General features: G+C 52.8%; 7 protein-coding genes across 21 annotated transcripts; 4 read left to right on the forward strand and 3 right to left on the reverse strand.

Annotated features, from left to right (window-relative positions):
- The first annotated feature begins 386 nt into the window (after window positions 1-386).
- Window positions 387-29327, forward strand: NAPA (NSF attachment protein alpha). 4 transcript variants are annotated; one of them, XM_055236412.2, is made up of 11 exons: window positions 387-804; window positions 12145-12224; window positions 14864-14980; window positions 20012-20058; window positions 22117-22194; window positions 22436-22491; window positions 22565-22649; window positions 23487-23591; window positions 24776-24844; window positions 27217-27267; window positions 28595-29327. In XM_055236412.2, the coding sequence occupies exons 1-11, from the start codon at window positions 707-709 to the stop codon at window positions 28694-28696; spliced, it is 888 nt and encodes a 295-aa protein (XP_055092387.1). In that variant the 5' UTR covers window positions 387-706; the 3' UTR covers window positions 28697-29327. The 4 variants fall into 4 exon arrangements, with proteins under 4 accessions (XP_055092387.1, XP_063472002.1, XP_055092386.1 ...); XM_055236411.2 differs by having other exon boundaries at window positions 561-804; window positions 12145-12254; XM_063615932.1 differs by having other exon boundaries at window positions 560-804; window positions 27217-29327.
- Window positions 29328-31964: 2637 nt separating this feature from the next.
- On the forward strand, window positions 31965-43291 carry KPTN (kaptin, actin binding protein). Of its 4 annotated transcripts, XM_055236414.2 has the most exons (13): window positions 31965-32973; window positions 33167-33317; window positions 33663-33745; window positions 33868-33952; window positions 34032-34086; window positions 36814-36889; window positions 37014-37087; window positions 37440-37549; window positions 37907-37984; window positions 40047-40122; window positions 40889-41024; window positions 41115-41297; window positions 42897-43291. In XM_055236414.2, exons 1-13 carry the CDS (start codon window positions 32869-32871, stop codon window positions 43023-43025), a joined length of 1341 nt encoding a protein of 446 aa, XP_055092389.1. In that variant the 5' UTR covers window positions 31965-32868; the 3' UTR covers window positions 43026-43291. The 4 variants fall into 4 exon arrangements, with proteins under 4 accessions (XP_055092389.1, XP_055092390.1, XP_055092391.1 ...); XM_055236415.2 differs by having other exon boundaries at window positions 32954-33317; XM_063615910.1 differs by lacking the exon at window positions 31965-32973 and having other exon boundaries at window positions 33317-33506.
- Window positions 43292-46231: 2940 nt separating this feature from the next.
- Window positions 46232-89420, forward strand: SLC8A2 (solute carrier family 8 member A2). 2 transcript variants are annotated; one of them, XM_055236658.2, is made up of 10 exons: window positions 46235-46671; window positions 52112-52802; window positions 61359-62023; window positions 70737-71159; window positions 77857-77960; window positions 78111-78128; window positions 81317-81441; window positions 81729-81828; window positions 86955-87233; window positions 88916-89420. In XM_055236658.2, exons 2-10 carry the CDS (start codon window positions 52128-52130, stop codon window positions 89290-89292), a joined length of 2766 nt encoding a protein of 921 aa, XP_055092633.1. In that variant the 5' UTR covers window positions 46235-46671; window positions 52112-52127; the 3' UTR covers window positions 89293-89420. The 2 variants fall into 2 exon arrangements, with proteins under 2 accessions (XP_055092634.1, XP_055092633.1); XM_055236659.2 differs by lacking the exon at window positions 78111-78128 and having other exon boundaries at window positions 46232-46671.
- A 13035-nt stretch (window positions 89421-102455) lies between these two features.
- On the forward strand, window positions 102456-119350 carry MEIS3 (Meis homeobox 3). 4 transcript variants are annotated; one of them, XM_055240129.2, is made up of 13 exons: window positions 102456-102939; window positions 104715-104887; window positions 105099-105258; window positions 105360-105410; window positions 107279-107329; window positions 107513-107662; window positions 112928-113039; window positions 113226-113374; window positions 114910-115124; window positions 115340-115398; window positions 115506-115589; window positions 115951-116017; window positions 118924-119350. In XM_055240129.2, the coding sequence occupies exons 1-12, from the start codon at window positions 102928-102930 to the stop codon at window positions 115998-116000; spliced, it is 1266 nt and encodes a 421-aa protein (XP_055096104.1). In that variant the 5' UTR covers window positions 102456-102927; the 3' UTR covers window positions 116001-116017; window positions 118924-119350. The 4 variants fall into 4 exon arrangements, with proteins under 4 accessions (XP_055096104.1, XP_055096106.1, XP_055096105.1 ...); XM_055240131.2 differs by having other exon boundaries at window positions 102469-102939; window positions 107564-107662; window positions 115048-115124; XM_055240130.2 differs by having other exon boundaries at window positions 102470-102939; window positions 115048-115124.
- Window positions 119351-135206: 15856 nt separating this feature from the next.
- DHX34 (DExH-box helicase 34) lies at window positions 135207-169222 on the reverse strand. 5 transcript variants are annotated; one of them, XM_063615784.1, is made up of 18 exons: window positions 169142-169190; window positions 167073-167281; window positions 164769-165750; window positions 163156-163467; window positions 160429-160683; window positions 158451-158553; window positions 155861-156078; window positions 150803-150977; window positions 144620-144813; window positions 143864-143965; window positions 141789-142031; window positions 141393-141566; window positions 140930-141047; window positions 140286-140392; window positions 137497-137769; window positions 136490-136666; window positions 136160-136298; window positions 135207-135506 (listed from the first exon to the last, which is right to left on the reverse strand). In XM_063615784.1, the coding sequence occupies exons 3-18, from the start codon at window positions 165471-165473 to the stop codon at window positions 135373-135375; spliced, it is 3429 nt and encodes a 1142-aa protein (XP_063471854.1). In that variant the 5' UTR covers window positions 165474-165750; window positions 167073-167281; window positions 169142-169190; the 3' UTR covers window positions 135207-135372. The 5 variants fall into 5 exon arrangements, with proteins under 5 accessions (XP_063471854.1, XP_055096092.1, XP_063471853.1 ...); XM_055240117.2 differs by lacking the exon at window positions 167073-167281 and having other exon boundaries at window positions 169142-169222; XM_063615783.1 differs by lacking the exon at window positions 167073-167281 and having other exon boundaries at window positions 168919-169166.
- A 7564-nt stretch (window positions 169223-176786) lies between these two features.
- C5AR2 (complement C5a receptor 2) lies at window positions 176787-183351 on the reverse strand. The gene is made up of 2 exons (XM_055240133.2): window positions 183261-183351; window positions 176787-178342 (listed from the first exon to the last, which is right to left on the reverse strand). The coding sequence occupies exon 2, from the start codon at window positions 178325-178327 to the stop codon at window positions 177314-177316; it is 1014 nt and encodes a 337-aa protein (XP_055096108.1). The 5' UTR covers window positions 178328-178342; window positions 183261-183351; the 3' UTR covers window positions 176787-177313.
- Window positions 183352-197916: 14565 nt separating this feature from the next.
- Window positions 197917-214763, reverse strand: C5AR1 (complement C5a receptor 1). Its single transcript, XM_055240132.2, has 2 exons — window positions 214713-214763; window positions 197917-200195 (listed from the first exon to the last, which is right to left on the reverse strand). Exons 1-2 carry the CDS (start codon window positions 214713-214715, stop codon window positions 199146-199148), a joined length of 1053 nt encoding a protein of 350 aa, XP_055096107.1. The 5' UTR covers window positions 214716-214763; the 3' UTR covers window positions 197917-199145.
- Between the last annotated feature and the right edge of the window lie 15646 nt (window positions 214764-230409).

Below are 230409 nucleotides of genomic sequence, written 5' to 3' on the forward strand. Positions count from 1 at the left end.
GTTTTTGTTTCCAGTCTCTCAACTACTTCAGCGGTCTCCCCAAAGCAGTTCCAGTACTGGCCGGCAGAGGGAGCAAGAAAAAGCAGAACGGTTTCCTTTTCCCACAAACGCCTTTCCAAGTGAAGAAGCAGGCGAGACCAGCCGCGGGGGCGGGACTAAGCTCTGCGCAGAACTGTCAAACCCGGGCGTGGGCCCCGAGCTGTCACGTGAGTGTCCGCGGTCAGCTGACTGTGCCGGAGTTCCGCAGAGAGGGCGAGGGAGGACCCCCCCGCCCCCAGCGCGAGCCGAGGGCTCCTGCTGATTGGTGGAGGAGGATCCAGCGGCAACACCGTGGGGCGGGGCCTCGGCGGTGGGTACGGCCATTGCCTTCCGCAGGGTCACGTGGGAGGTGAGGTACAGGGGAGAGTGGAGCGCCGTTCGCCGGTATGTGCGCATGCGTTGAGGTCTCGGGACGCCGATGGGGGGGTCACGAGTGACGGGCGGCGTGCGGCTGCTGGTGGGGGCGTGGCCGGCGGAGCGGGCGCCGCGTTACGAGGCCGCTGGTTGGCCAGCGCTAGTCACGTGGTTCCGGGCCCCAGGCGACGCGCGCCGGTGCGACGTCAACGCAGCCGGGAGAGTTTTACCCATCTGTGTTCCGCGGCCCGGCCGCGGCTGAGTCCTCCCAGGGCCAGGGTTGGGCGCTTTGCTGAGTCCCTTTGTGGCCGCCATGGACAATTCCGGGAAGGAAGCGGAGGCGATGGCGCTGTTGGCCGAGGCGGAGCGCAAAGTGAAGAACTCGCAGTCCTTCTTCTCTGGCCTCTTTGGGTAAGAACCGGGCTGAGGGATCGGCCGGGACCCTAGGCTGAGAGGACGAAGGAGTCACGCTCGGAGGTGGCGGGTTAGGGCACGCAGAGCTCGGGCCGAGGGGACGGAGAGGAACCTGCAATGAGGTGATATGGCCTGAGGCGGCAGAGGGGACGCAGGCTGAGGGCCAAGAGCCTGGGCCGGGGCAACACGGTTTGAGGAGAGACTGTCTGACATGGCGGAAGGGATTTGGGCTGAGGACACACGGACCGAGGCGACACTATCTTGAGGCGAGGAAGGGGTCCCAGGCCGAAGACAGGCCAGCGGGCGGGGGAGAACCTGGACCGAGGGAATACGTCCTGAAGCCTTGGAGGGGACCGGCCTGGGGGGACGGAGGGAGTCCGGGAGAGAAGCCAGGTCCGGAGGCTTTTCGGAGCTCTAGGGGAATCTGTTTGAAGGCTCTCAGGCGGCAGTGATGGGGTCTGGGGCTGAGGACGCCTGCGGGAGGGACTGACCTTTTCAGAAAAACCCCTGGGGCAGTGGATTTGCGTGGGCCCTGGGCGGTGAGGGTGAAGGCTGAAAGGGGCTGACACCAGGCGGAGGGGCTCAGGGCTAGATGATCCTAGGAGCAGTGAGCCGCGTCTGAAGTGTGGGGGGTGCATGGGGTGAGTACGGCCCTGGTTAGCAGTGACTAGTTTAAGGACAGCTGAGCGGAGGAACCCGGGATGATGGAATCAAGACTGGGGAGGTCTCAGCACTTTGGGAGGCCGAGGTGGGCAGATATCTGAGGCCGGGAGTTCCAGATCAGCCTGGACAACATTGTGAAACCCCGTCTCTACTAAAAATACAAAAATTAGCTGGGCCTGGTGGCGGGTGTCTGTAATCCCACCTACCCGGGAGGCTGGGGCAGGAGAATCACTTGAACCCAGGAGGCGGAGGTTGCAGTGAGCCGAGATCGAGCCACTGCACTACAGCCTGGGGGACAAAGCGAGACTCTGTCTCAAAAAAAAAAAAAAAGAAAGAAAGAAACCTGAGGAGGCCTGGGTTGAGGCTGGAGACTCCTGGGTGGGGGAATGCCTGGTGGTGGCTTGGCCAAGGAGATGGAGGGATAACAGGGAGAGACAAGGGGACTGAGAGAACCAAAACGGGGGATCAAATTCCTGCTGTGTGATCCTCGAGTAATGGGGATGACAGGGACATGCTGAGAAGAGGGATGGGAAAAGGCTTGGGAGACAGAACTAACGCATATAACATGGCATAAAACTCACGTTAGCTCCTAAAAGCTGACACGACCATCCTGTGATAATAGAAGTGTCAGGAGCCCAGGTTTGAAATGTGGCTCTGCCACTTACTTCATGACTTTGGGTAAATTGTTTAGTCTCCCTGTTAAAGGAGATCACAAATCAAACCTACCTCCCATTTGCTATGAGTGTTAGAATTGAGCCTGGCGTGGAGTTACATCTCTGAGAGTGTTAGCTGTTGTTAATGTGACTTCCCAGAAGGAAACAGGTTTGGAGCGTGCAGAGAGCTGATGGGGTTCAAGGTGGGCGCCCTAGCGGAGAGGTCTGGGAGGGGTCAGGAGAGGGACAGACTGAGAAACATGAATGTGCTAAGAGGAGCTGAAAGGGAACAGAAAAGGGATCCACGAAGACTTAGTAGGGTTGAGAGGAGCATGAGGCTCTGGGCAGAGGAAAGAGAAGGGAGTTTGGCAGGGGGCGGTGGTGTGGAGGGGGTGGGATCTGTGCTGATGGGAGGACCCGAAAGGGTCAAGGGGAGGCTGTGGAAACTGAGAGGAGGACTGGGAAAGGACTAGTGGGCTTGTAGAGAGAAAGGTGTGTGGTGGCCACTCAGAAACAGAGCCTGGGGACAATGGTGGGACCAGGAACATCTGCAGAAGGCTGGAGAAGGGTTTGGGAGGAGGGCCTGGGGATGGGAAGAGACTGTGGTAGGAGCCTGGCAGAGGCTGGTAAGACACGAAGGAGAGGGATCTTTCCAAGAGAGGAAGGAACAGGAAAAGGGCTTTGGGCCACGCCCCTTGTTTGAGGTTGGATAATGTTTAGCAAAAGAACTTGAAGAACATGATGGCGAATTGCCTGGTGTGGAGAAACATCCGGGGCTGATGGACTGTATTGATTAGGTGAAAAATGTTTTATTTTAGAGGCTGCGAGGAGAGAGAGGGCGTGTGTGTGTTTCTTTTTCTTCACAAGGGGAGAAGTTCAAGTGCTGTGTTTGGGGGTGGGGCCACGAGCTGGGTTTTTGGTGATAGTTTTCCTGGGTGGCTCTGGGTGTCCCTTTTGGCCCAGGGATTAGTGGGCTGTTGGACTGTGTGCTTGGGAGGGAGCAGCTAAGTCAGCCCCAAGGCACTTGCTACCTGGTTGGGAAGGCAGGATGAACAGCAAACACCAGTAAAGTGGAATTACCTACTGTAAGGAGGGGCTCGATTATGTCATTCCTGTGACTAAGCTCAGAGGAAGCAGCGTGAACCAGGGGGAGGCTCTTGGTGAGGAGTGAGCTGGGCCCCAAGGAACCCCAGGACTTGCTGAGGAGTGGGGCCGGGGAGGGTGCTCTAGGCAGCAGGGATGGTGCAACAGAGACCTACCGTGAGGGGAGGTTCTGCCTGGAAAGACAGGGAACTGAGATCCAGAGGGATCAGAAATGGCTTCCTGGGGGAGAGGCCCCAACCCTCGGGGGATGAACATGAGTTTTGGGGTGCTTTCTGGCAGGGAGCAGCACTCCAGGCAGGGATTATGATGGAGCATGCCTTAGGAAGATGGAACACAGGGAGTTCCATGTTAGGCCATAAAGGTGGAAGCAGCAGGTGAGGCCAGACAAGGAAGGCCTGGTGAGCAAGGGCTGGGCCTGGAGGAGGCACTGGAGAGCTCCAAGGAGGCTAAGGGAGGCCCATCCTGGCAAGCTCCTGTTTGCCTTCTAGAAAGGACTGCAGCAGCTGGTGTGGGGGAGAGTGACAGCAGGAGGCTGTTGCAGTGCCGGTAATACTAGCAGATGCTGGTTATTAAGTGCTCGCTCTGACTCGGACCCAGGCCTGGGCCAGGCTCAACCTGCTGATGGATGGTATGGATTTAGTCCTCACAAAATCCCCGTGGAGGCAGAGAAACTTGGGGGCTTAGAGAAGTGACTTATTTGCCCAGCCCCACAGTAAGTGGGAGAGGTGGCATTCAAACCAGTTCTGTGTGATTCCAGAGCCTTCTCATTTAGCCTCTTTGCTGTGCTACCACGGTAGTTTCTCCTCAAGGTTCATGACTATCTCTGGGCACTACATTTAGGAAGGATGTTGGCAAACTAGGTGTGTTGGAGAGCCACCACCCTCTTAACTGTCCTCCCATGGCTGTTTTCTCTAAAGATTTGAAAAAAAGAGCTGGTGTGTTCATCTCAGTTCCTTCCAGCTCCCAGAGGAGTTGACCTGGTGCTGTGGGAGTGTGAGTGAGGTGAGGGCAGAGGGCAGGGAGGATGGGAGGCTGGCCTGACCGGAGCTTGCGTGCCTGGGAGCTGGGAGCACAGCCAGAGGCCAGCTTGGGAGGACCTGCTTGATGGGTGGGAGTCACTCAGGCACCTCCTCCTCTCTGATCTGGGTTTGCTTGTGTTCAACATTTCATAACCCACCTTTATTCAAGGTCCTTGGTAGCTGCCGGGACTGGAGAAGGGAGTGTTGGGGCTCAGCTTGTCCTTGGTGCCTCTCCCTTCCCCTTTGGGAACCCCAGCAATGACAGTGTCCCACATTGAGGGGCCTCTGCCCCTGTCAAAGGGCAAGTCAGAGACCCCTCACCTGGGACGCAAGGCAGTGGGCGTCTGTGCTGTTGCCTGCCTTGGTGCTCAGACGCCGCCCTTGCTCTTCATTATTTCTGGGCTGCCAGACGCTAGGGGGCTTTGATGCACCAGCAGCCACTGAAGGCGACAGCACCAGCCAGTTAGGAGAAGCTCAAAGCGATTCCTATTCCTCCCCTTGGTGATGGGGGCGCAGCTCAAACTTCTGCTCTGGAAGCAAAAAGACGGAGACTTCTAACTACAGCACAGTGAGCCAGCAGCAGAAGGGGACAGCTGAGTCCAGGCACACTAGTTCCTCCTCCCTGCTGCGTGTCTCCTGGGGAATCCAGAGTGCCTGCTGTGCCCTTTGGGGATCGTGCAGGTTCTGAATGGCAGCTCTGTTCCCTGGGGCTTTTCCTCATCCCTGATGTCTCCCAGCCACCTCCCCTGCCCCCAAAACAGCCAAAATAAAAACTTGCTTCCTCTTGGATACAAACGTGTAGAGGGAGTTTCTTCATCTGTGAAATGAAAATCATGGTAACTGTTTCCTCGGGTGGTTTTAAGGATAAATGAGACGATGCGTGGGAAGTGGTGGGAGCACGGTGCCTGGCTCTGCAAATGTTTATTAAGGGCTCACTGTCATCTTTATTAGTAGGTATTGTCATTGGAAGTTGAGCTAGAAGTGCTGGAGAAATAGGTGGCAGAGGGTGTTCTGTATACAAACAGTGCATTCCTAAGATCAGATCTTGACGAATCAGTTCCTGTTTTAACTACCTGTAGGCAGTAACTGCGGGACCCTGGGAGGGCCAGCTTGTCTGTACAGGGCCTGCCCGGGGTCTTGGCTGAGACTGGTATGGCCATGAGCTTCCAGATTTCTCTCCAGACTGCCTTCCTCTGCAGAGCGTGCAGAAACCCCGGCGCCATTTCCAGTGGGCACCCTGGTGAATCACAGTGCCCTGCGAGCTGCCAAGATCCACAACTGAAAACTTGGCATCTCTTGCCCAGTCTCAGAGTGGAGTCTTTCCTGAGGGCACACAAGGTTTCTGGGGAATCCGAGAGTTCCTGGCTTTCCTGATGGATAGGACTTTGCTGCCTGGCCATACAAACATTTCCGTCTCCTTTTTGGGATGGGGCTACTGAGAGACAAGGGTCTTTGAGAACACCTTTAAAGAAAAAGGGAGCACATTCGCCCTTGGTCTGTGGTGAAATGTAATCCCGTTGGGGTGCAGGAGGGCATCCGTATAAGAAAATAAGAAACAGGGCACCTGCCAGGCCGTGTGCCGTGTGGCAGGTGAGGTCCTGGCTCTGAGCTTATCATCTCGAAGGGCCGTAGGCCTGTATGTATTTTGAGCATTGTGCGGTAAAGGGTGGGGCAGTGGGAGGCCAGGACTCTGGAAGCCAAAGGAGGAGCAGCACTTAGCTAATCTGGGGTGGAGATGAAGCCCATGCTGCGATTCTGAAGAAGGGAAGCGTGCCTGGAATCGGTCCTCTGCGGGGCCTGATGAGAGGGATGCTCTCGATTACTGAGCGCCCGCGGTGTGGCCAGCTCTCTGCTGGGCACGCCGTGGGGTGCTGCCTGCAAGATTGCTCATGCTTCAGCAGCCCTGCAAGGTATGGAGTCTTATCCCTAGTTACACATGAGAAAACGCAGGCTGGCACGCGATGAGCTGGCGCTGAGGCCAGGCCTGTCTGACTACTGTCAGCATTTATTTTATTTTATTTATTTTATTTTATTTTATTGTTATTTTATGTTATTTTATTATTTATTTTTACCACCACAAGCAACTCTCTAGAATTCCCATTCCTGGGTGGCAGGCACCCCTTTGAGCGTATTTCTCTTCCTTTGTATAACAGCAACCATTTGAGCACCTTTTCCATTCTGCACTCTGTGCCAAGTATTGAGTATGTGTCATTTCTAATCCTCACAAAGACCCCTCCCAGGCCAGATTCGTTGTCTCCATTTTATTTCATTTTTCATTTTTGAGAGACAGGGTCTTGTTCTGTTGCCCAGGCTGGAGGGCAGTGTTGTGATCGTAGCTCATTGCAGTCTCAACCTCCTGGGCTCAAGTGATCCTCTCACCTCAGCTTCCCAAGTAGCTGGGGCTGTAGGCATATGCCACCATGCCTGGCTAATTTTTAGTAGAGTTGGGGTCTCACTGTGTTGCCCAGGCTGGTCTCAAACTCTTGAGATCAAGCAACCCTCCTGCTTCGGCCTCCCAAAGCCCTGGGATTGTAGGTGTGAGCCACTGTGGCCAGCCACACTGCCATTTTATAGATAAAGGATGGAATCTCAGCACTTTGGGAGGCAGAGGCAGGAGGATTGCTTGAGCCCAGGAGTTCGAGACCAGCGTAGGCAACACAGGGAGACCCCATCTCTTATTTAAAAAAAAAAAAAAAAAAGCCTCGGGGATAACTAGCCCCAGGTCGAACACTTAGCAAAGTACCTGAAACGGACTTCAGCCCAGGTCTCGCCACCCTAAAGTCATTCTCTTTCTACCCCTTGTCTTTGCCCAAACAGGCATGTCACAAGAGGGTCTTGTGGCGATTTCAGAGCTGGGCAGTTAACCTGTGGCACTTTATTCTTTCACCGTTGTTAACCGGGGCCTGTGGAGAGATGGGAAAGCAGAGATGGGCTCGGGCCCCGCCCTGCAGGAACTCACACTCTGCTTGGTCAGGCAAGGCCCACTGCAGAGTGGCGGGAGGCAGCTGGTGGTTTCGCGCTTCCAGGTGATACTGGTGGCGGTGCCTTCAGGATGCTGAGCCTCTGGCAGCTCCCAGCTCCAGTGCAGTCAGTGGACTAGCAGGGCTGGTGGCCCCCGGCTCCCTGTGCCAGGGTGGACCCTGCACCACAGGCAGCCTTAACTTTTTCTGACGTTCCTTCTGCCTGTTGGCTTGTTACTGGCAGGCTCGGTAGGGGGCTGGCTTAATTCATCCTCCTTTGCCTAGAGGATGCTCCACGCAGCTCCAGCAGAGAGCAGCCTCTGCTCGTGAGATGAGGGAAGCCTCGGCAGTACAGGCTCCTTGGCTTCTTTAATCTAGAGGAGGAGTGGGGGCAGGCAGGGACCTTGTCCTCCCTCCTCATTTTCCCGAGGACCTTTGGGCATGGGGAAGGAAGCCTTCCTGATCACTGAGTGAGAGGCAAGGGCAGGACTGGATCCCCAGGGCCCCAGTCCTCTTTCCCAGCCCTGCTGCTTCCTGGCAGGGTAAGCTTGGACAAGCCCTCCGCCCTCTCTGAGCCCCAGCTTCCTCGCCTGTAAAGCAAGGGCAGCACCCAAAGGGCTCTCGTGAGGAGCTGTGGGCTCCTTCCAGGGGAGTGCCCGGGAGGCAGGGAGCGCCATGCGCCAGCCGTGATTAAGGCACATAGTCTCCAGAGCCATGCAGGAGGTGGGCTCACAGGGAAGACACAGGCATGTGATGGGCCCTAGGACACCTTCCCCACTGAGGGTGCTGATTAGAGACGTGGGGCAGTGGGCCTTAAGTCTGAGGAGGAAACTGTAGGCCTGTGGCTGTGGCTTCCACAGAGGCAAGAGAGACAGAGTGAGTCCAGGACCCAAAATGGGGGCCTGACTTTGTCCACCCTGCCTCGTGAGGTCCTTCGGGAGCTGCAGGTGGTGGGTCAGGACATGGTGTATTTCTGGCAACCAGGAAGTGCCTGGTGGATGGAGGAAGGAAGGAGGGGGCTAAGACTCTGCCCTGCACAGGTCCCATCGGGCATCTGTGCATTCCTGGCAGTGCCCAGCCTTCCATATGGCAGTCGCTGAGGTTGGTGGCTGTGTTTGGGAGACCTGAGACTCCTTCCTCCGCCTTGGAGGGGGAGAGAGCAAAGCTGAGCGGGTAATTATAGACAGCCCTGCATCAGGCAGCCCAAACCAGTTCCCTCTATTCCCGGAGTGGCTCAGAGCCGTGGGATGGAAGGAGTGAAGCAGAGGCAGCTTGGGGGAGGTCAGTGGGGGAGGGACAGTCAGCTGTCACATGCGCCGCCGCCCAGGCCCTCAGGAGAGGAGGCCCAGCTGGCTGTTCTTTCGTGTACTGTTATTATCTCCTGGCACATAATAAATGCTCGGATACCTGTTCCCCAGATGAATAAATGTGTATGTGAATGGCTTCTTCAGGATCTTCCACTGGAACCTAGGCACGTCACTTTCCCCCTTTGGGGACTTCACTCCCATTTCTAAAAGAAGAGGATGGGACTCTGGAGATCTCCTGTCATCCCTGGCCATGGTAATGGGCAAGATCACAGGGTGCAGGGGAAGAAGGAGGCAGGCCTGGGGCCTGAGCAGGTATTAATCCCTCTGGCCTTTCCACCCCACAGTTAGAATCATTGACCCCGTGCAGAGTTGGCTGTGCTTAGCCTGGGATCATAGAGTTTCAGCCCGGGCAGCTGGTAGGCTTTGTGTCCGTCCTGTGTCTGCTCTGTCCCGCTGAGCTGAAATAAACCCGGCTGGGGCTGACTCCGCTCATTGTTGATTGCCCGCTGTGGGCCGCTCAATGACGTGGGTCATTTCTGCTCATCCAGGGTCTGTGCTTTTTCAGAGAGTGCATGGAGCTGGATAGGACTTAGTCACACTCAAAAAGAAGGGAAGGCTGAGCTGGGGGACCTGTGGGGTGGGCAGACCTGTGATTAAGGTCTGAAAATGTCCCTTTAAGAGAGCATTCCAGAGAAGGTCCTTCTGAGGGTTTTTTGCAGCCAGGCCCCAAAGGACCCTTCAGGATTCTCAGCCAGAAGGTTTTGAAAGTTTCTTACCTCTCCAAGGCCAGGAATGGGTTCTAAAGAAGTCATTCCAGGCTGGGCACGGTGGCTCATGCCTGTAATTCCAGCACTTTGGGAGTCCGAGGCGAGTGGACCACTTGAGGTCAGGAGTTCGAGACCAGCCTGGCCAACATGGTGAAACCTGTCTCTACTAATAATACAAAAATTAGTAGGGTGTGATGGTGCACATCTGTAATCCCAGCTACTCAGGAGGCTGAGGGAGGGAATTGCTTGAACCCGGGAGTTGGAGGTTGCAGTGAGCTGAGATCGTGCCACTGTACTCCAGCCTGGGCAACAAGAGCGAAACTCCATCTCAAAAAAAAAAAAAAAAGGAAGAAGAAGTCACTCCAAACAAGGCCCAAGGTGTGTTGGGCTGGCTGAGGTGAGTTGGGTGAGGGAAGACAGAGTGCAGCACGGTGAGTGCGGGAAGAACACATTGCTCAGGGCCACTTCCCGGGGACAGCAGAGAGTGGGGGACAGCATCAGCACAGCCCCAGAAGGCAGAGGGTAGGCTTTTCATCTGACAAGATGACAGAGAGGATAGGAATAAATAGATTATTTACCTGGTGTGATGTGGATTCAGGAGGCCAGGATCCCTGGCCTAACCAGCCCGCCCACCGTGGGGGCATTTATTTGCCTGCTGACATTGCCAGGCCTGGCCGCTGATCTGATCGCTGGTGGCTGCTTTCCAGGTAGTCAGTCTCAGTCAGTTTTTCCTTCTCAAACTTACCTATCAGCTGAATTACCTGGGCCTCCCAAACCCCAATTGTTAAAAATCTCAATTGCAGGCCCCATCGAGACCCTACTGAGCGAATCCCAGAGAGTGTGGCTATGGGACTCTGGTTTGATAAAAGGAGCACTTCATGTGGCTCAAAGGGATGGGCAGGTTGGACACACTGAATACTCAGTGCAGAGGGAAGGAGTGCTCACATCCCTGCTCCCAAAATTATCTTTGAGCCCCTCCACAGCTGGGGTTGGTGTGGACAGGTTTCCAGGTATAACGTTGGGCCAGTTGACACAGGGTGTGGGATGGGATGGTGAGGACGATTTGAATGGGGAAATACCCACTCCTCTCTTTTGTCTTCCTTAAAAATAAGCTAAACACTAGTTATGCCAGTGAAGAGAGACCCTGAAATCCATTTGGTGGGACTCCGGAGTGTGTGGATTTTATTCTACTGATTATGTGGATGTTGGGAGTTTGAGCAGTTACACAGACTACAGACCTGGCGGGCTAAGCCTGGTTGTATTGTTAAGGGCAGAAGAATGCAGTGGGACTTACGGGTTTGAGGTACTAATGAGGTCCCCCAAGTCAAGAGGAGGCTCATTATGTACATGTGGAGGTCAAGAAGCCAGAGTGAAGCTGCCCAAACAGGGTGCCCTTTATGTTTTTAAATTCCTGTCTGTCTCCCAGTGTATCCCTACTGTTGGACAATAAGTTTTTGGGGGGTTTTGCTGTTTTAAATAATGCTATGCTGAACATCCTTGTAACTTTCTGATTAGTTTTTTTAGGATAAATTGCTAGAAATGTAATTCATTGCTGGACCACAGGGCCAAATATAAATCCTAATACTTAAAGATGTGTGTGTGGGTGCGTGTGTGTGTGTGTGTATAGTTATATACACACATATATACATATACACATATATATACATATATGCATACATATATACACATGTGTATATATGTATACATATGTGTGTGTATATATATGTATATATATTTTTTCTTGAAGAGATGTACAAACAGTTAAAAATTCAGACAGTACAAACATGGAATGCCCAGTGAATGTCTGCCTCCCACATCTGGCCCTCCTTCTGCAGGCTCCACCTTAGAGAAAAATGCTGTTACTAGGTTTTTGTGTATTTGCCCAGAAATATCCTATGTTTATATAAACATGTATGTTTCTATTCTTTTAACTCTCTTTCTCTTTTTTTTTTTTTTTTTTTTTTTTTTTTTGAGACAAGGTCTGGCTCTGTCGTCGTCCAGGCTGGAGTGCAGTGGTGTGATCTTGGCTCACTGCAACCTCCGCCTCCCGGGCTCAAGTGATCCTCCCACATCAGCCTCTCTAGTAGCTGGGGCTACAGGCATGCGCCATCACACTCTGCTAATTTTTTGTATTTTTTGTAGAGTTGGGGTTTTGCTGTGTTGCCCAGGCTGGTCTTGAACTCTTGAGCTCAAGCAATCCGCCCATCTTGGCCTCCCAAAGTGTTGGGATTACAGGAGCCATGAACCACCACACCCAGCCCACCCTCTTTTTTTTAAACACAAATGGGAACGTTTTATATCTACACTTTAAAATAGTGCTTCCCATTTCTTTGTATGGCTGTGTGATATATATGCCCGGTCCCGAACTGGTAATGACACACTCCAGGGCTGCAAGGTCTTTATTGAGCAAGCAGAGAGTGCAAGGCACAGGATTAAGGCTCCCTCTGCAAAAGCAACACGATGTCTTAAACTGGGCTAGTCCCGCAGAATGCTTTGCAGTCTCCCAGGGAAAGGGGATTTGTAGCGCGCCTGGGACCCAGTGGGCCCCTAGTATCCCAGGCAGGAAGTAGAAGAGGCTGTCAGACCCTGGGGTTGTGGTGGGGTCAGGAACTCTTCGCCCCACTACCCCAGCAAGCACGCAGTATCTACCCCAGTACTCCCGGAGGGAGCCGTTTTGCCCGAATTGAGTGTGCCATTGTGTGCAGGGGTGGGGGCCACAGACTCAGGAGGCCTGGGGGAAGCTGGCTTCACAGGTGAAGGGTGAGGGGTTAGGGGCATGTCTGTACCGGCACTGGAGCAGAATGCTTGCTTTCTCCTGGATAGCCGACTAGATTGTCTCCTTTTTTTCTTTCCTTTTTCCCCAGAGGCTCATCCAAAATAGAGGAAGCATGCGAAATCTACGCCAGAGCAGCAAACATGTTCAAAATGGCCAAAAACTGGAGTGGTATGTCATCTCCGCTAGAGCTCCTCCAAGGTGCTCTCCTCTTCCCTCAGCTTCCACTCACACAGGCCTGCCCGAGAGGTTGGCCTTGAGGGCCCCTTCTCTTTTTATGCCATCTCCAGCATCGGAAAGCCACTGGCCCACTCTCTAATTGTTTTGTGCTTGCTGGGTTACTTTATACTCTGGGTTATGGGGCCTTGGTGAAAGGACAGAGAGGATGGGAATAAATAGATTATTAGACCTAGATAAACCTATGTGGATTGATGAGCTCTTAGAGTCCTCCTTAAATTTAGAACTTCAGGTTTCCTGGTAACTTCCTTAGTGCTTCCATCAGTGTCTAAATTCTAGGCTGGGGGAGGATGTTTAGGTGATTCCAATAACAACATGAATCATGGCTACTGTTTGTTGAGTACTAAGTGCTCATCATTTAATTGCATTAGCACAGCAGCCCTGTCAGTCTATAAATATCCCTATTTTACAGATTTGGAAACTGAGGCTTGGCTTAGTCTCTTGCCCAGGGTGCCAGAACTAGTAAGTGACAGAACCAAGATTCAGAAACCAAGGCTCTGACTGCAGAGCCTGAGTGTTTAACCTGCTCCAGTGAGGCAGGATAGCTTCACAGAGGAGAGGGGTGGGGAGGAGCCCCTTGGGCTCAGGGAGGCTGGAGATCTCTTTGGAGCTCCCTGCAGGCCCAAGAAGTCCAACAAGCCAGTGTGTTGAGGCCTTTTGAGGCTCATTTCATAATACATCTTTCATGTCACCAAGATTGAATTAAGGAAATACGGCAAGAGACCCAGTCTTTGAACGCAGGGAGGAACTTCTGACCATGGAGGAGAGGGAACCTGGTGGTGGGACCATGGAGGCAGGGTGCAGAGGTGCACAATAAAATTGATTATCATCATTTTTGAGAATGTTGTTGGTTTCCCAAAAATTCAAAGTTATTCCTGAGTTTTCACAAAATACGTTGTGAATAAAGCCAAATGTTTTTTGTATTTTTATGCTCCCAAACTTAGAAAATTCCTCTAGAGAAAAAAAGCTTATTTTTTAATTACATAGGTGTTGCTTTTCCCCTAAAATTTGTTACCTCTGCCCCCCAACTCTTCAAAGAAAAGCCCTAGGCCATTTCCCCCCGGTAATATCCCCTTTTCTTGAAAAAAAAATTTTTTTTTTTTTTTTTTTTTGAGACAGTCTTGCTCTGTTGCCAGGCTGGAGTGCAGTGGCGCAATCGCGGCTCACTGCAACCTCCGCCTCCCTGGTTCAAGTGATTCTCCTGCCTCAGCCTCCCGACTAGCTGGGATTACAGGCACGTGCCACTACGCCCAGCTAATTTTTGTATTTTTAGTAGAGACAGAGTTTTACCATGTTGTCCAGGATGGTCTCCATCTCCTGATCTCGTGATCCGCCCACCTCGGCCTCTCAAAGTGCTGGGATTACAGGCATGAGCCACCACGCCTGGCCGTAATTTTATACTCAAATTTGGAACTCTTGAAAATAATAATGAAATCATATAGTGAAAACCTGGAAGGCTTTGTCTCTTCTGCTGCTCAAAACTTAAGAGGATGGGGCCAGGCCTCCTGGTCCTCTTCCAGCTCAGAAACTCTGACTCAGATTCAGCTGGAGGAGAATGAAGGGGAGAAGCCTCAGAGCTGAGCTGGAGGTGGTCAGCTGCACGAGGAGGAGAGACGCTGCTGCCTCCCAAACGTCAGTTAGGAGATGTGTGGGCACAATGGCTTGGGACCCACAGAAGCTGACCGTGTGCAGATGAGCACAGGGTAGACGAGGCTTCAGGCGTGGTCTCTTCTGCCCTCCGCCCGTGGGCACTGGTCTGCATGTACTCATTCTTGGTGTCCATATCCTGTTTCCCTCTCTGGACATGCAGCTCCTGGAGGGAGCCGGCTCTGTGTTGTCCGACCCCTACTCCATGAGCCTCACAATTCATGCAAGTGCCTTGTCCACGGGGATCTGCAGTGAAGGGAACAGAATGTGAACAGAGGCAGAGGAGTTGGGAGAATCAGGAAGAGCTTTGGGGAGCTGTGGAAAAAGAAGACTTGGAAAGAGGAGTAGATGGGAAGGTGTTACGTGGTTTAATCTCAGTTGCCCCTTGCTTCCCGAAATACCCCTCTGAAGCCACCCCATGATTCAGCCTGTACTTTGCCTTCTAGTGGTGGTTCTGGGCCCTGTGCTTCGAGACTCCCCTGGGGAGGACTGCCCAGGCCGGGAGTGCAGGAGGCCACCTCACTCTGTTTTATATCCTTTCCAACTCAGATCTGTCTGCCTTCTCCTTGGATCTTTAGAAGTGGTGGCCCTGGAAATGCCAGCATAGCTGGGATTACGGACATGGCATTTTACCTGGGCTTACCCTGGCTCTCTTTCCATATACCTGGGGCTCAGGGCCTTCCCCCGAGGCAGCTTCCTGCCGCCCTCAGAGACTGTCAGGTGGGCCACCAGGGAGCCTCAGCGCAGGAGCCAGCAGACTTGAGGTCTAGGCCTCAGTCTGGGCTCGCTCAGGCCACCCTCGTCCTATCTTGGGGACTCTTTCCGCATTCTCGAGAGCCCGACCCACCTCCCAGGGCAGTGTCTCTATGGCTTCGTAAAGTGTGGAGCCCCACTGAGGCCGGGACTGCCCTTCTCTTCTGTTCCAGCTGCTGGAAATGCGTTCTGCCAGGCTGCACAGCTGCACCTGCAGCTCCAGAGCAAGCACGACGCAGCCACCTGCTTTGTGGACGCCGGCAACGCGTTCAAGAAAGCCGACCCCCAAGGTGAGGGCCTCTGCAGGCCACACGGGCTGGCTGCCCGGAGCACCATCCTAGCACCCTGCATCGATTCCTCAGGTTTCCTGGCGGCTCTGGTTTTTCCAGTGGCCGACATGTGATAGGCTGGCAGGGACGCGCCTGAGGCAGAGTGAGCGTTGACTTTAGAACTGGCTCCCTTCCTTCCAGTTGGCATTCGCGCCCTGCTCAAGTCTCCACCCCCTTATCTACCGTGTCGGTGCAGCTGATCACCCCTTCCCAGTCCCGGAGCATTTGGGAGTGGGAGTTCCATTGCAGACCCACCGCCTGCCGGGGAGAGAGGAAAATCTGTTCTGTTGTCAGAATTAACATGCAGAAGGGAGCGGTGTGGGGGGCGGGGAGGATTCTGAGACCAGCCAGGTAGGAGTTGCTGCCGAAAAAGGAGCGGAAATTAGCCCAACCTGGCTTCCCTACATCCTGGGGAGGAATTAGAGAGAACAGAGCCTGAGATATAGTTGCCAGAGAACAAATTACTTAAAGTGAGAGCATGCTAGGGACAGAAGCCCAGTTTGGGGCTGACTCATGGTGAGAAAACAGTTTTTGTCCCCCTGGGCGCCTCCTGAAGAGGAAGTCCAGCATAGTGTTTGCATGTGGCGGGAATTTTAATTTATTTTTTAGAGTGTTGGTGCCAGGTACAGGTTGCTAATTAGAAAGCACAGGCAGTTTTTAAAAATGACCATCTATTGTCACTGTCATCTCAGGGGAATGGAAAATAAATGAATCTTTAAAAAATAAAAAGCAGCTATGTAATCTTGGAATAAAGGCCCGTCTTTCCCAAGAGAAGACAGGTTTGCAGCAGTGCAGGGAGCTTCCTCCATGGATCAGCGAGCACTGGGTTCACACGCCATGTTTGGGAACTGCTGGCATACCCCTTTGTCGTGATCTGACATGTTCCCAGACGAGGATGAATTTGTGTTGACCAGTAGCTTTTCTCTGTCCTTAGGCTGACCAGTTGCTCCTCACCAGCTGGGCATCTCACGCGTTGGCCTCAGTGGTCACATGGTGGGGCTCAGGCCTGGCAAGAGGCCGAGGAGCAGCCTTGTAACTGGGTGGGCCATGGGGCTTGCCTGGCTGGTAGCACTGGGCCACAGCAGGCTGCGTGGTTGATGCAGTGATGACCCAGGGAGACCCTGGGTTGGTTTTAAGCTTGACTCACCACAGGGAGTCTCCATGCCTTCCATTAAGCTGCCCCGCCAAGCCTTTCCTTCTGCTCCCTGGGAAACTGGTTGGCCAAGATATGCTGTCTTAGCATCTGTGACGTTCAGCTGCTGCCCCATCTGGAGTAACTGGAAGGACACTCTGGGGCAGCACTGAGCGCCAGGCTGCAGAACAGTGAGTGCCATTTGCTCTTTCAGCAGACCCCTCACTTCCTGCACACAGGCCCTGCCTGGCAGTGGGATATGGTGGGGTCCCTTCCCTGCGTTTGATCTGAGCTTTTCTAGCTCTCCAGCGAGACTCTGCAAGGTGTGGGCCTGGAGTCTGGATGTGGCCCTTCCCTGGCCTTAGGAAGCTCAGAAGGTGGCTGAGGACTCCGACCGGTAGGAAAGTATAAAGATGATGCCACATCCAGGGCACAGAGGCCGACTTGCACAGAGCTGAGGCTGGGGGACGTGAATTTGGCTATGGGAGATCTTTCAGGGAAGAAAGGGGGCAGTTCTGAAAGGAGAGCCTCACCTGGGTAGAGCTGAGAGCAGGTGCCATGTCCAGAGCCCTGGGGACGTGGTGCTGAGCAGGGAGGGGTGTTAGTGCAGTTTCCAGAGCTACAGCCTAAAGATGCGCACCCCAGCCATGACTCCCAGTGGGGCAAGGGGCACATTGGCATCAAGGGCAGCGGCTGCTTTGTGTCTGAGGCTAGACAGCCCTCACACAAGGCCAGGTGCAGTGGCTCATGCCTGTAATTTCAGTGCTTTGGGAGGCTGAGGCAGGAGGATCGCTCGAGCCCAGGAGTTCAAAACCAGTCTGGACAACATAGTGAGATCCTGTCTCAAAAAAAAAAAAAAAAAAAAAGCCTCACAGAGAATGTCATGTAGCAACTGTGTGTGGCTTAGCAGCGCAGGCGGTGGGTGGTCTGGGAGGACCCTGCCTCCCTTGTGATCCTGGGCAAGTCAGTCTTTTGGGCGTCTGTTTCCTCATCTGTTAAAGCAGAGACTGCTGTGAGATGATGCAGTCATGCCCAGTGCGGCACCTGGTGTGTAATAAACTTCCAGTCAGGACACCCTTGGCTTTCATCAGTCCAGGGGCCCCTGCCTGCCCTGGGCTCCCCATAGCCTCTGCCCTTGGCCGGGTGCGTTGTGAGACAGCGCTGAAGGCCAGATTTGGAACCTTGCCTGGCTTCCCCAAGCAGGTGGCCGGCGCCCTGGGGCCGTCCTCATCACTGGTCTCCTCAGCAGCCTAGCAGGCCTGTCTTGGGTCAGCACTTTTAGGGCTTCCTCCAGGACTCCCTCCAGAAGGACCTGCCCCCAAGTGGCAGCTGGAGTGTGCCTGAGGCCCGGCTGGGCTCCCGAATTCCTCTCCCTCTGCAGAGGGTGGCCTGCTGCCACCTTGGTGGCTCTGGGTGGGGAAGGGTGATGCTCATGTGTTATTGGTTCCTCAGTTACCCAACCACGTCTGCTGCTCAGGGCAGAGTCGGGCCAGCGAGGCCTCTTCCCGGGCCTGCCTGATAGCTGGGGCTGGGGACAGTGTGTGTACCTGGGGCAGGAAAGCGGCCTGGCACCTGCTTGTCCCCCACTTCCTCTCCAGCTGCCATTTACTGGATTTCTACTGTGTACCAGATGCTTGGCATCTTTTAACCCATTTGATTTCTTTGTGCATTCTGTGACTTGCCCCCATTTTACTAAGGAGGAGATGAACAGTAACCAGGAAGGGCTTCAGAGAGGCAGAAGTCAAGCTGGGCATCTCTGGTAGGAGTGACTGCGGGGATGGGCGGTGGCCTGGGCCATAGCTCCCCAACTTGGGCTGTATTGCTCTGAGCCCCTTTCCAGCCCTCTGTGGGTGGGTGCAGGAGGGGCCAGGCCACAGAGCTGGGTGTTGCTCCGCCTGTCCGAGTGCACAAGGCCTGGTGACCTGAGATAAGAGTAGCAGTCATGAGTGTGTCAGAAGCTCGTCCAGGAGCCAGCTGGCCCAGGTATCTGCTGGTGGCCCGCCGCTTTCCAGGCATGGAGGGGACTTAACCCCATGCGTCCATGTTGCTGCCTGGGGGTAAGCTGTCTCCCTGCTGCTACTGCAAGGACTGTGCCATGCTGACGACGGGTGCTCCAGAGCTAGTGCCAGCAGGCCCAGGTGGCAGCTGCAGATCTCACTGCTCACTGCGGAGCAGCAGCCTTTGCCGCCTCAGCCCACAGGGTGCCAGGTTGGTGTCCTGGGTGTTCTGGCCAGGAGAGTGAACCAGTGAGCAGCCCAGGGCCTCCATGTGGAGACTGCAGCCAGGTGGGGCAGCAAGGCGGGCCTCTCACCTCACTCCAGCTGCTGCTCTCCTCCTCTGCAGCGCGGCCCGGCTTAGCTGTTGCTTCTGGGCCCGCCGACTACAGGATGTGTGTGTCTTCAACCTGCCGGATTTAGGTTGTGTTCTCTCCCCTTCCTCCTCACCTGCCCCCTTTTTGCCATCGTTTCCTCTTTCTGCTGCCACAGTCTCCGTCTGTCAGCCCTGGAACCTGGACTGAGTGCTGTACCTTCTCTCAGTCCCTTTTGGATCCCCAGAGGTCTTTCTGAATTGGACAAAACCTACAGACCCCACTCCCCAGAGGAGTGCTTATGGACCCCACTGTTTACATGTCAGAAGGAGGGGTTGGACTCCCTGAAAGCCCAGCCACAGACCTGAGACAAAGAGCCTCTGTTCAGATGCCTCCCCACAGAGGGAGTTTGGAGTCCCATCCAGACCGTGAGTCCCTTAAGAGGAGCCCAGCCCCGGCGCTTCTTGGTAGCACCCTCATCTCAGGCAAACATGGCCTGGGTGACCATGGAGACCCCCACAGTGACCAGGAACTTTCAGATGCCCAGGCTGAAGCTCAGAGCCCACGCCCTGTGGCCTGTCCAAGCTCCCTGCCTTTCTCTCTCCCCAACCCAGGCCTCCCTCCCCACAACACCCCTGTCCTCCTGAGATGCACTAAAATGGTGTTCTTAAAAAATACCCCCTGGGAGCTCATTTCTATCTGCTAGAAAATGCCTCCCACTCATGCTTTTCTCTCTCCTCCAAATAACTTGTCAAAAAAAAAGCCTTTCCCAAATTTAAAATCTTGCAAGAGATAGTACAACAAAGGTAGCCCAGTTCTTCCTCAGTGCCATCCTGGTGTGTTCAGGTTTTTTGGCAAAACCTTTGAGGAGCTGGTGGGTGGCAGGACCAGGTTAAAGGGACTGAGAGCAGAGGGCTCCCGACTGCTGAGATACGAGGAAGAGGGGGCAGTGGAGAGCACACTGAGGGCTCAGTGTTCATGATATCCAGCCTCCTCGTGCCAGAGGTCCAGGTCCTCCTGGTGCAGGAACAGAAGCTGTTCAGGGTCCTGCAGAGATGGTGGCAGAGCCCAGGTAGAACCTGGTACCCCTGTTGCCTCCAAGACCACCTCAGATGCTGGCTTGGCCGCCTCCCATGCCCCCTTCCCCTTTGCCAGCAGCTCAGTCCTTCAAGAGCAGGGCCTTGGCAGGTCTGTCTTAAAACACCCTTGGGAGTCTGGCCATCAGCCTGGCCTAGCACTGCTGTGCCCTGTCGCTGGGGTTGTGGGAAGCTGGTAGCATCCTGGCAGCCCGAGGGGAGAAGGGCTCCCCCTGAAGCATGTGCCCAGCAAGTCACAGTCTGCAGAGTCAGCCCTCTCACCAGATTTCCTGGAGCTCAGGGATTCCGTCCCCTTCTTCCCAGCCCCTTGAGAGTGTGTGGCAGCGCTGGCAGCTCTGAGTGCCTATTGATCTCTCTGCTGGCAGCCAGGTGTGCCTGCGTCTGCCTCCTCTCCTCGGCTTCTGCTGAAACGACTTCACTTTCTCATGTCTCCTCCCACCTCCCTTTCTCTCCAGAGGCCATTAACTGTTTGATGCGAGCAATCGAGATCTACACAGACATGGTAAGGGCCGCTTGCTTGTCCTGACACGCCCCCCCGGGTCCCACTGCATTGCCCCAGCCTTGCTTCCCCTCTTTCAGCACCCCCAGCACTGTTCTTATTCTGCGGCCAAACCAGTTGGGGAGCGGGAAGTGGGAGCTGGGGGGATTAGGTCACCTGAGCTGGCCTGGGCTGGTTGGGTCTTCACCCAGCTCCTCACCAGCCTGACGGCCCCCTCACTCCACAGGCAGTCATGGTTTTCCTTCATAGAACTTAGGTTATTGAGCTGGGCAGTGTGGCTCATGCCCGTAATCCTGGCATGTTGGGAGGCTGAGGTGGGAGGATCTTTTGGGCACAGGAGTTCAAGACCAGCCTGGGCAACATAGCAAGACCTCCTCTCTACAGAAAATTAGCCTGGTGTAGTGGCATGCACCTGGGGTCCTAGTTCTTGGGAGGTTGAGGCAGGAAAATCGCTTGAGTCCAGGAAGTTGAGGCTGCAGTGAGCTGCGATCACACCGCTGCACTCCAGCGTAGGCGACAAAACAAGACCCTGTCTCGAAACGAAAAAAGAAATTGGGTTACTAGAGAGTGTGCGTCCGGCACTTTCCCTTGCCCAGCCTTCCCACAAGTGTCGCATTTGATAAGCATCTTGCAGCAGGCCATAGGGGTAGGCAGAGTCCACAGGAGGCTCAGCACCTGCCTGCCCCAGGGGGCGTTGCCAACGACAGATGCAGACCAGATGGGCAGCTGCCAACCGGAGCCAGAGTGAAGGGTCCCACCCAGGCCGGGGCTCCTGTCAGTGCTTTCTCTCTCTCTCTCTCTCTCTTTTTTTTTTTTTTTGAGGCAGAGTCTCTCTCTCATCCAGGCTGGAGTTCAGTGGCGTGATCTCCACTCACTGCAACCTCTGCCTCCCAGGTTCAAGTGATTCTCGTGCCCTAGCCTCTCAAGTAGCTGGGATTACAGGCGTGTGCTATCACGCCTGGCTAATTTTTGTATTTTCAGTAGAGATGTGGTTTCACCATGTTGGCCATGCTGGTCTCGGACTCCTGACCTCAAGGGATCCACCCGCCTTGGCCTCCCAAAGTGCTGGAATTACAGGCATGAGCCACGGCGCCTGGCCAGCTCCTTTTTGCCTCTCCGCTTGCCCTGTCTGTCTCAGCCCTCCAACCCCAGGCAGGGACACAAGCCCTACCCCTTGTGTTCAGGGCAGTGCTGCAGGGATGACTGTGATTAGAACAATAATAGCAGCTGCCATTTATTAGGCCAGACACTGCAGGGTGGTTTAATCCACAGCCCTGTGAGGTTGGCATTATTGTCATCACCATTCCTTAGTGGAGGAGAGAGGCTCAGACAAGTGACATGACTTGCCCAGGGACATGTGGCTATAAGCAGGAGTCACTGAGACCCAAAACAAGGTCTGGCTGAGCCCAGGGCCTTGCCCTTTCCTACTGCCCTCAGCAAGGGGGTGGCGTTGGACCAGCCCCTGGTGCAGAGCAGTTAGGCAAGCGCCTGGACACTGGGTGGAGGCGGATGGAAGGTGCGAGTTCCCTTGGAACCTGAGGCCTCCCTGGGGAGCTCTGGGTGTGCATGGGGGAGGCTGACAGATAGGTGTTGGCCTGGGGGCAGAGCTGGTACTCTTGGGCAGGGGTCTCAAGCCCTCCCTCCCATCCTGGTTTCTCCAGAGCCTTTTGCCAAGTGGCTCTGGACTGGTCCTTCCGCCTCTCTGGCTGCTATCAGAGGCTTCCTAAGGGCCAGGGCCTTGGCCAAGTGCTCGTGCTCACATCCTCTCTGGTGTCACACCATCTGTGCCCTCGTGGACGGGATGGAATTAGGCTGAGGCCCTGGAGTGGCTTGTCCAAGGTCACCCGCTCAGCCCAGCACGCATAGCCAGGCCTCTAGTGCTGGGGCCCTCCCTTCTCACCCCTGTGTTCCCACACCTCTCGGTCTTCTTCACACCTCAGGTCTTCTTCATACCTCCTCACAGGCGTGGCTGAGGGGCGGGAACTTGAAGGGTCATGGGTCAGCAGGCGGGCACACAGGAGGTCATGAGTCACAGGCAGCCCCTTCCTGTGTCCCCTCCAGGGCCGATTCACGATTGCGGCCAAGCACCACATCTCCATTGCTGAGATCTATGAGACGGAATTGGTGGACATCGAGAAGGTGAGTGGCAGCAGGGCCCTGCCTGGGCTGGCAGCCAGGACCAGCGCTGCTGTCTCTTCTTCCCACCAGGGGAGTCCTCTGGTGTCTGAGTGCCGAGAAGGGGGCATGGGGCGCTGGCAGAACTTGGAGAACGGGGTCTGGCTGTGTCCCAGGCAGGCAGGGCGGAGGGTGTGGAAGCTTCACAGAGGCCTCCTCTCCCTTCCCTGCCCTCCCCTGGAACCCATCCCCCGTGTCTCCCCAGGCCATCGCCCACTACGAGCAGTCCGCAGACTACTACAAAGGCGAGGAGTCCAACAGGTAGCCCCCTTCCTGCCTGCCCCAGCCCCGCAGGCACCGCCACCACTTCCCCTCACTACCCCTCCCCACACAGCTCAGCCAACAAGTGTCTGCTGAAGGTAGCTGGCTACGCCGCGCTGCTGGAGCAGTATCAGAAGGCCATTGACATCTACGAACAGGTGGGGACAGATGGGGATGGCGGCTCCCACCCTGCCCCCTCTCAAGGCCTGTGCCTCCTCCTAAGCCCTGGCACCTTGTTCTGGAACCACCCCTCCCCCGGCTCGCCCTCTGCCTCTCCCCCCACATCCCTTGCCATGTCATCCCCCCACCCCGTCTTCAGCCTGGCTGAACGTTCTCCACCTACGACTCCATGCCTTTCCAGCACCGTCTCTCTCCCTGGATGTGCCCCTCCCACACCCCTCGCAGAGCTTCCTGGAGGGGCCCAGAGTGAGGCTGGCTAAAGAACCCAGAGGGAGGGAACAGGAAGAACTGCCAAGAGGCCCAGGGTGGCTGTGGGCACCCCACCCCATGGCACAATGGTCCTCATCCACAGTGGGAGGGAGGGAGTGTCACATGGGGTCCCCCCAGCGTGTGTGGAGCCCTGGGTGATGGCCGAGAAAAAGGCAGCTGACCCCTGGGGAGAGAGGGGCGGGCGCCGCCTCTCATGTTCCCACTGCCTGCCGCCCCTCTGCCCACCGCCGTGCCAGCCTCCCGTTGGTCCTGACAGCCAGGCCGCCTCCTTCCCACTGTCTCAGGCTCTCAGAAGGCCCACAAACACCTGGCTACAGCCTCCACCCCCACCCAGCCACCATCACACCCTGATCTTGGTCGCTCACGCACTGGCCACTGACCTCCCCAGGCTGGTCCCTGGCTCCCTGCCCTTGGGGTCCTGGGTTAACAGGGCCTCAACACGGGACACGGACCCATCTCCCAGCTGGCCTCCCAGTGCCTGGCAGTGGCTCTGGCCCTCTGGCTGCTTGCCCTGAGCTCACAGTGCCACTTCTCCATGGCTACAGGTGGGGACCAATGCCATGGACAGCCCCCTCCTCAAGTACAGCGCCAAAGACTACTTCTTCAAGGCGGCCCTCTGCCACTTCTGCATCGACATGCTCAACGCCAAGGTAGCACACCCCATGCCCGGAGGACCACCGTGCCAGGCCACCATGTGCCTATCTCCCGGCCAGGTCCTGTTGCCCCCCAAGAGGGACGTGCTCCTCCCTCACGTCTGGCCTCTGCCAGTCAGCCTTTGGATGAGAAGTGTGGTTCTCACAGCTGTGTTTCTGTGCTGGCGTCACCTGCCCACCCGGGCCTGGAAGCTTTTGCGGGTCTGGCTCCTGCCTCACTTAGTGCTCTTTCCTTCATGGGTGCACTTTTTGAATCCTCACTGCACCCCATTAAAGTCAGCACCATTGTCACCGCGTCTTGTGGGTGAAGATGGTGAGGCTGGGACGAGAGTCCCTTGTTTGAGGCCACATGACTAGGGACCTGCAGCCCCAGTGTTCCAGCTCTTTGTGACTCCTGCTGTCATAACTTCAGCTGTACCTCACACATGCCCACCTATTTTCGGGACACTTGGCAAAAGAGGTGCCAAAGAGGGCAGTGAGAAGGGGCGTGGCCAGTGGGAAGGAGCTGGAGGGTTGGCGCTAGATTTTGCTTGGCCGGAGTTTTCCTACCATTGCCTGGCAGAAGCATGGAGTCCAGGATTTCCTGGTGTCCCTGGCTCACGGCCTGGGGTGATGGCCCCACACACCCCACGCACACACACACCCACACACACCCCACACACATACCCCACAGAGCCCTGCTCTGCTGTGGGCACTGGTGGTGGGCAAAAGCTTGGGCTTTGTCAGACCAGGTTCCCATTCCCACCCCATGTCTCACCCTGCCCTGGGCAGGTCACTGCGCCTCTCTGGATCTGTTTCTTCACTTCGAAAAGGGGGCTCACCGTTATATGACTCTCTCAGGGTCCTCAAGAAGCACCAGCCCCAGGCCTGGCATGGAGGATGTGCTCATTTGTCCCCTGCCCCGGCTGAGCCAGGTGGGAGGAGGCAGTGGGTGCCTATCTGGGGAACCTTCCCCCTCCACCCACCTCTCCCTGCAGCCATCTCTGCAGCCAGGCTGGTGGTGAGCTCAGCTACGGGAAGGTACTGACAGACACAGAGCCAGGTGACACCTGAGGCTGGGGGAGGGGTGCACAGAGCTGACTCAATATCACCCGACATCCCCAAGTCCCCTCGGCTGCTAGGCCAGTAACTCTGAGGGCCCTCTCGTTACTAATTCATCTTCCCCCTTCCCTGCTGCCCAGCTGGCTGTCCAGAAGTATGAGGAGCTGTTTCCAGCTTTCTCTGATTCCCGAGAATGCAAGTTGATGAAAGTAAGTGCTGGGTGCTCCGGCCTCCCCCTTCCTGAACCCCAGACGGGGGTGGCTGGGGCTCCAGGTGGGACAATCACCAAGACTTGTCCAGTAGTTCTCAGAGGGTGTCTTTGTTTTGTTTTGTTTTCTTTGGCCATTTGAGTCTCCATTTTCCAGATGAAGAAAGTACAACTCGGGGAGTGCTGGAGCTCGGGATGGCTAGGTGGACACACACACACACCAGACACATCACAGACACCACACACACCACACCACACACACCAAACATACACTACACACATCACACACCACACACACCACACCACACACACCACACATACACTACACACATCACACCACACACCACACACACCACACCACACACACCACACCACACACACCAAACATACACTACACACATCACACCACACACCACACACACCACACCACACACACCACACCACACACACCAAACATACACTACACACATCACACACCACACACACCACACACATCACACCAAACATACACCACACACATCACACCACACACCACACACACCACACCACACACACTATACACACCACACACACCACACACCACACACACCACACCACACACACCACACCACACACACCAAACATACACTACACACATCACACCACACACCACACACACCACACCACACACACTATACACACCACACACACCACACACCACACACACCACACCACACACACCACACCACACACACCAAACATACACTACACACATCACACCACACACCACACACACCACACCACACACACCAAACATACACCACACACATCACACCACACACCACACACACCACACCACACACACTATACACACCACACACACCACACACCACACACACCACACCACACACACCACACCACACACACCACACCACACACACCAAACATACACTACACACATCACACCACACACCACACCACACACACCAAACCACACACACCAAACATACACTACACACATCACACCACACACCACACCACACACACCAAACCACACACACCAAACATACACTACACACCAAACATACACTACACACCACACACACCACACACATCACACCAAACATACACCACACACACCACACCACACACACCACACCACACACACTATACACACCACACACACCACACACCACACACACCACACCACACACACCACACCACACACACCACACCACACACACCACACCACACACACTATACACACCACACACACCACACACACCACACCACACACACCAAACCACACACACCAAACATACACTACACACCAAACATACACTACACACCACACACACCACACACATCACACCAAACATACACCACACACACCACACCACACACACCAAACATACACTACACACATCACACCACACACCACACACACCACACCACACACACCAAACCACACACACCAAACATACACTACACACATCACACTACACACCACACACACCACACCACACACACTATACACACCACACGCTACACAAACACCACACACATCACACACATCACACACCACATATCACACACGTACCACACCACACACACCAAACATACACTACACACATCACACCACACACCACACACACCACACCACACACACTATACACACCACACACTACACAAACACCACACACATCACACACACTACACACACAGCACACACCACACACACCACATATCACACACATACTACACCACACGACACCGCTCACACAGACAAAACACATCGCACACTACACACACCACACAACACACACCCCTCATACACACAAAACACACGCTGCACACACATGACACACACCCCTCACGCACAAAACACCACGCACACACCACACACGACACACCACGCACACACACCAAACACATTGTACACACTACACCACGCCACACACACCAAACACCACACACACCACATACCACACATACACCAAACACACCCCACACACACCAAACACACCACACGCACCACACATGCAACTCACACACCAACCACACATGCCCACACACAGCACACCCCCCTAACACACACACCACACACACACACACACCCCCACCACACACACACACCCCACACACACACATTCTGTGTGATGTTCTATGTTGGTAAGGTTGCCCTGAGAGCAAGCCGTTTCTGATGAGTAGGACAGCAGGATTGCAACACGCCCCTACCCATCCCCAGTTTAACCCACACGGATTGACCCTCTGAGAGTCCTCAGGAAGCTCCAGCCCCAGGCCTGGCATACAGATAGTGTGTGCTTTCATCTAATCCAGGCCGGACCTCAGGTCAGCGTGGGCCCCTGACCCCTCTCTGCCATTTGCTTGCAGAAGTTGCTAGAGGCCCACGAGGAGCAGAATGTGGACAGCTACACCGAGTCGGTAAGTGGCCAGCATGGGGGGCCAGGCCCCTTCACGAGGATGGGTCTCCTGGGAAAGCTGCCCTTCTCAGACACACTGTCCCTTGACATTCACCCATTTTTATCTGGCCCCCAGCCCACTGTGAATTTGTTTCTCCAGTCACCCCAGAAACCTTACAAGTAGCACCAGGAGGCGCAGGGAGTGTTCTCCCCATTTTATAGATGGTGGCACTGAGGTTGGGGAGGTCAGGAGGCTCGGCCTTGGCCCCTCAGGGGCAGAGCTGGTGTTCAGAGCCACATCTGTCTGCCTCTGAAGACCAGGGTTCCTTGAGTCCCCCAGGTGAGTGTGTGAGACTCAACAGTGGGCGCCTTGGGCACCCAGGAGACACAGACGGGGAGGGAAGGGGTGAGAAGGAGAGTGGAGCTGAGGACATGGGAGAGGTGCCAGCTTCTCTCTGCCTGGTGGAGCCGCCCACGCGGCTCTCTCTCCCTTCCCTTTCTCTGTTCCCAGCGTTCCTGGGCTCATTGGCATCCGGCTCAGGTCCTGATTCGCTCCTCTAATGGCATATGTCAAGCGTTTCTCCCTAGGTGCCCCTCGGGAATGGAAGCCCCTAACTGAGGACAGTGAGCAAATGCCATCCGGTTCCTCCTGCCCCAGATAGTGGGTGGCAACTCAGCCAGGAGCTCAAAGAGGGGATGCCCAGCAGGCCGTGGCTTCTCTCCCCCGTGGCACTCAGGAGTGGCCTTTTCCTATCTCCAGGCCTCAGTTTCCCACCCATTCAATGAGGATGCTGGACTTTTTTTTACTTTTTTTTTTTTTGAGATGGAGTCTCGCTCTGTCACCCAGGCTGGAGTGCAGTGGCGCGCGCTCGGCTCACTGCAAGCTCCGCCTCCCGGGTTCATGCCATTCTCCTGCCTCAGCATCCCGAGTAGCTGGGACTACAGGCGCCCGCCACCACGCCCAGCTAATTTTTTGTATTTTTGGTAGAGACAGGGTTTCACTGCGTTAGCCAGGATGGTCTCAATCTCCTGACCTCGTGATCCACCCGCCTCAGCCTCCCAAAGTGCTGAGATTACAGGCTTGAGCCACCACGCCCGGCCATGGACCGTTTTTTTTTTAAAAGCTACAATATCTTTCTCCCCCAAGGGAAATGTTGTGCCCGGCATAGTCAAGACAGACAAGAGGGAGCTCCCATGGCTGAGTTGGGGCCTCAAGCCCTCCCTCTGCTCCTTCTCAGAGACCAGGGGTGACAGGGACATATCTTGAAAACCTTGGGACAAGTGCCCTTGGGCTGCAGGGTTGGGAACAGGGAGGAGCATGGCCAGCCTATCACCTGGTGTGCCCTCAGGTGAAGGAATATGACTCCATCTCCCGGCTGGACCAGTGGCTCACCACCATGCTGCTGCGCATCAAGAAGACCATCCAGGGCGACGAGGAGGACCTGCGTTAAGCCCCACCCAGCCCCCCAGCACCCATCTTCCTGTCCCATCTGCTCAGAGAGAGGTGGGGCTGAGACTTGCTGGAGAGCTTCCCTCCTTTCCCACCTGGGGAGTCCCGTGGGCCACAGTGGGCAGGCGGCACTGGGGGTCAGCATGCAGGGGCACCAGAGGCCCAGGCTGCTGGCCGGACAGTCACCCTCTGTTCTCGCTACATCCCTTGCCCCCTGTCCATTTATTTAAGCCCCCATAGGTGCCCTTCACCCCCAAAACCATCTGTACAGAATCTTTGATACAGACCTATTGCTAGGGGTGCTGCCGGGGGTTTGGGGTCAGCATCTGGCCCCCCATCTCCTGACCAGCTGAGTCATGAGGCCAGTTTCTGTCTCTCCCACTTTTGTCCCCCAGCCAAGCTCTAAAGCACATGTAGCCGCTGAGACTTGCTGTCTCTGCTAGGGGAAGGCTCCTCTTCCCCCAGCTTCCTGCAGCCCCGACCTCTCAGGTTAGACCCTGGGCCCTGGAGCTTAGGGGGTTCTCCCCCACCCCAGCCCAACACCTGCTCCTTCCCTAATGCTTTGAGGTTTTTCTTGGTTGGAAGCTGCAGCTGGCCCAAGAAAGAAAATAAAAAGCAACACTTTTGCATGAGTCTCTCTTCCTCCTCACCTCTGCTACCCACTCTGCCCCTGGGCCAGTCACCCGTCCCCCTCACACTCCTGGTCCCCCAGACTCTAGGTGAGCTCTTGGGAGGTCAGGGGCATGCATCCTTGAAACACGCGTGGGCTGGGTCAGTTTCTAGGTGGGGGAGACCCAGGGATGGTGGGCCTGGGGAGGAGCTCTGGCTTGGGAGTCCCAGAGCGCCCATCTTGATTTTTCTCTGGGTTCTTGGGGTCCGGGGGCCTTGGTTTCCTCAACTGGGATCCATGGTGGTGATGCCACCCCTCAGAGCCAGTGGGAGGGTCGAATGTGACAGTCCTCATGACTGCTTTGGATGAGAATGGGTGGAAGCCTGCCGAATCTCCCATGTCCACATTTCTGGCAGGAAGGCTGAACGCCCCGGTGACAGTTGTTCCATCTGTCACAGGACGGGGGAGGAAGCAGCTTTGGTGGGCAGAGTCTGAGAGGTCCGAGTGGGTCTGGGGAGTGGGGGAGGAGATAACAGGAGCCTTTGCCCGGGAAAGGTGGGCAGGAACCAGCTGCCTCCACCACACTCCACGATGTGCATGTTGGGGGCCTTGTCTGGTACACATGTGCTTTACCCTGCCCTGTGCGGGGCCCCTCGCTATGGAGGAGACAGCTGGAAGAGGCTCAGTGTCCAGACATGATGGGAAAATGTCAGGAAGTGAGCAGGGGCAGTAATTGCACAGAGGAGGGGCTGCCTAGGAAACCATGGTGGGCTCCTGGGAGAGGGGCTCCAGCCCAGAAAGCCTAAAGAAGTGCAGGCGAGGTTCAAATTCCTTGACACCTGTCCTGCTCCTCTGTCCCCTGCAGCTCCTCCCACAGCTCCAGTCCATTGATAATGGCAGCAAAGACTTCTGAGACCTGAAATTGATTACCATGTCTGCCCCCATCGTGGGCACTGGCTGAAGGATAGTGTGAGAATCTGTTTCTGCCATCCGTGACCTAAATCAGTGATGCTCAGCCCTGGCTATGCTTTAAAGTCATTAAAAGTATCCAGGCTTGGGGCTGGGTGCTGTGGCTCATGCCTGTAATTGTAGCACTTTGGGAGGCTGAGGCAGGCAGATCACTTGAGGTCAGGAGTTCAAGAGCAGCCTAGCCAACATGGCAAAACCCTGTCTCTGCTAAAAATACAAAAATTAGGCATGATGGTGCAAAAATAAAAGTATCCAGGCTGGGGCCGCACTCTGATAAATTGTGGTTTGACTGAGGTTCCCTACCCTTTGGGGGTTTTTGGGTTTTTTATTTGTTTGTTTTTTGAGACGGAGTCTCCGGCCTATTGCCCAGGCCGAGTGCAGTGGTGTGATCTTGGCTCACTGCAACCTCTGCCTCCCTGGTTCAAGCAATTCTCCTGCCTCAGTCTCCCGAGTAGCTGGGATTACAAGTGTGCGCCACCACGCCCAGCTAATTTTTGTATTTTTAGTAGAGACAGGGTTTCACCATGTTGGCCAGGCTGGTCTCAAACTCCTGACCTCAGTTGATCCACCCGCCTCAGCTTCCAAAGTTCTGGAATTACAGGCATGAGCCACCAGGCCCGGCCTGTTTTGGTTTGTTTTGTTAAAGCTTCATAGGCGGTTCAAGTGTGCAGCTAGGATTGGAAACCTCTAAACAGGATGATTCCTTCCTAACCTGTAACTTCATTTTTTTATTCATCCGCTCAACATGTGGCTTATAGGTTACTAGGGAGGGAAGACACTTGAAGGAAACGCACTGCTGAAGTGGCACTAGACCCATGTGCCACTCCCTCAGCGAGTATTCACTAAGCACCTGCTGCATGCCAGGCCTTGGGAATACAGCAGCACTGACGGCATTCCCAGACTGCCCTCTGGGAACTTCTACTCTCCACATCCAGAAATCTGGAATCATCACAAATTCCTTGCCACCTCCGTTATCCAGTCTGCCTTTGAGAACTTTCCATCATGTAAGAGCTGTCTCTTACATGTTCAGCACATAGTTTGTGATTTTTGACACACATTTTCTGAATGCCTGCTTTGTGTCAGGCCTTGTGGTCCAGGTACAGGCGATAAGGCCATGATCAAGGGAGATCAGCTGCTGCCTTCATGGAGCTTGCAGTCTGTGTGTGCTCGAGGTGTCCAGGAGAGCTGGCCAACCCATGTCTTCTGGAAATGATACACAGATGTGCACAGAGTACCCAAACCTCCACGGCCTTCTAGAGACAAGCACAGACAGGAACCCCTGAAGGCCCCAGAGTTGGAAACACCTGGTTTACATCCTGTCCCCACCACTTCCTAGCATATCAGTCAGTGGACTTACTACTCTTTCTGAGCCTCCATTTCTTTCTCTGTAAACTCGGATAATAAACCTCTTGCAGAGGTTTCTTTCTTGCAAAGATTAGTGAGACAGATTTGCAAAGGACGTCCAGGCACACAGTAAAAGCTCAATGAGGCCGGGCGCGGTGGCTCACGCTTGTAATCCCAGCACTTTGAGAGGCCGAGGCGGGCGGATCACGAGGTCAGGAGATCGAGACCATGGTGAAACCCCGTCTCTACTAAAAAATACAAAAAATTAGCCGGGCGTGGTGGCGGGCGCCTGTAGTCCCAGCTACTCGGAGAGGCTGAGGCAGGAGAATAGCGTGAACTCAGGAGGCGGAGCTTGCAGTGAGCCAAGATTGTGCCACTGCACTCCAGCCTGGGCAACAGAGCGAGACTCCATCTCAAAAAAAAAAAAAAAAAGCTCAATGAATCCTGAGTAAGTGAACCGGCAGGGAGGGTAACAGTAGGCCCTTGCAGAACAGTTGTGAGGAATCAGATTATCAGAGCCAGCATGACTGTCACCAAGTAAGTGTTCGGTAAAGGAGTTGGTTATTATAGCTGGATCATTTTTCCTTGGGGGCAAGAAGAATGTATTATTTTAAAGATGATACTGTTAAGATTATGAACTATGGGCCAGGCAAGGGGGATCACACCTATAATCCTAGCACTTTGGGAGGCAGAGGTGGGCGGATCACCTGAGGTCAGGAGTTCGAGACCAGCCTGGGCAACATGGCAAAACTCCATCTCTACTAAAAATAGAAAAACTAGCCAGGTGTGGTGGCGCCTGTAATCCCAGCTGCTCGGGAGGCTGAGGCAGGAGAATCGCTTGAACCCAGGAGGCAGAGGTTGCAGTGAGCCGAGATTGCACCACTGCACTCCAGCGTGACAGAGCAAGACTCCGTCTCAAAAAAAAAAATAGTGAACTGTGGAGTTACTTTGTTTGGTTTCCAGTACTGACCGCTCGTTACTAGCTGTATGATCTTAGGCAAGTTACTTTACCCCTCTGTGCCTCAATTCCTTCATCTCTAAAATGGATTTAAGTACCTACCTCCACCCCCTTGCGAATTTTTAATAAATTATTAGATGGAATGCACTTATGTAGTTCCTGGCACATAAGGGCAATATTAAGTTTTATGATGATGATGATTTGACCTTCCACAGAGCATACAGCGACAGGCCGTGGCCACCACCTCCCATCTCTAGTCACAGACTCCTTATGGCAGCCCCTTGGTCCAGAAATGGAAAGGAGAAGAGTGCGCAAGCGCAGTGGGGCAAAGTCGCCTGGGAGGCCCGAGCAGGCGATCTGGCCGCCATCTTGGGAGAGGGCAACGCCGGCAGCTTCCGTACGTCATCAACCTGCGCAACGGCCGGGCACCCGGCGGTTCAGGTCGCTTAGAGAGTTGTAGGTTGGGTAGTGCGGGTCGCGGCGGGGGCTGCGGAGAGCGTGCTTAACTGAGGGGCGTGATGGGGGAGGCGGCCGTGGCCGCGGGGCCTTGTCCGTTGCGCGAGGACAGCTTCACGCGCTTCTCGTCGCAGAGCAATGTGTATGGGCTGGCAGGCGGCGCCGGCGAGCGCGGGGAGCTGCTGGCCGCCACCCTTAAAGGCAAGGTGCTCGGCTTCCGCTACCAAGACCTCCGACAGAAAATCCGGCCAGTGGCCAAGGAGCTGCAGTTCAACTACATTCCCGGTGGGTGGCGCTATGGTGCTGGGGGGGCCTGGAACGTGGTGTTGAGAAGGCTTCTGAGGCTCTGTCTGAGCCGGGTCACCGTGTTGGAAGAATGGGATCGGGTGGTTTTAAGGGGGTCACTGGGATCAGGGGGCAGGCATAGTTGGGGCCTGGATGAGCCTAGGGTTTCAGGATTCTTCAGACTTACAGGTCAGGATCCCTAGTACCCAGGGAACAGAGGTCAGGTGTTGGTGGTCAGGACCCAAACCAGAGGGCATGATCATTGCGGTAGCCAGAGCTCACCATGTTTGGGAGACTGGATTCATGAGTCTGCCTGACACTGAACTTAGAACTCTCCCTTCCCAGTGGACGCGGAGATTGTCTCCATCGACACTTTCAACAAGTCACCCCCCAAGCGGGGTCTGGTTGTGGGGATCACGTTCATCAAGGTACCTAGAGCCCCCGCCACCTCCCTTCGCCCTCCTCCTTACACACATGGTGAGTTCCACTGAGCCGCCCCGGATCCCTCCTGCCACCCCTGCCCTCCGCTGAACCCCGTGTCCTCCCCCAGGATTCAGGGGACAAGGGCAGCCCCTTCCTGAATATTTACTGCGACTACGAGCCCGGCTCTGAGTACAACCTTGACTCCATTGCCCGTGAGTGAGGCGTGGACGGGAGGAGGGAGAGGGTCCCCAGCTGGTCCCCCATGCTAACCTGCCTGTGCCCTCCCTACAGAGAGCTGCCTGAACCTGGAGCTCCAGTTCACTCCGTTCCAGCTGTGCCATGCAGAGTGAGTGTCCCCTGCGCATCGATGCCCACCCCACTGTAAATGTAGAAACCCTGGCTTCTCGAACCCCTTCTTTACTTACAGACCCCTGTAGTCTGTTTCCCCTTCTGGAAAATAAAGAGGTTGTACTAGATTAGGGATTGAAAACTAAAATGCCAGCCGGGCACAGTGGCTTACACCTGTAATCCCAGCACTTTGAGAGGCTGAGGCGGACAGATCACCTGAGGTCAGGAGTTCGAGACCAGCCTGGCCAACATGGTGAAACCCCGTCTCTACTAAAAATGCAAAAATTAGCTGGGCATGGTGGTGTGTGCCTGTAATCCCAGCTACTCAGGAGGCTGAGGCAGGAGAATCACTTGAACCTGGGAGGCGGAGGTTGCAGTGAGCCAAGATTGCACCACAGCACTCCAGCCTGGGTGACAAGAGTGAAACTCTGTCTCAAAAATAAATAAATTAAATTAAATTAAACTAAAATGCCTTTGGGGACCAGAGAGGTCACGTGAGAATGGAAAGCACAAGTGTAATATAACAGGGTGCAGATGTGCACACACGCATATGCAGCTGAGGTTGGAAAGCTGTAGCTAACTGGAGACCACGAACTTGTCCATAGACAATCAGATTCTACGTTTGTTTTTTAAAGCAGTGTCCTTTTTTTTTTTTTTGAGATAGACTCTCACTCTGTTGCCAGGCTGGAGTGCAGTGGCTCGATCTCTGCAACCTCTACCTCCCTGGTTCAAGTGATTCTCCTGCCTCAGCCTCCTGAGTAGCTAGGATTACAGGCTCACGCCACCATGCCCGGTTAATTTTTGTATTTTTAGTATAGATAGGTTTTTGCCATGTTGGCCAGGCTAGTCTCGAACTCCTGACCTCAGGTGATCCGCCCGCCTTGGCCTCCCAAAGTGCTGGGATTACAGGCGTGAGCCACCACGCCTGGCCCAAGCATCATGCTTTTAAGGTGGCCATGGACCAGATGGCCAAGGGGCCACCACACTGCCATTCCTGAACTAGATAATCTGAGAGAGTTGATGGAGCACCTGTGAATTCTGGGAATTCTGCACATCTAGAATTCCCAGATTCTAATGTTCTAGAGTCTGACGTTCCAAGATCAGAGATGCTAAGTTTTCTAGAGTCGTAGGCTCTAAGATTCCAACATTTGAATATTCTACAGTATGATAGAAGCCAGAATCTTCTGAGGTTCTGTAATGATAAAGTCCTGACATTCTCATCTTTCAAGGGGATAGAACATAGACCATCTAGAATACCAAGGTGCTAGAACCCCAAAGTGTGTGGGTTCCATTCTAGAGTTCCAGATTCCATTCCAGAACACAGATGGTCTAGAACAGGGATTGGCAAACTTTTTTTGGTAGAGGTCCAGATAGTAAATATTAGGTTTTGAGGGCCAGTCTGTCACAACTACTCACTTTGCCATTGTAGCCAGAAAGCAGCCATTGACACTGTAAATGAATGGATGTGACTGTGTTCCAATAAAACTTTATTTACAAAAACAGTTGGTGGGTTGGATTTGGTCTGCAGGTCATAGTTGGCCAATCTCTGGTCTAACAGGTGAGAGTCCCCAAAACTGAAGATTCTAATTGCACTAATGTTCTCCTTGCTAGGATTTGGATATTCTATCATTCTGTAAATCTGAAATCTGTGATGGCAAATTCTAGAAGTTCTTGTATTTCTTTTTTTTTTTTTTTTAGACAGAGTCTCACTCTGTCCCCCAGGCTGGAGTGCAGTGGAGTGGCGCAATCTCTGCTCACTGCAAGCTCCGCCTCCCGGGTTCACGCCATTCTCCTGCCTCAGCCTCTCCGAGTAGCTGGGACTACAGGCACCTGCCACCACGCCCGGCTAATTTTTTGTATTTTTAGTAGAGACGGGGTTTCACCGTGGTCTCAATCTCCTGACCTCGTGATCCGCCCACCTCGGCCTCCCAAAGTGCTGGGATTACAAGCGTGAGCCACTGCGCCTGGCCTGAAATTCTTGTATTTCTAAGGAGACAGAAAACAGCACTTCTAGAACACCGGGGTTTCAGATTGAAGAGGTCCTAGCTTTCTAAGGTTCTGCAGTTCATTCTAGAGTTCCACATTCCATTCCTGAATCCACAGAGCGAAGGTAGGAGTAGATGCGGGCTCTAAGAGCGGGAGGTTCTAGCAAGCCGTGTTCCCGCAATTCTGAGATTGGGAGGTACATTCCTTGATTTTGAGATTCTATGAGGGCTCGTTTCTGCAGTTAATGTATTTCTTTTTTTTTTTTTTTTTTTTTTTTTCTTGAGACGGAGTCTTTGCTCTTTCACCCAGGCTGGAGTGCAGTGGCGCAATCTCGGCTCACTGCAAGCTCCGCCCCCCGGGTTCACGCCATTCTCCTGCCTCAGCCTCTCCGAGTAGCTGGGACTACAGGCGCCCGCCACCACGCCCGGCTAATTTTTTGTATTTTTTAGTAGAGACGGGGTTTCACCGTGGTCTCGATCTCCTGACCTTGTGATCCGCCCGCCTCGGCCTCCCAAAGTGCTGGGATTACAAGCGTGAGCCACCGCGCCCGGCCAGTTAATGTATTTCAAGGAGATACAGTACTCAGGAGCTTGAGCCCTGAGATTCTAACCCTGGATCTAGTGTCTGGATCCCAGAATGTTAAAGTTCTCAACAGGCGGGGGTTTTTGCAAGAGGAGAGTTCTGGTTCTCAGACCATGTAGATTCCACTACCTTGGGTTCTAGATTTCTCTGCTTTCAGGGTCCAGGTCGGGGATCAACTTGAGACTGTGTTTCTCTTGAGTGGGAACGACCCGGCCATTCATCTCTACAAGGAGGTGAGGTGGGGAGGCGTGCTAGGCAGAGCCCTGTGGGGTTCACTGTGGGCTGGCGCTGGGTGGGTATATGTGTGAAGCTGACGGCTGACTTAAGCGGGGGTGGGGTGGGTCTTGGTTTCCCCAGAACGAGGGGCTGCATCAGTTTGAGGAACAGCCCGTGGAAAACCTCTTCCCAGAGCTGACGAACCTGACCAGTAGGTAGGAGAGGCCCCGAAAGAGGCCACTGGGGACCGGGGCACTGACCTCAGAGAAATCGGGCAGTGAGACCTTAGAGAAATTGAGCACCGGGGAGGAGCTCAGAAAAATCAGTCCATGGCATGACTTCAGAGAAATTGATCAGCAGGGGTGACCCCAGAGAAAACAAGAGGTGGACTCAGCCCTCGGGTGGTGAGAATTGACCCCAGAGGAATTGGGCGGTGGGGATTATCCAGGAGGAATCATGCAGCAGGGTCCCAGGACTACAGGGAGGGGCGGCTGCCCCTGGGGAGGCAGAGGGGCGGGGCTGGGCCCAACAATGGCCCTCCGTCCTGTCCATCCACCCGCCCGCCAGCGTCCTCTGGCTGGACGTCCACAACCTCCCCGGCACGTCCCGACGCCTCTCAGCTCTGGGCTGTCAGAGTGGTTATGTCCGTGTCACCCACGTGGACCAGCGGAGTCGAGGTGAGGGCGGCGGTAAGGCGGGGTAAGGGGTGGGGTTGAGGGCTAGAGGGTGGGGCCAGGGTGGGGCTGAAGGCTGGAGCTGGGTGGGGTAGGGGAGGAGGGTAAGGGGGTTGAGGGATGAGGGTGGGGCTTGCCGGGTGGGGCTAGGGTGGGGCCGAGGGCTGGAGCTGGGTGAGGTAGGGGAAGGGGGGGAAGGGATGAGGGTGGGTCTTGGGGGCGGGGCTAGGGTGGGGTTGAGGGCTGCAGAGGGGCAGGACTAGGGTGGGGCTGAACGGTGGGGGCGGAAAGGCGGCTGTTTCAGGGCTGGGGGCGGGACCGGGGTGGGGTTGGGGCTCTGAATCCTCGCTCTCCACACAGAGGTTCTGCAGATGTGGTCGGTCCTGCAGGACGGCCCCATCTCCCGAGTGATCGTGTTCAGCCTCTCGGCCGCCAAGGGTGAGCTCTGGGTTTGAGGGGATGGGGAGAGAGCGGGTGGGAGGGAAGAGGCAACTCTGCGTCCTTGGGTCCTCCTACCCAGATTTGCACCCCTCTCCCAAAGTGTGCAGCCCCCAGTCCCTCTCTCCTGGATCCCCCACTCCAGGTCTTGAGCTACAGTGCACCTCTTCCCTCCCCTCCCCTCTTGTGAATTTAACTTCCAGGACTGGCACATGGGACCTAACCCATATCTTTTCTGTTAGGGTCCATAGTTCTCCTCACTTTGGTGTAACCTTAGCCCCGTACCCTGGGGCTGAGCGTCCACCTCTCCCTCTGTACCCTAACTTGCACGTCTCACATCGGTACTTCCTCACCCCGCTCTGTGGACCCTTCACTGTGTCTCTTGTTGCAGTCTAGCTCCCGGCTATGCTCCTGGACTCACCGCTGTCCCACCACTCAGAGTCTAGCCTTTTCCCTCAATATGTTGATCATTCCTGCTCCTTTACTGAGGTCTGTCCCTGACTGGCATCTTGCTTTTTTAAAAAAAAGTTTTGACTAGGCACAGTAATCCCAGCACTTTGGGAGGCTGAAGCGACAGATCACCTGAGGTCGGGAGTTCAAGACCAGCCTGACCAACATGGTGAAACCCCGTCTCTACTAAAAATACAAAAATTAGCGGAGCGTGGTGGCAGGCACCTGTAATCCCAGCTACTCGGAAGGCTGAGGCAGGAGTGTGGAAGTGGCGTTGAGCTGAGATCTCACCACTGCCCTCCAGCCTGGGCGGCGGAGACAGACTCCATCTCAAAAAAGAAAAAAAAAATTATTTCAATCACTTTGGGGACACAAGTAGTTTTGGTTGCATGGATGAATTCTATAGTGATGGATTCTGAGATTTTAGCACACCCATCACCCAAGTAGTGTACATTGTACCTAATGTGTAGCTTTTATCCCACACCCCCTCCCACCTTCCTGCTTCTGAATCTCGAAACCCCATTATACACTCTGTATGCCTTTGCATACTCATAGCTTAGTCCCTCATCTGTGAGAACATACATTTTTTGGTTTTCACTCCTATGTTACTGCACTTAGAATAATGGTCTCCAGTTCCATCTAAGTTGCTGCAAAAGACATTTCATTCCTTTTTATGACTTGAGTAGTACTCCATGGTGTATATATACCATATTTTCTTTCTCCACTCATTAGTCAATGGCCACTTAGGTTAGTTCCACATCTTTGCAGTTGTGAACTGGGCTGCTGTAAACATACATGCACAAATGTCTTTTTTTTTTTTTTTTTTTTTTCAGACAGAGTCTCAGTCAGGCTGGAGTGCAGTGGCACAATCTCGGCTCACTATCACCTCCACCTCCCAGGTTCAAGCAATTCTCCTGCCTCAGCCTCCTGAGTAGCTGGGATTACAAGTGTATGCCATCACGCCAGGCTAATTTTTGTGTTTTTAGTAGACAGGGTTTCACCATGTTGGCCAGGCTAGTCTCGAACTCCTGACCTCAGGCAATCCGCCTGCCTCAGCCTCCCAAAGTGCTCGGATTATATGAGCCACCACACCCAGAACCTCAGACTTTTTAAACCATCATCTAACACCTATTTCTCCTTCTGGTGTCTGACTTATAATTGTCTCATGGGCCAATCTCTAACCCTCCCTCTGTAACACAACCTCAAGACTTTTTCCTGAGATCTAACCTGCATGTCTCTCGTTAAAGGGGTCTGGGGTATGACGAGGAGCCTGGAACCTTTCCCCACAAAACCATTCCCCTCTTCATTCATGTTTCTTTTTTCTTTCTTTTTCTGAGACAGAGTCTCACTCTGTCACCCAGGCTGGAGTGCAGTGGTGCAATCTTGGCTCACTCCAACCTCCACCTCCCAGTTTCAAGTGAGTCTCCTGCCTCAGCCTCCTGAGTAACTGGCATTACAGGCGCCCGCCACCATGCCTGCCTAATTTTTGTATTTTTAGTAGAGGCGGGGTTTTATCATGTTGACCAGGCTGGTCTCGAACTCCTGACCTCAGCTGATCCACCCGCCTTGGCCTCCCAAAGTGCTGGGATTACCATTCATGTTTCTTCTCCAGAGACCAAGGACAGGCCACAACAAGATGAGTACAGCGTGCTCGTGGCCAGCATGTTGGAGCCAGCAGTGGTATATCGGTGAGGGGGCCTGAGACACATGGGTGTGGTCTAACCTTGTTTCTTTACACTGTGGTCTAACCTTGTCATTCTCCACAGTAAGTTCCTCTGGGTGGATTACCCAGAGCTGGACAAGTAAAGATACTTGTGACCCAGGGGCGGGGGCTGTGAATATTGAACTCTAGACTTGTAGGGAATATGTTGAGGCTGGGGGTGGGAGCAGAGGTGCCCTTGCCCCCTGGAGTGGATGTCGTAGGTGTGCTGGCAAATGGTTAATCACTGGCTATGCACGAGGAATGCCCAGGTATGTAGCATTTACCAGAGTTTCCAAAGTGTAAATACTCCCACCACGGTGGCTTTCAAACCATGAACGTGATTACGTGGGAACATTTCCCAGTCAGCTCTCAGAAGCAACTATAGCCAGCTCTGGCACCCCTCTAGGGGTGGTGAAGGTGTCCAGGCCAGGGCCAAGCCCTCTTCGGGCTCCATGAAGGCAGCGTGGGTGTCTAGATTGAGGACACGTGCGTCTGAATCCCCAGATGGGACACTGTGGCTTTCCATTTGGGAGTGAGATGGTCCCCGAGGTGAAGGGCTTGAGTGCACAGGTTGACCCCTTGCTGGGTCTATGAATATGGCCAAATCTGAGATGATGTTGTCTAGGCTTCCGGAGGACCAGTGTGTCTAGGCTTGAGAAGGGAAGCAGTACCGGTACCCAGCTTAGTGTCCGCCAAGGGTGCTGGGCACTGCAAACTGACCCCAGTCTATCTGCTGCATTTGGGACCCTCAGGGACCTGCTGAACCGGGGTCTTGAAGACCAGCTTCTCCTGCCCGGCAGTGACCAGTTTGACAGCGTCCTCTGCGGCCTGGTCACCGATGTGGATTTGGATGGGCGGCCAGAAGTCCTGGTGGCCACTTATGGACAGGTGGGACCTGACAGTTGGAGTCACTACCCACTGGCCTCCCTCCACTGTCCCCCCCATCAACCTGTGTGACCTGATTCTTCACCCCTGCAGGAACTGCTGTGTTATAAGTACCAGGGCCCGGAGTCGGGGCTTCCTGAGGCCCAGCATGGGTTCCGCCTGCTGTGGCAGCGGAGCTTCTCCAGTCCCCTGCTGGCCATGGCTCACGTGGACCTGACCGGGGATGGGCTGCAGGAGCTTGCCGTGGTCTCCCTGAAGGGCGTGCACATCCTGCAGGTAACCCCAGCTCTTGGGGTGGGAGGGGAGTCGACCTCAGCAGTTTCAGGCAGGGGGTGCAAGCCCCCTCCTGGGGGAGGGAGGAACTCATTTCGGGGAGGCAGTTCCTGCCGGCCAGGACAACTCCCAGGAGAAAGGGGCAGCTGTGAGCACTCACAGCAGCTGGGGTGGGGGCACTGGCCTGGTGAAGGAGATTTATTTATTTATTTATTATTTTATTTTTTTTTTTATTTTTATTTTTTTTGAGACGGAGTCTCGCTCTGTCGCCCAGGCTGGAGTGCAGTGGCGCAATCTCGGCTCACTGCAAGCTCCGCCTCCTGGGTTCACGCCATTCTCCTGCCTCAGCCTCTCCGAGTAGCTGGGACTACAGGCGCCCGCCACCACGCCCGGCTAATTTTTTTGTATTTTTAGTAGAGACGGGGTTTCACCGTGGTCTCGATCTCCTGACCTCGTGATCCGCCCGCCTCGGCCTCCCAAAGTGCTGGGATTACAAGCGTGAGCCACCGCGCCCGGCCTATTATTCTATTTTTTGAGACAGAGTCTTGCTTTGTCACCCAGGTTGTAGTGCAGTGACTTGATCTCAGCTCACTGCAACCTCCACCTCCCAGATTCAAACAATTCTCATGCCTCAGTCTCTCAAGCAGCTGGGATTACAGGTGCACGCCACCACGCCCAGCTAATTTTTGTATTTTTAGTAGAGATGGGGTTTCACCATGTTGCCCAGGTTGGTCTCGAACTTCTGGCTTCAAGCCATCCGCCCACCTCGGCCTCCCAAAGTGCTAGGATTACAGGTGTGAGCTACCACACCCCAGCCTTTTTTTGTTTTGTTTTTTTCGTTTGTTTGTTTGTTTTTGAGACAGAGTCTTGCCCTGTTTCCCAGGCTGGAGTGCAGTTTCCCAGGCTGGTGTGCAGTGGTGTGATCTCAGTTCACTGCAGCCTCCACCTTCCGGGTTCAACTGATTGTCCTGCCTCAGCCTCCCGAGTAGTTGGGATGACAGGCGCCTGCCACCAAGCCTGGCTAAATTTTTTTTTTTTTTTTTTTTTTTTTTCTGAGACGGAGTCTCGCTCTGTCGCCCAGGCTGGAGTGCAGTGGCGCAATCTCGGCTCACTGCAAGCTCCGCCTCCCGGGTTCACGCCATTCTTCTCCTGCCTCAGCCTCTCCGAGTAGCTGGGACTACAGGCGCCCGCCACCACGCCCGGCTAATTTTTTGTATTTTTAGTAGAGACGGGGTTTCACCGTGGTCTCGATCTCCTGACCTCATGATCCGCCCGCCTCGGCCTCCCAAAGTGCTGGGATTACAAGCGTGAGCCACCGCGCCCGGCCTGGCTAAATTTTATATTCCTTCTAATCTCACTTCCTTACATTTGGGTCTAGGCTTTGTCCCTCCCACTAGAAATTCGCTTAAGGCCACTCCCCTTCACCCCTGTCACAGAGGCCCATTCCCATCCCACACACTGTGGTCTGCTTTCTGCCCTCCCACCTGGGCCGAGCTCCTGGACTTTGGAGTTGCTTCACTCCAGACGGTCCCGCTGTGGTCTAACCTGTACCCCTGCAGCTCTTCTTCAGCTCCATCCCCCTCATTCTCTTGTTCCCCACAGCACAGCCTGATTCAGGCCTCGGAGCTGGTCTTGACCCGGCTTCGACATCAAGTGGAGCAGAGGAGACGTCGACTACAGGGGTTGGAGGACGGGGCAGGTGCAGGGCCTGCTGAGAATGCAGCCTCTTAAGCACCCACGCACCCACTCTTCCCAGACCTGAGGCGACTCATGGCATGCTCACCTCCAGCCGCTGGTGGGGCGTGTCCTGAAGGACAGGATGCTCTTCCCAGACCTCCCCAGGGTGGTGAAGCTGTGCCCTGGGACCCCAGCTAACCCACTGCTCTCTCTGGGCCTCAATGTCCCTATTTGAAAGCGGGGATGATCCCATTCCACCCTGTCCACTCTGGATGAGAATTGGCCACCTGATGGTTATTTATACGTCCAGAAGAACAGCATTTCCCAGTTGTCTCAATTCTTTTTTTCGGCAAGCATTTGGTGAGCACCTGCTGTATGCCTGGCTCTGTGTTGGATGCTGGATTCACCCAGAGGAATTGAGGGAGAGGGATTTGGGGGAGAGGGAATGCAAGGCTAGACCCAGATACAGGATGGAGTTTAGATCCCAGGGTAGAACCCAAGAGAAGGAAATGAGGTGACACCTTAGCAGAAAGGCTAAAGTTAAACCACTGTGGAACAGACTACGTAAACTAGAAGGGAAAGAGCTGAGGTTAGACCCTAGTGGAGAGGGCTGACATGAGACCCCAGTGGAAAGATCTAGATCTAAGGGTAGATCCCAGTGGAACGGCAAGGAGCTTGAGCGTTTAGAGGAAAACTTGGGGGTAGAAGGGGCTGCTGTGGGAAAGCAGTGGTCCATTTGTAGCAGAGGGTCTGAGGCTAGACTCCCTATGAATAATGCTGAGGTTGGACCCCAACAAAAAATTGCTATGGCCAGACCCTGTGCAAGGGGCCAGAGTTAAACCCCAGCAGAAAGTTAGCTTAGTTCCCAATGGAGAGTACTGAGGCAAGACCCAGGGAGAAGACCCAGGCCAGACCATGCTGGAAAAGGCTAAGCTTAGACCTAATCTAAAAAGCCTAGGGGGTTGGGGGCCCAGGGAGTGGGAGACAAGCCTGATTCTCCCAGCCTGTGGTGGTAGGAGTTGCCTTGCCTGTGGTCTTTTGTCTGTGTGTGAGAGACAGAGTCTCATTCTGATGCACTGGCTGGAGTGCAGCGGCGCGATCTCGGCTCACTGCAACCTCCGCCTCCCGGTTCAAGCAATTCTCCTGCCTCAGCCTCCTGAGTAGCTGGGATTACAAGCATATGCCACCACGCCCGGCTAATTTTTTTGTATTTTTAGTAGGGACAGGGTTTCACCATGTTGGCCAGGCTGGTCTCAAACTCCTGACCTCAGGTGATCTGCCCTCCTCGGCCTCCCAAAGTGCTGGGATGACAGGCGTGAGTCACTGAGCCCGGCCTCCTGTGCTCCATTCTGTATTACCAGGAGAAGGAATCAGAGGCCTGTGTCTCTAGGACCAGTGGAGGGCGGGAACGATGGAAGTCTTGTCCTCCCTCCACTGCAGACCAGGAATAGAATCTGGGTCAGCAGGGTTGGGGGATGATCATTCCCTGGGCCGTATCCAGGCTGGGGGCGGGGGTTGGGCAGGACACCTGCTTCCTGGGGGTTCAGGGGAGAGGCAGACACCGTAGTCATTTTGGCCATCTGTCTACCTCCCGCTATGGAGGTCCACTCAGAAGTCTGACCACCAGCACTGACAGGGAAGACCCAGCCACCAGTTCTCTACCGAGCGTTTATGGGCGTTAGGAGCTCAGCAACTCCTGGCCACCCCTGTCTTTACCCTCTTTCCCAGAAGCCAGGCCCAGGCGTGGGAAGTTGCAGGGAGCCGGATCCTCTCCCTCCCCTGGCAGCAGGCCTCATGGTGTCCAGCCAGGACTGGCAGTGGGCAGGACCGGTGGCACAAGCAAGGCCCCCTCCCTCCCACTGTCCGCCTGTAGAGAAGGAGCACTCCACAGCGACTCACATGCCATCACCCCCTGTTGGGGGGAGCGGGATTGGGGGTGGGTGTAGTGCTGGTGTGCCTTGCAGAGGTGTGTGCTTGCGTGGGGGTATGTGTGTGGGCCCATCGCAAGGCGCGTGAGTTTGTGTCTTCAGGAGCCCAGGCCACCTGCCTGGCCCTTTGCAGTTCATTTCTTTTTTTTTTTTTTCTTTTTTTTTTGGAGATGGAGTCTCACTCTGTCGCCTAGGCTAGAGTGCAGTGGCATGATCTCAGCTCACTGCAGCCTCCACCTCCCAGGTTCAAGCAATTCTCCTGCCTCAGCCTCCCAAGTAGCTGGGATTACAGGTGTGTGCCACCTCGCCCGGCTAATTTTTGTATATTTAGAAGAGACGGTTTCACCATATTGGCCAGGCTGGTCTCCAACTCCTGACGTCAAGTGATCTGCCCGCCTCAGCCTCCTAAAGTGCTGGGATTAAAGGCGTGAGCCACTGCACCCAGCCTGCAGCTCTTCTTGACTTGACAGTCCTCAGCCTGGGGAATTGTGCGGTGCAGCAGTTAAGGGTGTAGAATCTGGAGCCATATTTACCACCTTGTGCCTTGGTTTCCCTGTCTGTAAGTGAAGCTCATAATAGCATTTACCTCACAAGGTTGGTGTAAGGGTTGATTGTGTCAACATATGTCCTAAATTTATTAAAAACATTAGAACATGCCAGGTGCGGGGGCTCTCACCTGTAATCCCAGCGCTTTGGGAGGCCGAGGCAGAAGGATTACTTGAGCCCGCGAGTTGGAGACTAGCCTAGGTAACGTAGTGAGACCCCGTCTCTTAAAAAAAAGTGGAGAGAAAAAAGCCTAGCGTGGTGGTGGTGGGCACCTGTAGTCCCAGCTACTTGGGAGGCCAAGGCAGAAGGATTGCTTGAGCCCAGGAGTTGGAGACCAGCCTGAGTAACATAGTGAGATCCCATCTCTTTAAACAAAAATGGAGGGAAAAAGCCTGGCGTGGTGGTAGCGGGGACCTGTAGACCCAGCTACTCAGGAGGCTGAGGCAGGAGGATTGCTTGAGCCCAGGAGGTTGAGGCTGCAGTGAGCCAAGATCGTGCCACTGCACTCCAGCCTGGGTGACAGAGTGAGACCCTGTCTCAAATAATAATAATGTGCTGCCGATGCCAGGCACGTGGTCAGGGCTGCCTGTATGCATGGCAGCTGTTGTTATTCTTATTAATGGGTGTCTTTGTGGTTGTTTCTGGCCTCCTTTGTGAGGCTGTGCAGGCACAGTATGTGAATTTGGATCTGACTCCAGCTAAACATTCTTGCCCTCCCCCTAGTTCTGTGAGTCTGTAACTATTTGTAGCTGTTGGCCCTTGTATGGCTGGGAGATTGTGTGTGTGTGTGTGTGTGTGTGTGTGTGTTGGGCGGCGGGGGCTGCTTCTGAAACGCACAGGAGCGCCCTCCGCTGCTGTCCCCTGCCTCTGGTGCTGAACCTGGAGGCTGGGGAGGAGGCTCGGGCTCCCTGCTCCTCCCGCCCTGCTCCCCCAGGCCCCTCCCCGGGCCTCCCTCGCCTCCCGCGCCGCCTCCCCTCTGCCCGCCTCCGCCTCCTCCCCCTCTCTCCGGCTCCTCCCCCTCCCTCGCTCCCTCGCCGACTCCCCCTCCCCCGTGTCCCTCCCCTCTCCTCTTCTCCTCCCTCTATCCCCTCTCCCTCCCCTCCTCCCTGGCTCTCCCTCTCAGTCTCCGGCTTTCCTCTCTCTCAATCTCTCTCTCTCTTTCGGGCGGAGTCGCCCACCACTGCCAGCCCAGCGCTGGGGGGACCTGCTCCAGGCTGTAGCCTCAGGTAAGAGACCCCATTGGTGGGGAAGTGGGGGCGTGGGAAAAGGACGGGGTTACCCTAGGCGCGGAGTGGGGGCGGTTCGGGAAGCCTGGAGCTGGCTTCCCTGGGCTGGTTTCTGGAGATGGGGGGCTGCCTGGCCCAGCACGCGTACCTTCTGTGGGGTGGGAGTGCCACCAGCCGCCCCAACACCTTCAGTCCCTCCTGGTTCTCGGCGGCTGGGGAGGGGGACCGCCTGGGTACTGGGGGGCGAGGACACCCCGCCCCCACCCCGTCTGGGGCACCCCCCCTCGCGCTCTCTACCTCTTCCCCCGCCTTCCTGTGTCTGGGTCTCATCTTTCTGTCTCTCCACATATCTCAAGGGTCTCTGTCTAGCAGAGTCTGGCCGCCTGTGGGAGTCCCTGTCTCTCAGTCTCTCACTCTTGTCTCCCTCTCTCTGTGTCTCTGTGCCGGCGTCTGTTCGGAGTCTCTCCGGGGCTCTGTCTCTAAGTCCTGGGTTTCTCTCTCCTTTCCTCTTGCGCCATCTCTGTTTCTCTGTGTCTCTGTGTCTCTGCCTCTCTCCCCTGTCTCAGCTTTCGTGTGTCTCTCTGTCTCTCTGCTTTCTCTGTGTCTCTGTCTCTTCCCATGTCCGCGTATCTCTCTCTCTCTCTCTCTCTCTCTCTCTCTCTGTCTCTCTCCCCATCTCCCCCTCGTCTCCATCTCTGTCTCTGGATATCTCAGTCTCTGTTTCTCTCACTCTTTCCTCTTCTCTGGCTCTCCCTGGGAGCCTGTGCACCCTCCTCCCACACACCTTTGTCTCCACCCCTGGCAGGGGAGACCTGGAGGAAGAAGACCCCCCCACCCGCAGAGTGGGCTCCCCCAGGCCTGGAGTCCTCTAAACCCTCTAAACTCCTCTCCCCACTTCAGCAGAGCTCCCCTGCTCTCTCCAGTCCTCCCAGCCGGCACCCACCCCAGCTCTCCCCTGAGAACTCAGCCCACCTCCCCCTGCCTTGTTTCTGGCATTCTGAGGCCGGTCCTTTTTGCAGTTTAACTGGTAGCCTTTGTAGTAGAGATGAGACCAGACCTCCCTTCAATCTAACCTCCCCAGTCTTCCTCGTGTAACTGGACCAGTCCTTCCTACCGTCTAACTTCCATACCTCTTGCTGTTTGTCCAGCTCTTGATTCATTCATTCTTGTTGATAATTACTGAGCGCCTTTCCTGCCCCGGGCAAGCACTAGGTACTGGGTTAGACCAGGCCAGTCCTTCCTGCAGTCTCACTTCCATCCCTTTCCTGGTGTGCCAGCCTCACACTGTCTCAGTGGGGGGTGGGTCTCAAAAGCTTCTCCGCCACCTCTTGGGGGGTGCTGAGAGGGCCCTGGCCAACACACTGTCTGCCTTCCTTAAGAGAAGGGAGCCCTGGAGAAGGTGGGCAAGAGAGTGAGTGATGGCAAAAAGGTATGAGGCTGTGCCTGTAGCCCTGGTCTGTGTGTGTGCGTGTGTGTGTGTGTGTGTGTGTGTGTGTGTGTGTGTGTATGTCTCCCTGGCTGCAGGTGAGGTCCCAGCCCTGTGTGACAGTGCCCACGGGGGGGCTTCAGATGGCTTTAAAGAGCACTAGGTTAAGAGCCCTGTTCCTCCTCTGGACTTCAGTTTACCTATTATCAGTGTATCACAGCCTCAAGCACCCAAGCTCTGTGGTGTGATCCCCACACTGGACCATTTTGAGGTGGCGAGAGCGCCTGCGATCACGCTGGGGCAGTAAACGTGCATGTTTAGAAGTCTGAGTCCCCAGCTAGGTCCTGCAAGGGCCAGCCCCCCAACACAGGCACAGTCAGAAAATCGCCCTCCCCCGCCGCCCCACTGTGGAGTGGTAGCGTGAGGGATATGAGGGAGGGGTCTTACCTGGCATGCCAGACTGCACCCACCCCCAGGCATGCAGTCCGGTTCTTCTGACCAAGGACCTAAGAGGCACGTGAGGCAGAACAGGGGTGCTCACCGCCGACCCAGCTGGCTGCAGGCCCACGAAGGGAGGGAGAGATGGCCCTGGGAGACAGTACCTGCCATCTGCCCTCCCCGCTCCCACCCTGGGCTCCACCTGATCCTTTTGCCCCTGGATTCTAAAAGCAGATTGGGTTTCAGGGCTGCTGGTGGATGGAGAAGCAGAGGCAGGAGCCTGGAGCAGAGGGAGCCCACGGTCCCCGGCGTCAGGGCTCAGACCTCTTGGTCATTCATTTCACAAATATTTATCTAGTGCTTTCTCTCCCTGACTGCTCCTGCCGCAAGGCCCCAGCGAGAAACCAGGTTTTGCAGGAAAAGGAGATTGCACTAGGCTGTGCTTGACCCAGCCCCTGGGCTAGGAGGGTGAGAACCCCCATCACCTAGCTGTGGTCTCCCTTGAGGACTGCAGCAGGAGGGACAGGTGGTTAAACCTGAGGGAGGACTTCCCAGGCCGAGGCTTCCTCCCGGAGAGAGCAGGGTTTGGTTTGATGCTTTAGAAGAATTCCTGACTCCCGGCTGGCCCCTGTTTCTCCTGAAAGCCGGGGAGGCGGAGGGAGAAGGGAGCATGAGCCTTTGCTTTGGATCCTGGTGGGTTTGTAATTATGCCTAAGTTGTTGCTAATTAGGGGGCTGCTAATTAGACGTATCATTAGGGGCCTTGCTGAGGGGGCTAATTGTGCGGTGGCCCTTTAAGAATCACCCCTCTTCCCCACCCCTGCCTGCACACAGACACACACACACACACACACACACACACACAGGCACACAGGCATGCTCCTCACTTGCTCTCTCCTTCTTGGGAAGTTCTGCCAACACGCTGCCTCCCTCCCCCAGAGGAGCCAGCTCCCAGCCCATGGGTATGTGGGTGTGAGTTGGGGACAGGCTGTGGGTTAGACTCTCAGAAGAACTTTTCAAGTAAATGGAAGCCCCTGGAAGAAATGAGGCTGGTGGCAGAGGGGTCTGGGAGGGTGGAGGCTCCCAGGACACCTCTCCTCCTCTCTCTTTCTCTTTTGATAAGCCACTGGGTTACCATGGCAACATGAGGGTGGGGCAGAGGAGCTCAGAGTCAGGGCCACTCTTGGAGAGGCGACCTGGGAGCTAGAGTTGGTGCTGGATGATTTGGGCAAGTTCCGTAACCTCTCTGCGCCTTGGTCCTCTCACCTGTGGAATGGAGGGGCGCTCCCCGAAGGGGGAGGGTGTCATTTTGGATGGGGTGTTCGGGGAAGCTGACATCAGAGTGGAAACCCGAAAGGGAGGAGGGAGCAAGGCTAGCGGATATGAGGGGAAGAGTGGGCGGGTCACGGTGGCATGCGCCTGTGATCCCAGCACTTTGGGAGGCCAAGGCAAGTGGAGCACCTGAACCCAGGAGTTCAAGAACAGCCTGGGCAACATAGAGACTCCCGGCTCTACAATAAATTAGCTGGGCATGGTGGTGCACGCTACTTGGGAGGCTGAGGAGGGAGGATCACTTGAGCCCTGGAGGTCGAGGCTGCAGTGAGCTGTGATGGTGCCACTACACTTCAGCCTGGGTGGCAGAGTGAGACCCCGTCTCAACAATAAATACATAAATAGAGAAGTGTGTTCGAGGAAGGGGGAACAGCAGATGCCAGGGCTCCAAAGCAGAAGCTTGTCTGGTAAGGCTGAGGAGCAGAGGGGAAGAGAAGGTGGCTGAGGCAGACTGGGTGAGGGGGAGAGGGTGGGAAAAGAGGCCAGAAAGGGAGTCGGGGCCAGACTGTGCAGGATCTCACGGGCCCTGGAGAGGACGTTGGTTCTGGGAGTGAGATGGGAGCCATGGGGGGTTCTGAACAACAGAGGGATGATGCAAGCTGATTTGTGGGCTTTTTTTGTTTTTGGTTTTGTTTTGTTTTTGAGACAGAGTCTGGTTTTGTCGCCCAGACTGGAGTGCAATGACATGATCTCGGCTCACTGCAACCTCTGCTTCCCTGGCTCAAGCGATTCTCATGCCTCCGCCTCCCGAGTAGCTGAGATTACAGACACATGCCACCACACCTGGCTAATTTTTTTTTTTTTTTTTTTTTTTTTTGTATTTTTAGAAGAGACAGGGTTTCACCATGTTGGCCAGGCTGGTCTCAAACTCCTGACCTCAAGTGATCCACCTGCCTCAGCCTCAAAGTGCTGGGATTACAGGCGTGAGCCACCGTGTCCAGCGATTTGTGTTTTAAAAGGAAACCCAGATAAGACACGGTAACAGCCACTCAAACTCAACACCAGAGGCAGGGAGAGAAATAATGAAACAGTAGAACCCCCACACCCACAAATGGGACAGAAAGCCCAGCACAGGGCCTTAGATGTCACAGCCCCTTAGGAACTGCACCACTTACAGAGCCTGGGGAAAACCCCAGGTCAGACGCAGGCAAGCTGGAGATACTGACGCCTGCTATCACCTTGGGGAGGGAGATGAATGAGACCCTCCAGCAACCCCTCCCCAGCCCCACTTGAAACAGACAAACACGGCCCAACACCTGCCACAGCCCAAATCCTGAGCAAGAGCTTTCAAAGGGCCGAGTTGGAGACCATTTGAATCTCCTAACAAACTCAGAGCCTCCTGTCCCTGCCTCTCAGTGAATTTTGCAGTTTGTGTGCTTTTGTGCTTGGCTTCATTCAGCCATTGTGACATCTGTGAGATTCATCCATGTGCTGGGTGCAGTAGCAAATAGTTCACTCCCTTTTCAGTGCTCTATAATATTCCGCTGTGCAAATCCTCCAAACTTATTTCTCCATTTTACTGCTGATAGGCCTCTGGGTTGTTTGAAGATTGGCGCTATTATAAATAAAGCTGCTATGAACATTCTTATTTCATTTTATTTGAGATGAATTCTCACTCTGTCACCCAGGCTGGAGTACAGTAGCGCCATCTCAGCTCACTACAACCTCTACCTCCCAGGTTCAAGTGATTCTCCTGCCTCAGCCTCCTGAGTAGCTGGGATTACAGGCTCCTGCCACCCTGCCCAGCTAATTTTTGTATTTTTAGAGAGACGAGGTTTCACCATGTTGGTCAGGCTGGTCTCGAACTCCTGATCCACCCACCTTGGCCTCCCAAAGTGCAGGGATTACAGGCATAGCCACTGCGCCCGGCCTGCTATGAACATTCTTGTAGGTCCTTTTAGTGGACATAAGGACCTATTTCTCAGGCACATACCGAGGAGCAAAACTGCTGAATTGCACGACGCGTGGTGTTCAGCTGTCGTTTCCCGAAGTGCATAGACCAATTTGCATTCCCACCAGCAGCGCATGGGGGTTCCTCTGTCCTTATCTTTCAGTCTCTCTCTCTCTCTCTCTCTCTGTGGGTCTCTGTCTGTCATTCTCTGTGTCTCTGTCACCCTCGGTCCCCATCCTGCCTGCATTGGTCCTCAGCTTCTCCCCCAACCCTCCTTCCCCAATGAGCTTTGACCTTTGTGTGACAGAAAGAGGTTTGCTTCCCTCACCCAGACCTCCTCCTCCTCCCCCATAGGACCCCACCACCCCCCATGGCTCCCCTGGCCTTGGTGGGGGTCGCACTCCTCCTGGCGGCTCCCCCATGCTCCGGGGCAGCCACCCCAACCCCCTCCCTGCCGCCTCCCCCGGCCAATGACAGCGACACCAGCACAGGGGGCTGCCAGGGGTCCTACCGCTGCCAGCCTGGGGTGCTGCTGCCCGTGTGGGAGCCCGATGACCCGTCGCTGGGGGACAAGGCAGCGCGGGCAGTGGTCTACTTTGTGGCCATGGTCTACATGTTTCTGGGAGTGTCCATCATCGCTGACCGCTTCATGGCGGCCATCGAGGTCATCACGTCAAAAGAGAAGGAGATCACCATCACCAAGGCCAACGGCGAGACCAGCGTGGGCACCGTTCGCATCTGGAACGAGACGGTGTCCAACCTCACGCTCATGGCCCTGGGCTCCTCCGCACCTGAGATCCTGCTGTCAGTCATCGAAGTCTGCGGCCACAACTTCCAGGCGGGTGAGCTGGGCCCAGGCACCATCGTGGGCAGCGCTGCCTTCAACATGTTTGTGGTCATCGCCGTGTGCATCTATGTCATCCCAGCCGGCGAGAGCCGTAAGATCAAGCACCTGAGAGTCTTCTTCGTCACTGCCTCTTGGAGCATCTTCGCCTATGTCTGGCTTTATCTCATCCTTGCTGTTTTTTCCCCGGGTGTGGTCCAGGTGAGCAAAGACCCATAGATGCTTTCTTGGTGCATGCGTGTCTGCAAAATCCAGAGAGGTGCTCTTGGCTTGGAATGTTGATTGCTGTATTTGTAGAAATGCACGCCCACATCTGAGAGGGCTGCCAAGTACGGTTGTGCAGGTCACAGACTACACAAGGGGATTGAGCCAAACAGGGCAAGTTCTGCTGGAGGGGCTGGAGTCCTGCTGATGCTACCCAGCCATATCTCTGGAGGGTGCAGCGAACATTTATTTGTCCAGAGGGACGCACTGTTTTGCACTTAATAACAGTACGCTCATTTGGAAGGGGCACCTTTTAGCTCCCAAAAGGGTGTTGTATGTACTAACAGAGTCCCTGTGATCTGTGTAATGAATGCTAGGTACATTCACATGTTTTCTTACACTCCCTACCTTTTGTATAATTGATTCCCGCTTTTGCGATAAGACATCCTTCATTCGCATAATTCATAATACCCTTGCATATAATCCAGTCTTGTGTTTTCTGACATTGCTAATTGGCTTGAGTAACTTGGTGCAATTTGCATAATTTATCCATGGGCTCGCATAGATACATACCTACATCTGCATAATTTAGCCATTTGCCAGATATGTAATCATGGTTCGCATAATTCATTCATTATTCATCATCAATTTCTGATGTTGGGATAATTTATGCCAATTTAGTGTAACGTATACTCCCATCCAACCCAACATCGATATAAGCCCTGTGACCCTTTGCATAATTTATTCCAACAGTGAGACAAAATTTAGACCCACAGCTGCATAATTTATACCTATATTCTCATAATCATTAGCCTTTCGCTCACCCCATGTCTTAACCCGCATACTATGTAGTCTTCCTTAACAACGTTTGCCTAATGTATTTCCCACAACCCCATGACTGCCTCCTATATTTGCATAATTTATTTATGGGCCTGGCCTAATTCGGTCACACACATGCATAATTTATTTGCAGGTGTCCAGGATTCATTCACACATGTGTGTAATCTATTTTTGCCTATCTGTCAGGTTTCTGCCAGTTACAGTTTCTTCCCAGGAAGGATCTGAAGCTAGAGATAGAAAAATGCCTTGTGGGTTTTCTGTGAAGGAGGATATATAACGGAGGGATCAGAAGCCACAGTGAAGAAAGGGGAGGACAGTGGCACCAGAAGACAGGGCTCCTGAAAGAGGGAGAGAGAAAGAGGAGAGAGTTTCCCATCTGCCATGGTGAAAAGTGTGCAGTGATATATCATACAGTTTAAGGTGCTGTTAAAATGAATGGTGTCCTGACTTAGGCTTTCAAAAAGGCCTTTGAGGCTAGGTGTGGTGGCTCATGCCTGTATTCCTAGCACTTTGGGAGGTCGAGGCAGGAAGATCACTTGAGGTCAGGAGTTCGAGACCAGCCTGGCCAACATGGTGAAACCCCATCTCTACTAAAAATATAAAAATTAGCCTGGCATGGTGGTGCCTGCCTGTAATCCCAGCCACTTGGGAGGCTGAGGCAGGGGAATCGCTTGAACCTGGGAGGCGGAGGTTTCAGTGAGCCGAGATGGCCCCACTGCACTCCAGCCTGGGTGACAGAGTGAGACTCTTTATCTAAAAAAAGAAAGAAAAGAAAGAAAGGAAGAAAGGAGAATATAACAGATATTTCGTTACATCCCCTTTATTTCTGCTGATATGAAATTCTTAGGTAATCAAAGAGAGATCTTGTGGCCTCAGAGTTTGATCCATGCATCTGAAGCCAGAGATTTGGGTTCAAATCCCACCTCTGCCGTTCCCTCACTGTGTGACCTAGGGCAGATTCGTTATCTTCTCCAGGCCTCAGTTTCCCCACCTGTAAAATGGGGATCATGAGAGTGCTGACTTCATAGGGCTGCCATGAGGATTAACTGAATTGTTCGGTGTGGAAAGACTTAAAATAGTCTGCCTGGAACAGAGTAAATGTTAGCTATTCATTAACAAACTCCCCTATGCATTTGGCTTCCCAAAAAGTCGGTATAATGTCCAAACTGTGTTATAAAGATTTATATTTCTTTCTTTTTTTTTTTTTTGAGATGGAGTCTTTCTCTGTCGCTCTGAGGCAGCGATTCTCCTGCCTCAGCCTCCTGAGTAGCTAAGATTACAGGTGTGTGCCACCATGTCAGCTAATTTTTGTATTTTTAGTAGAGACAGGGTTTTGCCATGTTGGCCAGGCTGGTCTCGAACTCCCAACCTCAAGTGATCTGCCCGCCTCAGCCTCCCAAAGTGCTGGGATTACAGGCGTGAGCCACTGTGCCCTGCCTAAAGAAAAGGTTTCTGGACCAGGCGCTGTGGCTTACGCCTGTAATCCCAGCACTTTGGGAGGCCGAGGCGGGCGGATCACAAGGTCAGGAGATAGGGACCATCCTGGCTAACACGGTGAAACCCCGTCTCTACTAAAAATACAAAAAAATTAGCCAGGCGTGGTGGCGGGTGCCTGTAGTCCCAGCTACTCGGGAGGCTGAGGCAGGAGAATGGCGTGAACCCGGGAGGCGGAGCTTGCAGTGAGCCGAGATTGCGCCACTGCACTCCAGCCTGGGCGACAGAGCGAGACTGTGTCTCAAAAAAAAAAAAAAAAAAAAGGAAAGGTTTCTAACAGAACAGTCTGCATTTCCACCTGGAAATGCTTCATCACAACTACCTTCATGACAAGGGAGCCAGATGCAGGCATCTATTTTTTTTTTTTTTTTTGAGACGGAGTCTCGCTCTGTCGCCCAGGCTGGAGTGCAGTGGTGCGATCTCGGCTCACTGCAAGCTCCGCCTCCCGGGTTCACGCCATTCTCCTGCCTCAGCCTCTCCGAGTAGCTGGGACTACAGGCGCCCGCCACCACGCCCGGCTAATTTTTTGTATTTTTAGTAGAGACGGGGTTTCACCGTGGTCTCGATCTCCTGACCTCGTGATCCGCCCGCCTCGGCCTCCCAAAGTGCTGGGATTACAAGCGTGAGCCACCGCGCCCGGCCTCAGGCATCTATTTATAATGAATAAGTTGGGCTTCAGAGAAAGGAAAAGATCAGAAACGATTGCATGCAAGACGTCTAGGCAGAGGAGCAGGTAGCCACGAGATTTAAAACAAGTGTATTTGGAGTATGTTAAACCATATAGGAAAATACTTCATATAAGATATACATAAGGTCAGGCACAGTGGCTCACGCCTGTAATCCCAGCACTTTGGGAGGTTGAAGTGGATGGATCACCTGAGGTCATGAGTTCGAAACCAGCCTGACCAACATAGTGAAACTCTGTCTCTACTAAACATACAAAAAATAGCTGGGCATGGGAGCAGGCACCTGTAATCCCAGCTACTTGGGAGGCTGAGGCAGGAGAATCGCTTGAACCTGGGAGGTGAAGGTTGCAGTGAGCTGAGATTGGGCCGCTGCACTCTAGCCTGGGTGACAGAGTGAGACTCCATCTCAGAAAAAAAAAAAAAAAAAGAAAGAAATTTAAAAAAGGTATACATAGGCCAGGCGCAATGGCTCACGCCTGTAATCCCAGCACTTTGGGAGGCTGAGGTGGGCGGATCACCCGAGGTCAGGAGTTCAAGACCAGCCTGACCAACATGGAGAAACCCTATCTCTATTAAAAATACAAAATTAGCCGGGCGTGGTGGTGCATGCCTGTAATCCCAGGTACTCGGGAGGGTGAGGCAGGAGAATCGCTTGAACCCGGGAGGCAGAGGTTGTGGTGAGCCGAGATTGCGCCATTGCACTCCAGCCTGGGCAACGAGAGCGAAACTCTGTCTCAAAAGAAAAAAAAAATGAAAGAAAGAAAAAGAAAAAGAAAGAAATATACAAAACAGAGTTATAAATTCTAACTATCATAAACAGTGTTTTCACAGATAAGAACGTTAGTGGCAGGTTCTGAAATGAGCCGGCATATGGGACATTTCTGTATTGTGTGGGACTGTCCCGTGAGTTGCTGGATGTCATCAGGCCAGGAAAGGCCAAGACCATGTCCCCCTCCCTAGTGATGATGGAAGCCCACAAATACCCCTAGATTTCCAATACTGTGTCTCAGGGGTGTGCCTGCTCCACCGAGACCAGAAAATGTCACAGTGCCCTCCCAGGCTGGACACATTCTTAGTGGGTGCTCTAGAAAGACATTGTGAACCGGCAAGAATCACTTTTCATTGACCTGCAGGGAGGAAGGAAAATCTTAGGGGTTCGGGATTGTCTTCTGATGAATAGAGACTCCCTCGCAATATACATAGTGGTAGGTTCAATTAATACAAGGGAGAGAGTTCATTTCACAGCTTGCGCCTAACATTCGGCTCCTTTTCCCAAATCTGCCTGTTGGCTTCATGCAGTTTTACTATTTGCAAGTCTTGTCTGTTCTCTGAGCCATCAGTAAACACAGTGATAGCCAGGTGTGGCAACTGGATCTTAGATATTTTTCCTACCAGGCTCATTTTTAAGATACTTTGGGGGCCGCCTTTTTTTTCTCGAGATGGAGTCTTACTCTGTCCCCCAGGCTGGAGTTCAGTGGTGCAATCTCAGCTCACTGCAACCTCCACCTCCTAGATTCAAGCGATTCTCCTGCCTCAGCCTTCCTAGTAGCTGGAATTACAGGCACACACCACCACACCTGGCTGATTTTTGTATTTTTAGTAGAGATGGGGTTTCACCATGTTGGCCAGGCTGGTCTTGAACTCCTAAGTTCAAGTGATGCACCCACTTTGGCCTCCCAATGTGCAGGGATTATAGGCATGAGCCACTGTGCCTGGCCTTCGGGGGCCTTGTCATCGTAAATACTCTTTTTTTTTTTTTTTTTGAAACTGAGTCTCGCCCTGTTGCCAGGCTGGAGTGCAGTGGGGTGATCTCAGCTCACCTCCCGGGTTCAAGCGATTCTCCTGCCTCAGCTTCCCAAGTAGCTGGGATTACAGATGCCTGCCACCATGCCCAGCTAATTTTTGTATTTTTAGTAGAGACGGGGTTTCACCATATTGGCCCTCGTGATCCACCCACCTCCGCCTCTCAGAGTGCTGGGATTACAGGCGTGAGCCACCACACCCGGCCCATAAATACTCTTTAATCTTTTCTTCTTCATCTTTGATGAGAAAGGTAACATTTGAATCTTTCCATGAATATCTTCAAGGCAAACCCTCGAGTCTTGCTGGATGCTTTCCATGTGCCAGGCCTGTGCTGGGCCACCAGCAGACTGAGTCTTGAACCTCTGCAAGCCCAAGATAATAGTACTAAATAATGATGATGGCGATGTTCTTTTTTTTTCTTTTTCTTTCTTTTTTTTTAAGATGGAGTCTCATTCTGTCACCCAGGCTGGAGTGCAGTGGCGTGATCTCGGCTCACTGCAACCTCCCCGTCCCGGGCTCAAGCAATTCTCCTGCCTCAGCCTCCCGAATAACTGGGATTACAGATGCACACCACCACGTCTGGCTAATTTTGTATTTTTGATAGAGATGGGGTTTCACCATGTTGGCCAGGCTGGTCCGAACTCCTGGCCTCAGGTGATCCACCCACTTTGGCCTCCTAAAGTGCTGGGATTACAGGCGTGAGCCACCATGCTTGGCCAGGCAATGTTAATTTCACATCTTGAGTCTTTTCCATGTGTCAGAAACTGAGAATGCTGTGCGCTAGGAATGCATGTGCTCATTCAGTCTTGGAAATGTCCCCATTGTATAGACCAAGAGATGAGACAGCCATCCCTGTGGGAAAGCCAGGCTCCCAACTCAGTGCTGCCCTGGCTGTGCATGGGAACTGGTTTTATGAGGCAGAAGAGCCAGATGTGTGTCTCTATTGGAGGCACAGCCTGTCCGTGAGGGCTAGGCAAATGCTAAGGAGGCACTGGCAGGGGTCATGGGTGGGGAACTGAGGGCGTTTGGGTGAACAGAGAGCAGGCCCTGGATGATGGGCGAGGTTTGGAGAAGTGGAGGCACCCCTCAGGTGATGGGGGAGAAATGGAGCAGGCAGAAAAAAGATGGAGGGAGAGAGAGGCCAGAAGAGACACGGGCTCTGTCCCTTGACAGCAGCTGGGACCACAGGGTGGGGATTGTCTGTTGCTTGGTAGTGGATGAGGATGTCTGGGTTCCTGGCACCTGGGCAGCTGGGCATGGTTCTCAGCATCTAAAAGGTGGACAGATGGATGAATGAGGAGACTAGGAGAGAAAAAGAACACATACACACACACACACGCACGTGCACACACACACGGACACACACACATGCACACACATACACACGCACACACAGAAGGACACACACACACACAGACGGACACACATGCGCACACACGGACACAGACATGCACACACATATACACATGTACACACAGAGAAGGACACACACACAGATGGACACACACGCACATACACACACATACATGCACACACAAGCACGCACACACAGGACACACACGCACATACACATACACATGCACATACACATATACACATGCACACACGCGCACGCACGTACACACACAGACAGGGAGCGAGAGAGAGAGAGAGAGAGAGAAAAGTAGCTCTGGAGAAACAGATATTGAGAAAGAGAAAGAAACTCACAAGGAGGGAAATAGATACCTACCAATAGATAAAAAGAGGGACATGGAGACCAGGAGACCGAGGCGACAAGAAAAGAGAGGGAGCCAGGGAGAGAGACAGAGGAGGAGGAAAGGCTAAGAAAACCGTTGAGACAGAGGCAAGGAGGGAAAGAGACAGCGGCACACACAGAGAGCGATGGAGAGAGGCAGAGACAAACAGGGACAGAGAGAGATAGAACGAGATGGAGAGAGAGAGAGAAATGTGGGGGGATGGGGAGAGGCCACAGACCAAAAGGGAGGACAGAGTTAAAAAGAGATGGGAGGAAGTCGAGGGAGAGAGATGGGGAAAGGCAGAGGTTTACAGGGATAAGAGGGAAATAGAGAGTAAGTGAGGAACAGAGAGACAGAGATGGAGAGGACCAGGAGCAAGGAGAGAGAGAGAAAAGGGGGTGGGGAGAGATAGGGAGAGGCAGAGATGAGCAGAGACGGGGCGAACAGACAGAACGAGATGGAAAGGGGTGGGACAAAGGAGAGAGAGAGAGATGGGGAGAGAGGTGAACAGAGACAAGGGAAATAGAAACTAAGAGAAGGACAGGGGAAAGGAGAGAGAGAAACGGGGACGGGGAGAGGGAAAAAAATTAGCTCTGGAGAAACACAGGTATTGAGAGAGAGAAAGAAACTCACAAGGGAGGAGATGGAGATCTACCAAAAGATATAAAAGGACATGGAGACATGTCCAGACACGGGGAGAGGCAAGAGCCAAACAGAGACAAAAAGGGAGGGACAGAGATAGAAAGAGATGGAGGGAAGGAGAGAGAGAAATGGGGGGGAGAGAGATGGGGAGAGGCAGAGATGAACAGAGACAAGAAGGAGGTTGAGAGAAACTAAGAGAGGGACGGGAAAGGAGAGAGAAATGAGGAGGAGAGAAGTGGGGAGAGGCAGAGATGAACAGAGATAGAACGAGATGGAGAGAGATGAGGGAAGGAGAGGGAAAGAGAGAAATGGGGGGAAACGGAGAACTCGGGGGAGAGAGATGGGGAGAGGCAGAGATGAAGAGAGTCAGAGACAAAAAGGGAGGGCCAGAGATAGAAGAAGACAGAGAGAGATGGGGGAAGGAGAGGGAAACAGAGAAATGGGGGGAGAGAGAGATGGGGAAAGGCAGACATGAACAGTGACAGAAAGAGGTGGGGAGAGACGGGGAGAGGGGAGGAAAGAGAGACAGGGAGAGGCAGAGATGAACAGAGATTGAGATGGAGAGAGATGGAGGAAGAAGAGGGAGAGAGAAATGGGGGGAACAGAACTTGGGGAGAGAGACATGGGGAGAGGCAGAGATGAACAGTCAGAAAGAAGTGGGGAGAGACGGGGAGTGGGGAGGAGAGAGAGATGGGGAGAGGCAGAGATGAACAAAGAGACAGAGCTCACGCCTGTAATCCCAGCACTTTGGGAGCTCGAGGCGGGAGGATCACAAGATCAGGAGTTCAAGACCAGCCTGGCCAACATGGTGAAACCCCATCTCTACTAAAAAAAAATACAAAACTTAGCTGGGCATGGGGGCGCATGCCTGTAATCCCAGCTACTCGGGAGGCTGAGGCAGGAGAATTGCTTGAACCGGGACCCGGGAGGCCAAGGTTCAAGGTTTAGTGAGCCGAGGCTGCACCACTGCACTCCAGCCTGGGGTAAAGAGCAAGACTCTGTCTCAAATAAAAAAAAAGAAAGAAAGAAAGAGAGAGAGAGAGAAAGAGAAAGAAGGAAGGAAGGCGGGAAGGAAGGAGGGAAAAAAGAAGGAAGGAAGGAAGGAAGGAAGGAAGGAAAGAAAGAAAGAAAGAAAGAAAGAAAGAAAGAAAGAAAGAAAGAAAGAAAGAAAAGAGAGAAAGAAAAAGAAAAAAGAAAGAAAAGAAAAAGAAACAGGGATAAGGAGAGACGACGGGGCGGGGTTGGGGGTTCGGGAGACAGATGAGTGGCAGAGGCGGACAGAGACTGAGACAGAGGGGCGGGGAGGGAGAAGGCGGCCCGCCCGGCCTCGCCCTGACGCCCGCCGCCCGCAGGTGTGGGAGGCGCTGCTGACCCTGGTCTTCTTCCCGGTGTGCGTGGTATTCGCCTGGATGGCCGACAAGCGGCTGCTCTTCTACAAGTACGTGTACAAGCGCTACCGCACCGACCCACGCAGCGGCATCATCATAGGCGCCGAGGGCGACCCCCCGAAGAGCATCGAGCTGGACGGCACGTTCGTGGGCGCCGAGACCCCGGGTGAGCTGGGAGGCCTGGGCCCGGGCCCCGCCGAGGCGCGCGAGCTGGACGCCAGCCGCCGCGAGGTCATCCAGATCCTCAAGGACCTCAAGCAGAAGCACCCGGACAAGGATCTGGAGCAGCTGGTGGGCATCGCCAACTACTACGCGCTGCTGCACCAGCAGAAGAGCCGCGCCTTCTACCGCATCCAGGCCACGCGGCTGATGACCGGCGCCGGGAACGTGCTGCGCAGACACGCGGCCGACGCCTCGCGCAGGGCGGCGCCGGCCGAGGGCGCGGGCGAGGATGAGGACGACGGCGCCAGCCGCATCTTCTTCGAGCCCAGCCTCTACCACTGCCTGGAGAACTGCGGCTCCGTGCTGCTGTCCGTCACGTGCCAGGGCGGCGAGGGCAACAGCACCTTCTACGTGGACTACCGCACTGAGGACGGCTCGGCCAAGGCGGGCTCCGACTACGAGTACAGGTGGGTCCCCCGGGGTGGGGGGTGTGCAGGGGGCTGGCGCAGGCCGTGGGTCCCGCCGTCCAGCGGCCTCCAGGCTCATCGCCTCCTAACTGCCTCCTGCAGGATTCATTCGTTCATTTGTTCATTCATTCATTCCTGAGAGCCTGCTTTGTGCCAGGCGCTGCTCTAGACGTGGGCACACACCACTGGGCCAGGCAGAGAGCATGGCTATCCGAAGGCTACCCCTCCCGCCTTCATTATCTACCTCTGGGTTTTTGTTTGTTTGAGTTGAGTCTCACTGTGCTGCCCAGGCTGGAGTAAGTGGCGCATCTCCACTCACCGCAACCTCCTTCTCCCAGGTTCAAGTGATTCTCGTGTGAGGCACGAGCCTCTTGAGTTGCTGGGATTATAGGTGTGTGCCACCACACCCGGCTTATTTTTGTACTTTTAGTAGAGAGATGGGGTTTCACCATGTTGGCCAGGCTGGTCTCGAACTCCTGGCCTCAAGTGATGCACCTACCTCAGCCTCCCAGAGTGCTGGGATTACAAGCGTGAGCCATCGTCCGGCCATGTTCTATGTTTTATTGTCTTGTAAAACAGCTGTCTCCTCATGTGCATAAGAACATTAATGTTTACTGGGCACCTACCATGTGCCAGGTGCTGCCCCCAGGCACTCAGGGCACATGATGAATGAGACAAACTCTCAGTCTTCACACCACTCCTCCTGCATTCTTTATCTTTCATGGTTTTGTGCTGATGCCACACTGTTTTAATTATTATAGCTCCATTATGTGTATTGCTACCCGGTAGAACAAGCCTTCTCCCACCATTACTAAAGTAAAAGTGCTTATTGAGCATGCACTATATGCCAATGGGTATACCACGGGGAACAAGGAGCTAAGGTCCCTGCCCTCAAATTGCAATGAGGATATAAACTACTAAACATATAAAAACTTGAACTGGCAATAAGTGCTATGGAGGAAAATAAAATAGGAGTGGAGGAGACAGACGATGGCTAAAGGTCTTTGGTTCTGCCATAAAGCAACCCACCCATCACCCTCTACCATATCTCACAGCCCCAGTCCCTCTCCTTACCCCTCTCCTTGCAAATCTGTGATATTCTCTCATTCACCAGTTCCTCCTGAGCACCTACTGTGTGCCAGATGCCTTTATTTAGGGGATCAACCTAGAACGATAGCCAAGATAGATAAGATCTCTGTCCTTATGTGGCCCACAAAATTCATCTATTTGTAGTTCTTCTGTCCATGCCACACTATTTTAAGACTTACAGCTTTACAGTATGTTCGTTTCAATGATTTTCACCAGCCTACATCATGCTTTGAACAGTATGTGTTGTTAATACATGCGTAAGTCTCCCCTTTCCTATAATGACATTTATCATGTATCTACTATGTGCAAGAAACAAACATCTGGCACTGGCGACTAGCGGTGAACAAAACTCATAAAGTCCCTGCTCAAATGGAGCTCACATTCTCCTGGGAAAGACAGGCAGTTAGGAAGTAAACACTGATTACATAAAAATGCCAGGTAGTGGTAGGAGCTGTGAAGAAAAATAAATCAAGAGACAGGGAAAAAGAGGGCCAGTGGCTGAGCTTTTCGGAGGTTCTACCTGCTCAGTAGCCTGGCACTTCCCCCTTTAATCTTCTCCGTGGGGTACAGCTGAGGCCGAACTGTTCCCAGATCTTTGGTTCTGCCATCAAGCAGCAGCCAATCCATCATCCCTTTAACCCTTCTTTTCCTGGGACTCAGTTTGCTCATCTTCTCTCCTCTCCTCTTCTCTCCTCTACCCTCTCTCTCCTCTCTCTCCTCTACTCTCTCCTCTCCTCTCTTCCTTTCTTCTTTTTCTCAGAGTTTCACCCTTGTTGCCCAGGCTGGAGTACAGTGGTGCAATCTCGACTCACTGCAACCTCCACTTTCCGGGTTCAAATCATTCTCCTGCCTCAGCCTCCCAAGTAGCTGGGATTACGGGCACCCGCCACCACACCCAGCTAATTTTTTGTATTTTTAGTAGAAATGGGGTTTCATCATGTTGGCCAGGCTGGTCTTGAACTCCTGACCTCAGGTGATCTACCCACCTCGGCCTCCCAAAGTGCTGGGACTACAGGCGTGGGCCACCGCACCTGGCAGTTCTCTGTTTCATTGATCTTGAGTTCCACCACTGTGTGCCTGGCTGCCTTTCATAGCCAGTCTTCCCTCTCTGCCCTCATCACTTCTCTTTCCAGTGCTTGGACATTTGCAGGTCTTTCCCTCCACCTCAGTCAGTCCAAGATCCTTTTGTCTGCCCATCTCCATCCACCTTTCCTACCCTGCCCACCCCAGCCTTCCTGGCTCACCGCAGCCTCCACCTCCTGGGCTAAACTGATCCTCCCACCTCAGCCTCCAAAGTAGCTGGTACTACAGGTGCACGGTGTGCCGTGCTCCAGCCTGAGTGACAGAGTGAGACACTGTCTCAAACAAAACAAAACAAAATGCAGCTGTTCGCAGGTCTTTGTTCCATCACCCTGTAGCATGGGATCCCTTTGACCACTTGGTCCATCCTCCCGCAGTGTACCACATCATCCAGATGCCCTCAGTTGAGGGAACTGCATTCACCATACTGGGGCCTGCTTTCAACTATCTTTTCCCCTTTCCACTCCTACCCACCCGTTCCACATTGCTCCCATCTAGAGCCCTGAGGCTTTGCGGAAGTGAGTACAGGTGTCACCTGCTGGGATAACAGCCCACTTTGTCACTTACAAATGACCTCAGGACCAAGATTGTTTTTTATTGTTTATTTTGAGACAGGGTCTTGCTCTGTCACCCAGACTGGAGTGCAGTGGCACGATCACAGCTCACCGCAGCCTCAACCTCCTGGGCTCAAGTGATCCTCCCATCTCAGCCTCCCAGGTAGCTGGGACTACAGGTGCACACCGCAGCACCCAGCTAATTTTTATATTTTTTGTAAAGATGGGTTTTTGCCATGTTGCCCAGGCTGGTGTGGTTTTGTTTTGTTTTGTTTTGTCTGAAACAGTCTCACTCTGTCACTCAGGCTGGAGCACAGTGGTGCAATCATGGCTCACTGCAGCCTCCGCCTCCCAGGCTCAAGCAATCCTCCCACTTCAGCCTCCAATATAGCTGGGACTACGTGTAGGCACATGCCACCAAGCCTGGCTAATTGTTTTTGTTTTTGTTGTTGTTGTTTTGGTATGTTTTGTAGAGACAAGGTTTCACCATGTTGTCTAGGCTGGTCTTGAACTCCTGGGCTCAAGCAATCCACCTGCCTTAGCCTCCCAAAATGCTGAGATTACAGGTATGAGCCACTGCACCTGGCCAGGACCAAGATGTTTGAAGTGAAGGAGGAAATGCTGTTCAGTGGTGGAACCAAAGGGCTAAGAAGAGCCAACATCTTCCTATCCTTCCTTGATTTCCTATCCTGGTAGACATTCGAGGCCTGGCATTGCCTTATCAAGGCACCTTAGGCCAAAGACTGGGAGGAAGGAGACTTGGTTTCCAATCCAAGCTTAGTCCTGGACCCTGTTCCTTGGGTAAGTTCCTGCCTCAGTCTGAGCAGGCAGGTCTGCCATGTACAGTTGTTGAAGTTGTGCACTGCATAAACGCACCATATCTGAGGAAGCTCTCTTCATAGTGGACGTTGTAGATTTGCATTTCTATTATAACAGTTTTCTGACTTATGGAAATAAGTGTCTTGAAGAAGGAAAGCCTTTTTCTTTTTGTAAGTTTCCCACAGGTTCACACCTGTGAGCCTTAGTTTCTCCAAACTAAACGTGATCTCTGAGAACCTCAAACAGCACAGTTGTTCCAAGATTCTGAGATTTAATCCCCTATGATGCTGACACACTAAGGGTCTGAAGTTCTAAGATTCTAGAATTCTAACATTTTCATATTCTTTATCTTTTTGAGACTGCATCTCACTCTGTTGCCCAGGCTGGAGTGCAGTGGCACGATCTCGGCTCACTGCAACCTCTGCCTCCCAGGTTCAAGTGATTCTCATGCCTCAGGGTCTTGAGTAGCTGGGATTACAGGTGTGCGCTGCCACGCCTGGCTAATTTTTGTATTTTTAGTAGAGATGGGGTTTCACCATGTTGGCCAGGCTGGTCTCAAACTCCTGACCTCAGGTGATCCATCCATCCCGGCCTCCCAAAGTGCCGGGATTACAGGCATGAGCCACCACGCCCGACCAACATTTTGGTATTCTAATCCAAACCCCATCCAGTCTCTGACTTGATGGCTTTAAGATTTTCGTCTTCTCAGATTCTGTGTCCAATGCTGGAACATAAGTCCTGTGAATCTAGCCTTCTATGATTCTGATGCCTGGCTTCTAAAGTCCAATCCCAGCTACTTGGGAGGCTGAGGCAGGAGAATTGCTTGAACCCAGGAGTCAGAGGTTGCAGTGAGCCAAGATCATGCCACTGCATTCCAGCCTGAGAAGCAGACCAAGACACTCTCTCTCTCTCTATATATATATATATATGTATATATATATATATATAGAGAGAGAGAGAGATAGATATAGACACAGATATAGATATATATAGATACATAGATATATATAAAAGCTGGGCATGGTAACGTGTGCCTGTAGTCCCTGCTACTCAGGAGGCAGAGGTAGGGGAATCGCTTGAGTCCAGGAGGCAGAGGTTGCAGTGAGCCAAGATTGTGCCACTGCACTCCAGCCTGGATGACAGAGCCAGACTCTGTCTCAAAATAATAATAAAATAATAACAACAATAATTGTGACACTCTGTGACCACGAGTTGCAAATCCCATGACCTTCATGCCTAAATATTTGAGCATGCATCTTTTGAGAATGGCATTCTCCTACCTAATCACAATACTATGATCTCACTCAAGAAATCTAACGCTGAATTGATACTGTTAACTCAATGTCAACAGCCCGTGTTTCCATTTCCCCAGTCATCCCTGTAATATCCTTGGTGGCTGTATTTTCACTCCTGCCCTCTCTTCCCATTTGATCCAGAACCACACGTTGCATTTCCCTGTCAAATCTCTTTAGTCTCCTTCAGTCTGGATCAGTTTCTCAGCCTTCCCATGACTTTTGTGACCTGATGCTTTTGAAGATGATAGGCCAGTTACTAGAATGATTCTCAATCTGGGTTTGTCTAACGCTTCTTGATGATTGGAGTCCTGCACTTGGCAGGAATCCCATGGAAGCGATGCTCTATCCCTCTGGGTGCATTGTATCAGGAGGAACATGATGTCCACTCGTCCATTACTGTGCTGCCCAGTTTAATTGTTTGGTAAAGATGGTGCTAAATCTTTGGATTAATTGTTTGGCAAAGATGATGCTACAGGATGTATGCAGTGGCTCATGCCTGTAATCCCAACACTTTGGGAGCCCAAGGCCGGTGGATTGCTTGAGCCCAGGAGTTCAAGACCAGCCTGGGCAACATGGCAAAACCCCATGTCTACCAAAAGTATAAAAATTAGGTGTGGTGGCACGAGCCTGTAGTCCCAGCTGCTCGAGAGGCTGAGGCGGGAAGACTGCTTAAGCCCGGGAAGTCGAGGCTGCAGTGAGCTGGGATTGTGCAACTGCACTCCAGCCTGGAAGACAGAACAAGACCCTGTCTCAAACAAAAACAAAACAAAAAAGAGGTGGGTGCAGTGGCTCCTGCCTGTAATCCCAGCACTTTGGGAGGCCGAGGCAGGCAGATCACGAGGTCAGGAGTTTGAGACCAGCCTGGCCAACATGGTGAAATCCCATCTCTACTACAGATACAAAAAATTAGCCGGGCATGGTGGCACACACCTGTAATCCCAGCTACTTGGAAGGCTGAGGCAGGAGAATCGCCTGAACCTGGGAGGCAGAGGTTGCAGTGAGCCGAGATCGTGCCACTGCACTCCAGCCTGGGCGACAGGGTGACTCCGTCTCAAAAAAAAAAAAAAAAAGAGGTAGTGCTACAATCTCCACATTCTACTGATCCCTTTATCCCTTACATGTAAATGTCTCATATCCCATGACTTTAGGACTCTAAGATTATAATATCAATATGTGGATATCACTAGCTAACTGTCATTGTTTTCGCTGTGGCTCTGGATGCTTCCCCTGTATCAATTCAGTCCTCACCATAGTGCCAGGAGGTAAACACTATTATTAGCCCATTCCACAGATAAGGAAACCAAGGCTCAGAGGACTGCAGAATCCTGACTGCCCAAGATCACACAGCTGGCATGGCGGCCAAGCTGGGCTTGAAGTAGGTCAGCCCACCCTCCTAGGTGCTCCGCCACCATGGACAGCGAATCCTGAGCTGAGGGACTCCCTCATCGCTCCACTGCAGGTCTTTTCACCAGGTTCTACGCCCCCTACCTCTTGCCAGAACCTTGGGGTACCTCTCTTCCTCCCACAGAGCTGGAGAACTGGAGCCCGACTCCCTGCCCCCACCTTTTTGAGATGGAGTCTTGCTCTGTCACCCAGACTGGAGTGCAGTGACGTGATCTCGGCTCACTGCAACCTCCGCCTCCTCATTTCAAACAATTCTCATGCCTCAGCCTCTGGAGTAGCTGGGACTACAGGCATGAGCTGCCACACCCCACTAAGTTTTGTATTTTTAGTAGAAACGGGTTTTCACTGTGTTGGCCAGGCTGGTCTCGAACTCCTGACCTCAAGTCATTCATTTACTTCAGCCTCCCAAAGTGTTGGTATTACAAGCGTGAGCCACCGCACCCGGCCCCAGAACCCCTTTAATATGAAAGTGATAGTGAATGCATATGGATCACATAGCAGGGTTCAGAGATGGTGCTGAGCCCCTTACATGTACAGTAGGAGGGATCAGGGGAAAGGATAGATTTTCAAGACTCCTTAACATCCCAGAGTCCTGCTGATGTCTGCAGCCCTGCCAGGAAGAGCTCACTTACTCCATGACCCCTCAGAATTTCACTCTGACTAATCTAATGTCACTGCCTTGTTCCCTTCCCGGTTCCCCTCATTACAGAGTATCTTATGGGTGCTTCGGAGATTTACACAACTGTTACTCTTTTAACACCAAGCTAGCTCATGTCCCTCCTCTGCTCCAAACGTCCCTCCTTTGCTTGGAAGCTTCACAGGGCTCCTTCCTCACTCAGGGTAAACGCAGAAGTCTTCACCGTGGCCCACCCCGGTCCTAGGAGATCTGCCCCTGTTCCCGCTGTGATGTCATCTCCCACCCTCTCGCCCTGGCTCCCTCTGCTGTCATCATGCTGATCTCCCTGCAGTTCCTCGAAGAGGTGACCTGTCCCTAAGTCAGATCCTGTCCCCTGTCCGGCTGTCCAGTCTCAGGTCAGAACATTCACTTTGCCTGTTCCCTTTACCAAAAATACTCTTTTTGGCCAGGCACGATTGCTCACGCCTGTAATCCCAGCACTTGGGAAGCCAAGACAGGCGGATCTCTTGAGGTCAGGAGTTCAAGACCGCCTGGCCAACATGATGAAACCCCGTCTCTACAAAAAAGTACACAAAATTAGCCAGGCATGGTGGCAGGCGCCTGTAGTCCCAGCTGCTCGGGAGGCTGAGGTGGGAGAATCCCTTGAACCTGGGAGGGGAGGTTGCAGTGAGCCTAGATGGAGACACTGCACTCCAGCCTGGATGACAGAGCGAGACTCCGTCTCAAACAAAACAAAACAAAACAAAACAAAAAACTCTTTTCCAGGCATCCTCCCTATGGCACACTCCCTCCCCTCCTTCGGGTCTCTGCTCAAATGTTACCTCCTCCAAAAGGCTTTCTTGACCATGCCAACAGCTCCGTCTCCTCACTCCCTACCCTCCTGTTTCTCTCCATAGCACCATCACCACCTGACATCCTGTGTTTGTTTATTGTTCATTCTTCTGCACTAAAACAGAATCTCAAAGCTTCTTATTGCTGCCGTTCCCCCAACACTTAAAACAATGCCTGGCACACAACGGTCAGTATCTGTTGAATGAATGAACCGTAATTAAATCATTAAATGTGCAATTGTCATGGTGATATGGCTGTCCCATGGGGCTGTGAACCCTGTGAGGACAGGGCCTGGTTACTGCTGTGTCCCCAGCACCACTCAGCACAAGGCAGAGAACGGGTGCCCTTAGGAGTGTTTGTTGAATGAATGAATGATGCCAAGTTAAGGTGTATGGACTTTCTCTTGGGGGCATCTGGGAAGGGTTTTTATCAGAGGAATGATAGAGTCCTTTCTGGGTCCTATATCCCTGCCACTTAAAATGTGACCAGGACATCCCTTGGAGCTCGTTAGAAATGCGATTTTAGAAACCCAGGAGCTTCTGAACCAGAATCTGCATTTTCACAAGATCCACCGGGGGATTCATATGCACATTAAGGTTTGAGAAGCAGGGATGTAGAACACCTCAGGCTCCCTCTCAACTCTTGGACTTTGCATGTGCTGTTCCTTCTGCCTGGAGTATGCCCACCCGCTAATGCCTCCTCCAGGAAGCCTGCCCTGATCTCAACCTTATCATTACCTGTTTAATTCCCGCCTTCTGCTCCTCACGAGTTCCACGCGGGGAGGGGCCCACTCTGTCTTGTTCCCACTCTGCAGCCCTTCCTCCAGGACGCCCACCCCGATTCACCCTCAGTATTACTTGTTTAGTGCCTGTCGACCCTCATACTTGGGAGTTATTCTATGGCACCTACTCCTCCTCTGGGAAGCACGTCCAGACTCCCCCGGTACAACACACAGCCGATGACCGACCCTCACCCCACTCTTCCCCCTCCCCACCCCGCCGCAGCGAGGGCACGCTGGTGTTCAAACCAGGCGAGACGCAGAAGGAGCTGCGCATCGGCATCATCGACGACGACATCTTCGAGGAGGACGAGCATTTCTTCGTGCGGCTGCTGAACCTGCGCGTGGGCGACGCGCAGGGCATGTTCGAGCCGGACGGCGGCGGGCGGCCCAAGGGGCGGCTGGTGGCGCCGCTGCTGGCCACCGTCACCATCCTGGACGACGACCACGCAGGCATCTTCTCCTTCCAGGACCGCCTGCTGCACGTGAGCGAGTGCATGGGCACCGTGGACGTGCGCGTCGTGCGCAGCTCGGGCGCGCGCGGCACCGTGCGTCTCCCCTACCGCACGGTGGACGGCACGGCGCGCGGCGGCGGCGTGCACTACGAGGACGCGTGCGGAGAGCTGGAGTTCGGCGACGACGAGACCATGTGAGCACGCCCGTGGCGGCCCGGAGAGGGGCGGGGCTTAGGAATGGGCGGGGCCTGATGGGGCTCAGGGGCGGGGCCTGGGTGAACCATGCCCACGTCGTGGGCGGGTCCTGGTGGGGCCGCGGGAGGGGCGGGGCCTGCGGGGCCGTGCCCGCAACGTGGGTGGGGCCTGTGACCCATGCCCACAGGGTGGGCGGGGCTTCACTGAACAGCTGGGCCCTCAGGAGGGGAGGGGCCTGAGTGAATCATGCTCCAAAGTGGGCTTGGCCTCGGGAGGGGCGGGGCCTAGGTGTGCTGTGTCCACCACATGGGCGGGGCCTGGTGGGGTTGTGACTGTGAAACGAAGAGGCGAGGCCTAGAGGGGCGGCCGGACAGGTGAGAAGAGGGCTCCAAGGAGGAAGGGTGGACGAGGTGAGGAGAGATGGGACAGGGGCCTGGGGAGAGCGGTGTGGGGCCTTAACTGGTAGCTCGTGGAGTGTGTCCTGAAGAAGCGGGCCCAGGGAGATGTGGGGACAGGCCTGTGGAGATAAGACAATGTCTGTGGCTGTGGAGAGGGGGCGGGTCCAGGGCGATGGGTGGGGTCTGGGTTTGGACGTACGACACCAGGAAATGGAAAAATAGATGTGGGCTGCGGAAGAAGGCGGGGCCTAACAAGATGGGTGGGGCCTGGGGACGCGGAGCCAGGGAAGGGGTGGGGCTTCTGGGTATGAGGAAGAACCTGGGGAAATAGCGGGGCACCTAACGGGAATCTGGGCGAGGCTTTGGCAAAAGATGGTGGTGGAATCTGGAGGCCTGGGAAGGCAGGGCAGGGCCTGGGGAGACACTGGGGAGCCTGAGGGCTGGGATTTAGGAAAATGAGGTCTGGGGAGGTGGGCTGGCTGGATACACTCAGACACACACATGTAGACAGACGTTTACATATTGGACACAAAGCCATTTATACGCACCACACACACATAGACACACGGCAGGGCCAGGCGTGGTGGGCAACACCTGTAATCCCAGCGCTTTGGGAGGGCGAAGCAGGAGGATCATTTGAGGCCAGGAGTTCGAGAACAACCTGGGCAACATAGCAAGACTGCTACTCTAAAAATAATTTTTTTAATTAGTGGTGGCGCATGCCTGTAGTGCCAGCACTTTAGGAAACAGGCGGGAGGATGGCTTGAGCCTTGGATTTGGAGACCAGCCTCTACTCTACTAAAAATTGTTTAAAATTAGCTGGGCATGGTGGTGTGCACTTGTAGTCCCAGCTACTTGGGAAGCCAAAGCAGGAAGATGGCTTGAGCCCACGAGTTAGGTGCTGTAATGAGCTGTGATCACCCACTGCACTCCAGCCTGGGCGACACAGTGAGACCCTGTCTCAAAAAAAGAAAAAAAACCAAACACATGCAGACACACATAAAGTCACAGATACATACACTAAATTATTAAGTCAGGGCTGTTCTCACGCCCAGATCCCTGGCCACCCCTTACACAGGTGCCCGAGTGTCCCCCAATGTGTGCCTGAAGCCTCACATTCCCCCACCCCCCTGCCCAGGATGCAGGCAGCACCTGCCCCTCCTCTGCCCGCTCCCTTCCGCCCCCGCATGCCCGTCTGTCTCCCTCCTCCGTGCCGCCCACGCGCCTCCTACTCAAGCGGAGTCCCCACCGCGCTCCCCCTCCCTCCTCCTCCCAGCCTCTGCGCTTCCGCCTCGGGCAGCACTCAGCTTCTCACTGCTCTCGCTGTCTCTCCGTCTCTCCCTCTGCATCTCTGCATCTCTCGCTCCCTGGGCTGTCTCTTTCTGGGTCTCTGCGTCTCTGTTCATCTGCGGCTGTCTGTCCCCAGCACCTCGCTCTCTGACTCAGCTTATATTCAGGCACATTTTCCACACCTTTCCTTCTCGCTCTCTGTCTGGCTTGGTCTGCGTCTGAGGGTTGTTGAGAACTTGGGTTGGGGGCTGCGAGAGGCGCCATCCCAGACCCCTCTCTCTCACCAAGAGATGGGGGAGTGGAGAGTTTTCTTTCTGCTTCTTCCGGTCCTTCTTATAGTCCAACCTGCTTCCCTCCTGCTGCTGCAACCCTACAGGCCCTGTCCTCCCCCACACGGCTTCCCTAGGCTGGGACACCCTCTGTCCCCCACCCCCACAAGCTCCCAGCTGTGGCTTCAGAACACAGAAAACAGGAGGCTAATTAGTGTTTAGGGAAACTCTTCCTTCCTCTGATGGGCAGGTGCTAATTAGAGGTGCTTTGAAGCAACTGGGCGGGAGGATCAACTCAGAGATGGAGGAGAGACACACAGAGATGGGGTGGCAGGGAGAGCATGAGAGACAGAGACAGAGACCCAGAGATGGACACAGGGAGAGCTGAAGACAGAATAACAGAACTGGAGAGAGAAACAGACAGAACAGAGAGACAGAGACACAGAAAGGCAGGAACTTAGAGGCCAGGCACGTTGGCTCATGCCTGTAATCTCAGCACTTTGGGAGGCCAACACGGTGGATCATCTGAGGTCAGGAGTTCGAGACCAGCCTGACCAATATGATGAAACCCCGTCTCTACTAAGAATACAAAAATTAGCCAGGCGTGGTGGCATGCACCTGTAATCCCAGCTACTCGGGAGGCTGAAACAGGAGAATCGCTTGAACCCAGCAGGCGAAGGTTGCTGTGAGCCAAGATCACGCCATTGCACTCTAGCCTGGGCAACAAGAGCGAAACTCCATCTCCCCCCGCCCCCCCAAAAAAGGAAGAGACACAGAGGCAGAGATGCCTCGAGAGAGGGAGGTAGGTGGATATTGAAAGACTGAGATGGAGGGAGACTGAAAGGCAGAGAGATGCAGAGGCAATAAAGACACTCATGGAGGAGAGAAACTGACCCAGGGAAAGAGAGGTTCTCACGATGCTGCAGAGAGAAAAGGGAGTTTGGGCCAGTGAGAGATAGGATGAGGAGACTGGGTCTGAGATCAGAGGCCGGCAGGGAAGAAGGGCAGGAGAGTGGAGTTTTCAGGAAACAAGGGAGAAGGCTGGGGAGGAAATCTGCTCCTTTTGATCTCAGGAAGTCCTGCCTTGGTCTAGCTCGAGTCCCTCTTGCTGTTTCCTTCGCGTTGGGATTCTCCTGCGTCTGGGTCCCCTGAGGGCGCGCCTGCCAGGGCGCAGTTGACGTGCCTGTTACTGCACGTCAGTCACTGTGTGTCAGCGGATCGCAGCGTGTCTGCGAGAGTGAGCGACAGAGGTGTGTGTGTCACCCTGTCAGCATGTCACTGTGTCGGCAGCTGTCTGTGTGTGTCAGGGTGTGTGAGGAGCATGTCTCGGGAGACCCTCCCTCCTCGCCGGCCCCAGCATTTCAGCACCGCGGACAGCTCACAGCCCATGCCGAGGTCGGGGGCGGCCCTTTCTTTCCACCCACAGAAAATTGAAAATATCCTGAAACCAGGAGGGTGGAGGTGGGCGGATGTCCCCACATGGCCGTCTTTTGTGCGCCTGTCCTTGCGCGGGTGTCGCTGTGTCTTGTGCGCGTTTGTGTGTTGAGATGCGTCTTTTGAATGACTGCCTGATTGAAACTCTTCTGCTTGAAGTGTGTTGACTTTTGTTACTCCATTCTTTAGACTCTGAAAGACAGAGACAGGGAGAGAAGAATCCAGGTAAAGAAGGGCGGACCAGGTGCTGTGGCTCACACCTGTAACCCCAGCACTGGGGAGGCCAAGGTCAGAGGATCACTTGAGGCCAGGAATTCAAAACCAACCTGGACAACATACTGAGATCCTATCTCTATAAAAAATTTAAAAGTAGCCAGGTGTGGTGGCACACGCTTATATTTCCAGCTACTTAGGAGGCTGAGGTGGGAAGATTGCTTGAGCCCTGGAGATCAAGGCTGCAGTGAGCCATAATTATGCAACTGCACTCCAGCCTTGGCAACAGAGCGAGACTTTGTTTCAAAAAAAGGGAGAGCAGAGAGACGAGAAGAGACTGAGACAGAGAACGGAGAGAGTCAGAGTCAGAGAGAGAAACTGCTGGAGAATCAGAGAGACAGACAGAGCCAGAGATGGAGAGATAGACCCAGAGAAGCTGAGAGAGGAAGAGAGAGAAAAGAATATGGAAAATGTAGGGACAGAGATGCAGAGAGGCACTGAAGGAAGTAAACAGAGACACCAAGAGGCGTCAGGAGTTAGATATAAGGTAGGAGCGTCTACGTGGTACCACAGTGAGGGGCTGCAGGGTGGCGATGTCACCAAGGCTGTGGTGGGGGAGTCGTGCTAACTGACGGGCATCTGGTCCATGCAGTCTTGCCACTGCAGTGGGAACGGCTGTAGGGTGTGATGGCGTGTGGGTGTGGGCGGTGTGATCGGCTGTGCTTCCTCGATTGGGTGACTGTGTGGGCTGGGTGTTTGTGTTTCTGGGTTCTGGGGCCAGGCCTTGTGGGACTACATGGTTCCTACAGTCGAAAGAGTTGCCAGTGGCAGAGCTGTGGGCATTCTGGGTTTGTGGGTCTTTGGGGTCGAGGGGCGTGGGTTGTGTGCCTGAAGGTGACAGGCAACTTCTGGCTGTTTCCTGCCACCCCCTGGTTACCATAGGAGCAGAGATGCTGAGAAAATCAATTAGCATCAGCACTTGGTTAACTCTCCAAATCTGGTTGGGACAGAGAGCAGGAAGCTGAGGGTTTTCTGTGCTGAAGGATTGAAGTTAGCAAACTATGTATGGAGGGTGTGCTCCATGCTAGGAACTGTTCTGCGTGTTGGAGATAAAACAAAAAACATAAATGAACTTACCTGGGGGAACTTATATTTAAAAATGGGGAAGCAAATGGTAAATAATGAACAATAAACTAAATAAATGTTAGAAGGTGATATTTAAAGAAGACAGGCCAGGTGCCATGGCTCACATCTGTAATCTCAGCACTTTGGGAGGCCAAGATGGGAGGATCACTTGAGGGCAGGAGTTCAAGACAAGCCTGGGCAATGTGGTGAGACCCCATTTCTACAAAAGATAAAAAATTAACTGAGCATGGTGGTGTATGCCTGTAGCCCCAGCTACATGAGAGGCTGAGGCAGGAGGATCGCTTGAGCCCAGGAGTTTGAGGCTGCATTGAGCTATGATTGCACCACTGCACTCCAACCTGGGTGACACAGCAAGACCTTATCTCCAAAAATAATAATAAATACATTAAAAAGAAAGACAACAGAGCAGTATAAGGGAGTGCTGGGGTGGGAGCAGTGAAGGATTTCACTATTAAATAAGATGGAAGAAGTGGGTCTCATTGAGAAGGTGAAGTTTGAATGAAGAACCGGAAGAACTGAGGAAGGGAGCCTGGGGAAAGAGTGTTCTAGGCAGAGGGAACAGCCAGCGCAAAAGCGTTGAGGCACGAGCAGGCCTGGCTTGTTCAAGGAATAGCAAGGAGGCCAGAAAGGGAATGAGTGCTAGATTGCAGGGGGTCTTGTGGGCCATTCTAAGGACTTTGACTTTCATTCTGTGAGAGATAGGAGCCTTGCAAATGTTTTGCACAGGGGAGGAACGCGGTCTGACTCTGGTTCTATCAGGATCACTCTGGCTGCTCTTGAAAGAACAGACTGTGGGGGGTGAGGCTGAAGCATGGGATTGTTTAGCAGGCAACTAGTAATCTAGGTAGGAGACCATAGTGGCTGGGCTGGAGTGCAGGGGTTAACAGTCTGGATTCTGACAGTTGTAAGTTCAAATCCTGTCTCAACCATGAGCTCATACTGCTTTACTTTATTTTTTTATTATTATTATTTTTTGAGATGGTGTCTCGCTCTGTTGCCAGGCTGGAGTGCAGTGGCGTGATCTCAGCTCACTGCAACCTCCACCTCCCAGGTTCAAGCGATTCTTCTGCCTCAGCCTCCCGAGTAACTGGGACTACAGGCATGTGCCACCACACCCAGCTAATTTTTGTATTTTTAGTAGAGACAGAGTTTCACCATGTTGGCCAGGATGGTCTCGATCTCTTGACCTCGTGATCCGCCCTCACCAGCCCCACAAAGTGCTGGGATTACAGGGGTGAGCCACCGCGCCCGGCCTTTTTTTTTTTTTTTTTTTTTTTTTTTTGAGACAGAGTCTCGCTGTCGCCCAGGCTGGAGTGCAGTGGCGCGATCTCGGCTCACTGCAGGCTCCGCCCCCCCAGGGTTCACGCCATTCTCCTGCCTCAGCCTCCCGAGTAGCTGGGACTACAGGCGCCTGCCACCTCACCCGGCTAATTTTTTGTATTTTTAGTAGAGACGGGGGTTTCACTGTGTTAGCCAGGATGGTCTCGATCTCCTGACCTCGTGATCCGCCCACCTCGGCCTCCCAAAGTGCTGGGATTACAGGCGTGAGCCACCGCTCCCGGCCCTATTTTTTAAAATAAATTATTTAATATAAATAGAGATGGGATCTCAATATATTGCCCAGGCTGGTCTCGAACTCCTGGCCTCCAGCAACCCTCCCTCCTCAGCCTCCCAAAGTTCTGGGATAAGAGGCATGAGCCACCGCACCCAGAATGCTTTGCTTTAATCAGACTCAGCTTCCTCACCAGTGCCTGCTTTTGTTTCTGTCAAATGGGGATGATAATAGAGCCTTCCTCCCTGCGTGGTGGTGAGGATTAAATGAGATTGTGGAGTCTGGGACAGAGGAGGTGCTCGGAAAACTGGGTGGCTGCCAGGAGGGTTGCCTGGTGAGTCTGAGGAGGGGGACTTACGCTGAGTGTTCTGCCTCCCCCTTGCCCCCTGCACAGGAAAACTCTTCAGGTGAAGATAGTTGATGACGAGGAATATGAGAAAAAGGATAATTTCTTCATTGAGCTGGGCCAGCCCCAGTGGCTTAAGCGAGGGATTTCAGGTGAGGGGTGACCGGTGGGCTGTGGGAGAAGTAAGGGGTCCAGGGTCGGGGGACATTCAGGGGCTCAATTGCAGGCACTCCTTAAAGCTCGTGGACCTGAGCTTCGTGGGGAACTGATCTCACTGTCTGCCTGTCTCTGTCTCTCCCCAGCTCTGCTACTCAATCAAGGTGAGTGAAGTCACCTCTGGGCTCTGAGTGGGGAGGAGCCACTGGAAGAGGGCCTGGGGGAGGGTCCCAGCCCCAAAGCTACTCTTCCAGGTTGGGTTTGAGGCAGATTGGAGGTGAGATAAAGGCAGATTCAGGGCTGGGGGACAGTGGGGGCTGGCCTGAGAGTTGGTGGTGCCTATGTGAGTTTGGGATTACAGTTAGCATTTTGGAGGTCAAGATTATGTCTGTAACATGGTGAAACCCCATCTCTTGTAAAGATACAAAAATTATCTGGGTGAGTTCAGGTGTGGTGGCTCACACCTATAATCCCAGCACTTTGGGAGGCCGAGGAGGGTGGATCACCTGAGGTCAGGAGTTAGAGAGCAGCCTGACCAACATGGTGAAACCCCGTCTTTACTAAAAATACAAAATTAGCTGGGCCTGATGGCACACGCCTGTAATTCCAGCTACTTAGGAGGCTGAGGCAGGAGAATCGCTCGAACCCGGGAGGTGGAGGTTGCAGTGAGCTGAGGTCACGCCATTGCACTCCAGGCTGGGGAACAAGAGTGAAACTCTGCCTCAAATAAAAAAAAAAAAAAATTAGCTGAGCGTGATGACAGGCGTCTGGAATCCCAGCTGCTTGGGAGGCTGAGGCAGGAGAAGCGCTTGAACCCGGGAGGCAGAGGGTGCAATGAGCCAAGATTGTGCCACTGCACTCCAGCCTGGGCAACAGAGCAAGACTCCATCTCAAAAGAAAAAGAAAAGATTATGTCTATAATCACGGTTGTAAGTCATACAATCAGATCTGGGTTTGTGAGAGTGGGGTCAGAGAGAATCCAGTTTGGGGTTGATTAGGAGTGAGGTGGGGTTTGGATTGGAGATTGGGGTTAGGACTGTGTTAAGGTGAGAGTCACAGTGGAGGTTCTTTCCTGCTGGTGGGATCAGATTAGAATTAGAGTCAGATTTAGGTCAAAGCTAAAGTTGGACTTTGAGGTGAGTAATAGAGCTTGAGGAATTTAGGTTAGAATTGGGGCCAAGGTCAGAGATTGGAGTAAGAGTTAGGGCTTGGAGATGGACAAAGTCAGTTTGGAGTCAAGATCAGAATTGGGATCCGAGGTTAGGATTAGGGTTAGATTAAAGATTGTATTAGTTGGAGGAAGCAATACAAGCTGCTATAACAAACTGACCCACAAATCCCAGGGGCTTAACACAATAAAAGTTATTTCCTGGCTGGGCACAATGCCTCATGCCTGTAATCTCAGCACTTTGAGAGGCCCAGGAGGGCAGATCACTTGAGGTCAGGAGTTCAAGACCAGCCTAACCAACATGGCGAAACCCTGTCTCTACTAAAAATACAAGAATTAGCCGGGTATGGTGATGGGCACCTGTGATCCCACCTACTCGGGAGCCTGAGGCAGGAGAATCGCTTGATCCTGGAAAGTGGAGGTTGCAGTGAGTCGAGATCACGCCACTGCACTCCAGCCTGGGTGACAGAGCCAGACTCCATCTCAGAAAAGTAAGAAAGAGAGAGAGAGAGAGAGGGAAAGAAGGAAGGAAGGAAGGAAGGAAGGAAGGAAGGAAGGAAGGAAGGAAGGAGAGAGAAAAAAAGTTATTTCTTGCTCAGGCAAAGTTGTTTTTTGTTTGTTTTTGTGAGATGGAGTTTCGCTCTTGTTGCCCAAGCTAGAGTGCAATGGCGCGATCTCAGCTCACGGCAACCTCCGCCCCCCGGGTTCAAGAGCTTCTCCTGCCTCAGCCTCCCGAGTAGCTGGGATTACAGGCACCTGCCACCACACCTAGATAATTTTTTTGTATTTTTTAGTAGAGATGGGGTTTCACCATGTTGGCCAGGCTGGTCTCGAACTCCTGACCTCTGGTGATCCACCTGCCTTGGCCTCCCAAAGTGCTGGGATTACAGACATGAGCCACTGTACCTGGCCTCTCAGGCAAAGTTTTACGAGAGTGTTCCTAGTTGGTGGGTGGCTTTCTTCTGCCATGTGGCCATTCCATCTTGTGACTCCACTGTGCCAGGGAGCTTTGGCATTGTTGCTGGGTTTGCTGCTGGTGAACAGGGCAAGAAAGTTTGGAGGCTCACATGGGAGGTTTTCGGGGGCTAAGCCTGGAGGGACTGACCATCACTTCTGCCCACATTCTAGTGTCCATAACTCAGGCCATGGCCACGCCCAGCTGCAAGGGAGGCTGGGAAATGTAGTTCAGCTCTTTGCCCAGGAAGGAGAGGAAACAGGTTCAGGTGAACACACTTCAGCTTCTGCCATGTGGTCAAGCTCCTCATGAGTGATGGTGTCAGAGGTGGGAGTTGGGACTGAGGTTTGAGGTCAGGTGTAGGACTGGAGTTAGATCTGGAGATAGAGTTTGGGATTTGGCTTGGGGTTATTGATGCTCCAGGTTATGGTGAATGTTAGAGTCGGGATTAGGGTTTAGGGCTAGGGTTGTGCTGAGGTCAGACCCAGGGCTGAGGGTTGGGGTTTGGAGTCAGTGTTGATGACAGGCTTCCATTTGGGGCCACAGTGAGAGTCCAGCTCAGAGTTAGGGACCAGAATTAGGGCTGGGCTGCTGCTGGGCTTGGAGTCAGGGGTCAGCATACTTTGGGGAGAGAAGCGAGCTCAGGACCAGGATATAAGTGGGTCTGGTACCAAGATTTGTGCCAAAATCAGGTATCCTCCCCTTTCCTCACCACCCCAGCCACACTCTAGGATGTTTCCAGAAATTGGATGTAGAGACCGGGCCTCCCCTGTAAGGGTGGCAACGATGATGATAATGTCGGTGATAATAATAAAGATAATAACATGCACTGAATATTTATTGTGTGCCAGGCACTGTTCTAAGCACTTCACACGAATTAACTCATTTAAGTCTCACAACCACCCCATGAGGTAGGTACTAATTATTGTGCCCGTTTAACAGATATGAAAACTAAGGCACAGAGAGGCTCAGGCATTGCCTGAGGTCTCACAGCCTCCACCATACGAACCCCAGAGCCCACCAACTAAAGGTCATGAATCAACCCTCGGGAGCTGGACCTCAGGGTTGAAGGAGACGGTGGTCAGGTGGAAGGCTGGGAGGAGTCACCAAGGATCTTCCCAGAGGAGAACAGATAGGCTTTCTCTAACTATGGGGACAGGTAGTAAAGGCATCGCAGGCCCAGTTAGGTAGGTCTCCCAGGAGTCTAACCCCCATCCCTCATGCTGCAGGGGATGGGGACAGGAAGCTAACAGCCGAGGAGGAGGAGGCTCGGAGGATAGCAGAGATGGGCAAGCCAGTTCTTGGGGAAAACTGCCGGCTGGAGGTCATCATCGAGGAGTCGTATGATTTTAAGGTGATTTTCCAGGTCCTCACCTTCCTGGAGTCCAGCCTGGGTCATTTCCTTGGGGAGGGTCCGGAAAGCGGGGAGCCACAAGCTTCCTAAGATCAGACCAAAGGAGGGTCCCACGTCAGGACCACGGACAGCACACGCCTCCCTTTTCCTTGCTTGCCTTCAGAACTGGGGTGTGGAAAGTTGAGGACCCCTGGGCACAGGCTGTGAGCCCCCAACCCAGGACCCCACATGGAGCTTCCCTGGTTCACTCAGGGGCAGTGACCTCTCCCCCATCCTCTCGTCCCCAGAACACGGTGGATAAACTCATCAAGAAAACGAACTTGGCCTTGGTAATTGGGACCCATTCATGGAGGGAGCAGTTTTTAGAGGCAATTACGGTGAGCGCAGGTAAGTGGGGAGGGAGGAGAGAGAAGAGAGAAAGATGGAGAGACAGAGACACAGGGAAAGGGGGAGAAATGAATGGAGAGACAGGCACAAAGATAAAGAAACAGGCCAGGCGTGGTGGCTCACACCTGGAATCCCAGCGCTTTGGGAGGGTGAGGCGGGAGGATTGCTTGAGGCCAGGAGTTTGAGGCTGCAATGAGCCATGATAGTGCCTCTGCACTCCAGCCTGGGCAACAGAGCAAGACCCTGTCTCTAAAAAAAATACAAGCAGGAGAGACAGACACACAGAAATATACAGGGAGAATCAGAGAGACATGGAGAAGACATGAGACAGAATGAACAGTGCAAACTGAAATGGGCCGGGGAGAGGGAGAGGCAGGTAGACTAGGACACAGAAAGGGCAGAGAAGGGAGAGGCGGTGGCTGGAGCTGCTGGGAGGAGGCTGGGAGGGTTTATGTTTGGCTCTGGGCTGAACAGGGAGGGTTCCCAGCCTGGGCTTTCTCCCAGCGTCAGGCATCAGGAGGGTGGGAACAGATTAAATGGCGTGGCCACCCCAGACAGAGCCTGGGTTCCTCCGTTGCCCTGGAGACAGTCACCAGGGCACCCAGCTCTTTCCCACCTGCGCGGGTCACCCCCTTCCTTGGCCTCAGACAGGCCCACACTGCCCCCTTGTGGCTAGAGACACTACGACACTTGGACCCATGGACGGTCTTGGAAGCCAACACTGGCCCTTTGTGATATGGATTGGGGAGACTGAGACTCAGAGACAGAGGAGGGAGTGGCCTGAAGTCCCACAGGGAGTCCAGAAAAGGCCCGAGATCATAGCTCAGGGCTTCAATCTCTTACATAACATCAGGGTTAAGGCCCCAGCTCTTGGGGACTGAAGGTATACGTGGAATTGTGGTTGCAAAGAAACTGGGTGAGCGGGATCCAAAGAAACCAGGCTTAGGGGATAGGAAAATACCAGGCAGCAGGCCTAGAAACACCAGACTGTTTGCCCAGTAGAAACAAAGTGGCATCTCCCTCTGAAGCCACATTCTTCTGACATACTTCTGAGGGATCTTCTGGACCCGACCCTGTGTGAGACATTGCCAGGGACACAGAAGTGATTTCTGGCCCTGTCCTCATGGAGCTTACAGTCCAGTGCAGGAGACAGACATGTCACAAGAGACAGACAACCCAGAGTAGGCAGGGCTGGGATGGGAGACCTGGAGGAAAACCCTGATGCGGTTCCTAACCCAGCCTGAAAGTCAGGGAGGGCTTCCTGGAGGGGCTGGCTTCCCAGCTGAGTCTTCAAATAGGAAAAGATGTCAGCCAGGAGGAGGAAGAAGACAGGGAGAGTGTTTCAGGCAGAGGGAGAGCCAAGCACAGAAGCCCTGGAGTGTGCGAGATTACGGCACATTTTTTGGGCGGGTGCCTGGTGTTGGGCGGGAGGAAGAGGTACCAGGATGAGGCTGGAAATTGGCACATTTCCACACTGCTCCTTGAGGACCACAGTAGGGAGCTTGGGTGGCATTTTGAACACACTGGGGAGCCATGGAGGGTTTTGAATGGGGGAAGCCCCTGGGGCTAGAGAAAACTTGTGGGAGGAAAGTGCAGAGGGTGTGGGTAGAGGCTGTAGAAACTAGCAGGAGAGGCCGGGCGCGGTGGCTCACGCCTGTAATCCCAGCACTTTGGGAGGCTGAGGTGGGCAGATCACTAGGTCAGGAGTTCCAGACCAGCCTGACCAACATGGAGAAACCCCGTCTCTACTAAAAATACAAAATTAGCCGGGCATGGTGGCCTGCGCCTGTAATCCTAGGTACTCAGGAGGCTGAGGCAGGAGAATCACTTGAACCTGGGAGGCAGAGGTTGTGGTGAGCCGAGATAGCACCACTGCACTCCAACCTGGGCAACAAAGCGAAACTCTGCCTAAAAAAAAAAAAAAAAAAAAAACTAGCAGGAGACGGGCCCTGCAGAGGCTCCTTTGAGGTTCATTCCACGAACAATGGGGAGACGGCAAGGGGCTCTTTCGGGCTGTGGGTTTATAGAAACCAGGTGGTTAGATCAGGTGATTAGATCGGGATGGAGGAAGAATAACAACATAATAATAACAGTAATAATAATCCTGATTATGACAACGGTGACCCTATCATGTCTTTTTTTGTTTGTTTTTTTGAGATATGTAGTCTCAGTCTGTCGTCCAGGCTGGAGTGCAGTGGTGTGATCTCGGCTCACTGCAGCCTCCTCAGCCTCCTCCTCCTGGGTTCAAGCGATCCTCCTGCCTCAGCCTCCTGAGTAGCTGGGATTACAGGCACCCACCACCTTGTCTGGCTAAGTTTTGTATTTTTAGTAGAGATGGGGGTTTCACCATGTTGGCCGAGCTGGTCTTGAACTCCTGACCTCAAGTGATCTGCCCACCTCGGCCTTCCAAATTGCTGGATTACAGGTGTGAGCTACTGTGCCCAGCTGAACCTATCATGTCTTGAGTACCAGGCATGGTTGGAAATTTATTTCCTGTGTGAACTCATTTTAATTAATGTATCCTCAGTGTCTGGATCAGAGCTTGGTCACTTTGCACTTTGTCCAGTACGTGCCTTTTGGTTCCTTGCTGTGCAAGCACAGAGCTGCTGGAGGGGTGAGGGAGAAGGGTAGTCCTCATTCCCTTAGGGGATGAGTCGGGTCCCATCTTGCACACAGAGGTGCTTTTGTACTTCCTTTACCTCCCTTCCTACTGTAAGCTCCTTGAAGGCTGGACTTGGCATGGAGCATCTTTGAATTTCCCCCAGGCACCAAAAAAGGCCTTCAGTAATAACAGTCGAAACAATAGTAATAACGCTGGAGGTGTCCGAGACCGTTGACAGCACTTTACGTGAACCAACTCATTCTGTCATCACAAGTTTCCCATGAAGCAGGTCCAATTATTTATCACAGATAGGCACCCAGAAGCCCAGAGAGGTGAGGACACTGATTCAGGATCACACAGTGGATCCAGGGTTGGACACCAGAGAGGTGACTTCAGAGTGACAGGCATAACCACGAGCCTCCCTGTAGAGGGGAGCAGCTGGGGAAGTCAGCTGAGGCCAGAGTCCACAGAATGCCAAGCCTAGGCATGTGGGCCTGGGTTTGAAGGTAGTACAGAACCAAGGAAGGATTTGAAGCAGGGCAGGCAGAAGCCTCAGCGGATGTAGTGATGCAGTAATAGCAGCCGCCTACCTCCCAAAGAGCGTGGCCTCCCTGCTCTGACCTCCGCTGTGTCATACATCAGTTAGGGATGCGTTCAGCAGTGACTGGTCAGGAACTACGTTCGTTCTCATCAGCATCTTTCCAGATGTAATGCGTGCCACACACAAGTGTGGTCATTGATTCTCATTCATTGCTTTATACTAATCAGCTTAGGGTGAGGTAAACAAAACACTGCCTTAGGGCTTTCAGGTTATAAAAGCCACTGCAGGTCTGCTGGGCACGGTGGCTGACACCTGTAATCCCAAAACTTTGGGAGGCCAGGAGTTTAAGACGAGCCTGGCCAACATGGCGAAATCCCATCTCTAGTAAAAATACAAAAAAATCAGCCAGGTGGGGTGGTGCACACCTGTGATTCCAGCTACTCAGTAGACTGAGGCATGAGAATCACTTGAACTCAGGAGGCAGAGGTTACAGTAAGCTGAGGTCACACTACTGCCTCGGTAACGGAGGGAGACTCTGTCTCAAAAAAAAAAAAGTTACTGCAGGTCAAAAGCTGGTCAAATTAGGTCACAATAGGTGATACAGCTCTAAGCATGAGGCATCCTTTACAAAGCTCAGAAAATACATCCGTAACCCAATGCCCCATATCAGGAAAGCCAGGGCTTTCCAGAAACCCTCTGTTTATATCTCATTGGCAGACTGGGTCAGATAGTCACTCACAGGAGGAATTCTGGCAAAACAAGTATTTAGCCAGGGACATGGCAACTGCCAACCACAAGGGATTCTGGGAAAGTGAATACTGTATTTTTATCTGAGGCCATAGCTGTTGCTAGCCTCAAGGGATTCTAGGAAAGTGATTAATTTTGGCTGGGTATATAGCCGTCTAGCTGCAAGGGATTCTGGGAAAGTGAGTACATTTAGTGGAGACTGTGGCTCTGGTTAGCTGCAGTGAATCTGAGGAAGTGAATACTTCTAGCTGTGGACTGGCTTTCAGTAGCTGTGAAGGCTTCTGGGAAAATGAGTAATTTTAGCTAGGGGTATGGCTGTCCCTGGCAGCAAAGGGTCCTGGAGAACTGGATATTTTTAGCTGGGCAGATGTGGCCTCCTCTAGCTTCAAGGGATTCTGGGAAAGTAACTGTTTTTAGCGTTGACTTGGCCACATTTAGGTGCAAACAGTTCCGGGAAAGTATATATTTTTCAGCTGGGCCCATTCATACTCCTAGCTTCAAGGGATTCTGGGAAAGTAATGGGTTTTAGCTGCTGACTTGGCCACATTTAGGTGCAAGCGATTCTGGGAAAGTAAATATTTGTCACCTGGGCCCATTCACACTCCTAGCTTCAAGGGATTATGGGAAAGTAACTGTTTTCAGCTGCTGACATGGTAACAGATGCAAGGGATTCTGGGAAAGTAAATATTTGTCACCTGGGCCCATTCACACTCCTAGTTTCAAGGGATTATGGGAAAGTAACTGTTTTCAGCTGCTGACATGGTAACAGATGCAAGGGATTCTGGGAAAGTAAATATTTGTCACCTGGGCCCATTCACACTCCTAGCTTCAAAGGATGCAGGGAAAGTAACTGTTTTTAGCTGCTGACATGGCCACACTTAGGTGCAAGGGATTCTGGGAAAGTAAATATTTTTTTACCTGGACTCAGTCATGCTCCTAGCTCCAAGGGATTCTGGGGAAATAACTGTTTTTAGCTGCTGACTTAGCCATATTTAGATCCAAAGGATTCTGGGAAAGTAAATATTTTTCACCTGGGCCCATTCATGCTCCTAGCTTCAAGGGATTCTGGGAAAGTAACTGTTTTTAGCAGTTGACTTGGCCACATTTAGGTGCAAGGGATTCTGGGAAAGAAGTTCATTCAGTGGGACTTGCTGTCAGGAAGTTAGACAAAATGGGGCCTCTGTAGGCAAGGAAGGAAGTCCGAGTGTATGCCCCAGCTGGGTCGTGTGCCCACAGGGGACGAGGAAGAGGAGGAGGACGGGTCCCGGGAGGAGCGGCTGCCGTCGTGCTTTGACTACGTGATGCACTTCCTGACGGTGTTCTGGAAGGTGCTCTTTGCCTGTGTGCCCCCCACCGAGTACTGCCACGGCTGGGCCTGCTTTGGCGTCTCCATCCTGGTCATCGGCCTGCTCACCGCCCTCATTGGGGACCTCGCCTCCCACTTCGGCTGCACCGTTGGCCTCAAGGACTCTGTCAATGCTGTTGTCTTCGTGGCCCTGGGCACCTCCATCCCTGGTAACACCCTGGGAGAATTTGGTGGGGTAGGATCTCAGATGAGCCAGGCAGGGGCAACACAGGATCCTGCCGAAATGAGGTGGGTGGAGTCACACAGCGCCCATGTGGTGGGTCTGAGAGAAATACGAAGGGGGGCCTAATAGAAGCTGGGCAGCAGGTCCCCTAGATGCAAGATGTGAATTGAATCCTCCCCAGAAGCACCCAGGTGGAAGGTCCCATAAAACTAAGGTAGCAGGAAATGCTAGAAACCAGACAATGGATTTCATAGAGAGAAGGTGGCAGGGTGGGGAAGAGACAGCTGTGGGGAGAGGGGTTCCTAGGAAGACAGTACGGATGTCAGAGAAGCCAATCAGTGGCTTCCATAGAAACAAGCTGTTGATGCCCCATCCCGCAAGAAACCAGACAGAAGAGTCCATGGAACTATGTTGGGGGACATGACAGAAACCAGGCCAGTGAACCTCAAAGTTGTTTTTTGGGGTTTTTTTTTTTTTTTTGGTGGGGGGACAGAGTCTTGCTCTGTCGCCCAGGCTGGAGTGCAGTGATCTTGTGATCTCGGCTCACTGCAACCTCTGCCTCCCAGGTTCAAGCGATTCTTCTGTCTCAGCCTCCAGAGTAGCTGAGATTACAGGCACGTGCCACCACACCCAGCTAATTTTTACATTTTTAGTAGAGATGGGGTTTCACCATATTGGCCAGGCTAGTCTCGAACTCCTGACCTCGTGATCTGCCCGCCTCGGCCTCCCAAAGTGCTGGGATTACAGGCGTGAGCCACCATGCCCAGCCAAACCTCAAAGTTTGATGAGGGGGCATGTGGGGCCCGGTGGCTCACGCCAGCACTTTGGGAGGCCACGGCGGGGGGCCAAGGCGGGGGTAGGATTGCTTGGGCCCAGAAGTTTGAGACCAGCCTGGGCAACATGGTGAAACCCCATCTCTACAAAATATACAAAAATTAGCTGGACGTAGTGGCGCATGCCTGTGATCCCAGCTGCTCGGGAGGCTGAGGTGGAAGGATCATCTGAGCTGGGGAAGATGAGGCTGCGGTGAGCCATGATCGCACCACTGTAGTCCAGCCTGGGTAACAGAGCAAGACCCTGTCTCAAAACAAAACAAACAAACAAAAAATATAGCCGGGCGTGGTGGCTCACGCCTGTAATCCCAGCACTTTGGGAGACCGAGGCGAGTGAATCACCTGAGATCAGGAGTTTGAGACCAGCCTGGCCAACATGGTGAAACCCCGTCTCTACTAAAAACACAAAAACTTAGCAGGGCGTGGTGGGCGCCTGTAATCCCAGCTACTCAGAGGCTCCAGCAGGAGAATCGCTGGAACCCGAGAGGCGGAAGTTGCAGTGAGCCGAGATCGCGCCACTGCACTCCAGCCTGGGTGACAGATCAAAACTCCGTCTCCGAGGAAAAAAAAAAAATCAGGCAGTGAGTCCCATAGAAGAGAATGAATCCCGCAGAAAGCAGGCGGCGGATCCCATAGAAAGCCGGCAGCGGTTCCAGTGGCGAGCAGGCCTAGAGGTGGTGATGGACTTTGCCTCTTGGGTGGGGGTCAGGGGCCTTGAGCCCACACTGCCCGCAGAAAGCAGGCGACGGGGAAAGGCTGGGAGGGGGCAGGCGGATGCCCGCCCCTGTGGGTGGCGGCGCAAAGCCCCTCCGACCCGTATGTCTCTGCCCCGCAGACACGTTCGCCAGCAAGGTGGCGGCGCTGCAGGACCAGTGCGCCGACGCGTCCATCGGCAACGTGACCGGCTCCAACGCGGTGAACGTGTTCCTGGGCCTGGGCGTCGCCTGGTCGGTGGCCGCCGTGTACTGGGCGGTGCAGGGCCGCCCCTTCGAGGTGCGCACTGGCACGCTGGCCTTCTCCGTCACGCTCTTCACCGTCTTCGCCTTCGTGGGCATTGCCGTGCTGCTGTACCGGCGCCGGCCGCACATCGGCGGCGAGCTGGGCGGCCCGCGCGGACCCAAGCTCGCTACCACCGCGCTCTTCCTGGGCCTCTGGCTCCTGTACATCCTCTTCGCCAGCCTGGAGGCGTACTGCCACATCCGGGGCTTCTAGGGCCTTGCGCAGAGACTCGTCCCCACCGCCCGCCCGGGGCTAGGGACTCGGCTGCACCTGCTCTTGGACCCTGGTCTCCTTTTCCCCCCAGACTCGGCCTCCTATCCTGGGACTCGGCCTCCCTTCTCCGCCCCCTCCCCGGGCTTTGATTGCCTCTGTTCTGTGTCCCCAGTAGCTCAGCCTTCCCTCTTCCTCTCGGGAGCCTCCCCTGTTCCTCCCCTGCGGTGACCCCAACTCCAGCCCATCCTGTTGGTGACCGTCTATACCCCTGGGGAAATTTCCACCCCAGTCTCCTCCCCAGGGAACCACCCCCAGTAACCATCCTGGGGAGTTTAAGGTCTCACTCCCTGGTCACCCAGCCTGGCTTTGCCCCCAAAGTCTCCCTTCCCCTAGTGACCCCCCCCACTTCACCCCATGCCCCAGAGCCTCAGAACCTACCCGCCCTGGGGGACCCTCGAAGGAGGCTGTCAGAGGCCGTCTCAGATCCCAGCCCTTCCCCCCAGCCCTCAGGGAGATCCGCTCAGCCCCGGCGGGGAGGAGCGGGTGGGTGTGTGCGCGAGGAGGCCGCACACCTTTCCAATCCCTCCACTCGGGTTCTTGGGAGGACACTCATTCTCCAGGCTCGGAGACGGGAGGGGAGAAGTTTGGGGTTTCAGTCCCAGAGCTTAGCTGGAGGAGGCACATTTTGAACCTGCAACTTCAGACATTCCAGCGCTCCCACTCGCCCTCCACTACCTCTGAGAGCCCAGCCACGCCTTGGAGGGAGGGGCTTGTGTGTGTATATAGTGTGTTTGGGGGAGGGGGGACGCGGGAGGGTGCATGTCTTGGGAAAAGGGGGTGACAGACAACTTTTGAGAGGGCAGCAGACTCCCTCAGCCATGAGAACCAGCTTTGGGGAGGAGGCCGGGAATCAAAGCGAGTCCAGCTGATCTCCCCTGACAATCTGGAAGGTTCATTTCGCCCTCAGTGCCAGCCAATCCGGGCAGGACCCTCGAAGAGGAGACCGAGGGTCCCAGAGGACCAATGCTACAAGCCAGCAAATGCTGCCACATCTCTGCCTGATGGGGGGTGGGGGTGGGTGGGGGGATGGGACTGGGCCAAGGGATCTGGGTGGGCATTTTTAACTTTGGAGGCCTTCCATCTGTTGGTAGGCCATCTGCATTTTCTTACTGTTGATGTTTCCTGCCCAAAGGACACATTTGGGCACTGCCACCCACTCCTTGGGCCCCTAGGATGACCCAACTACCCCCATAACTTTCTGCTTCCTACAGGTTTTCAGCATTCTATCGTCCTGTTGTGCTCAGCCCCAACATCCCAGACCCGTTACCCACTACCCTTCTCTCCCCCAGCTCATCATCAGTCGCTGTCTCTCTTTTCTGTGATTTCTGTAAAAGTTGCCATAAAACTTTGAAATTCTGCCTGAAAAACAGTCCCGTGGGAAGCTGGGATTCAGGAGGAGGGGGCTAATAAGGTCTCTGAGATTTGGGCAACTGTTAAACCAAGTAATCTGGGTTTTTGCGGCCCGCGGTAGTCTGCGGGACACACCCACATATAGCAGCAGCGCCCGGGTCCAGCCGCCAAGCTCTTCCACTAGCCACGCCCCCATCCGTCAGCCTAGCTCGTCCACTAGCCACACCCCCATCCATCAGTCATGGGCTTCCACTCTCCACGCCCCTCCACTCTCCACGCCCCCATTCGTCAGTCGTGGGTTTCCACTAGCCACGTCCCCATTCATCAGCCAAGCTCCTCCACTTGCTACGCCCGCATCCGCCAATTACGGGTTTCCACTAACCACGCCCCCATTTATCAGCCTAGCTCTTCTACTAATCACACCCCCACTCATCAGTCGTGCTTCAGCCACGCCTTCCTGCTTCAATCAGGGGCTTCCACTAGCCACGCCCCCATGCATGAGTCACACACTGTTTCTCTTTATGGGGCATCCTGGGAACACAAAAGAGACGTTCATTTGCCTGAGCCAAAGAGCTGGGGTTGATGGGGTTTCCTAAATAAAGCAAGTAATTTTCTCAGATCCTACAGGAGGAGGGGTGTGTGTGGGTGTGGGTGTGTGTTGTGCCAAAGGACACAGCCTGTGTAAAGGTGTGCAGAGTTGTGAGATAATGGCTTTTTCAGAGCCCTGGAAATGGTTATCATGAACGAGGTATGGGGTGCGTGGAGAGTGAACTTGAGGAGAAATCATGAGAGACTTTATCAACCACTCTAGGGAGCTTGGAATTTATCCTAAGAGTAAAGGGGAGCTTTGGAAGGGATTTGAGTGGGGGAAGGAGGCAGGCGGTTGATATCACCTGATTTATTTTATCAGACGTTCCTCCTGGCTACTGGGGGGCTGGGAGACCAGGGACAAGGCTGGAGCAGGGACAGGGACAGCAGAGGAGAGGAGAGGGGAGTAGGAGGGTGGGAGGGCGATGGTGAGAAGGGAGTGGTTGAGAGAGAGAATGGATGGGGCTGGGTGAGGGAGTTCAGGGAGTGCATCTGGGCAGAAGAGAGGTGGTATGTTCATTCAAACGGAGTAGCCAGGGAGAGTTGGGTGAAAGGGCTACTGAGGAGTGGGCAGGTTTGGGGAAAACGACGGAAGGTGTAGTACCCCAGGGCTAGCAGCAGAGGGAGCAGTTGCCATACCTGGGCTAGAAGGGGTGAGCAGAGGCACCCGAGGCTGCAGAGATCTGGCTACCTGGGTCTGTAGAGAAGAGTACAGGCATCGCCAATCTGCACTAGGGATGGCAGGGCGCCGGAAGAGTAAGCACCTCGACCTCATTCTGCTCCCACCTGCTAGTCTCCTGCCACTTCCTCCCACCAGCCGCACCCAACCTGAAGTCCAAGGTAAGACAATAGGCCCACGGCATGGTGGCTCACGCCTGTAATCCCAGCACTTTGGGAAGCCAAAGCGGGAGGGTCACTTGAGCCTAGGAATTCAAGACCAGCCTGGACAACATAGCGAGTCCCCATGTCTCCAGAAACTTTAAAAGTTAGCCAAGCGTGGTGGCATGTGCCTGTAGTCCCAGATACTCAGGAGGCTGAGGCAAGAGGATCGCTTGAGCCCAGGAGGTCGAGGCTGCCGTGAGCTATGACTGCACCACTGCTCTCCAGCCTGAGTGACAGAGAAAGACCCTGTCTTCCCCCTACCAAAAAAAAAAAAAAAAAAATCGACCTTTGGCTTTAGGCCTTGATGAGAACAGGTTTGTGGAAGGTGTAGTGGCAGAAGGTGCACTGATCTGCAGTGGGAGGTGGGGAAACTGTGTCAGGGCATGTAGATCACTCTTTGGAGAGTCCCGATGTGAGGAGGGGAGGTTGCTGGAGGAGCAGTAGGGCACTGACTACAGGTGCACAGGAGAGCAAGGGAGGCCTGTGCTAACAGCAGCTGGCAGTGATGGGGACCCCCGCCAAGCATGATTTCCTTAAACCCATCGCCAGTTCTATACATCACCCCATTCCACGGAAGAGGAAACTAAGGCTCAGAGAGGTGAAGCAACATGCCCAAAGTTTCACAGGGAGAAGGGCAAAGATGGGACAGGACGAGGTCCACAATGTAGAATGGGACAAGGGACACCTTCAACTTTTTTTTTTTTTAGATGGAGTTTCGCTCCTTTTGCCTAGGCTGGAGTGCGATGGCACAATCTCGGCTCACTGCAACCTCCACCTCCCGGGTTCAAACGATTCTCCTGCCTCAGCCTCCCAAGTAGCTGGGATTACAGGCGCCCGCCACCACACCTGGCCAATTGTATTTTTAGTAGAGACGAGTTTTACCACGTTGCCCAGGCTGTTCTCGAACTCCTTTGAACTCCTTACCTCGGGTGATCCACCCACCTCGGCCTCCCAAACTGCTGGGATTACAGGTGTGAACCATCGTGCCAGGTCTGGGACACCTTCATCTTAACAAATGCAAACAAAGAAAGGGGGTGTAGAGTCTGGACGCAGGAAGATGAGTAAGGTCTCAGCTTCAAAGAGGGACACATTGAGAGCCTGGGGCTTGGAAAACATGAGGACTTTCACACCTGTCCCGTCACCTCACCCCGAAGGTCATGGTTCTCACCTGGATGCAAAGAGCTCCATGGGGTCAGCTTGGGAGTGATTGACATTGTCCTGGGAGGCAGCATAGTGTAGCGGCTGACCTTCTCTGTGCCTCAGTTCCCTCATCTGGAAAATGAGTGACAATGATGCTAACAGTACCTATGTCACAGGGTTGTCGTGAGGATTGAATGTATATTAGCCTCACAGGCTGGGTGTGGTGGGTCATGCCTGTTATCCCAGCACTTTGGGAGGCCAAGGCGGGAGGATTGTTTGAGCCCAGAAGTTTGAGACCAGCCTGGGCAACACAGTGAGACCCCATCTCCACTAAAAATAAAAATTATCTAGGCATCGTGGTGCACACCTGTAGTCCTAGCTGCTCCAGAGCCTGGGCTGGGAGGATCACTTGAGCCCAGAAGGTTGAGGCTGCAGTGAGTCACAATCATGCCACTGCACTGCAGCCTAGGTGACAGAGTTAGACCCTGTCTCAAAAAACAAACAAATGAACAAAACCCAAGCAAAACCCAAAAGTCATCTGGAGGCAGAACTCCTTCTTCCTGGAGGGACCTCAGTCTTAAGGCCTTCAACTGATTGGATAAGGCCCACCCACACAATCTGCTTCACTTAAAGTCAACCGATATTAAATGTTAATCTCATTTTTTTTTTTTTGAGACGGAGTCTTGCTCTGTCGCCCAGGCTGGTGTGCAGTGGCGTGATCTCGGCTCACTGCAGGCTCTGCCTCCTGGGTTCACGCCATTCTCCTGGCTCAGCCTCCCGAGTAGCTGGGACTGCGGGCGCCCACCACCACGCCCGGCTAATTTTTTGTATTTTTAGTAGAGACCGGGTTTCACCACATTAGCCGGGATGGTCTCGAACTCCTGACCTTGTGATCCACCCACCTTGGCCTCCCAAAGTGAGCCACCACGCCCGGCTGTTAATCTCATTTTTAAAATGCCTTTACAATGGCTAGGCGTGGTAGCTCATACCTGTAGTCCCAGATATTCAGGAGGCTGAGGTGGGAGAATTGCTTGAACCCAAGAGGCAGAGGTTGCAGTGCGCCAAGATTGCACCACCGCACTCCAGCCCGGGCAACAGAGCAAGACCCTGTCTCAAACACACACACACACACACACACACACACACACCCCTTCACAGCAACATCTAGGCTGATGCCTGAACTTGAGGGCAGCACAGCCTAGCCACGTGGACACATATGATTCACCACCACAAGAGGTCCCTCTTTTCCCTTTGCTTCCTGTCTGCCCATCCATCATGTCCCCGCTGGCCACCATCTTAGGCTGAGCACCAATAGAAGCCAGCCCATAGCAAGGATGGGAGGGAAATAGTTTATTTGCGAGGTGATCCCGGGAGGCACTGGAGGGAGATGGGAAAGAAAACCATTAAAGATGGTGTTGAAGGCTGGGCACGGTGGCTCATGCCTGTAATCCCAGCACTTTGGGAGGCCAAGGTGGGCAGATCACCTGAGGTCAGGAGTTCAAGACCAGCCTGGCCAACGTGGTGAAACTCCGTGTCTACTGAAAATACAAAAATTAGCCAGGCACGGTGACAGGCGTCTATAATCCCAACTACTCGGGAGGCTGAGGCAGGAGGATCACTTGAACCCAGGAGGCAGAGTCTGCAGTGAGCCGAGATCACACCACTGCACTCCAGCCTGGGTGACAGAGCGGGACTCCATCATAAGTAAATAAATAAATAAATAAATAAATAAATAAGGCAGTGTTGAATGAGCAGGTCACCCTGTGGACAGTGAGGTCTCCATCCTTCTGGGGACCTCTCAGGGAACTCTGGAGTTGCCCCACCTGAAGACTTGGGGTTCTGTATCCACTAACTCCTATCTGATGGTGGCCCAGGACTCCTTTAGGGGTGCTGACTTCCAGCGCTTCCCACGCTGGTCTGGAAAGCATTCAGGGAAGGGTCGCAGGTGCTAGTGTGAGAGATGCTGTTGGGTCCTAGGTGGTATGAGTGGGTCAGAGACAGCCTCTGCTATGATTACTTCCCAGAACAGGGGTCTCACTACCTCCCTCTTCCAGTAAGGCAATGCGTGGCCACCAGCACAGCACTGACTGTGCCCAGGTTGCCCTCTCTCCTGGCCTGATGCCCCCAGCTCCCTCCTCGGCCTCTCCCAGGGAATCGGGAAGGGCTGGTGCCTGGCACCTCCTCCACGTTCTGCCTCTCCCTGAGGACTGAAATCAGACACTAGGGAGGACTTCCAGGCACACATGGCCAAGGGAAAGAGGGATGGGGCTCCAGGCTTCAGTGCCTCCCAAGGTACCTCCTCCCTCTCTCCTCGCCACATTTGCCTCCCGTTCCCTGCCTGCTCCCTGCAATTCTCTCCCTGGGAAGTGCAGGGAAGGGAATGTCATGGGTGGTGGATTGAAAGGGGTGGGTGGGGTCAGTAGAGGGGGAACACCGACGGTGGAGGGGGTGGAGAAGGGGCACAAAAAGAGGAGGGGAAGTTGGAGAGGGAGCAGAGAGCCAAGAACAAAACACAGGGGCCGGAGAGGCAGCAGAGACAGAGATACAGACAGGATGCAGAGAAGATGCAGACGGAGGTAGCCTAGAGACTCAGAACACAGCGCCAGGGAGGGGAGCGAGGTGGGGAGCAGGGGGGGGCGGGGGTCCCAGGGCGCCAGGGCAAGGCTCTCACCCCGTTCCCAGCACACAAAGCCAGTGAGGCCAACGCTGAGGGTACTCTCAGAGACCAGAGATTAAAAAGGCACGGCTGGGCCGGCCGACAGAGCCCGTGGCAGACAGAGGGACATGGAGAGACGGGGAGAGAGACACACAGAGACAGAGGGAGAGACCGAGAGAGATGGAGAGACACAGAGAGATGGAGAGACAGAGAGAGAGAGACAGAGAGAAATGGAGAGACAGAGAGATGGTGAGACAGAGAGAAATGGAGACAGCAAGAGCGAGAGACAGAGACAGATGGAGAGAGAGGGAGAGACAGAGAGAGATGGAGAGGGAGAGACAGAGAAATGGAGAGAGAGGGAGAGACAGAGATGGAGAGACAGAGAGAGGGAGAGACCGAGAGAGATGGAGAGACACAGAGAGATGGAGAGACAGAGAGAGAGAGACAGAGAGAAATGGAGAGACAGAGGGAGAGACAGAGAGATGGAGAGAGACAGAGAGATGGAGAGACAGAGGGAGAGACAGAGAGATGGAGAGAGACAGAGAGATGGAGAGACAGAGAGACAGGGACAGAGAGAGACAGAGCCAGAGATGGAAAGAGACTCAGTGAGAGAGACAGAGAGAGAAGGAGAGAAGGAGAGAGGTTGAGGAAAAGGAGGATGAGGAGGAGGACGGACCGGAGACCGGAACCAGAGGCACAGCGAGAAACTGGCAGAGGAAAGCAGATTCCAACAAAAAAGATGGAGAGGGCGAGGAGAGATAGAAAGGGAAGGAAAAGGGGGAGAAAGGGGTCTCGGTGGGAGCCGCAGCCTGTGCCCCACCCCCCGCCCGGGCCAGGCCGGGTCCTTCCCGCCACCGTTGAGCCGTGGCTAATGGTATGATTGCTTGGTGGGGCGGGAGGGGAAGGGGGCGGCAGGCATTTGTCAGGGCCGGTGACAAATGAGCCACAGGAGTCTGGGCTCGGGTGATGGATGGCTTGGCCGGCGGGCGGAGGGGTGGGTGCGGGGGTGGGGGCCCCCACCAAGATAAATGTTTCCTTCTCCTGGAGCTGGGCCAGGCAGCGGGAGGATGGGGAGGGGGCGATGTATTTATGAAGGGCCCGGGTGGAGGAGAGGGGGGAGAGCCAGGGAGACAGAAGCCCAGAGAGGATACGGTGGGGGGGACCCAGCCGGCACAGGGAGGTGGAGAGAGGGAGAGGAAAGAGGGAGAAGAGACAGAGGCCCCTGGAGAGAGAGACCGAGAAAGATGAAGAGAAAGAGAGATAAGAAAGATGAGACAGAGAAGACATCCAGAGAAAGAGACACAGAGATGTAAGAAAAAAAAAAGACACCCAGGAGACAGACAGACAGACACAGCCCAGGCGACAGACAAACAGACACAGCCCAGGCGGAGATGGAGACAGACACAGCCCAGGCGGAGATGGAGACAGAGATGGCCTGTGTTTTAGGGTCCCTTCTTCCCCAACCCTTCTGAGCAGAGACACAGATTCTCAGAGAGAGCCTGGAACGAGGAGGAGGAACCAAACCTGGACCCCCAGAAGGAGAGAGAGAGACACAGAGCGGCTGATAAAGAGGGGAAACCAAGGCAGGAGGCTAGCAGGCCCGAGAGAGAGGACAGGAGGAACCCAAGGTGGACCCTCGCTCATTCAGTCTGCTCCTGCAGGCTTTCAAAGGGGATCCTGGGGACCGTTGCGGATCCCCAGGGGATGTGGCTGCCTGGTGGGCGTAGCCCCAGTGGTCGGTGCTCAGGTTGGGGCACTGAGGACCCGCGAGGTCCCCCAGATCTACTCATAGAGGGCTCCACGCTTCCCGTCTGTAAAACAGGTGCAGGACAGGGCTAGGGGGCGGAGACCCCTGCAGGCTGGGAGCTGGGGTCACTCTGACGCCACCCAGGGCGCCACTCAGCCAGGCAGGGAAGACGCTTCCAGACACTTTCACAGAGAGGCCCAAGCACACCCTCGAAGAGCCACCGACGGAGGCAGCCGCGACGCAGTGACACAGGGACCCCCCCTCCAGCACCAGGCCTGGCCGCCACCTGCTCCCTCCCCCTGGGAACACAAGGGTCCCAGGACTATTTAAGGGAGACAGCCAGGAAGAGGAGTGTGTGTGTGTGTGTGTGTGTGTGTGTGTGTGTGTGTGTGTGTGTAAAATAGAAAGAGAGACACGGACAGACAGACAGACAGACGGAGGGACAGAGGGAAAGACTGGAGGAAGGGCCTAAGAAAGCCGGGGCCTCCCCGCTGCTCCCTCCGCCCCCCGCCGGCATCCTCCCCCAATCAGTTTCTCTCCCAGACACTTATTTCTCCCTTCCCAACATCTCGTCTCTTTCTTTAATTAAAAAGAGTTATGCTTCAGAGTCCAAGCCCCCTGCTCTTGTTTTGGGGGTGGCAGGGACGACTCTGGGGTCTCTATTGGAGCTCCTGTCCCCCACTCCCTCCCCCTCCTGTCTGTCTCGCTCTGTCTGCACCTCTCTCTCTCTCTCCTCCCACCCCCGTCTGTCTCTGTCTCTCTCTCTCTGTTTGCCTTTCTCTGAATCACACCCCGTCGTTGCAGTTACCTCCCTCCCCAACCCAGTTAAGCCCCGTCCCCATCCCAGGTGCCCCTCCCTCCCTTCCTGCTCTGTCCACGCCCCCCACCACTGGCCGTCAGATGAGGCCACACCTGCTCCTCTAGGTTTCAGAATCAGCCTGGGCTAAGGGGACCTTAGCATGCACCACACCCCCAAAAGCAAATAGAGCCAGGGACTCCTAACTCTTGCATCCCTCACCCCAAGTCTTGGCTGAGGGTGAGGTGGGGGTGGAGCAGACCAAAGGGCTTTGTGTCTTTAATTAAAAAGTGATTTAAATTAATTTTCTGCTCCAAAACCCCTATCTGGGGTGTGCCGGCCTTGATGAAAGGAAAGGCCTCCAGACCCCTTCCCCTCGGACTGCCTTAAACGGCCAGCCTCACCACAGGACAGCCACGGGGGCAGAGCCCGCCGGCATGGGGACCCCCAGACTCAGCCAAGACCCTGAGTCCTGGCACCCTCTAGCTTAACAACCCCACCCCCCGGCCCCCAGCGCATTGCCCATCCTGCAGAGGGGGAATCGAGGCTCAGAGAGGGGAGAGCCTACGGTGGGACCAGACTCCAGATTCCCAGGTGACCCCTGGAGATGGCCAGGGAGGGGGTCCGTGGTGTGTCCAGGGGCTCGGAGAACAGAGAGCCAGAAAGAGAAAGGACGGGAGAAGGGGAAAGAGAGAGACAAGGAGACAGAGACTGGGAGAGAGGGAGACTGAGAAACCTGGAGCAGGAACCCCAGCCCTGGGTAGGAGAGGAGGGGCCTGGGGGCACCAGGGCCGCGGTCTCTTCCTCTCCTCCCTCCACAGCCTGCCCCTCCCCCCACAGCCTGCCCCTCCCCCCACTCCCACCAGAAGTGCCGCTGCTGCCCTCACCCCAATCCCTCATGCTGTAGCCCTTCACCGCTCACCCTGGCTCATCCCCTATCCCGCTCCTTGGTGGTTCTGTTTAATTTCCACAAGTCAGGAGGGCGGAGAAGCAGGTGGCAGCAGAGGTAGCGCTGTTGATGAACGTCCTGAACTTCCTCCTTAGAGGGCTGCCTCCAGCCCTCTCTCAGGGTCTCTATTTCCCTCTGTCTCTGGGTCTCTATCCCTCTCTCTCTGGGTCTGTCACCCTCTCTCTAGGTCTGTCCCCCTCTCTCTCTGGATCTGTCCCCCTCTGTCTCTACATCTCTGTACCCCCACCCCCACCAGGGTCCTTGTCCTCCCCTCCCCGCATCCCTGTCCCCTTGTCTCTGGATCTCTGTCCCATTTTTCTTTGGCACTATTCCTCTGGGGTGACGTTTCAGGATTTTGTGGGGGTCAAATATCCCTCTGTGGGAATGGGATAAAAACTATGGGCCACTTCCCCGGGGGAAAAACACAGAAGCACCCAGTCCACAATTTCCCAGGGAACTTTCCCCTGGGTTCACAGGTCTCCTGACAGCCACCTGTACACCCCCGCGGGAAGCTGAAGACACCAGGGACTAAAGACCCCAGTGTAAAGATGCCATGGCGAGAATGAATCCAAGGGTCTCCCCCAGCCCCCTCGCCCCCTCCCTCGATAGCCTCTTAGATGCTTTCCGGACACACCAAGCACCTTCTGCTCCCCCGACCTTTCCAGTCTTTGCACCTGCGATTCCCCTTGCCTGGAATGCCCTTCCCTGGTGTGTGCACAGCTCAGACGTCCCCTCCTCTGAGGGCTGTCCCTGTCCAGCCTACAGAAGCCGCCCTCCCGCCACCGTTCTTACACAGCTTTGTTTCGGAGCACGGGCCATCTCCAGGCACTAGTTAATATTTATGCATCCATTTACTGGACTACCCTCCCTTCCCTACCCCATCCCCAGGGAAAAGTGAGAGCCATAAGACCAAGAAGTTTGCCTTTTGTTCCCTGCTAGTCCCCAGAACAGCACCTGGCACGTAGTAGGTGCTCAAGAAGTTGCTGTTGCATGAATCTTTTTCTTGATCTCAGAACGCCAGGTTGAAAGCTCGCCTTAGGAATCCGATGAAAGCCGCGGACCTGCCCTCCAACACCTTGAGTGGGGGCCCAGGGTTTACCCCACAGACTGCAGGTTCCACGGACTCCCTGAGAGCAGCTGCGGGGCCGCAGGCTCCAGACCGGGGCCCAAGACGGCAGAGGGGGCTCCAGTAGCCACCACATCCAGAGACAGAAACAACACGCGCAGTCACTCCTACACAGCACACACCACACAGGTACACACACACAGCACACACAAAAAACACACACAGCACACACCACACAGGTATGCGCACACAGAGGTATACACACACACAACACAGGTACACACACACAGGTACTCACACACACAACACAGGCACGCACACACACACAAAACACACACCACACACCACACAAAACATACACCACAGTCCACACATGCACACACCACACACACAAAACAAGCACACCACACATACAAAACACACACGACACACACACATGCACACACCACATACACACGACACACCACACATGCACATCACACACCACACAGACACACACACCACACACAAAAAAAAACACAAAATACACCACACACAAACACCACACACAGGCACATACCACACACAATGCACACACACATGCAAGCACACACCACACACACACACACACACACACACACGACATGCACACACACACATAGGCGCAGGCACAGGGGCCCCTGTCTCCCAGAGGAGGGAGGGAAAGGGGTGAGGGCAAGAAGGGAAGCTAAAATCTAAGCGCTGGCTTCCTTCCGGCCTCCTGTCCTCTCCTCTGATTCTGTCCCATAAGGGAGAGGTGGGGAAAGGGAGAAAGAGAGAAACAGAGAGAGAGACGTGAGGGGGAGAGAAACAGAGCGAGTGGGAGTTGGGGGGGAGAGAAACAGAGGGAGAGAGAGGTGGGGGAGAGAGAGAAACGGAGAGAGATGGAGGAGAGGGAGAGACACAGAAACAGAGATGGGGAGAGGGGGGTAGAGGTGGGAGGAGGGAGAAACAAAGAGAGAAAAACAGAGAGGTGAGAGGGAGGAGAGAGACAGAGGGAGAGAGGTGGGGGGAGAGAAACAGAGAAAATGGGAGGTAGAGGGAGAGAGGAGAGAAACAGAGGGAGAGAGAGAGGTGGGGGGAGAGACAGGAGAGAGAGGTAAGCGGGGAGGGAGAGAAACGGAGAGAGGTTGGGGGTTGAAGGAGAGACGGAAACGGGGAGAGAGGCGGGAAGAGGTGGGAGGAGAAACAGAAAAAACAGAGAAAATGAGAAAGAAAAGAGACAGGGTGGGGGGAGAGAGAGACAGAGAAGAGGAGAGAGAGGAGGGGGTGAGAGAGACAGAGACGGAGGCGGGTGGCTGCCGGCAGGGGGAGAGGGAGACCCCGAGCGGGGTGGGGGAGAGCGACCCGGAGCGAGCGCGGCGGGAGGGGCGGGGACCGAGGAGGACGAGTCTCAGGGAGACTCCGATACAAAAGCCGCCGGGAGAGGCCGCGGGCCCGAGCGGGGCGGGGCGCGGATGGGGAGGCGAGGGGAGGGAAGGGGAGGAGAGGGGGAGGAGAGGAGGGGAGGGGGAGGGAAGGGGAGGGGAGGGGGAGGGAAGGGGAGGGGAGGGGGAGGAGGGGAGGGGAGGGGGAGGAGGGGAGGGGGAGGGAAGGGGAGGGGAGGGGGAGGGAAGGGGAGGGGAGGGGGAGGAGGGGAGGGGGAGGGAAGGGGAGGGGAGGGGAGGGAAGGGGAGGGGAGGGGGAGGGAAGGGGAGGGGAGGGGGAGGAGGGGAGGGGGAGGAGGGGAGGGGAGGGGGAGGGAAGGGGAGGGGAGGGGGAGGGAAGGGGAGGGGAGGGGGAGGGAAGGGGAGGGGAGGGGGACGGAAGGGGAGGGGAGGGGAGGGGAGGGGAGGGCGGGGACACGCAGCTCCAGCCCCGCCCCGCCCCGCCCGTCCGCACCGGCGGACAGTGGGTTAAGCATCTCCGCCGTGGAACTTCCGGATGTGACCACAGAGAGGGAGAGACCGGGAACGGGGAGCGCGGCCGCCAGCACCCGCGAGCCGCCGCCGGACCCTCCGCCCCCCCGGGCCGCCCCCCGCCCCCTGCGGTCCCCGGCGTGTCCGTCTCGGGACGGTTCGATTCCCTCCGGAGCCGGGGGAGGGACGGGGGGGCCAGAGGAGGGGCCTCGGGCGCCCCGCCCGCGCCTGCTGCCCCCGCCCAGGCGGCGATGCGCTCCTGGCCGTGACCCCCGCTGGGGGCGGGGGCCGGGGTCCATGCGCGGAGCCCCCACCCGGCCCGACGCCTGCCGCTGACGGCGGCGGGGGTGGGGGGGCGCGCGCCCGGCCTCCTGCCCACCCCCTGGCGTCGACACCGCGGGCCATCGGGGGCTGCGGCCCCGGGCTGCACCCTCCCCCGCGGCCAGGCTCTGGAGGGACCCGGGAGCTGCCGCCGGCCTCAGCCCATGGCCCGCAGGGTAGGTCTCAGGGCGGGGACCCCGCGTCCCGGCCGCTTCCGCACCCCCTGTCCCTGCATCCCCCCTCTCCGGCGCTGGCCCCCATCAGCCCATCCGTCCTCTCCACCACCTCGCTCGCTCTCTGCCCCTCCCTCCGCCCCTGGGTCTCCCAGTCCCTCTGTGCCCCCTCTCTGCCCCCAAGTGTCCCCTCTCCCTGCCCCTCGGCCTCGCCTCCTCCCCACCGTTTAGCTTCTCCTTCTCCCTGCCCCGAGTCTCTCCCTGCCTCTCTGTCCCCTCCTCTGTCTGCCCCACTCTCCTCCTCCTTTCTGCCTCTCTGTCCCCCTCTCTCTGCCCCTGGTCTCCCCCCTCTTTCTGCCTGTCTCTGTCTCTCTGCCTGGGTCTCCCCCTTTCTGCCTCTCTATCCCCCTCTCTCTGCCCCACCCGGAGTCTCTCTCCTCTCTGTCCCTGGGCTTCCTCCTCCATCTCAGCCGCCCGCACCTCACCGTCCCCCTTTTTTTCCGCTCTCCTCCGTCCTTCTCTTCGCTCTACTTTTGTTCCAAGCCGCCCCTGCCTCTCCAGGGCTAGGAGTGGGACAGGGGTGGGAGAGGTGGTCTCACCAGGCTGCTGGCCCCAGGGAGCCTGTCTCCCTGGGGATGGGAACGGGATAGGAGACAGTGGAGGAGGTGCGCGCCCGCTTTGGGGGTTCCGGGTAGGCTGTGAGGACCGCGTTTGGTGAGAGTGCCTTGAGCAGCGGGGAGCAGTTGGATTCAACTTCAGGGCACAGGAGAAGTTAGGAGAAGAGGGAGAGGGAAAGAGTGGGACACGCAGATCCAAGGTGCCCAGCCAGGCAAGGGTCGGAGGCAGGAACGTTGTAGCCTTTTCCCGTGCGAGTCCTGCTGCCTCTTTGAGCCTCCGTGTCTTCATCCCTGAGGAAGGGATTTGACCTGATGAGTGGAAGGTGCCCCTGGCTTCCCAGGTGCATGGTTCTGTGACGACAGGACGCTGTCGTCCTACCCCATAATGGTGTTTCTCTTGGGTGCGCAATTGTGTCTGTGTGGTGGTGCGGAGTGACCCTCCCCGGCAACAAGTGCTCACAGCATGAGCCAGGCCCTGTGCGAAATGCCTCATTCATTCATTCATCCCTGTGCTAAATGTCTCAATCATGCATTCATTCCTGTGCCTGGTGTTGGGCTGTGTGCATGTGTGCGTGCATGTGTGCGTGTGGGGGGGGGATTTGGGTGTGACTGACACATGAGTGTGCACGTGGGTTGGTGTGTATGGCTGTGTCAACATGTGTGGTGGATTCACGTGGCGAGTGGGGTGTGACATGTTGTTGAGACGTACTCTGATGTGCTTATCTGCCAACTGTGAAATGGAATAGAAGACGGGGAGGCTTCGTATGTGTACTTTGTGTACAACAATGCGAGGTTCCTGCAGGAGGTGTCCATGGATCTCCCTCTCTGTCTGTCTCTGTCTCTGTCTGTGTCTCCGTCTTCTCACACCACTCTCTCCATCTCTTTTCCCTCCGAGCCAGACCCTGCCGTCTCTCCCTCTGGGTCCTCCTGCCCGCATGTCAGGAATCTCTGCCTGGACGGGGTCCTCACTCCCCACTGAGGCAGCTCCAGGGGACCTGGAGGGCTTAAAGTGGCGGGGCTCAGACACTTGGGGACCAGAGGCAGGTTTCTGGGATGCAGAAGAGCATCTCCTGGGTTCCAGGATAGAGAAGCTCCTCAGCCGAGTCTCGGGGTGCTGACCCCTCCCTGGGGCTCCCCCCTTCTCTTCTCACCTTCCCCCAGTACAATGAGCTGCCACGCTACCCAGGCATCGCAGATGGCCCCGCAGCCCTGGCTGGCTTCCCAGAGGCAGTGCCCGAAGCACCAGGGCCCTGTGGCCCACACCGGCCTCCGCAGCCCCTGCCCCCAGGCTTGGACAGCGACGGCCTGAAGAGGGAGAAGGATGAGATCTATGGGTGAGTGGGGCTGGGTCTCAGGCTCCTGTCTCTCTCTCTCTCTTTCTGTTTTTTTGCTCCCTGGGTCTGCTTCTGTCTCTCTCTGTGTACAAGTCTCTGTCTCCTTTCCTCTCTGGGTCTCTTGTCCCCTTCCCAGCTGCTCTGCACCTTGCAGCCCCTCCATCCACGCCCCAGCCTCTCCCTCGACCTCTCTCCTTTCCTGCCTCCCCAGACACCCGCTCTTCCCCCTCTTGGCCCTGGTCTTTGAGAAATGTGAACTGGCTACATGCTTTCCCCGTGACGGGGCCGGAGCTGGGCTGGGGACATCCCCCGGCGGTGACGTCTGCTCCTCTGATTCCTTCAACGAGGACATCGCTGCCTTCGCCAAGCAGGTGGGCACCCCCCACCCGCCACACACCGCACTGGAGAGCCAGCGAGGAGGGGTGGGTGGAAGGCGGGACATCCCCCTGCCGGCCTCTCTGTTCCCTCCCAGGTTCGCTCTGAGAGGCCCCTCTTCTCCTCCAACCCAGAACTGGACAATCTGGTGAGACCCGAGCCCTCCCCCCCACCCCCTCCTCCAATGGGTCTCCTGTCCTGACGCCCCATCCTGGGGTTGGCTGGGGGGGTGCGGAGAGAAGGCCACCTGGTCCATGTTCCCAAACGGTCATGATTGTTGCCCACGTGCCGTGTGGTACAGCCTACAGTCTGAGAACGGGACCCATGGCCCGAGTTCAAATCCCAGCTCTGCCACTCACCAGCTCTGTGACCCAGGGCAAGTCACTCTGCATCTCCGTGCCTCAGCGTCCCATCTGTGAACTGTGGCTGACAGTAATTTCTGTCTTGGAGGGATGCTGTGGGGATTTAATGAGTGAATGCGAGTCAAGCACATGGAACAGCACCTGGCACAGAATAGGGCTCAAAAAGTGTCTGATGTTCCATCCGCCAGAAGATCAGCACCTATGCCAAAGTGAGCGCAGGGACTGCTGCCCAAGGAGAGGAGGCTGGGTGCGGCAGCTCACGCCTGTAATGCCAGCGTTTTGGGAGGCCAAGGCCAGGAAATAGCTTGAGGCCAGGGATCAAGACCAGCCTGGGCAATGTAGCGAGACCCCACCTCTACAAAAACATTTAATTAGCGGGGTGTGGTGGCATGCACCTGTGGTCTCAGCTACTTTGGAGGCTGAGATGGGAGGATCGCTTGAGCCCCAAGAGGTCGAGGCTGTAGTGACCCTTGATCAGCTCCACTGCACACCAGCCTGGGCAACAAGGCAAGACCCTGTCTCTCATAGATAGCTGGAGAAAGAGAAAGAAAGAAAAAGAGGGCCAGGTGTGGTGGCTCATGTTTGTAATCCCAGCACTTTGGGAGGCTGAGGCAGGCGGATCACGAGGTCAGGATTTCAAGACCAGCCTGGCCAACCTGGTGAAACCACTTCTCTACTAAAAATACAAAAATTAGCTGGGCGTGGTGGCACATGCCTGTAGTCCCAGCTACTCGGGAGGCTGAGGCAGAAGAATTGCTTGAACCTGAAAGGCAGAGGTTGCAGTGAGCCGAGATCCTGCCACTGCACTCCAGCCTGGGCAACAAGGCGAGACTCCATCTCGTTTAAAAAAAAAAAAAAGGAAAGAGAGAGAGAGGGAGGGAGGGAGGGAAGGAGAGAGAGAGAGAAAGAAAGAGAGAAGAGGCCAGCCATGGTGGCTCACGCAAGCGGATCACCTGAGGTCAGGAGTTCGAGATCAGCCTGGCCAAATGGTGAAACCCTGTCTCTACTAAAAATACAAAAATTAGCCGGGCACAGTGGTGCACGCCTGTAGTCCCAGCTACTCAGGAGGCTGAGGCAGGAGAATCGCTTGAACCTGGGAGGAGGTTGCAGTGAGCCGAGATCACACCACTGCATTCCAGCCTGGGCAACAGAGCAAGACTCCATATCAAAAAAAAAAAAAAAAAAAAAAAAGAGAAGAAAGGAGGGAGAAATACCCCAGCTTCTCCCATCCTTTCTCCCCACCAAGCTCTCGCCAGGACTTCCTATTGGCCAAACCCTTTGGCAAAGGGCTCTGGGAAATGTAGCTTGCAGGTGGGCGGGGCCTGGAGCTGGGGGCAAACAGGCGGAGGGTGGAAATGCCAATTGGCATAGCTCACCTTAGCTCTCCCCCCTTGTGATGGGCCCTTTTTCGTCTCTTGCTTCTCTCAATCTAACATCCGCTCTTTCCTTAATTCTGGGCTGCATCTCTGTTCTCTTTCTCCCTCTGCGCCTGGTGTCTTTGTCTCTCTGCTGTGTCTCCCTGTTCCTGTCATTTTGTCTCACTCTTTCTGTTTCTCTGTCTCTTCTCTTCCTCCTTCTCTTCCTCTTCCTTCTTCCTCCCTGCTCCCTCCCCCAATTCCCTCTGTCTCCCCCCACCTCCCGTCTGCATTTTCAGATGATCCAGGCCATCCAAGTGCTGCGGTTCCACCTGCTGGAGCTGGAGAAGGTGAGCGCGTCTCACCTCCCCACACCCTCACTTGCCCCCCTCATCCCACCCCCTCTCGTCGCCTCTGCCCCCCACCTTCCAGCTCTCTCCCCACCGGAGTTGAAGCAGAATGCCACCCCCGTCCCTGTGCACCCCAGCCCTTCCCCCCCGGGTGGCCCCCCCAGTACCCCGGTGCCCCCCCAGGTCCACGACCTGTGCGACAACTTCTGTCACCGCTACATCACCTGCCTCAAGGGAAAGATGCCCATCGACCTGGTCATCGAGGATCGGGACGGCGGCTGCAGGGAGGACTTCGAGGACTACCCAGCCTCCTGCCCCAGCCTCCCAGACCAGGTGGGCCCAGGATGGGCAACAGGCATCGTCCTGCAGCCACAGCTGTGCCTGGACACCGCATGAGGGCCGCATGTGCACTACACAGCCTCGGACGCAGCCACATTCGGCCTGATCACAGGGCACGCCTATGCACACAGCCACACACCCACTACACTACACAACACCTACGCAGACTCGGATGCAGCTGGGTGACAGTGCACACACACACACCAGCGGCTGCAGATGCCACCCACAGACTCAGCTACACCCACACAGGTCCACACACAGCCACACCAACTCAGCAACAGCCATTTCTGCTCATAGCCAGACAGTAGCATCCACTGTGTACTCACACATGACCCCAGCCATACAACAGCAGCATAGAACACACAGCCGGGTTCCGCATGCCATTCCAAATTGAGTGTGTGTCCACTGCATACGCACACCCACTCCAGCCACACAAAACAACCACACAGATGGACATAGAGCCAAACAGCCCCAGGTACTGCCCGGCAAATTCAGATATAAACACGTTTGGGCCCGGACTGACCACGGTGCCCTCTTGCACACACGTGACCCTGGCCACATCACAGTCGGGCTGTAGCCGAGATCGCACACACACACCACTCACAGCCGCACGGTCCCAGACTCATCAATGCAGACTTGGAAATAGACTCACAGGCTCAGATGCGGCCACAAAGAATCAAACCCAGGCCGGGCGCGGTGGCTGATGCCTGTAATCCCAGCACTTTGGGAGGCCGAGGCAGGTGGATCACGAGGTCAGGAGATCGAGACCATCCTGGCTAACATGGTGAAACCCCATCTCTACTAAAAATACAAAAGAAAATTAGCTGGACATGGTGGCGGGCGCCTGTAATCCCAGCTACCAGGGAGGCTGAGGCAGGAGAATGGCATGAACCCGGGAGGTGGAGCTTGCAGTGAGCCGAGATCGTGCCACTGCACTCCAGCCTGGGCGACAGAGCAAGACTCCATCTCAAAAAAAAGAAAGAATCAAACCCAGCAAAGCAACTCAATAAGGTGGCACCATCTCAGACACAGCCTCACTACAGTTTTATCCACTTAGGACACCAGACGGCAAACACACACAGCACAGCCATGTGGATCCCGACTCGCCAGAGCTACGTACAGAGTAGAGGGGTGAAGCCTCCAGGAAAAGTCGCATGAGAGCCACACTCAGGCGATCCTACTGTCAACACACCTGGCAATGACATCTTCACAGCACATGCACACCCACTCCACACCGCCTCAGATACACTCACATGACGACCACCCCACAGCCAAACCCACCCAGACACAGTCCCAGAGACTTTTTTTTTTTTTTGAGACGGAGTCTCGTTTTATCACCTAGACCAGAATGCAGTGCAGTGGTGCAATCTCGGCTCACTGCAAGCTCTGCCTTCCAGGTTCAAGCTATTCCCCTGCCTCAGCCTCCCAAGTAGCTGGGACTACAGGTGCCCACCACCATGCCCAGCTAATTTTTGTTCAGTAGAGATGGGGTTTCACCATGTTGGCCAGGCTGGCCTCGAACTCCTGACTTCAAGTGATCCTCCCGCCTCAGCCTCCCAAAGTGCTGGGATTACAGGTGTGAGCCACTGCACCCAGCCAAGTCCTGGAGCCTTATACCCACTCGCACAGGAATCGCGACAACAGTGTCACAAACAAGACAACCAAACCTTCAAACTGCAGTCACAGAAAGAAAAATGTAGCCTGGTGATGGCTGGGCACGGTGGCTCACATCTGTAATCCCAGCACTTTGGGAGGCCAAGGTGGGCAGATCACTTGAGGTCAGGAGATCAAGACCAGCCAGGCCAACATGGCGAAAACCAGGCTGTACTAAAAACACAAAACTTAGGCCAGGTGCAGTGGCTCACAACTGTAATCCCAGCACTTTGGGAGGCTGAGGCGGGCAGATCACGAGGTCAGGAGTTTGAGACTAGCCAGGCCAACATGGTGAAACCCCATCTCTACTAAACATCCAAAAAAAAAAAAAAAATTAGACGGATGTGGTGGCACGTGCTTATAATCCCAGCTACTCGGGAGGCTGAGGCAGGAGAATCGCTTGCACCCAGGAGGCGAAGGTTGCAGTGAGCTGAGATCACACTATTGCACTTCAGCCTGGGTGACAGAGCAAGACTCCGTCTCAAAAAAACAGCAACAGCAACAAATTAGCTGGGTGTTGTAGTCCCAGCTACTTGGGAGGCTGAGGCAGGAGAATCACTTGAACCCGGGGAGGCGGAAGTTGCAGTGAGCCAAGATCTCGCCACTGCATTCCAGCCTGGGTGACAGAGTGATACTATTTCAAAAAAAAAGAAGGGTGGGGGGGGCGTGGTCATCAGAACTAGAGAGAGGAGCAAAGGAGCAGATTACTAGACAGTGACGGAGATTTTTGGTAGAATACAGCTAATCTCAAACCACCTGGCACATGTAACCCAACCTTAAACTGAAAAACAAAGAACTGTTACTGCAGTCCATGTGGGTGAGCTGACCTCCTGTGCAGTCCATGTGGGTGAGCTGACCTCCTGTGCAGTCCATGTGGGTGAGCTGACCTCCTGGGGCGCAGCCGTGTAGAGGGTAAATCCTACCGATTGTCGAGTTCCTCAAAGTGTGTGGAGTTTGCATAAAGCAACTGCGAGGCTGGCCGCAGTGCCTTCACGCCTGTAATCCCAGCACTTTGGGAAATCGAGGCAGGAGGATTGCTTGAGCCCAGGAGTTCGAGAGCAGTCTGGACAAACCATGAAATCCTATCTCGACAAAAAATAAGAAAAATTAGCCAGGCGCAACTGTAGTTCCAGCTACTTGGGAGGCTGAGGTGGGAGGATTGCTTGAGCCCAGGAGTTTGAAGCTGCAGAGAGCTAAGATTGTGCCACTGCACTCCAGCCTAGGTGACAGAGCAAGACTCTGTCTCTTGAAAAAAAAAAAAAAAAGATAAGGCCGGGCACGGTGGCTCGAGCCTGTAATCCTAGCGCTTTGGGAGGCTGAGGTGGGTGGATCACAAGGTCAGGAGTTTGAGATTAGCCTGGCCAAACTCCTGTATCTCTACTAGAGATACAAAAATCTCTAGCATCTAGTATCTGTACTAGAGATACAAAAAATTAGCCGGGCATGGTGGCACACGCCTGTAATCCCAGCTACTCGGGAAGCTGAGGCAGGAGAATCGCCTGAACCCAGGAGGTGTAGGTTTCAGTGAGCCGAGATCATGCCATTGCACTCCAGCCTGGGCGACAGGGTGAGACTCCGTCTCAAAAAAAAAAAAAAAAAAAGATAATACAGCCCCAGACCCCCTTAGCTACAATTCTGAGACCCCAGAATCTCTGAAACTTCAAAGTTTTGGATTTTGTCCCATAAATTTAGTGCAAACTCATTTGGCAGCAAAAGCTGACCTGAACTAATGAGGGGCTATTTATAGCCTTTATTTATTCCACTTAGTTAAATCCATGTTGCTGTGGAAGTGTTAATGAGTTTGATGACGAGGTTGTGCCCCAGACCCTGCCTGGGATGGTTGCGAACTGCATGGTGTATGCGCTGATCTGTTGCCTAAAAGTGTGAAATGGGCCTGGGGAAGTGGCTCACACATGTTATCCAAGACTTTGGGAGGCAGAAGTGGGCGGATCACTTGAGCCCAGGAGTTCGAGACCAGCCCGGCCAACGTGGTGAAACCCCGTCTCTACTAAAAATACAAAAATTAGCCAGGCATGGTGGCGGGCACCTGTAATCCCAGCTACTCAGGAGACGGGCACAAGAATTGCTTGAGCCTGGGAGGCAGAGGCTGCAGTGAGCCTAGATCATGCAACTACACTCCAGCCTGGGTGACAGAGTGAGACACTGACTCAAAATAAAGATAAAAATGTAAAATGTTCTGAGTCTTGAGACACCTCTGGCCCCAAGGATTTAAAATAAGATGCCATAGACCTGTATAAGGTCATCTTGTTTGAGCCTCTATGTCTCTATGTAGATGGACTTATTGAATACTGGCCACACTCTGCCAGGACTATTATTGTCCTTCATTTTCTTTTTCTTTTTTTTTTTTTTTTTGAGACGGAGTCTCACTCTGTCACCCAGGCTGGAGTGCATTGGTGTGATCTCGGCTCACTGCAAGCTCCGCCTCCCAGGTCCATGCCATTCTCCTGCCTCAGCCTCCCAAGTAGCTGGGACTACAGGCGCCCGCCACCACGCCTGGCTAATTTTTTGTATTTTTAGTAGAGACGGGGTTTCACCATGTTAGCCAGGATGGTCTCGATCTCCTGACCTCGTGATCCGCCCGCCTGGGCCTCCCAAAGTCCTGGGATTACAGGCATGAGCCATCGCGCCCGGCCCTTCTTTTGATTTTTCTTTTTCTTTTCTTTTTTTTTTTTTTTTTTGAGACGTAGTCTCACTTTGTTGCCCAGGCCAGGCTGGAGTGCAGTGGCACAATCTTGGCTCACTGCAACCTCCACCTCCCGGGTTCAAGTGATTCTCCTGCCTCAGCCTCCCAAGTAGCTGGGATTACAGGCACCCGCCATCATGCCTGGCTAATTTTTGTAGTTTTAGTAGAGACAAAGTTTCACCATGTTGGCCAGGCTGGTCTTCAACTCCTGACCTCAGGTGATCCGCCTGCCTCGGCCTCCCAAAGTGCTGGGATTACAGGCGTGAGCCACCGTGCCCAAGCCGGCCTAGTTTTTGTATTTTTAGTAGAGATAGGGTTTCACCATGTTGGCCAGGCTGGTCTCGAATGCCTGACTTCAGGTGATCTGCCTGCCTCAGTCTCCAAAAGTGCTGGCATTACAGGCATGAGCCACCATGCCTGATCCTGTCCTTCATTTTCCAATTAAGGAAATGGAGGCTCAGAGAGGGGAAGTGACCTGCCCAAGATCCCACAGCCAAGAAGGAGGCAGGGACTGGCTTCCCATCCAGGAGTCCTAGCTCCAGAGTCCATGCCCAAAGCCTTGGCACTAACTTTTTTTTTTTTTTTTTTGATACGGAGTCTTGCTCTGTCGCCCAGGCTGGAGTGCGGTGGTGCAATCTCGGCTCACTGCAACCTCTGCCTCCCGGGTTCAAGCAATTCTCCTGCCTCAGCCTCCTGAGTAGCTAGGACTACAGGTGCATGCCACACACCCGGCTAATTTTTTGTATTTTTAGTAGAGACGGGGTTTCGCCGTGTTAGCCAGGATGGTCTCGATTTCTTGACCTCGTGGTCTGCCCGCCTTGGCCTCCCAAAGTGCTGGGATTACAGGCATGAGCCACTGTGCCCGGCCGCCTTGGCACTAACTTCTAACTCTTGTTTTCTAGAATAATATATGGATTCAAGACCATGAGGATAGCGGGTCTGTACATTTGGGGACCCCAGGTCCATCCAGTGGGGGCCTGGCCTCCCAGAGTGGGGACAACTCCAGTGACCAAGGTGAGAATCTTGGGAGGTGGAAGGGAAACGTGAGTCAACCAGAGGATTGAAGTTAGATCGCAAGTAGAACTTGCAGAGGGGCAGAGATGGCTGGGGTGTGGAGTGGTGTCTTGGGGGAGAGTTCTGGAGCCCTCTGGTCCTCCACTCTTCACTGTCCACACACACGGCATGTCTGCCCTCCCTCAGGAGACGGGCTGGACACCAGCGTGGCCTCTCCCAGTTCTGGTGGGGAAGATGAGGACTTGGACCAGGAGCGACGGCGAAACAAGAAGAGGGGGATCTTCCCCAAGGTGGCCACCAACATCATGCGAGCCTGGTTGTTCCAGCACCTCTCGGTGAGAGCCCTGCTGCCCGGGTGCAGGGTGGGCATGGAGAGAGGGAGAAGGTGGGCCACAGAAACTGAAACCCCAGAGAAACCCAGAAATGGGAGACTGAGATGGCAGGAAATTTTTCGAGACTCTCACAGAGGTGGAGAATTGTGACAGGAGCCAGCAGCACTGAGTGTCACCTGTGTGCAGGTGCTGCTCAGGACACTTAACTCACTAAGTCCTCCCCAAAAACCATCCATTAACCCATGCATTAATCATCCACCTGCCCACCATCCACCCAATATACCCTCGGAGGGAGGGGCTACTATTATCTCCATTTAGCAGATGAGGAGGAGACTGAGGAACAGAGAGGTTAGGAGACTTGCCTAAGGTCACACAGCCAGAAGTGGATTCGGATGCAGGCAGCCTGGCGTTAACCACTGCACCATACTGCTTTCAAGGACAGAGGAGAAAAATAGAGCCAGGAAGAGGCTGAAACAGAGAGACACAGAGATTCAGGGAGGACCAAGTCAGAGCAAGATGGAGACAGGGAGAGGCCGAGTCACAGAGGGACAGAGACAGACAGAAACTTGGAGGCAGGGAGGGACTGAATCCCAGAGAGAGAGAGAGATACAGACAGAGACACACACACAGAGAGACAGTGAGTCAGAGAGAGAATGTGAGAGCCACAAAGAGAAATGGAGGGCCAGACACAGTGGCTCATGCCTGTAATCCCAGCACTATAAGAGGCCATGGCAGGAGGATTGCTTGAGCCCAGGGGTCCGAGACCAGTCTGGGCAACATACAAGACTCCGATCTCTTAAAAAAAAAAAATTAGCCAGGCATGGTGGCGCACACCTGTGATCCCAGCTACTCAGGAGGCTGAGGCCGGAGAATTACTTGAGCCGGGGAGGTTAAGGCTGCAGTAAGCCATGAAGGCACCACTGCACTCCAGCCTGAGTGACAGTGTGAGACCCTGTTTAAAAAAAAGAGAGAAAGAGAAAGAAAGAAATGGATAGGGAGGGCTGGGCGCGGTGGCTTATGCGTGTAATCCCAACACTTTGGGAGGCCGAGGCGGGCGGGATCACGAGGTCAGGAGATCGAGACCATCCTGGCCAACATGGTAAAACCCTGTCTCTACTAAAATACAAAAAATTAGCCGGGCATGGTGGCGCGCACCTGTAGTCCCAGCTACTGGGGAGACTGAGGCGGGGAATCCCTTGAACCCCAGAGGCGGAGGTTGCGGTGAGCCAAGATCGCGCCACTGCATTCCAGTCTGACAACAGAGCGAGACTCCATCTGAAATAAATAAATAAATAATTGGATAGGGAGAGGGCCACACAGAGACTCTGACAGATTCAGAGAGGAAGGGCCTGGGCTTTGCTTCCCTCCCCCACGCCAGTGAAGTCCCTCCCCCACGCCACAGGAGCCCCCTCCCCCAACACAGTCTCTCTAATCAGAGCTGGCCAATTAACCTCTAATTGCTGGAACAGGCGGGGGCTCGCAGGCATGTAATTGCCCCAAGCCTGGGCCTCCCTTGGCCTCCATCCTGGGGAGCGCAGAGACGCTCAGACGCGCCGGCTCTCCCAGACGTCTGCCTGGGCCTGGGCTCCCTATCCCCCGGACCCCGGTGGGCCAGACCTTGGGGTTCAGGCTGCGGCCGGCCAGGCAGGCAGAGTGACTCTTGCTGGTGGCCGCAGCACCCGTACCCCTCCGAGGAGCAGAAGAAACAGCTGGCGCAGGACACGGGGCTCACCATCCTGCAAGTCAACAACTGGTGAGTGGCCCAGGAGGGCCCGCGGGCCGGCCCGGGGCGGGAGCCCGGGCGCTGTCCGCGGTGCTGACGGAGGCCCCGAGCCCCGCAGAGCCACTGCCCCTGCTCGCCCCGCTCTGCCTCCCCTGCCGCTGTCCTCCCGGCCCGCTCTGTGTTCGTCTTGGCCTCTCTCCCACTCCCTGTTTTCATTCCCCTCCGTTTCCATGACCGCCTCCCAGGTTCATTAACGCCCGGAGACGCATCGTGCAACCTATGATCGATCAATCCAACCGCACAGGTACAGGGAGAAGGCGGGGACGGAGAGCCTGGGGTTCTTAGGAGGGCGTCAAAGCCGGGTCCCGGGCCTCCCGGGGCTCAGCCTGCACCTCTGAACCCCCTTCGCAGGGCAGGGTGCAGCCTTCAGCCCAGAGGGCCAGCCCATCGGGGGCTATACCGAGACGCAGCCAAACTTGGCCGTCCGGCCTCCGGGTAAGCCTCGCCCCCTTAGCTAGGCCCCGCCCCTGCGCCCCAGGCCCCACCTCTAAAACAAAGATGCCCACCTGAGATTCAATTCAAGCTGAATACAGTGTCTCACTTGCCTAGTGAGAAGCAGGTGACGCCAAGGGAGATTTCCAGGTCCCCCATCTTTTCCTTACAACTTCACTTCTTCCAGACTTCAAGCCCAACACCTCGGAAGGCTCCACTTTTTCTTAAAGGGCCAGCACCTTCTTATGACTCAGTCTATCTTGGTAGAGGGATCCCCTGGTGTAGGAAGGGGTGGGGGAGACTTAGAGGCATCTGGGGGTGTCTCTGAAAGACCCACTTACCCTCCTTTTTTTTTGTCTTCCAGGATCAGTGGGGATGAGTTTGAACATGGAAGGAGAATGGCATTATCTATAGAGGCTGATGCAGGAGAGGTGTGAGGGTCTAAGGGCTGGGGATTATGCAATTCTCAAACCTCCATTAGACCTCAGGACTCCAAGAGTGGGCACATCCAGAGTAGTGGGTCAGCCTGGGTCCCTGTACTGCGGGTTCTCTGAGGCTTGATGGGAAGATATTTCATTCATCCATCTATCCATCCATCCATCCATCCATCCATCCATCCATCCATCCATCCATCCTCCTCCTCCATCTATCCATCCATCTACCCACTCACTCACCCATCCATATCTTTATCCATCCATTACTCAGTTACTCATCCACCCGCAATCCATCCATCCAAACCTAGTCTACCCACCTACCCACTCATTACCCATCTGACCACATTCACCCACTCACTCCATTCATCTCTCCACTCACCAACCCACTCATCCATCTACCTCCACACTGACCAACCACCCACACATCTACCCATTTATCTGTGCATTCACACACCTCCCTACCCAGGCATCCACCCATCTACCCATCAACTCACCCATCCATCCACCCACACATCCCATTATCCATATATCCATCCACCCACCACCCACTATCCATCCATCCATGCATACATACATACACCCATTCATCTATGATACATCTCCAAACATAAATTGAGCCCTTGGCCAGGCACGGTAGCTCACGCCTGTAATCCCAGCACTTTAGGAGGCTGAGGCAGGGGGATCACCTGAGGTCAGAAGTTCGAGACCAGCCTGGCCAACATGGTAAAACCCTGTCTCTACTAAAAATACAAAAATTAGCCAGGTGTGGTGGCATGCACCCATAGTCCCAGCTACTCTGGAGGCTGAGGCAGGAGAATCACTTGAACCCAGGAGGCGGAGGTTGCAGTGAGCCAAGATCAACCTGGGCAATAAAGTGAGACTCCATCTAAAAAAAAAATAAATTGAGCCCTCACTCCATCCTGACATGCCTCAGGTAGCGTCTGGATCTTGAGAAGATTCTGGTCTTGTGGGGAAGTTGGCAACCCCAGTGACAATCCAGTGCAACAGTTCAAACAATAAAACATAGTTTCCCCATAGGAGGGAGTCATCAGCTATCTCTGGGGTATCAGGGAACACTTCCTAGAGGAAGTGGCCTCTGGATGGGGCACTGAAGGATGAATAGGAGTCCACTGGGCAGAGTAGGGAGTAATGTGGAAGGGGGGCATTATTTGACTTTCCCAGTCCTTGAGTCTTCTGTGGCCTGGTATGATGGCGGCACTTTAGAGCATCTTCTCATTTAGTCCTTACCACGACCCCGAAAGGGAGAGACTTACAATTTTAATTTCATAGATAAGAAGACTGAGGGTCAGAGAGAAGAGGTCACTTGCGCAGGTCTACCTTGCTCACAAAAGCAGAGGGAACAGCATGTGCAAAGGCCCAGGGTCGGGAGGCAGCCTGGAGTTTCCAAAGCAGATCAGAGTTTGACTCTCTCTGGATTAAACCATTTGTGGCTCCCTAGTGCCATCTGGACAAAATCCTAACTCCTTAGTTTAGCATCCATCTGTCCATCCATCCCCTGAGCCCCTCTGTGCCCAGCCCTGTGCTGGGTGATGTTGGGGACACAACAGTGACCATGACAGCCCCAGCCCTGCCCTTGTGGGGCACAAAGTCCAGTGAAGGGGACAGACCCATCCCCAGATGGTGATGCCCCAGAATGGGCAGGGCTGGGATGGTGAAGCCCAGGAACTGGAGGAGCTCACAGGGGGCGGGTGTTGGACCTGGGATGGAGTGGGTATTTAGAGAGGGCTTCCTGGAGGAGGGGGCATCTGACCCAGACTGGAGGATTCAAGGAGGGCTGCCTGGAGGAGAGGACTTCGGAGGTGAGACCAGGAGAATGGGAGGAGTGAGGCAGGAGAGGAGCATCTGCAGAGGGAATAGCACATGCCAAGGCCAGGAGAGCTTGGAAATCTCATGGCTGTGAGACAGCCCCAGCCCCCTGCACACAAGGAGGAAGTTCTCCTTGGACTGGGTTGAGGCAGGCAGCCGGACAGGTGGCTAATGAATTCAGAGCCAGCAGAAAGGCCCTGGGGATGAGAGTGGAGGCCTGCACAGGGCTTATGCGTGGGGGCGGGTGCTGGAGGCCGAGCCTGGGAGAGAGATGGGCAGGCGTATCCAGGCCAGGTAGGGCAGTGGGCGACTCAGCTCTGCCATGGCCAGGTGTGGGTGGGGCTCGTCTAGGGTGAGTGTCAGGGGACCTTTGGGGTCAGCAGTGATGGAGGGGCCTTCTCACCCCACTGCCTGGCTGCCCCGTGGGCTCTTTTCTCCGCTCCTTTCTGTCTCCTTTGCTGTCTCTCCACTCCTGATCATGGCTCACTGTAGCCTCGACCTCCCCGAGTTAAGCGATCCTCTGGCCTCAGCCTCCCAAGTAGCCAAGACTACAGGCACGTGCCACTGTACCTGGCTAATTTTTATTTTTGTTTTTGTAGAGACAGGGGTCTCACTTTGTTCCCCAGGCTGGTCTCGAACTCCTGGGCTCAAGCTATCCCCCTGCCTCTGCCTTCCAAAGTGTTGGGGTTACAGGCATGAGCCACCGCGCCCGGCCTCCTATCTCTCTTTCTCTCTCTGCATTTCGTCGATTTCTGCATGACTCCTCTCTCTCCCCATGTCGTTCTCTCTGACTCCCTCCAGGTCTGTCTGTCCTACTCTGCCTTTCTCTCTCCTTGTTCTCTGTCTCTGTCTGTAGGTCTCTCTCTCCCTCGCCTCCACTCTGATTCTCTGTCTCCCTCTTTCTTGTCACTGTGTCTCTTCTCTCTGTGGCCCTCTCACATCCCTGCGCCATTCCCCGCCAGCCACTCTGTCTGTGTCCCCCTCACACTGCGGCTGACGAGGCCTGCACAGACGGGCTGGGGTGGGGCCAGGCCGCCTGCCTGCTCCTGACTTGGCCTCTCCTCCCCTCTCCACAGACCCAGCCTCCGGCTGTGACCCCCAGCCTCACACCTGGCTCTGGTTCCCGCCTGGTCCTCCGGCTTCAGGACCCCACCTCCAAAGGCCCCTCTGCTCAACACCTACCTCCCTAGGGCCCTGCTGGGACATGGGGGCCTGAGTGCCCACCCAAGGGGCTCTCAAGGACACCCGCAAGGCCTCCAGGCCCTGAGCCCCACTTCTGCCTTCACCTCTGCCTGGGACCCGAGCTGGGCTCCTGGGCCTTGGTCCCCAGAAGATGGCGGCTAGGGCCTCGCTGCCAGGACAGAGAAGGGACAGGGTGGCTGGGCAGTCAGGGAAGGAGGGTCGCCCGGATCCGACATTTTGGAGAGATTCCTTCACCCTCCTGTCTCCCACACTTCCCTTCTCTAATTTCTTTTTTTTTAATGATAAAGTCTTAAAAACACAGAGCCACCAACTGGAGTTCTTGTGTCTATTCCAAGATTTCAAATTCTTACCAATTTGAAGCTCATAAATCACGAATAAGAATACTGATTGGCTGGGTGCAAGCGCAATGGCTCACGCCTATAATCCCAACCCTTTGGGAGGCCAAGGCGAGTGGATCACTTAAGGCCAGGAGTTCAAGACCAGCCTGGGCAACATAGTGAGACCCCATCTGTACAAAACAAACAAATTGCTTGGGCGTGGTGGTGCACACGTGCGGTTTCAGCTACTTGGGAGCCTCCCAGAGTGCTGGGATTACAAACAAGAGCCACCAGGCCTGGCCAAGACTCCACCTCTTAACTAGAGGGAGCTGCAAAATTCCTGCAAGAGATGTGCGTGCAGGGGAGAATGAAGACTCAGGGCCACGCGTGCGTCACTTCACCAGCTGTGGCTGTCCGATCGCGTCCTCTGTCCCATGGGAAATGAGCAGGTTAGGCATGGACACCCTCACTTCCAAGGCTTCCGGATGGACGTGGGTTCGAATCTTGCCCCTGGAACGCAACAGCTATGGGACCTCAGGTTATGACTTCACCTGGCTGGGCCCCGGTTTCCACATCTGGAGAATGGGGAGAGCGGCTGTGCCTGTCTCGTAGAATGATTGTGCTGACAGTATAGGTATTTTGAGGGACACATGGGGAACTGTGTCCCCTGTGTCAGCGCCCATCACAGGCAGAGGCTGTCCTTTGTAACTAGGAAAACTGAGGCTCAGAAACCAGTGTGAGTGCCTTGGGGTTCTCAGCTTTCCAGACCTCTGTCCCCTCCAGCCCCCAGAGAGAGAGACCACCAAGGCAGAGTGTGGATTGCTCCCCTGTTTGGCTCTCTCTCTCTCCCTGTGGTACCTTTTTTTTTTTTTTTTTGAGAGGGAGTCTCACTTTCTTGCCCACACCAGGCTGGAGTGCAATGCTGGGATCTCAGCTCATTGCAACCTCCGCCTCCTGGGTTCAAGCAATTCTCCTGCCTCAGCCTCCTGAGTAGCTGGGATTACAGGCATGCGCTACCATGCCCGGCTAATTTTTGTATTTTTAGTAGAGACGAGGTTTCACCATGTTGGCCTGGCTGGTCTTGAACTCCTGACCTCAGGTGATCCATCCGCCTCCACTTCCCAAAGTGCTGGGGTTACAGGTATGAGCCACCGCGCCCAGCCATTCCTTCTGTCTCTGTCTTGTTCAGACCTTGTCTCTCTCTGTCCCTTTCCCCACTGGAAACCCACATCTTCGGGGCCTCCCCCTCCCTTCTCCTTCAGAGTCCAGGTCAGCTCTTTCCCTCAGACCCAGGCTGCTTCGTCTCGGCTCACTGCCCTCCAGTCCCCTCTCCCAAGTGCCCCTCAGCCCCTCCGCCCCTCCGCCATCCAAGCGCCCCCTTTGCCACCCTCTCCCCAGAGCCATCCTTGGACCTCTGAGTCTCTCGGGCACCCCCAACCATGTACACTGCTCCTCTGTGCTCAAGGCCCAAGGGGCACATGTGTGGGTTTTTGAGGGACCCCGTGAAAAATGTGTTCCTGGACCCCTAGAGTCCCTTTGGGGTGGGCCTGGATGGAGAGATTTGCACAGAGACACACACATCGCTACAAACAGACACACGTGCAAATACGCACACGCACACTAGGAAACATACACACACATAAAGGACGCACAGAAGATATGCCACACTCAGCCGGGCGCGGTGGCTCACACTTGTAATCACAGCACTTTGGGAGGCCAAGGTGGGCGGATCACTTGAGGTCAGGAGTTCAAGACCAGCCTGGCCAACATAGTGACACCCCATCTCTACTAAAATACAAAGGCTGGGCGCGGTGGCTCACGCTTGTAATCCCAGCACTTTGGGAGGCCGAGGCGGGCGGATCACGAGGTCAGGAGATCAAGACCGCAGTGAAACCTCGTCTCTACTAAAAAATACAAAAAAAATTAGCCGGGCGTGGTGGCGGGCGCCTGCAGTCCCAGCTACTCGGAGAGGCTGAGGCAGGAGAATGGCGTGAACCCGGGAGGCGGAGCTTGCAGTGAGCCGAGATGGCGCCACTGCACTCCAGCCTGGGTGACAGAGCAAGACTCCGTCTCAAAAAAAAAAAAAAAAAAGAAAGGGATGAGTGTCACAAAAAGCAGAACAGGCACAGGATGAGAGCATGGGCTGCCACTTTTACGACCTTAGGGAGTCCTTCAGTGAGTGCTGTATCCCGGGCTCTGTTCTAGGAGCCGTATACCTGGGAATCTGTTAAACCCTATGGCAGCCCCGGGAGGTGGGTGCTATCACGGTCCCCATTTCCCAGGTGAGGAAGCAGGACCAGAGAGGTGAGGTGGCTCATCCAGGACCACACAGGTGGAGATCGTGAGGCTGGGCTCCATTTGAACCCAGGCAGCCTGGCTCCAGGGCCTGAGCACTAACCACTGTGCTTCCAGCCTCTCTTTTTTTTTTTTTTTTTTTTTTTTTTTGAGATGGAGTCTCTCTCTCTCGCCCAGGCTGGAGTGCAATGGCGTGATCTCAGCTCGCTGCAACCTCCACCTCCCAGGTTCAAGTGATTCTTCCACATCAGCCTCCCGAGTAGCTGGAATTACAGACACCCACCATCACGCCCAGCTAATTTTTGTACTTTTGTAGAAACGGGGTTTCACCATGTTGGCCAGGCTAGTCTGGAACTCCTGACCTCAGGTGATCCGCCGCCTCGGCCTCCCAAAGTGCTGGGATTACAGGTGTGAGCTGCCACGCCCGGCCCCAGCCTCTTTTTCTTAAAATAGAATTCTCTGAAATTCTAATTTTTATTTATTTATTTATTTCATTTTATTTTTTTGAGACAGAGTCTCACCCTGTCGCCCAGGCTGGAATGCAGGGGTATGATTTCAGCTCACCACACCCTCCTCCTTCCAGGTTCAAGCAATTCTGCTGCCTTAGCCTCCCAAGTAGCTGGGACTACAGGCACGAACCACCAGGCCTGGCTAATTTTTGTAATTTTTAGTAGAGACGGGGTTTTGCCGTGTTGGCGAGGCTGGTCTCGAACTCCTGACCTCAAGTGATCCACCTGCCTCGGCCTCCCAAAGTGCTGGGATTACAGATGTGAGCCACCGTGCCTGGCCTGATTTTTAATTTTTTTTAATTGCTTTTGTTTTTGAGATAGGGTCTCCCTCTGTAATCACAGCTCACTGCAACCTCAAACTCCAGCAATCCTCCTTCCTCAGCCTCCTCAGCAGCCGAGACTACAGGCGCAAACCACCATGCCTGGCTAATTATTTATATTTGTTGGTAGAGATGGCTTTTCAAGGTGTTTCCCAGGCTGGTCTTGAACTCCTGGGTTCAAGCCGTCCGGCCACCTCGGCCTCCCAAGATGCTGGGATTACTGGCGTGAGCTACCGCACCTGGCCTGATATTGTTTTCGTGACTATGATGAGAGTTTCTCGCTCCCAAAACTCCCCGGGGCTCAGGTGGAATGGGTGATGGGTAGACAGCAGGAAGGACTTCAAACAATCACCCTCCCTTGAAGGCAGGTGGGGGAAGGAATATGGGGGAGGGGCAGGGCCAGGCCAAGGCTTTGAGGTCGGCTGAGAGGGGAGGCAGTTGCTTAGTGTATCCCCTGCCTGGTGCAGGGGAGGGGTCCCAGCGGCTGGTACACTGGGAAGTTGGGGTAGGGACAGCTCTCTTCTTCCCTTCCTCCCCCTTTTCCCAGAATCTGGAAATGCCTCTCATTAACTTAATCCTCTCTAATTAAACCAATTGGATGTGCCTGGGGAGAAGGGAAATTGGGCGGGAGGTTAATTGTAACTAAAAATATCTCCCCCACTTCCTGAGAGGAGGAAGCAGCCGCTGGACCTGCCTGTATGGTAGGTGGGCACCACAGGGCAGGAGGGGCCCCTGGTTCAGGGGCATCCTGGGTCGTGGGGGTGAGGACCTAGGGGATAGGCAGGCGGGGCGCGGGGGCTGCATTTGGTGTGTGTCTGACCCCTGTGTGTCCTCTGGGCCTGTGGGCTTGGAATGTGGTGGTCGAGGGCAGTGGTGGAGGGATGTCGGTGTGGCTGGAGCCACCGCCTCTGTGTCCTGTTGCTGAATGTGGTGTGTGTGTGTCGCTGAGTGGCGGTGTCCGTCACACGTGCCTTGGTATAGGTTGTGTGTCTCTGTGTAGGTACCTGTGACGATGAGACTTTTCATGCGCGTCCGTGTGAAGAGACCACCAAACAGGCTTTGTGTGAGCAATAAAGCTGTTTATTTCACCTGGGTGCAGGTGGACTGAGTCCGAAAAGAGAGTTAGGGAACGGAGATAAGGGTGGGGCCGTTTTATAGGATTTGGGTAGGTAAAGGAAAAAGGGGGTTTGTTCTCTGGCGGGCAGGAGTGAGGGTCACAAGGTACTCAGTGGGGGAGCTTTTGAGCCAGGAGAAGGAATTTCACAAGACAATGTCATCAGTTGAGGCAGGAACAGGCTATTTTCACTTCTTTTGTGGTGGAATGTCATCAGTTAAGGCGGGGCAGAGCATATTCACTTGTTTTGTGATTCTTCAGTTACTTCAGGCCATCTGGGCGTATACGTGCAAGTCACAGGGGATGCGATGGCTTGGCCTAGGCTCAGAGGCCTGACAAGACTGAACTAGGGTTGGGATTGTGTGACAAGCTGGTCTCTATCAACCGTGTCTGTGTCCACGGCATCGTTGTGTCGCGATCGCGCTCCTCCTAGGTCAGAACTTACAGTAGGAGTTTGGGAGGTCAAAGAAGGTGGATCACCTGAAGTCAGGAGTTCAAGACCAGCCTGGCCAACATGGTGAAATCCTGGCTCTTTACAAATACAAAAATTAGGGTGGGCACGGTGGCTCTCGCTTGTAATCTCTGCACTTTGGGAGGCCAAGGCGGGCGGATCACTGAGGTCAGGGGTTCGAGACCAGCCTGGCCAACAAGATGAAACCCCATCTCTATTAAAAATACAAAACAATTAGCTGGGTGTGGTGGCGGGTGCCTGTAATCCCTGGCTACTCAGGAGGCTGAGGCAGGAGAATTGCTTGAACCTGGGAGGTGGAGGTTGCAGTGAGCTGAGATTGCGCCACTGCACTCCAGCCTGGGTGACAGAGCAAGAATCGGAAAGCCTGACTCCAGTGGGGATAATTGGATCTCAGGGTGGCAGGGACCAAGTGACCAAACTTAATGACCAAAGGCAAGGTGGGCGTGGTTACCGCTTGCACAGCAGAGTCAGAGCGGCCACCAGAGTGCTATGACTTGGCCGGGCGGTAGCTCATGCCAGTAATCACAGCACATTGGCATTTATCCCTCCAGTGGATTAGAGGGGGTAGGACTGGTTGAATTGTGTCCCACCAGAGGTTGTGCTAAATTCCTCTTCCCAGCGCCTGTGCATGTGACCTTATTTGGAAAAAGGGTCTTTTCAGATGAGGTCATAGGGTGGGCTCTGGTCCAATACGGCACGTGCCCTTCTACAAAGGGGGACTGCCGGCAGCATGACAGAAGCTGGAAAGAGGCAGGTGGGAGAATCTCTTAAGGCCAGGAGTTCAAGACTAGCCTGGGCAACATAGGGAGACCTGTCTCTACAAAAAATTTAAACAATTAGCCAGATGTGGTAGTGCAGGCCTGTGGTCCCAGCTACTCGGGAGGCTGAGGCAGGAGGATCCCTTGAGCCCAGGAGGTCGAGGCTGCAGTGAGCTGTGATTGTGCCACTGCACTCCAGCCTGGGCAATAGAATGAGACCCTATCTCTAAAGATAATACATTTTTAAAAAGAATTCCAGGAACCCACCCCTAACACTAGCCCCTCCCCTCCCTCTGCAGAACAAAGGCCCCATCAGAGGGGACATGCTGGGCATCAGGGTTGGCTTCTGGGAGGAGGAAGGAGGGTGGCGAGGAGGGGAGGAGGACAGGGAGGGAGGGGCTCATCCAGGGACTGCAGGAAGGTGCATAAAGGATATTGGGGCCCAGCACGGTGGCTCATGCCTGTAATCCCAGCACTTTGGGAGGCCGAGGTGGGAGGATCAGTTAAGGTCAGGAGTTTGAGACCGAGGTGGGAGGATCAGTTAAGGTCAGGAGTTTGAGACCAGCCTGGCCAACATGGTGAAACCGTGTCTCTACTAAAAATACAAAAATTAGCCAGGCACGGTGGTGGGCATTTATAATCCCAGCTACTCGGGAGGCTGAAGCAGGACAATCATTTGAACCCAGGGTCGGTGTCCGGGAGCTAAGACCTGAAGGATGATGAGGCGTCGGGTGGGTGGAAACTCAGGAGACGGGGAAGGCAGAGGTGCAGGGAGCCGCCGAAGAGGGCCGGCCTGGTGGAACCTTGGGGGAAGGCAATGATTCTGTGTCCCTCCAGGGGGCGCTGGAGAGCCGTAGATTTCTTTTTGTTAACAGCTTCATTGAGACCTGATTCATACAAAAAATTCACCCATTTAAAGTGTACAGTTCAATGGCTTTTAGTGTATTTATAGGGTTGTGCACCTGTCACCACAATCAATTCTAGAATATTTTCAACATCCCCAAAAGAAACTCTGAACCCCCAACAGTGATCGCCGGCCCCCAGTCCTTGGCAACCGCCAATCTTTTCTGTCTCCGTGGGTTTGGCTATTCTGGACATTTCACATAAGTGGAATCACACTACTCTGCCCTTTGTGACTGGCTTCTTTCAGTAGCATGTCTTCCAGCTGCAGCACTGCTGTAGTGTCTGGCAGTCATTTCGTTTGTGTGTGTTTTGTTTTGTTTCTTTTTTAGAGACAGGGTCTCGCTCTGTTGCCCAGGCTGAGTGCAGTGGTGTGATCTCAGCTCACTGCAACCTGGATCACCCAGGCTCAAGCGATCCTCCCACCTCAGCCTCTTGAATAGCTAGGACTACAGGCATATACCAGCATATCCAGCTATTTTTTGTATCTTTTGTAGAGATGGGGTCTCACTATGTTGTCCAGGCTGGTCTCGATCTCCTGGGCTCAAGCCTCAGCCTCCCAAAGAGCTAGGATTAAAGTTGTGAGTCACCATGCCCAGCCTGTCATTCCTTTTCATTGCTGAATGATATCTCATTGTCCTGGAAGAACTTTGAGCAGAGAAGGGACAGAGTCAGGCTAGCGCTTTATCCCTCCAGTGGATTAGAGGGGGTAGGACTGGTTGAATTGTGTCCCGCCAGAGTGTGTGCTACATTCCTCTTCCCAGCGCCTGTGCATGTGACCTTATTTGGAAAAAGGGTCTTTTCAGATGAGGTCATAGGGCGGGCTCTGGTCCAGTATGGCAGGTGCCCTTCTACAAAGAGGGACTGCCGGCAGCGTGACAGAAGCTGGAAAGAGGCAGGGAAGACTCCTGGCAGGTTCCTGAGGAAGCTCAGCCCAGTCGACACCTTGACTTCCAATTTCTGGCCCCCAAGAATGTGAGAGATCTGTTGTTTCAAGTCATCCAGTCTGTGGGGTTTTGGTACACAGGGAGGCAAAGTAGAGGCGAGAGGGTGGCGAGGAGGGGGAGGAGCACAGGGAGGGAGGGGCTCATCCAGGGACTGCAGGAAGGTGCATAAAGGATATTGGGGCCCAGCACAGTGGCTCATGCCTGTAATCCCAGCACTTTGGGAGGCCGAGGTGGGAGGATCACTTGAGATCAGGAGTTTGAGACCAGCCTGGCCAACATGGTGAAACGTGTCTCTACTAAAAATACAAAAATTAGCCAGGCACGGTGGTGGGCATTTATAATCCCAGCTACTCAGGAGGCTGAGGCAGGACAATCATTTGAACCCAGGAGGCAGAGGCTGCAGTGAGCTGAGATGGTGCCACTGCACTCCAGCCTGCGTAACAGAGCAAGACTCTGTCTAAAAAAAAAAAAGAAAGAGAAAGGATATTGGGAAACAGAGCCAGGCATTTTGGAGATGAGGGTGTCACCAAAATGAGCATGTGTCACCTTCCTGGGATGGTCAGTGTGTGGCTACTACAGCAACTGGCAGGGGGTAAACGGCAAAACATGGCTGGATGCAGTGGCTCACGCCTGTAATCCCAGCACTTTGGGAGGCAGAGGCGGGAGGATTGCTTGAGCCCAGGAATTCAAGGCCAACATAGCGAAACCCCATCTTTACTAAAAATACAAAAAGTTAGCCAGGCATGGTGGTGCACGCCTGTAGTCTCAGCTACCTGGGAGGCTGAGGCACAAGAATTGCTTGAATCTGGGAGGTGGAGGTTGCGGTGAGCCGAGATCGCACTGCTGCACTCCATCCTGGGTGACAGTACAAGACTCTGTCTCAAACACACACACACACACACACACACACACACACACACACACACACACAGAGCAGAAGATGCAGGGAGAAAGGACAGGGCCTACGGACTCATTGGGTGCAGCAGGTGAGAGAGAAAACCTATACCCATATTTCTGACTTGGGAAGTAGCCCTATTTGTCTCTGATGTCACAGGAGAAGAGTGACCGTCAAATGCTGGTTACTTTTCCTGTTGCCTTAGTGATCACTGTAGCTGATGTTTGCTGAAAACCTTTTATGTGCCAGTCCCTGCTCTAAGCACGTGGACTAATGCATCAACTCTCAACAACAATTTGTGAGGTGGGAACGATCTTTAACTTCCTTTCGCAAATTATAAAGCAGACATATAAAATGAGGATGACAACATTCTCCTTGCCTACTCCCGGCCCATGGGGCTCTCTCTGATTCAGCAATGGTTGGCTCCTGGGGAGGGGAAACTGTGGCCTGGGCGCTTGCACTATGTTTGTGCAAGATCTGTATTCTGAAAATTACGAAATATTGCTAAATTAAAGAAGAACCGGCCAGGCACGGTAGCTCACGCCTGTAATCCCAACACTTTGGGAGACTGAGGTGGGCAGATCACTTGAAGCCAGGAGTTTGAGACCAGCCTGGCCAACATAGTGAAAACCTGTCTCTACAAAAAAAAAAAAAAAAAAAAAATAGCTGGGCGTGGTAGTGCTTGCCTGTAATTCCAGCTACTTTTGAGGCTGCAGCATGAGAATCACTTGAACCCAGGAAGTGGAGGTTGCAGTGAGCTGAGATTGAGCCATTGCTCCATTGCACTCCACCCCAGATGACAAAGCGAAAGCGAGAATCTGTCTCTTTTTTTTTTTTTTTTTTTTTTTGAGACAGAGTCTCCCTCTGTTGCCCAGGCTGGAGGGCAGTGGTGCGATCTCGGCTTGGCTCACTGCAACCTCTGCCTCCCAAGTTCAAGTGATTCTCCTGCCTCAGCCTCCCGAGTAGCTAGGATTACAGGTGCCCACCACCACGCCAGGCTAATTTTTGCTTATTTATTTATTTATTTATTTATTTATTTATTTATTCTGAGACAAAGTCTCGCTCTGTTGCCCAGGCTGGAGTGCAATGGTGCGACCTCAGCTCACTGTAACCTCTGCCTCCCAGGTTCAAGCGATCCTCCCGCCTCAGCCCCCCAAGTAGCTGGGACTACAGGCGCATGCCACCACACCCAGCTAATTTTTGGATTTTTCGTAGAGACAGAGTTTCACCATGTTGGCCAGGCTGGTCTTGAACTCCTGACCTCAAGTGATCTGCCTGCCTCAGCCTCCCAAAGTGCTGGGATTACTGGCGTGAGCCACTGCGCCCAGCCTAGTCAACTGATTTTCAGTAAAGGTATCAAATTAATTCAATGGGGAAATGAATACTCTTTTCAAAAAATGGTTCTGGAACCATTAGACATACATATGCAGAAAAATGAGGCATGAGTGTTAACTCACATCATACACAATGCCTAATTGGAAATGGACCATAGACCTAACGGTTTATATTAAAAATCTAAAACTATTAAACTAGAAGAAAACGTAAGAAAAAACTTCACGATCTTGAGGGTAGGCAAAGATTTGTTAGGTAGAACATAAAAAGTAGAAATGATAACAGAAAATGATAATTTGAAATTCCGTCAAAATACAAAACTTCTCTTGTCCAGGAGCAGCGGCTCATGCCTGTAATCCCAGCACTTTGGGAGGCCAACGTGGGAGGATTGCTTAAGCCCAGTTCAAGACCAGCCTGGGCAACATGGCCAGACCCCATCTCTACAAAAAACACAAAAATTAGTTGGGTGTGGTGGCATGTGTGTCTAGTCCCAGCTACTCGGGAGGCTGAGGTGAGAGGATCGCCTGAGCCCGGGCAGGTCGAGGCTGCAGTGAGCCATGATCACACCATTGCATTCCAGCCTGGGCAACACAGTGAGACCCTGTCTCAAAAAAAACAAACTCTGCTCTGCAAAAGATACTGTTAAGAAAATGATAAAGACGGGTCAGGCGCAGTGTTTCACGCCTGTAATCCCAGCATTTTGGGAGGCTGAGGCGGAAGGATCACTTGAGGCCAGGAGTTTGAGACCAGCCTGGGTAACGTAGCAAGACCCTGCCTGTCTCTACAAAAAAATAAAAATAGAAATAATGAAATGAAAAGGCAAGTATAGACTTGGAGAAAATATTTACAATATGCATATCTAACAAAGGACTTGTTTCAGGAATATGTAAACAACTTTCCTTTTCTTTTTTCTTTTTTTTTTCGAGATGGAATCTAGCTCTGTCATCAGTGCTGGAGTGCAGTAGTGCAATGTTGGCTCACTGCAACCTCCATCTCCTGGGTTCAAGCAATTCTCCTGCCTCAGCCTCCCAAGTAGCTGAGATTACAGGTGCCCGCCACCACATCTGGCTAATTTTTGAATTTTTCATAGAGACGAGGTTTCGCTATGTTGGCCAGGCTGATCTCAAACTCCTGACCTCGTGATCCGCCCGCCTCAGCCTCCTAAAGTGCTGGGATTACAGGTGTGAGCTACTGCACCTGGCCTGGAAAACAATTTTTTTTTTTTTTTTTTTGAGGGAGAGTTTCGCTCTTGTTGTCCAGGCTGGAGTGCAATGGCGCAATCTCAGCTCACTGCAACCTCCGCCTCCTGGGTTCAAGCGATTCTCCTGCCTTAGCCTCCCCAGTCGCTGGGATTACAGGCATGCACCACCACGCCTGGCTAATTTTGTATGTTTAGTAGAGATGGGATTTCTTTTTCTTTTTTTTTTTTGAGATGGAGTCTCGCTCTGTCACCCAGGCTGGAGTGCAGTGGGACAATCTCGGCTCACTGCAAGCTCCGACTCCCAGGTTCATGCCATTCTCCTGCCTCAGCCTCCCGAGTAGCTAAGACTACAGGCACCCGCCACCACGCCTGGCTAATTTTTTTGTATTTTTAGTAGAGATGGGGTTTCACCATGTTAGCCAGGATGGTCTCGATCTCCTGACCTCGTGATCCACCCGCCTTGGCCTCCCAGTGGAGACGGGGTTTCTCCATGTTGGTCAGGCTGATCTCGAACTCCCGACCTCAGGTGATCTGCCCGCCTAGGCCTCCCAAAGTGCTGGGATTACAGGGGTGAGCCACTGTGCTCGGCCTCTGGAAAACAATTTTTAAGAGTCCACTAAAACCAAACATATATGCATGTCCTATAATCATGTCCTATAACTCTGGATACATACAGGACGGAAACGTACAATGTGTTCATCAAAATCCAGGTACTGTGTCCTCCTAGTAACATTATTTTTATTGTATTTTATTTTTTTTGAGACGGAGTCTCGCTTTGTCGCCCAGGCTGGAGTGCAGTGGTGCAATCTCGGCTCACTGCAAGCTCCGCCTCCCAGGTTCATGCCATTCTCCTGCCTCAGCCTCTCCGAGTAGCTGGGACTACAGGCGCCCACCACCACGCCCAGCTAATTTTTTGTATTTTTAGTAGAGACGGGGTTTCACCGTGGTCTCGATCTCCTGACCTCGTGATCCGCCCGCCTCGGCCTAGTAACATTATTTGTACCTGGAACCAAGCCTGTGCACCTCCGCCTTTCCCGCCTCCTGAGCTTCTCCCCTCCACCCACTTGATACCTCATCATCCTTCAGGTCTTGGCTCTGACCTTCCTCCTCCCAGAAGCCGACCCTGACACCCAGCATGTCCCCTCTGATGGGGCCTTTGTTCTCAGGGAGAGAAGGGCTGGTGTTAGGGGTAGGTTTCTGGAAGCCAAATGTCCCTGGACAAAAGAATAGATATATTGTGATGAATTCATAGAACAGAATGAATGAACCAAGCCCATGCAACCTCATGTTGGGTAAAAGCAGCTAGACACAGAGCACACTGTTATGAAGTTTTAGAGTGGCCAGCACTAGAGGATGGATTAAGAATGTTGGTCACGGCCGGGCGCAGTGGCTCACGCCTGTAATCCCAGCACTTTGGGAGGCTGAGGCGGGAGGATCACCTGAGGTCAGTAGTTCAAGATCAGCTTGGCCAACATGGTGAAACCCCGTCTCTACTAAAAATGCAAAATTAGCTGGGCATGGTGGCGGGTGCCTGTAATCCCACATACTCGGAAGGCTGAGGCAGGAGAATTGCTTGAATCCCAGAGGCAGAGGTTGCAGGGAGCCGAGATTGCACTATTGCACTCCAGCCTGGGCGACAAGAGCAAAACTCCATCTCAAAAAAAAAAAAAAAAAAAAAAAAACACAGAATATTGGTCACAGAGGAGCTGGGCTGCAGCAGGTGGAGGGCTGCTGGTGTTTTATTTTTTTATCTGGTTGCTGCTGGCACAGGTATGTTTCATCTGGGAAAATTCACCAAGCTATTTACTTATAATTTGTGCATGTTAGCCTTCAAGAGGAACATTTTAAAAGACTGTTGCGGCTGAGCGTGGTGGCTCATGCCTGTAATCTCAACACTTTAGGAGGCCGAGGTGGGCAGATCACCTGAGGTCGGGAGTTTGAGACCAGCCTGACCAACATAGAGAAACCCCCGTCTCTACTAAAAATACAAAATTAGCTGGGTGTGGTGACACTCGCCTGTAATCCCAGATACTCGGGAGGCAGAGGCAGGAGAACCACTTGAACCCGGGAGGCGGAGGTTGCAGTGAGCTGAGATTGAGCCACTGCACTCCAGCCTCAGCAACAAGAGCAAAACTCCGTCTCAAAAATAAATAAATAAATAAATATTGTTGAATGAGCCGGGTGCAGTGGCTCCCACCTGTAATTTCAGCATTTTGGGAGGCTGAGGCTGGCAGGTCACAAAACACAAAATTTAGCCAGGTGTGGTGGTACGTGCCTATAGTCCCAGCTGCTCGGGAGGCTGAGATGGGAAGATCACTTGGTGTCAGACGGCAGACATTGCAGTGAGCTGAGATTGTGCCACTGCACTCCAGCCTGGGCAACAGAGCAAGACCCCATCTCAGAGAAAAAAAGTATATAAACCCCTAGTTTTAGTCAGGGAGATGGGTTTGAGACTGATTTCCATCTCCTCGGCTGCGCATCTGATTAAAACCTTCTTCCTTGGAAAGAAAGGAAGCCCGGTGGTTCCAGACCAACCTGGGCATCATGGCGAAACTCTCTCTACAAAAAACAAACAACCTATTCACACACAAAAATTAGCTGGGCATGGTGGCACACGCCTGTAGTCCCAGGTACTTGGGAGATTGATTTGGGAGGACCACTTGAGCCCAGGAGGTGGAGGCTGCAGTAAGCTGAGACTGCACCACTTCACTCCAGCCCGGGCAACAGAGCGAGACCCTGTCTCAAGAAAAAAAAAAAAAAAATTGTTGAATGAATCTGTTACCAAAAACCAGGGGTTCAGTCCAGGTCCTGCTGCTGGTCGCACAGAAAGCCAATCACAAAGGCAAGTATTGCCAAGGAAGAAGGTTTTAATCAGATGCGGAGCCGAGGAGATGGGAAATCAGTCCCAAATCCATCTCCCTAAAACTAGGGTTTTTTTTTTTTTTTTTTTTTTTTTTGGAGACAGAGTTTTGCTCTTGTTGCCCAGGCTGGAGTGCAATGGCACAATCTCGGCTCACTGCAACCTCCACCTCCTGGGTTCAAGCGATTCTCCTGCCTCAGCCTCCAGAGTAGCTGGGATTACAGGCATGCACCACCATACCCGGCTAATTTTGTATTTTTAGTAGAGACAGGGTTTCTCCATGTTGGTCAGGCTGGTCTCGAACTCCTGACCTCAAGTGATCTGCCTGCCTCGGCCTCCCAAAGTGCTGGGATTACAGGCGTGAGCCACTGCACCCAGCCAAACTAGGAGTTTATATGCTTTTTTTCTTTGAGACGGGGTCTTGCTCTGTTGCCCAGGCTGGAGTGCAGTGGCACAATCTCAGCTCACTGCAATGTCTGCCTTCTGACACCAAGTGATCTTCCCATCTCAGCCTCCCGAGCAGCTGGGACTATAGGCACGTACCACCACACCTGGCTAATTTTTGTATTTTTTAATAGAGACAGGGTCTCGCTATGTTCCGCATCCCAGTCTCGAACTCCTGGACTCAACTGATCCACCCTTGTGGGCCTCCCAAAGTGCTGGAATTACAGGCATGAACCACCATGCCCAGCCTTTTTTTTTTTTTTTTTCTGTTTCTAATATGGTGAATCAGATTGATTTTCAAATGTTAAATCAACCTTGCATTTTTAGAATAAGCCCCAGTTGGCCATGATGCTCTGTATTTATATATTGCCAAATATGATGTGCTGAACTTCTATTTAGGGTTTTTGTGTCTATGTTCATAAGGTGTATTGGCCTAGAGTTTTCTGTTCTTGCATTGTCATAGCCTGGTTTTAGCAGCAGGATAATGCTGGCCTCATAACATCAGTCAGGAGGCGTCCTCCCCTATGTTGTGGCCAAGTGGGTATGGGCGAGTATAATTTCCATGTTTGGTAGAGGTCACCAGGGAGCCCGTCTGAGCCTGTTCTCTTTGTTAACTATGAATTACATTTCCTTAATGGAGTTGCTCCGGTTATCTGTTTCTTCCTGAATGAGCTTTGGGTAGTTTGTGTCTTTCAATAATTTTTTCCATTTCAAATGAGTGAATTTCTGTGCGGCACGTTGTTTATCGTATTCCCTTCTCCTTTTCGCATCTCTAGGACCCACAGGTTGTCCTCCTTCCATTCCTATGCCATGCCTCCTTTTTCTCCTGAGTGATTTTATTGTTCTTTTCATTTTCTTTTTCTTCTTTTTAGAGATGGAGTCTCACTCTGTCGCCCAGGCTGGAGTGCAATGGCACGATCTCGGCTCACTGCAACCTCCTGGGTTCTAGCAATTCTCCCGTCTCAGCCTCCCGAGTAGCTGGGATTACAGGCACACGCTGCCACACTCAGCTAATTTTTTGTATTTTAGTAGAGATGGGGTTTCACCGTGTTGCCCGGGTTGGTCTCAAACTCCTGAGCTCAGGCAATCCACCTGCCTCAGCCTGTTTTTTTTTGTTTTTTTTTTTTTTTTTTTTTTTGAGACGGAGTTTCACTCTCGTCACCCAGGCTGGAGTGCAATGGCGTGATCTCAGCTCACTGCAACCTCTGCCTCCCAGGTTCAAGCGATTCCCCTGCCTCAGCCTCCCCAGTAGCTGGGACTAAAGATGCCTGCCACCACACCCAGCTAAGTTTTTGTATTTTTAGTAGAGACAGGGTTTCACTATGTTGGCCAGGCTGGTCTCGAACTCCTGACCTCAGGCAATCCACCCGCCTCAGCCTCCCAAAGTGCTGGGATTACAGGCGTGAGCAACCATGCCCGGCTCGGCCTGTTCTTTTCTTTTTTTATTGTGAGTGGGTCTTATGGTGCAGCCTGTAGTCCCACATGAACACCTGTGCCCCCAGCCCCCCTGCACAACTCTCAAAGTGACCCAGGTGGATGGGCAAATTCAGGGTCCCCCTACTTCAAGGGGAAGCAGAGACTGAGGATGGACTCAAGAGAGCGGCCGCGGAGGTGCTAAGAACCTGCACCTGGAATCGGGAGACATGGGAGGTCCCTGCTGGCTCTAATGCCCCTCCTACCCAGGACCCCTCAGGCAGCACCCTGCAGCAGGAAGAAGGAAAGCTAGACCCTGGGGAGGAGTAACAGGGCAGCTGCTAATTTCTGGATGGGCAGGTGCAGGCTTAACAGTGTGTGTTGGCAGGTAAGGCTTTATTCACAATCCACGCTCCAGGCCCTCTGCACTGGGACAGGACCACAGGGCTAAGCCCAGGCTGGGGGTTCAGGCAAGAGTCCTGCCCCTAGTCCTGGGCTGGAGGGCAGGCAGGCTGCGGGGAGGTGGGCAGGGCTCCTGGCCCGGCTCACACGTGCTGCTTCCGGTGGCGCAGCACCTCTGTGGGTGTGAACAGGAAGTCCTTCCCGCAGGCCTCGCAATGGTAGTGCCTCTGCAGGACAGACGTCTTCTGGAGGGTTTCGGGGGCAGCTTCCTCAGCCCCTAAGGGAGGAAAAGGAGGCTGTGAGGTGGGTGTTCCAGTGCACAGGTCTACCTGCACCCAAATGCCAGGCACTCGTGGGGCTCAGGTTCTCTCCTGGCCTTTGGAGAACTCAGTTTTGCCTCCTCCAGGAAGCCCTCCCAGATTAATAAAAATACACAGGTCTGTCTTTACTCTGCATCCCTGCCAGTGAGAGAGACAGAGAGAAAGACAAGGAGAGACATGGAGACTGACAGGCAGACAGAGCCAGCCCTGGGGTGGGGGCATGTGGCCCCAGTGCTGTCTCCCCCACTGAACCCCAGTGTGTGGCATCCCTGGGTGACAACAGGGTGGACGTGACCAAGGCAGAGATAGCTGCAGGACAGAGAAAAATAACAAGAGACATAGCCACAGAGAGACAGAAACAGAGAGACAAAGACAGCAACACAGAGACACCACAGGGGACAGGCAGACAGAAAGAGGTGGCACTCCAGGCCCTCCCTGCCTTGGGCTCCTGATCTTCAGGACAAGGCCTGTGTGTGGCACCAGCCAGGGCCAGCGGGTGGAGGTTGTCAGTCCTCAAAGCTCTAGCAAGTGCCCACATGCACAGGAGACCATCATGGGATGGACAGATGGCCAGGCAGAGGTGGCCGGGTCCCCACAGTCCTGTGCTTACCTGGGGGCCCACCCTGTGGGGCCTGGGGGCAGGTGTTCTCATGGGCGATGCGCTCCAGGGGTGTGAGGGGCGCGTGCAGGCCACAGTGGGGGCAGGTCCAGAAGGTTCGGAGACAGTCGCTGTACAGGTCTGTGTCACTCTGCGGCAGGCCAGCTGTCAGGGCTGGGCCCCCACCACCCAAGTGCCTCCCCGGGACCCTTCCCAGAAGCCCTCAGGGCCACGGGCCCCACTTGGGAACCACGTCCCTGGACTAAGGTGAAACGGGGCGGTGGGGTTAGGGGTGGGGTCTTCCTGAAATCCCACCTTCAGGGAAGGAGGGTTCATGCTCACCGTGAGGCAGTTGTAGGTGAGGAAGTCAGTGACTGCGTAGCCCCCCTTGGTGGGGTGGGGGGACAGGGTGGAGCTGCCAAAGAGGCCAGGAAGATGGGGGGTGGCTGGGATGGTCTGAGGTCCCACATACATGTTCTGGGCTTCTAGCCCTGTGAGCCGCCGGAGGCTGTAAGGAATCTAAGGAAGAAGAGACAGGAAATCAAGAGAGAGACACTCAGGGAGATGCCGTCAAAGCACCTGGATCCAGCTGTGCCTGAAGCCCTCCCTCAGGCTTTGCAGTTATGGGAGCCAAGTGCTTAAGCCAATCACAATTTGGCTGCAGACACGCATGACCAGGGGTTTGTCTAGAATATACCTGATAACCCACCCCCATCTAAATTGCCTTCCCCAGGCCCCTCTTCTGCCCCTGTCACTGGTGGGACCCCATTCAGACCTTGAGTCTGACCTTCAAGTCTGGCCGCCTCCCCCCTCCTCCTCCTAGCACGTCAGCCTTGGTCCCCTCTCCATGGCTCACTGGGTTCCTGCCCCTTTGTCCTTAAGCCCCTCTACTCCAGGAAGTCAGCCTGGATTGCACCCTTCTCCCCACCCCACCCACATGAAGTAGAACCAGGAGCAATTTCCACTCCCCACCTAAGAGTTAGGGGCTGGTTTCAAGTCTGCTCAGTTCAGTTCTTCCCATCCAAAAGCAGACACCTAGGGCTTCCCTCTCACACCCTGCCCGTCCTTGACTGTTAGCAAGGGGGGATCAGCCACGCTTGCAGAAGGTGCTTAGTAAACAGGGCAGCAGTGGGTAGCGTGGCCTCTGGAACCAGGCTCCTGGGATCAAATCCTGGTTCCACCCAGACCAGTGGAGTGCCCTTGCATAAGTGACTGAACCTCTGTGGCCTGAAAACCCCCAAATGTGCCCACGTGGAGTGAATGGGAAGCCAGGCCTTCCCGAGGCTCGAGCCCAGTGGCGGACGCCCCTTCTGGCCATAGGCAGGCACGGGCACCCTGGTGGAGGGTACCTTGGATGCTGTGAATTGCAGGAGTTCCTTGCTCAGGGTGGCCACCTCCTTGGGGCTGACTGGCGCATCCTGCTCCTCCTCCAGCCGCCGCTGGGCCTGGTGTGCCAGCTGCCGGTCCAGGGCACTTTCCCAGCGGGCACGGAGCTGCAGGGAAGCTGCCAGGAGCCGGATGGCACTTTCACTGTCTGCCAGCTGCAGCTCCAGCCAGCTGTCGGCCACCAGGCGGGAGCAGTCACCGTTGGTGTCCAAAGACCGGCTAAAAAGCAGGAGTGACTGGAAGAGACAGGGCAGAAGACAGGGAGTAGGTGTGAGGGGCAGGGTGCTGTTGGAGACAGGCCCTGCCCGGCTGGGCTCCTGCCCACCCACCAGCCCTGTCTATGCGAGGCATCCACCTACCCATCTACCCGCTGTACCAGGCACCCCTGCGGGTGCTGGGGATACGGCATGAACAAGGCAGCCGCTGAGTCAGGGAAGGGGGCTGGGGTGGCAGGGCAACAGATGGGAGCGTGCTGGGAGAGAGACAGCTGCATTCTCAGGCAGGGTGGCAGAGGGACAGCAGGCACTCAGACACACATGACGTGCAGGGAGAGCCCAGACCCTGAGCACATGCTCCTCTGTGAGGACGGAAGTCAGTGCTGTAATTACCGGTGCTGTGGCTCAAAAGATGTTGGGGAAAATTCTCAGGGCTGGGGCCAGGGCAGAGGAAAGGGCAGGACTGGCCATGCGTGGATGGTTTGGGGGCTGGGGATGGTACAGGAGGGCTCCATATAATGTTCTGCCTGCTTATGTGAATGTGAAGTTTCTCCATCTTCCTTCCTTCCTTGCTTCCTTTATTTATTTGAGGTGAGTCTCACTCTGTTGCCCAGGCTGGAGTGCAGTGGTGCAATCTTGGCTCACTGCAACCTCCACCTCCCGGGTCCAAGCAATTCTCCTGCCTCAGCCTCCCAAGTAGTTGAGATTACAGGCACTCGCCACCACACCCGGCTAATTTTTGTATTTTTAGTAGAGATGAGGTTTCACCACGTTGGCCAGGCTGGTCCCAAACTCCTGACCTCAACTGATCCACACACCTCGGCCTCCCAAAGTGACGGGATTATAGGCATGAGCCACCACGCCGGGCTTATTATTTTTTGAGACAGTGTCTCACTCTGTCACCCAGGCTGGAGTGCAGTGTCAACAATCACAGTTCACTGCAGCCTCGACCTCCCAGGCTCAAGCAATCCTCCTGCCTCAGCCTCCCGAGTAGCTGGGATTACAGGTGCACAACACCACACCCAGCTAACTGTTTAAAATTTTTTGTAGAGATAGAGTCTCCCTATGTTGCCTAGGCTGCCTTTGAACTCCTGGGCTCAAACCATCCTCCCACCTCAGCCTCCCAAGGTGCTGGGATTCCAGGTGTGAGCTGGCCAGATTTTCTCAACAAGCGGTCCAGTGCAGGAAGAGAGCGCCTCAGGTAGCAGGTCTGTTCTGCTTCCTGCGGCCCGGCTGGTCTCTCTGTCCCTGGGCCTGCGTGCTGCCTGCTTTCCCATGCTCATATAAGCACCCGGCATCACCCTTTTGGTTTATCATCTGCCTCCACCATCCTATCTGAGCCCCATGAGGGTGGGGAGTTTGGTTGACATTGACCACAGCTGCACCCCTGGCCCCAGAACACTAACAGTGCCTGGCCCACCAGGCGGGCTCGAGGGAGGTGTGGACACGCACAGAAGTGACTGAGCTGAGCTGGCTTTTGTGGTGTTGGTGGCAATCACAGTGTCAACAAAACCCTGAGGCTCTGGGAGCCCGCAGGTTCCTCTCTTCCCTCCACGTTCCCTGGGACCCAAGCCAGGGAGTGCTGGTAGTGAGCCGGGAGGCAGGAGAGGGCAGTGTGACCCGGGAGCTCTGGCTTGGCCACCTGCTCGCTGTGTGACTTAAGACAGGTGACGTATCCCCGCCCCTGCCTGAGCTTCAGTCCCCTCTATAAAGGGAGACCCACAGGGCTGCATGAGGACTCCAAGGCCAGGCCTAGGATCACGAAGACGCTGGAGGAGCACTAGGGGCAGGGCAGTGGCTGCCATGGGGCCCATGGCTCTGCTGCCAGTGCCCATGCAAGGGCATCCATGATCTGAGTTCAGCCTCAGCCTCTACCTGGGCCACACCCTCCTCTCCCTCCTGGCGGCTGCCGGCCCTCCTGGCTGGGACCCTGTCCCCGCTCTGCTGAGAAGCCCCCAGGACCCTGTCCCCCTCGCCTCTCTGGCCTCATCTCTGCACACTCCCCCCGCTGACTGCACGCCAAGCACATGTCTGCCTCGGAGCCTCTGTGCAGGCCACCCCACTGCCTGGAACACTCTGCCCCGAGATGCACATGCTCTCCTCTTTGGGTCTCTGCCTGGGGACACCAGGTGGCCTTATCTTGTACCACACCCTGTGTCCACCCTCACCCCCACCCTACTCTCTATTGCCCAGCACCACCCTCCCACACGTCGCTCAGGGCGTCACTGTGCTACTGCTGTCACTGTCCCCTGCCACTGGAGCCCGGGAGGGCAGGGGCTGGGCTTCATGCCTGGTTCCCTGCTGCGCCCTTGGCACCTGGCACAGCGCCTAGCACCCAGCAGGCACTCAGCAGGTTAACTGTTGAGCAAGTCCATGAATGAGAGAAAAAGCAGCCACGGCAACGGCCCAAGGCTGACGCCTGCGGCCAGCCCAGGTGCCAAGAGGCCCCTCCAAGCCCACGCGGTGCCCCCACCCACCACCCTGGGCAACGCAGCTCTCATATCTGGGCATGGGGGCAGAGTGGGGCAAAGGCCCACCTGGAGGGCAGGGATGCGGACGCAGTTCACCAGGTACGGCTTGTTGGTCTCCAGCAGGGACACGAAGCTGAGGAGCTGGTGTTTGCTGCTCATCTTGTCCTTGTCATCTGAAAGGTTGAGGAGGACCACTCAGGCCCACCCTGGCTCACCCAGGCCCATCAGAAGCCCGCCTGTCCCACCCGGTCAATGTACACATCGGTAGAAAGAATATGCTTACGGCATGGCTTTGGTGGCCTGGCTCAGACAAGAAGGTCAGCCAGATCTGAATGTGACTCCCAGCACGCAGCCATGCCTGCAGCGAGACACCCTTCCATGCACACGGGTGCCAGGGGGGCCTCCCTCTGCAGGACCCAGCTGGGAGCTCACAGAGTCCATAGGACAGGCCCCCTGACCGGTGCTCACGCTGGGCACAGCCACACTGGCTCAGGTTGACTATCACCACCATGGGGAGGGTGAGGCCCAGCAAGGGTGAGTCACCCCAGGCTACCCAGGGAGGCCTGGCCCTGGAACTTCGCCTCCTGTGGGCCCCTGTCAATATCAGCCTGGGCCGGTGTGGGAGCCGCGGCCAGAGGGGCCCAGGAGTTCACGGTATCCCTGCTCCTCACATCCCAGATGGGGGTTCCTTCCGCCTGGGCTCACTGTACCTCGGCTTCCATCGCAGCTGCTGGCCTCCAGCTCCTGTGCGTGCAGCACCTGGGGGCTGCCAGCGAAGACGCAGGTGGGGTGCAGCACAGCGCCCTGCTTGGCCTGTGTGTGGAAAATCTGCAGAGGATGGAGACAAAGCACAGGCCATCCTATCTGCTGTCTCCTCTGCCCAGGATGCCTCTCCTCCACCCTCTGGCCCAGGTCCCCTCCTCCAGGAAGCCCTCCCTGACTCCTCCAAATCTGGGGCAGATGCCCCCTGTGGGCTCCTGTAGTGCTCTTGACTCCCCAAGCCTTGCCCACTCTGGGTTGTCTGGGGACGGGTCTGTCCTCCCACTGGGTTGTGAGCCCCATGGGGACAGAACCAGGGTTGTTTCAGTCACCACTGCATCCCCGGCACAGGACAGGCACTCAGGGTTTGTGTGTTGGAGGACAAAACATAGGACGGGGCAGAACAGGCCCGACCTGGTCTGAGTCCTTTCGGCTGCTGTTGAAGGCGTCGGGGATGGCCAGCTGCGGGTACAGGCCCCGGCCCAGCACCAGCTTCAGCAGAGCCAGCTGCTCGCGGCTCAGGTCCTGGGCTGAGCTGGCGGCAGCCTGCAGCTGCGCCAGGTCATGCCGAAGCTTGAACTTCACATCCTGGGGGGAGCACGGGGAGGCAGAGTCTTAGGAGACATGAGGGGCTCCTACCATGATCCGCAGACCCCCAGGCTCTGCAGGTATCTAGTACCAAGCACCGTCCATGGAAACCCGGCTCCTGAAATGAGGACAGGGCCATGTCCCCTGGGACCCCCCCCAGGAAAGGCCAAGGCCCACCTTGGTAAACCCCACCCACCTACCCCCACACCCCACAGCGCCCACCTGGATGTCCACGCCATCACTGGACCCTGGGAGGGCTGGGCAAGCCCGGTCCTCATCGCTGGAAACGCCATCCTGCTCCTCCTGCAGCCGCAGCACCTTGCGCCTGCGCCCCGCGCCCTCCTCGTGCTGGCGTTTCAGCTGGTGCAGGGCCCGGCGCTCCCGGCGCTGCTGTAGCCGACTGTAGCTGTCCCCCACCTGCGCAGCCTGGGCTCCAGCCAGCAGCCCGTGGTCCTCCAACAGCTCCTAGGGGCAGGTGGGTAGGGGTGAGGGCCTCAGGGCAGGCTCAATGGGCTCTGGACTCATATGGAAATGGGGACCCTCCCAGTGGCAGGGCTGCTAGTGCCCAAAGGGGGCTGAATAAGAGCAGCCCCTCGCATGGCGCTGGGCATGGATCGCTGCTCCAGAGGGAGAGCTGTCCTCACTGTTGGCGGAGGGAACGCCGGGGCCAGGGGCAGGAGGAGGCAGGCGGGGGCGTCCAGTGCCTTTTCCACAGCTGGCTCCAGGCTCTGCTGACTGCCCCACCTGCCCCTCGGATCTGGGGGGCCCTGCTTTCCCATGCAGCCCTGGTGGGCGTCCTGCACTAGTGCTTCCAAGTGTAGCCCTGGGACATCTGGGCACTTGGTGGGAATGCCAAGTCTTGGGCCTCATCCCAGAATGACCAAGTGGAGAGTGGAGGGGGCTCAGCGGGGTTGGGCATCTGTACCCAACAGACCCTCCAGCTGCCTGTGATCCATAAAATCTGAGACCCCTGCCCTCCCCATGCCCACATCTTGTCAACATTCCTCAAGTGACCCGATTTGGTTGGACCCTCTGTTTCCTGCTGAGCCCTGACCGATGGAGGACATGGGAGATTGTGCATGCATGTGTGTGTGTGTATGTGTGCATGTGTGTGGGTGTTTGCATGTGTGTGTGTATGCATGTGTGTGCGTGTCTGCACATGTGTGTGCAAAGGGCTCACACTTTCCATTAGATTCTCAAAGCATCTGGGGACCAATGAAGCCTGAACACTGCTCTAGCAGCCAGAGAGGACTCAGGACCCAGGCTCAGAGCAATCAGGGCATCTGTGGTCCCCGACACCGGGACCCCAGAAATGGTACAAGAGGTGTTGGCTGGGTGACTGCCCACTCTGGGCCTCAGCTTGCCCATCTCCAACCAAAGAGAATGGGTTACACCAGGAACCCTTTTATTCTATCCTCAATCCATGGATACAACCACAGAAAAGGACCTAACAGCAGGTCTTTCTGCACTCAGATGGAGAACAGCCACAGAGCATCCATGAAACAAGCTGCAGAACTATGTGGGCACAAGAGAAACCCAAATCTTTTTTTTTTTTTTTTTTGAGACGGAGTTTCGCTCTTGTTGCCCAGGCTGGAGTACAATGGCTCAATCTGGGCTCACCACAACCTCCGCCTCCTGGGTTCAAGCGACTCTCCTGCCTCAGCCTCCCAAGTAGCTGGGATTACAGGCACGTGCCACCATGCCTGGCTAATTTTTGTATTTTTAGTAGAGACGGGGTTTTACCACGTTGTCCAGGATGGTCACGATCTCCTGACCTCATGATCCACCCACCTCGCCCTCCCGAAGTGCTAGGATTACAGGCGTGAGCCACCACGCCCAGCTGGCAAGTGCTATTTTTATCCTCTCTTTTTTTCGAGGGGAAGCTGAGGCCCAGAGACAAGCAGTAACACGCCCGGGGCCACGCTGTCAGAAATGGCAGAGCCAGGATTCGTGGCTGGGGTGTCTGGTTCCAGATGTGCCGGCCCCAACCACAACTGTAGGCTGCCTCCAACACCACGCCCATGCAGCCAGCTCAGCATCCCGTCTGGAGGGCGAGCTCTTCCCAAGGATGCTGCATGTCCACTGACTCTGTCCACCCCTCCAGGAAGCCCTCCTGGATTTCCACTCCCTTTGCTCTGCCCAGCTGTCCCAATGCCTGGTCACCGGGTGGTGGGGGAGGTGGGTGCAGGGTGGGATTCTGGTCTGACCACTGTCCGGGAGGGGAAGCAGTGTTCTGGAGTGTGCTTGCACGCGTCTGCCTGGGTGGGGCCGGCCTCACCTCTCCTCCCGAGCCTCACCTTGAACTGGCGCCGAAGGTTGGCCATCTCGTACAGCCGATGCTCCTCTATGCCCCGGCGGCGGCACCACTTGCGAGAGTTTCTGCTCCGTTCAGATTTCACCTGGGTGGAGGAGCAGACGCCAGGGTGTCAGGGCCCGGCCAGTGCGGGGAGGGAGGGGCTGACCCAGCACCCAGAGCCCCAACACAGGCATCCCTCAGGGACACCTGCTCTCTTGCTTCCAGGTCTCAGCCCCAGTGCCCCCTCCTATGGGAAGCCCTCCCAGACTACCCACAAACTGGGTTAGATGCCCCGCTGGGCTCTCCCAGCCCCTTGGACCCCCCATTCCAGCCCTCTCTGGGTTGTCACTGTCACATCAGTGGTCTGTCTCCCTGCACTGGGGTGTGAGCCCCGGGAGGGCAGGGCCAGGGTAGTTTTGGCACTGATGGGTCCCCAGCACTACACTACAGGGCCAGGGTTAGGGCGAGGACTTAAGGGACATATACTGGATGTCCAGATGCCCCCCAAGGAGTCTGGACTTTCTCCAGATGGCACAGGTTTTCATCAGTGCTTCAGAAATCCCAGGCTCCTCTCAGCCCCGGGCCTGGGCACGTGCTGTCCTGAGCTGAAAGCATGGATGTTGGAGACATGGCCCTCCCCAGGCAGGCCCAGTCTGGGGAGGGCTCAGTGGTCCTCCGAGGGTGGGGCACGAGGAGGAGCCACAGGCTTTGACCCTGAGCAGGGTGACAGACAGAGGGGCCCCACCACCAGCCTCACCTGTACCCAGGCGTTGAAGATGTTGAAGAGCGTGAAGGGGTCACCCTGGTCGCTCTCCAGCGGCCGCCGTGCTGCTGCGCACTCTGGGCTGCTCTGGGCGCTGCGGGTGAAGGGCGACTGCACGCTGAGCGCGGCCGCGATGGTGAGCACAGGCTCCACCAGGCTGAACATGGAGCCCAGGATCAGCATCTTCCCTGGAGCGGCGGACACGGGGCTGAGGCTCCTGGGTGCCAGGACAGGCGCAGCCCTCGCCCCTCCGGGCCCCGGCCCGCCCTTCTGCCTGCCCTCCTGCTCCCACCCCCTCCATCTTGCCCACTAAGGGCCTTGTGACCCAGATGGACAGATTCAAACCCACGTGCTGTGCTTTCTGCTCACGTGGCCATGAGCAAGGGCCTCAGTTTCCCCATCTGTAGACTGGAGGTGGCCGGTGCCTGCCTCCTTGGACACACAGGAGACACTGTCTAAGCGCTGGCTACTCCTGTCACCAAGTTCCCCACTTTGCTATTTACAACCCGCTCCCCCAGCGCTCTGATGCTTCCCTGGCTTGGTCTTTGCTCTAGGAGCTCATTTTGACGTATCGTGGTGGACAACTCTCCTCCGCGCTAGAGTGTCACCTGTAAGTGAGTCCCTCTCGCTCTGCCCTGGCACAGGCAGGCACTGACTCCTGTGCCTATCACAGGATGACTCTTCTCCTGCCGCCTTTGTTTAAGTCAAGGTGCAAGTGGAAGAGGAAGAGGGGACAGAAGGCAAAGACATGGAGAAAGATGGGGCAGGGGCTGGGAGAGGCAGGGAAAGGGGAGGAGGGGCAGAGGGGAGGCCACAGAGAGGAAAAATGGCAGGAACCGTCTCCCAGGGTGGCCGAGTCTCACCTGGAGACAGCTGAACCCTGTCTCCAGCTGTGAGCGCTCCACAGCAGGCATCTAGACATCCCCCGGTTCTGGGCACCCAAGCTGATGCTGGACTTCCGGGGACTCCCTTGCCCACCTGTCCTGTAACTAGTGGTCTGTGTCATGTGTCTGACCCGCCCCCACTGTTGACCTTCGCTGACTTTCCACGGTGCCTGTCACAAAACTGGACTCAAGTAGATCACCTGAGGTCAGGAGTTTGAGATCAGCCTGGCCACCACGGTGAAACCCCATCTGTACTAAAAATATAAAAGTTAGCCCGGCATGGTGGTGGATGCCTGTAATCCCAGCTACTCGGGAGGCTGAGGCAGGAGAATCGCTTGAACCCGGGAGGCGGAGGATACAGTGAGCAGAGATAGCACCACTGCACTCCAGCCTGGGTAACAAGAGTGAAACTCCATCTCAAAAACAAAGAAAAAAAACAAGGCCAGGCATGGTGGCCCTCGCCTGTAATCCCAGTACTTTGGGAGGCCGAGACGGGTGGATCGCCTGAGGTCAGGAGGTCGAGACCAGCCTGGCAAACCTGGTGAAACTCCGTCTCTACTAAAAATACAAAATTAGCTGGGTGCGGTGGCAGGCGCCTGTAATCCCAGCTACTTGGGAGGCTGAGGCAAGAGATCACTTTAACCCTGGAGGCGGAGGCTGCAATGAGCTGAGATCGTGCCATTACACTCTAGTCTGAGTGACAGAACAAGACTCCGTCTCAAAAACCAAACAAACAAAAAAAGCTGGCCTCATAAAACAAAGGTGGTAGTAAAGCAGGGCTTGGGGCTGTACTGTGCAGGCCCCTGTCCTATTCCAGGACACCCCAGCTCTGTCACCAGGGACAAGTGGCCCCACCTAGCCGTGCCGCTGCTTCCCCATCTGTAAACAGGGGAACAACAGCATTGGCCTCTCCTCAGGCTGCCAAGAGGGTGCCTTGTGTTTCACCCTGTGAAGCGTTCAGAACTCCACCTGGCACAGAGGACGCCCAGCACAGGGCATCCGTGCCTCTCGGTTCTCACTGTGACCCTGAGCAGCGGTTCTCTGAGCCTCGTTTTCCCCACAGGGAAAGTGGGGGCACCTGCCCCCAGCCCTCAGGGAGATAATGTGTGTGAGGCATTTAGCATCACCTCCAATCAAAGCCAGGCTTCCCCATGCCCTCAGGAGCCTCCTGGGCCCAGCCTCAGTTTCCCCATCTACACACTGGGGGCGATCAGAGGCCCTGTCCTCAGCAGGTAAGGATGAAATAATGGAAAGCCCACAGAGCCTTTCGCCGGCACACAGCAAGCGCTCACAGAACATTCTTCTGCTTCTCAGTTCAGATTCTCCCTGCTCTAGCCCTGTTTCCTTCCAAAACAAAAATCAGGCCGGGCGCAGTGGCTCACGCCTGTAATCCCAGCACTTAGGGAGGCCGAGGCTGGCGGATCACTTGAGGTCAGGAGTTCGAGACTACCCTGGCCAATGTGGTGAAACCCTGTCTCTACTAAAAAAATACAAAAATTAACTGGGTGTGGTGGCACATGCCTGTAATCCCAGCTACTCAGGAGGCTGAGGTGGGAGGATCACTTGAACCCAGGAGGTGGAGGCTGTAGTGAGCCAAGATTATGCCACTGCACTCCAGCCTGGAGGACAGAGTGAAACTCCATCTCAAAATAAATAAATAAATAAAACAAAAATGAACCATCTTCTTAGCCTGGGCAGCCCTGAGTCCAGCGGATCCAGCCTCCTGCCCACACTGAAGCCCTGCTGTGTTGCAAGGATGGGGGGCTTTAACGGTGTTAACACACACACAGGTAGTCCTACCATGGTGGGCCGCAGGCTGCTGGAAATAGAAAGTCTTGAGTCAGGAGAATTGGGCAAGATGAACAAGCCTCAGTCAGCGAGCTCCCCGGGAGGGGCGAGCATGACTCAGGAATGAGGGAGAGGAAGAGTTTTGACATCCTTGAGCCCGCAAGAGAGGGGCGTGGGGCAGAGCTGGGGACACGCTGTGCAGAGGAGAGAGGTGGGAGGGGTCTGAGCTGTGGAAAAGCCAAGACTTCTTCCTGTGTTTGGGGGATCTTGGGTACCCCACCTGCCTGTGCCTCCCAAGGGAGGCCCTGTCATGACCCCAAGTGCTGGGGAATCCAAGCGAGAGAGCCTGTCTTTCCTGTCACTCACGCGCAACCAGGGCACTTTGCGTCACATTCTCTGAAATAGCCTTGCAAGCCAGACACCACAGGCCACACCCAGCCTCTAGTGGTGGCATCTGCAGCGTCAGGTGAGTGCCTGAGACACTGATGGTGCCCCACAGGTGGGCCACAAGAACGACAGGGTCAGAGGGTCTGCTGGCCCCAAATCCCTCAAGATTAACGCCCTATTCCTGATGACACAGCATGGGGATGAGGAGCACCACATCTGCTTGTGACTGGCTACTGAAGACCTGAGATCAGGAGGGCCGGGAACTGAAAATGGTCTCCATCAACCTCTGTGGACCTGGCCTTTCCAGATCCTCAAAGAACCGCCAGGTCAACTGATCAATTTTCTGGCCACCTTCAGCCATGTAGGACCCAGTTCCACTTAAACACTTCCCATCTAATTCGAAGCTCCTCACCTGACCCAGGGCCAGAGAGACAGCTGTCCCCTCCCCTCCTTCAGGCCTCTGCCCAGATGTCACCGTTCAGTGAGGCCTCCCAGGACAGCCAATTAACACTGCTCTCAGCCCTTACTGTGCCCACCGCGCCCTGCATCCACCTGAGCAGCAATCAGCAGCTGACATTCCATGTTTTCACTCATTTATCTGCCCCTGTCCATCTCCCCTGTTACATGTGAGCTCCGTGAGGGCAGGAGTTTTGTTTTATTCACTGTTGTATCTCTGGCATCTAGAATAGGACTTGGCATAGAGCAGGTGCTCAAAAATTATTTAATGAATGGGCCAGGCACTGTGGCTCACACCTGTAATCCCAGCAGTTTGAAAGGCCGAAGTGGGCAGATCACTTGAAGTCAGGAGCTCAAGACCAGCCTGGCCAACATGGTGAAACCTTGTCACTACTAAAAAAACAAATATTGGCCAGGCGCAGTGGCTCAAGCCTATAATCGCAGCACTTTGGGAGGCAGAGGTGGGCAGATCACTTGAAGCCAGGAGTTCAAGACCAGCCTGGCCAACATGGCGAAACCTTGTCTCTACTAAAAAACAAATATTGGCCGGGCACAGTGGCTCATGCCTGTAATCCCAGCACTCTGGGAGGCAGGCAGAACACTTGAGGTCAGGAGTTTGAGATCAGCCTGACCAACATGGCGAAACTCCTTCTCTACTGAAAAAATACTGGCCGGGCACGGTGGCTCACGTCTGCAATCCCAGCACTTTGGGAGGCTGAGGTGGGTAGATCACTTGAGGTCAGGAGTTGGAGACCAGCCTGGCCAACATGATGAAACCCCGTCTCTACTAAAAATACAAAAATTAGCCAGGCATAGTGGCGTGAGCCTGTAATATTAGCTACTCAGGAAGCTGAGGCAGGAGAATTGCTTGAACCCAGGAGGTGGCAGTGAGCTGAGATCACACCACTGCATTCCAGCCTAGGCAACAGAGCAAAAACTCTGTCTCAAAACAAAACAAAACAAAAATTAGCCAGGTATGATGGCGGGCACCTACAGTCTCAGCTACTCAGGAGGCTGAGGCAGAAGAATTGCTTGAATCCAGGAGGCAGAGGTTGCAATGAGCTGGGATCGCACCACTGCACTTCAGCCTGGGCAACAGAGCGAGACTCCATCTCAAAAAGAAAAAAAACCATATACATATATATATATGTGTGTGTGTGTGTATATATATATGTGTGTGTATATATGTGTGTGTATATATGTGTGTGTGTGTGTATATATATATATATACACATTCAATGCGCCAGGAGCAGTGGCTCAAGACTGTAATCACAGCACTTTGAGAGGCCAAGGTGGGCAGATCACCTGAGGTCGGGAGTTCGAGATCAGCCTGACCAACATAGAGAAACCCCAGCTCTACTAAAAATACAAAATTAGCTGGGCATGGTGGCGCATGCCTGTAATCCCAGCTACTCGGGAGGCTGAGGCAGGAGAATCGCTTGAACTCAAGAGGTGGAGGCTGTGGTGAGCTGAGATGGCACCATTGCACTCCGGCCTGGGCAACAACAGTGAAACTCAGTCTCAAAAAAAAAAAAAAAAAGTATTTAATGAATGAATAATGGGACTGTTGGTTACATCTCCTGCCTTCTCCCTCTCACTCCATTGCAGCCACACGGGGCTCCTCACTGTTCCCGTAGCAGCAGGCATGTGCCCCCACAGGGCCTCTGTACTGGCTGTTTTCACTGCCCGAACGCCCTCATGCTCCATCTGCACTGTCCAATACGGCCGCCTCTGGCCACACATAGCTATGAGCAGTTGAACATGGCTAGTCCAAACCAAGATTTCCAAGACATCGTATGGTAAAAAATAACATAAAATCTTGCAAAAATGTTTATATTATGTTAAAATTATGATGTTTTAGGTATATTAGGTTAAATCAGCTATTTTATCAAAATGAATCTCACCTGTTTGTTTTTGCTTTTTTTTTTTTTTTTTTGAGATGGAGTCTCGCTCTGTTGCCCAGGCTAGAGTACAATGGCATGGTCTCGGCTCACTGCATCACTGCAACCTCTGCCTCCCAGGTTCAAGCGATTCTCCTGCCTCACCCTCCCAAGTGGCTGGGATTACAGGCGCATGCCACCACACCCAGCTAATTTTTGTATTTTTAGTAGAGACAGGGTTTCACCACGTTGGCCAGGCTGGTCTCGAACTGCTGACCTCGTGATCTACCTGCCTCGGCCTCCCAAAGTGCTGGGATTACAGGTGTGGGCCACTGTGCCAGCCATGTTTCTCGACTTCTGCGGGCAAGCATGTTCCAGTATTTGCATGGCTCCTAGCCCTCATCTCCATTTCTCTGCACCAATGTTACCTTCCCCGTGAGGTCTGCCTTATACATGAGGCCTGTACTATAAACTGCAACTCCCCATTGTTTCTTCTCTCCAGAACACTAGGCACCATCTGATCTACTATGCCTTTTCCTTATTGTCCTAATTTATTGCTGGTCTTCTTCACCAAAATGTCAGCTCCCCGAGGCCAGAGATTTGTTCTGTTCTGTCCACTGCTATATGCCCAGCACCTAGAACAGTGCCTGGCCCAGCGAAGAGTGAATAAATGAACTGGACCCAGGGAAGAAAGAGACTTGCCCCCAGGCCACTCAGAGAGTGAGCTGTGCCCATACCCGCTCCTGGTGCCCTGAGTGATCACGAGGGGGGTGGGTACTCACCAATCACAACGTCCACAGGCAGCTGGGCCAGCAGGGACCCAATGGGTGTGAGGGCCTCTGAGCTGTCCAGGGCCCCCTGGTCCCGGAGGTAGAGGATGGCGGTTTCCAGGCTGGCTGGTGGTGGGGGCTCAATAAAGGGGAAGGTTCGGGGGTCCCCCACACTCATGCTCTTCATCTAGAATGAGAAGCAAAACCCCCAATATTGGGGAACACAAGAGCCACCGTGCAGCACAGGGGGGCTCAGAGATCACAAATTCATGACATTTTAAAATTCCTAGTGTTGGCCAGGCGTGGTGGCTCACGCCTGTAATCCCAGCACTTTGAAAGGCCAAGGCAAGCGGATCATTTGAGGTCAGGAGTTCGAGACCATCCTGGCCAACATGATGAAACCCCGTCTCTACTAAAAATACAAAAATTAAGTCCGGGCGCGGTGGCTCACGCCTGTAATCCCAACACTTTGGGAGGCTGAGGCGGGCGGATCACAAGGTCAGGAGATCGAGACCATCCTGGCTAACACAGTGAAACCCTGTCTCTACTAAAAATACAAAAAATTAGCCAGGCGTGGTGGCAGGCGCCTGTAGTCCCAGTTACTCGGGAGGCTGAGGCAGGAGAATGGCATGAACCCCGGGGGGCGGAGCCTGCAGTGAGCCGAGATCGCGCCATTGCACTCCAGCCTGGGCAACAGTGAGACTCTGTCTCAAAAAAAAAACAAAAAACAAAAATTAGTAGTGGCGCATGCCTGTAATCCCAGCTACTCGGGAGGCTGAGGCAGGAGAATCGCTTGAGCCCAGGAGGTGCAGATTGCAGTTAGTCGAGATCGCGCCTCTGCACTGCACTCCAGCCTGGCAATACACCGAGACTCCATCTCAAATTCCCAGTGTCAGCCAGGCACAGTGGCTCATGCCTGTAATCCTAGCACTTTGGGAGGCCGCAGCAGGTGGATCACTTGAGGTCAGGAGTTTGAGACCAGCCTGGCCAACATAGTGAAACCCCATCTCTACTAAAAATACAAAAATTAGCCAGGTGTGGTGGCGAGTGCCTGTAATCTCAACTACATGGGAGGCTGAGGCAGGAGAATTGCTTGAACCTGGAAGGCGGAGGTTGCAGTGAGCCGAGATTGCACCACTGCACCTCCAGCCTGGGCCACAGAGTGAGATTCTATCTCAAAAATAAAATAAAATAAAATTCCCAATGTCAAGATCCACTGTGCAGAGGCAGGCAAGGAGGGCTGCTGTCTCTGTATCTGTCTGCCTAGCACATCTTGCCCCAGACCCTGACCATGGAGGAGAGGCACATGACCTGAGCTGGACCAATCAGAATCCTTCCATGAGACTGGAGCCAGGAAGGGCATTCCCAGCATCCTCTCTGGTTGTGGCCAGGATGGAAGCCTATCTTATTAACCCAGAACTGCTGTGACCTTTGACTTTGTCCATTTTTTGGAAATGGGCCCATCTACAGCAGATGGAGAAATTCTTGGATTGTTCCTAAGTTAGACATGCTGCCTCACAAATGCACAAAATGGTAAGATCCCCCTTTCTGCCTACAATAGTTTCAGTTGTTATTTCTCTCACTTGCAACCAAAAGAATCCCAATTAATGCAGCAGCTCAGGCAGGCAGCAGGTGGGGAGAATTAAGTGACAGCATATGTCTACCCCGGGGCCTGGCATGGCATACGTAAGCAAACAGCACCTCTCTGGTGACTGGAAGAAGGAGAGGCTAGCAAGGCAGCTCATGTGACAGCCAGAGAGTGAGAAGGAAGCTCAGAGAAGTCTGTTCGCCTGGCTTTGATCCGAGGGCACTACAAATTCTGGCATCCACCTGCAAGCAGCTGCTGCGCCTTCCCCCCTGCTGACCAAGCCTTGATGCCGTCTAGGAGTTCACCCAATACTCATTTAAAAACCTTTATAGGCGGGGTGCGGGTGGCTCACGCCTGTAATCCCAACACTTTGGGAGGCCAAGGCAGGCAGATCACTTGAGGTCAGAAGTTCAAGACCAGCCTGGCCAACATGGTGAAACTCCCTACTAAAATTACAAAAATTAGCTGGGCCTGGTGGCACCCATCTGTGGTCCCTGCTACTCGGGAGGCCGAGGCAGGAGAACGACTTGAGCCTGGGAGGCGGAGGTTGCAGTGAGCTAACACCACTGCACTCCAGCCTGGGTGACAGAGTGAGACTCTGTCCCAAAAATAAATAAATAACCTTTACATTAGAAGCTCAATTTAAAGAGGCAGGGGGCAGGGCATGGGTTTTTTAAAATTCTCCAGGTGTTTCCAGTATGCAGCTGGGGCTGAGACACTGCTCTGATCAACTCAGGCAATGCCACAACCCTAGACAATTGCTGGGCCTAGGGTGAACACACATGACCCGGTTCTGCTGACAAGAGAAGATGAGAGACTGGCCAGAGGCTTCTAGAAAATGTTCCTGCGGCCTTAAAACTTAGACCCACAGAGAAGGGCAGTTCCTTGCTTCTGCCTCCAGATGGTAAAGGAGGAGGAGGTGACGCCCACTGTGCCTGGAGCCAGTGGCCACTCACGAAGCAGGCTCTGATGCCTGGTGGCCTCAGATGGAGCCCTGACTCTACTACTTGCCAGATGTGTGACCTGGGGCAATATTTTATCTCTCTCTGCATCCTTCTTCTGGTCCAAAAATTAGGGTAAGACTACCTATCCCATGGACTTTGTTTTTTATGAGACAGGGTCTTGCTCTATCACTTAGGCTGGAGTGTAGTGATGCAATCAAGGCTCACTGCAGTCTCGAACTCCTGGGCTCAAGCAATCCTGCTGCCTCAGCCTCCTGCGTGGGACCACAGGTGTGTGCCACCACACCGGGCTAATTTTTAAATTTTTTGTAGAGTTAGGGCCTCACCGTGTTGCCTAGGCTGGTCTCAACTTCCTGGCCTCAAGCAATCCTCCTGCCTCAGCCTCCCAAAGTGCTGGGATGACAGGCATGAGTCACTCATTGTGCCCGGCAGCACCAGTATTCTTTTTTTTTAAAAGATGAAATCAAACAGAATAGAAAATAGTGTGCACCTCCTGCAGGAAGGCCACTGGTTTGTGCTACACCCGCACGTGAGCCTGTGGCAGACACCATCAGCTGCTCCCAACTTTCCTTTTCCTTTTGTTCCTGAGCACAAGGACTACACTTCCCAGCCTGCTTCACAGTTGGGCGTGGCCACGAGACTGAGGACTGACCAGGAGTGGTGAGTGCAAGGCAAGTGCACCATTTGCAGGCTCGACGCGCAAACCCTCCTGTACTCACTTCCCACGCCCTTGACCCTTTGGCTGGCTGGACACATATGCAGGAAAAGCCCCTGGGGAGATTATAGAGCCACAAGAGTGAAGGACCCTGGGTCCCTGAATAAAGAAAATTGCCTGCCAACCTGTAAACCACCATTCCGCTGTTGGCCATTCGTGACCATGTGTATTTGTCATGGCAGTCTAACTTATGCTAAATTAACAAATGAGAGACAAATCATGACATAAAATGTATTGAGAAACCCTGGTTTTAAAAGCCCTTTCCTGCTAGGTTTCCTGTTACAGCTGAAAGCATTCTGATTGAGTCACTGGTTCTTCCTTTGACACTATGGAAATTTTTTTTTTTTTTTTTTGAGATGGAGTCTTGTTCTATCGCCCAGGCTGGAGTACAGTGGCGTGATCTCGGCTCACCGCAACCTCCACCTCCCGAGTTCAAGCAATTCTCCTGCCTCAGCCTCCCGAGTAGCCGGGATTACAGGTGCACACCACCACACCCGGCTAATTTTTTGTATTTTTAGTAGAGACTGGTTTCACCATGTTGGTCATGCTGGTCTCAAACTCCTGATATCAAGTGATCCACCTGCCTTGGCCTCCCAAAGTGCTGGGATTACAGGTGTGAGCCACCATGCCCAGCTGACCCTGTGGATTTAAGGAACAATTCTCCCCTCAACAAGGGTTTTGACATTTGGACGGGATGGGTTCCCCTCAGTGGCTTGGCTAGCCCTATCCTTCCCGACCCTGACCCTCTGGGGTTGGGTCCTATGTAAATGCTTCCTGGCTGGCCGGGCACAACGGCTCATGCCTGTAATCCCAGTACTTTGGAAGGCCAAGGTGGGAAGATCACTTGAGCTTAGGAGTTTGAGACCAGCCTGGGCAACATAGCAAGACCTGATCTCTACTAAAAATAAAAAAAGTTAGGCCGGGCACAGTGGCTTATGCCTGTAATCCCAGCACTTTGGGAGGCCGAGGCGGGTGGATCACGAGGTCAGGAGATCAAGACCATCCTGGCTAACACAGTGAAACCCCGTCTCTACTAAAAAAAAAAAATACAAAAAATTAGCTGGGCGTGGTGGTGTGCGCCTGTAGTCCCAGCTACTCGGGAGGCTGAGGCAGGAGAATCACTTGAATCTGGGAGGCGGAGGTTTCAGTGAGCCGAGATCGCGCCACTGCATTCCAGCCTGGGCGACAGAGAGAGACTCCGTCTCAAAAATAAATAAATAAATAAAATTTTAAAAGTTAGCCAAGGCCGGGCACGGTGGCTCATGCTTGTAATCCCAGCACTTTGGGAGGCCGAGGCGGGCGGATCACAAGGTCAGGAGATCGAGACCACGGTGAAACCCCGTCTCTACTAAAAATACAAAAAATTAGCCAGGCGCGGTGGCGGGCGCCTGTAGTCCCAGCTACTCAGAGAGGCTGAGGCAGGAGAATGGCGTGAACCTGGGAGGTGGAGCTTGCAGTGAGCCGAGATTGCGCCACTGCACTCCAGCCTGGGTGACAGAGCGAAACTCCATCTCAAAAAAAAAAAAGTTAGCCAAGCGTGGTGGTGTGTGCCTGTGGTCCCAGCTACTTGGGAGGTGGAGGTAGGAGGATCATTTGAGCCTGTAATATGGAGGCTGCAGTGAGCCGTGATCACAGCACCGCACTCTAGCCTGAGTGACAGAGCAAGACCCTATCTCAAAATAAAATAAAATAAAATAAAATATAAAATAAAATAAAATAAAATATAAAATAAAATAAAATAGGCCTCCCAGGTTCCTCCCTGTGCCAGCAGTTAGGATATAGTCCCCTTTCTGCCCGTGCCTCACCTGCAGCACCAACGAGTCCAGGGCCACCCTCCGAATTTCCGGGACGGGGTAGGGGGCGAAGGCATCATAGTCCGATTCGGCATAGAGGCGGAAGCAGACTCCGGGGCCTGTGCGGCCCGCCCGGCCCTTCCGCTGCTCTGCGCTGGCCTGACTGATCCAGAACTCCTGCAGCCGCTGTAGCTTGGCCTGCGGGTCGTAGCTCATCTCCTTCACCTTCCCTGGATGGGAGCAATGAGGAAAGGGAGTCTGTGTGTGGCAGCCACGTGCGGCTGGCCACGCGCCTGGCTCTAGCCACTCGCCAACACCCTCACTTACTCCTTTATTCTGTTAATGCTAACTGAGGGCTTATTCTGGGCCCAACTCTGACATTTTGTTCATTTATTCTTTCATTTCCTCACGCATCTTTTTTTTCTTTTTTGAGACAGGGTCTCACTGTCTCCCAGGCTGGAGTGCAGTGGCTCAGTCACAGCTCACTGCAGTCTCAACCTCCCAGGCTCAAGCGATGCTCCTCTTAGCTCAGCCTCCCGAGTAGCTGGGACTAAAGGTGCACGCCAACACGCCCGGCTAATTTTTTGCAGAGACGGGGTTTCACAGGCTGATCTCAAACTCCTGGGCTCAAGCAATCTGCCTGCCTCAGCCTCCCAAAGTGATGGGGTTACAAGCGTGGGCCACTGCACCCAGCCTTTCACTCACACATCTTTTCATTTATTTTCCCAAGTCTTTGTTTCTTCAGAGGTTCATTTATCCAATAAATACTTATTAAGCACCTACTATATGCCAGGCACTGCACTAGGCACTAGGGGAACAGCAATGAGCTAAACAAAGGCCCTAGTCTCACAGGACTGAACAGAGCACCATATTTCCTCCAGTGTCAGAACAACCTTTTTTAACATTTTCTTTTCTTTTTTTGAGATGGAGTTTCGCTCTTATTGCCCAGGCTGGAGTGCAATGGCATGATCTTGGCTCACTCCGCCTCCTGAGTTCAAGCGATTCTCCTGCCTCAGCCTCCTGAGTAGCTGGGATTATAGGAACCCGCCACCATGCCTGGGTCATTTTTGTATTTTTAGTAGAGACAGGGTTTCACCATGTTGGCCAGGCTGGTCTTGAACTCCTGACTTCAGGTGATCCACCTGCCTCAGCCTCCCAAAGTGCTGGGATTATAGGCGTGAGCCACGGCACCTGGCAGACATTATTTTTTTAACTTCTCATTTTTTTTTTTTTAAACAGGGTCTCGCTCTGTTGCCCTGGCTTGAGTGCAGTGGCACAATCACAGATCACTGCAGCCTCGATTTCCTGGGCTCAGGTGATTCTCCCACTTCAGCGTCCTGAGCAGCTGGGACTACAAGCACGCACTATCATGCCTGGCTAATTTTTGTATTTTTAGTAGGGGCGGAGTTTCACCATGTTGTCCAGGCTGGTCTCAAACTCCTAACTTCAAGTGACCTGCCTGCCTCGGCCTCCCAAAGTGCTGGGATTACAGGTGTGAGCCACCGTGCCCAGCCGGGACAGCCTGTCATTGTCATTTTTCAGATGAGCCAACTGATACATGAAGTGTCAGTCACATGACCCCAGCCACACAGCCAGCACTAAACCTGGCCAGGCAGGCTCCAGTGTCTCCAAATACTATGCTATGCTGACTTCCCTGCCAACGTTCCAGTCAGGAAGACAGAAAGTGAGCAAACAGAGCAGCACATAAAATAGAATGCCGGGCTGGGCGTGGTGGCTCAAGCCTGTAATCCCAGCACTTTGGGAGGCTGAGGCAGGCAGCACTTGAGGTCAGGAGTTCGAGACCAGCCTGGCCAACATGGTGAAACCCCATCTCTACTAAAAATACAAAAATTAGCCGGGTGTGGTGACGCATGTCTGTAATCCCAGCTACTTGGGAGGCTGAAGCAGGAGAATTGCTTGAACCCGGGAGGCGGAGCTTGCACCACTGCACTCCAGTCTGGCAACAGAGCAAGACTCCGTCTCAAAACAACAACAACAACAACAACAACACAGAATGCCGATCCCCCTCATACGAGAAGCAACAGTGGAGACGGAGGGGATATCTCTTAGATAAAGTGGACAGTATGGGTCTGACGGGGGGACATTATGCGGGCCCTGAAATGAGGTGAGGGCCTCACCTGTGTGGATACCTGGAGAAAGACAGCTCTCAGCAGAAATAACAGTAAGTACAAAGGCCCCAGGGCAGAAGCAGGCTTGGAAGGTGTGAGAAAAATTAAGATGTTGCCATTGGTCCATGGCCCCACACATTGTCTTCCAGCATCCCAATTCCGGAAATCCAAAATCTGAAATGCTCAAAAATCTGAAATGTTTTCAGCACTAACGTGACCCTCCAATGAAATGCTCACTGGAGGATTTCAGATTTCTGGATTTGACATACTCAAATAATAAAATAGATGCAAATATTCCAAATTCAAAAAAACCCGAAATTCCAAACACTTCTGGTCGCAAGCATTTTGGATATGGGAAAGTCAACTGCACTTCCCACTCCAAGCTGGTGCGCCCCTGCCACATGCGCACACCTCCGGACCCCATGCTCCTAAGTCCTTGAGGGTGGCGGGCAGGGGCTCATGGTGGTCCTTACCAGAATCTACTACAAAGCGGATCCCGTCAATGGTGACTGAGGTCTCCGCGATGTTGGTGGAGAGGATGCACTTCCGGACTCCAGGGGCTGCCACATCAAATACCTGAGAGGAAGGGAGGGGGTGCTGTCAGAAACTAACTCAGCCCCGACTAACCTATGTGTCCAATTTCTCGCCCACCCCCGTGTCAGCAGCTTCCCTGGAACCCTTTCCTCCTTCAGAGACCTCCCTTTTGGAGACGGCTCACCATCCACCCCATCACCTGGGCCATCCTGGGCCCTCCCCCACCCTCAGATGGACTCTTGCTTTGTCGCCCAGGCTGGAGTGCAGTGGCATGATCTTGGCTGACTGCAACCTCTGCCTCCCGGGTTCAAGCAATTATCTTGCCTCAGCCTCCCGAGCAGCTGGGATTACAGGTGCCCGCCACCATGCCTGGCTAATTTTTGTATTTTAAGTAGAGACGGGGTCTCACCATGTCGGCCAGGCTGGTCTTGAACTCTTGACCTCAGGTGATCCGCCTGCCTTGGCCTCTCAATGTGCTGGGATTACAGGCGTGAGCCACCACACCTGCTCCCCCGACCTGAACATCATGCAATTTTTTTTTTTTTTTTTTTTTTTTTTTTTTTGAGCCAGGGTCCCACTCTGTGGCCTACATTGGAGTACAGTGGCGTGATCACAGCTCACTGCAGCCTTGACCTCCCAAGCTCATGCGATCCTCCTGCATCAGCCTCCCAAGTAGCTGGGATTATAGGCACATGCCACCACGCCCAGCTAGTTTTCTTTTGTTTTATAGAGACAAGGTCTCACTGTGTTGCCTAGGATGGTCTCCAACTCCTGAGCTCGAGTGATCCTCCTGCCTCAGCTTCCTGTGCTGGGATTATAGGCGTGAGCCAATGTACCAGGCCATCTGGAACTTTTCTTGAAATCCTTCCCTCCTTCCACAGCCCAGCCCCTGCCCTGGTCCAGGCCTCTCCTCGCCCACTCTGGTCCTGCTCCAGCTTCCCCTCAGATCTCTGGCCTGTAGACTCACATGGCAGCCAGAGGGATCTGCTGAAGCATAAACTGGCACTGCCCCCGCTAGGGGAGGATCGCTTGAGCTCAGGAGTTTGAAACCAGCCTGGGCAACACAGTGAGACCTCTTTGCTACTAAAATTCAAAAAAAAATTAACAGAGGCCTGGAACAGTGGCTCACACCTGTAATCCCAGCACTTTGGGAGGCTGTGGCAGGCAGATCACTTGAGGTCAGGAGTCCGAGACCAGCCTGGCCAACATGGCGAAACCCCATCTCTACTCAATATACAAAAGATTAGTCGGACGTGGTGGCAGGTGCCTGTAGTTCCAGCTACTCAGGAGGCTGAGGCAGGAGAATCGCTTGAACCTGGGAGGTGGAGGTTGCAGTGAGCCACGATCATGCCACTGCACTCCAGCCTGGGCGACAGAGTGAGACTCTGTCCCAAAAAGAAAAAAAAATTAACGGAGTTTAGTGACACACACCTATAGTTGCTACTTGGAAGACTAAGGAGAGAGGATCACTTGAGCCCAAGAAGTCAAGGCTGCAGTGAGCCCTGATCGTGCCACTGCACTCCAGCCTGGACAACAGAGCAAGACCCTGTTTCAAAAAAAAAAAAAAAACTATTTTGGAACACAGCCTCACCCACTCAGTTTATGGCTGCTTTCATGCTGCAACAGTGGGGCTAAGTAGCTGTGACAGACAGAGAGCCCAAGGTCCCTAGGACTGACATTATCTACTCTGACCCTTTATAGAAAGTTTGCCGACCTCTGGTTTAGAGCATGGGCTCCGGGGCCAAACTACCTGGGTTCACAGCCTGGCTCTGCCACTAGGTAGCTATGACTTTGCACAAGTGCAGCCCCCGAGCCCTGTGTTTGTGGAGTTACAGGAGTTACACAAGTCCTGTGCGCAGCCACCCCTGACTCATGCAGACCCCCCCCCACCTGCCCTACTCGGGCTTCCTGTGATACCTTGTCCTGGTCGGCCACAGACAGGGCGCTGTGCAGCGGCAGCACCACCCAGCGCTGGGTGTGACTGGCATAGGTCTGGGTGGCCTCCAGCACGGCGCTGATCTCCGCCATGCCGCTGAGGAAGACGAGGAGGTCACCCCGCTCCTCAGGTGGGTACTTGTGGTCAATGGACTCCAGCACCCTCAGGAAAGGCCGCGGGTCCAGCTTCTCTGACTTGGACGTGGTCGGCTCCGCCTCCTGCGGCTGGTACATGACCTGAGAGGAGACAGCCCCCGGTAGAAGCATACCCTGTCCCTCCAGCTCAGAGCAATGGGCTGCGGAGGCTGCAGGCTGACGGGGGAGACCACAGGCTGACGGAGAAGACACAGTGCAACAGGTCCAGGCTGGTGGACAACTCTGTTCCATGTGGTCATTCAGGGATCCAGGCTCCTCCTTTCTCATTACTCTACCATCTCATTGGGCAGGATTTCTCAAAGTCAGCAAGATTGACATTTCAGTCTGGATAATTCCTTGTCGTGGGGGCTGTCCTGTGCATCATAGGATATTTAGCAGCATCCCGGGCCCCTACCCACTAGATGCTAGTAGTCTTCTCTGCTGCTTGTGACTATTAAAAATGTCTCCAGACATTGCCTTATGTTCCCTCTGGGGCAAAACCACCCCTAATTGAGACACAGTCAGGTGATAGACAGCACACTCCAGCTAGATAATTTCTGAATGATGTAATAAAAAGACAAAGTAACAAAGCAACTGCAAGGCTTGTGGGGTGCTGGCAATGTTTGACTTTTCTAAACCTGGGTGCTAGCTACCTAGATGTATGTAACTGGTGAAAACTAATTAAGCTATATACTTACAATGCATGCATTCTCTTATGTTTAGAGTAGCTTCAACAAGAAAAATATTCTAGGTGATGGAACCAGGATTAAAAACCTAGAAATCAGGTTGGCTGGCTGACCAGGAGAGGACCCTGAGCCTGAGTCAGGTTGGCTGGCTGATTTCCCGGCATAGTTGGCTCACGCCTATAATCCTAGCTCTTTGGGAAGTCAAGGCGGGAGGATTGCTTGAGCTCAGGGATGCGTGACCAGGCAGACAACATAGCAACACCTCGTCTCTACAAAAAAAAAAAAAAAAAAAACACCCTAGAAAACATTTCTCAGGAAGCAGCCTCATTCTTTTTTAGACAGGGTCTCGCTCTGTCACCCAGTGGCGTGATCTCGGCTCACTGCAGCCTCCACCTCCCAGGTTCAAGCAATTCTCCCACCTCAGCCTCCTAAGTAGCTGGGATAACAGGGGCGCACCACCACTCAAGCTAATTTTTGCATTTTTAGTAGAGATGGGGTTTTACCTTGTTGGCCAGGCTGGTCTCGAACTCCTGACCTTAGGTGATCCACCTGCCTCAGCCTCCTAAAGTGCTGGTATTATAGGCATGAGCCACCAGACTCGACTCGTACTCTCTCTCTTTTTTTTTTTTTTTTTTGAGGTGGGACCTCGACCTCCGGGTTCAAGCAATTCTGCCTCAGCCTCCCAAGTAGCTGGGATTACAGGCATGCGTCACCATGCTCAGCTAATTTTTGTATTTTTAGTAGAGATGGGATTTCACCATGTTGGCCAGGATGGTCTTGAGCTCCTGACCTCGTGATCTTTCTGCCTTAGCCTCCCAAAGTGCTGGGATTACAGGTACCAGCCACCATGCCCGGCCCATTCTTTCTTTTTTTATGGCTGCTTAGAAGGCAAATTGATGGGCATTTGGAACCAGAAATCACAAGAGACAATGAAGTTCTTCCTGTAAGTTTTGACTATACAGACAAGGATAACTCACAAGGACAGTGTTTCTCAATTAGGGGTGGTTTTGCCCCCCAAGGGAACACACAGCAATATCTGGAGACCTTTGTAATAGTCAAAACCAGAGGAAAAGACTACTAGCATCTAGTGGGTAGGGGCCCGGGATGCTGCTAAATATCCTATGATGCACAGGACAGCCCCCATGACAGGGAATTATCCGGACTGAAATGTCAATCTTGCTGACTTTGAGAAATCCTGCCCAATGAGATGGTAGAGTAATGAGAAAGGAGGAGCCTGGATCCACGAATGACCACATGCAACAGAGTTGCCCACCAGCCTGGACCAGCTGCACTGTTATATGAGAGAAATAAACTTCTCTTATTTGAGACTTTACATTTTTGGGTCTTTTTTTTTCTTTTTCTTTTTTTTTTTTTTTTTTTTTTTTTTGAGACAGAGTCTCACTCTGTCACCCAGGCTGGAGTGCAGTGGCGCAATCTCGGTTCACTGCAAGCTCCGCCTTCCAGGTTCACGCCATTCTCCTGCCTCAGCCTCCTGAGTAGCTGGGACTACAGGCGCCCGCCACCATGCCTGGCTAATTTTGTTTTTGTGTTTTCAGTAGAGATGGGATTTCACTGTGTTAGCCAGGATGGTCTCGATCTCCTGACTTCGTGATCCACCCACTTTGGCCTCCCAAAGTGCTGGGATTACAGGCATGAGCCACGGCGCCCAGCCATTTTTGGGTCTTCTTGTAACAGCTTTTACTCTAACAAGCACTTAGCACTCTAACCAGCTGATTATGAATGCTCAGAAAATGGTAGCTTTAAAAAAAGAGAACATCTTTAAATAAAAGAGATGGGAGACACAGCAGCAGAGAGAAGAGGCATGTCCAGGTTTGGACAGAGACCAGGTTGGAGGTCTGGGGATGTGGGAGGCGGGGGAAGTACTCACCGTGATGGGGAACAGCCTCCCAGGCACCTGTACCACGGGGGCATTGCTGAAATAGCTGGAGAAGAGCGAGATGTTGATGGTGGCCGACATGAGGATGACCTTGAGGTCAGGCCGCATGGGCAACAGGCGCCGGAGGACACCCAGGAGGAAATCGTTGTGGAGATGCCGCTCATGGACTTCATCCACAATCAGGACCTCATACTGGGGCAGGCTGGGTTCCCGCTGGATTTGTCGCAGGAGCAGCCCCACTGTCAGGAATACAATCTTGGTGGCCGCCGAACGTGTGCTCTCAAAGCGGATCTGGTAGCCGACCTGGGGTGGGAGAAAGAAAGGATCCGGAGAGGACCCTGAGCCTGGGTACCAGTCCCTGGCCCTGCCCAAATTGAAAATCTAAGCAGGCCGGGCGCGGTGGCTCACGCCTGTAATCCCAGCACTTTGGGAGGCAGAGGCGGGCGGATCACCTGAGGTAGGGAGTTCGAGATCCGCCTGACTAACAGAGAGAAACCCCGTCTCTACTAAAAATACAAACAAAATTAGCTGGGCGTGGTGGCGCATGCCTATAATCCCAGCTACTTGGGAGGCTGAGGCAGGAGAATCACCTGAACCCGGGAGGCGGAGGTTGCAGTGAGCCAAGATGGCACCATTGCACTCCAGCCTGGGCAACAAGAGTGAAACTCCATCTCAAAAAAAAGAAAAAGCAAAAAGAAAATCTAAGGAGATGCCACGCCTATGCATCAGACTCTGGAGTCCAACAGCTTGGGTTTGAATCCCACCTCTGCCACTTAGTGCCACTGACCTTGGGCAGGCAATGCCATCCCTTATAGTTCTCCTCCTAGATGCTGTGAGAATTCCATGCGACAATGCACAGAAAGTATCTAGCACCGTGCCTCGTGTATATATATTAACTATATAGCAATAACCTTTTCTTGAGTCCCTGCTATGTGCCAGGACATTATATGCCACTCTAAGTGTTTTATATATATCAACCCATTTCATCCTCATGACCACCATGAGACAGAAGGACTATTATTGGCCTTCCAAGATGGCAGTTTGCATTGCGGTGATCGCCAAGAATTACCCTTGCAGCCCGGCGTAGTGGCTCACACCTGTAATCCCAAAACTTTGGGAGGCCAAAGTGGGTGGATCACCTGAGGTCAGGAGTTTGAGCCCAGCCTTACCAACATGGTGAAACCCCGTCTCTACTAAAATTACAAAAATTAGCTGGGCATGGTGGTGGGGGCCTGTAATCCCAGCTACTCAGGAGGCTGAGGCAGGAGAATTGCTTGAACCCGGGAGGCAGAGGTTGCAGTCAGCCAAGATTGCACCACTGCACTGCAGCCTGGGTCACAGAGCAAGACTCCGTCTCAAAAAAAAAAAAGTGATGAGCCTTTAGGACATTTCCCATTGTTTTGCTGTTAAAGTGCTACACTGGTAATGCTAGCTCCTTTGTCATGTAGACCAGAGACAAGCCCATCTGTGGATAAAGTTCTAGAAGAATCATCGCTGGGTCCAAGGGTAAGTGCTTCATTTTTACTGATACTGCCATATGGACAAGCAATCTATTCCCCCAAGGTCACGCTGGAAAAATCAGAAACCTGGTGCGTCCCACTCACCTGTGAGCCATACTGACTGAGGCTCTCAAAGCCGACACGCTTGGCCAGTGAGATGCAGGCGATCCGCCGGGGCTGGGTGCATGCCACATGACTGAAGCCAGCAGCCAGCAGGTACTGGGGCACCTGAGTGGACTTGCCACAGCCGGTGTCACCGGCCACTACCACCACTTGGTGCTCCTCCAGCGTCTGCAGGATGCGGTTCCCATACTGGGCGATGGGGAGGGCTGCCCGCTCATGCTGCAGCTTGGCCAGACGCCCAAATGCCTGCTTCTGGCCAAAGTCCAGGTAGTGCAACAGGGCTTGGCGGAACTCAGCCACTCTCTCCGCGGGCAAGTGCCTGCTCAGTCCCTGAGAGCCCCGCGTGTCAGGGCCAAGAACAGAGAGGTTGATGCGGTAACGTGGGTCGTAAGTGCGAGGTAGGTCGGCCAGCGCTGGGATGCTGTGCTTGGGCTGTCCAGGGTCTTTCTCCTCCTTCCTGGAGGTCCTGAGGTTCTGGAATCTCTGCAGGCGTTCAAAGAAGGTCCAAAACTTCTGACATTCCTCAGAACCCTGACGGATGTAATCCTCTTCACGGAAGAAGGCATCTTCCAAGAGGCGACGCGTCTCTGGACAATTCCAGTCCCATTTCTCTAAGGCCTCTTCCTCGCTGGGAGCCCGGTGGTGGTCTCGGCGATCCCTGCCCTCCCTTGTTCTAGGAGGAGGCATGTTACTAACCCACAACAGGAGTCTCAGTTCTGATCACCCAAAACAAATATTCTCATCCATTCCCCACTTGCAACAATTTAAGAGGCCAGTGCCTGCAATAGAGAACCACTTTTTCTTCAAAGAGCTAATTTTTCCTCCTGGTCACGGCACAGGATCACCACAGATGATAAAATGGCCAGAGGCCTGCTTGAGCTGGTGACACAAAGGGTACCTCATGACATCTGCAGTGATCTCTGGGATGGACACAAATTCATTCTGGGTTTTCAGGCCCTGGATTCTTAGGAGAGAACAGAAGACATTAATTCTCTTTTGGGAACATTGCTGTTTTTTGTTTTGCTTTTTCTTTTTGAGGCAGGGCCTCGCTTTGTTTCCCAGGCTGGAGTGTGGTGCCGTGATCATGGCTCACCACAGCCTCAACCTCCTGGACTCAAGCGATCCTCCCACCTCAGCCTCCCAAGCAGCTGGGACTACAGGCACATGCCACCACACCCAGCTAATTTTTTACTGTTTGTAGAGATGAGGTCTCACTATGTTTCCCAGGTTGATATCAAACTTCAGGGCTCAAGCAATTCCCCCACCTTAGCCTCCCAAAGTGTTGGGATTACCAGTGTGAGCCACCATGCCCAGCCCATTTCTAGAAACATTTCTAACAGCCTGTTTCTTAAGCACTGAACTAGAAAAAGGAGGTAATGAATATGACCAGAGTCCTCACAGATGGCCATGATCACGATCTCTCATGTGACACACACGTCATCAGACTGTGACAATCCAGTGATGGGGACTGTGATAACAGAATCCTAGGGAGCTGTGGGACACCAAAGGAGGTTCCTCCTCCTTCCCACGCTTGGGAATCAGGGAGGGATCCTGGGAGGAGGGGATGTTTGACCTGAGACCTAAAGGAGAGATGTAGGTCACATGGCCAACCAACAGCAGAAACTTGTCTCCAAAGGCAGTAACAGGAGAGAGGTGTGATACAATGAAAAGAACAGGGCAAGGGTTCTTCACCCGGGGTCCAGTGAGATTCAGAACACTGAGATAAAAGGCAAAATTTTGCAAGTGTTATATATTATTTTTGCCTGCCGGGTACAACCCTTTACTTCTTTTCTGAGGACAGTATCCACCTTCCTTTGGACAACAGCCCTTCCTCAATTATACATGGTTCTGAGGGCCTTTCAGACAAATAACCCCTATTGGGTAGGCAAGTGACAAAGACCTGGCCAATCTTGGTACCCTACTCCCCCTCTAACCAATGATCGGTCTGAGAAGCGGACACATGATCCAAGAAGGGCCAATCAGGGCCCTTTTGTGGAATTTACACTCGGTTGCTAGGACAGAAAAGCTCTAATTTTATCCATTATAATCAGGCAAGTTTGATATAAGCCTGGAGCTGTTCATGGTAGCTCTGGAACATGACAGTCTTTCCTAAAATCTATCCTAGAGAAATAACTAGATACAGGCACAAGGATGGTCACTGTGCACCACAGGGAGAGGTGAAAGAGGGAGAGGAAGAGAAGCTTGGCAACATCATTTAGGTCTTGAAGCTTAGTTCCCTTCAACCCCCCACTTCTCAGCTACACCAGAAAATGCCTTTTTGCTTACAGTTGGAGTCTTTTGTTTTTGTTTTGAGATGGAGTCTTGCTCTGTCACCGAGGCTGGAGCAAAAAAATTAGCCGGGCATGGTGGCGGGTGCCTGTAGTCCCAGCTACTCGGGAGGCTGAGGCAGGACAATCACTTGAACCCTGGAGGCGGAGCTTGCAGGAAGCCAAGACTGAGCCACTGCACTCCAGCCTGGGCAACAGAGCGAGACTCTGTCTCAAAAAAAAAAAAAAAAAAAAAAAAGAAAAAAAGAAAATGAGAGCATTCCTCTGAGGCTACAAACTGCTTATGCATGCTGGGCCCCACTGACAGCATCCCACGCCTCTCAAGGTGTCTATCTTTTTCGGCTTCTAGGTTGTCTGCATCTTCTAGTTTCTGTATAACTGTGTCTTTGACCATCTTTTTGTCTCTTGGCCTATTTGCCCTGGGCTCATGGCCTTTAGTGGGTTTGTTTCTCCCTCTGTCCCCTCCATCTCTCTCCACTCCATCTTCAGGCCTCTGTCTCTTTTTCAGTCCGTCTTGCTCATCACCCTCATCTCTCTTCCCTGTCCTAGTCAGCTCGCATCTCTCTTCCTTTATCTGAGTCATTCTGTACTCTGATTTTTCTCTGTAATCCAACTCTTCCTTTCCCCATCTCTCTTAAGTTCTCCAATTGACTTTCTCCATATTTCTCATTAAAAAAAAAAATGCTTTTTCAGGCCGGGCACGGTGGCTCGCACCTATAATCCCAGCATTTTGGGAGGCTGAGGCAGGCAGATCACCTGAGGTCAGGAGTGCGAGACCAGCCTGACCAACATGAAAAAATCCCGTCTCTACTAAAAATACAAAATTAGCCGGGGGTGGTGGCACCTGCCTTAATCCCAGCTACTCTGGAGGCTGAGGCAGGAGACTTGCTTGAACCCAGGAGGCAGAGGCTGCAGTGAGCCGAAGATTGTGCCACTGCACTCCAGCCTGGGCAACAAGAGCGAAACTCCATCTGAAAAAAAAAAAAAAAAAAAATTTATTTTTGTTTTTTTGAAACGGGGTCTCACTCTGTCACCCAGCCTGGAGTGCAGTGGCACAATCACGGCTTACGGCAGCCTCGACCTCCCAAGCTCGTGATCCTCCCACCGCAGCCTCCCAAAGTGCTGTGATGACAGGAGTGAGTCACCACGCCCTCTTTCGTATTTTCCGTTTGAATCTTATTTTCTTCCCTTTTGTCCTTCCAATATTCACTCTCCATCACCACCTCTCTCCATTTCCCCATCTAATACTTTACCTCCCAATATCAGAAGCTTTAATAATAGCTCATGCTTACTTACTGCTTACTCACATTAACACACAGACCTATCCTATCTGCATAATCTATTCCTATCCCACACCTGTGTACATACACACACACACTTTTTCCACGACTGTAAGGCACTATGATCACCCCCTATTTTACTGAGCAATAGAGAGGCTAAGTGAGTAGCCAAGTGTTAGATGAGGCACTCAAATCTAGGGGTTCGGGCTCCACTCCCTCGCTTTTCCATTTCTCAGCATCATTTTCCATTATCTCCAGCTTTTGTGGGGTTCTCCCTATTTCACTCTCTCCATCCTTCCGTATCTCTCGGTCTCCCCCGTGATTCAGTTTCTCGTTTCTCCATCTAAATTCCATTTTTTCTGTTTCTAGCGTCCACGATCAGTTTCCGACTTTTCCCTCCACTCCCCAAGTTCATGGGCGACCACGCCTCTCGGCCTCGTGGGCTCTAAGACTCTCGCTGGAACCCATCTGTATTCTCGCCCACGCTCTCTAGTTTTCAGCTTCCCTCCTCTCCCAACACCCTCGTCTTTCAGTCCCTCAGTTTCTCGAAGCTTCTTTTCGTGCCTCCATTTCTTTCCGTCTCTGGCCTGTCACCCAGGTTTTCCCAGGGACGCTCAGCTGCCATCTCCGTCCGCGTCTGCCGGCCCTTCGGCTGCCTCCTACATTTCTCCTCATCTCGAGATTTCCCTAGCCCCTGGACTCGCACCGCAAACTACCCCCAATCGGCCCAACTCCGGTAGCCATCGCCGCCACAACCCGGTACACCCGTCCCGCCCCCCTCACTTACTACACGCCACGAACGCCTTCACTTCCGGTCCCAAGAGCCCTAGTCTTGCGCCTGCGCACACCGCCATCTCGTTCTGACCCCGCCCCGCCACCACAGAGGAGCCAATCGGAAGCTCTGGACTGCCCAAGACCCACCCTGCGCCTGTGCACAGCACGCTTCCGCCCCGCCTCGCTTGGGGCGGGGCCTCGAGTGATTGCGCTCTCTAGAGGCCAGTAGAGGCATTGCAGTACAGACTTGGAAGCACCTCCTCACCGACCCCGCCCTCTCCTCCCCAAGCATAGCCACGTGCATGCACCTCAGCTCCCGGACGCCGGGGTTTTAACCCAAAGAGAGAGCTGGCCTGGGGCCCAGGCACTTTTTTTTTTCTTTTGAGACATAGGCTCACTCTGTCTCCCAGGCTAGAGTGCAGTGGCATTATCTCAGCTCACTGCAATCTCCGCCTCCCAAGTTGAAACCATTCTCCTGCCTCAGCCTCCCGAGTAGCTGGGATTACAGGCGCACACCACTACACCTGGCTGATTTTTGTATTTTTAGTAGAGACGAGGTTTCACGATTTGGGCCAGGCTGGTCTCCAACTCCTGACCTCAAGTGATCCACCCGCCTTGGCCTCCCAAAGCACCGAGATTACAGAAGTGAGGCATTGCACTCAGCGTCTACCTCTTTTCTTTTTACAGCCCCATTTTCTGTTACCTTTCTCTGCAATAAACTCAATCACACACATTCAGGAAGGCCCCCACATATAGAAACAATCTCATTAGCCAGCAATGCACCCTCTCTTTTATTAAGTGAAAGAAGAAACAGCTGGGCACGGTGGCTCACGCCTGTAATCCCAACAGTTTGAGAGGCCGGGGCAGGTGGATCACCTGAGGTCAGGAGTTCCACAACAGCCTGGGCAATATGGCCAACCCCTGTCTCTACAAAAAAATACAAAAGTTAGTCGGATATGGTAGTGTGTGCCTGTAGTCCCAGCTACTCAAGAGGCTGAGGTGGGAGAATCCATTGAACCTAGGAGGCTGAGAGACTGAGGCTGCAGTGAGCCAGGATGGTACCACCGCATTCCAGCCTGGGTGACAGAGCCAGACTGTCTCAAAAAAAGAAAAAAAAATTTTTTTTTTTTTTTTGAGACGGAGTCTCGCAGTCGCCCAGGTTGTAGTGCGGTGGCGCAATCTCGGCTCACTGCAGGCTCCGCCTCCCAGGTTCACGCCATTCTCCTGCCTCAGCCTCCCACATAGCTGGGACTACAGGCGCCCGCCACCTCGCCCGGCTAACTTTTTGTATTTTTAGTAGGGACGGGGCCGGGCGCAGGGGCTCACGCTTGTAATCCCAGCACTTTGGGAGGCCGAGACGGGCGGATCACGAGGTCAGGAGATCGAGACCACGGTGAAACCCCGTCTCTACTAAAAATACAAAAAATTAGCCGGGCGTGGTGGTGGGCGCCTGTAGTCCCAGCTACTCGGAGAGGCTGAGGCAGGAGAATGGCGTGAACCCGGGAGGCGGAGCTTACAGTGAGCCGAGATTGCGCCACTGCACTCCAGCCTGGGCGACAGAGCAAGACTCCGTCTCAAAAAAAAAAAAAAAAAAAAAAAGTAGAGACGGGGTTTCACTGTGTTAGCCAGGATGGTCTCAATCTCCTGACCTCGTGATCCGCCCGCCTCGGCCTCCCAAAGTGCTGGGATTACAGGCATGAGCCACCGCGCCCAGCCAGAAAAAAGTTTTATGTCTAAAAAAAAGGACTCTAAAGTTTTTGGCCTGAGCATTTGGAAATATGAAGTCACCATCTACTACCATCAGGAAGACGTGGGAGAGAGGCTAGAGAGAAAATCCGAAGTTCTGTTTTCAGCATATTGTTTGAGTTATGAATTGGACATCAACTGGGGATGTCAAGTGGAAAGTTGGATATAATTATCAAGCCTTTGGAAAACAACTTAGAGATAGAGAAGCCAATTCATACATTATTATCAAAAGAAGAAGAATAAATGGACTAAGCATTCTGCTTAAAATTTCCAAACAAGGCCAGGTGCGGTGGCTCACACCTGTAATCCCAGCACTTTGGGAGGCCGAGGCAGGTGGATTACCTGAGGTCAGGAGTTCAAGACCAGCCAATCCAACATGATGAAACCCCGTCTCTACTAAAAATATAAAAAATCAGCTGGGCATGATGACGGACACCTGTAATCCCAGCTTCTCGGGAGGCCGAAGCAGGAGAATCGCTTGAACCCAGGAGGTGGAGGTTGCAGTGAGCCAAGGTCGCATCATTGCACTCCAGCCTGGGTGACAAGGAGAAACTCTGTCTCAAATAAACAAACAAACAAATAAATAAATAATCCAAACAATAATTATAATTTTTTAAAAAGGAAAATTGGAGGAAATGAACAACAAATGTGAAATCAACAAGAAAGCCACAGCCTATCAACAATAGGGTTGTCTAGCAAGCTTGAGACTAGTTCTTAGAGAAATTATTAATAACTTGGTTCTTTGAAAACTTAAAGAAGTCAATATTTCTATGGTAAAAAAATAGCAGAAATAAACAACCTTTAGAACGAAAAAAGGGAAGTTATAACAAAACAGATGGCTTTTAATAATCAAAGGGATTTTATGTAACATTGCACAGACTTACATTTGAAAACTCCCATGAAATGTATTCTAGTTCAAAAAAGAAAGGCTAATGATCTACAAAATGAAAACATTTCAAAAACCACAAAAGATGTTTGGTAAAAGTTATCAAAGAAGGCTCCTAAGTGGCACCTGGTCCCAACAGATTAATGGGAGGATTTTGCAAACTTTAAGCCCCAAAGTGGGGTTTTAGCCCACGAGGGTTCTTGGCTTTGCCCAGAAAAGAATTCAAAGGTGAGCAGGGGCAAGGTAGAGGAAAACAGCTTGCTTTCTTTCCTTCCTTCTTTCTGTCTTTGTGTCTTTCCTTCTTTCTTACTATTTTTTTTTGTTTGTTTTTAGACGGAGTCTCGCTCTGTCACCCAGGCTGGAGTGCAGTGGTGTGACCTCAGCTCACTGCAAGCTCCACCTCCTGGGTTCATGCCATTCTCCTGCCTCAACCTCCCAAGTAGCTGAGTCTACAGTTGCCCGCCAACACGACTGGCTAATTTTTTGTAATTTTAGTAGAGACGGGGTTTCACTGTGCTAGCCAGGATGGTCTCGATCTCCTGACCTTGTGATCCACCTGCCTCAGCCTCCCAAAGTGCTGGGATTACAGGTGTGAGCCACGGCACCCGACCTCTTTTTTTTTTCGAGAGGGAGTCTTGCTCTGTCGCCTAGGCTGGAGTGCAGTGGTGTGATCTCGGTTCACTGCAGCCTCCGCCTGGCGAGTTCCAGCAATTCTCCTGCCTCAGCTTCCCAAGTAGCTGGGACTATAGGCACGCACCACCACGCCCAGCTAATTTCTGTATTTTTAGTAGAGATGGGGATTCACCATGTTGGCCAGGCTGGTCTCGAACTCCTGACTTCATGTGATCCGCCCGCCTGGGCCCCGCCAAGTTCTGGGATTACAGGCGTGAGCCACCACGCCCAGTCGAAAATAGCTTTATTGAAGCAGCAATGTTACAGCTCTGTGACTGCTCCTGCACAGCAGTAATACCCCATAGGCAGTGTACTGAGAGTAACTGCTCAGGGCAGGTCTGTAGTTATATTTATACCTTTTTTTTTTTTTTTTTTTTTAGATAAAGTCTCGCTCTGTGGCCCAGGCTGCAATAGCGCAATCTCAGCTCACTGCATCCGCTGCCTCCTGGGTTCAAGTGATTCTTTTGCCTCAGCCTCCCAAGTGGCTGGGATTACAGGTGCCTGCCACCACACCCGGCTGATTTTTGTATTTTCAGTAGAGACGGGGTTTCACCATATTGGCCAGGCTGGTCTCAAACTCTTGACCTCAGGTGATCCACCTGCCTTGGCCTCCCGAAGTACTGGGATTACAGACATGAGCCACCACGCCCAGCCTATACCTATTTTTAATTACATGTAGATTAAGGGGCAGTTTATGCAGAAATATCTAGGGAAGGGGTAGTAACTTCTGGGTCATGGGGTCATTGCCATGGAAAGGGGCAGTAACTCCTGGGTGTGTTGCCATGGCAATGGCAAACTGACATGGCACACTGGTAGGCGTGTCATAGAAAGTTGCTTTGGGCCAGGCGTGGTGGCCCACACCTGTAATCCCAGCACTTTGGGAGGCCGAGGTGGGCAGATCACCTGAGTCAGGAGTTCAAGACCAGCCTGGCTAATTTGGCGAAACCCCATCTCTACTAAAAAATACAAAAATATTAGCTGGGCATGGTGGCATACGCCTGTAGTCCCAGCTACTCGGGAGGCTGCGGCAGGAGAATCACTTGAACCCGGAAGGTGGAGGTTGCAGTGAGCCGAGATCGTGTCACTGCACTCCAGCCTGGGTAACAGAGCAAGACTCCTTCTCCAAAAATAAAAATAAATAAAAATAATAAGTTGCTTCGGCCTCCTCCCTGTTTTAGCTAGCCCTCAATTTGGACCAATATTTGAGCCGAGCCCCATCTCCAGAGTTGAGTCCTGCCTCCTACCTCAACGGAGCTGTATAAATTGTTCCACAACAAATTTTATTTTACAAGACAGCCTTGGTCTTAATTCACGCATGATAATTCCGAGTAAAATACTAACAAAATATGTGATACCAATGCTTTCTGACTGAGCTCCTCTCTACCCTGAATCCAATAGACCCTAATAGTTAGGCAGGAATATCACCCCTGTTCAGCCTGAAGAAGTTACAGAAGTTGGATCTTCCTCCCTCTACAACCCTTAGGATTAAAGATTCTCTTATAAAAGGGAGGGGGGAAATGTCAGAGGCATGTGAACCAGAGTGACTCCATCTTGAATAGGAGCTGGGTGAAATAAGGCTGAGGCCTATGGGCTGCATTCCCAGGAGGTTAGGCATTTTAAGTCAAGGATAACGCCGGGAATGGTGGCTCACGCCTGTATTCCCAGCACTTTGGGAGGCCAAGGTGGGTGGATCACCTGAGGTCAGGAGTTCGAGACCAGCCTGGCCAACACGGTGAAACCCTGTCTCTACTAAAAGTACAAAAATTAGCCAAGTGTGGTGGCAGCGCCTGTAATCCCAGCTACTCGGGAGGCTGAGGCATAAGAATCGCTTGAACCCGGGAGGTGGAGGTTGCAGTCAGCCAAGATCGTGCCACTGCAATCCAGCCTGGGTGACAGAGCAAGACTTCGTCTCAAAAAAATAAAATAAAAATTTTAAAAATTAGTCCAGTTGTTGCCCTTGGGGAATTTACAGTTTAGCTGGGACCTTGTGTTCCAGAGACTCAGAGAAAGGAAGAGCCCATTCTTTCTGGAAGGAGCATAAATCAGGGAGGGCTTCCTGGAGGAAGTGACATTTGAGGGAGGCCTTGAAGGAAATTATTGATGATGAAGAGCAAGAGCATTGAAGTCAAGTAAAACTGGGATCAAATTCCAGCTGTCTGGTGTTCTTGCTGTGTGATCTTGGGTAAATGACCTTCCCTCCCAGGACCTCAGCTTATAAAATGAAGCAGGCCACCCTATCTCCCTGGGCTGTTGTGAGAATGACCTTAAAGAAGAAACTGTGTGAAGCGCTGTTCTGGAGTAATGACTGCAGACACAGGTACCACTACTATGTTATTTATTTATTTATTTATTTATTTAGCAGCAGGGTCTCGCTCTGTCACCTAGGCTAGAGTGCAGTGATGCGATCACGGCTCACTGCAGCCTCAACCTCCCAGGCTCAAGCAATCCTCCCACTTCAGCCTCCCTAGTAGCTGGCACTACAGGCGTGTGCCACCAAACCAGGCTAATTTTCTTTTTTTTATTTTTGTAGAGATGGGGTCTTGCTCTGTTGCCCAGGCCAGTCTCCAACTTCTGGGCTCAAGGGATCCTCCCGACTGGGCCTCCCAAAATGCTGGGATTAATAGGCCTGAGCCACCATGCCTGGCCTACTATGTAATTTAAAAGATCTGAGCAGGTAGAGTTCAAGAGTAAATTCTAGAACAGCATTTTGTAACAGAAATCTCTGTTATGATGGCAATGTCCTATAGCCGTGCTGTCGAATATGGCAGTCACCAGCCATACGTGGCTACTGGGCACTTGAACTATGGCCAGTGTGCCTGAGGAACTAAATTTGAAATGAAAATTTATTCTTTCTTTCTTTTTTTTTTTCGAGATGGAGTCTCACTCTGACACCGAGGCTGGAGTGCAGCAGTGTGATCTAAGCTCACTGCAAACTCCACTTCCCGGGCTCAAGCAATCTACCTGCTTTAAGGAGGATGGAAGCAGAAGGATTCAAGCAACTCCCTCCTCAGTAGCTGGAACTACAGGCACGCCCCACCACGTCTGGCCAATTTTTGTATTTTTTGTAGAGATGGGGTCTTGCTATGTTGCCCAGGCTGGTCTCAAACTCCTGGGCTCATGCAATCCTCCCGCCTCGGCCTCCCAAAGTGCTGAGATTATAGGCATGAGCCACCACGCCCGGCCAATTGATTCTAATTTGAATAGCCACAGATGGCCCTTGATTGTTGAACTGCACACCATAGATCAGAAGGACATTCCAGCCAGTGGCACAGCTTCAGGAAAGATGCAGAAGCATGAAAATAATATAGCCCAAAGGATGTGTATTAGCTTCCCCCGGCTGCTGTAACAATTCACCCCAAACATAGTGACTTAAAACAATACAAGTGTATTTCCTTAAAGGTCTGCGGATCAGAGGTCTAAAAGTGTCAGGAGGTCTGTGATCCTTCTGGGAGCTTCAGAGAGAATGTTTCCTTGTCTGTTTCAGCTTCTGGAAGCTGCCTGCATTTCTTGGCACCTCCTCACGTCACTATGACATCTGCTTCTGTTGTCACCTCCTGCGACTGACCCTGACCCTCCTGCCTCCCTCTTAAAAGGACCCTTGTGACTCCATTGAGCCCACCCAGACAATCCAGGATAACCATCCCTTCTCAAGATCCTTTACTTAATCTCATCTGCAAAGTCCCTTTTGCCATGGAAGGTCACCTCTTCACAGGTTCAGGGGATTAAGATGTGGACATCATCGGGGGTCATGATTCTGACTGCTACAGGGTCTGAGAAGCTAGAGAGTACATGTATCCAGTGGTGGAGGGAAGCCTTGAATGCCGAGCTAAGGAGCCTGGACTTGGCCTTTCCTTCAAAATAGATCCATGACCTGTCAACCTCTCACCACCTCAGCTCTGTTACCCTGATCCAAATCGCTATCACCTCCTGCTTGGACCATTGCAGTAGCCTCCTCTCTGGGATCTTCACTGCCTGCCCTCTGTAGTCTCATCTCCACCAGCAACCAGAGGGAGCCTATCAAAATCTTTTGGCTGAGTGCAGTGGCTCACGCCTGTAATCCCAGCACTTTGGGAGGCTGAGGCGGGCGGATCACGAGGTCGGGAGATCAAGACCATCATAGCTAACAAGGTGAAACCCCTTCTCTACTAAAAATACAAAAATTAGCTGGGCATGGTGGCGGGCGCCTGTAGTCCCAGCTACTCGGGAGGCTGAGGCAGGAGAATGGCGTGAACTCAGGAGGTGGAGCTTGCAGTGAGTCGAGATTGTGCCACTGCACTCCAGCCTGGGCGACAGAGCGAGACTCCGTCTCAAAAAAATAAATAAATAATTTATTTATTTTTTTGAGACGGAGTCTCGCTCTGTCGCCCAGGCTGGAGTGTAGGGGCTTGATCTTGGCTCACTGCCACCTCTGCCTCCCAGGTTCAAAACGATTCTCCTGCCTCAGCCTCCCAAGTAGCTGGGACTACAGGCATGCACCACCATGCCCGGCTAATTTTTGTATTTTTAGTAGAGACGGGGTTTCACCATATTGGCCAGGCTGGTCTTGAACTCCTGACCTCAAGTGATCTACCTGCCTCAGCCTCCCAAAGTGCTGGGATTACAGGCGTGAGCCACCACAAATGGCCCTATATATCTTTGTTTATAGTCTGTCTTCCTCCACTAGAATGTCAGCTCCCTGAGGGCAGGATTTGTGTCTGTTTTGGTCACTGCTATATCTCCAGTGCCTAAAAAGGCCTTGCACATAGCAAGTGCATGATGGATATTTGTTGAATGAAGGAAGGAATAAAATGAAGAGATCATTGAGCTCCTGGATCCAGCTATGTCTGAAGCCAGTCTTGTGAAATGAGATAGGAAGATACACATCCACAGTGTCTCTCCAGCCTACACCTCCAACTCCGAGACCAGGTCATGGCTGGTGGATTTCTTGCTGTCCACACTTTCATCCCGGCCCTGGGACTCCCTCAGGGCCCAATGACAGGCGGCTGGCAGTGACCAGCGGAGTCGAGCCCTCCCAAAATACAGGAAGAGCATGGGATTGAGGCAGCTGTGAGCGAGGGCAAGGCCCACGATGAGGGGTTCAGCCCGCAGGGCCCTGGCCAGGAGTGCAGAGTTCGGGGCCGCCACAGTGAGCATCAGCCCCAACAAGTGGTAGGGTGCCCAGCAGACAAAAAACCCCACCACAATGGCCGTGCCCAGTGGCCAGCAGTGTCGGGCTGCCCGGCACAGGAGGGCACCGTGGCAACTGGCCACGGCCACCAAGGGCCCCAGGAAGCCAAAAAGAAACCGGACGGCAGTCACTGCATTCTCGGTGCTGGAGGAGCCGCCGTAGTCCACCACACACTGCAGCCGGGCAGGGAAGTGCTCCTGGTGCAGCCGGCGGTAGATGGCGGAGGGCACGGTGAGCAGCAAGGCCAGTGTCCAGGCTGCCCCACAGGCCACCTGCACCCTGCACGCCCGCTGAACCGTAGACCACCAGGCAGGCCCGAGAGCCAGGAAGCAGAGGTCGGCACTGAGAGCTGCCAGGAGCAGGACGCTGGCATACATGGTCAGCAGGATGACGGAGGGCAGCGCCCGACAGCCCACTGCACCATACGGCCAGTGGCCTCCACGGGCAATGGGCACTGCCAGGATAGGTAGAGACAAACAGCACAGCAAATCCGCCACGGCCAGGTGGAGCAACCAGGTGGCACCCACCCTCTGGCGGGCCTCCTTCCCAGCCACCCAGGCCACCATGGCATTGCCTGGCACCCCCACCAGGAAGATGGCGGCATACAGTGGGAGCGGGGCCACGCGCAGCGGGTCGATGTCCAGGCAGGCGCCATCCAGGCAGTCCACAGGGAGGTCCGAGAGGTCGCTGTAATCCCCATACTCGTAGCTGACAGAATCGTTCCCCATTCAGGCTCCTGGCGTCTGGGCAGGAGAGAAAGACAGTGAAAACTCAGAGGAGGAATCTCCACGGCCCTGGAGATCTAGGGTGTCCACCAGCCCAGCCCACCAGCAGCTTGCAAACTGGAATATCGCGGCATAAGGACTCCAGTGCTTTAGAATGTTGGAATTCTAGGCCAGGTGTGGTGGCTCACACCTGTAATCTTAACACTTTGGGAGGCCAAGACAGGCGGATCACTTGAGGCCGGGAATTCAAGACCAGGCCAACATGGCGAAACCCTGTCTCTACTAAAAATACAAAAATTAGCTGGGTGCGGTGGCAGGCACCTGTAATCCCAGCTACTTGGGAGGCTGAGATTTCTTGAACCCAGAAGGTGGAGGTGGCAGTGAGCTGAGATCGCACCACTGCACTCCAGCCTGGGCGACAGAGTGAGACTCCATCTCAAAAAAAAAGGAATTCTAGAACTTAGTGCTGTTAGAAGTAGCTTGGTGGCATCTTGGAATTCTAGAATATTACAATGCTAGAACCCTAGTACATTGGAATATTGGGGCTGGGCACGGTGGTTCAGGCCTGTAATCCCAACGATTTGAGAGGCCAAAGTGGGAAGATCGCTTGAGGTCAGGAGTTCTAGACCAGCCTGGGCAACACAGGGAGACCGCATCTCTACAAAAACTTTTTAAAACGTAGCCAGGCCTCCCTCCCGGCCTCCCTCCCTCCCTCCCTCCTTCCTTCCTTCCTTCCTTTTTTTGGGATGGTCTCCCTCTGTTGCCCAGACTGGAGTGCGGCGGCATGGTCTTGGCTCACTGCAACCTCCCTGCCTCGGGCTCCCGTGATTCTCCTGCCTCAGCCTGCCGAGTGCCTGGGATTGCGGGCGCACACCACCACGCCTGGCTGGTTTTTGTATTTTTGGTGGAGACGGGGTTTCGCCGTGTTGGCCAGGCTGGTCTCCAACTCCTGACCTCGAGTGATCTGCCCGCCTAGGCCTCCCGAAGTGCTGGGATTACAGACAGAATCTCGCTCACTTAATGCTCAGTGTTGCCCAGGCTGGAGTGCAGTGGCGTGATCTTGGCTCACTACAACCTCCACCTCCCAGCCGCCTGCCTTGGCCTCCCAAAGTGCTAAGATTACAGCCTCTGTCCGGCAGCCACCCCGTCTAGGAAGTGAGGAGCACCTCTGCCCGGCCGCCCCGTCTGGGAAATGAGGAGCATCTCTGCCCAGTAGCCACCCGGTCTAGGAAGTGAGGACCGTCTCTGCCTGGCCGCCCATCGTCTGGGATGTGAGGCGCGCCTCTGCCCGGCCACCCATCGTCTGGGAAGCGAGGAGCGCCTCTGCCTGGCCGCTGTGCAACCTTCCAAGTGTGAAGTGACAGCCTTCGTTGTAGAATGAATGAAGACACTGGCACTGATTATATAACACTTTGGCAGCTATCTCAAGTCGTTGATGGTGGAGGTATTGGAATTATAGAAGAAAGCAAACACACAAATTTGACTAAAGGCGATTTTGTGACTTCTTTCTATTGGCCCTGGCAAACCAAGGTTATTCTGGATGGAAATAGCCTTGAAAAGGTGATATATATATATGAACGTATCTGATTTTTTTTCCCCGTATAATTCTTACTTTGTGCATTTGATATTCAGTTGTGTTTGTAATCATGGAAAAATAAAAGCATATATTTTCTTTAAAAAAAAAAAAAAAACAGGCCGGGCGCGGTGGCTCAAGCCTGTAATCCCAGCACTTTGGGAGGCCGAGGCGGGCGGATCACGAGGTCAGGAGATCGAGACCATCCTGGCTAACACGGTGAAACCCCGTCTCTACTAAAAATACAAAAAATTAGCAGGGCGTGTTGGCGGGCGCCTGTAGTCCCAGCTACTCGGGAGGCTGAGGCAGGAGAATGGCGTGAACCCCGGGAGGCGGAGCTTGCAGTGAGCCGAGATCGCGCCACTGCACTCCAGCCTGGGGGACAGAGCAAGACTCCGTCTCAAAAAAAAAAAAAAAAAAAAAAAAAAACAAACGTAGCCAGGCATGGTCATGCGTGCCTGTAATCCTAGCTACTGAAAAGGCTGAAGTGGGAGAATCACTTGAGCCCAGGAGACTGAGTGAGCTTGATCATACCCCTGCACTCCAGCCAGGATGACAGAGTGAGACTGTCTCAAAAAAGAAAAAAAAAATAGGAAAAGAAGGAAAGAAATGAGCAAAATCCAAAATCCACAGTATTTTAGAAGACGATAAATACTATGCGAAAAACATCACACAGGGAAGCTGGCTATGTTGGAGTTTTACAGGCATGGTCAGGGAAGGCTTCTCTGAGAAGGTGACATTTGCATACAAATCTGAAGGAACGGTGGGAGAGATGCATGGAGATCTGGAGGAAGAGTGTTTCAGGCATCGAGAAAGGCCAGTGCAAAGGCCCTGAGGTGGGAACATGACGGTCATGTCCGAGAACAGCAAGGAGCCCAGTGTGGCTGGAGTGGAATCTGCCAGTGGGAGAGGGTGGGAGGCAATAGCAGAGTCATCAGGGGACCGGGCACAGTGGCTCACACCAGTAATAACAGGACTTTGGGAGGCCAAGGCAGGTGGATCACCTGAGGTCAGGAGTTTGAGACCAACCTGGCGAAATTGGTGAAACCCCGTCTCTACTAAAAATACAAAAATAACCTGGAGTGGTGGTGGGCACCTGTAATCCCAGCTACTCGGGAGGCTGAGCCAGTAGGGATCACCTGAACCAGGGAGGCGGAGGTTGCTGTGAGCTGAGATCATGCCACTGCACTCTAGCCTGGGCAACAGAGCAAGACTCCATCTCAAAAAAAGAAAAAAACAAAACAAAACAAAAAAACAGTTATCAGGGGCCACGGCATGTAGGGCCACATGGGCAAACAAGGATATCATCATTTATTCCAAATGAGACAGGTGCTATAGGAGGGTGCTGAGCAGAGAAGCAACATAACCTATAATAGCAATAATTTTTTTTTTTGAGGCAGAGTTTTGCTCTGTCGCCCAGGCTGGAGTGCAGTGGCATGATCTCAGCTCACTACAACCTCCGCCTCTTGGGTTCAAGCAATTCTCCTGCCTCAGCCTCCCAAGTAGCTGGGATTACAGGTACATGCCACCATACCTGGCTAATTTTGGTATTTTCAAAAAAGATGGAGTTTCACCATGTTAGCCAGGCTGGTGTCGAACTCCCGACCTCAGGTGATCCACCCGCCTCAGCCTCCCAAAGTGCTGGGATTACAGGCATGAGCCACCACGTCTGGCCACAATATTATTATTATTACTATATTATTACTATTTTTCGAGACAGGGTCTCGCTCTGTAGCCCAGACTGGACTGCAGTGGCACTTTCTCGGCTCACTGCAGCCTCCACCTCATGGGCTCAAGCACCCTCCACCTCACCCTCCCAAGTAGCTAGGACTACAGGGGCACACCATCATGCCTGATTAATTATTATTATTTTTTTTTTGGAGGTCATCTGGTTTCACCATGTTGCCCACGCTGCTCTTGAATTCTGGGGCTCAAGCAACCTGCCTTGCCTCAGCCTCTCAAACCGCTGGGATTACAGGCATGATTGCCACTGTGCCTGACAATAATAATTTAAAAATTATTATTATTATTATTGGAAGCCACCTTTATTGAACACTTTGTTTTGTGTCAACTTTTTTTTTTTTTTTTTTAGAGACAGATCTTGCTCTGTCACTCAGGCTGGAATGCAATGGCACTATCATGGCTCACTGCAGCCTCGAACTCCTGGGCTCAAGTGGTCCTACCACCTTAGCCTCCTGAGTACGTGGGACTACAGGTGTGCACCACCACACCTGGCAAATTTCTATATATATATATTTTTAGAGACAGGGTCTTGCTGTCTTGCCAAGGCTGGAGGGCAGTGGTGCAATCACGGTTCACTGCAGCCTCAAACTCCTGTGCTCAAGCGATCCTCCCACCTCTGCCTCCTGTGTAGCTGGGACTACAGGCAGTGGCCAGCATGCAGCTTTAAACACTGTATCACTGAAACCTTATTTTATTTTATTTATTTATTGTTTTTGAAACAGAGTCTCACTCTGCTGCCCAGGCTGGAGTGCAGTGGCGCTATGTCGGCTCACTGCAACCTCTGCCTCCTGGGTTCAAGCAATACTCCTGCCACAAGCCTCCCAAGTAGCTGGGATTACAGGCGTGCACCACCATGCCCAGGGCTAATTTTTTATATTTTTAGTAGAGATGAGGTTTCACCATGTTGGCCAGGCTGGTTTGGAATTCCTGACCTCAAGTGGGCTGCCTGCCACGGCCTCCCAAAGTGCTAGGATTACAGGCATGAGCCACCGTGCCTGGCCTCACTGAAACCTTATAATAACTGTCTGAATTTGACACTACTGTTATATTTATTCTACAGACAAGGCACAGAAAAGTTAAGTAACTTACCTAAGATCACTCAGCTAAGTAGGTAAAAAAAATTTTTTTGAGACGGAGTCTCGCTCTGTCATCCAGGCTGGAGTGCAGTGACGCAATCTCGATTCACTGCAACCTCCGCTTCCAGGGTTCAAGCGATTCTCCTGCCTCAGCCTCCTGAGTCGCTGGTACTACAGGCACCCGCCACCATGCCCAGCTAATTTGTGTATTTTTAGTAGAGACAGGGTTTCATCATATTGGCCAGGCTGGTCTCGAACTCCTGACCTTGTGATCCGCCCTCCTCAGCCTCCCAAAGTGCTGGGATTGCAGGCGTGAGCCACTGCACCCAGCCCTAATTAGGTAAATTTCAAAGTGTGTTGGTCCCCACTGCAGAACCCCATGCCCTAGAATATTATCATCTCCAAATCTCAGGCTCTGGAATGCTGGCAGGCAGTACGGCAAGTGACCCTGAGCAGCCCCGGCCTCCATGACTGTGGGTGTCAGTTGCAGCTGGCTGTGCCTATTTCCTCATCGGGGAAACAAGAGTCATCGAGGTGAACCTACCTCTCTGGTTTTGGGAGTCCTTGAAGAGTTAAGATGTGTCCAGCACGTGGCACACAGGCTCCGGTAGACAAAGCTGTGGGTAGCACAGGACCCAGGCAGGAGTCCCCACCGCCCCACCCCCATAATGTCAGAGTGACCCGGCCCTGCGGCTCTCTGCTGACTATTATGGGTTGGCTGGCACTGTTCGGCACTCCAGTTGGTGTTGAGGCAACAGGAAGGACAGAGAGGAAGTTGGGGCACTCCCCTCCCTCATGCCAGATAGCAGTGAAGAGGCCAGGCCACTTGGTGTGTGTATTTGGAGTCTGGCATTCCACTTTCATATTATTTTGATCCCTAGAGTAAAAGGTGTGCAGAATTTAGCCAGGTGCAGTGGCTCACACCTGTAATCCCAGTACATTGGGAGGCTGAGGAGGAAGGATCGCTTGAGGCCAAGAGTTCAAGACCAGCCTAGGCAACACAGTGAGACCCTCTGTCTCTACAAAAAATTTAAAAACTAGCCAGGCACAGTGGCTCGTGCCTGCAATCCCAACCTTTTCGAAGACTGGGGTGGAGGATCATATGAGCCCAGGAGTTTGAGGCTGCAGTTAGCCGTGATCGCGCCACTGCACTCCAGCCTGAGCAACAGAGTGAGACCCTGTCCCTTGAAAGGTAAGGAAAGGAAAGGAAAGGAAAGGAAAGGAAAGGAAAGGAAAGGAAAGGAAAGGAAAGGAAGAAAGAGAAAGAAAGAGAAAGAAAGAATGAAAGAAAGAAAGAAAGAAAGAAAGAAAGAAAGTAAGAAAGAAGGAAAGAAAGAAAGAAAGAGAAAGAAAGAAAGAAAAAGAAAGAAAGAAAGAAAGAAAGAAAGAAAGAAAGAAAGAAAGAAAGAAAGAAAGAAAGAAAGAAAGAAAAGCATTTAAAAACTGAACCCCCCTAGCCGGGCACAGTGGCTCACATCTGTAATCCCAGCAGTTTGGGGGGCCAAGGCGGGCGGATCACTTGAGGCCAGGAGTTCGAGACTAGCCTGATCAACATGGTGAAACCTGGTCTCTACTAAAAATACAAAAATCAGCCAGGCATGGTTGTGGGCTCTTGTAATTCCAGCTACTCGGGAGACTGAGGCAGGAGAATCACTGGAACCTGGGAGGCAGAGGTTGCAGTGAGCCAAGATCATGCCACTGCACTCCAACCTGGGCGACAAGAGCGAGACTCCATCACAAAAAACAAACAAACAACAACAACAAAAACCCTCAAATTCCCACCAGCTGTGTGGCCTTGGGCAAGTCACCTAATCTATCTGTGCCTCAGTAAAATGGGAATAATAATATACTTGCTTTAGGGGATGTCATAAGAATTCAATGAGTTAGAAGCGTAGAGCTGAGTGTATAGAGCTGGTTTTCAGTGGGTGTCATACGTATGCTAGCTGCTGTTATCACTGTCCACACGCATCCTCTCACCCAGCAAAGACTCCACCCTTCCTGGCCCTTGTTGATTACAATCCAGGAAACTTTCTTTTTTTTTTTTTTTTTGAGATGGAGTCTCGCTCTGTCACCCAGGCTGGAGTGCGGTGGCACGATCTCAGCTCACTGCAAGCTCTGCCTCTCAGCTTCACGCCATTCTCCTGCCTCAGCCTCCTGAGTAGTTGGGACTACAGGTGCCTACCACCACGCCCGGCTAATTTTTTGTATTTTTAGTAGAGACAGGGGTTTCACTGTGTTAACCAGGATGGTCTCGATCTCCTGACCTCGTGATCCGCCCGCCTTGGCCTCCCAAAGTGCTGGGATTACAGGCATGAGTCAACATGCCCAGCCCAATCCAGGAAGCTTTCTGTGCCTCGTAATTTGCGCAGCTGTAAGCCCAAAGCGATGGTATCGTAGATGGCATTTCCTTTGTAACGTCTTAACCAGAAATGGGAGCTTTCAACACACATTGTTCCATTTCTTCATCTTTTCCACTTAACGTGCCCGATATCTGTTTTCCTGTCTATCTGTACAGATATCAACCCCATTCGTCCCCAAAGCATCAAAAACAGTCCACTGTCTGCCCAAATGGTGCTTATTAACTAAAGGCCATTCAATAACAATGGTAAGGAGAATAATGAGAAACAGGGCCAGGTGCAGAAGCTCACACCTGTAATCCCAACGCTTTGGGAGTCCTAAGCAGACGGATCACTTCAGGTCAGGAGTTTGAGACCAGCCTGGCCAACATGGTAAAATCTCATCTCTACTAAAGATTAAAAAAAAAAAAAAAAATTAGCTGGGCGTGGAGTTGAGTGCCTGTAATCTCAGCTACTCAGGAGGCCGAGGCAGGAGAATCCCTTGAAGCTGGGAGGTGGAGGTTGCAGTCAGCTGAGATCACACCACTGCACTCCAGACTGGGTGACAGACTGAGACTCCATCTCAACAACAACAACAACAAAATTGGATTTGGCTTAGATGATTTTGTCTTGCTGTTGGGTAATGTAAGTGTTCTGAACACATTTGAGGTAGGCTATGCCCATGAGGTCAAGGCTGCAGTGAGCCAAGATCGCGCCACTGCACTCCAGCCTGGACAACAGAGTGAGACCCTGTCTCAGAAAAAAAAGGTAGGCTATGATATTCAGTAGGCTAGGTGTATTAAATCCAACTTGATTTACGATATTTTCAACTTACGTTGGGGTTTTTGTTTTGTGTTTTTTTCTTGTTCAGTCACCCAAGCTGAGTTCAGTGGTTCAATCTTGGCTCACCACAGCCTCTACCTCATAGGCTCAAGTGATCCTCCTGCCTCAGCCTCTGGAGTAGCTGGGACTACAGGTGCACGCCATCATGCCCAGCTAATTTTTTTTTTTTTCTGTGCAGACAGCTCTCACTATGTTGCCAAGGCTGATCTCAAACTCCTGGGCTCAAGCAATCCTCCCACCTCAGCCTCCCCAAAGTGCTGCCATTACAGGCGTGAGCCACCGTGTGCAGCCTTATGATGGGTTGATAGAGATGGGACCCCATTGTAAGTCAAAGAGCATCTGTACTTATATCTAGATTCTAAAGCATAGGTGCCCTTCTTATTATTTCATAATAATTAAAATAATAGATGGCTTTTATTGAGCACCTATGATCTACAAGATATAACCCTCAACACAAACCCTTGAGGTCAATATTATCATCCTCATTTCCCAGAACATCAGCCCCTTCCGGCCTCGGGTGCCGCTGTGTCCCCAGCATCTGGGACAGAACCTGGCACACAGCACAGGCACGGTCGATATTTGGTAAGTGAAAGGGTAAAAGAGTAAACTGAGGCACAGAGAGACTAAGTGGTCACTTAGGTTTCTTTTGTTGTGATTGCAAGCACCCTCACGTGTGCCTCTTGGTGCATGCCTGTCTGTGCATCCAGTCTTGCTGGGTCCTCTGCTCTGGAAAACCCTGGAGCAGAATCAAAGAAGGCTGGCCGGGCGCAGTGGCTCACACCTGTAATCCCAGCACTTTGGGAGGCCGAGGCGGGTGGATCACAAGGTCAGGAGATCGAGACCATCCTGGCTAACACGGTGAAACCCCCGTCTCTACTAAAAATACAAAAAATTAGCTGGGCGTGGTGGCGGGCCCCTGTAGTCCCAGCTAATCGGGAGGCTGAGGCAGGAGAATGGTGTGAACCCGGGAGGCGGAGCTTGCAGTGAGCAGAGATCGCACCACTGCACTGCAGCCTGGGTGACAGAGCAAGACTCCATCTCAAAAAAAAAAAAAAAAAAAAAAAAAGAAGAAGAAGTCTGAACATTCCTTCTTCCTGAACATCCATCTTCTAGGATTCTCCCTCATGACCCAGCAATCAGCCTCCTTCCCGGAAAAGCACACATATGCTCACCAGAAAACATGTGCCAGAATGTTCACAGCAGCCCAAGATGAGAAACCATCCAAATAGCCACCAACAGCAGAATGGATAAACACATCATGGGGTGTTCACCTTGTGGAATATTCTACACGATGAGAATGAACAAACACCACGCAAGAATGTGGACGGATTTTGTGATAGAACATTGAGGGGGCCAGGCGCAGTGATTCACGTCTGTAATCCCAGCACTTTGGGAGTCCAAGGTGGGAGGATCACCTGAGGTCAGGAGTTCGAGAGCAGCCTGTCCAACATGGTGAAACCTCGTCTCTACTAAAAATATAAAAAAAATTATGGCCAGATGCAGTAGCTCACGCCTGTAAATCTCAGCACTTTGGGAGGCCAAGGTGGGTGGATCACCTGAGGTCAAAATTTGGAGACCAGCCTGGCCAACATGGTGAAACCCTGTCTTTACTAAAAATACAAAAATTAGCTAGGTGTGGTGGCGTGCACCTGTATTCCCAGCTACTCAGCAGGCTAAGGCAGGAGAATCACTTGAACCTGGGAGGCAGAGGTTGCAGTGAGCCAAGGTCGCGCCACTGCACTCCAGCCTGGGCGACAGAGTGAGACCCTGTCAAAAGAAAGAAAGAGAGAAAAGGAAAGAAAGAGAAAAGAATTGGAATTGTTGAGTTAAAGGGCTTGCTCACTACGCATGCTACAATTTGGTGGATTTGCCGGAAGCTGTAGGAATTCCTGCAGGTTTGAGAGAGGCTGTTTCCCGTACATCTGTGTGTGAAAAACCATTTGGGCGAGGCGCGGTGGCTCACGCCTGTAATCCCAGCACTTTGGAAGGCCAAGGCGGGTGGATCACCTGAGGTCGGGAGTTCGAGACCAGCCTGACCAACATGGAGAAACCCCATCTCTACTAAAAATACAAAATTAGCCGAGCATGGTGGCGCGCGCGTGTAATCCCAGCTGAGACAAGAGAATCGCTTGAACCTGGGAGGTGGAGGTTGCGGTGAGCCGAGATGGCACCATTGCACTCCAGCCTGGGCAACAAGAGTGAAACCCTGTCTCCAAAAAGAGAAAGAAAAACAAGTTTAGATCCTTTGACAAGAGCTTTGCTGCTGGGCTGCCCAAGTTAATTCCAAGAGCCCAGGACTCTGACGTGCGTTCCAGTGTGGCCGTAATAAGACTGCACTTCTCAAACTCTAGTGCTGCTTCCCAGATTCTGAAAGTAACGATTCCGAGAAGCCAAGATCATGCGATCTCTCTCTCTCCCTCCTTCCCGCCCTTGTTGCCTCCATCCTTACCGTCTCTTCCAAGAGTGTCCCCACGTGAGTCAAACGCCACTTGGGAGCCCAATCCGGGCCCACAGCCAGGACCCAGGAGGTCTGGAGTCTCTCCCCGCCGTGTCTGGCAGCTGGTCGAGTCCTGGAAATCCGTCCTGTTTGCCAGGGCTCCTGTCGGATGCCGCTGAGCACTGCCACCTCACCGGTCCCAGTGACTCTTTATAAGCAGTACAAAATAGGAGTGGCCTTGTCTCGTTCTCAGGGTGTGTTTGCCCTGTCTTCTTCCCGTGACTCACAGAACCCAAAATTACGGGGCGGCTGGCAGCGCCGGCGAGGGCTTGGTTGGGTGGAGGGCTGATCCCAGGTCCCCAACCCCAGTCTCAAAGTTCCAGCTTCCTGGAAGCCAGACCTGCATGCAGTTTGCTTTTCAACGCCTTAGAGGTCTTGGCCTGGGTTCTGTTTCCCCACAACATGCCAGCCGCCCCCAGCTACCTCCAGGCCTCTAACTGTGCTCAACCCCTCCCTTCTGCAGCCTCAGGACAGACGAACATCCCTCCCTCCTCCTTGGCTCTGAGGAATACAGCCTGGGGTCACATTCTCCACAAAAAGACCACAGCAGCTGAGCGCAGAGCGCAAGGCCTCAGTGGTAGAAAAAGCACAAACAACTCCTTTCTTGGGCCTCAATTTTCCATCTGTAGAATGGGAAGATGTTGTTGGCCATAGCGATGCTTTACTTTTTTTTAGAGATGGAGTCTTGCTCTGTCGCTCAGGCTGTCGTGCAGTGACAACATTATGCCTCACTGCAGCCTCAAACTCCTAGGCTCAAGTGATCCTCCCACCTCAGCCTCCTGAGTAGCTAGGACTACAGGCATGCACCAACATACCTGGCTAATTTTTAAAAATTTTTGTAGAGGTGCGGTCTTGCTGTGTTGCCCAGCCTCAAGCCATCCTCACACCTCGACCTCCCAAAGGGCTGGGATTACAGAAGTGAGCCAGTGTGCCCAGCCATGACAGCAATTCCTAACCTCTCCCAGCATACCACAGCGGCTGAGAACAAGGACTCAAGGGCCAGAATGATGAGATTCATATTCCAGGTCCACACACCTTCATCAAAGTTCAGGGCCTCAGCCCCTCTGAACCTCAGTTTCCTCATCTGTGCAGTGGATGGCTGCTATGAGCGCTGGATAAATTTAAAACGCATAGAACTGGCTGGGTGCGGTAGCTCACGTCTATAATCCCAGCACTTTGGGAGGCCGAGGCACCAGTCAAGTGTTCAAGACCAGCCTGGCCAACATGGCAGAACACCATCTCTACTAAAAATATAAAAATTAGCCAGGCGTGGTGGCGTGTGCCTGTAATCCCAGCTACTCAGGAGGCTGAGGCAGGAGAATCATTTGAACCCAGGAGGCGGAAGTTCCAGTGCGCCGAGATCTCACCATTGCACTCCAGCCTGGGCGACAGAGTGAGACTCTGTCTCAAAGAAACAAAAACAAAAGAACCAGAGCAGTGCCTGACACATAGTATATGCTAGGTTCACGCAACAGCAACAAGACTGTAATGTGAATTCTTAAAGTACACATAGCATGCAGGCTTAGCAAGAGGAAGTGGCTCCAGCCCCAACTTTGGAAATTCTTTATTCAGCAGTTCTTTCTGTTTGTGCTTTTTTCTGTCCATGCTTTAGGGATTCAAGGGATATATTTACACACTTCTTTTGTTATTGTTTTAGAGAATGAAATCACTTTGCTAGAGGAAGTTGTTCGTGAGTCAAGGAGCTGGGACTCACTGTTTGACCCAGGGCATCCTCTACTCTGTCTTCCTGACTAGGTGACCCTGCGTTGGCTGACCCTCACCCCGGACCCTCAGAGAGAAAAACATCCCCCAAGTCCCCTCCCCTCCTTTTCTGTCCCGGGAGGCCCCCTCCTCTCCCACATCCTGCCAGCCCCAATCTCCTGTGGGAATCTGCCCTGGCCTGAAGAAGAGATTAAGAGGAAAGCAACCGAAGTGGAACCTTCCCTTTATCAGCTCAAACTTTCTTTAACTTGAAAAGTTTACAATGGTCTGTTCCTCAGATGCTTCATCTTGATAAACTCCTGATCCGGCCACTAAGTTTCTCAACATACATTTCTTAGGATTCCAGCCGGGCAGGATGTCTCACACCTGTAATCTCTGCACTTTAGGAGGCCAAGATGTGAGGACTGCTTGAGGCTAGGATTTTGAGACCAGCCTGGCCAACATAGTGAGATGCTGTCCCTGGGGGAAAAATATCTTTTTTTTTTTTTTTTTTTTTAATCCAGGGTCTCACTCTTCACCCAGATTGGAGTGCAGTGGCGTGATCCCAGCTCACCGCAGCCTTGACCTCCTGGGTTCAAGCAATCCTCCCACCTCAGCCCACAAAGTAGTTGGGACTACAGGCTCAAGCCACAACACCCAGCTAATTTTTTAAAAAACTTTTTGTAGAGATGGGGTCTGTCTCTGTTGCCTAGTCTGGTCTCCAATTCCTAGGCTCAAGCAATCCTCCTACATTGGCCTTCCAAAGTACTGTGATTACATGTGCAAGCCACAGCATCTGCCCCCCTAGATTTTGTTTTAATTAGTCAGGCGTGTTGGAGCGAGCCTGTAGTCCTGCTACTCTGGAGGCTGAAGTGGGAGGTGGAGGCTGAGGAGGGAGGATCGCTTGAGCCCAAGAGGTCAAGGCTGCAGTGAACTGTGAATGCACCACTGCACTCCAGCCTGAGCAACAGAGAAAGGCCCTGACTCGAAAAAATAATTTAAAATTAAAAAAAATTGCCAGTCACAGTGGCTCACGCCTGTAATCCCAGCACTTTGGGAGGCCAAGGTGGGCGGATCACCTGAGGTCGGGAGTTCAAGACCAGCCTGACCAACATGGAGAAACCCCCGCTCTACTAAAAATACAAAATTAGCCAGGGTGGTGGCACATGCCTGTAATCCCAGCTACTTGGGAGGCTGAGGCAGGAGAATCGCTTGAACCTGGGAGGCAGAGGTTGCAGTGAGCTGAGATCACGCCATTGCACTCCAGCCTGGGCAACAAGAGCAAAACTCCGTCCCAAAAAAACAAACAAAAAACCAAAATTTTAAGTGTCTTAGATTTGAGGCTGGGTGCAGTGGCTTGCTTCTGTAATCCCAGCACTTTGGGAGGCCAAGGCCAGTGGATCATTTGAAGTCAGGAGTTCCAGACCCACCTGGCCAACATTGTGAAACCCCGTCTCTCCTGAAAATACAAAAAAAAAAAAAAGAAAAAAGAAATCAGTCAGGCTTGGTTGGGGAGTACCTGTAATCCCAGCTACTCAGGAGGCTGAGGCAGGAGAGTTGTTTGAACCTGGGAGGCGGAGGTTGCAGTGAGCTGAGATGGCGCCACTGCACTCCAGCCTGGGCCACAAAGCGAGACTCCGTTTCAAAAAAACAAAAACAAAACAAAAATCTTAGATTTGGGAAGGCGCTGAGGGCTGTCACTTGGAGGTCTGGGGGTTGCTATGGGCCAAGAACAGGGTCTCTATAGGCCTCGGAAGGCAGGAGGGGGGCCAGTGTGTATGTGGAGGGATTCTCTCTTAGCCACCCTGTGAAAAGCCAAGCACCACCCCCTCAACTCACCAGCCATTTCCTCCTGGGAGAAACTTTGAATGAGAACATCCTACAAGGATTTTTTTTGCTTCTTTTTTTTTTTGAGACGGAGTCTTGCTATGTCACCCAGGCTCGAGTGCAGTGGTGTGATCTTGGCTCACTATACCCTCCGCCTCCCAGGTTCAAGCAATTCTCCAGCCTCAGCCTCCTGAGTAGCTGGGATTACAGGCACCTGCCACCACACCCAGCTAATTTTTGTATTTTTAGTAGAAACGGGGTTTCACCATGTTGGCCAGGGTTATCTCAAACTCCTGACCTCAAATAATCCACCTGCCTCAGCCTCCAAAAGTGCTGGGATTACAGGTGTTAGCCACCACACCCAACTATCCTAAAAGGTTCTTAAGTCAATCCATATGAAATTGTGATTTTTCTAGGTCAAAAAAGGTTGAATTTCTTTTTTTTTTCTTTTTTCTTTTTTTCAAAAGAGACAGGGGTCTCACTATGTTGCCCAGGCTGGTCTCGAACTCCTGGCCTCAAACAATCCTCCCACTTTGGCCTCCAAAAGTGCTGAGATTACAGGCATGAGATACCATGTCAGGCCACAAGGGCAAATTTCAGCAAATCTGTAGAGTTAGAACATACATGGGTGGTCACCAGGGATTGAAGGGGCAAAGAATGGGGAGTGACTGCTTAATGGATACTGGGTTTCCTTTTGGGGTGATGAGAATGTTCTGGAACAAGATAGCGGTGATGGATGCACAATACTGCAAAGGCATAAAGTGCCACTAATGGTAAATTTTATGATATGTGTATTTTATTACAATTTTTCTTTTATTCGTTTTCTTTTTTTTTTTCTTTTTGAGATGGAGTCTTGCTCTGTCACCAGGCTGGAGGGCAGTGGCTCCATCTTGGCTCACTGCAACCTCCGCCTCCTGTGTTCAAATGATTCTCCTGCTTCAGCCTCCTGAGTAGCTGGCAGTACAGGCACACGCCACTACACCCAGCTAATTTTGTATTTTTAGTAGACATGGGGTTTCACCATGTTGGCCAGGATGGTCTCAATCTCTTGACCTAGTGATCCACCCACCTCGGATCACTCTGTCACCCAAGCTGGAATGCAGTGGTGTGATCTCGGCTCACTGCAACCTCTGCCTCCCGGGCTCAAGTGATCCTCCTGCCTCAGCCTCCCAAGTACCTGGGACTAGAGGTACATGTCACCACACCTGGCTTTTTTTTTTTTTTTTGTAGAGATAAGGTATCACTGTGTTGCCCAGGCTGGTCTCGAATTATTGGGCTCACGTGATCCTCCCACCTCAGCCTCTCAAAGTGTTGGGATTACAGACATGAGCCACTGTGCCATGGCACCACAGTTTTTCAAAAGCAACAAATAAATAAATTGTTACACACACCCCCCACCCCAAAATGACTGAATCTTGGCAATTTCATAGGGTTCAACCTAATGGAATTACAGGGCTGGACAGGATGAGTGACTAAGATGGGGAGGACCGTAGACTTTTTCTCTTTTGAACAATATAACATGAAACAATATTTATGTGATATTTTATGCATAGGAGAGAATGTCTTAACATATATGAGAGTCATAAAACACAATCGCAGCTGGGCACGGTGGCTCATGCCTGTAATCCCAACACTTTGGAAGGCCGAGGTGGGTGGATCACGAGGTCAAGAGATTAAGACCATCCTGGCCAACATGGTGAAACCCCGTGTCTACTAAAAATACAAAATTAGCTGGGCGTGGGGCGGTCGCCTGTAATCCCAGCTACTCAGGAGGCTGAGGCAGGAGAACCACTTGAACCCAGGAGGCGGAGATTGCAATGAGCCGAGATTGTGCCATTGCACTCCAGCTGGGTGACAAGAGCAAAACTCTGTCTCAAAAAAAAAAAAAAAAAAATTAGCCGGGCATGATGGCGGGTGCCTGTAATCCCAGCTACTCGAGTGGCTGAGGCAGGAGAATCCTTGAACCCAGGAGGCAGAGGTTGCAGTGAGCCAAGATCGCACCACTGCCCTCCAGCCTGGGTGACAGAGCAAGACTCCGTCTCAAAATCAATCAATCAATCAAAGACTCTGGAGACCAGAGTATTAGAATCGCAGACTCTTAAAATGTTGGAATCATAGACTATTGAACCTAAAAGATCCTATAATGTGAGTTACAGGCTATTTGAATCACGGGATCCTAGAATATCACACCAGAACCTCGGAGGGTTAGAAGCACTGCTCCAACAGTTAGATGTTCAAATTCTGTAGACGCTCTGTACGTTAGTCAAGGAAGTCTGGCCCCGAGCGGTCCAGCACTGCAGTCACCAGCCACAAGAGACTACGGACCACTTGAAATGTCCTCGGGTCCGAGATCAGAAGTGCTGTGAGTGGAAAATACACACCAGATTTTGAAAACACAGTACCAAAAAAACAGAATATGAAGTCTCAATAATTTGTTTCTATTGAACACATGTTAAAATGATACTCTCTTAAATATATTGTGTTAAATAAAATGTATTACCAAAATTAATTTTACCTGATTCTTTTTGTTTCTTTTTGTCTGTTGCTTGCCTGTGGGAAAATATAAATATCATTCTATTTCTTTTTTTTTTTTTTTTTTTTGAGACAGGGTCTTACTCTGTCACCGAGGCTGGGGTGCGGTGGTGTGATCTTGGCTCACTACAGCCTCAGTCTCTCCTGAGCTCAAACAATTCTCCCACCTGAGCCTTCTGAGTAACTGGGACTACAGGTGCACACCTGCGCACCCAGCTATTTCATTTGTTTGTTTTTATTTTTTTGTAGAGACAGGGTCTCGCTATGTTGCCCAAGCTGGTCTTAAACTCCTGGGCGCTAGCGATCCTCCTGCCTCCTGGCTCACAGTCTATTACTTTCTCTTTATTTTATTTATTTATTTATTTATTTATTTATTTATTTATTTATTTAGAGACAGTCTTGCTCTGTCGCCCAGGCTGGAGTGCAGTGGTACGATCCCAGCTCACCGTAACTCCCGCCACCTGGGTTCAAGTAATTCCCCTGCCTCAGCCTCGAGTAGCTGAGACTACAGTCATGCGCCACCACACTCGGCTAGGTTTTGTATTTTTCGTAGAGACGAGGTTTTGCCGTGTTGGCCAGGCTGGTCTCGAACTCCTGACCTCAGGTGGGATCCACCCACCTTGGCCTCCCAAAGCCCTGGGATTACAGGTGTGAGCCACCGTGCCCGGCCACTCACAGTCTATTTCTATGGGACTGTGCTCATCTAGAGAAATGCCCTCCTAGCTCTGAGAGGTGTCAGGTTCAGGAAGGTCACGTGGCACAGATAAAGAGGAGGAGGCTTTGGCCCCAGGACTTGGGGGCACCCTGGTCTGCAGAGTAGATGTGTGAATAAGATCCCAGGGCTGCAGGGAGTCGGGGTGGGTGCTGGAAAGGGAACACAGCCTGACTCAGCCAAGCCCATCATTCACTTCCCTTCCCTACCACTTCCCCTTCGGAACTTGTTGACCCAGCAGATTCCCCAAGCTGCAGATTTGGCAATTGTCTGCCCCTTCAGCCCACTTCCGTCCTGGGCAGGGCTGGTCAACACCAGATGGGGGCTGTCTTGGAAAGGCTACCTGGATCCCACTCCTTGGCCTCCAACTCCCACTCCTTGGCCTCCCAGCTCTTGGGACACTATCTCCTTCGCAAATCAGGGTGGGTAGAAAATACCCACTGCCTGCAACTCCTGAAGCCAGGAAAGCTACAGGATGACTGGGAATAGAGATAGAACGTAGGGGTTGGGGAGGCAGAGAAGGAAGTCAGGGAGGTCTTCCTGGAGGAGGTAGCCCCTGAAGGAAGGCAGAATAGAGGCACGGATGGTCTGGGAAAAACAGACTGGGCAGCCAGGAAATCAGGGAAGGGGCAAGGCAGAGAGCCAAATGGGAGAGGATGGAGGGCATGGGCCAGGCAGGGCATGGGGCGGGAAGGAAGTAGCATCCAGGATGGGCCCCAGGCTCAGGCCTGGGTGACTGGGTGGACCTCGGGGTTGTCTCTGGAGCCGGGAGGGAAGGCGAGGAAGAGGTTCCGGGGAGACTGCTGAGTTCAGTCTGGCTGTGGCGAGTGGGTGGGGAGGCCCGGTGTGGAAGAGAGATGCTGAAGGTATTGGGTGAAGCTGCAGGAGTGAGCGCACCAAATGAGTTGGACACACAGCTGAGGAAAGCCAATGTCGAAGAGGAAAAAACTCTGCAAAGGACGTGGAGAAAGGTCCAGCAGAAAGGCAGAGGGAAACTATCCAGATCAGGGGCAGCCACGGAAGAGACCGGAGCAGGTGGGAGAAGGCCAGGAGGCCAGGAGGCTGGTGTTGTCTTCTTGAGGAGGGAGCTGCCAGGAGCCCACCCCCAGGAGCTGAAGGCGGCTGGGGCTCAGGTCCTTCCCTGTGACCTCGATGCCCGGGGAATCTGCACTAATGAGCGCAAGTTACAGAGAGGATCTTGTCCCAGGTACCAACGTCTACTCTCAAGCAGGCACAGACACCACTCACAGCCACTTCTGCAAGCTCAAGAGACTGCAGCATCTGTCCATCAAGACACTCAGGCAATTTTTTGTTTGTTTGTTTGTTTGGAGACAGGGTCTTGCTCTGTCACCAAAGCTAGAGTGCAGCAATGTGATCACAACTCACTGCAGCCTCAAACTCCTGTGCTCAAGCGATCCTCCAGCCTCGGCCTCCCGAGTAGCTGGGACCACAGGCACCACCACCACACTGGCTAATTTTTTCATTTAAAAAAAAATTTTTTTTTTTTGAGAGAGTCTCACTCTGTCCCCCGGGCTAGAGTGCCGAGGCACGATCATAGCTCACTGCAACCTCTGCCTCCCGGGTTCAAGTGATTCTCATGCCTTAGCTTCCTGAGTACCTGGGATTACAGGTGTGCATCATCACGTCTGGCTAATTTTTGTATTTTTAGTAGAGATGGGGTTTCGCCATGTTGGCCAAGCTGATCTGCCCAGCTCAGCCTCCCAAACTGCTGGGATTACAAGCATGAGCCTCCATGCTTGGACTAATTTTTTTGAAGATGGAGTCTCACTATATTGCCCAGGCTGGCCTCCCAAAGTGCTGGGATTACAGACATAAGCCACCACCTCATTGTTCTTAATATAACATATGATTGTATTATATTATTACGTATTTCATCTATTTCTTTTTACTTATTTAATGTGGCTACTAGAAAGCAAAGATATACACGTGGCCCACATCATATTTCTGTTGGACAACATTGAGTCTGTACACTATTTCTAAATTTAATTTTTTTTTTTTTTTGAGACAGAGTCTCACTCTAGACTGGAGTACAGTGGCGTGATCTTGGCTCACTGCAACCTCCACCTCCTGGGTTCAAGCAATTCTCCTGCCTCAGCCTCCTAAGTAGCTTAGATTACAGGTGTGCACCAACACACCAGCTAATTTTGATACTTTTAGGAGAGACAGGGTTTCACCATGTTGGCCAGGCTGGTGTCAAACTCCTGACCTCAAGTGATCTGCCTGCCTCGGCCTCCCAAAGTGCTCGGATTACAGGCATGAGCCACCACAGCTGGCTGGTCTGCACGCTATTTCTAGATAATCCATGCACATGCACACTACACAATCAAAGCAGAAATATTGTGATATGGTTTGGCTGTCTCCCCACCCAAATCTCAACTTGAATTGTATCTCTCAGAATTCCCATGTGTTGTGGGAGGGACCCAGGGGGAGATAATTGAATCATGGGGTGCAGTCTTTCCCTTGCTATTCTCGTGATAGTTAATAAGTCTCACAAGATCTGATGGGTTTCACAGGGGTTTCCACTTTTGCTTCTTCCTCATTTTCTTTTGCCGCCGCCATGTAAGTAGTGCCTTTGCCTCCTGCCATGACTGTGAGACCTCCCCAACCATGAAGAACTGTAAGTCCAATTAAATCTCTTTTTCTTCCCAGTCTTGGGTATGTCTTTATCAGCAGTGTGAAAACAGGCTAATACCTACTGCAAAGTCAATTATTCATTAGAAATAACACAACATTTCAATATTCATTTTTATTTTCCTCATTAAAGTCATGCATACATTTTTTTTTTAAAGCTCAAAACAGGTTACATACTATATGATTCCATCGAATAACATTCTTGAAATCACAACATTATAGAAATGGAGAGTGGATTCCTGTTGCCAGGGGTTAGGGACAAGGCTGGGGTGTGGGGGTGGAGGGAGGTGGGCATCCTGGGGATCCTCGTGGTGATGAGAATGTCCTGTATCTTCACTGTATCAATGTCAATATCCTGGTTATGAGACTACATTGTAGTTTTGCAAGATGTTCCCATTGGGGGAGGCTGGGTGAAGGGTACACAAGATCCCTCTGTATCATTACTTACAATTGTGTTGAGTTTGCAATGATCTCAAAATAGAAAGTATAATTTAAAAACAAAGTAAAAACAAACCTGCAGGTTTTTTAGGTGTTTTTGTTTTTGTTTTTGCTTTTGCTTTTGAGACAGAGTCTCCCTCTGTCACCCAGGCTAGAGTGCAGTGGTGTGATCGTGGCTCACCACAACCTCCACCTCCAAGGTTCAAGCAATTCTCCCATCTCAACCTCCCAAGTAGCTGGGATTACAGGCACCCACTACCATGCCCGGTTAATTTTTTTGTATTTTTAGTACAGACGGGGTTTCACCATGCTGGTCAGGCTGGTCTAGAACTCCTGACTTCAGGTGATCCACCCACCTCAGCCTCCCAAAGTTCTGGAATTACAGGCGTGAGCCACTGCACCCAGCCTAATTTTCTTTTTCAAATCAACTCACTTACAAGAGCTTAGATAATTCCACAGACTTCTGTTTTGTCCTAAAGAACTTTTGAGATTCCAGTCACATTTTTTCCAACTCGCCATAAAATAAATACGTTTTTTTAAGCGAGAATCTTTCTATTTGTCTGTATTCTGAGTTCCCTGTTCACACCTATTGCCATATGGAAATACCCCAGATACACGGGTTTCTGTTTGTTTTTCGAAAGCCTGGGATGGAAAGACTGTGTGGCGGGGTGGGGGGGCTCCCTAGAAGGAAGTGTTCACCTTGCAAATGACGAAGGATGAGAAGAGTTCCGCTGGAAAAGGAGGGACAAGTCTGGGAAAGACGGGCAACGTGGAGGAGAGTTAGTTAGCTAAGGTAACGCCATCCCACGAAGAGCGGAGTGAAAACAAGCAGAAGGAGAGTGGCCAGGAAGGAAGGGGACATCGGGCCACAGTGGCCCATGAAGCTGTCACCTACACCGCCTGGGTCTTCTCGGCCACAGTGTCCACTGTGGAGCGCGTGAATGACTTGCTCTCCCTGACCACGGACTCTTCAGTCAACACATTCCGGAGAAGGCCGGGGAGGGATTTCCGCAGTCGGCCCTGGAAGCCGTGGCCGGCCGCCACGTAGATGATGGGGTTGATGCAGCAGTTGATGTAGGCAAAGGAGATACACAGGGAGTCCAGCTTCTTCAGCAGCAGGAAGGTGGGTGACAACGGCTCCAGTAAGGACATCATTATCCCCGTCACCTGGTAGGGCAACCAGAAGATAAAGAAACTGGCCACCACCGCCACCACCACCTTGAGTGTCTTGGTGGACCTTGTGGCCCTGCGGCTCCACGTCCGGAGCAGAAGGAAGGTGTAACAGATTGTGAGCGTGAGTAGAGGCCACAGGAAGCCCAGGACCAGCCGGACGATGGCCACGGCTCGCTCCCGCCGTTTGTCGTTGCTGTAGTCCACGCCACATGACACCTTTCGTGGAAAGTACTCCTCCCGGACCACCCGGTACAGGAAGGAGGGTATGGTCAGCAGCAGGGCTAAACCCCAAGCCACGGCACAGGCAATCCAGGCCAAGCCGGCCCCTCGGAAGTTCTGGCACCAGATAGGGTTAAACACCAGCAGAAAGCGGTCGGCGCTGATGGTGGCCAGCAGCAGGATGCTGGCGTACATGTTGAGCAGGATGAGGGAGGGCAGGATGCTGCAGGCGGCCGCGCCGAAGGGCCAGTGGTGATGCTGTACAATGGACGTGAACAAGATGGGCAGCGCCAGGCAGGAGAGGAAGTCGGCTACCGCCAAATTGAGGAACCAGATGGCATTGATGGTCCGTTTGACCTCGAATGCCGTCACCCAGACCACCAGGGCATTGCCCAGCACTCCCACCAGGAAGACGACTGCAAAGATGACCAAGGCCAGGATGTCTGGAACACGCAGCGTGTTAGAAGTTTTATCCACAGGGGTGTTGAGGTCCAGGTTATCGTTGTCATCGTAGTGCCCATAATCAGGGCTGGTACTATTGAAGAAGTCCTAAGGGGAATCGGAGAGAGCAGAGAGGATAAGTCTGCAGACACGTGCCCAGGGAGGGGCATCCTGGCCCAGGCATGTGGCTTTTCCCCTGTGTGGCTTTTTCTCACTAGGAAATGGGGATGCTGAGGGCTGAGAGTCAACTAGGGTGTCACACCACTTATTAAAATATTGACGCAGACGCCATAGCTCACGCCTGTCATCCCAGCACTTTGGGAGGCCGAGGCGGGCTGACTGCTTGAGCCCAGGAGTTCAAGAATAGCCTGGGCAACATGGCAAAACCCCATCTCTACCAAAAATACAAAAATTAGCTGGGCATGGTTGCACTTGCCTGTAGTCCCAGCTACTCAGGAGGCTGAGGTAGGAGGATCACCTAAGCCCAGGAGGCAGAGGTTGCAGTGAGCCGAGATCATACCATTGCACTCCAGCCTAGGTGACAGAGTGAGACCCTGTCTCAAAAAAAAAAAAAAAATGAAATGAAATGATTCCACGCTGGTTGGACCCCTTGCCAGCCTGCCACCTCTCCCCTCAGTCCCATCCTTCAAAGCCCCTGGGCTTCCCCACGATCCAGCAACCTAATGGTTAAAGTCTAGCCCTACTGCAAGGCTGTAGCCACTACCCATTCAGACTGGTCAGTGCAGGACACAACGCTTGTTACTTTTTTTTTTTTTTGGAGACAGAGTCTCACTTTATTGCCCAGCCTGGAGCGAAGTGGCACGATCTCGGCTCACTGCAACCTCCGCCTCTTGGGTTCAAGCGATTCTCCTGCCCCAGCCTCCTGAGTAGCTGGGATTACAGATGCCCACCAACATGCCTGGCTAATTTTTGTATTTTTAGTAGAGCCGGGGTTTCACCATGTTGGCCAGGCTGGTCTCGAACTCCTGACCTCTGGTGATCCATCCGCCTCAACCTCCCAAAGTGCTGGGATTACAGGCATGAGCCACTGCGCCCAGCCATTCCCATAGTTTGAACCAAGAAGAAAAAGTTTATAAAGCTTAGAAAAAGTACCCAAGACCACAAAACACCCATGACTATACACAAAGCCCCACGTTGCCCAATCTGATTGCATGCTCTTGTCACACTGTGAACCTGGGTAAACCCGCTCAGCTGAGAATTCGAGGCATCTGTACATTGGAAAACAAGGTTCCTTGTCGGGAAAAGGGCTTGTGGGTGGCTGTATAAACTGGCCATAAAAATAGAATATTGGGGACCAGCCCCAACAGCTCCTGTTGTGCAACAATGCAGTGTGCTAAAACAAACAAATGAGAGCAGATGGTCTTTACTTAAAATTTGGATTTTTTTTCTCACCATGGATTTTTTTGCATTAATTTTGATTCTTTATTTTTATTTTTTTATTTTTTATTTATTTTTTATTTTTTATTATTTTTTATTTTATTTTATTTTTTTTTTGAGACGGAGTCTCGCTCTGTCGCCCAGGCTGGAGTGCAGTGGCGCGATCTCGGCTCACTGCAAGCTCCGCCTCCCGGGTTCACGCCATTCTCCTGCCTCAGTCTCTCTGAGTAGCTGGGACTACAGGCGCCCGCCACCACGCCCGGCTAATTTTTTGTATTTTTAGTAGAGACGGGGTTTCACCATGGTCTCGATCTCCTGACCTCGTGATCCGCCCGCCTCGGCCTCCCAAAGTGCTGGGATTACAAGCGTGAGCCACCGCGCCCGGCCCTATTTTTTATTTTTTATTTTTTTTGAGACGGAGTCTCGCTCTGTCACCCAGGCTGGAGTGCAGTGGCGCAATCTCGGCTCACTGCAAGCTCTACCTCCCGGGTTCACGCCGTTCTCCTGCCTCAGCCTCTCCGAGTAGCTGGGACTACAGGTGCCCGCCACAACGCCAGGCTAATTTTTTGTATTTTTAGTAGAGACGGGGTTTCACCGTGGTCTCGATCTCCTGACCTCGTGATCCGCCCGCCTCGGCCTCCCAAAGTGCTGGGATTACAAGCGTGAGCCACCGCGCCTGGCAATTTTGATTCTTTAAAAGACTGTATGGGGCTGGACGCGGTGGCTCACACCTGTAATCCCAGCACTTTGGGAGGCGGGCGGATCACAAGGCCAAGAGATCGAGACCATCCTGGCCAACAAAGTGAAACCTTGTCTCTACTAAAAATACAAAAATTAGCCAGGTGTGGTGGCACGCACCTGTAGTCCCAGCTACTCGGGAGGCTGAGGCAGGAGAATCGCTTGAACCCAGGAGGTGGAGGTTGCAGGGAGCCGAGATTGCACCACTGCACTCCAGCCTAGCAACAGAGCGAGACTCTGTCTCAAAAACAAAAACAAAAAAGATTGTATAAAAATATTATTTTAAACAAATTTTTAGAGACAGGGTCTTTGTCACCCAGGCTGGAGTACAGTGGTGTGATCATGACTCACTGCAGCCTTGATTTCCGAGGCTGAGGCGATCTTCTCGCCTCAGCCTCCCAAGTAGCTGCCACAGGCACACACCACTATGCCTGGCTTATTTTTTTAATTTTTAGTAGAGATAGGGTCTTGCTATGTTGCCAGGGCTGGTCTCAAACTCCTGGCCTCAAACAATCCACCTGCCTCAGCCTCCCAAAGTGCTGGGATTACAGGCATGAGTCTATGGGAATGCTTTTGCCCCGGGCTCCAGTAGTCCAGTAATGGTGGGCTCAGAAGGGCACTCAGGTTAGGAGCACTGGCTTTGGAGTCAGTCCCTGGGGTTCAGTTCCTGACTGCCCTATGTGAAGCCCGCATGACCCTCTGCAAGTTCATCTACTGCTCCACACCTCCCGTTTTCTCCTTGTTAACTCCCATAGAGAGCCGAGCAGCCCATCCGTTTTTTTTTTTTAGACTGAGTTTTGCTCTTGTTGCCCACTCAGCTCACTGCAACCTCCGCCTCCCAGGTTCAAGCGATTCTCCTGCCTCAGCCTCCTGAGTAGCTGGGATTACAGGCATGCACCACCATGCCCGGCCAATTTTGTATTTTTAGTAGAGACAGGGTTTCTCCATGTTGGTCAGGCTGGTCTCGAACTCCCAACCTCAGATGATCCGCTGGCCTTGGCCTCCCAAAGTGCTGGGATTACAGGCATGAACCACCGCGCCTGGCCAGCAGCCCATCTGTTCTAACTGATATCATTTCAAAACCCTAAGCCATTACGAGGAGTTATCCATTTCTTTTTTCTTTCTTTTTTTTTTTTTTTTTTTAGATGGAGTCTCACTCTGTCACCAGGCTGGAGTGCAGTGGCACGATCTTGGCTCACTGCAACCTCTGCCTCCCGGGTTCAAGAGATTCTCCTGCCTCAACCTCCTGAGTAGCTGGGATTACAGGTGGCATGCCACCATGCCCGGCTTATTTTTGTATTTTTAGTAGAGACGGGGTTTCACCATGTTGGTCAGGCTGGTCTCGAACTCCTGACCCATGATCTGCCCACCTCAGCCTCCCAAAGTGCTGGGATTACGGGCAAGACCCACCACGCCTGGCCAGGAGTTATCAATTTCAAGTAGATTTTGCTGATTTTTTAGGTGTAGTGTTATTTAACCTGTTCCTCTCTCCCTTGGTTTTGCTGTAAAGTGGTAGGTTGAGATCTAGAACTTTGATTAGATTTAGGTACAATTTTTTTTTGGCAAAAATTACTTCATAGATGGTTCTGCGTCTTTCCTGCTGCCTCACATCAATGGCACCGAATCTCTGATTGCCTCTCTTCTTGGCACACTAAGACTGATTGTAGGATCATGGTGCCAACCCTCAACAAAATGTTTGGGGGCAGCAAGAGGAAGTTACAAACAGGAATAAGAAATAGATTTTTTTGCCAAGCGCTGTGGCTCACGCCTGTGATCCCAGCACTTTGGAGGCCAAAGTGGGAGGATTGCTTGAGCCCAGGAGTTAGAGACCAGCCTGAGCACCATAGCAAGACTCCTGTCTCTACAGAAAAAAAGTAGCCGGGTATGGTGGTGTGCTCCTGTGGTCCTAGATACTTGGAAGGGTGAGGCGGGAAGATCACTAGAGCCTAGGAGGTCAAGGCTGCAGTGAGCTATGATCATGCCACTGCACTCCAGCCTGGACAACAGAGTGAGACCCTCTCTCCCAAAAATAATAATAATGTCACAGTTAAATGTGACTATTTGGGGCCAGTGATGCAGGGTAGAAGAATTTACCAAGACAGTTGTAGGTAAAGAAAAGTAGATTTATTAGAGAAAGTAGGAAAATATGTTGCAAGAGTGCAAAGGGCAGGTCAGCAAGAGAGAAGCTAACTGCAAAGAGACAAAGGCTCGCTAGTGATTTTATATGATGGTGCTTGTGCTGTGTGTGAAAAGGGCTTTGTGAAGTACCAATAACACCAAGGTTGCAGTGAGCTAACTTGCATTTTTCTATTAGCTGAGTGGCTGGCGATAGCTGGATGCAGGAAAATTGGGAGTTATTTGCACAGGAGAGCTGTGTGTCCTAGACCATGAAAAGAGGCAGATGTACAGTTTATCTGCTTCCTCTTTTTGCTTTCCCTCGGTCCTGCCAGCCTGACTCCTTTTCCCTAATTAGGACTCCACAAAAAACACTCCAGCAAAAGGAATAACTAGAGGGAGAGAGAGGAGAGGGAAGGAGGCAGGAAGGGAGGGAAGAGGAAGAAAGGGAGAAGAGAGGGAGGAGGGAACGAAGGAGGGAAGGAGGAGGAAATGAGGAAGGGAAGAAGGGTGAAAGGGAGAAAGACAGGAAGAAAGAAAAGAAACAAAGGAGGGAGGAGGAAATTAGAGAGGAAGAAAGGAGAGAGGGACAGAGGGACAGAGGGAGGAAGGAGGGCAGGGTTATAGATGACTAAGAATGGCAGTGGTGGATTCGTAGGGGCTAATAATATTCTCTTCACTTTTGTGTGTTTGAAACTTTCCATAATAAAATAAAGAACAGGCCAGGTGCAGTGACTCATGCCTGTCATCCCAACAATTCAGGAGGCCGAGGCAGGTGGATCACTTGGGTCAGGAGTTCTAGACCAGCCTGGGCAACATGGTGAAACCCCATCTCTACTAAAAATACAAAAAAAATAGCCAGGTATGGTGGCATGTGCCTGTAGTCCCAGCTACTTGGGAGGCTAAGGCAGGAGAATCTCTGGAACCCAGGAGGCGGAGGTTGCAGTGAGCCGAGACAGCCCCATTGCACTCCAGCCTGGGTAACAGAGTGAGACTCCATCTAAAAAAAAAAAAAAAAAAATAGAACAAAAAGGTCCTGATCACTTCTTCCCAGACAGAGCTGCAGGAAGCTGTCATGCACCCAAGAAAGAAAGGCTGCAGTCCATGGCAGCTGGACTGGAGAGAAAGCCTTGTAGGCGAAATCTGTGTCCAGAGGCAGCAGACACTGCAGTAAAGCATCCATCAGGGCACTGAGTGATCACACGAAAGCAGCCAGTACTTACTGAGCACCTACTATGCATGCGTCACGGAATTTGCTCTTTCCTTCCTGACCACAACCTACAAGGAGTTTCTGTTAATATGCCCATTTCAGGCCAGGTGTGGTGGCTCAGGCCTATAACCCGAGCACTTTGGGAGGCCAAGGTGGGCAGATCACCTGAGGTCAGGGATTCGAGACCAGCCTGGCCAACATGGTGAAACCCCGTCTCTACTAAAAATACAAAAATTAGCCAGGCGTGGTGGTGGGCACCTGTAATCCCAGCTACTTGGGAGGCTGAGGCAGGAGAATCACTTGATTCTGGGAGGCGGAAGTTGCAATGAGCTGAGGTAGCAACACTGCACTCCAGCCTGGGAGACAGAGTGAGACTCCACCTCAAAAAAAAAGAAAGACAGAAAGACAGAGAGAAAGAGAGAAAGAGGAAAGAAAGAAAGAAAGAAAGAAAGAAAGAAAGAAAGAAAGAAAGAAAGAAAGAAAGAAAGAAAGAAAGAAAGAAAGAAAGAAAGAAAGGAAAGGAAAGGAAAGGAAAGGAAAGGAAAGGAAAGGAAAGGAAAGGAAAGGAAAGGAAAGGAAAGGAAAGGAAAGGAAAGGAAAGGAAAGGAAAGGAAGAAAGAAAGAAAGAAAGAAAGAAAGAAAGAAAGCAAGCAAGCAAGCAAGCAAGCAAGCCCGTTTCATTGATGAAGAAGCAGGAGGCACCAGAAGGTGAAGTAGGCTGTTCCAGGTCACTCAGAGAGGATGTGAACCCATACAGGCCGGAATGCAAACCAGACAGGCTGCCCCTGACCATTTCCAAGAGGTGAGTTTTGTGACCTATGGAGCTAGCCCAGTCCTGAAGGCCACTTTGACACCAACCCAGAGAAAAGGGGACAGCAAGAAATAGAAATCATTCTGGAAATACTGAGAGCTGGATTTGCAGCTCTAAATATTTGAATTTGCAGATGGAATTTTGTACTTTTTTTTTTTTTTTTGAGATGGAGTCTCACTCTGTCGCCAGGCTGGAGTGCAGTGGCACGATCTCGGGTCACATTGCAATCTCTGCCTCCCAGGTTCAAGCGATTCTCCTGCCTCAGCCTCCTGAGTAGCTGGGACTAAAGGCACCTGCCACCACACCCTGCTAATTTTTGTATTTTTAGTAGAGACAGGGTTTTACCATGTTGGTCAGGCTGGTCTCGAACTCCTGACCTTGTGATCTGCCCGCCTTGGCCTCCCAAAGTGCTGGGATTACAGGCAAGAGCCACCATGCCCGGCCTGGTTTTTATACCTTTAAAACACTCACCTCAAGATTAAATAAGATGAAAAATGCCTAAGCACCTAGCACAGTGCCTGACACAGAGAAGAGGACAAGAAGTGGCAGCCATTGGTATTATTATTTGTCAATTATTGAAGAGCTCAGATCCACATCCCTGAACCACTTTTTTTTTTTTTTCTGAGACCAGGTCTCACTCTGTCACCCAGGCTGTAGCTCAGGGGTGCTATCTTGGCTCACTGTAGCCTTGACTTCTCAGGCTCAAGTGATCCTCCTGCCTCAGCTTCCCAAGCAGCTGGGACTACAGGCGCATACTACTGTGCTCAGCTAATTTTTAATTTTTTGTAAAGAGGAGGGTCTCACTGTGTTGCCCAGGCTGGTCTTGAACTCCTGGGTTCAAGCAATCCTCCCGCCTTGGTCTCCCAAAGTGCTGGGATTACAGGCATGAACCACCACGCCCAGCCCCTCTTTTTATATTTGTTTTTTTTCTTTTTTTTTTGAGACGGGGTCTTGATCTGTCACCCAGGCTTGTGTGCAGTGGTGCAATCATGGATCACTGTCACCCCAACCCCTCTGGCTCAAGCAATCCTCCTGCCTCAGCCTCTCGAGTAGCTAGGACTACAGTTGTGCACCACCACAGCCAGCTAATTTTTGTATTTTTTTTATTTTTTTTTTTTGGTAGAGATGGGTCTTGCTTTGTTGCACAGGCTGGTCTCAAACTCCTAACTTCAAGCAACCCTCCTGCCTTGAACTCCCAAAGTGCTGAGATTACAGATGTAAGCCACCATGCCTGGATAATTGTTTTTTTTTCTTATTTCTAGTTCCCTTACATTGCACCTGCCCAAGGTTAGCCAGGCTATGCGCAGTGGGCATTTACTGGTGGAATCATATCCATGAGTAAATTATTGAAAGATAAGATGTCAGTATCTGCTAATGAGTGAATGAAAAAGGTGGGGTTTAGCCACGTGGTGGAATATTACTCAGCCATGAAAAGGAAGTGCTGACACATGCTACAATGTGGATGAATCTTGAAAACATGATGCTAAGTGAAAGAAGCCAGTCGCAAAAGGCCACTAAAAATACAAAACTTAGCTGGCGTGTTGGCGCACACCTGTCATCCCAGCTACTCCAGAGACTGAGGCAGGAGAATCACTTGAACCTGGGAGGCAGAGGTTGCAGTAAGCTGAGATCGTGCCACTGCACTCCAGCCTTGAATGAGCAAGACTGTGTCTCAAAAAAAAAAAAAAACAAAAGGTGATAGAAAGATGGATGGATATAAATGAATGGATGGATGGATAGATAATGAATGGGTGAATGAGTGGATGCATGGATGATGGATAGACAGATGACTGATAGACAGACAATGGATACATAGAGATACGATTGAGAGATAGATGATGGATAGATAGATAGATAGATAATGGGCTGGGCGTGGTGGCTCATGCCTGTAATCACTTGAGGCCAGAAGATCAAGACCAGCCTGGCCAACATGGCGAAACCCCATCTCCACTAAAAGTACAAAAAAATTAGCTGGGCCTGGTGATGTGTGCCTGTAGTCCCAGCTACTTGGAAGGCTGAGGCAGGAGAATCGCTTGAACCTGAGAGGTGGAAGTTGCAATGAGTCAAGATTGTGCCACTGCACTCCAGCCTGGGCAACAGAGCAAGACCCTGTCTCAAAAAAAATATAGCTAGATAACGGATGGATGGATGGATGGATGGACGGATGGATGAATGGATGGACGGATGGATGGACGAATGGATGGACGGATGGGTGGATGGATGGATGGATGGATGGATGGATGGATGGATGGATGGATAATGGAGAGATAGATATAGTAAATTTGGAGAGTCTGGGTAAAATGTATATGTATATGAGCCTGTTCCATTCTTGTCATTCTTCTGTAAGTTTGAAAATATTTCCAAACAGAAGGTTAACATTTTTAAAAATATTTTCATTGGTGAACAGCCCCTGCCCTCAGCCACCCACTTCTTCTATTGCCCGCTCCCAGCACCATAAGTTCCTATTTCCTACTCCGGGACACCCCCACTCCAGGTCCCCACGTTCATGTCACTAAAGAGTTAATGCTAGGTGCAGCAGGAAGCCCTAGACCCTGCCCAGGGGACCTCTGCACTTCAGCCCGTTGTTAAATATTTTGAATGTCCCCCTTGGCTGTGACGCATGAAGGTAAATTTTGCCTCTGCTGGTTTCACAAGCTCCCAGCAATCCTTGACTGCAGAATGACTCAGACTGTCGTAAGGGGAGCCTCCCCACCCTCTGCTCTGACATTGCCTTGTCACTCCCTCATCAGCTGACAAAGCTCCTTTACTGCCATGAGCTCACTCAGTCCTTTCCTCTGGTTGACTCCAGAAAGGCAGAAAAAATATGCTGATTCCAACATCCCGTGGTTTCCAGGATCTTCAGACACAAACGGCTTGCAAAGTTTTGCCACTGCAGCACCTCTCCAAAGACTGGAAATACCTGACATATCCAGCAAGAGGAGACTGGCTAAATTAATCATGGTACATCCAGGCAACAGAATACTACACAGCTATCAAAAAGAATGGAAAAGTTGGCCAGGTGCAGTGCCTCATGCCTGTAATCCTAGCACTTTGGGAGGCTGAAGCAGGGGGATTGCTTGAGCCCAGGAGTTCAAGATCAGCCTGGGTAACCTAGCAAGACCCTATCCCTACAAAAAAGAAAAAAAAAACAAACAAAAAGAATGAGGAAGTTGTTTACATAATGATGTGGAAAGACCTCCAAGATCTAGGGTGAGGCCAGGAGCGGTGGCTCATGCCTGTAATCCCAGCACTTTGGGAGGCCAAGGAAGGTGGATCACTTGAGGTCAGGAGTTCAAGCCCAGCCTGGCCAACATAGTGAAACCCCGTCTCTACTAAAAATGCAAAAATTAGCTGGGTGTGATGGCAGGCACCTGTAATTCCAGCTACTCAGGAAACTGAGGCAGGAAAATCACTTGAACCCGGGAGGCCGAAGTTGCAGTGAGCCGAGAAAGTGCCACTGCACTCTAGCCTGGGCGACAGAGTGAGACTCCATCTCTAAGAAATAAAATAAAATAGGCTGGACACGGTGGCTCATGCCTGTAATTCCGGCAATTTGGGAGGGCCAGGCGAGTGGATCACCTGAGGTCAGCAGTTCAAGACCAGCCTGACCAACATGGTGAAACCCTGTCTCTACTAAAAATACAAAAATTAGCCAGGAGTAGCAGCGTGTGCCTGTAGTCCTAGCTATCTGGGAGGCTGAGGCAGAAGAATCGCTGGAACCTGGGAGGTGGAGGCTACAGTGAGCCGAGATCACTTCACTACACTCCAGCGTGGGCAACAAGAGCAAAACTCCATCTCAAAAATAAAATAAAATAAATAAAATAAAATAGTGAAAAACAAATGTAGATAGCTGCATTGTGGCACATGGCCCACATACTGGGCAGTGCAGGTCCAAGGCTACTCCAGGGGTTCTAATTGCCCGGCACTATGCCATGTGCTTCCCAGGTGTTGGCTTAGTAATTTCCTAATCACAGTGCATGTCTATGTCACAACGGCACGAAGGGCAGGGTACTATTACTGTTCCTAAATTCACATGCTCATTAGAGGAATAACCCTTGTCTGTTGCATGGAGAAAGGGGCAGAGAGCAGAAGCCAGGAGGAAATGGAGATTGGAACTGTCCAGGTGACGTGAGGCATGACAGTGGCTTAGACAAGGGTGCTGGTAGCAAGATGCGAACGATCAGATGAGAACAGGGTGAAGGAGAAGGCGCAGTACTTACAAGAATAGCCATAATCATTGCTAAGCTGTCCTGAGCCTTTCTTGTGTATTATCTCATTTAACCCACAAAGCAACCCTAGGAGACTTACTTGTTGCAATACAACACTCATTTTCCAGATGAGAAAAATGAGGCTACAGAGAAATGAAGAGACCTCTCCAAGTCTTCTCACTTAGCAAGAACAGAGACAGGAGAGAAACTCCTGAGACCTGAGCTCCAGAGCCCTCTTTTTTTCTTTTTTTTTTTTTTTTGAGATGGAGTCTCGCTCTGTCCCCAGGCTGGAGTGCAGTGGCGCAATCTCGGCTCACTGAAAGCTCCACCTCCTGGATTCACACCATTCTCCAGCCTCAGCCTCCCGAGTAGCTGGGACTACAGGTGCCCGCCACCACACCCGGCTAATTGTATTTTTAGTAGAGACGGGGTTTCACCGTGTTAGCCAGGATGGTCTCAATCTCCTGACCTCATGATCCGCCCACCTCAGCCTCCCAAAGTGCTGGGATTACAGGCATGAGCCACTACGCCCAGCCCAGAGCCCTCTCTTTGAGTGGCTACCAGGCAGGCCTAAAGTGCATTGGGAGTGGGGGGGCATGCATTCTAGGTTGAAAGGAGAGAGGAAGGGCAGGTGGTGCACAGCAGAAATGAAAGGTCAGCATGGCTGGCAGGCAGCCAAGATGGGACTGGAAGGTCTGCAGATGCTGAGTTAAAGAATGTGGCTGGAAGCCAGGTGCGATGGCTCACGCCTGTAATCCCAGCACTTTGGGAGGCTGAGGCGGGTGGATCACGAGGTCAGGAGTTCGAGACCAGCCTGGCCAACGTGGTAAAACCCCATCTCTACTAAACTAAAATACAAAAATTAGCCCTGTGTGGTGGCACCCACCTGTAATACCAGCTATTTGGGAGGCTGAGGCAGGAGAATCACCAGAATCCAGGAGGCGGAGGTGCAGTGAGCCAAGATTGCACCACTGCCCTCCAGCCTGGGTGACAGAGCGAGACTCCGTCTCAAAACAAAACAAAACAAAACAGACCAAATATTGGAAGCAAACTAAATTTCCATTGAAGGGGATGAAACCTCCTATTAGCATATTACTCAGCTGATAAAAGAAAGAAAGAAGCACCAGGCTGGGCAACATAGCAAGACCCCACCTCTGCAAAAAATTTTAAATCTAGCTGGGTATGGTGGCATGCACCTGTAGTCCTACCTACTCAGGAGGCTGAGGTGGGAGACCTCAGTAGACCCTGTCTAGAATAAAGAAAAAAAGGAGGAGGAGGAGGCAACTCCCTTGAACTACACGGGAATGAAGTAACTTCCTCAAGGTTGTTTAAGGGGAAATTAATGAACCCCTTAATACAATGCCTGGTATGCAGTAAGCACTCAATAAATGCTAGTTAATAATACTATATGTTATTCATGAAAAAAAGCCAGACGTAGAGTACTGTACAAAACATACTGCTATTGATAAGGCTGTATGTTTATAATACATAAACATACATTGAGCGCCCACATTGAGAAATGTCACCCACATTGAGCACCAACTGTATACCAGGCACTGTTACAAGAACTTTTCAGGCATTCACTCAGTCAATTCTCTCAACTAGCCTATGACGTAGGTTCTAGTATCATCCTCACCTTAAAGACAAGGAGGAGGAGGCTGGGTGCGATGGCTCATGCCTGTAATCCCAGCACTTTGGGAGGCCGAGGCGGGAAGATTGCTTGAGGTCAGGAGTTCAAGACCAGCCTGGCCAACATGGTGAAACCCCGTCTCTACTAAAAATACAAAAATTAGCCAGGCGTGGTGGCGGGCACCTATAGTCCCAGCTACCTGGGAGGCCGAGGCAGGAGAATCACTTGAACCCAGGAGGTGGAGGTTACAGTGAGCCAAGATCGCACCACTGCACTCCAGCCTGGGCGACAGAGCAAGACACTGTCTCAAAAAACAAAAAGATAAGGAGAGAGAAGCATGGAGACGACAGATCTCTGCAACTATTTCACAGTAGAGATGGAAGCTGAGCTCAGTTTTGGGGTTCCCTGCATCACGCTAGTCCTTTGTTCCCTAAGCATCTGTGCTCTCAGACATCTGTAAACTGTTTCTAGAAGGATCCACCACAAACTGGCATCCCATGATTGCCTCTGGATAGGGGAGGGGGCGATGAAAAGGAGTCAGAGGGCCAGGTACGGTGGCTCACATCTGTAATCCCAGCACTTTGGGAGACCAATGTGGGTGGATCACCTGAGGTCAGGAGTTCAAGACCAGCCTGGCCAACATGGTGAAACTCCATCTCTACTAAAAAGACAAAAAATTAGCCAGGTGTGGTGGCACTTGCCTGAAATCACACCTAGTCGAGAGGCTGAGGCAGGAGAATTGCTTGAACCCGGGAGGCGGAGGTTGTGGTAAGCCAAGATCGTGCCATTGCACTCCAGCCTGGGCGACAAGAATGAAACTTTGTCTCAAAAAAAAAGGAAAGGAAAGGAGTCAGAGGGTCTGGGGTAGGCAGGGAGAATGAGTTTTTCTTTCTATGTTTGTTTTTTCAGATGGGGTCTTGCTCTGTTGCCAGGCTGGAGTGCAGTGACGCAATCTCGGCTCGCTGCAACCTCCGCCTCATGGGTTCAAGCGATTGTCATGCCTCAGCCTCTCAAGTAACTGGGACTACAGGCGCCCACTTACACACTCAGCTAATTTCTCTATTTTTAGTAGAGACGGAGTTTCACCATGTTGGCCAGGATGGTCTCAATCTCCTGACCTCATGATCTGCCCGCCTCAGCCGCCCAAAGTGCTGGGATTACACGCATGAGCCACCGCACCCGGCCAAGAATAAGTTTTTACCAAGTATCCTTTGGTACTTTGGAATATACTTTGGAAAGAAAAAAAAAAGAACAAGAAGAAGAATCAGAGAGTCCCGTTTGCCTAAGTCGGATCTCAAGGGTGGAATGCAGGAATGAAGCAACATCAGACCCCTCCCTGGTCCATCCAAACCATCTTCTGTTTCCTCTTTGACGCAGATGAAGCAAGGCAATGCCTGTGTTACAGCAGGTGCTGAATCGCAGCTCTGCTGGCTCAGTGCCCAGGCTTCCGGATGCAGGGATGACAGGGACCCTCATTTAGCCTGGGGTGCGTTCCTTCTGCCACTGGCAGAATCCATGGCATAACCTGGTTCTGCCACCAACCACGGAGGGTTCCCATCCATCTCTGCTCCTGCCTGGGCCTCAGTTTCCCCATCTCTGTCATGCAGAACATCTGAAACGACCAGGCACAATGGCCTCATGCCAGTAATCCCAGAGCTTTGGGAGACCAAGGTGGGAGGATGGCTTGAGGCCAGGAATTTGAGACCAGCCCTGACAACGTAGCAAGAACCCATCTCTACAAGAATAAAAATGTAAAAAATTAGCCGGACATAGTGGTGCATGCCTGTGGTCCCACATACTCAGGAGGCTAAAGCGGGAGGATCACTTGAGCCCAAGAGTTCAAGACTGCGGTGAGCTATGATGGTGCCACTGCACTCCAGCCTGGGCAATAGTGCAAGACCCCAAGTCGAAAAAGAAAAGAATATCTCTCTGCAAGAGCATCTGAGTAACTTGACCATTCCTCCAAGCTGGTTCTTTCCAGCCTCCCAACATTTTCTCTGTCATTCCCACTGCCTGGAAGGCCTTTTCTAGATTTCTTCACTTGTGGAATTCTTTTAAAAAAAAAAATACAGACAGGGTCTCACTATGTTGGCCAGGCTGGTCTTGAACTCCTGGCCTCAAGCAATCCTCCCGCCTTGGCACAATCCCCAATGTGCTGGGATCACAGGTGTGAGCCACCGCGCTCGGCTGCTTGTGGAATTCTTAGTCACCTTATGAGACCCAACTCAAGGGTCCCCTCCCCTGGGGAATCTTCTCAGGCCCCAGCCCCATGAGGTTGCTGTGGCTCCCACGATCTTGACAATCTTATTCCCATGGCCACATCCCAGCCCTGGAGTGTGAGAGCCTGGGATGCAGAAGAGAGGGAAGGTGGGAGGTAGAAGACAGGGAGAGAGAAGGAAAGGGAGAGACAGACAGAGTTGATGGCGAGAGTTGGGGAGAGAGAAGGACCCACAGTAGCAGAGATGGGAGGGACCCAGGACAAAGTTTCCCGCTCCCATTCCCCATCGAGACTCACCATGTTCTGGTCTCCTGGGCTCCCCGAGGACCGAAGGTCCCTCCTGCCCAAGGGCTGTGGTTTTTAAAGCCCCAAGGGAAGATGCAGGGAGGAAATGACCATCTTACTCTCTGGGGCTCTCATTGGTCTGCACACTGGGCACTGAGGCCACAGCTCCCTCTGCGGGGCACACACCCAAGGGACTCTAACCACCTCCTCCCAGGCAGAGAAGGGGGGCCGGCGCTCGGAAAACCGAGGAAGTTCCTGTGTAGGCTCGGCCCCTCTCCTGGCCTTGCTTTCCGTATTTGGGGCCATCTCTCTCTCTCTCTTTTTTTTTTTTTTTTTAGACAGAATCTTGCTCTGCTGCCCAGGCTGGAGTGCAGTGGTGCAATCTCGGCTCACTGCAACCTCTGCCTCCCGGGTTCAAGCAATTCTCCTGCCTCAGCCTCCCGAGTAGCTGGGATTACACGTGTGTGTCACCACCCCCGGCTAATTCTTTGTATTTTTAGTAAAGACGGGGTTTCGTCATGTTGGCCAGGCTGGACTCGAACTCCTGAGCTCAGGCAATCACCCACCTCGACCTCCCAAAGTGCTAGAATTACAAGTGTGAGCCACCGCACCCGGCCTGGAGCCATCTATCTCTTTCCTCCTAAGACGCCAGGCTTCTGGGCAAAAGCTCAGGAATGCAGTTGGCTTAAGCCCCTCCCTTGGGATTCAAGAAAGCAGAGATTGTAACCCCCACTCAGCCTCCTGGCCAGGCTGATTTGAGGCCCAGAGAGGCCAAGCTAGTCTGTGGAGGTAGCCCAGCATTTAAGTATATTTTACTGTTAAATCTTCCTTCTAGGGCCAAGTACAATGGCTCACACCTATAATCCCAGCACTTTGGGAGGCAAATGAATCACTTGAGGTCAGGAGTTCAAGACCAGCCTGGCCAACATGGTGAAACCCTGTCTCTACTAAAAATACAAAAATTACCCAGGTGTGGTGGCAGGTGCCTGTAATCCCAGCTACTTGGGAAGCTGAGGCAGGAGAATCGCTTAAACCTGGGAGGCAGAGGTTGCAGTAAGCCTAGATTGCACCACTGCACTCCAGCCTGGGCAACAGAGCAAGACTCTGTCTCAAAAAAAAAAAAAAAAAAAAAAAAAAAACATCGTGACCAGCCTGGCCAACATGGTGAAACCCCATCTCTACTAAAAATACAAAAATTAGCCAGGCGTGGTAGTGGGTGCCTGTAATCTCAGCTACTCAGAAGGCTGAAGCAGGAGAATTGCTGGAACCCGGGAGGCAGAGGTTGCAGTGAGCGGAGATTGCACCATTGCACTCCAGCCCAGGCTGACAACACCAAGACTCAATCTCAAAAAAAAAAAAAAAGAAAAGAAAAGAAAAGAAAAGAAAAAAATCTTCCTTCTAGGGTTATGAAGTTGGCAATAGAAAATGGCACTACTCCGCCCCCCAACTACACAAGCCACAACTGTCTGTCTATTATTGTTACATTGTAATACATAATGAAATAATTATACAATTTAACATAATGTAGAATCAGTGGAATCCCTGAGCTTGTTTTCCTGTAACTAGATGGTCCCATCTGGGGGTGATGGGAGACAGTGACAGACCATCAGGCATTAGATTCTCATGAGGAGCGTGCAACCCAGATCCCTCACATGCGCTGTTCACAACAGGGTTCACGCTCTTATGAGAATCTAATTCCACCCCTGATCTGACAGATCAGGCAGTAATATGAGCGAAGGGGCGCGGCTATAAATACAGATGAAGCTTCACTTACTCACCTGCCACTCACCTTCTGCTATGCTGCATGGTTCCTAGCAGGTCATGGACTGGTACAGGTCTGCAGCCCAGGGTGGGGAGACCCCTGCTCTAAGACACTTCCTAGAGCCTGGGGCAAGGAAGGAGCCTAGATTGCCTTCCCGTGGTTGCTGTAACCAATTAGCACAAAATGTGGGCTTAACACCAGGACCGGGCGCAGTGGCTCATGCCTGCAACCCCAGCACTTTGGGAGGCTGAGGCGGGCAGATCATTGAGGTCAGGAGTTCGAGACCAGCCTGGCCAACATGGCAAAACCCCGTCTCTACTAAAAATACAGAAATTACCTGGGTGTGGTGGTGCATGCCTGTAGTCCCAGCTGCTCAGGAGGCTGAGGCACAAGAATTGCTTGAACCCGGGAGGTGGAGGTTGCAGTGAGCCAAGATGGCACCACTGCACTCCAGCCTGGGCGACAGAGCAAGACTCCATCTCAAGGAAAAAAAAAAAGCCAGACAATTATTTTGGAATGGTTCTGCAGGCCAGAAGTCCAAAATCAAGATGTCAGCACTCCCTCCAGATGTTCCAGGGGAGAATCTGTTCCTTGCCTCTCCCAGCTTCAGGTGGCTCCTCAAATTCCTTGGCTTGTGGCTGCACCATGCCCGTCCCTGCCTCTGTGGTCCCATCACCTCCTCCTGTACCATATGTCTCAAATTTCTATCTTCCTCATATAGGGACTCTTGTGATTCCATTGAACCCACCCAGACCCAATCCAGGATAATCACTCCCCCATCTAAAGATCTTTAACTTAATCCTATCGGCAAAGTCCCTTTTGCCATGGAAGGTCACCTGTTCACAGGTTCAGGGGATTAAGATGTGGACATCATCGGGGGTCCTGATTCCGTCTGCTACAGGGTCTGAGAAGCTAGAGAGTGTGTCCAGTGGTGGAGAGAAGCCTTGAATGCCAAGCTAAGGAGCCTGGACACGTTCGTTCCTTCAAAATAAATGCATGACCTGTCAACCTCTCACCACCTCGGCTCTGTTACCCTGATCCAAATCACTATCACCTTCTGCTCGGACCATTACAGTAGCCTCCTCTCTGGGATCTTCATTGCCTGCCCTCTGTAGTCTCATCTCCACCAGCAACCAGAGGGAGCCTATTAAAACCTAAGTCAGATCAAAGCACTCCTCTGCTCAGAATAGGGTTGCCTGATTTAGCACACACACCCACACAAACAAAAACACATTACAGACTGCCCAGTTAACTTTAAATTTCAGGGTTGGGCCTGGTGGTTCATACCTGTAATCCCAGGGCATTGGGACACTGAGGAAAGATCACTTGAGGCCAGGAGTTTGAGACCAGCCTGGGCAACACAGTGAGATCCTATCTCAACAAAATAAATTAAAAATTAGCTGGGCATGGTGGCACATGCCTGTGGTCCCAGCTACCTGGGAGGCTGAGGCAGGAGGATCACTTCAGCCCAGGAGATCAAGACTGCAGTGAGTTATGATCACAAAAAAAATTTTTTTTTTCACATTTTACCTGAGAATCTTGTATTTTATCTGGTAACCACAGCTCAGAGCCCTCCCTTGGAGCCTACGGCACAATGAGTGCGACTGTTATGATGATTACAGAAACACACTCAATTTTTTTTTTTTCCCATGTCCTTCTGCAACTCCACAAAACACCACCCACAACTTTCTCCCACAGTATTTTTCTACAGCAAACTTCAATTTTTAAAAATCTGGTTTTCGGCCAGGTGCGGTCCTCATGCCTGTAATCCCAGCACTTTGGGAGGCCGAGGCAGGCAGATCACGAGTTCAAGAGATTGAGACCATCCTGGCTAACACAGTGAAACCCCGTCACTACGGGGCGTGGTGGCACGGCCTGTAATCCCAGCTACTCAGGAGGCTGAGGCAGGAGAATTGCTTGAACCCGGGAGACAGAGGTTGCAGTGAGGTGAGATCGCGCCACTGCACTCCAGCCTGGGGACAGAGCAACATTCTGTCTCAAAAAAAAAAAAAAAAAAAAAAAAAATTGGTTTTCTTTTAATTGCAAAGGAAATGCATGCTCATTGTAAATATTTAAACAATCCAGAAATACACTCCTCCCCACTCCAAAAAAAAGAAAAAAGAAAAGATAAACACCAATGAAAAGTCCCATTCCTGTTACGCTTCTGATTCAGCTGCGAATTCACCTAGACTTTTACAAAGGTGGAGTTTGTGTTTGGCCATGGACATGCGGGTACACGATGTTCAGCAAGTTTTAGTTCCGCTAATTGAAGCCATGTGCGCGGTCTGCGTTACTCACCCAGATTTCCAAGGTCGATTTGTGGCGATTTGGAGCATTGTAGTAATGCCGTGTTGTTCTGGCCCTGACCTCCAGGGGGCGCGGGAGCGGGGAGGCTCAGGAAGCCAGGTCACAGGAACTTGACTTTTAGGATTTGGGATCCAAGTTGCCTCCTCAGCCGTAAATCATGGGTTCTTAACATTTTTAGGCCCTGGGCCCTTGATAAAGGTGTCCTTGATAAAACACCCCCTCAGAGGAAAAAAATTTTTTTTTAACTTTTTATTTCGATGGAATGTCAAAGGAAAAATGTTGCAAGAATAGTAAAAGCGGCCGGGCGCGTTGGCTCCCGCCTGTAATCCCAGCACTTTGGGAGGCCGAGGAGGGAAGATCACTTGAGGTAAAGAGTTCGAAACCAGCCTGACCAACATTGTGAAACCCTGTCTTTAATAAAAATACAAAAAAGTAGCTGGGAATGGTGGCCGGCGCCTGTAGTCTCAGCTACTCAGGAGGCTGAGGCAGGAGAATCGCTTGAACCCAGGAGGAAGAGGTTGCAGTGAATCGAGATCATGTCACTGCACTCCAGCCTGGGTGACAAAGTGAGACTGTCTCAAAAAAAAAAAAAAAAAGAAAGAAAGAAAAAGAAAGAAATTGGGGCCAGAAGCAATGGCTCATGCCTGTAATCCCAGGATTTTGGGAGGCCATAGTGGGAAGATCACTGGAGTCCAGGAGTTCCAGACCAGCCTAGGTAATATAGTGAAACCCCCATCTCTACAAAACACAAAAAATTATCCAGGTGTGGTGGAGCATACCTATAGTCCTAGCTACTTAGGAGGCAGAGGCAGGAGGATCACCTGAGCCCAGGAGGTCAAAGCTGCAGTGACCTATGATTGTGCCACTGCACTGCAACCTGGACAAAAGAGCAAGACCCTGTCTCAAAAAAAAAAGACAGAGGCCAGGCACGGTGGCTGACGCCTGTAATACCAGCACTTTGGGAGGCTAAGGCAGGTGGATCACCTGAAGGTCAGGAGTTCAAGACCAGCCTGGCCAACATGGTGAAACCCCATCTCTACTAAGAATACAAAAAATTAGCCAGGCGTGGTGGTGGGCACCTGTACTCCCAGCTACTTGGGAGGCTGAGGCAGGAGAATCACTTGAACTCGGGAGGTGGAGGTTGCAGTGAGCCGAGATCGCGCCATTGCACTCCAGCCTTGAGTGACAAGGGTGAAACTTTGTCACACACACACAGAAAAAAAGACAGAAAGAAATTGGCTCATGCAATTGTAGGGGCTGGTAAACCCTAGAAAAATAATACAGGCGTATATATCTATGTCTATTTACGTTTTTCCTGGAATTATTTGAGAGTACTTGGGAAACATCATGCTCCTTTACCATAAATTTGTCACTGTGTATCTCTTATATTGCGGTTATGACATATTCTCTGACATAACCACAACATATTTATCAAAATAAGGAAATATGCCACTGATAACCACACTATACTCAGCCCTCACTGAAATTTCACCAGTTGTTCCAATAACATCTTTTTTTTTTTTTTCTTTTTGAGACAGAGTCTCAATTTGTCGCCTAGGCTGGAGTCCAGTGGCACAATTTCGGCTCACTGCAACCTTCGCCACTCAAGTTCAAGAGATTCTCCTGCCTCAGTCTCCCAAGTAGCTGGGATTATAGGTGCCAACCACCACGCCTGGCTAATCTTTTTTTTTTTTTTTTTTTTTTGAGACAGAGTCTTGTTCTGTTGCCCAGGCTGGAGTACAGTGGTGTGATCTCGGCTCACTGCAAGCCCCACCTCCCGGCTTCACGCCATTCTCCTGCCTCAGCCTCCTGAGTAACTGGGACTACAGGCGCCCGCCACCATGCCTGGCTAATTTTTTGTATTTTTTTTTTAGTAGAGACGGGGTTTCACCACGTTAGCCAGGATGGTCTCCATCTCCTGACCTCGTGATCCACCCGCCTCGGCCTCCCAAAGTGCTGGGATTACAGGCGTGAGCCACCGAATTTTTGTATTTTTAGTAGAGATGGGGTTTCGCCATGTCGGCCAGGCCGGTCTTGAACTCCTGACCTCAGGTGATCCTCCTGCCTCGACCTCCCAAAGTGCTAGGATTACAGGTGTGAGCCACCATGCTGGGCCCCAGAAATGTACTTTATCACTTTGTTTTTCTTTATCACTTTGTTTTGGTTTTTGTTTTGGTTTTATTATTTTTTGTAGAGTCGGGGGTCTCACTATGTTGCCCAGGCTTATCTCGAACTCCTGGGCTCAAGTAATCCTCTCACCTCAGCCTCCCAAAGTGTTGGGATTGCAGGCAAGAGCCACTGCACCTGGCGTCAGAATAATGTTTTTGTAAATACATTTTAAAACACTTTGTTCTGTTTTAACAGCATAAGAAATCCTTTAGCTGGGTGCAGTGGATCATGCCTGTAATCCCCACACTTTGAGAGGCCAAGGAGGGAGGACTGCTTGAGGCTAGGAGTTCAAGACCAGCCTGGGCAACATGAAGAAACCCCAACTCTACAAAAAATACAAAAATTAGCCAAGTGTAGTGGTGCACATTTGTGGTCCTGGCTACTCTGGAGACTGAGGTGGGAGGATCACCTGAGCCTGGGAGATTGAGGCTGCAGTGAGCTATGATTGCACCACTGTCTACGATCACCCAGCGTGGGTGACAGAGCGAGACCCTGTCTCAAAAAAGAAAAGAGGAAGAAGAAGGCCAGACGCGGTGGCTCACGCCTGTAATCCCAGCACTTTGGGAGGCCGAGGCAGGTGGATCACCTGAGGTCAGGAGTTTCAGACCAGCCTGGCCAACATGGTGAAACCCTGTCTCTACTAAAAATACAAAAATTAGCTGGGCGTGGTGGTGGGCGCCTGTAATCCCAGCTGCTTGGGAGGCTGAGGCAGGAAAATCACGTGAGCCCGGGAGGCGGAGGTTGCAGTGAGCCGAGACCAGGCCATTGCACTCCAGCTTGAGTGACAGAGCGAGACACCGTCTCAAAAGAAAAAAAAAAAAAGAAGGAAAAGAAGAAGTCCATTGTTAGTTTGAAATTTGCTTACTCAATCACCTCCCTAATGGTGAAATTTTAGGTGGTTTCCAATATTTTGGGTTATAATATAATGAGCGCCTTTGTATATATATTCTCACATGAATGTACAAATATTTATTGTAGATGACTCTCTAGAAATGAAATTGCAGGACAGAGTGTGTACACACCATTTTTTATGTTGGTAACTTTTTTTTTTTTTTGAGATGGAGTGTCGCTCTTGTTGCCCAGGCTGGAGTGCAGTGGTGCAATCTCGGCTCACTGCAACCTCCGCCTCCCGGGTTCAAGCTATTCTCCTGCCTCAGCCTCCCGAGTAGCTAGGATTACAGGCATGTGCCACCACGCCAGGTTAATTTTGTATTTTTAGTAGAGACGAGGTTTCTCCATGTTGGTCAGGCTGGTCGTGAACTCCCAACCCCAGGTGATCTTCCCACCTCGGCCTCCCAAAGTGCTGGGATTACAGGTGTGAGCCACCGCGCCAGCCTGTGTTGCTAACTTTTGTGCCGGTGTCTCTTCATCCTCTTCTTCAAGATCCAGACCAGCAATGCCCATTACGGCCGCCACCAGCCACATCTGGCCACTGAGTGCTTGAAATACAGTGAGTCCATATTAACAGGGGCTGTGAAAATGACACACATACTGGATTTCAAAGACTTAGTACCAAAAAAAATAGATTGTAAAAGATATCAATAAGGCCAGGAATGGCTGCTCACGTCTATAACCCCAGCACTTTGGGAGGCCAAAGTGGGCAGATCACCTGAGGTCAGGAGTTCCAGACCAGCCTGGCCAACATGGTGAAACCCATCTCTACTAAAAATACAAAAATTAGTCGGGCATGGTGGCGGGCATCTGTAATCCCAGCTACTTGGGAGCTGAGCCACGAGAATCACTTGAACCCAGGAGGCGACGTTTGCAGTGAGCCGAGATTGTGCCATTTCACTCCAACCTGGGTGACAGAGCAAGATTCCAACTCAAAAAAAAAAAAAAAAAAAAAAATCAAGAACACACAAAACTAGACTTCGATGTTATAAGCCAGGAAAGAAGTTATTTCTGAAGGGTAAAAACTGGAAGGGGGTGTCTGGATGCTGGAAAAAGTCTTTTTCTTGATCTGAGTGTTGGTTACACAGGGATATTCAGCTGTAAAAATTCTTTAAGCTTATTATTGGTGAACTCTTCTGTCTGTATTTTTATATATCAATAGAAGTCCTTTTTTTAAGCTGGGCACGGTGGCTCACACCTGTAATTCCAGCACTTTGGGAGGCCTAGGCAGACAGATCACCTGAGGCCAGGAGTTCGAGACCAGCCTGGCCAACATGGTGAAACCCCATCTCTACTAAAAATACAAAAACTAGCCAGGTGTGGTGCTACTCAGGAGGCTGAGGCAGGAGAATCGCTTGAACCCGGGAGGCAGAGGTTGCAGTGAGTCAAGATCATGCCAGTACACTCCAGCCTGGGCAATGGAGTGAGACGCCATCAAAAAAAGAAAAAGAAAGGAAGGAAGGGAGGGAGGGAGGGAGGGAGGGAAAAGAAAAGAAAAAAGAAAAGGAAAAGAAAAGAGGCTGGGCGCGGTGGCTCACACCTGTAATCCCAGCACTTTGGGAGGCCGAGGCGGGAGGATCACCTGAGGTTGGGAGTTCACGACCAGCCTGACCAACATGGAGAAACCCTGTCTTCACTAAAAATACAAAACTAGCTGGGCCTGGTGGCACGTGCCTGTAATCCCAGATACTCGGGAGGCTGAGGCAGGAGAATCGCTTGAAACCAGGAGGCAGAGGTTGTGGTGAGCTGAGATCGCGCCATTGCACTCCAGCCTGGGCAACAAGAGTGAAATGGTCTCAAAAAAGAAAAAGAAAAAAAGAAAACAAACAAAAAGAAAAAACAAGATGAAAAGGATGGAAGGAAGGAAGGAAGGAAGGAAGGAAGGAGGGAGGGAGGGAGGGAGGGAGGGAAGGAAGGAAGGAAAAAGAAATAGAGAAAGAGAAAGAGAGAGAAAGGGAGGGAGGGAAGGAAAGAACAAAGGGAGGGAGGGAAGGAAGGAACAAAGGGAGGGAAGGACTGAAAGAAAAAGAAAGAGAGGAAAGGGAAGGGAAGGAAAGGAAGGGGAGGGGAGAGGAGGGGAGGGGAGGGGAGAGGAGGGGAGGGGAGGGGAGGGGAGGGGAGGGGAAGGGAGGGAAAGGAAGGGGAAGGGAAAGGAAAGAGAGAGAAAGAAAGAAAGAGAATCATGACCAGGGAGCACACGGAGCACGCGTTATTTTGCATTCACAAACCCATCGCACCGTGCAATGCCAGCCCCCATCAGGAGGGATGGACTGAGCAGGCGGCTGCAGCTACCACATCCCAAGGAGAAGCAGCTGTGCCCAGCCACCAGCTTGCCAGTGGCCACAGGAAGCCCAGAACCAGCCAAACTAGGCTGGTTGACCACCACTCACCACCCTCCCCTCCCCTGGCACGAGGGTTCCTCAGCTGTGGCCACAGTGGCTTCTGAGGCAGGATGTGGTGGCCCCATGAGCGGCAATGCTTGTGCCCATGCCGTTAGCCGACCCTGGCCTGACCAATTTACCAGAAACTCTAGCACCAGGGGAAGTCTGAGTAAGGCCCAGAGGCCGCAATAAGCACCAGGGGAGGGATACAGGCCAGAGGAAGCTGGAGGATGCACCAAGCTGAGGGCGTCTCAAAGGCAGGCAGAAAACATCAGCACCAGCAATAATAATAAAAATAGGGCCGTGTGGCTGGGCCCGGTGGCTCACGCCTGCAATCCCAGCACTTTGGGAGGCCGAGGCGGGCAGATCACGAGTCAGAAGTTCGAGACCAGCCTGGCCAACATGATGAAACCCCATCTCTATTAAAAATACACAAATGGGCCGGGCGTGGTGGCTCATGGTTGTAATCCCAGCACTTTGGGAGGCCGAGGCAGGCAGATCATGAGGTCAGGAGTTCGAGACCAGCGCAGCCAACATAGTGAAACCCCGTCTCTACTAAAAATACAAAAATTAGCCGGGTGTGGTCACACACACCTGTAGTCCCAGCTACTCAGGAGGCTGAGGTAGGAGAACCACTTGAACCCAGGAGGCAGAGGTTGCAGTGAGCTGAGACCGTGCCATTGCACTCCAGCCTGGGTGACAGAGCAAGACTCCATCTCAAAATAAATAAATAAATAAATAAAATACACAATTTAGCCAGGCATGGTGTCACGCGCCTGTAATCCCAGCACTTTGGGAGGCCGAGGCAGGCAGATCACAAAGTCAGGAGTTCGAGACCAGCCTGGCCAACACAGTAAAACTCCATCTGTACTGAAAATACAAAAATTATCCAAGGGTGGCAGCATGTGCCTATAATCATAGCTACTCAGGAGGATAAGGCAGGAGAATTGCTTGAACCTGGGAGGCAGAGGTTGCAGTGAGCCAAGATCATGCCACTGCACTCCAGCCTGGACGACAGAGCAAGACTCCGTCTCAAAATAAATAAATAAAATACACAAATTAGCCAGGCATGGTGTCGCGCGCCTGTAATCCCAGCTACTGGGGAGGCTGAGGCAGGCGAATCACTTGAGCCCAGGAGGCAGAGGTTGCAATGAGCCGAGATGTCGCCATTGCACTCCAGCCTGGACGAACAGAGCGAAACTCCATCTCAACAATAATAATAATAATTTAAAAATAATAGTAATAATCATAGTGCTTGCTCAGGACCAGGGGCTCTTCTAAGCCTTCATAACCAACAAAGTAGGTGGAGACGAGACGTGCAAGCTCACAGAATGCAGAATGGAGGCCAGGCGTGGTGGTTCATACCTGTAATCTCAGCACTTTGGGAGGCTGAGGTGGGAGGATCACTGAGCCCAGGAGTTCAAGACCAGCCGGGCCAACATAGCATGACCCAATCTCTAAAAAAAAAAAATTGTTTTTGGCCAGGCACGGTGGCTCACGCCTGTAATCCCAGCACTTTGGGAGGCCAAGGTGGGCGGATCACGAGGTCAGAAGATCGAGACCATCCTGACTAATGTGGTGAAACCCCATCTCTACTGAAAATACAAAAAATTAGCCGGGCGTGGTGGTGGGCGCCTGTGGTCTCAGCTACTTGGGAGGCTGAGGCAGGAGAATGGCATGAACCCGGTAGGCGGAGCTTGCAGTGAGCCGAGATTGCGCCACTGCATTCCAGCCTGGACAAAGGAGCAAGACTCTATCTCAAAAAAAAGAAAAATTGTTTTTAATTAGCCAGGCACGGTAGCACACACCTGTAGTCCCAGCTACTCAGGAGGCCAAGGTGGAAGAATCACTTGAGCCCAGGAGTTATCCGACCGGCTGCGGTGAGCTGTGATTGCCACTGCACTCCAGCCTGGGCAACAGAGTAAGACTGTGTCTCTAAAACAACTAAAAAAAAAAAATACAGAATGGAAGCTGATATTATTATTATACTGAAAATTCTAGAAGTCTCTAATTCTAAAGTTGTAAGTGTTTAAGAGTGTGATTCTAGTCGAATGTTGGTTACCTGAGGCTGAGAAGGGAAGGTCGGAGGGAGACATAAAGAAAAATGGGTTAATGGGTACAAAAATACAGTTAGAACCAGATGCAGGGACTCATACCTATAATCTCAGCACTTTGAAGGCCAAGGTAGGAGGATTGCTCGAGGCCTTGAGTTTGAGACCAGCCTGGCCAACATGGCGAAACCCTGTCTTGATTAAAAATGCAAAAATTGGCCAGGCGCAGCGGCTCACGCCTGTAATCCCAGCACTTTGGGACGCTGAGGCGGGCGGATCACGAGGTCAGGAGATTGAGACCATCCCGGCTCATACAGTGAAACCCCGTCTCTACTAAAAATACAAAAAAATTAGCCGGGCATGGTGGCGGGCGCCTGTAGTCCCAGCTACTCGGGAGGCTGAGGCAGGAGAATGGCATGAACCCAGGAGGCGGAGCTTGCAGTGAGCTGAGATCGCGCCACTGCACTCCAGCCTGGGCAACAGAGCAAGACTCCGTCTCAAAAAAAAAAAAAAAAAATACAAAAATTAGATGGGTGTGGTGGCACATGCTTGTAATCCCAACACTTTGGGAGGCTGAAGTGGGCGGATCACTTGAGGTCAGGAGTTCGAGACCAGCCTGGCCAACATGGCTAAACCCCATCTCTACTAAAAATACAAAAATGAGCTGGGAGTGGTGGCAGGTGCCTGTAATCCCAGCTATTTGGGAAGCTGAGGCAGGAGAATCGCTTCAACCCGGGAGGTGGAGGCTGCAGTGAGCAGAGATTGCACCACTGCACTGCAGCCTGGGTGACAAAACAAGACTCTGTCTCAAAAAAAATAAAAATAACAAAATAATGAAGACACTAACCTGAGCTGGGTTGAGGAACAGGGCAAACGGGTCCAGGTGGGGAGTTCCCTTCACTTACCCAACTTTAAGGCCATAGCCCCCTTCGCTACCAAAGTGTGTTTCCCCAATCCGCAGCATCAAGCTTCCTGGACATGTTAGAAATGCAAGATTTTGGCGGGGCGCAGTGGCTCACACCTGTAATCCAGCACTTTGGGAGGCCAAGGCAGGTGGACTGCCTGAGGCCAGGAGTTCGAGACCAGCCTGACCAACACGGTGAAACCCTGTCTCTACGAAAAATACAAAAAATTAGCTGGGCGTGGTGGTGGAGGCCTGTGATTCCATCTTTCACTCGAGTCCGTGTGAAGACACCACCAAACAGGCTTTGTGTGAGCAATAAAGCTTTTAATCACCTGGGTGCAGGAGGGCTGAGTCCAAAAAGAGAGTCAGCGAAGGGAGACAGGGGTGGAGCCGTTTTATAGGATCTGGGTAGGTAAAGGAAAATTACAGTCAGAGGGGGTTGTTCTCTGGCTGGCAGGGGTGGGGGTCACAAGGTGCTCAGTGGCGGAGCTTTTGAGCCAGGATGAGCCAGGAGAAGGAATTTCACGAGGTAATGTCATCAGTTAAGGCAGGGACCGGCCATTTTCACTCCTTTTGTGATTCTTCAGTTACTTCAGGCCATCTGGATGTATATGTGCAGATCACAGGGGATATGATGGCTTAGCTTGGGCTCAGAGGCCTGACACCATCTACTTGGGAGGCTGAGGCAGGAGAACTGCTTGAACCCGGGAGATGAAGGCTGCAGTGAGCCGAGATCACACCATTGCACTCCAGCCTGGGTGACAGACCAAGACTCTGTCAAAAAAAAGAAAGAGAGAGACAGAAGGAAAGAAAGAAGAAAGAGAAGGAAGGAAGGGAGGGGAGGGAGGGAGGAAGGGAGGAAGGGAGGGGAGGGAGGGAGGGAGGGAGGGAGGGAGGGAGGGACGGAGGAAGGAAGGAAAGAAGGAAGGAAGGGAGGGAGGGAGGGAAGGAAATGCAATTGCTGTGGTCCTGCCCCAGCCCTGCTGAATTAGAACCTGCATTTTAACAAGACCCCCAGGTGATTCCTGGTCACCTTTAAGGTTAAGAAGCGCTGAATGAGTACGTCACCAGACACTGGCCGGTTCCCTTCCTGCTCTCACCATGTAGATGGCGCCCCCTTGTGGAGATTTTATTGAGACAAGGTTTGACTCTACCGCCCTGGCTGGAGTGCAGTAGTGTGATCTCAGCTAACTGCAGACTCGAACTCCTGGAGCAATCTTCCCACTTCAGCCTCCCGAGTAGATTGGACTACAGGCACGCGCCACCATGCCCGGTTAATTTTATTTATTATTATTGGAGAGATGGGGGGGGTCTCGCTATATTGCCCAAGCTGGTCTTGAACTGCTGGCCTCAGAGATCCTCCTGCCTCAGCCTCCCAAAGCACTGGGATTGCAATCATAAACCATTACACCCAGCCAGCCTTCTTCGTTTATAGCAGGGGGTCTATCTCTTGTTGGATTTGATCATGGGTGCATGATTTGTAATCAGCTGAAAATCTGAAACCACAGCAGAGATGTTTTCTTGGAAATAAGCAATTTGTATTCTTTTTTTTTTTTTCTAGACAGAGTCTTGCTCTGTCACCCAGGCTGTAGTGCAGTCGTGCAATCTCAGCTCCCTGCAGCCTTCACCTCCCAGGTTCAAACGACTCTCCTGCCTCAGCCTCCTGAGTAGCTGGGTTTACAGGCGTTTGCCACCATGCCTGGCTAATTTTTGTATTTTTAGTAGAGACAGGGTTTTGCCATGTTGCCCAGGGTGGTCTAGAATTCCTGACCTCAAGTGATCCGCCTGCCTCAACCTCCCAAAGTGCTAGGATTACAGTCATGAGCCATTGCACCTGGCAATTTTCTCCATTTTAATATGCCCTCCAAGAAGGTAACAAGGTCTTGTGGGGAAAGAAACACATATGAAACTACATCCGGCCGGGCGCGGTGGTTCACGCCTGTAATCCCAGCACTTTGGGAGGCCGAGGTGGGCGGATCACGAGGTCAGGAGATCGAGACCATCCTGGCTAACACGGTGAAACCCCGTCTCTACTAAAAATACAAAAAATTAGCCGGGCGAGGTGGCAGGCGCCTGTAGTCCCAGCTACGCGGGAGGCTGAGGCAGGAGAATGGCGTGAACCCTGGGGGACGGAGCCTGCAGTAAGCCAAGATCGCGCCACTGCACTCCAGCCCGGGTGAAAGAACGAGACTCCGTCTCAAAAAAAAAAAAGAAAAAAAAAAAGAAACTACATCAACATCTATAGAAAAGTGGCAGATTTGCTTGGGTTCCCCAAACGCAGATTCTGAGACAATGACTTGGTGATGGCAGTTTATTTGGGAGGTGATCCCAGGAAGCAGGAGTGAGTTAGAGAACCAAGTCAGAAACAAGGCCAGGCGCAGTGGCTCACACCTGTAATCCCAGCACTTTGGGAGGCCAAGGCAGGCAGATTACCTGAGGCCAAGAGCTCGAGACCAGCCTGACCAACATGGTGAAACCCCGTCTCTACTAAACATACAAAAATTAGCCAAGTATGCTGACGGGCGCCTGTAATCCCAGCTACTGGGAGGCTGAGGCAGGAGAATCTCTTAAACCCAGGAGGCGGAAGTTGCAGTGATCCAAGAACGCACCACTGTACTCCAGCCTGGGCGACAGAGTAAGACTCCATCTCAAAAAAAATAAACAAGAAAGAAAGAAATGAGAGAAAAGGCAGTAAGCACATGCTGATCAGTGGGTCACAGATGGGGGAAACCGGGGCTCAATACAGCTGGGGATCCTGAGAAACCAAGCAGAAAACACCTCAGAATCTTCCCACTGAAGGATGGGGAGTGGGCCAGCGTGGTAGAGCTCAAGCCTGTGATCCCAGCACTTTGAGAGGCCAAAACGGGAGGAATGCCTGAGGCCAGGAGTTCATGATCAGTCTGGGCGACATAGTGAGATCCCATCTCTCAAAAAAAATTTGTTTTTAATTAGCCAGACATGGGGCTTGTGCCTGTAGTTCCAGCTATTCGGGAGGCTGAGGAAGGAGGATCATGAGCAGGGCACGGTGGCTCACACCTGTAATCCCAGCACTTTGGGAGGCCGAGGCAGGCAGATCCCTTGAGGTCAGGAGTTCAAGACCAGCCTGGCCAACACCGTGAAACCCTGTCTCTACTACTAATACAAAGAAATCAGCTGAGCCTGGTGGCACACACCTGTAATCCCAGCTACTCAGAAGGTTGAGGCAGGAGGATTGCTTGAACCTGGGAGACGGAGGCTGCAGTGA

The sequence above is a fragment of the Symphalangus syndactylus genome, chromosome 13, assembly GCF_028878055.3.
Source record: "Symphalangus syndactylus isolate Jambi chromosome 13, NHGRI_mSymSyn1-v2.1_pri, whole genome shotgun sequence".
NCBI classification, from domain to species: domain Eukaryota; kingdom Metazoa; phylum Chordata; class Mammalia; order Primates; family Hylobatidae; genus Symphalangus; species Symphalangus syndactylus.

Excerpts from the sequence above, each read along its gene's own strand:
- NAPA (XM_063615932.1), top strand. The coding sequence starts at position 707 with ATGGACAATTCCGGGAAGGAAGCGGAGGCGATGGCGCTGTTGGCCGAG. Across the intron at positions 805-12,144 it reads TTCTTCTCTGGCCTCTTTGG|AGGCTCATCCAAAATAGAGG; the intron begins GTAAGAACCGGG and ends CTTTTTCCCCAG. Across the intron at positions 20,059-22,116 it reads TCGAGATCTACACAGACATG|GGCCGATTCACGATTGCGGC; the intron begins GTAAGGGCCGCT and ends TGTCCCCTCCAG.
- KPTN (XM_055236414.2), top strand. The coding sequence starts at position 32,869 with ATGGAAAGGAGAAGAGTGCGCAAGCGCAGTGGGGCAAAGTCGCCTGGG. Across the intron at positions 37,550-37,906 it reads CGTGGACCAGCGGAGTCGAG|AGGTTCTGCAGATGTGGTCG; the intron begins GTGAGGGCGGCG and ends CTCTCCACACAG. Across the intron at positions 41,298-42,896 it reads AGGGCGTGCACATCCTGCAG|CACAGCCTGATTCAGGCCTC; the intron begins GTAACCCCAGCT and ends TGTTCCCCACAG.
- SLC8A2 (XM_055236658.2), top strand. The coding sequence starts at position 52,128 with ATGGCTCCCCTGGCCTTGGTGGGGGTCGCACTCCTCCTGGCGGCTCCC. Across the intron at positions 71,160-77,856 it reads TTCGGCGACGACGAGACCAT|GAAAACTCTTCAGGTGAAGA; the intron begins GTGAGCACGCCC and ends CCCCCTGCACAG. Across the intron at positions 87,234-88,915 it reads CCTGGGCACCTCCATCCCTG|ACACGTTCGCCAGCAAGGTG; the intron begins GTAACACCCTGG and ends TCTGCCCCGCAG.
- MEIS3 (XM_055240129.2), top strand. Across the intron at positions 113,375-114,909 it reads GGTTGTTCCAGCACCTCTCG|AGACGCTCAGACGCGCCGGC; the intron begins GTGAGAGCCCTG and ends TGGGGAGCGCAG. Across the intron at positions 115,125-115,339 it reads ATCCTGCAAGTCAACAACTG|GTTCATTAACGCCCGGAGAC; the intron begins GTGAGTGGCCCA and ends ACCGCCTCCCAG.
- DHX34 (XM_055240117.2), bottom strand. The coding sequence starts at position 165,473 with ATGCCTCCTCCTAGAACAAGGGAGGGCAGGGATCGCCGAGACCACCAC. Across the intron at positions 144,814-150,802 it reads GCCTGTGGACGTTGTGATTG|GGAAGATGCTGATCCTGGGC; the intron begins GTGAGTACCCAC and ends CCGCCGCTCCAG. Across the intron at positions 141,048-141,392 it reads GCCGAAAGGACTCAGACCAG|ATTTTCCACACACAGGCCAA; the intron begins GTCGGGCCTGTT and ends CATCCTCTGCAG.
- C5AR2 (XM_055240133.2), bottom strand. The coding sequence starts at position 178,327 with ATGGGGAACGATTCTGTCAGCTACGAGTATGGGGATTACAGCGACCTC.